General features: G+C 52.2%; 7 protein-coding genes, 1 long non-coding RNA gene and 1 other non-coding gene across 29 annotated transcripts; 4 read left to right on the top strand and 5 right to left on the bottom strand.

Annotated features, from left to right (window-relative positions):
• The first annotated feature begins 5,871 nt into the window (after positions 1–5,871).
• On the top strand, positions 5,872–14,198 carry TBX1 (T-box transcription factor 1). Its single transcript, XM_086682251.1, has 8 exons — positions 5,872–6,489; positions 7,772–8,141; positions 10,131–10,232; positions 11,084–11,255; positions 11,831–11,986; positions 12,603–12,670; positions 12,755–12,855; positions 13,227–14,198. The coding sequence occupies exons 1-8, from the start codon at positions 6,306–6,308 to the stop codon at positions 13,712–13,714; spliced, it is 1,641 nt and encodes a 546-aa protein (XP_086538377.1). The 5' UTR covers positions 5,872–6,305; the 3' UTR covers positions 13,715–14,198.
• A 9,742-nt stretch (positions 14,199–23,940) lies between these two features.
• On the bottom strand, positions 23,941–94,021 carry GNB1L (G protein subunit beta 1 like). 5 transcript variants are annotated; one of them, XR_015242402.1, is made up of 9 exons: positions 91,085–91,211; positions 66,009–66,154; positions 65,388–65,513; positions 59,685–59,847; positions 55,466–55,564; positions 50,155–50,370; positions 32,893–33,635; positions 32,555–32,666; positions 23,941–31,561 (listed from the first exon to the last, which is right to left on the bottom strand). XR_015242402.1 is itself a non-coding variant. In XM_086682249.1 (9 exons), the coding sequence occupies exons 4-9, from the start codon at positions 66,131–66,133 to the stop codon at positions 33,318–33,320; spliced, it is 1,047 nt and encodes a 348-aa protein (XP_086538375.1). In that variant the 5' UTR covers positions 66,134–66,154; positions 79,845–79,864; positions 93,651–93,747; positions 94,009–94,021; the 3' UTR covers positions 32,836–33,317. The 5 variants fall into 5 exon arrangements, 3 of the variants coding, with proteins under 3 accessions (XP_086538375.1, XP_086538376.1, XP_025789257.2); XM_086682249.1 differs by lacking the exons at positions 23,941–31,561; positions 32,555–32,666; positions 91,085–91,211 and adding exons at positions 79,845–79,864; positions 93,651–93,747; positions 94,009–94,021 and having other exon boundaries at positions 32,836–33,635; XR_015242401.1 differs by lacking the exon at positions 32,555–32,666.
• TRNAK-UUU (transfer RNA lysine (anticodon UUU)) lies at positions 78,341–78,413 on the top strand. The gene has a single exon. It is a non-coding gene; the product is annotated as a tRNA-Lys (tRNA).
• RTL10 (retrotransposon Gag like 10) lies at positions 89,201–91,304 on the bottom strand. Its single transcript, XM_025933545.2, is given in 4 exon segments — positions 89,201–90,359; positions 90,361–90,397; positions 90,400–90,841; positions 90,843–91,304. Coding segments are annotated over 4 exon segments (1,200 nt in total). The 3' UTR covers positions 89,201–90,100.
• Positions 94,022–115,596: 21,575 nt separating the features above from the next.
• Positions 115,597–167,196, bottom strand: TXNRD2 (thioredoxin reductase 2). Of its 5 annotated transcripts, none has more exons than XM_086682246.1 (19): positions 167,066–167,162; positions 164,901–165,108; positions 162,931–162,999; positions 155,485–155,541; positions 154,995–155,139; positions 154,307–154,381; positions 152,390–152,468; positions 151,764–151,826; positions 147,381–147,451; positions 137,987–138,006; positions 137,105–137,196; positions 134,653–134,827; positions 124,558–124,694; positions 121,280–121,375; positions 120,875–120,967; positions 119,214–119,285; positions 118,939–119,036; positions 116,990–117,198; positions 115,597–115,873 (listed from the first exon to the last, which is right to left on the bottom strand). In XM_086682246.1, the coding sequence occupies exons 2-18, from the start codon at positions 164,905–164,907 to the stop codon at positions 117,069–117,071; spliced, it is 1,479 nt and encodes a 492-aa protein (XP_086538372.1). In that variant the 5' UTR covers positions 164,908–165,108; positions 167,066–167,162; the 3' UTR covers positions 115,597–115,873; positions 116,990–117,068. The 5 variants fall into 5 exon arrangements, with proteins under 5 accessions (XP_086538372.1, XP_086538373.1, XP_086538370.1 ...); XM_086682247.1 differs by having other exon boundaries at positions 162,931–162,996; XM_086682244.1 differs by lacking the exon at positions 164,901–165,108 and having other exon boundaries at positions 162,931–162,996; positions 167,066–167,196.
• On the top strand, positions 167,142–187,704 carry COMT (catechol-O-methyltransferase). Of its 2 annotated transcripts, XM_086682248.1 has the most exons (6): positions 167,142–167,278; positions 181,664–181,943; positions 182,711–182,904; positions 183,263–183,394; positions 183,668–183,792; positions 186,830–187,704. In XM_086682248.1, the coding sequence occupies exons 2-6, from the start codon at positions 181,664–181,666 to the stop codon at positions 186,972–186,974; spliced, it is 876 nt and encodes a 291-aa protein (XP_086538374.1). In that variant the 5' UTR covers positions 167,142–167,278; the 3' UTR covers positions 186,975–187,704. The 2 variants fall into 2 exon arrangements, with proteins under 2 accessions (XP_086538374.1, XP_025788951.1); XM_025933166.2 differs by lacking the exon at positions 183,668–183,792.
• On the bottom strand, positions 168,199–175,896 carry LOC147575439 (uncharacterized). Its single transcript, XR_015242400.1, has 3 exons — positions 175,493–175,896; positions 170,793–170,895; positions 168,199–168,836 (listed from the first exon to the last, which is right to left on the bottom strand). It is a non-coding gene; the product is annotated as an uncharacterized LOC147575439 (long non-coding RNA).
• Positions 187,705–188,501: 797 nt separating the features above from the next.
• On the bottom strand, positions 188,502–238,563 carry ARVCF (ARVCF delta catenin family member). Of its 7 annotated transcripts, XM_086682235.1 has the most exons (20): positions 238,324–238,562; positions 232,821–232,874; positions 210,008–210,235; positions 200,687–200,845; positions 199,985–200,508; positions 198,453–198,952; positions 197,604–197,787; positions 196,654–196,771; positions 196,050–196,221; positions 195,325–195,342; positions 194,215–194,286; positions 192,713–192,840; positions 192,244–192,394; positions 191,746–191,944; positions 191,546–191,657; positions 191,337–191,427; positions 190,968–191,021; positions 190,483–190,568; positions 189,766–189,882; positions 188,502–189,314 (listed from the first exon to the last, which is right to left on the bottom strand). In XM_086682235.1, exons 3-19 carry the CDS (start codon positions 210,215–210,217, stop codon positions 189,778–189,780), a joined length of 2,883 nt encoding a protein of 960 aa, XP_086538361.1. In that variant the 5' UTR covers positions 210,218–210,235; positions 232,821–232,874; positions 238,324–238,562; the 3' UTR covers positions 188,502–189,314; positions 189,766–189,777. The 7 variants fall into 7 exon arrangements, with proteins under 7 accessions (XP_086538361.1, XP_086538363.1, XP_086538362.1 ...); XM_086682237.1 differs by lacking the exon at positions 189,766–189,882; XM_086682236.1 differs by lacking the exon at positions 195,325–195,342.
• A 4,447-nt stretch (positions 238,564–243,010) lies between these two features.
• TANGO2 (transport and golgi organization 2 homolog) lies at positions 243,011–279,361 on the top strand. 6 transcript variants are annotated; one of them, XM_086682233.1, is made up of 10 exons: positions 243,011–243,055; positions 255,125–255,221; positions 263,737–263,825; positions 267,607–267,726; positions 268,269–268,383; positions 271,895–271,965; positions 274,663–274,704; positions 275,047–275,200; positions 276,668–276,772; positions 278,321–279,361. In XM_086682233.1, the coding sequence occupies exons 2-10, from the start codon at positions 255,166–255,168 to the stop codon at positions 278,439–278,441; spliced, it is 873 nt and encodes a 290-aa protein (XP_086538359.1). In that variant the 5' UTR covers positions 243,011–243,055; positions 255,125–255,165; the 3' UTR covers positions 278,442–279,361. The 6 variants fall into 6 exon arrangements, with proteins under 6 accessions (XP_086538359.1, XP_086538357.1, XP_086538356.1 ...); XM_086682231.1 differs by lacking the exon at positions 243,011–243,055 and adding an exon at positions 243,100–243,394; XM_086682230.1 differs by lacking the exon at positions 243,011–243,055 and having other exon boundaries at positions 276,672–276,772.
• The last annotated feature ends 2,668 nt before the right edge of the window (positions 279,362–282,029 follow it).

Here is a 282,029-nt window from a genome sequence, read left to right as displayed (position 1 = left end):
ATGCATGTGTGGGCTCACATCGTGTGTAAGCAGTATGTGTGTGTGTGCGCCCATGCTCATAGGTGTGTTTGTTTGTGTCCAGTGTATGCACATGTACACGTAGGTCCATGCTTGTGTGTGTAATGTGCGTGTGTGTACATCTGTGGGTGTGTTCACATATGTGTGTGGTGTGTGCATACATGTACCTTCATGCTCACAAGTGTGTGTGTGTGTGTGTGTGTGTGTGTGTGTGTGCATGTGTGGTGGAGTCAATGCCATGTGAGTACATGACATGGGGATGCTGGTACCCCACCTGGGTCCCCTGCTGGCCAGAGGAACCTGAGGAGCTGTCCATCTTCTGGCCACTCTCCTTCAGCCAATACACCCCAGGAGCCTTTAGGGCCTGTCCTTTTCCCTGGATAGTGTAGGTCCTCCTGCCCTGGCCAAAGAGGGCAAGGAAGGGGTGCTGGTGGGGCTGGTTTTCTCAGTCCTGTCAGTCTAAATCTAGATCACCTGTGTTTCCGAGTTCTACCTCTGCCTGACAGCACCTGGGGTGGAGGGGCTAGTGTGACCAGTAGATGGACAGAGAGATGGACAGCCAGCTCCCCATGTGGCTGGGTCCTCCCACCAAGTGGGCAGCTAAATCAACAGGCCCAGAAATCGGAGAGGGGCCTAGGGTCCGGCTCTGCATCTGTCTGTTTGTTTGTTTGTTCTGGAGTTGTGGGAACTTCCAGTCTGCAGGAGGCCCTGGTGCCCGGTGGGGGGCAGGGGGTGCTGTCACCCAGGCCTAGCTGACAGCCCCATCCGGCCTGGCTATCCCTCTCACCAGGTCCCCACTCGTTCCCTCCTGGAAGACAGCACCCACAGTGAGGGGGTGAAGCTACGCCCTGGGCAGATGGAGGCTGCAACCCAGCTGTGCACGGCCGTACAGGCCCTGGCCCACCCCCTCCCAGCTCTGAGGTGCCTGGTGTCACAGGGGTGTGTATCTCTCTGTCCTGCCTTTTCTTCCACTGCTGCTATCCCCTCTGGTATCTACCCATTAAGTCTCAGTTGCCCTATTTGCTCATCCTGCAGTCCCCAGTCCCCAGGGTCCAGGCACCAGCACTCCAGAGATGGAGCAAGCTCTCCTCTGGGACCATGAGGCAGGTGGTACTGGGGCCCAAACTGAGTCCTAGGGGATGTCACAGGAGGTGTGAGAGGGCCAGCCTCTACCCTGGCCATGCCTCACCTCACCCCCCAGCCCATGTCCTCTCTAAGCCACCAGAACGCACACACCAGGCTGTTTCTAACTCCTGGACCTTTGCCAAGAACTCCATCGGATCTGCCTGGCCAGGCTCTCTTGGGCATCTCCTCCGAGCCCTTAGTCCCCCTCATGTGAACCCCACGGTGAGCCTGGGGCCCATAGGCAGGACTTCTGCCTGCTGCCTGCCACACCCAACAGAACTCAGGGCTGGGCACAGACACACATCCCCACCCACCAGAGGTTAGGGCAAGAGCCCAGCACCAAGGAGGAAGCCTAGTGATGGGCTCGTGGAAACTTCTGCTTCTGGTGGAGGAGCATGAGGAAGGAAGGGCCAGGGAGCAGTTAGAGGCCAATGGAGCCACTGCTCTTCTGGGTACATTGAGTCCTCAAGCTGGAGAGAGGGACTTGCCTCCTCCAACTTTGTGGGATGGTGTCACAGGAGACCAGCTGTGTGCACTGCAGGGCCAGGGCAGGAAACTCCTCTTGCCCCTGTTCTGGCCCCAGCCCGAGGCCACACCATAAGCCCCTGAAGACCACTCCCCAGTCCCAGCTCACCACCTGGAGGGTCTGTAAACCCAAGGTATGTGGTCAGATGGTGCTCAGGCAAGCAGTGCCCCACGTGGGGTGCCTGCTGATTGTGAAAACTGGCTTTGATACAGACCCTGGGGTGGACTGAGCCTGATCCTCCACTGCAGGAAGCTGGAGGTTCTTCTCCCTGTTCCGTGGCTGGGCAACAGGGTAAGGAAGCCACTGCACAGCCACTCTGCCGACAACGTGAGCATGGCAGTGCCACCCATCAGCCTCCAGAGCTTGGGGTCCCTGCTCATCCACGCCGGTGCCTCCCTGAAATCCACTGTTTGCAGCATCGGGAGCAAAGCACCTTCACTGGATGGAGGAATGATGGGGCGCCCCCGAGGGGCCAAGGTTCTTCTCGTGAGGCTCCTGTGGTGGGCTGGAGCGAGACGTGGGGACAGAGCTGGAAAAGGAGGACAGAGCCGCCCAGCGTGCTGCCTCTCTCCCGGCTCCAGCGAAGGTTGCTTCCCTCCCGCCCCTGCTGCCGCCCGGTGGAGACGGCTCCGGAGGCTGAAGGCTCGTCCTGGGGTGGAGCTGCTGACTGTGGCAGAAAGGCCAGGTGCAGGGTGCTCCTGATGCAGGACTTTTCTTTGAGAGTCTGAGGCCAAGTCTAAGCAAAGGATCGCTCGAGGTAGTTCCCGCCTGATCAATTCTGAAACGAATTAATGGGATCAAGTAAAGCTGGGCTGTTCTCAGTCTGAGCCCTGGGAGGCACAGCCTGGTTCTGCCCGGATCCAAACTCCAGTTCCTGGAGGAGGGTGTCTCCAGTGCGCCATGCACTCGTGTCCTGTGGGCACCTGCACGGATCCATCAGTGTGTGCATTTGCCCCAGATGGCGGGAGACCGCGCTGGGGGAGGCGGTGGTGTGCCCCTTGTCTTTGGGAGCACTGGAGTGCAAGGATCTATGCGCTTTGCCTCTGCCAGAGATGCACAAGGGTGCACAGGTCCTTCCAGGGTTGTGAGTGGAGTTCTGAGTGAATTATGAGCAGCGGTAGCATGGTCGCAGTGCTATAGATGTGCCTTTACAATGGACAGACGATGAGAAGTGGGGTCCTGCCAAAAGAGGGTGAGGGTGCCTGTGGTGACAGCTCCCCGCGGGGAGCCACATGCACTCCCGGGAGGAGCCAGGAAGGCAGCCGGCTAGACAATACTCTCCAGGGGCCACCTCCAGCACACTGGGGAGAAAACCTCCAAAACAGGACTTGCTTCAGGCAAAACTCCAAAGATGCTGGGTGGGGAGGGGGGTGGTAGCTGAGCATCCTAGGGTAGTGCTGGGGGGCACAGCCAAGCACCCATGTGGGACCCCATGTCTGGCCCAGGGGGAAGCAAAGTCTACAGCTGTGCTGGTGCGGAGGGGTGCCTCGGTCTTGCCCTCCTCCAGCCCATCCAACATCCTGCCTTCCGCTGGACTTCAGGTGTCCACCCCATACCCAACTGCAGCCTGTCAACACCCAGCCTCGGCTATAGGGCCTGTCAGATGGTCTCATAGTCACCCTGACTTCGCAGCCAGCCACAAAATGCAGCCCTTGTCTTCTCTGTGTCCCAGGCAGAGGGGGCAGCCTGAGGCCTGAGAAGGCGGACCCGGGCGGCTCTCGACCCCAGCCGTTCTGCCCTCCTGGCCGGCCAGGACTCCTACCTCGCGGTAATGGAGGCGCGGCCGGCAGGGGGAGCGAGGCGGAAGGGAGCCGCGGCCGGGCCAGGTGAGGGAGGAAGGCTTCCCGCGGGCGGCGGCGCGGCGTGCGCGATGGGCTGTGCGGGACGCCGGCCGGCGGGCGGGCGCGCTCCCTCCGGGCTGCGGGCGAGTCCGGGGCTGGGGCGACGGCGGCGGCCAGGGCGAAGGCGCGGGCGGGTTGCGGGGCGGCGGAGTGAAGAGCGAGAGGGCGGTGCGGTGCCCCAGGAAGAACGGAGGGAGGTTCCGAGAAGCGCAGCCCGGGTGGGCGGTGGACGCAGAGACTCTGCCCTGGGTTGGAGGCTCCGGCGGCCTCGCGCTTCGAGCGCTTCGGGCCCCTTCAGTCGAGGGCTCCAGGAGGGCCCTGGCGTTGAACAGCGGGGTCCCCGGCTCTGCAGTTTCTCGGGTGAGTATCGCCAACGGGTGGAGAGGGGTCGACCCCGCGAAGACAGAGCAGGCCTAAGTGAGGCTCCCTCACCTCTTCCCAGAGCCCTTTTCCCCAACCAGGGTTTGCCCACCCCACAGTCCCCAACTCTGGCACTTTTGCCCACCCAGCCAGACCCAGCAGCTCTCAGTTCCAGCAGGAAGGGGTTAATAAGGGGCTGGGAGGATCAGGCACTGGCAGACACCGGAGGGCCAAGGGCCTCGGGACAGTGCCCGGGAGGCCCATCCAGGAAGCCCCAGATTTTTTCGCTTTCACTTCTCCCTTCTTAATATTGGTGTCACCCTCGGACTCCACATCTGGCTGCTGCCCTCAGGTGTGTGCCCAGATATGCGCGGAAGCCTCCCCAGGTGCACAGGACACAACCACCGGCATCACCACATGCTGGGGCAGCATGCATCCCAGATAGTGCACAACAGCAGGCAGGAACCCCACCCAGACTCCCCACATGGGCCCCACATGCAGCCTGTAGGGCCCAGGGCCTCTCTGGATGCCGACTGCCAGCATGAGGTACCCCTGGTGACACTGTCCTGCATGCCTTTCTGGGTATGGACTGCCAGCAGTGGGCACGCCTCCTGCAACACTGCCATGACCAGCCCTTACCAATGTCCCTTCCTAGCTGGGCTCTCCTATCAGAAGCAGCTTCTCCTGGGGTCCTGGAGGCAGGGGGCTGCCCTGCTCAGGGGAGAGGGAGAGGGACCTTAAACCCAGCTGGTTCCACCTTTCACTCCTCCCTGGAACCTGCCCCTGGGTCCCACAGGTTGGTGTCACTGTCAGAGCCCCAAACAGCTGGTCATGCAGGGCTGAGGGCATGCTCTGGCAATAACTTCCCTTTCTCTCCACACTCCACAACTACAGCCTCAGCTGGAGGCGCAAGTAGGGGGGCTCACTGTACATGAAATCACACATACCACCCCCCCAGTCATATACCCGCATGCTCACCTGCTGCACACACTGCCTCCCAATCTTTCCTGGACCTCAGGCCCAGGAGCCAGTCCCTTCCTACTGGAGCTTACTCCCGGTCCTCAGTTCCTGAGCCTTCCCCACTTTCCAGACAGCACCCTCTCCGGCCTGGGGTCTGAGTCCCTGGGATTATAAAAACCCTGGGAGAGGCTGCCTGCCTCCTACCCTTATCCCAGGCAAGCGCAGGCGAAGGCCCACAACATGGTTGCAGGCGGAGAAGCCTTGGAAACAGAGGCCCTGAGAGCCAGAGCCTCGGCAAAGGGCCAGAGAGGCTCCTGGGAAGCTGGGAGATATGATGCTCTGCTAGGAAGACCCTGGGCAGAAAAGGCATGGATGCCCTGAACTGGTCAGAGAAGACCTCAGTGGCAGTAGGTGGGGGAGGTACAAACCAAGTTAGGCCTTAGTGTCCCGGATCCCTGAGCCTAGAGACCTTGAGGCCTCAGGGTGGGTCTTGCCTCACTCTGCTCGGCCTGGATGGGCACGAAGGCAGGAGGGCCTAACCAGGTGGGCAGGCTGAATGCAGGGTGGGTGGCAGGGGCAGCATACAATACGACCCGGCGGCCTGAACTCCTCCGACGTGTCCTCGGCTCCCTGGGCCAGTCCAGGCCCCGCCCCCGGCCCTCCCTACGCCCGGTCGGTGCGCGGGGAGGTCGGAGGAGCGGGCACTGCCCACCCTCCGGATGTATAAGCGTCCTGGCCAGAGGCGGGCGGTGCGCGCGGGTGCGCGTGACGCTCGGGCTCCCGGGCTGCGCGGCCTGGGCGGCGTGCCTCTGCTTGGGGTCCCCAGGCACGACAGTGAGCCGACTGAAGGGGGTTGGGGGGCATTTGCTGGGCTGGGTCCTGTTCCGCCGCGCGGAGGAACAGACGACGCCACAGCTCTGGTGTTGTCCGCCTGTGGCCAGTGCCGGAACCCGAACTGCCCTCTCCTCACCCAGGTGCAGGGGCAGCCAGGGAGGAGGAGGCGGGAGGGGCCGAGGGCAGGGGCAAGGCCAAGCCAGGCGGCCCCACGGTGATCCATCGGTGCCTCACAGACACAGGTTGAGGCTGGGCGCTCCCGGCGTAGCTGCCTCCGTTCAGGGGCTGTAGAAGCCGATGGTGGCTTCAGTGGCTTCGCTGAACAGAGGGAACCTCCGCCTCGGTGGGAACAGCGGGATGTTCGAAGGGCGCTGGTCACAGAGGTCCTTGGGAGCAGAGGCCAGGGGCAGGGAGCTTGAAAAGCAGAAGGGCCCCACACTCCCAGGGCGCTCCACCCATCTGGGCCCCTCCGCTGCCACCGGCCCGGAGTGGGGGGCCGTGACGCCATAATCCCTTGGGCCCAGGGCTGGAGGCTGAGTGGCACCGCAGGCCCCCGCCCCCGGGTCCCGTGGGCTGGGCCGGCCTCGGTGCGGCTGGGTGCACGCAGTCGGAGGCGGCGCCGGCCAGGCCGCCGGGCGCCTATGGACGCGCGGAGCCCGCTGTCTCCCCGGGCCAGCGCGTTCAGCATCGCCTCTCTGGTTGCAGCAGAGGCCGTAGAGCGCACAGCTCGCCTGGGTCCCCGGTTCTCCGACCAGGCGAAGCTTCGCCGGCTGCTGGGATCCCCCGCCGGGATGCACTTCAGCACGGTCACCAGGGATATGGAAGGTGAGCTTCCCCGCTGTGTCTGCCGGCAAGACCCCCTGCCACAGCTGCTGTGGGGCCCTAGCAAAGAGTTTTGGCAGGGCCCTGGCACAGAGTGGGTAGAGGGAGCTCTGGCGGGGTGGGCTCCAGGCTTCCAGTGACTCTGGAGCAGAGAGGAAGGGCAGGCATCCTGCCCAAAGCCTGTGCACCTCCAGCCTGGGAACCCGGCTGCAGAGACCCACAAGGAGCTAGACACGGGCCCAGAACAGGACTAGTGGAAGCCAGGAAGGACAGGAGAGAGAAGGACCAGAGAAAGGGGGCAAAGGTGGCCGCAAGCTGGGAGAGGTGGGAGGGAAGTTGGCAGGAGAGGAGAGTGCCATGGAGTCTGGGAACCCAGGAAAACGAGAGACAGAAAGTGGTGAGGGCAGCCGGGAGGAAAAGAAATTGAGAAGAGAGAAAACACAAAAACCCGAAAGGAAGGTAGGAAAAGTGAGAAAGATGAAAAAGAAATAAAGAGACCGAGAACGAAAAAGAATAAAGTAAAGGGAAATTTAAGACGAAAAATAAAGGCATCAAAAAAGGGAAAAGCTATAGAAAACCTCCAGTTTTTATTTTGTTTTAAAAAAAGAGGAAAAAACCCTGAATAACAGGAAAAGACCTAGAAAAAGAAGAGGCAAAGGCAGACTGGGAAGAAAAACGAAGTGATGAAAAATGAAGTGGAAAGAAAGGAGAGGGACAAAACTGGAAAAAGAAAGGCAGAAAATAACCCAGAAATAAAGAGAAACGAAAGAGATAGTGGAAGAAGGAAAGAGGATTAGGAGGGAAAATTTCAAGGAGGAAGACAAAGGTAAAGAAATAACAAATTGGAAAAGGAGCCTGGAGAGAGAAAGGAGAAATGCAACGCGGGAGGGCGGCAGAGCGAGGGGCGGCGGGCGGCCCGGCGCTCTAGGGAGCCGGTCCGGGCGGTCGGGGGGCCCGGGCCGAGCGAGCCGCGGCGGGCGGGCTGGGGGCCGGGGAGGGGGGAAGGAGCGGGGGAGGGGCGAGGGACGGGGGAGGGGAGGGAGGCCATTGTCTCGGCGCTTGAGGGGGGGGGCGCGGGGCGGGGCGGGGCGGGGCGCCTCCTCGGGGCCGGCCCGCGGTGTAAGGCGGCGCGGCCCGGGGCGCAGCGCAGCGCCCGCCACTCGGCCCGGGGCGCGGGGCAGCGCTCACCTCGGCGGCGGGGGCGGCGGCGGCGGCCCGCGGGTCATGATCTCCGCCGTGTCCAGCCCGTGGCTCACGCAGCTCTCGCACTTCTGCGACGTTGCAGCCTTCACGGCCAGCAGCCTGAGCAGCCTGGGGGCCGCGGGGGGCTTCCCGGGCGCCGCGTCGCCGGGCGCCGACCCGTACGGCCCACGCGAGCCCCCGCCGCCGCCGCGCTACGACCCTTGCGCCGCCGCCGCCGCCCCCGGCGCCCCGGGCCCGCCGCCGCACGCCTACCCGTTCGCGCCGGCCGCCGGGGCCGCCACCAGCGCCGCCGCCGAGCCCGAGGGCCCCGGGGCCAGCTGCGCGGCCGCCGCCAAGGCGCCGGTGAAGAAGAACGCGAAGGTGGCCAGCGTGAGCGTGCAGCTGGAGATGAAGGCGCTGTGGGACGAGTTCAATCAGCTGGGCACCGAGATGATCGTCACCAAGGCCGGCAGGTCAGGGTGCCCCCCTCCCTGCCCGCGACCCTCCCCACGTGGCGCGGGTCTCGGGCAGCGCGTCTCGGTCCGATCCACACGAGTGGAGTCGAGAAGCGGGGTGGGGGCGCGGCCCCGCCACCTGCGGGCCCCTCTAGGCGCGAGCCGGCTCTTCGCTCTCTGCGGTCCCGGCTCCGGCGACAGCCGCCTGGCGCGCCGAGCGGGGCCGGAGGGGACGGCGCGGGCAGCCTTGGAAGGCTGGTGGAGAGAAGCCCGGCGGACCGGCTTGCCCCTTCCGCAGCCCCAAGGCACCCGCGGCCGGAAGCCTGGGCCGGCTCGGAACGCACGGGGCTAGGGGTTAGGCAGCCACCCCTGAGCGGCCTTGCCAGCCAGCTCCCAGTGGATCCCACCTCAAAGGAAATTCACGTCTTTAGTTACCCAGTTCACTCTATACGGGTTAGGTAAAGAGGGGTAGCTAGACAATTGTCTGGAAATTTTTTGGAGAATGTTAAGACCCTTAAAAACAGTTGCTCTCTTCCGTGAAGGTTGCTACCCAGTTTTCTCCGGCCTAAATTTCGGGTGATTGTGGGGCCTGGCGTTGCTGCTGGGGCTGCTGCCTTCCAATTGGCCTGTATTTGTTTTAAGGGCCCAGAGAGAAGGGGAACAAGTTTTGCGATGCAACCGATTTGACCAGCAGACAAAAGAGGGTGCCGGGCTGTGTCTAATGTACACACGGAGACACCAGCTCTGCGTCCACACAGCCAAGGGGAACTCAAGGCCTGTTTGCAGAGCCTTCTCGCGGTTTCTGTTTCCCTGCCGCGGCTATCCTCCCTGGGGATCCTGGGGCCTGTGCTCAGCTTCAGCTCTGTAGGTCTTCTCCAGGCTCTCCTTACTGTCCCCTGAGGACGGTGCCCCAGCCTCTGGCCCAGTCCAGTGCAGCAAGGGTGTTGGCAGTGGCCAGGCTTCAGCCCAGAAGCCAGCATTCTGCAGCACCCACCAGCCTGCAAAAGTAGGGGTGGCAGGTCTGACCAGGAGGGCTGGCTCCATGGCATCTGTGTTTTGCCGACTGCCTGCAGGGAGTTGCCTATGAGGCAAAGCCGTAGGAAGGGCAGGTGGGAGCCAAGCCTCATGCTGTCCTCCGGGGCCCCAGTGGTTGGCAATGCTGTGCTCTCAGGACAGGGCCGGCCCAGGCTGGCGGCCCATCCAGGAGCTGCAGAATGTCCTTTTAAGAGCCTGGATGGGTCATAGAGTCGGAGTCTGGGGGAGGGGAGAGTTAGGGGACATGAGAGCATAAGCCAAGTTCTCCCAGAGTAGCTGCATCCCGTCCGGGGTGTAACAGTGGTGGTGGTGGGGGGGGGGACTTGTATCCCTGAGGAAGATGGGGGGACTCCAGCAATGGGCTGGAGACAGAGCCTAAAAATTGGGTCTGTGGGCTCTGAGGCCTCAGCCTCACTGGAAGGATTGGGGAGCAGCCCCATAGACCCAGCCGAAAGGGCAACTGGGACTCTTGGGAACCACATAAGAGTGCCCCGGTTTCATTTTGTTCGAGCCGGGAGTTTACATCGGTTGCTTAGATGGAGCTGGGGGAAGCTCTGTGGAGGGCTGAGAATGTCTGGAACCGCATCTTGGGAGTCTTACTGATCTGGTGCTGCTGGCTGAGGCTAGCTTTGGACTGGACAGCCAAGAATTAGCAAATGCTAGGCTGGTTCTACGCAGGCAAATGTGGCAGACGCCGTAGACCAATGTTGGGGGGTGGAGGCTTAGCTGTAGTGTTTAGTGAGCCATTTTGGGGTTTTGAAAAAGGGAGCAGGGGGCTACTCTGCCCTTCCACTTGCCCTTGGCTGGGCAGGGGCCTAGTTGGGTTAGAGTAGCTGACTGAGAGGAGAGGAGTTGGAGGGGCCAGGCCGATGAATGCAGCCGCCGGCAGGAAGCCGCCTGTCCTGGGTTGGTCAAGGTGGGGCAGCCCTGCCCTCCCCCACCTGAGGTGACTGGAGGCCTCGCTGCCCCCAGGCGCATGTTCCCCACATTTCAAGTGAAGCTCTTCGGCATGGACCCCATGGCCGACTACATGCTCCTCATGGACTTCGTTCCAGTGGACGACAAGCGCTACCGGTGAGCGCCCAGCAGGATCAGGGAGGGTGCCCTGGGAAGTGGCTGGTCCCTGCTTGGTGATGCCTCGGAGGGCGGCCCACAAGGACATTAGTGCCCGGGAGTCCCAGGCACCTGCGCCGCCAGCCCCACTGTCCCCCATGACCTGCTCCCTCCCCAACCCGGTCAGACCCCAGACCCACACACCCCACCCCCAGCAGTACTCCCCTCAGGAGTCACACAGGCTGGGCCCCTCCACCAGCTCTAGGCCCGAGACAGCTCCCACGCCCCTGGGCCAGATTGCCTGAGGCAGGCAGGCCCCTTGCACACAGCCCCTGCCTTTTCTTCATGTCTCCTTCTCCCACGAGGTGAGCGTGGGCACCTTGTCCCCTTCCCCCATCCCCCGGGAACGCTGGGCCCCGGAGCCGAGCAGGAAAGGTGGGGTGGCCGGGAGAGATTATGCTGGGCGGGCCTCAGCTGCCCGGACAATTAACAGCAATTAATAAAGAGAGCGTGGTCCGCCCTGCGCCTGAGGCTGCCGGCGCAGCCAAATCCGGGCTCCCGCCGCGCAGGCGACACCGGAGGCGGCGGTGGGGAGGCCCGGAGCAGGCAGACCCGCGTGCAGCGAATTGTGGCGCCCGGAGCCCAGCCTCCTCCCTTGGTGCCCGGCTTCCTGCTGTCTTGTGTATTGGGACTGGGGGGGAGTTTTGTTTTCTTCACAATTCCCCTTGGAAAAGCTCCCGGTCTGTGTGGTAGCCGAAGGCTTGAGTTCACCGATGATAGGAAAACTCATGAGAGGCACTTTGGGGGTTCACTGGGCAAGGCCCTCTCTGTTCACCCTACGTGGCATGACCCCTGTTCTGGTGTTGCCCCAGGTATGCCTTCCACAGCTCCTCCTGGCTAGTAGCCGGGAAAGCAGACCCTGCCACACCAGGCCGTGTACACTACCACCCTGACTCGCCTGCCAAGGGTGCACAGTGGATGAAGCAAATTGTGTCCTTCGACAAGCTCAAGCTGACCAACAACCTGCTGGACGACAACGGCCATGTGAGCAATCCTCCCACCTCCCCAGGCTACCCTGGGCAGGCCCTCTGGAGTCCCTGTTGACCAGAGCCAGAGGCCGAGCTTGGGCTGTGAATGAGGGCCAGGCTGAGGAGAGGGGGCCCCTCCAGTCAGGGGCTCAGGGCCTGGTGGCTCTCAGGCCTGGGAGAGGCTGTCACCTTGTTTCCCTTGCTCTATTCCTGATCTTTTGCTGGAGTCTTTTTTTTTTTTTTAACTGGAAAGGATGGTGTGTGGGGGTAGCCGCAGGAGGCTTTGTAGGATCCAGGCGGCTGATGCCGCTTTCCTGCTGGGCTGAGCTCTGGCCTGCAGCCGCCTACCACTGCCTGCTGTAGGCCTGAAGTAGTTCTGAAGGACCTATGGGAAGAGAATCCAAACTCTGATCTTTTGCCATTTGGGGTATCTTTCCTGGTGGTCCCCAGTTGACTGCAGTCTCCACTTGAGCCCCATGGCTGAACCTCATTTCAGGAATTAAGGGTTTCGTCCAAGTTCTCTGGGAAATTCACTGCTTATCTGGACCTTCTCCCATTTCCTAGTTCCAAACTTGCCACCTTGTCTTCCAGATTATTCTCAACTCCATGCACAGATACCAGCCCCGCTTCCATGTTGTCTATGTGGACCCACGCAAAGATAGTGAGAAATATGCTGAGGAGAACTTTAAGACCTTTGTGTTTGAGGAGACTCGCTTCACTGCGGTCACTGCTTACCAGAACCATCGGGTGAGACCCTGGGGGTGCAAATTCAATACTTCTGGGTTGCAATTTGCAATTGCTGCCTGAGGGAAAGAGGTTTGGACCCAAAGACTGCGGGTCCTGGTGGAACACAGCGGCCGATGGAGTCCCACCCTCAAAGGCCTCAAGCAGCCTCCTCCCCTCTGCTGCAGGCCAGCCCAGACTCCTATCAGGTTGACCTTTCCAGCGGCAACTGTCAGTGCGGCCTGAAAGTTTGTTTTCCAAACCATTCCGGAAACTCCCCATCAGGGGCCTGATCCACGGTTTACCCAAATTCCTAGGGCATCCCCTCCCACCCCCCACTGCAGGGTGGGCGGTGGAGGTGACTACATTCCCATCCCAAGCAGGGGCCCTGGGTCTCCATCCCAATCACTTGGGGCCGCAAAGGGGATCCTTAGGGAGAAAGGAAGCTCCCCCTTTGGCAGCAGAAAGGCACAACTCTCAGCAAGGGAGAGTAAATGTGGGAGGGTTATTGTCCCGGAAGAGTAAAAGGGCTCTTATTGGGGGAGCCCCTTCTAACATTAGGCTACCCTGGTGCTCCAGGCCCCAGCGCAGGGGCTCCGGCCACTTGCTCAATGCCCACTCCCCAACCCCCCCTCCTCAGATCACGCAGCTCAAGATAGCCAGCAACCCTTTCGCCAAAGGCTTTCGAGACTGCGACCCGGAGGACTGGTGAGTGTCCTGTAGAAGTGATGGCTACAGTTCAGGAGACTGGCGGGGTGCCCCCCTGACCCGCTGCCCTTCTCCCTCCCGCAGGCCCCGAAACCACCGGCCCGGCGCGCTGCCGCTTATGAGCGCCTTCGCTCGCTCGCGGAACCCGGTGGCCTCCCCCACACAGCCCAACGGGTCAGAGAAAGGTAGGGCCCGGGTCGTGGAATTGGGGCCGCGGCCCTGCGCGCGCTCCGCCCCGGGCAGGCGGCCGAGGCTGGCCTCGCCTGCGCCCCAGGGGCGCTCGCGGCCTTCGCGCCGGTTGCACAACGGCGGTGGCGGCGGGCAAGCGCGCACTCGCCCGCCCGGCCCGACGGCTGCGCCCCGCCCGCCCCGCCTGCCGCCCGCGGAGGGGCGCGGGCCCCTGGGGAGGCCCCGGGTCTCCGGCAGGTTCGGCGAGAAGGGGCCGGGAGGGTCCGAGCGCGGGCTTGTGCCCCCTTCCCGCCAGGACCGTTGGAGCGCTCGCGGGTCCCCTCTGCCGTCCCGACCCGCCGCGCTTACCCCTCGGCCCTCCCCGCAGAGGCGGCCGAGGCTCGGCGAGAATTCGAGCGCGACGCGGGTGGACCGGCCGTGCTAGGGGACCCGGCGCACCCGCCTCAGCTGCTGGCACGGGTGCTGAGCCCAGCGCTGCCCGGGGCCGGTGGCGCTGGCGGTCTCGTCCCGCTGCCCGGTGCACCCGGAGGCCGGCCCAGCCCTCCGCACCCGGAGCTGCGCCTGGAAGCGCCAGGCGCGTCGGAGCCGCTGCACCACCACCCGTATAAGTACCCGGCCGCCGCCTACGACCATTACCTCGGGCCCAAGAGCCGGCCGGCGCCCTACCCGCTGCCGGGCCTGCGCGGCCACGGCTACCACCCGCACACGCACGCGCACCCGCACCACCACCACCCCGCCGTGAGCCCAGCCGCCGCCGCTGCCGCCGCCGCCGCCGCCGCTGCCGCCGCCGCTGCCAACATGTACTCGTCGGCCGGGGCCGCGCCGCCCGGCTCCTACGACTACTGCCCCAGATAATGCGGGCGCCCGCTGGCCGCTCCCCGCCCGGGGTCCCCGCACAGCCCTGAGGGCCGTCGGGGTTCCCGTCCACCCAGCCCCAAGGGCCTTCCAAGAACACGTTCCCCCAAGCCCCGGGGGCCAGTGCGGGTCTCCCCTTCCCCAGCCTCGAAGCCATCGGGGTCCTCCACCTTCCAGCCCTGACAGCTGTCGAAGTATATGGTTCCCCAGTCCCGGGAGCCACCGCGGGTCCCTCCCCAGCCCCGAGGGCCACGGGGTCCGCGCCCGCCAGTGCCAAAGCGCCCGGTCAGCGGCGGAAGGAAGTGATATTTATTGTTCTCCGCGAGACCGTGTCGCCCCCCCCTCCCCGGCCCGGCCGGCAGTTGCAGTGTAGACGATCCGAGAGCCCGTCTGCAGGCGGTGTAGATACGTGTAGATATTTGTAGATACTGTAGATACCGCGCCGGCGCCGACTTGATAAAGGTTTCGCCTCTTTTGGAAGCTGCCTGCGTGTCCATTTATTTGCGTCCAGTTAGATCGCACGGGGATGTCGGGGGGAGCGAGTCCGGTCGATACAGGGACTTCGGGGTCTCCCCAGCTGCAGTCCCCACGGGCCGATGCTCCAGGCCCCACAGCTCCAGTCCCCACAGTCCCCACTGTGTCCCTACAGTGCCCTGCGAGCGCTTTCTCCCGGCTGGTTTCCAGAGCCTCTTCTCGGCCACGCCCCTCTCCGTCCTCTCCCCGCCCCCTCTGCTGTGGCCCCAACCGGGTTCGCTCCCAGGGTCTCCTCCCGGCTCTGCCAGCCAGTTCCCCGCCCCCACTGCCACCTCGCAGCTTCATCCCACCCGCCCCCAGGCTGAAAGTACCGGGGCTCCGCCCCAGTCCCAGGTGTACATAGGGTCTTTTTACTTAACTCTGGCATGCAGTCGTCGCTGCTCTAGGATTTAGGCAGGCACTCCTCGCCTGTTTTCAGGACCAATGCCTGTACTGGGTGCTTTTCCACGGAAGCTGGAAATAACCATCACGACAGGACACTGCCAGTTGGGGGCTGGGAAGGGGAGAAGCTCTGACTCTGATAGCAGAAAGACAAAAACAGGCAGTTCTGCTGTTCTAGCATTTCCCCTGGCTGGACCTAGCCCAGGCCTGCGTTTTCCCCTGTTTATTGACTTTGTTCCCTGTGAATGTCCCCACGGAGTGACCTGGACAGGGGGTACAATGACAGTGGTCATGAGTCATCTTGAAACCTGTCTGTGAAGCATTTTCCCCAGGCCAGGTGGTGACGGACCTCTCCCCATTAACTCAACACCAGGGATGGGGCCAGAGGAACCCTTTGATCCCTCCCTTCCTGAGTCCAGGCAGGAAAAGCTGACAACCGGTCAACGTCAAGGCTGCTAACTTGGACACATGATGGACGGGAAATGCAAGTGGCTGAGGTTCTATCCCCCTTCTGTGTCAGTCTCAGTATGTTTGTGGCAATTGCTGCAACCTGGTGCCACCTCTCCCCAGCACAGCCAGGCATTTCCCAGTGTCCGTCCTAGACTGGATGGTTTCTTCCAGGATGTGTTCACCCATCTGATGATATGAAGTGACTGAAGTCTTAGCAATTGGACGGTAGAAAGTGTTTCCATGAGGCAGGTCTACAAAGGGTAACCAAGGCTGCTGAGGAATGAGCTCTGGAGCCAGGGTCCCCCAAAGCTTCAAAGGTCATCTAGTGCCAGGGTGTGAAGACGCAGCATATGATTGAATGGGCTCTGTGGATGCAGCTTCAGGGACTCCTAAGGGCAGCTCTGGACACCCATCCCTGATGGACGCCCTGCTGTCACCTGCTGCAGACCTCCCTCTGGGTGAGCCGCATACACCACTGGGCTCCCCACTCATGCAGCCTGTTTCATGTTAGTGCCACAAATGTGCCCTGCATCCCTTCTTGTCCTGGGAGGCCTGCAGGAGTGATGGGCTATGCCCGGCAGAGCTGGTCTCTCTGCACACTTTCAAACACTCAGGCCATGGTGAGGGGCAGGGGGTGAGAACCACAGTTGGAGAGATCTCCACTTTGGTTTCATTTAAAGCTAAAATGAGAAGAAGCTTCCCTCTGAACCAATGATGGTGCGGCCTGCAGATGAGAGGTTGAAGCTGAGCATATGGGCCTCTGGTGCAGCCGGCCAGCCTCCTGCATGTGGACCCCCTCCCATGATCATCACCTACTCAAGACGGAAAGCTGCACTGCTGTCCGACACGGTGGCTGCTAGCCATAGTGGGCCACTTACATGTTAATGAACAAAAATAGAATAAGATTAAACATTTGGTTCCTCACTGGCTGCATTCTGAGTGCTGGACAGCACATGTGCTGCAGGTCAGCTCGCTGGATGCTGCAGATGAGGGCTGCCCTGCGCTGGGGAATAGCCCCCCACAGGCAAGGTTTTCTGCCCTCTGCCCCCATAGATGAGTTTGCCTGCCTTAAGAACTTCTCATAAGTGGGATCATGCAGCGGGGCGCCGGGTGCTCCCTGGTGTGGCAGGGCTGGCCCACACTGCTGCCCACCTGTCAGTTCTTACTGCTCACCAGTGTCCAGTCTCCTGTGAAGGGCACTCGGTTGTTTTAGGATGATGGGTGCTGTGATGTCCAGCACTGCGCGGGGGTTGGGGGGGGGAGGGCTGTTCCTCCAGGCGGTCCTACAGTGTGTAGGTCCTGTACAGTGTGTACAGGCGGTTCTACATGCAACACTTCAGTAGATGGCCGTCACCCATCTTCCATCCTGGGGAGAGGGCGAGGGAAGGGTGGCTCGGGTCACCCAGCTTCTGCTGGGGGCTGTGCATTTCAGAGCCCCTCTTGGTCACTCATTCCTGGAACAAGTGCCTGGTGAGCACTGCCAATGTTGTCACCTCTGACTGCCGTGTGGGGCTGACACTCCCATGGGCAGCTACCCCAGACAGTCCCTGACTTCCCTGTGAAGCTACTGTCCTGGCAGCTTCTGTGTCCCTCGCTTTGGGTTCCTCTGTGAGCACACCTGGCCTGCCCCTTCCATGAGCTGCTGTGCTGCACTGTGTGGGTCTCGGGTCCCATCTGATCTGCTTCCTCATGGGCTCGTGCCTCAGTGTCTTCCTCTAGGTTCACCAATTGGCCCAGAGGTTCCGTTCTGCTCCCTTCACTTGTCTCCAGGTGTCCAGCTGCCAACTCGGGATGAGAAGAACTTGGATTAGAAGGGACCTCAGAAATCTGGTCCAGGGACCCCAGACTCCTCAACCCTCAAAAAACAATGGATGTGCAATGGATGAAACAGGTGAACTCTTGACTAAGTAGAGGAGGGGTGGGGCCTGTCCACTGCCTTCTGCACTCCTTTGGGTCCCACATAAGGGGTCTAGGGGACCCAAAGACCCTGGGGTGTGGTGGGATGACACCCCCAGCAGCCCAGCTCACTGTTTTTAGAGGAGAAAGACGAGGGGCGCTGGGTGGCTCAGTTGGTTGGACGTCCGACTCTTGATTTCAGCTCAGGTCATGGTCTGCATTGGGCTCTGCTCTGAATGTAGAGCCTGCTTGGGATTCTCTCTCTCTGTCTCTCTGTCTCTCTCTTTCCCCCTCCCTCTGCCCTTCTTTTCCCTGCTTCTCTCTCTCTCTGCCTATAATAAATAGATTAAAATAAAATAAAATAAAATAAAATAAAATAAAAAATAGAGGAGGAAGACCAGACCAGAGCCATAGGTAGGACCTGCTTTCCTCCAGCGCTGGAGCCTCTGTCTTTGACATAAACCTTCCAGATTCCTAGGAAGGCTGGAAATGTGTGTGGGATACCCCAATACAAACGACTAGCATTTTTACAGGACTTACCAAGTGTCAGGCACCCTGGCAAGCCCTGTGGTTGCCACCTCCTCACAAGCACTCTAACAACCCCACAGCCCATGGGGTCTTATCCACAGGCTCATGGCTGGTGCAGGGATGTTCTGGAATGGGACCCTCCCCCAGTACTACCACTAAGTAAAGCTGGCCAACATCACATGCCTTTATGGGGACAAAAAGAAAGTGCCCAAACAAGCGTGTCGGGTGAGTCATAGGGCACAGGCAGATGTGGACACAGGTCTCTGATGACAAATAACCTGAAGGGGCTGGTTACACAGGGAAGCATTTGGGGTGCGGGGGCAGAACACTGAGGTTGTGGCATGGATGAGGGGAGTGTGTTCGGCGGCACCTCAAGCCTGGAGTTGCAGAGGCAGAGGAAGCCTGGTTGTGGGGCTTCAGCCACCCCTTCCCTCTGGCTGGGGGACGTCCGAAGAGTGTGTGGGACCTGTGTGGTGACAGTTGGGTGAATGTGAGGCACTGATCTCCAGGTGTGCTGCAGATCAAAGCGCCTAAGCACTAGAGAATTCCACGGGGCCACAGCTGCCAGGGGCAGCGCCGGCAGAGCCAGGGGAGCCATGTGCAGGCAGACAGAGGGAGGGCAGGGGCCCAAGGAGCTTCTTCCTGGGCCAAAGGAATGATTCCAGTGGCCCAACCTGGAGCTGGGTGTAAGGGAGAGCACACCTCCCAGGTTCTGCAGCCTCTGTGCCTCAGTTTCCCCTTACTGCTGGGGTGCTGACCCTTGCCCTGTGGGAGTGGTATGAATGGTGGAGGTCCATGTGAGCAGTGGGGACCATCCTCTCCTCCTCCGTGTGGGTTCCAGTGAGGTTGTGCAGTTTCACAGGTGCCGGGGGGCAGGACCGGGCATCTATTTGGGCACATCTGATGCCTCTGCACAAACCCGATTCCCATATGCCTCCCTATCAACCTCCCTCACCCCCAAGGCCACCTCTGTATTGACATGGGCACAGCCGGGGAGCAGGCCAGGGGACATGGCCCCACAGCCTGGTGGTGGCACCCGGCCCTGGGAGCGGAGGATGGGACTGTTTCCTGGTCTACCCCACACATTTTCTGTATTGAAAAAAACACACAAATCTTGCCTTTGATTCAATTCCCTTCCCTGCTTGTCGTACTACTTCAAACCAGATGGGTTCACAAGATGAACCTTTGGAGTCTCGGCGCCGCTGTTTAACTGCTGCCAGGTCTGTGTGTGGGGAAGAGCAGAACCAAAGGTATTTTATGAAAAGCAGCCCACATGGGGGAGAAGCTTAGGTTTTAATAGCAGTAATTAAGTTATCTTCTTAATTATAAAGAGGAATGGCATTGCTGACATCCTTTATCTATCAGCTTTCAATTGCATAAAGTAAGTACTTAATCCTCCGCTTCCAGTGGCTGCCACCCGTGTCTTCCCCCTCCGCTCACAGAGAAGGCCGGCCCAGCTCTTGCTGCAGAGACCTGTGCTGGGGACACGTGAGGGTCTAGGCCCACCACTCTTGCTCACACCGCCAAGGAGAAGGCCTTCCGATCACACCGTGACCGCCTTAGACTGAAACACGTCCTGACTTCAGAGATGCTGAAGTTTTCAGTCTAAGGGGGTCACAGTCTGATCAGAAGAACTTCTGGTGGGCCTTACAGTTGCTGGGGGCCTGGACTTGAGGGACATTCTTTCAGCCACATACTTGTGACTTTCGGGGCCAGGGCCTGGAGCAGCTCTGGGTACTGCATCTCAGGTCACTGGGAAGACAGCAAAGCCCCACCCTGGGAGACTGGGCTCCTGGGGCTCCAGTCTCCGAGCCCTTCCCACAGTGGCCCTGGCCTTCCAGGATGGATGCCCCCGCGCCCACCCCTGCACACACCTGTCTTCTTAACTTCCTCCTCACTCCATCTGTGTCCCCATCTCTGAACCTACCTTTCATCTCAGAACATGTTTTCTAGATTCTTCCACAGGATGGCTTCTTTTGTGACCTCATCACACAGTGAAGGTGGTAATGGCAGCCAGGGCTGATGGAGGCCAAGTTAAGGAAGAGGCCATAGCTCGTGGGCTCCCCACGGCTGTTTGGCTGCATGTGGCTGCAGCTTGGATCTTTTCCTGTCGGGCAGTACATGCGCTGGAGGACGCGGTAGGCTCTTCACTGCAGGGCTGCCCTCTCCGAGTCCTCCCTCATGGTAAGGTAGGTTTGAGTCACTGGCTGGGACACAGGCCCTTCCCTGTGTCTGCTAAGGCTGCCCGGCCTGGCCGGCTCCTGCATGGTCTGCAGGTGGGGCTCAGAGCTGCAGAACGGCTGGCTGCAGTGTGTCCTCTGCCATTCATCTACAAAGGGCACTAGTAGGTCAGCTCTTCCAACGTGGCAGTGGGGACCAGGAGCGCGTGTGTGTGGTGACAGGCAGCAACAAAATAAGGAAGCGGCAACTTCCATGCAAAGAATCCATCTTTTGATAACGGTAAGTAAAGTCTTAAAAGGACTGAGAAAAACAAGCAGTTTAATTAAGATGCCGCTGGCCAGCTTGGCCCTTCTCCTGGAAGAAACTACAGGGCACAGAACTGCAGAGACCAGGAGCTGTCAGGCTATACACCTGGCCCGAGGGCATCTTGGCTAAGGTGGGGAGTGGGCTGCAGGGAGCTGCCAGCTGCCAGCTGATCGCGGAGGTGGACACTCATATACACACATTCCCCACACACCTGTCACCCAGCAGCCTGGCTCTGTGAGGGAGCACGCACTCTGGGCTTTTGAGGCAAAGTCACCATCCCCACAGGCGGAGCTGAAGAGAGGCCACTGGACCCCAAGCGTGCCTGCTGTCATCTCCACTGAGAAGGACTGGGCAGCTCTGCTGGGCAGCGAGGGGCAGTGGGCCTCATTTTCCCCAGCGCCCCAGGGAGGCTTCTATAGCGGGCCCTTGTAGTCCTTGGTGTTTTTCGTCATGTCTCACCCTCTCGGCACCGATGATCAAGCCCTCCTCCCCTTTGGGTGGACAGCCAGGAGGGTCCGTTAGAGGCAGGGCCCAAGGCAACAGTCAGCAGGCACCCTCTTCTGGAGACCCGGACTCCCAGAAGCTATTGCAGGACTGTCCCCAGCGCCGCAGCTGCCGCTGGCCTCTTCACTTGGCACTGTCATTTCCCTGCCACTTACCAGTCCTGCTCCTTGAACAGGTGAGCTGCTGGCGGGAGAGGACTCCACCAGGAAGAGGACTGGTTTCAGTCCTGTGTGGACCAGGACACACGAGGGGGCTGAGGTGCCTGCTGTGTGCTGATGAGGCCCTTTGGCTCCTCAAAGACTGCCCCCTGCTCCCCCACCCCCCACCCCCCTGCACACTGCCACTGGGTTTCCCTCCAGTTTCCAGCTACTTCCCATGCAGGTGTCTCATCCCAGTGAGATTTAAGTTTCCGGAAGACAGAGATCCTATTACACATACACCTGGGAAATAATTTATGATGAATTAAAAATTTGGATTAAACCACAGAGAGAGACCACTTTGTGCTCATAAGGACACACACACACACACACACACACACACACGGAGAGAGAAAATAACAAGGGTTGGTAAAGATGTGGAGAAATTGGAACCCTTGTGTACTGCTGGTGGGAATGTAAAATGCTGCAGCCTCTGGAGAAAACAGGATGGAGATCCCTCAAAAAGTTAAACTGAGAACTACCATAGGACCTGGCATTCCCACTCTGGGTCTGTGTCCCAAAGAAGTGAAGCAGGGGCTTACGCAGGTACTTGTACACCCATGTCCACAGCAGAATCAGTCACAGTTGCCAAGAGGTGGAAGCAAACATAGTGTCATCAACTAATCAATGGATAAACGATGGACTGATAAATGGATAAACATGTGGGATGGCCATACAGTGGGACATTATTGGGTCATAAAAAGGAAGGAAATAGTGACCTGTACTACAAAGTGAATGAACCTTGAGGACATTATGCTCAGTGAAATAAACCAGACACAAAAGGACAAATACTGTATGAACCCACATAAATGAGGTCCCTGAATCAGATCTATGGAAACAGAAAGTATTGGTGTGTGTGTGTGGGGGGGGTGGTGCAAGGGGCTGGGGGAGGAGAGAATGAGGAGTTGGTGTCTGATGGGGAGAGAGCTGCAGTTTGGGCAGATAACAAACTTCTGGAGGTGGATGGTGGGGTGGCTGCACAACATGAATATACTTAATGCCACTGAACTGTACACATGAAATGGTTAAAATGGCATATTTATATTTAAAAAAAATTTGTTTTTACTGTTTATTTTTGAGAGACAGAGAGAAAGAGTATGAGAAGAGGAGGGGCAGAGAGAGGGAGACACAGGATCTGAAGCAGGCTCCAGGCTCCGAGCTGTCAGTACAGAGCCCCACGAGGGGCTTGAACCCATGAACCATGAGATCATGACCTGAGCTGAAGTCGGACACTTAACCGACAGGTGTCCCAAATTTATATTTTTTAATGTATATTTATATGTGTTTAACAATTAAAGAAACCCTGGATTATCCATAATCTACAAAAGCCACTCTGTTTACCTTGGATTGACCAAGTCCTAACCTGTCTCTAATGTGGAAATTTCATCCTGCAGGGGCATTCGGCAATGTCTGGAGACACTTTTGATGGCCATACTGGGTGGGTGGATGCCAGGCATGCTGTTCAGCACCCTGTGGTGCACAGGAAGGCCCCAACACAGAATGATTGGGCCCAGATGTCACAGAGTCTGGAACAGCTAACAGCCACAGCCCCAAGTAGTTTGAGCCCCACATCCTGCCTGGCAATTAGCTGGACAGCAGTCAGACGAGTGAGCACCCCTCCTACTGGGAGCCACTCTCTTGGTGCTACCTCCCCAGGCCGAGTCCACCCCAGGCTCTCTCCATAAGCCTTACTGGTGCCCAGGGACCCAGACTCACCTATGAGGCAGGCAGTTCATCTCCCAACCTGAGCGGTGGGTCCTGCACCCTGGGGGAGCTGGTGACAGCCCCGGGTGTGGGGTTGACAGCCCCGGGAGATGCCTCTCCCAAGTGCCTGTGCCCTGGCCAGTCCAGCTATCTCTTGTGTCTCTCTCACAGGGACATTGTCTCATTTTGTTTGTGGGGGTCCATAGCTTCAGTTAGGGACCCCAAGTCTTCAGGAGGGTGGGCAAGGCCATTTAGCTCTGGGAGAGCCCAGCACCACCAGCCCTCTCTCTTTCAGGGGAGGCAACAGTGTGGTATGAGGTGGGGAGTGGAGTCACATGTTCACACTTCCACATGTTAAAGTGGGTGCCACACAGCATATGTTGAGATGCAGTTTCTGCTCTAAGAGCTCCCATGTTCCCACGGGGAGGGACAGATGGAGGCCACCATGCTGGCCAGGTCCTCTGGGGGGGATGGGGGTGGCCAGTCGACTCTATGGGGCAGGGCTGAGGGGCTCAGGACAGGCTCCACAAAGACAGACCACCTCAGGGGTAAGTCCAGTCGCCTGCCGTGCTCAGGAGCCCGGTCCCCCAGGCGTGAGGGTCACTCTGGGAGAAAGGAACCGTTTCTTGGGAACAGCCATTAGACCCCAAACACAGAATTGCGGGTGACCAGAAGGGAGGCACCACACTGTAGGATTCCATCTATACTCATTCTGAAAGAGGCTAGGCTACAGGGTGAGAGAGCAGACCCATGGGTGCCAGGGCTGTGGTGGGGGCCAGCAAAGGGGCAGGAGGGTATTACTGAGGCGGGGAGGGAGTGGCACTTGTGTTACAGTTCAACACAACCATCTTCAACAGAGAGTGAATGTTACTGAATGTAAGTTCTCCTCTGACATGAGAACCTGCTGTCCCTTCCTTGCCCCTTTCTTCCGTTTTGAGCCCATTCTGGGGTTTGTTCTTTCCCCTCTCACCCCCTCTCCACTCTCCTCCCTCTTTCCCCCTATAACTGAGCTGAGCAGTGTGTGGGGAATGGCTGTAGGATTTGTTCTTCCTGATTAGCAAATCTCATCTCGTTCTTTTACTTCTCCAATGAGGGAAGGGGGACGTTGAGTTCGCGTGTTATGGGTAGGAAATGCGTGTGCTGCTGTGGGCTTCGTCCCCATGGCTGTGGACTTGGGCAGAATCCCAAGAATCCCCCCACCCGTCTGCACATCAGATACCCGATGTCTGTCTCGTCTACAAGGAGAAGGTCATGTGTTTCATGCAGAACTTTGTCCACTCCCATCTGATGGGATCAGGAGATTAGGAGGTCACTCCTAAGTTCTACATGAGCAGCTGCAAACTCCAGGTGTCCAGAGCTCACCTCAGATCCCGGGAGCCCTGGCTCCAAGAGGTGCCAAGGGCCTGCTTCGACACTACAGGCCCAGTGGCCACCAGCAAGGTCTCAGTTTAACGTTGAAGCCGGGTGCTGGCTCCTGGGGTTTGCTGTGTTTCCTTCATCGTGGCCTTTGTTTGAGATTTCCAAAATAGAAAAAAATATCAATGGTTTGATAAATTCTCAAGATTTATAAACTGTATGTTGTATAATAAAGAATTCTCACTATAGTACACCCTAACTTGGGTGATATATTAAAACATGTCAGGTATACAGATATAACAGAATAAAATTTCCCCGACATTTATACATTGGTTGCAAATGCATCAAAAACACTTGTAAATATTTAACAAAAGTGACAAGCCTAACATATAGATCTGAAAATGTCTTAACATCTTACAAAAGATACACACACCATAAGAGATTCACAAAAGCTTGTGCTAAAAGCACTGAACTATGTTTAGTTTCTCTTTGGATTGTTTCTTATTCTTCCTTAGGTGTGTTCTCAGCAAACCCAGGGCTCAGACTACCCACTGGGTCAGCGGGCTGTTTGGCTCCAGGCTGGGCGCCACAGGAAGGCCCAGTGCTGTCACTGAGTGAGTCTGGCCTACCCTGTAACAAAACTTCTCCACAGGTTGAGGAACTCTTAATGACAGCCCCGCCCTTCATATTTATTTTCAGCTTCTGACGCTTAGCTTCTCTCCCTGAGATGAAGGATTCTTTGGTTTCATGTGGACGGGAGGTCCAGATCTGCTGTCCATTTATTTGGAGATCTAGCCTGGTGTTTTGGGATGGGTAACCTTCTTCATGAGCAGTTCATCACACCCTGCAGGGTGGAGGGAGGGGTGCTCCCTATGCATGGCTCGGTGCTCCCACCTGGTGATGGTAGGGGGCCCAGGTCCTGTCCTGGGCTCCTTCCCCCTAGTCCTCGGGTCTCAGTTGTCTGTGCTCACTCTTTCTTGCTACCCAAAGAGAAACAAGGACAAGCCTCATTTTGTAAAGGATGAAGACATTTTGGCTTTCTTCCCTCATGAGGTGGGGTCTTGTGTCCCTTTTTGGATACCAGGGCTGGGCAAAGAAGGCTCCTTGCTGGTCTGCTGGATAAGCTCTTGGAGGCCCCATGTAAGAAGCCTGGCTCCCCTGAGACTGCCAGGCTGAGAGGCCATGCAGAAGCGTTCACATCGACAGTGTCCTCTGTGCCCAGTCCTCTCTGGTCTCTACTGCCCTGCTGAGCCCTTCCCAAATTCCTGGCCCCTGGATTCCATGAGTACAGATGACTGCTGGACACTGCTGAGTTTGGGCTGGTTTATTAATGGCACATCTTTTTTTTTTTTTTAATGTTTATTTATTTTTGAGAGAGGGTGCACACGCACAAGTTGGGGAGGGGCAGAGACAGAGGGAGACACAGAATCCGAAGCAGGCTCCAGGCCCTGCGCTGTTAGCACATAGCCCGATGGGGCTCAAACCCACGAACTGTGAGATAATGACCCGAGCCAAAGTTGGACAGTCAACTGACTGAGTCACCCAGGCGCCCCTTAACATTCCACATCTTAAAAAAACAATAAAAATATAACATTTTGTCTCAGTCCGTTCAGGCTGCTATGGCTTATAAACAACAGAAATTCATTTCTCACAGTTCTGGAGGCCAGAAGTCCACAATCAAGGCAGATCCAGTGTGTGGCGAGAGACCACTTCCTGTGTCCTTGAGTGGCAGAAGAGCAGAGGGAGCTCTCTGGGCACTAATCCCATTCACAAAGGCTCCACCTGTGACCTAAGCACCTCCTGCTGCCATCACCTGGAGGGTTGGTTTCAGCCTAGGAACTTGGAGGGGGACACAGACATTCAGACCATAGCAGTGATCAGACACACTTGGCCTACTTAACTGTTACAATATTCTTCTGGTCTACTTCACGTTAACTTTTCTTGTTTTCGTGTCAGTGAGAATTCTTGGCCTATCACAATCTCACCAGTTTGAACAGATGACTGTTGACTATCTGCTTGATGCCTGATGCATCCCAGACCTGTGTGGGAGCCCCCCTTGGCCTCTCGTGCTGCTCTTGGCACCTCTGACCACATCCGGGCCTTGTGGCCGTAGCAGGATTCCCCACGTCTGCCCTGTGCCACAGAAGCAGCTATTCTTTAAAGAATGTTTGGGGGCCAGCAAACATGAATACTTTTGGCTTTGTGGGTCCAAGGTCCCAGACGCTGTTGCCCAAGGGTGTCTGTCAATGACACACAAGGTGTACTTTCCTGACCCTGCTCCAAGATCCGAGAGCTCGTCGGGTGTCAGGTGTGCACATGGAATGGCTCTAGGCACTCCCCCCTTGGCAGGGATATTTCATTTAAAACATTTCATTTAAAGGCCATGAGCACCTGTTTCAGTTTAGCACACAATATAGGTACACCCTACTTCCTATGGTTTGTGGCTCTGTCTCCCACTCAGATGTTTTCCTGCATGGATTTCCTCAGCGCGGTTTCGGAACTTCCTTTGTGGAACTGACAATCCTATACATGGTGGGCATGTTTCCGGGTGGGCTGGGTGTATGTCTGCCCCACTCAATAGCAGCCTCCTGGCTCCTGGGATCTTGTTCAGCTCTGTCCAGCCCAGGTGCTTCCTTCCTGCCTGGCTCCTAAGGGAGGTGCCAGACAAGCTGGTGAGCTTGGCCTCGGGAAGCTGAGTCTAGGCAGGGTGCGTGTGAAACCGGGGGGCAGTGATGCTGTAGGAGAGGGGAGTGGGCTGGACATGGGGCGGCTGCGCCGCTGGAGCTGTGGGGCATGGTGGGGAGCAGCGGTTCGCCTGCGCTGGAGCACAGGTGCACGGCACACTCAGCTTTAAGGTGTTCGTCTGTGCCAGCTCGTCTTTGACACCAGGCTTTCCCATGAAGTTATAGCTAGTTGAGTATCAAGCGTTTCTAAAGAACCCCCTGAAGGAATGTTTTTTCCTTTGTGCAAATAGTCCTTTTGTGCAGAGGGTGTTCTGTGGCTTCTTGGCACAGACACAGGTGGGTAACACCTGATTGAACATCAGTCACTCGGGAGTGTAAAGACACGCACTGCACGTCAGCACAAAGCCAGACTGCTGAGCGAGTGCAGCGAGGTCTCCCTGGACACTGCGCCACAGCAAGCCCTTCCTCGGGTAATCCTGTGTGTGTGTGCCTTGTCCAGCTCTCTGGGGCTCACCGCCCCCCACCAGACGTGGAGGCTGGTATGCGTACTTCAAAAGCACATGGCTGTTCGACCTTACCCCATCTATGAAACTCAGGGAGCGCAGGAAAAGATGATGAATTCTCAACGACTGACCGTGGTCCTTGCCAGGTCTGCCGTTAGCTTCCTGCTTGTCCGAGAGGGACCTGGCCTGTGGTGGATGCTGGGTAAGCGCTGCCCACCTGCTGGGTGGGAATGGCTGTGAACCCCTCTTACAGGGTTACCAGAGGTCTGGAGGGGGATCTGCAGAAGGTTCCTGAGGCAGGTTCAGATGCACATACTGGGCCACCCACTTGCCCGAGCTGGCTGGCCAGAATGGCACAGCTGCTTTGCCTTTCAGGGCAGGTGGCCTTGAGGTGGGACCTGCTGCAGTCCCAGCCTTCCAGAGGCGCCCTCTGCCCTGGAGGTGGTGGCAAGGGGATGCTTGGACTCCCCAAAAGAACATTCAGATCACACCCTGGGCCCATGAAAGTCACAGCACAGAATACCCCAAGGCCATGCCTGCTGGCCGTGAAGGAGCCTCAGGCCTTGGGCATCAGGCATCTAGCACAAACTTGTGGATTCTGCTAATAACCAGGAGGGCTGGAAGAGGACCCGGTCCCACTGATACCTAACTACAGTCTGTGAGGTTCCCACCAGAGGCCCCGGCTATCCTGTGCCCACACTCCTGACCCATGGAAGCTGTGCCAAGGACAGGACAACAGAACACACTAAGCAGAGGGGTGCCTGGTTAAGCGTCCGACTCTTGGTTTTGGCTCAGGTCATGATCTCACGGTTTCATGAGCTCGAGCCCCGCGCTGGGCTCTGTGCGGATAGTGCTGCAGAGCCTGCTTGGGATTTTCTCTCTCTCCCTCTCTCCCACTTGCGCCGTCTCTGTCTCTCTCAAAATAAATAAATAAAACTTAAAAAAAAAAAAAAAAAAAAAAGGACACACTGACCAGAGCTGCACACAAGAAACGTCTATAGCTTCTCCCAAATGAGTTTTCTCCGATTGTGTGCAGCTTCTCCACTAAGAGAGTATTAATGAAGACTTCTTTGAGACACTAGTGAGCCCCTCTCAGTGGCTGGGTTGGGCTGGAAAAGGTCTTCCTGAGGGTGAGGGTGACTGAGGACACATGATGAGTGATGCTTGTCTAGTGACATTCCCTTGGGGAACCACAGGTCTCTGTCTGGCTGCATTTCCTGTCCCCTGGGCACCCGCGCCATGGCCTTCCTCATCTTTCTGGATGATAACATCGATGTCGGTGATGAAGAAGCACCAGTTGGGCCACTGTGGACTGTGCTAAATCAAAGTGACCTCTGAATGAAACAGTGCTTAAGTGGAAGTCCTGAAAAATGTTGCTCGGCTAGGAAAGGCACTTTGGAAATGGGGAGAAAATCACAGGGATGATTTCGAAGAGCCACCCAGATGCCACAGACAGACGTGGCTGGGTGTGCGGAGATGCTGGTGGGCTGGGAAGGGTCTTGATGAAAGCAACTTACATGAAGGAACACAGGCATGGCCTGGCCCCCAAGGTACCATGTGGACACGCAGACATGGCCTGTCAGCATTTAAATGTGGTTGCTACTGGCCTGCAGGCAGGTGACCGGAAGGGAGTAGGGCTTCCCACATGGCCTGAGGTGAAGGCCAGGAGGCCCAGCCCAAGCCCTGCTCTCATTCTTTTGTCTGTTTAATAGGTTGAGGAACACCATTGGTAACTGGACTTCCAAGGACAGGTTTTATTGGCCAACACGAGGCATGTGGAAACATCTTTAAGGAAAAGCAGGCCTTTTGTACTGTGGTAAAATGGAAAGTGGAGAAAACTCTGTCACAGGGTGTGAGAGACCTCCTATGGGCCTCTGCCCGAGGCCATGCCCAGATCAGTTTTGAGGTGTCACCCCAGGGTGCCTCATGCAGACATCCTGCACAGCCTGAGGGAGATCTGGGGATGGGCTGGACCTTGGCAGACTGTAGTTTCCACCCAAGCCCAGTTCCTCAGGGTCCATCCAGGCTCCTCTTCATGGCTGGCAAGACTGCACGTAGTGATGCACCACAGTTTGCTTCTCTGTCCCTTCATCTGTCAATACATTTGGGGTCTTTCTAGTTTGGGGCTGTTATGAATAAAGCTGCTATGATCATCCATGCAAAGGAAAAGAAGCCACTCCCAGAACATTAAGGTCCCTAAGTTAACAGCAAAGGGACTGGCCATGAGAATGCACACACCCTTCTGGTAAAGCACAACCGTGGATCTACACAGAGGCTCCTCCTCATCGAGCACCTGCCTGTCATTGCGGGAGAGCTGCAGGGACGCCGCTGTGCCCACTCTGCAGCCCACCCTGGGATGGTCAGGGAGATCAGCTTAAGTGCTTCCAGCAAGGGGGCCGCACAGCTGTTGGAAGACAGCAGTGCTCCTGCACACCTGGGTCCCGTGGCGCAGCCAGCCACCGACACCAAGTCAGGTCTGAGGAGGGACATGACAAGGACTATCTGGGACTTTGCAAACATGAAGCATCTTCTCCAGGCTGGGCGTCAGAGTGGGGCCCCTGTTTTTGATGATGCTGCGGGGAGTCTGAGACTGGTCAGGTCTGTGGTGATTTGCTAACGTCCTCAGATCCTGTTGTACAAAACCTCGGGCCCCATGGTGGGCCGAGAGGAGAGCCACGCTGGTTCAGACACCAGCGTTTCTAATACAGTTGGTGCCACTGTGGTTCCAGGTGGCTCAGCTGAATGGACAAAAGTCCTGGCCACCAGTCTTTCCCTATAACATCCATAAAGCCTGGCTGGCCTCAGAACATGCTTGCCTATCCACAAGACCCCATGAGACACACAGGGCCTGCAGGGCTGTCACAGCCCAATTTGGCCCCCATAAGTAGAGATTTGGCCACAAGACGTCCCCGGACACTGCTCACCAGCATGTGACCCCAGTGGGACAGCCCAGAGCCCAGTGCACGGTCAGTTGCCTGTGATCCTCTATGTACCTCTGCTGGTGCCTTTAACAGGAAGGTGAGGGCCAGGTATGGACGCCGGGTCTGCGTCTGCCAACACCTCCTCTCTACCATCTCCAGGGGCAAGACACAGGCAGTCAACACACACAGCACACCTCAGACATTCTGGAAGTATCTCTGGCTTTAATAAACCTCATGCTGACTTGCACTACCCTGTCCCTTTGTCTGGAACACACACCTCCATGGCTGTTTTTGTAAATATGGTGATTCTGCCAAGAGACAGAGTCCCCAAGATTCCTGATGAGCTGATGACACAGGCATATACAAGGGGCGGGGACACCATTTCCTTGGCCATTGGGTTCACAGCCTCTTGAGGTTGTACCAGCTCCAGGCCTGATGCCTCAGGGCCAGAGCTGAGGCAGGGTGGACAGCACCCCCACACAGGCTTCCCAGCCATGGCAGTGGTTTCTGGCAGGGCTGCCTGAAGGGCATGCAGGGTAACTGAAGGGGCTCGCCTCTCTCTTCCCCTGCTGTACAGGCATGCCCCTCCCTCCCGGCAACTGCCTGCAGCGCAGCCCATTCCCAAAAGTGCTGGTGAGGGTGGGATGTTGACACCACTCTGTGCGTTCACAGCTTTGCTTTAGCAAGGAGGCTAGGTGCGTTCCGAGACTTATCCAACAATCCTTTGCTGTTTAGCATCAGCCTGTGGCTGCCTGGCCGTGGGCAGGATTAGCAAAGGTTCATTTTTCAGAATGACCACCCACAACCCAGTGTCCCACTGCCTGTGGTCATGTCACCAGATGGGTGCCTCTTGCAGAGAGAAAGAGAAGGGAGGTGAGCAGCAGCACTGAGCAGCCCACGGCTGCTGTTCTAGAACGTCCTTGGTATGTGGGAGTCATGGCAGGGCTGTGGCTCAGCCAACCTCCATGGTCTCTGACCTGACAGCCTCCCTGTGAGGAGCACCCCGAATGTGGCTCACTCGGCAGTTCCCCTCATGTCTGGTGAGGTTCAAGTGCCTGCAGCCTAAACAGAGCCTCTCCTTCGGACATTCATGATGTGGAAATCCCTCTAGATGGGTCCCCCAACATCTGGTAGCCTGGCCACAGGACACTCTGGGGCCAGCGTGGTCCCTCCCAAAGGTGCCGGAGGACACTCTCCACCACCTCTGTCCAACAGGGCCCATGTGGGTAAGCCAGTCCCCAGGCAGGGCTGTCAGTGAGCTCCAACAGTGTGCCGTCCCCTCGGGAGTAGCCATAGGTCACTGGGGAGGCTGGGCAGAAGATCCGAAGTATACGTGGTTAGCAGTGCAGTGCGATCTTTTCTCACAAGGCCTGGGTCTGTGATGGAGGGGCTGTGCCTCTGTTTTGGTGGCCTGGGTCAGACATCTGTCTGCTAGATCCAGAACGCTTCCGCTCAAGCAGACCAAGCCAGATTTGAGTAGGCTTCCCATCAGCTCCACTTCCAGGGCCCCAAGGCCACCAGCTCACACCTGCACCTCTGTGAGTCTGGCTGCTGGTGGCTGCAGTGGTCCCGCTGCCCACCACACAACCACACCTACCATGTCTTGGGTCATGAAGCGCCACCACTAGGCCTTGCCACTCTGAGATCCACGGACTCCACTGCATTTAGAGATCCTTGCTCTGTGGCAGTGGCTCCAACTGACCTGCAGAGAAGAGAGACCACAGAGCTCTTCAAGGACGCTGGGCTCCCCTTGTGGATGTATTCCTCCAAGACATGGGGAAAGGCACATGCTGCAGCCCCTCTTGTGGAAGGTGAGCAGGTCTCAGTGGTAAGTGCCCTAGAGCACCCCAATCCCCCTGAGCCCTCAGGTCATTCCCTCTGCAGTACACGGAGGTTGTTCTGGCATTTCAACTGCACTTAGCAAACCTGCCTTGTGGTCCATGTTTCAACCAAGCAACCAAACCCTGGGGTCCTTTCTAACTCCTCAGGCTGCAGTGAGTCCAGACCCTCTGTTAGTGGCCCTGTTCAATGGGTTTGGCCTCATGCGTCTCATATTCCTGCCACCTGGATCCCACACGTGTTCTCCAGATTTCTGTCTGCATGAGGGTCTTCTGGAGCACTGCCACTTCATCACGGGCCACACTTTGTACCTCACCCTTTGGGGCCTCCTGGGGCCTGAGTTTAGTTATAAGGCAAGCTGTGAGGTGGGGGAGCTGGTCCTGAGTATCCCACATGGACCCTGACCCAGGGGAAGCCCTTCCAGGTCTTTTAGGTAAAGAAGGACTGACCTCTTCAGGCAGGGACCAAAGGGGGCTTTTCTGGCAAAACAGCCAGTGCAACAAAGGGGTTTGAGGCCCCCAGCTTTCCTACCTGCCCACAACCTCCATCCCAATTTCCAGGGCCAACTTCCTTCCCAATCAATAGCCCAGCTTTGACGGCTGGGCCCAGCCATGCATGGAAGGAGACTGGGTGCACTGCCTACTTTGGTTGCTAATTCCCAGTTGCCCTGAGTGCACGGCACTGGCTGGGACTGTGTCATTGATGGCTGTGTCAGCCATACTTAATTCTGCTATGCTTTTCACCCTGAAGCTGCCCTTGCCATCCTTGGTCTTCCCCTCTTTGGGGTGGCACATCCTCCCATGGGTCCTGCGTTTGGCCTGGCCCTGAACCATGAGCTCTCTCTGCCTAGAGTTACCTTTGCCATCAGCCGTGGCCACCCTGCTTCTGCCGTGTTCTCTTGAAGGGTCCGGTCACTTCTTTCTACTGGTTCTGGCTTCAGCCCTGTGCATCAGAAGCTCCTGGCCATCCTTGGGTATAAGGAGCCACATGGAGTCAGCAGGACCTGGGGACCACATTCGGTACCCCCCATTGGACAGGGGTCAACTGTCCTGCCCATTGGAAAGTCTGAGGATGGCTCTCAGAGCTAACTCTAAGGGGGAAGCAGGGTGTCACCTTGGAGAATTTGTACTTTGAACCTGCAGGTTTGCAACTGGAAGTTTATTATAAAATAGTATCCCCAGGTTGGCCTCTCACCTGGACCACAGATGCCCAGGTGTCTGGCCCAGTTACTCTTTGTAAACTGCAGTCACTGTCAGACAGAGGCTGTATTTCACAAAAGGAAACATAAGCTGGGGCATCTGGGTGGCTCAGTTGGTTGAGTGTCTGACTTAGGCTCAAGTTATGATCTCACGGTTCGTGGGTTCAAGCCCTGTGTCGGGTTCTGTGCTGGCAGCTCAGAGCCTGGAGCCTGCTTCGGATTCTGTGTCTTCCTCTCTCTCTCTCTCTCTCTCTCTCTCAAAAATAAAGACATTTAAAAAAATTAAAAAAAAAAAAAAGGAAACCCAAGCCTTGTGAAGAAAATGAGGACTCCAAGGACTGGACACCTCTCGTAACTGGAGGAAGATAACTGTGACTGGTTGTCCTCAAGGGTCCTGATGCACGGTTACTACATGCCTGGGTCAGGCCAAGGCATGGGCTCCCACCTCCGTGTCCTCCACATGTCCTGACAAGGGAGTGGATGAGTCACTGCTAATCGGGTAAAGTGACCAGATGCTGATGCGCTGATCCCCGGACCCTGCAGCAAGCAAGCCATTGGCAGCGAAGGCCACACAGTGGACAGTAGCACTGTGGAAGGACAGTACAGCCAGTGGCTTCATTGTCCGCCAGTGAAACACACGGACACGATGGTCCCAGCCTGCAGTGGCCAGGATCTTGTGGTCTGGCCGGATCTTGACATCAGCAATCCCGGGATTGGTGAGTTCATGAGTTTTGCATACCTACAAGATCAAGAGCAGCAGAGAGAACCATGAAGTGGCTTTAGACTTGTCACAGGGGCTCCCACCTGTGGACATCCCCGGTCTGGCAGCTGGAACAGGGAGGGAAATGCAGGCTGCCAAGATGATTGCATGTTCCTATAAACTTACCCCCTACCTCCCAGGAGCTAGGCACAGACCTCCTGAGGGGAGCAGCCTGACCACTGCCCTTGGCTGAACCCTTGGGTTATGAGAGGAGAATTCAGCCCCTTCCCTCAGAGAGCCCTTGAGGCCCCACAGAGCTACTCTGCTTCCCTTTCTATCAGGCCCTCAGGAAAGACCTCAGTGGGCTGGGTCCTGGAGTCCTTCATCACAGAAATACACTGCACTCTCATGAAATGCAAGAGGCATTTCCTGCTTGATAGAAGAATAAAGTCTGCATTTCTCCCTTCTAGGGAAACCTCACACCGACCCCAAAGCAAGAGGAGTACAAGAAACAAACTCCATCTTCAGCAAGAGGGGTTGAAGAGCCACCAAGAAGGGGAGCCAGTGGGTGCAGGTAGGAGTGGGGGACAACAGGAAGGTGCAGGTCACAGGAGCACCTGCAGAGCCTGCCACACTGGCCATGGCTGAAACCTTAGTCCCTAGCCTGGTTCTGAGAAGGGGGCAGGCAAAACAAAACAAGGAGCTGCACAGACGCATTCTATCTGTGTTGAGCCATTGGAAGCCAACCGCTCTCTGGGGGCTGAGCACTCCCACAGTCAGTGCTGTGTGATGACCCCTCCTCGACACGTGCCTCCTGCAACAGGTAGGGATCCAGAGCTGCCTTTGTGGTCACAGGACCACTTGTGGTTATACAGCACTATCTCGTGCATGGCAAGGCAATCTGGCATCTCTGTCCCCACACACTAAATGACAAAGGCACTCTGCCATCATTGTGACAATGCACAATGGCCACTTTCTTCTACTGATCCCATGATTGGTCTAGCCCTGTGCACCACAAGCTTTTGCTGCCCTGAAGTTTGCCGTCTCACCAGCACACCCTTTTCTCCTAATTCACTTCTTAATGGGGCCATAGCAGTCTTGGTTAAGAATTCCTCATCTCTGCAAAGATAAAACTAGGGAAAAGGAGGAAAGAAACATTTAAAAACAAATGGTAGGGGCACTTGGGTGGCTCAGTAGGTTGAGTGTCCAACTCTTGGTTTCAGCTCAGGTCATGATCTCACAGTTTGTGAGTTCCAGCCCTGTGTTGGGCTCTGTGCTGACAGCATGGAGCCTGCTTGGGATTCTGTCTCTCTCTCTCTCTCTGCCCCTCCCTACTTGCTCTCTATCTCTCAAAATACATACATACATACATACATACATACATACATACATACATACAAATGGTAATATTCCTTGGAAGCAAACAAATATTGCCACCAAGCATTTTTGCCATAATTTAACAAAACAAAACGTGATGAAGCAATCACCTCTATAAAAGAAGAACCCAAAGTAGCAAACACAGAGGGAGGAAAGCTGAACTGACAGAGCACAGGAAAGAAGTAGAAGAAAGAACTCAAAGAAATGAAGGGGAATGGGAACAGCAGAAGGAGACTGGAACTAGATAGGAAGAGCAGGAAAGATACAAAGTGAGCAAAATGAAAGAGAAACAAAGAGTTACAACAGACTGGAGAGAAAACAGCAGATGTAGAAGACAGGTGGAGGTGCTCTAACACTCAATGATTTAGAAAATCAATTCTAATTTCTAGAAATTGAGTCTTACAATCCAAATCCAAAGACAGGCTTCAGGATGGTCAATGTTAAGATATGCCTTAGGAAAATCACCAGACTGAGGGGGGAAAAATAAAAGCCCTTTGGTGGTCAGGCAAAAAGATCAAGTTGACTGTGAGGTAAGGTTTAGGCTGTCCTCAGAATGTTCCATGGACACATCTGTGGCAAAAGACAGAGAAGGCTGTGAGGGCAGGCACGGTCCAAGAATTTTATATCTAGCCAAACTGCTGTTCAAGTATAAAAACAATAGACAAGCATTTTTGAACATGTAAGGACTCAAAGAATATGTTCCCATAAGCTCTTCTTGAAGGACTGGAAGATTAACTCTAGTCTCATAAGAGATAACCAGAGAACTTTAACAGATGATCTGGCAGAGAGTAGGGAATCTACTTACCAGTGGGATTAGGTCTAAAACAATATGTGGATTATGGCTATAGAACTGGTTATGCAACTAACCGAAATATGGGAGGATACTGAGAGAGATGGAATTTTTGTTAAATTCATTGATTTGTTCATCTTTTGTCATTTGGGGCCTAAGATAAAATAGTCAACCTCATACTTGACAGATTATCTGACAACCCACTGTAAGTAATGACAAAAACAACATTACTTCCTTCCCCACCCTTGACACTAGGTGCCATGATTTCCTAGAACTTGCCCTTGTATTTCTCCATACAAATATACTCAACAGATTTATAACTGGATTACAAAGTTAAATCCAAATCTGTGCTATGTGTAAGAGAGACACCAAAAGAATGACTGGCAAAGATATACCAGGAGAGTGCACACAAGAGAAACAGGGGTACAGTGTCAGTAATAGGAAAGGTTGAATTCAGAGCCAAAAGCATGAAGACAGACTATATACCATACTTATCAATGATAAAGGGTACAATTCACAATGAAGAGCTATGACTATCTCTTTAAGAGATAAATAGGCATATCATTTATGAAGCAAGAACAACAGGAATGTGGCTTTGATGGAGTAATAACTGGTACCAGACCAGTCCTCATGCTATAAACAACTATCAAACTGGACAAAATATACCAAGCAACTGTGTCTAGGCAGTGGACAATAGGTGGGGAAGGGCAGCTGATGAGGTGGGCCTCTCAAAAACCCTAGCAGCAATCTGCCCAGGGAAATGTCCCAGCCATGAAATCTAGGTGGTGCACCTCTGTGCACATGAAGCTGAGGGGGCAGAGATCACAGAGTGGGGCAGCTAGAGCAGCTAAATCTGTGGGGTGAGCCAGCAGCATGGAGGGAACTGGGGGAGGGACGGAAGGCCATGTCTGGTTTCCCTATCCATCCTTGTGTGGAAGGCTGGGCTGTGCAAGCTCAGGACAGCACACGAGGTTTACCAGACAGTGGCTGCAGCAGGGTTAAATAGAATAGTTATAAGAGATTCAACAGTGATCTCCAGTGCATCCAGCCACAGCAAACACTGCCTGACATCCCAAGACCAACTGAGATGACACAATGGTCTTACTTCAGGAATGAGGAACATACCTTTGGGTAAGGCCTACCCTGGACCTACTGTAACAATGCTAGAGACAGAGCTCTACATGGTCTGAAGGGGAGGCAGAGTTTGGAAGGTGAGTTCCACCACTTCGGAGGAGCCTGGGAAGGACCTTGGGCTTTCCACATATCTGCCCTGACAGAGCATAATGCCAAACCTACATAAGTTCAAGGTCAACAGCCAGTAACTGAATTGCCTGCAATAACAAAAGTAAACACTCTTCAGCGCAAAAGACTAGACTATATTACAATGTCTACCATGCAAACAAAAAATTATTAGACATGCGAAGAAGCAGGAATATATGACTCATGGTCAACTGGAAAAAAAACACTAAATAGAAACTGACCCAGAATGACACAGATATTAGACATATCAAAGACTTTAAAGCAGCTGTTTAAATGTTTTTTAAAAAATGAAAGAAAATGCATTCAAATAATTACTAAAAATAATTGTCTTGATGAATGAATAGACAGGAATTATTAGCAGAAAATGGGAGATTATATGGGGTGCCTGGGTGGCTCAGTAGGTTGAGCGTCTGACTCTTGATTTCAACCCAGGTCATGGTCCCAGGGTCGTGGATCGAGCTGTGTATCAGCTCCACACTGAATGTGGCGTGCTTAAGATCCTTTCTCTCTCTCTCTCCCTCTCTCTCTCCCCTCTCCTCTGCTTACACTCTCTCTCTCAAAGAAAGAAAGAAAGAAAGAGAGAGAGAGAGAGAAAGGAAATGCAGATTATAAAAAAGAACCAACCCAGAACAACCAACAATATTTTAAAGGAGACGAACAAAGTTGGAGACTTAACGTTACCTGACTTCAGGACTTACTCTAAAGCTACAGTAGTCAGGATAGTGTGGTTATTGATGAAAGAGACAGATTAAGGGAACAGAACAGAGAGTCCAGAAATAGACCCACATAGAGTCAACTTGTCTTTGACAAAGGAGCAAAGGAAACATAATGAAGGAAAAGACAGTCTTTTTAACAAGCAGTGCTGGAACAACTGGACATCCATGTACAAAAATATGAATATAGACGAACACCTTACATCCCTAATTCACAAAAAATAACTTAAAATGGATCACAGCTCTGAATATGAAACACAAGACTATAAACATCCTAAAAGATAACAGGAGAAAAACCTAGATGATCTTGGGTTTGGCAATGACATTTTAGATGCAACACCAAAGGTACGATCCATGAAAGAAAGAATTGAGAAGCTGAGCTTCACTAAAATTAAAATGTTCCTGCTCTGTGAAAGACAATGGCAAGAGAATGAAAAGACAAACCACAGAATGGGAGAAGATATTTGCAAAAGATGTATCTGATAAAGGACTGTTATCTAAAATATACGACGAACTCTTAAGACTCAACACTAAGAAAACAAACAACCTGATTAAAAAATGGGCCAAACACCTTAACAGACACTTCACCAAAGAAGACATACACATGGCAAATAAGCATAAGAAAAGTGCTTCTGTCATACATTCTCAGGGAAATGCAAATCAGAACAACGACTAGGTTAACATTGTATGTCAATTATACTTCAATAATAAAAATTAAAAAAACCAACATCAGTGAGATACCCACTACACATTTGTTAGAATGGCCAAAATCCAGAACACTGACAACACCAAATGCTGACAAGGATGTGGAGCAACAGGAACTCTTATCCACTGCTGGTGGGAATGCAAAACTCTACAGCCACTTTGGAAGACAGCTTGGTGGTATCTTACAAAACTAAACACAATCTTGCCACATGATCTAGAAATTGGACACTTTGGTATTTACCCAAAGAAGCTGAAAATTTATATCCATACAGAAAACTGCACATGAGTGTTTATAGCAGCTTTATTCATAATTGTTAAAACTGGGAAGCAACCAACATGTCCTTTAATAGGTGAATAGATAAATAAATGGTGGTGCCCCCAGACAATGGAATACTATTCAGTGCTAAGAAGAAATGAGTGGGGTACCTGGGTGGCTCAGTCAGTTAAGTGTCTGACTTCAGCTCAGGTCATGATCTTGCAGTTCATGAGTTTGAGCCCCGTGTTGGGCTCTGTGCTAACAGCTCAGGACCTGGAGCCTGCTTCAGATTCTGTGTCTCCCTCCCTCTCTCTCTCTTTCTCTCTGCCCCTCCCCCACTCATTCTCTGTCTCTCAAAGAAAAAAAAAAACAACATTAAAAAGAAATGAGCTATTGGGGCGCCTGGGTGGCTCAGTCGGTTAAGTGTCTGACTTCGGCTCAGATCATGATCTCACAGTCTCTAGGTTCGAGCCCCACGTTGGGCTCTGTGCTGACAGCTCAGAGCCTGGAGCCTACCTCAGATTCTGCGTCTCCCTCTCTCTGTCCTCCCTGGCTCACACTCTGTCTCTCTCTCTCTCAAAAATAAACATTAAAAAATATGAGCTATCAAACCATAAAAAGAATCTTAAATGTGTATTACTCAGTGAAATAAGCCAATCTGACCCCGCCATGATGTTCTGGAAAAGACAAAACCAAAGAGACAATAAAAAAATCAGTAGTTGTCAGGGGTTAGTGAGGGAGGAAGAATGAACGGGCAGAGCACAGAGATTTTCAGGGCAGTGAAAATACTGTGTGTGATACTATAATGGTGGACACATGTCATTATACACTCATCCAAACCCACAGAATGCACACCACCAAGAGTGAACTTATGTGAACTATGGACTCTGGGTGATAACATGTCAATGTGGGTCCACCAGTTATTTACTTTTTTTAATCTTTAAAAAAAAATTTTTTTTTTACCATTTATCTATTTCTGAGAGCGAAAGAGAGAGAGAGCGCACGCAAGCAGGAGAGGGGCAGAGAGAGAGGGAGACAAAGAATTTGAAGCAGGCTCCAGGCTCTAAGCTTGTCAGCACAGAGTCCGATGTGGGGCTTGAACCCATGAACCGTGAGATCATGACATGAGCCAAAGTCGGATGCTCAACCAACTGAGCCACCCAGGCACCCCTCATGTGGGTCCACCCGTTATAATAGCTCTCCTGCTCTGGTGGGCTGTGGATAACAGGGGAGAGGCTATACATATGTGGAGGGGACAAGGGGCATGTGGGATATGTCTATACCTTCCTCTCAATTTTGCTGTGAACCTAAAACTGTTCTAAAAAAAAGCCTTTTGTTGGGGCACCTGGGTGGCTCAGTAGGTTGAGCGACTATCTTTGGCTCAGGTCATGATCTCAGTTTGTGAGTTCAAGCTCCGTGTTGGGCTCTGTGCTGACAGCTCAGAGCCTGGAGCCTGCTTCTGATTCTGTGTCTCCCTCTCATTCTGCCCCTTCCCCACTCATGCTCTGTCTCTCTCTCAGAAATAAATAAACATTAAAAAAAATTTTTTTAAAGCCTTTTGTTAAAAAAATAGGGGCGCCTGGGTGGCGCAGTCGGTTAAGCGTCCGACTTCAGCCAGGTCACGATCTCGCGGTCCGTGAGTTCGAGCCCCGCGTCGGGCTCTGGGCTGATGGCTCGGAGCCTGGGGCCTGTTTCCGATTCTGTGTCTCCCTCTCTCTCTGCCCCTCCCCCGTTCATGCTCTGTCTCTCTCTGTCCCAAAAATAAATAAACGTTGAAAAAAAAAAAATTTAAAAAAAAAAAAAAATAAAGAAGAACTATAATAGAAAATGTAGAACTGAGAATCTCAATCGTTGAAATGTAAAATTTGTAGAATAGGTTTAACAGCAGACTGCAAATCATTAAAAATTAGTCAGTAAAGCAGAGGACAAATCAATCAACATTATTCAACTCGAAGAGAGAAGAGTGAATGAAGAAAACTCAACAGAGCTTCAGGAGCCTATGGGGTGATATCCAACTGTCCAACTGTCGAACTTATGAAAGCCCCTACATGGTCAAACTCTGAAAACTACAGATGAAAAAAATCTTGAAAGCCGCCGTGGAGTGAGACACATGGTGCATCTGGGAATAATGATAAGATATGAATTCTCATCAGAAACTATGAACACCAGATGACAACAGAACACCTTCTTAAAATTAATAAATTAAATTAAATTTTATTTTTTAAGTGGACTTCACACCCAGCATGGAGCCCAGCACGGGGCTTAAACTCATGGTCCTGAGATCAACACCTGAGCTGAGATCAAGAGCTGGATTCTTAACTGACTGAGCCACCCAAGTGTCCCAGTACAACAGCTTTAAAGTGCAAGAAGAAAAACAAAAGCATCATCCCTAGGTCCTATAGGCAGAATTCTTTTTATTTTATTTACTTACTTACTTATTTATTTTAGTTAATTTATTTATTTTTAACGTTTATTTACTTTTGAAAGTGAGACAGAGCGTAAGCAGGGGAAGACCAGAGAAAGAGGGAGACACAGAATCTGAAGCAGGCTCTAGGCTCTGAGCTGTCAGCACAGAGCCCGATGTGGGGCTTAAACTCACGGAACCGTGATATCATGACCTGAGCCGAAGTCGGACGCTTAACCGACTGAGCCACCCAGGCGCCCCCAGAATTCTTTTTTAAAAAAGAGGGTGAAATAGACATTATATGTATTATATACTACATACTCTTACAATAAAGTAAGCTAGAGAAGAGAAAATATTAATAAAATCACAAGGAAAAGAAAACACATTTATAGAACTACACTGTATTTATTAAAAAATCTGCATATAAATGGACCTGCACAGTTAAAACCTCTTGTTCAAGGGTCAACTGTACTATGCTTTTTTTTTTAAGTTTATTTATTTTGAGAGAGAGAGAGAGAGTGCGACTGGGGGAGGAACAAAGAGACACAGAGAGAGAGACAGACAGACAGACAGACAGACAGAATCCCAAGCAGGCTCCACACAGTCAGTGCAGACCCAGATGCAGGGCTCAAACTCATGAACCGTGAGATCACGACCTGAGCCGAAATCAAGTCAGACGCTTAACCAACTGAGCCACTAGGGTGCCCCTATACTATTTTTATTTCCTCTAAGTTCTAATAAATAAAAACTGATGATTTAGCACAAAACCAATAACACTGTAAAGTGGAGTTTAGACGGTGTATAGAAGTAAAATGTATAACAGCGGCAGGAGGAAGGGTGGGAAGGTGGGAACTGGTATCCCAGCACGGGGTTCTGACGCACAGAGGGGGAGTGTGGCAACATTAAGCAAGGTTGGGAATGTCAATGATGCATACTATGGGCCTGCAAGGGCCTCAGAAGAAAATGGCAAAAGCTATAGCAAAGAAACCAAGAGAGAAAATGAAATGGAAAACTGAAATATGAATACTTGATTAACACACAAGAAGGCAGGAAAGGGGTAAAAGAGGGTCCAAACAGAAGTGACGAGTGGAAAACAAGTATCAAGACGGCAGCCTTAATGCTGGACACATCAATAATTATATTAAGTGCAAACAGACTAAGTGCTCCAATTAGAAGGCAGAGATTGTCAGAAAGGATTAAAAAGCAAGACTAAGAAAGATGCTTTTTAAATATAAAGAGATGGACATTGGTTGAAAATAAGGGAGATGTGGGAAATGTGCCTTGAAAAGAGGAAACAGGAGAAAATTAATGCCACTTTATTAGCATCAGACCAAGCCGACCTCAAGACACCTGAAACTAATGTAACATTCATTGTGTGTCAACTATGCTTCAATTAAACAACTACAAAAAAAGACGTGACAAGAGCTACAGAAGGATATTTCATGATGACCAATCAGCAGGATGTGGGAACCATCGTAAATGCGTGTAAGGACAGCGCTTCAAAATTCATGAAGTAAAACAGACAGAACGAAACAGAGAAATAGGCACATTCACAGCCACACTCAATGATTCAAAGACCTTGCTCAGTAACTAGCAGAAAACCGGACAAAAAGATCAGTAGGGATATGGAAGACTTAAATGCTACCAACTACCTTGACCGAGGTCACACTGACGGAACACCACCCACCAACTGCAGAACACACGCGTTCACCAAGATGTAGCATGTGCTGGGCCAAACACAAGCCTCAATAAATATCGAAATGTTGACATCATGCAAGTTCCTTCACTGACAGCAGAATTAAGCTAGATTAAAGATATCTACAAAATCAACAAATATTGGCAAATTAAATAATTTACTTCTAAGGAACAACTGGATCAAAGAAGAAATCACAAGAGAAAACAGAAAGTATTTTGAACTGAATAGGGGCACCTGGGTGGCTCAGTCAGTTGAGTGTCTGACTCTTGATTTCGCCTCAGGTCATGATCTTGAAATCTGTGGGTTAGAGCTGCATGTTGGACTCCATGCTGACAGCGCAGAGCCTGCTTAGGTTTCTCTCACCCCTTCTGTTTCTCCCCAACTTGCGCATGCGCTCTCTCTCCCTCTCAAAATAAATAAATGAACCAAAAAAAAAAAAAAAAGAAAAGAAAAGGAAAGAAAGAAAGAATTTTGAACTGCATAAAAATGAAGATACAGAAATCAAAATTTGTGGGACAAGACCCACAAAGGCTGGTGAGCTGGCTGGGAGCTGGCTTCCCCACAACCCAGTGAAGGGCCAGTACAAACCCACAGAAGCTCCTAGAACTGTGGGCACCATCAGTGTGCAGATTCACACACTCAGAAGCTCCCAGTAAATGTTCCCTAACAGGTGGCTGTATCAGCTTCTGGAAGAAGTGCCTGAGGAGTGAGACTGCCTGGACAACATTTATGGTTATGAAACAGCAGCGATGAAATGCATTCCATGTGCAAAACCAGCTCTGTGAGAGAGATACCTACATCTGAAGAAAAGTTGAAGGCAAAAGATTAAAAAAAAAAAAAAAATCTACAGGGGCACCTGGGTGGCTCAGTTAGTGGAACATCCAACTTTGGCTCAGGCCATGATCCCACAGTGTGTGAGTTCAAGCCCTGCATTGGGCTCTCTGCTCTCAGTGCAGAGCCTACTTCAGATCCTCTGTCCCCGTCTCTCTCTGCCCATCCCCCGCTCACACACGCTCTCTTTCAAAAATAATTGCTTAAAAAATAATTTAAAAAATTTTAAAAGCTATAAAAAGAAGTAGTAAAGTCAGAAGAAATCTGGTATGAACCATATTAATAGTTGGCAAAATAGGCTTTTAGGCAAAAATCCTTTTCAGAGATAATGAGGTCACTAAAGTATAAAGCTTCATTTCCCTAGGAAGATGACCACTCTAAATCTGTATGTTCCTAAGCCAGCTTCAAAATGCAGAAGCAAAAATGTCTAGGATGCAGGAAAAATTACGGAGATGTGCCTCAGGATGAGGGTCTCCCTGCCGCTTCCAGAGGCGCCCAGTCCCGGGTGCCAGGACTGCCTCAGTGTGTGCAGGTACAGCTGCGCGTCTAGCAACGAGAGGCACTTCCTTCTCACATGTGGAATACTTATGTCAACTGGACCGGCCTCCACATTTCAAAGAGCTGATATCATTCAGACCTTATTCTCTGAACACACAGCATTAAGTTAGGAATTGAAAAATAAAAAAATAACTAGGGGGAAATATCAAACATTTGGAAACATAAATCTGATCAGCTCAGCAGGCAGAGAACAAATAAATATCGGGTCCACCCAAAAGTGAGCACTGATGAAGATGGTGACATCTCCCAACATGGGACACAGCTAGAGGGTCACAGACAGACTTCAGCTGCTGTGGGGAATGGATGGCAGAGAATGAGTGGGCTCCATACCCAGTTCAAGTCAGAGAAACAGACCAAGCTCAGAGAACACCGGATGAAAAAAGGGAAAGATCAGAGCAGAAATGAAACAGAAAAAGACTTATAAAGATCAACAAAGAGGAGTGCCTGGAAGGCTCAGTCGGTTAACCATCCGACTTCAGCTCAGGTCATGATCTCATGGTTGTTGAGTTTGAGCCCCGCATCGGGCTCTCTGCAGTCAGCACAGAGCCTGAAGCCTGTTTCAGATTCTGTGTCTCCCTCTCTCTCTGCCCCTCCCCTGCTCATGCTCTGCCTCTCTCAAAAATAAACACTTAAAAAAATTAAAAAGAATTAAAAGGAAAACAAGTAAAGATCAACAAAGATAAGATTGATAAAGGATAAAAATGGAACCGTTTTGTAAATATAGCAGAAGTCTAAACAATCGTTACAAATAAAAAAGGCAGTATGAAAATACCTTGGAGGTTTTTATGCTCATAGACAAATTAGTTCAAGAAGAAAATCAAGCCTTCCTTGCAAAGAAAATGCCTGCCCCAGTGGGACAGGCCAAGAGTGACCCATGGCCACTCACAAAACTGACCTCCTGCCAACTTATCCAGAGATCAGGAGAGGAGGGGACGCCTGGCTCCAGACTCTAGGGCTCCTGATACCCCGACACCATAAGCAGAGTGGGGTAATAAGAGAGGGGGTGAAACTTAGTCTACTGAGAGACAGACGGATGGTCCTGAACAACTCCGGCCCAGCACCACAGTGCGGAAATGGTCATGCTATGTAGTGGGTTATTTTAGCACTATATAGTTGTTTTAATATTATAAAAACCAAAAACATGCAATATATTAAATTAACTGACTTGAGAAGAAAAGCCTTGAGTCTGACAGCTCAACATCCATTCACAATCCAGATTCTTTCCCCGCTAGGAGTAGAATGGGGATCTGATGTGACGGGAACCTGCTAAAATCCCACAGCACATGGGGTGTGCCATCCAACCCATGGCATGGCCAGGATCCTTGCCGCAGTCCCAGCCTCTACTTGGGATGTCCTGGGTTCCTAGCCAGTGCCATCAGCACATGGGCAGCTCTGCAGTGACCTGTCCAGGGACCTCCATGCCCACCCCGCATCTCCTGGTCAAGGGCCCCCTCCTGCTCTTCCAGGGCTCTGTCCAGTGCCTGGTTCTACAGTTCACGGACCACAATTGCCAAGCCTGGCCTGCACTGGAGGACTGTGGGAGCCGAAGCCTCTGTGCAGGTGTGAGAAGGCAAATGCTATGTGTGCCCGCATGTGAGGGTGTGCATCTGCCTGAACCTCTCTCCATTCTCACGGACCAGACAGGGTGGCTGGGAATGAGGACTGATGACCATCACTGTCCCTCATACTTTGCTCTTCTGTGGACTTTGCCTTAAGCCAGTGGTTAGCCAGGGGATTCCTGGGCTCAGAGCCATGGACTCCCTGGAACCCACCTGGGGCCCTGCTTCCAGATTTCCTCCTTCATAGTCCATCTTCATGTGAATTTGTTAACAGGGGGAGTATTTCACAGAGAGATAAGGGATGCTTTCAAGTTTGCTCTCTGCTGATGAACACCGAGAGTCCAGAACAAATGGAAGAGGAATGTGAGTTTCCAGAGAGGCTCCTGAACTGGGGTTCTTACACATTGGAAGCTGGGTGCAGGGCAGAGAACACCTTCCATGCCAGTGTCGCCACCTAGAAGGGGCTAAGACACCCAGTGCTGCCCACGGGGGCAGGAGTGACTCTGGCCCTGAGGCAGAAGCACAAGGCAGGCTCCCCTGGCAGGAATGAAGAGAAGCAACTGCAAAAGCTTTGATGGGGACCTAAACCAAATGAGGCCAGTCCCTGTCCCAGGCTTGTATTCCAGAGGAGGAGGAGGAAGAGGAGGAGGGCGGCCCAACAGGGACTGTTTGTGGTGATGGTGGCCAGAGCTTTGTTGGTTCTGCTATGTTCCTGAGATGCATATGGTGGGTTGGGTTGTGTCCACAATTTTCTTGGTCTCGGGGCCCTCCAGTCTCCTTCCTACCTGTCCCACATGACCTGCTATTGATACTTTTGAGGAGAAGAAGGTCAGGGAGAAAGAGGGCAATGGCCACACAGCAGGACGGGAGGATGCCTGGCCAACCAGCTGCCGGTGCAATGCGGGGAAAGTGTGGTTGGTCTGATTCCTGGCCCAGGCTGCCTGGGGTTGGTGGGGGGGGGGGGGGTGCTTAATATTACTTAAAGGCCTAAAAATACTGCTGGCTGTAAATCAGTCCCTGCTTCAAGGCCATGGGCCCTGCCCAAGTGTGGGAGGAAGGAGCAGGTCTGCACACCACCTGTGTCTGACGACAGCCAAGGCCCAATCCCCTGGAGGCTGGAGGGAAAGCCACCTCTGGAAGGCAGGCGAGTGGCCCAGTGTCACCACGTGCTCCTGAGGCCATAGTGTCTGGATGAGAGTGGCTGAAGGCCCTTGGTCACTGCTGTGGCCCCTGGCCGCACCCATCCTGGATGAGGACCCTTTGGGAAGGATCCGTGGCCACTAGTGGCTCTCATAGCACATGACCTCAGGTGCCAGGAATGTGCACGCAGCAAAGCCGCCATCTGGTTCCCATTACCCACGCTCTGCTGCGGGAAACCTCATCTGCGTCTTTGCTCCCAGCGCCCGCCCGGAGAGATTGATTTGGGCTCATTAGAGAGTCCAACAGCAGGCTGTGAGGTGAGGCACATCTGTGCCCACGTGGCTCAAGGACTAGGGCGGGCGGCCACATCGCAGGGCCAGCACGGTGTGCCGAGGGCCCTGGGGCGAGGATGCCTGTGGATGCCCATGGGTGCTGGCCCCTGATACTTCTTCCTCAGAGGCCTGTGCGTCACAACCTGAAAATTTCCAGGGCCTCTGGGGCCAACTCTGAAACTGATGTGCAGTTGTTTCTGGGTGAGGCAGCCGTTTTTAGTGACTGTGCTCAGCAGGAGAAGCACTGTCCTCCTCCTTTGATGTGTACTACTGAGTGAGCCCCCCTAGCCTGGCGTAACACCATCATGTAACCACCACGTCCATTCCACAATGCATGGCTCCCCTTCTGCTTTAACTTTCAAATTCATTAATAATCCCCTGTGCTTCAACTTTTCAATTCATCAGTATAATAAAAGTTCATCTCTGGACTGGAACATGCACCATAAATTTAAGTCTTAAGTTCCAGCAGCTGTTTCCCGAAAAAGCCAGCAGAAACCAGGCAGATCTGGGCCAGGTCAGCAGAAGGGGACCCTTCCAGAGGTCCAGGGGCTTGGGGCGGGGTTCTCAGGGAAGCCACTTGAGTCTTCAGCTCTTTGCAAGGTCAAGGCTCATGAAGTTCAAGCCACAACAGGATGGAGCACTGGACCCCACAGTGGGAAGGTGGGGGCACTGCCTGGTCCCCACCAGGCTCGAGAGGCAGAGAGAAGGGTATGAGGGAGAACTCCACTGCCCACCTGGCTGGGCTTGACACCCAGCAAGGTGACCTCCACTGCTGAGGACATGAAGACCCAGCACCAGAGTGGCTCTGCCCCATTCTTAAAGATGACAGCCGGGGTGCCTGAGTGTCTCAGTCGGTTAACTAACTCTGGATTTTGGCTCAGGTGGTAATCTCACGGTTCATGAATTTGAGCCCTGAGTTGGACTCTGTGTTGACAGTGTGGAGCCTACTTGGGATTCTCTCTCTCTCTCTCTCTCTCTCTCTCTCTCTCTGCCCTCCGTGCACTCACACGCTCCTCTCGCTCTCAAACTTTAAAAAAAAAAAAGATGACAGTCATCATGAAGCCATCATGAAGACATTCATTCCCATCCCCACCCAAGTCCACAATTTCAATGCCTTGGGACCCTCCTACCAGGATGGAGGCATGAGAAACTTGGTCCTTGACAGCCAGCTCGGGCCCCATTTGGAGGCTTGTCTAACCCTGCTTCCTGCAGGGCCTCCATGGACTCTCTGAGACAACATAAGGACAGAGGACAGATGGGTAGCTGGCTTTACAACAAGTCAGCCATGTGCTGACACAAGCCGGTGTGCTGACACAAGCCGGTCTGCTGGAGAGGAGTAATGCCAAGGAAGCATGAATGTGTGCCCTGTCCCCAAATGTGACATGTGACCCCCCCCCCCTTTCCCCTCTCTCTGGGCTCTGGCTGGCTGTTCCCCATCCTCGGGTCCCTGCTCAGGTCCCACCTGGAGAGATACCAGGACAGCATGTACAGATTCCAGCCCTGCTGCTCCTAGCTCTGATTTTCACCTCTGTTCTCTGATGGGACCACTCTTTTTAGGATGCCAGTTCCAACTCCAGCTTGGACATGAAAGGCCCCTCCCAGGTCCCACTCTGCTTGACTTCAGTGTTCCATCCTCGGGTCTCTCTATTATGGAGAATGGCCATTACCATTCTCTCTAGCACCCTCTCACCTCACTCGTTCTCAGTTTCCCTTTCCCTCAGGACTTCTCACCCACCATGTGAAACCCCTGCCCCTGCTGTCCTCACTCTGTCCTGCCTTTGGGATGATCTGATGGCCATGTCCCACCCCTGGGTTGCACCCAGGACCCATGATACCTGCTAGGCACTGCAGTGTTGTGCCCTGATTTTCCTCAGGGGCCCACCCCTCTGCCCCAACTCATGTGCCTCAGGGGCTCGTTGGCCACTGCCCAGGGCCTCTTCCTCTGGCTGTGGGGGCCTGGGCTGGGCAAGTGTGAGGTGAGGCAGGCTTGCCAGGCTGTGGACAAGGCTCTCCCATCTGGAGAGGGGCCTTAAGGAATGCCTTCATCCTCGGCCTCCTGTCTCCACCAAGCTACTGCAGAAGAGGGCAAACATGATCTCTAGTACTCTAGTGATAGCACCCAGGTGAGGCCAGGAGCCAAGCCTGCTGCTGCTTCTGCTGGCAGTCTCCCTGAGCGCCACACATCTCCCATGCAGGGCTCTGTTCCCCCACCAGACCTGGGTTTACGTCACTGCCCTTCCATGCAGCTTCCACTCGCAGCCCCCCGGGACCTGCCCTAGTGTGAGGCTTCCCGCCCGCCCTCCCCCGCATTCTACCCCCCAGGTTCCAAACAGGGCTGAGCGTGCAGGCTGGGCCACCACATGCTGAGCACCAGCCACAGGCCCAGACCTGGTCTCCCGGTGCTCCACGAGTCATGTGGGAAGGGAAAGTCCAGTGAGACATTATGGGAAGGTTTTCAGCACCGCCCCGCTCCGCCTTGAGGCCTCACACCCCTTCCTGGCTGTGGCCTCTGGCCGTGAGGAATGGCTTCCCTGGGGTTGGCTTACAGACTGCCCCGGGGGCGTGACTCCGTGGATTTCTCCACACTGGGTCGGTTTTTGTTGATTAATCAGTTCCTTACTGACCGAATTCCTCTGAGTTTTTGCAAATGGGCTTGCCTACTCCTGGACTCTACATGCCTTTTCTCTAGATGGACAAGACGTGACTGCTGTTAACCCAAGGTCTGAGAGAAACCCAAACCATGTGAACGGTTCACAAACGCCCACGCCCCCTTCTTCCTGCGCCGGCCCCGCGGACAGGCTGGCCTGCACCCCGCCTCGCAGTGATTAATTAGCCAGGGATCTGCAACAACTCCTCTTCATGCCTAAATATTGTTTCAGCCTATCAGACTGTTAGTGCAAAGCAGGATAAATGACACTTCGGGTCTGGCGCACTGACCTGCAGGGCCTGCTGCTCATCCAGGCTCCAGACAGCCAGCGCCTTCTCCGCAGAGCCCGAGACGCCCCTGGCCTTTTGGGAGTCAAAGTCAAAGCCCATGACGGGCTCTGTGTGGCAGGCGACACGGCTGCACACCTTCCGCTCAGAGACGTCCCACAGTGCCACTGATCCGTCCTCATAGCCGGCCAGGAGGAGTGGGCGGGGACTGGACTCGGCCTGCGGGGACAGCACAGCAGTCAGCTCCCAAAAGGTCCTGGTATGTTTTGGGGGAGAAGGGGCTCCAGAGATGGGTGAGCTCCCCCACTGGGCCTTGGGGGTGGCCCAGCCGGGGAGCTGTTTCCTGTGTTCCCCACACCGGCAGTAACAGTTCGGAGGTTCTGCATGCCACCCTGATGGCCGGCACCATCGGCACAAAGCTGGCACGGGCCGGTGCTGGGGCACCCCGAGGACTCACCCTGGGGGAGGGGGGGGGGACAGAGCCTGGGATAGCCCAGCACGGCCCCCGCCTCACACTGCCATGCTACTGCTCGCCAGCCCGGGTGCTGCCGCTTCTTCGTGTCTCCTTTCTGCAGGCTGAGACTTGTGGCCACCCCTTCGTGAGGCGGTCACCTGTCTAGAACTGCCAGCCAAAGGAAATCGTGAGCTCCATCTCAATGAAAAATGAACTTTCTGTGCTTTGTCAACGTCGCCGTGGAAGCCCCCCACCCCCCAGGCCTGGTGAGTCGCCAGGGCGCTGACTGGTGTGAGCCGAGCTCTGCCGGCCGGCCCTGAGCTATTGTGATGAATGAGGACGCAGGTCAGAGGGCTCCGCACCCTGGGCAGACGCCTCGTTTATCTAGCCTCGGCAACAACTCCAGGGGAGCACCGTGGGACTCCATGTCACCCCAGCACTGAAAGCGGCAGTCCCATGCTTGGTGCCCAGTCTCCAGCACAGGCGCCCAGGTTGCTCCTGGGACAAAGCACACGCCAGCCGATGCCTTTTGCTCTTCACTCATCTCTGCATTTCCTGCTAAGCTGCCTGGGGTTGGTGTCACTCCAAGTGTCAGAAATAACTGAGCACATCCCCTCCCCAGTGAATTTTCCAAGGGCCAGGAGCTCAACTGAGCCTTAGGGAACTGACTAGGCTTGGCCCACAGCCCCTGGATGGTCAGTGGTGAGGATGGGGCCTTAGGGGCTGGTCAGAGAGAGGCTGCCTCCTGCATCACCTGCAACCTCCAGGATGGTCTACTGCAGGTCTCAAGGCTGGTGGTGAGCAGAGTGCCTGGGCCTCACTGGTCATGGGCCGACAAGGCCATGGAGGCCCTCCTTGTCCACCTGCTGGAGCTCCTTGTTACTGAGCTGCACGGGTGCTTCTATCTGCCCAGAGGGGCTCTGGGCCTGGATGCTGTACACACCACACAGAGTGCCTCTCCACATTTAGAAGTGCTCAGAAAGGACAGGCTTGTGCAGCTGAGTAAGGTAACTGGGGTTAGCCAGAAGGCACGAGGACTTGTGTCTAACGAGTGGATACTACAACCTCAACACACGGAAACAAGGCTTTCTCCGTGTATCAGAAGGGGAAACTGAGGCTTCAGGGTGTGCTGTATGTCACTGGGGCCCTGGTTAGTGATGGGAGCCAGGGGGAGTCTGACACAGCCACTAAGACTTGCACACAGCACAGTGAATCCTCCCAGGCCGGAGCTAGTCTGGAGGACACCTCCTACATTTCCTCGGAAATGGCTTATACATTTTTTCTGATGATAATACATGTTCATACAAACAAAAACAGAAAGGCTTCCTAGTTTCACTTAGCCTGGGGCAGCCTGTGCTCCTCCCTGGGGCCTCTCGCATGGTGACTGCCTCCTGGCAGGCCCGACTGGGCAAGCAGTCAGGATATGGGCCCTGTGACCATGAACCCTGTGTGTGCACAGCATCTGGTGATGCCTGCCATGCAGGGGCCAAGGCTGGGAGCAGCTAAGCGTGGTCACTGGTTCCGTCTAACCTCCCATGCAAAGCCATGACAGTGTTGGTGTACTTTCCCTGTAGTTTTAAAATGGAGAAAAGCTCCATTTTGTTATCTTTCAAGTCAACTGACTGGAACTTATTTGTGAGGTATAAAATTGTTTACACCACTTTTCTCCAAGGATGGACAGACTACTTTAAGAAGCGGTCAGGCCCTCTGCTCTGGCATCCCCCTTTCAGGTAGCTGTACCTCCCCAGGCAGGGCCTCCCCTCATGAGCAGCCATATATATCTGGACTCAAGGAAGGGTGACAGCCAGGTGAGAACAGCCCAATGCTCTGCATGCCAACCAGGAACTCATGCCAACCTCCTAGACCAGATCTGCTGGACCCCACCCCACAGGCCAGGTCTGAGGAACTTACCTGGGGCCCACTTGGGTTTGTTCCCCTCAGGGCAGTGATCTGTCTTGTTGCCTGCTTTCCATCCACCCTGCTTCAGCCCAGTCTGCTCCTCCCCCAGGGATCTGCCACCCTCTGATCCCCTGGGTACATTCTTCCCTCATCTGGGGCTCCTCCCAGTGCCAACACATTGGCTTTGGTCTGTCTCTGTAGCTCAAGTCCACATGATGCCTGTGGTTTCTGGGTTCTGAGCATCCCAGCTAGTTCAGGGGCAGCATGCTACTCACCCACCTATCAAGGTACCACAGGGGGTCCAGATCAGAAGCCTGACTGACCTGCAGCGACTCACCTTGTTGTTGCCAAGGGTGACCAAATGCTGAGCTCCAGCCCTGATGGCTGCCGCCCCCCACCTGTGCTGCAGGGCCCCTGTGGCCCCCAGGGACAGACACCACAGGCAGGACAGTGGTCTCATGTCCTCCGGCCTTTGGTGACAGGTTGCTCTCCACAGGACGAGGACCTGAAGTTTCTAAAAGGACTTGCTTTGTGTCCTGTCCTATCCTGTGCTGACTGGGTGGGACTCCAGTGGGCTGGGCAGGCCATGCCTACAGTACCTCCTGGGACCAGTCCTGTGGGAAGCTCCCAGTTCACTGGAGGGATCCCTAGGCCCAGGGGTCGGGAGCCTCTTAGAGCTACTGTGATGGATATTCCTGATCTTTTGTGTGATGATCATCCTAACAATGCAAGTCAACAGCTTTTTTTTTTTTTTTTAATTTTTTTTTTCAACGTTTTTATTTATTTTTGGGACAGAGAGAGACAGAGCATGAACGGGGGAGGGGCAGAGAGAGAGGGAGACACAGAATCGGAAACAGGCTCCAGGCTCTGAGCCATCAGCCCAGAGCCCGACGCGGGGCTCGAACTCACGGACCGCGAGATCGTGACCTGGCTGAAGTCGGACGCTTAACCGACTGCGCCACCCAGGCGCCCCGCAAGTCAACAGCTTTAAAAAGCAAAACAAGGGGCGCCTGGGTGGCGCAGTCGGTTAAGCGTCCGACTTCAGCCAGGTCACGATCTCGCGGTCCGTGAGTTCGAGCCCCGCGTCGGGCTCTGGGCTGATGGCTCAGAGCCTGGAGCCTGTTTCCGATTCTGTGTCTCCCTCTCTCTCTGCCCCTCCCCCGTTCATGCTCTGTCTCTCTCTGTCCCAAAAATAAATAAAAACGTTGAAAAAAAAATAAAATAAAATAAAAAGCAAAACAAGAATACATCTGAATGTTTCAGTGAAAAATACGTCAGGCCATTCTGCCACACTCAGATTAATAAATTACAACCTGGGCCTTCAGGTTTGGAGAGGGGAAAAAAAAAAAGGACCTTTCAAATTAGTGTTGACTTTTTTTTTTTTTTTTAAAAACAGAATGCCCTGCGTTGGATCTGTATCAACTAACAAAAACTCGATTTGTCCTTCTGTCAACTATATTAATTACCTTAACAAGTTTGTACATCCCATTTCTACACATTTTTCTGCTGGAATTTTTACATGATTACACAATGGCAGTGCTTCCAGGGCGCGGAATATGAGCGGATGCAGCCGGGATGTCCTCCCTAGGACCTGTGAGCACCACACCAGGGCCCAAGGCGTCACGGCCTCGGGGTGTTCCCCGCCATATACCAGCTGGTGCCAGGAGCTCTGTCATTCAGGCAGGCCTCTTGGAGCCCCCACAAACTCAGCTCCCCGTGGGCTTCTTTCTGAGAGATAGAGCAGCAGCAGGACACCACAGGATCAGCTTGTCAGAGATTTCCAACTGGAAACATTCCAACTGGAATGTTCTCAGATAAGAAATTGCAAGGGGAAACCAATGGCAAGAAAGAGCAGGTCCCTGGAGGGTCAAAAAGCTTGAGGCAGGGTCTCTGGGGTGCCTGGCCCCCTGGGTCCTGTTGGTCCCACAGACACCTCCAAACTGCCCAACCCCATCTTATGAAAAGTTCAAATGAGCAGTGAGGCACGAGGCAGGAAATCACCTCCTCCTGATCTCAGGCAGGCTCAGGGTGGCTTCTCAGAAGGTGCTGCTGAACTGAACAGAGCTGGGAAAGTGCCTATAAACTGCACTCCCAGGCAAGCACTGGTCAATGACCTATTCACCACGGTTTCTACCATGGCCAAGATACTGCCTGGGTTCTTTCCAAGTGAGCACACCAGACCATTTGCTTTGCTGCCCCAAACACTAGCAGCCATGAGGAGCAGAAACACACACTTTGAGCCACTACTGACCCCTGTGGGGGAGAGGAGGCTGTGCCTTGAGAAGAAATGAGGCCTCTGGTAGAGGTAAGTGGGTGGCCCCAGGAGGAATCCTCCCAGGCCTCAGGCTTGGAGCTCAAGCCAAAACCAGCACTCAGGCTTTCGACCCACTCCCCGGCCCCAGGCTTCGGCTGCCAGCCCCAGGAGATGCCTCCGGACTCTCTCTAATCAGAATAGTCAAGAAACAAGGAAATGGCTTAGACAATCAGAAACGCCAAGTGTGGCTGCAGGCAAAGACAACGTGTTAAGCCCACTCTTGCCTCTATGAGGCAAAGAAGTAACACAAAGTAATCCCAAGCAGAGCAGGGGCCAGGCAGGCTTGCAGGGTTAGCCAGCACTTCCCTCCTAACCCCGTGCACAGTTGCAGGGCTGCGGACTGGTGTGCAGAGAGGAGCGGAGCTTAGCTGACCCAGCTGTCCCTCCTCACCGCATGGGCAGGGGGGCACCCTGTGGAGGACAGCACAAGCTAGGCCTGTCCTGGGCAGTTTGCACGAGTAGCAGCAGCGGCAGGAGGACAACAGGAGCTGGCTGGGATACCGAGGCTGCGGAAGGCAGTGTGTACATGTATTCCCAGGGGGCTAATTGTCCTTTGGTTTGACGATAAACCAAATCCTGAATGGGGCATGATTCACGGCCCGGAAGGCGTGGCTGGCAGGGCGTGGTTGGCGTGCGCTGGGCCTTACCTGCCACAGCTCCAGGCACATGGGCATGCCCGGCTTGGCATCTGCCTCCGGCTTCAGGGTGCACACTGACGTCTTGGATGGCATCTCCAGAATCTGAACCTGACAGTAAGAAAACAAGTTGATTTGGGCCGGCGCCAAGTCGAGCCTGTGCTATACAAACAAGAGACTTTTAAGGTGATTAGCCAAGGCTGCTGCGAGTTTCTGTCTGCTCCCCGTAGGAACCTGGGAGCCGAGCCTCCTAATTAGGCCGCACAGGCTCGTGGGCTTGGGCACTGCCGGGTGTTGCAAAACTCACGCGTCATTCCTGAGTGACCGGCATGTCCCTCTAACCAGCATCACCACCTGGCAGCCGCCTCCGGCCTCTCCCGATTTTACCTTTTCACTGAGTGGGAGGCTTGCTCGGCACTGACTCAGTTTACCCATTCGCCTGATCTCTGCTTCCTTCTCTTTCCTGGTGTGGGTTTTCATGTGAACAACTCTGAACCATCACAGGAGCATCAAACGGTTTACAGAAGTTCCCTGTGTAGGGAACATGTGGAGACCACCAGTAAGCCTAGGAAATGAACATGGTGTGCACCAGTGGGAACTCTATTTGGAGCCTGGCCGTTCCCAGCACCCCTCACCTCTATACTGGGCATCACAGTGGTGTTTTGTGTCACCAGGCCCTCCTGCGCCTGGGCTGGAAGGTGTGCCTTTTTGGTCCACATAGCCAGGTCATACTCAGGCCCTGGCTCACCATTGACCTGACATGGGCCAGACTCTGCCCCACACCATCTGGAGGGGACAGCTGCAGCCACAAGGAGCAGGTTTGGGTGCTAGAGTACCACAGACCAGAATTGGGTCCCCAGCCATCTGCATCCCTAGTGTCTCACCTCCCTCATCCACCACACAGGGACAATGACGCCCCCTCCTGTGGTGCTTGGAAGTGGAGGCGATTCTGTGCAACGTAGGTCCACCACTCCATGGTGGGGAGGCTCCACTGTACAGATAATGTCACGACAACGTGCAGTCATCACGGAGTCACACATAATCCCTTGTCAACAAGAGGATATCCTCCGGTTTGCAGATGAAGAATCTGAGGTGCAGAGGGGTTAGGGGCGTTGAAAGGACAGGTGGCCTGCTCTCTGATGCCTAGTGAACTGGAGGTGTGTGGGTCTGGGCTGGGCTGCTTCACTAAGCCACAAGGGAGAATGAGCCCAGGGTCTGGGATTAAGTCACGAGTATGAATTCCAGATCTGCTACATGCATGCTGGGTCCATGCAAGGGGACACCGCAGGCAGTGGTACCAGAAAGCCAGTGTACAGCCTGGTCCTCTCAGCTGCAGGCCCATGTGGGGGCGCCACCCCCACAGGCTGAGGCTATGGGTACCTTTTGGGCAGGGCTCTCGCCAGAGGCCCACACTGTATCCTAACATACAGGTTCCCCCACCCTCTGCAGGATCAGTGTTGCGCCTGCAGGATCGGTGTCCATGCCAGCCACTGTAGCCCTCACTGCCCACAAAAGAGACACAAAAGACTCTAAGTGATGTGAGAGGTTATTACTGTCGTGAAATAAGAGGATGCTAGAAGGAGACCCCTGGAACAGCAAAGATGCTCAAGGAGAAGCTCTAGCAAAATGGAAACAAATACAAGAAAGAAGTTGCACGGGGTGCCTGGGTGGCTCAGCCAGTTAAATGTCCAACTCTGGATTTCAGCTCAGGGCATGATCTCACAGTTTGTAGGTTCAAGCTCTGTGTTAGGCTCTGCACGGACAGTTTCAGGGCCTGCTTGGGATTCTCTCTCTCCCCGTCTCCGTCTGCACCTCCCCAGCTCTCTCTCTCTCTCTCTCTCTCTCAAAATAAATGGAGGAAGCAGAAGTCACCGGACGCACAGCCTGCACAGGCCTGCACTCTGGATGGCCTGGCATAAGAGCCCACAGGTACAGTGAGGGATGGCCTATCCCAATTTGTGGGCCCAGGAAGACTCCTCTGGTGGCAGAGTGGAGGGGCATGAAGATAAGGGGATCAGGTAGTGGTGAGTCACCCAGCAAGCCTGCTCTAAGAGGAAAGGGAGAAAACCAGGATAGCCCTGAAGCCTGAGCTAGGTGCTGTGGAAGGAAGTGTGAGTGGCAGAACCCACAGCCACATCCCGGGTGCAGGGGAGCAAGGAGCCCAGGACCTGAGGACCAGGGCAGGCCCAGGGGCCTCCGTGATTCTGAAGTGGAGCTCTGGGCTCTGGCAAAAGCCTGGATGCCTGTGCCCAGAGCCTCCTACAGACACCAGTGTGCTTTCCATCTGGCACTCAACTGCAACTTTTATTTCCAGAAGGTAAAATGTTTGGTTTGGGCAAGTGTGGCCACCCAGACGGCCAAGCGGGGTGGGAGCATGTCCTCCCCAGGCATTGTCTGGGCATAGGCCAATGATGCTTTTCCAGACAGATTCAGTCCAGGCAGATTCCACGTGGGAACATGGAAAACAACCATTTTCCCAGAATATACGAGGTCCCCAAACTGGCTGTTCCTGAAAAACATAGATGCCTCCTGCACTGACAAATGGAGAACCAGCAAGTCAGTTAAAAACAGCATCAAGCTGGGGCGCCTGGGTGGCTCAGTCGGTTGAGCGTCCGACTTCGGCTCAGGTCATGATCTCACGGTCCGTGAGTTCAAGCCCCGCATCAGGATCTGTGCTGACAGCTCAGAGCCTGGAGCCTGCTTCAGATTCTGTGTCTCCCGCTCTCTGCCCCTCCCCCGCTCATGCTGTGTCTCTCTGTCAAAAATAAATAAAACTTAAAAACAAAAACAAAAACAGCATCAAGCAGGAGATGCGGGGTCTCGGGGGCCAGGCCCGGGAGAGGGACAAGCAGCCAGGAAGACTTGGGGTGGCTGAGAAGTGGAGGACAGCCTAGGGCACCCCCCACCTGAGCAGGAAGGGCTGGTTCAGCCCGGGCTGGGTTCTGAAGTGCGCAGCACATGAGCAAGGCTTGGCGCTGCCTGGCCCCGGCTGTCCGGGAGGAAGCACAGCCCTCTCTTTTCACATTAATAAAACTTTTAACAGGTTTTTGGCAAATTGGCAAGAAAAGTGTATGTAGCTCCTAATTGGTGATTTAAACGCAATCATGAACAAATAAATGCCTGTTCCTATCTCATTATTTATGAACTGAATCTGCTTTAAGACAAACGAGTCTTCTTGGGTGGGGGCCAAACCTCACTGTGTGCACGCGGCCTCGGGTCCCTGCGCAGCGCTGCCTGCTGCGCTGCCTCTTGGGGCCAGCAGGGGACAAGGAGCCAGGAGGCTCCCTCCCCTTGTACGTGTGCACACCCCAGCCCTCCCTGCCCATACCCAGAGCCTCTGACCCCCTACACTCGGCCCGGCCCTTGAGCAGCCATGCCCCGACACTCACCAGGCCTGTCTGGTTGCTGCTTCTGGGTTTTTTTCTTCAATTTCCTTTTAGCTCCCCAAAAGCTGGCACCTCCACCCATACCCACATCTTCCACCTTACCCTCCCACCCTTGCGTCCCACCATCTGTTCCCATGTCCTGGGCATTGCTTCCCATGGTGGGCTCTGCCTCTTCTGCCTCTGGGGGTGTGGACATGCTGTCTAGCCTGCCCAGCTCCCTGTCACCAACTACTGCTAGCTGTTCTGGCCGGAGCCCCATATGATGGTGACTTCCGAGGCTCCATCACGCCCACCTGAAGCCCCATTCCCTGAGTTCCTCTGCTCACCTGTGCCCCCTATACTGAACTTACTGCCCTGGTACCAGTCTTTGCCCCCAGCATCCCACATCTGACTGAGGTCTCTCATGCCAGGACCCAGTTCAACTCCCCAGAAGGCCTCCCTCCCCTGCTGCCCTGGTTCCGACGCCCAGACTTCCATAAGGCCTCAGTTTCTCTCCCACCACCTCCTGCTAGCCTGCCTGGGACATCCCCCCATGTGTGTCTCCTCCTAAGTCCTCTGAGGACCTGTCTGAGCAGTCTCTCCCCTGACATTCGCCCATCCCGTGCCATATGGTACTGGGTGCTGGGGCCTCCCTTCCTGACTCTCACCACTGGACACCTCACAGGAGGCCAGGTCAAGGCCCCTGGAGCTGTGATCCAGCAGACAGACCTAGACCCACCACTCTGTGGGGTTCTGTGGTGGGCACAGGGTTCCTGTAACAGGTGCTTAGGATGAGCATATGTGTTTAGGGAAACCAAGTGCCAGCAGCTTGTGGAGCCAGGGGCACCACATGGGCTGGTGCTCACCTCGTCACTGCCTCTCCCCGGCATGGCCAGCATCCAGTGCCTCTGACCCCTGGCCAGGACGGTGCTCCTGCAGAAGCCCATGCTCTCCAGGCACACGGAGTCCATGACAGCGTTTCTGCCCTCCGCCAGGTCCCATAGGCACAGCTTCAGGTCCCGGCCCTGACTGCCAGACCAAGAGGAGACAGAACGTGAGCCTCCCAGGTGAGCAGACTGGGTGTCCCACCTGGACGAGCATGCCAGGGCCAGCCTGACGCCGAAGGCAGGCAGGGGACACTTTCCAGAGAGGGACCTAGAAGGCCTCAATTATCTGGCTGGGTAACTGCAGCCAAGGAAGGGCTTTGCATCCAAGATGCCTGATGCCTCACACATTCATGGGTCGTCCCAGGGGTGCACTATGAACCCAGGCCCAGGGAACCTCATGGCCCCTGCCCCAAGCCCAGCCTCCCGGGCCCTTTCTGCCACTCCCTATGCTGCCAAAGCATGAGTTCACTCTCTTCCTTCTGTTTGTGAATGAACTTTGACAACCCAGCAATCCCACCCTCACGAATTCTCCCAAGTGAATTTAAAACCTATATTCACATAAAAGCCCATACACAAATGTTTACAGAAGCTCTGTTCATAACTGCCCGAGCCAAACCAGAAACAACCCTTCAACAGGAGACTGAGAAACCAGTGACGCATCCACACCACAGAATTCCACTCAGCAACAGACAGGGACAAACTGGGGCGCATGCAACCACCTGTAGGAACATCTGCTAAGTGAGGGGAGCCAGAGCTTAAAGGCCACCTTCTGTACGATTCCCCTGGTGGGGCGTTCTCTGTGTGTGTGGCGGGGGGGAGCATGATGGCATGTGGAGGACTAGGGGTACCACCTATAGGGGGTGTACAGAGGCCCTGCAGCGTGCTGACCGCCCTGTGTGGCCCTGGGGTGGCCCTACGTGATTGTGGGCATCGTCAAGCCCACAGGACGAGTCCACAAAGAGCAGACTTCGGTATGTACACATTTAGAAAACAGCCAGGGTGTCAGGGTCCCAAGACAAACTGCAGACTATGACAAATGTATGACACAATGTGACCAAGGGGAAGGGCACCCAGGAGCCGACCTGTGGGATGTTGGAGAAGCGTGTCGACTCGATACTGAAAAGTTAAAGGAAAAACACCTTTACAAAGACACAGGACTCTAGTTGTCAGTCTGTATCCTAACCCTCAAACGGCTCAGCCTTGGCACACAGCAGGGCTGCCCACCTGTCCTTGAGGCCTTCACAGCCACTGGTGGGTGACTCCCAAGCCCACCACCTTCTACAATTACAAGGTGCTATCCCACAGGAAGAACGGACTTTCGCCTCCCCATTGTTCTGGACTTACACATTCCTGTGTTACCCAGTGGGTTGTCATCTACACTTCTCACTATTTATTTTTGTGCTAAACCATCCCAGATCAGCCAATGGGACCCCCTTCAAGCTGGCTCAGAGTCCTTCTGACACGTGTCCATCAGCAAGATATTCCAGACCTAGTATCATTTCTCCAAGGGACCCTTGTTCCTTTCAGTGCAGAGAGATATTTGCAAACCAAGATCTGGATGCTGGTGTTGTTCACTGTTGTGAGGTGCTGCCGCCACCAGGCCCTCTCAGCAGACAGAGCCAGGAAATACACACACACACAGCTCACTCACACACGCAAACACCTCCCTGCACACAAAGACTCACACAGGCGAACATATTTCACACACGTACCTCACACATGCAAATACCTCATATACACACTCACACATGCAAAATACCTCATACACACACTCACACATGTGAAATACCTCATACACACACTCACACACGCAAACATACCTCACATACACACAGACTCACACACGCAAACATACCTCACACACACTCACACATGCAAACATATCTCACACAGACTCATACATACAAACATACCTCACACACACATACACAGATTCACACATGCAAACATACCACACACATGCAAATACCTCACGTGCACACACACACACACACAAACATACCTCACACACACAGACTCACATATGCAAACATACCACATACACACACACACGCAAACATACCTCACACACACACACACCTCACACACACTCAGACTCACACAGACTCACACACGCAAACATACCTCACACACACACGCAAACATACCTCACACACACACTCACACACACAAACATACCTCACACCCACCCACAGACTCACACACAAATGTACCACACACACAGACTCGCACACGCAAACATACCTCACAGACACACACACATACACACACACACAAACATACCACGCACACAGTCACACATGCAAGCATACCACACACACACATGCAAACATACCACACATACAGACTCACACATACAAACATACCTCACACACACAAACACACACACTCACACATGCAAACATACACACACAAGAATTTCTGTGTCTATCTTTGTGTATATATTTTCAAAATGCCACAAGTTCATGCTGATGCCCTGAAGCTTCTTCCTCCCCACCTCCTCCTTCTCAGGTTTGTGACTTCCTTCTCTGACCCATGAAAAATCTGCCTCCCATTTTTCCTCAAGATATTTACTGCCACGCTCCCCCAACAAGCTTGCTTGCATGATGCAGCCAGTCTCCCAACCTCCCCAGCCACTCTGAGACCTCGCCCCCATCACCCTGGTTCTCTGGCCACTGGGCATGCCACTCCAACATCCCTGCCTGGAAGCCACTCCCCACTACCTACTTCCTCAACTGCCCACGTCACTGAACTTGGAGGGGAAACAAGGGCAAGGAGGACAAGACCACCGGGTATCCAAATGGAAACAAAGAGTGCTCATCCATACCGACAGGCAATTCCAAATGACGTGTGGGCAAAAAGAAACAAGAGTGAAGCTCCAGCCATAAGGGAAAGATGGCAGATTTGATTCCATTTCAATGGCTAACTTCTGCTCATTAAAGACACCAGTAAGTGAGTGCAAACTGTAAGCCACCATGTGGAGAAGTAACTGGTGATATAAAAATATCAACCATATCCAGAATATAAAAAGAACTCTCAGTAAGAAAAAGGTAGTCAATCCAATAAAGAAATGCGCATTTAAGGAAGACTTTGTCCCAGTGGCTAACGAAGCAGAAGAGGGCTGGCTCATTAAGTGGTCAGGAAAATGCAAATGAGGCCACACCAGAAGCTCCCAGGCCCCAGGGGGCAGTGGAAGGCTGGGATCACCTACTGCACTGGGGACAGCCTGCCACCTTCTGAGCAGCCCAACATGTGCACACCCTGTGGCCCGGACGGCCCGCCTCTGGGTATAGGGTCCCACCTGCAGACACGGCACACCTGGCACCAGGAGACCCAGATGGGACTCTTTCTTTTTAAGATTTTTTTTCTTCTCTTTTCTTTTTTTTTTTAAGTAGGCTCCATGCCCAGCATGGAGCCCAATGAGGGGCTTGTGCTCACACAACCCTGAGATCAAGACCTAAGCTGAGATCAAGAGTTGGACGCTTAACTGCCACCCAGGTACCCCAGATAGGAGCCTTCCTAAGTGTCATTCTCAGCCCCAAGTGGACAACCGAGATCTCTACTGACAGTAGAATGGTAAACAATCCACATCCAGTGGAATACCACACAGGAAAAAACCCACACAATGCACTGTGTAGCATGATGGTGGATCTCACAACGTAAAGCTGAATAGAAGAAGTCATATACAGAGGAAGCTGTTCTGTATGGCTCCATTTTTTTAAGTAGAGAAAAAATTAGACATGACGACTCTATGCATTTTGGAAATGCACATTCAGATGATACAGTGAGAATAAGGTGCAAGGGGCTGCCTCCCGAGGCCAGGAGAGGGGCAGACATCATGCCCGGCAGTGTTGTGTTTCCTGACTGGAGTGGTTACCCAGGTGTCCACTCTGTAATAACACAACGGTCTGTAAACATGTTATATGCACTTTTCTCTAAGTATGCACAATTCGCAATGAGAAAGGGAGGAAACAAATCCACCCAGGTGGCTGTCACTGGCACAGGTGTGCTCTCAGGCACGCAGGCGGCAACTAACTCTCAGCCTGGCTCCCAGCTTTCTGTCTTCTGGCCTCCCCTTGACATGAAAGTGTACCTTCCTTTCTCAAGGGCCACTTTAGAGAGACTTGGCTCCAAACACAGCTGGGTGCACGGCCTCTAGTGCAACGTAAATGCACCTGGGCATTCCAAGTACCTGCACAGTCTGTGCTGTGGACCTCCTGACCCACGGGCCCCCTGCCCAGAGCAGGACCACCGCCGTGCCATCCAGGTTGGAAGGGGAGGTACCATCAACATTTATTCCCCACACAGCATCAGGCCAGCTCAGGGAGCAGAACTCAGGGCCAGGAGTTCCCTGAGAACAGCCCAAGGTATCTGGGCCCTGGAGGAGCAGGAGACCCCAAAGGGTCTAAGGCCTCAGCTGAAAACTCAAGAGGAACGTTTATAAATAGGAACTTCCAGTGCAAGTGGGGTATTTGGACGCAACATCTATTCTGAGGATCAGGGAAAGACCACAACTGTATGGAGGGCCTTCCCTACCAACTGGAGATAGGGGCCAGCTTGGCCAGGGAGGGGGCAAGGTGCCGCAACGGCCCTGCAAGCACATACATCCGGGGCCACTGCCCTTCCAGATACCTCCAGTCTGTCAGGCACCTGCAAGCCACCTTCAGGGTGGTGGGAACGGCATGTCTGGCACAAAAGTGCTTTGAAGATGGGTGGGGGCCTGACAGGCCTCCTCCTCTGGGGACTGGGAACCATGGTACCCAGATGTCTGGGCTCCAAATCTAGAGAAGGAACACAGACCTGCCCTGGAGGGCATTCAGGAAAGTTTCACTTAAACTTGATAGACATAAACTCATTCTCTTACCCACCTGCCCCTTCCTGCTGCCTCTTGGCCCACCTCTCACCTGGAGTCCCCAAGCTGGTACCTCCACAAAGCTGTGGTGGCAGTGCCAGAACACAGCCCCTCTGGGCTCTGCTGCCCGGCCTCCATCCCTCACAGCCCCCATGACACGCACAGGCTGGGCCTGCAGTGGCTTTGGCACACGCAGTTTCTTCTACCAGGAGTGCCAGACCCCACCTCGCTCTCGCCATCCCATCTCACCCTGCACTGGTCAGCCCAAATGCCATGGACCTGGGTGCCTGTGTGGCACTGTCAGTGCCCCTAGGGGTGGCCACACTCAGGGTTTGGAGCACAGCCCCAGTCAGTGGGTAGGCATTAGGTTTAGGCTTTGCACCACCCTGGTGACCAGTCCTAGCCACCTCGTGGGAGGGTGGCCACCCATCAAAGCAGCCGCTGTGACACCAGAGCCCTGGGGAAGGAAAGCTGAGGCTCCTCTAAGGAGATGCCTTGGGCTCAGCCATTGAGCCCCCAGCTCTTGCCCCTGGAGAGGCCTGCTCAGGCCAGGGAGGTGTGGGGCTGTAGACAGAGCTGCTTTCTGTGTTCATCATCTCAGTGGGCACCTGCCTGGATAGCGCAGTGGTCACAGATGCTGCAGTGATGGGCACCCAGCCCACCTACAGTCTCAGGGCAGACCAAGGGCAGAGGTCACACTGCTCCGCACTGGGAGGGGCTGCCTGGCAGCTGGGGGAAACCCCAAGAGCCTCCACTGGCAAGCTCTTGGCCCCTGGTGAAAGCCACAGCTTAACTCCTTTGGGACTGCACTCACCGCCACCAAGACCCACCTGAGGAGCTGGTGCCCTTGGGGTAATGAATGCAGCCAGGTTACACACTGGCCCCGATGGCCGTCCAGGGTAGCAACCGCCCTCCGTGTCTGCAGGCTCCAGATGTGCACCAGCCCACTCAGGGATCTGTTCTGACAAGCGCAAGCACAGACTCAGGAAGAGGCGTCAGTGGAGGACATTCCCAGCATGCTCTGTAGGGCTGGCCTGGAAACCACCCAGCTGGTGGACCAGACGTTCCGTTGTTGGGTTTTCGTTTAGGTGATGGCTGTACATGTGAACTAAGGGTAAAAGTGGCACAGTGCTCCTTTTCCAAGGATGGTGGGCAGAGAGTCCCTCAGGCAGAGTCTACTTCTCTGGAGAGGAATGGGGGAGAGCTCCATCGACACTGTAAACTGGATGGTGTCTATAACAGAGAGGGCATGTTCCTACCTCCTCCGAGGGGGGCGGGCCCAAGGGACAGCTTGTCGAGTAGGCTCTGAAAGGGCAGTCTGCCCGAGTGATGGGCAGCCTGAGCCCTTCCCTAGGACCCCCAACTGAGCGCCGGGCTCGTTGCTAGCCCACCACCTTCTGAATTCACCCTGGGCTAACCCCTGGGGTTAGGTTGGGACCGCAGCTACTCACCCTGAGAGGAGGAGCGGCTGCCCCTGCCCTTCGGCTCCTCCGAAGAAATGCAGCGCATGTACTGCCGACTGGGTACCTCGGAGGACAAACCGCGGGTCTGGCGGTGGGAGCGGCGAGGCTGCCATACTGGGAGGAGGTGCAGTTACCTGGGGACCAAGGGAGGGTGTAAGTGACACACCTGTCATCCTTCAGGAAGGTAGTCAGTAGGAGCCCCCCTGGATGCTGCCCACCCCCTTCAGCCTGTCTTCCATCCTGCCTATTGGCCTCTACACTCAAATGGCATCACCGTGGCCCCAACCTATACTGTCTCTGGGTGGGCACCATGGCACCCACACCCTTCTGAGGCCACTCTTACCCTCAGTGTCCTGCGTAGAGCCAGCCACTGGCCTCCAGGCCTCCCTGTCCACCCACCGGCTGTAACCTCTGGCTCCCTGGACCCCACTGGCTGCAGCAGCACTGCTCTAGCCAGGGAAGACTCCTCCTCACTTGGGCTCTCCACACACCCAGTCTCATCTCTGGACCTAGCTGAATCCTGCAAATTCAGTCTCCCTCCTCCCTCACGAGGCCCATCTCCTCTCCTCCCTGCAACGGGGCAAAGACATGCTGGGACATGCTGCCCACCTAGGCCCCGCAGCAAGCTTGTGAGAACAGGGGCCACGCTGGTCTGCTCCCCCCAGACCACAGGCCTGGCCAAGCACATAGCAGCTGCTCAGCAAGTGTATACTGAAGGGATGAACCAATGGACAGACAAGAGGTGTGTGGGGTCCCTGGGCAAGCAGGACCCAAAGATGGAGAGGGCCCTCTCCCTCACGTGTGCTAAAATACACCACCTGCTGGGTCCTGAAGGCCTGCACAACCACCCTTCGAGAAGGCAGCACCCCATTTACTGTTGGTGAAACTAGGGCAGAGACTGATCTGGTGAGCTGCCCCAGGCCACTCAGACCCAGGCCTGAAGTGGCATGCTGCCACAAAGGGGCAGAGTGGTTTGGGCACTGGTGTGTGGGCAAGGGGCAAGAGACTGAGTCACCTTGCCACTCCCCTGGAGGACTGATATCACAGATGAGTGACCCTTCCTCAAATCACTGGTCCTATGTTTAAAGCCTGCTGGGGCCCACCCACCTGAAAGAAGAAGCCTCCCTGTGTCCCCGCCTGAGCCTACCCCAGTGATGGTACAGGGGTGGTTGCTGGACCAGAAGTGACCTGCCCCAATGACCAAGGGGCAGGTCCCAGGCCAGGCTGAAGGTTGAAAGGGAAAGGCCAGGAGCAGACTGCTGGGGAACTGTAGTAACTTCATCAGGAGGGCCTCTCCTGCTGGGCTCTGAGACACTTCCCAACCTGCCTATCAGGGAGGAGGCCACCCGACCACTGCAGCAGCCACAGTCACAGCCACAGCCACAGCCACCAGAGGAATTGGGGCAGGGAAAAGGACAAGAGCAGAGAAGACAGCATTCCTCCAGGAGGGGGCTCTGGCCTATGCCAGAGGTTAGAGAGGGTTCTAGGCCAAGGACGGAGGAGGCCCATGCAGGAGAGGGCTGCAGGCTGAGGACAGGCAAATGCTCAGGGGCAGAGGCAAGAGAGGCATGGGTTTCTCCAGCAGATCAGTCCAGGCACTGCTTCATCCACACCCTTAACAGCGAAGCCCTGTGTACCTCCCCTCCTTGAAACCATCCCAGACCCTTTCGTTCTCTCTCTCCCATCAGAATAGAGCTAGGAGTAGCTTGATTAAGCAAAAGGTTCAAAACACCTAAGAAATGCCACCGTCAAGGCAGCTGGGGACTTGCATACCAGGGGGCTCCAAGTCACCAAGGCAGCACAAGGCGGTCAGTGACCCGAGCCTCTGGAGACCACAGGAACCTGGGAAACACTGCACAGACCCAGCAGGAGGCCATTGCCAGCACCAGGCTGGCTGAGGCCTGGCCCATGTGAGGGCTGGAAGTAGGGCTGGGGGCTGAGATCCTAATGACCCAGAGCAGAGACTACAGGGCCAGGGCCAAGAAGGGGCAGAAGCTTACCCTTAATGGTGAGAGACCCCAGGAAGCCACTCTACAGCTCCATCCTGCCTTCATCGAGGGGTTTCAAAGAGAAGGAAGGGGTCCCTCGGAATGTGCCTTACAAATAGCCAAATCCTTGTTTGTTTGTTTGTTTGTTTGTTTGTTTGTTTGTTTCTTTCTTTCTTTCTTTCTTTCTTTCTTTCTTTCTTTCTTTTTTAGGGTTTTCACTCTAAAAGCCCCTCTCACCTTTGGCTGAAAACCAAATGACTCTTCTCAAACATAAGGACAGCCTCCTGTGGGCAGAAGAACCTGACCCCACACTGCTCCACAACCCATGGCCCCTGCTCTGCTGTGGGACAGGTAAGCTGCCTGGAGATGCTTCTGGGCTGGGGCTAAAACCCTGCTAGGCTACCCTCAAGCAGGTGGGCTTGGGACAAGTTCCGAGGAGCAGCTATTGGATCCTCAGAAGCTACTGACTGTCTGTGCTATGCCTGCTCTGCAAGAATAGCTGATCAGCTCCAGGATCTCAGATTTGGAAAAACCCAAGAATGGAGAACCCCGCTAATGCACATCAACCCACCAGAAAAGCCCTGGTCCCTAGGGGCTAGGGAGTGGGGAGCATTCCACCCCACAGTCCAGGCCTTGGAGTCCTACAGGCCACTTCTGTGCAGGTTCCCACGGTACAGTCCCGACTTGCACACACACCATGTTCAAGCGCGTGCTTGCGTACATGCACAGGAGGCACACACATTCACATCCACTCACATATACATACACACGCATGCACATGCATGCACATACTCACACACACATTCATAGCACGGGGGCCTTGGGCAGTGCCAGCCGAAGCCCAGCCCACACTTGCCACCTGCCTGCGGCCTGATGGGAGTTTCCAGAGCCTCACCAGCACAAGGCTCAGTCTGAGGTGATGAAATCAAGTTCTCCTCTATTGTTTCCCCAGAACTGCAGGGAACAAACCCGTCACGTTGTTACAACAACCAAAATGTTCAGGCCAAAATGATGCATCGGCAATTAAGGGCTCCATCATTTCAAGCAATTAAAATAAATGCTTTATTTGAAAACTAATTAATTCTAGCTACATATTTTTCCCATGACAATATCCTATGATTACTTGATTTATGACATCTAATTATTCTTTATTAATCTAATTGAGAATAATCGCGTTATCCTATCTTCCCTGGCACCGGGCCGCCCAGAGCGGAGGCCACAGCCCCTTGTGCAACACCAGTGCGTGATACCAGCCGCCCGCCGCTGCTTCGTTTCCCTGTTCTGTCACTTGTCTTTTCCTCCCAGAGGGCAAAGGAACATGAAACTTAATCCACTGAGCACAACTTCGGATTCTGCCTGCTCCTCGAGATGTCAAAGAGAGACACATTCTTTTCAAAATTAAAAAGAAAGACAATCTGACACAATTTGCGCAACTCTGACAGCCTTTCCAACTGATGTTATGAACCCCCCACTCTCCCACCCCACTGAAAGCCCCTCAGGCCCTTGGCCCATGGATGGAGGATGACAGCGCCCCCCTACATCCCATCTTAGAAGCAGCAGTCTGGCAGGGCTTACATAGGGTCATCCACACAGAGAGGGGCCCCAGACCCTCCCTCCTGGTGTGGACAGCAGCAGGGGCAGGGGCGGGAGCCGGGTCCCATGTGGAAAGGCATCAGGGCTACATTTGGAACTTACCGTCCCACAAAGCCATGTGTACCTTGGGCAGGTGCAGCAGCCACAGGGACCCAAGGACGCCCCTCCTGGGGGGGTGTGCGCAGGAGAACACACACAACCTACCAGTGACTGGCAAACACAGAAGAGGCAGGGCCAGGGGAGAAGCTGGTACCCAAAGACCACGGGTCCCTACCTCTGTGTGCCCCACAGCCTAACCTGCAAACAGGTCCCACTCAGTCACAGAATCCTTTCCTTTTACTGCCCCAGAGCCACTGGTCCCAGAAGAAGCTTGGAATCAAAAACAGCATGAAGTGAGCCCAAGCAGGGGAGCCACCACCCAGACATAGATACCCATGCACTGCTCTTGCCTGTCCCCGCCAACCGGGTCCTGCCTGCTTGGGAGTATAAGGACAGGCTACACAGGATGTTGGGAGTGCCTCAAAGAGGACCCCAAGTCCTCCCACACGTGTGCCTAGAACAGCTCCAGCAGCCCCAAGAGGCACTAAGAATTCCATAACCAGCACAGACTAGGGAAGCACTACTACCTGGCAGGATAGATGCCCACAAAACAACTAAAAATGCTAATAAAATAAAAAACCAAAATCTTCAGTACATCACTAAGCTGGTAAAAACAAACAACAACAACAACAGAAAAAGTTTAGAACCTTCACAGGCCCAACACTTCAGTGGAATTAAACCTAGTGAGGTCTGCGGAGCCCCCAGTTGGTGCCTGCCCTGAGGGCATTTGCTACATTAGTGACCCAGAATTCTGGTTCTCAAGCAAGGCCTCTGAATCGATGAAGGACAATGCTAGGGCTCTCCCAAAGTGGGCAATCTCATAGGAGTATCTCCATAAAGATGAGACCCCCACAAGGCTAAATTCTCAGTGTTAGACTGAACCAGAAGTAAACCTACAACCAGAGTTGCCAGAATAATGCCAGCTCCCAGGGTTTAGTCCTAATTTACACCACCTTGGGAGGTCCTCAAAACTTCAGTCTGTAAATGTCTCTCAGAAGGAGCCTACCTTCAACACCAGCCTGAATGAATTCATAGATAAAGCCCTATGAAATGCAAGTAATCAGGGGCGCCTGGGTGGCGCAGTCGGTTAAGCGTCCGACTTCAGCCAGGTCACGATCTCGCGGTCCGTGAGTTCGAGCCCCGCGTCAGGCTCTGGGCTGATGGCTCAGAGCCTGGAGCCTGTTTCCGATTCTGTGTCTCCCTCTCTCTCTGCCCCTCCCCCGTTCATGCTCTGTCTCTCTCTGTCCCAAAAATAAATAAACGTTGAAAAAAAAAATTAAAAAAAAAAAAAAAAGAAATGCAAGTAATCAAAACTCATAGAAACAAAAAAGGAAAAATTGCACCATGAGTGAGAGCCATGAGAAACAACAAGAGGCAGAACTAGACCTCTAGTGCACAAAGCATTCAGGCATATAAAACAGGGATATTTAATGCTCTTAAAGAAATAAAAAGAGGGAGCTAAAACTCCAAGTTGAGAGCATAAAATCACCACTCATATTTGAAAAAAGATCCAGGCAGGTGAAAGGTTGTTGGGAAACAGGAGATCTACATTGTGCCAAGGTATTACACTACAGATTATTTACTGATCACAGAAGGAGAATGTTCCTTAACAATGGAGACATCTGGCTGTCACCACCTTCACCATGAGATCGAAGCTGGCACCGCCAATTGTAAACAAACCAGCATCACTTATCTCCTGAGGTGATGCCAGAAGACACGGCACCATCCCTGTACATCTGTGCCAACAACCTGCAGAAAACAATCAGATACATCTAGATTATGGGATACTGGGCAAGATAACTAGCTCAGACTTATCATAAAGGTCAAGATCAAGAGAAAAAACAAGAGCAAAAAGCAGGGTGAGTGTTCTAAATTGAGAGACTAGAGGCATCGTGACCAAATCTAACAGGTGAACCTTGATTAGACTCTAGATCAAAAAAGGTGGGGGCTATCAAGGACATTTTGGTGACAAATGGGAAAATGCGAATATGGACTACAGATAATATGGAATTATTGTTAATTTTCTTGGGCAGCAGGACAGTGGCATTTTATGGAGAAGAATGTCCTTATTCTCAGGCAACAGTGTTGCAAGGGTGAAACATCATGATGTCTGCACATTGTTTTCAAATGTGGCAACATGTTAACAAGTGGTGAACACAAGTGAAGAGTATGCAAGTATTTACTCTGCTACACTTGCAGCTCTTCTGTAGGTTTACAATTATAAAAGCACTCTAGATGAGGGGAAGGAAGATAAATCTGCCCTGGACTCATAACCAGAATAAGGAACACATAGATCAAGAAGAAAGCAAACAGCAAAAAGGAAAATAAGCGAAAGAATTTGAATAGATACTTCATAAGAAACATAAATGGCTAATAAACATATGAAAGAGATGTTTAACCTAATCTTGGAAATGCTTGTCAAAACCAGTGTGATAGAATTACACTCCTAGCAGATTAGCAAAAAATTAAACAATCTGTCAAATGTTGACTACAATGTGGGACAACTAGAAACCTTTACCACGCTACCGGCAGCATAAATTGAAAGAATCACTTTGGAAAACAATCTGGGATTAGTTTGCACACGTTATGATGCAACAGTCCCCTTTCTTAGATAAACACACTAAAGAAATTCTCACATGTGTACAAGGAGAGATTTGTAGAAGAATGTTCATAGCAATATTATGCATGCTAATAAAAACTAGAAACAACTCAAATGGCCCTCAACTGCAGAACAGGATAGAATTGATATATTCATACAATAGACTATTCCATAAAATTGAAACTGTATAAACTCCAGTCTCACATGGATGAAACTCAAAATCCTAATTCTCATCAAGAGACATTAAGGGTGTAAAAAATGAGGCTATAGACAGGGAGAAAATATTCATGACACATATATCTGATGAAAAACCATACTCAGATTATAAAGTTAATAAGCAAAAGTTAAAGTGATTCTAAAAGGCTAAAATTAGAGATGGACAAAGGTATTTCAGGCAAAAGAAACTAAAAAAAGCAGGAGTTGAAATACAGATGTCAACAAAGTTGAATTTTAGCTGAAAAGCATTAGAATTGACAAACCCAGATACTTTCCAATACTGAAAGCTGCAATTCACAATGAATATATGATAGCTGTGAGTATCTATGCGCTAAACAACAGAAACACTACCTTTATAAAACAGAAACTATAGGAAATGTAAAGAGTCACAGAAAAAACTCATCAATAATTGGAAAACATGATATACTACTACTCTCAGTACAAGTCATTATCAAGTGGATGATACTAAGTAAGGAGATAGAAGACTCCATGAGGTAAATATTATGGATCCATATGGAACTTTACACTCTGCTAACAGAGACTACATCTTCTTCTTAAGTGCACATGAACATGTGTAAAAATTGTATATTGGGTCACAAAGAAAATACCAGTAATTTCCATTAAAAAGAAATATTATAAACATATACTATAACCACAGCACAAACTAGAAATTAACAAAATAAAAACTAAAGTGTCCTCCCAACTAAAAATTTAAAACCATTTATTAAACGTGGGGCGCCTGGGTGGCTCAGTCGGTTGAGCATCTGACTTTGGCTCAGGTCATGATCTCGCAGTTCGTGAGTTCGAGCCTCGTGTCGGGCTCTGTGCTGACAGCTCAGAGCCTGGAGCCTGCTTCTGATTCTGTGTCCCCCTCTCTCTCCACCCCTCCCCTGCTTGTGCTCTGTCTCTCTCTGTCTTTCAAAAATGAATAAACAAAATTTTTTTTAAACATTTATTAAACAATAGATTTTAGGTAAAAGGGGAAGTACTTAATCCACAAATTTTAAAAATGACAATGAAAAACACTGTAAACCAGAATTCGTGAGATATATTTAAAGCTTTGACCAGAGGGAGAGACCAGTATAACTTAGGAATATCATGCAAAAATAGTAAAATATTAGCAAACAAAATATAACATCAAATTAAAGAAATAATACATGATGACCAAGTGGAATTTATTCTTGAAATGCAAGGTTAGCTCAATTAGAAAATCCATTCATGTCATACAACATATTAATAAATCAGTGAGAAAAATCATATAATTATCTCCATAGATGCGAAAAAAAAGCCTTTGACAGTATTCAATACCCATTTTTAAAAATTTTTTTTTAACATTTATTTTTATTTTTGAGACAGAGAGAGACAGAGCATGAACAGGGGAGGGTCAGAGAGAGGGAGACACAGAATCTGAAACAGGCTCCAGGCTCTGAGCTGTCAGCACAGAGCCCGACATGGGGCTCGAACTCACGGACCACGAGATCATGACCTGAGCCGAAGTCGGCCGCCCAACCAACTGAGCCACCCAGGCACCCCTCAATACCCATTTTTTACTAAAACACCTAACCAAATAGAAACTGACTAAAAATGACTAAAATACACACACACACACACACACACACACACACACAAAATCCCCTCCTTAGTTCTACAGACATTACTTTATGAAGGAATACTGGAGGTATTTCCTCTAAGATCAGAATACCCAACATCTATACTACTATTCAACACTGCATTGGAGGTTTAAACCAATGCAATTAAATAAGAAAAATCAATTAAAGGCATATGACTTAGAAAAGAAAACATTAAATTATTTTCTAGATAACATGATGATATACATGAGAACCTCAGATAATCAAACATAAAATAGAGTCAAACATTAAAAAAGAAAAACTTTAGTATGGTAGCAGGAAAAAAACTCACAAAGAGAACTCAATAGCTTCCTTATGCCCAAACAGTAACCTGTTAAAGAAAAGTCCATTCATAATACCAACTTAGAAGATAAAATACCTAATAAACTTAAAATTTTTTCCATGTCAAAAGAGATAAAATTCTAATATTTCTAAAATATACAGAAATCTTTGGGGCACCTGAGGGCTCAGTTGGGTAAGTGTCAAACTCTTGATTTCAGCTCAGGTGATGATTTCAAGGTCATGAGATCAAGCGAGTCGGGCTCCATGCTAGGTGTAGAGCCTGCTTCAGATTCTCTCTCCCTATGACCCTCCCTTGCTCTCTCAAAAAATAAAATAAGATAAAATACATAGAAATCTTCAAAATTAAGTAAAGTCCAAAGACCAAATAGGCAAAAGACATGAATTCACATACACAAGAAATGAAAATGGCCCTTAAACATATAAAAAGATGCTTAACATCACTCATGCAGAAATGTAAATTGAAACTACTTTGACAGATTCTGGCCAGGATGCATAAGCTCACTATAGCCTTTCTCTCTCTGGCTGACCGCAACTATAAAAACTCCAGACAGGGGCGCCTGGGTGGCGCAGTCGGTTAAGCGTCCGACTTCAGCCAGGTCACGATCTCGCGGTCCGGGAGTTCGAGCCCCGCGTCGGGCTCTGGGCTGATGGCTCGGAGCCTGGAGCCTGTTTCCGATTCTGTGTCTCCCTCTCTCTCTGCCCCTCCCCCGTTCATGCTCTGTCTCTCTCTGTCCCAAAAATAAATAAAAAACGTTGAAAAAAAAAATTTTAAAAACTCCAGACAAAATATGAGGAGCAATTACCTAAAAATTTTGAAAAGTGAACAATAGCAGACAGACTTTGGAGGCAAAACTTTGGAGAAGTGACCTGTATGGGGATGAGTTTTCTGTTTTTATTATTATGTCTTGAGGCACTGCCTTGAGGATAGGCCCAGCTTGCATAGCTGCCATGCAGCAGTGGCTAAAACTTAGACTAACAACTTTACAAAGAGTTTAAAGAATGTGAGAGGAAATCCCTGATGGTTTGTTTTCTCTCTCAGCACTGCCCCAAGAATGGGCCCCAGACATAGAACTGTGTGGGAGAAATGACTCTGAGAGAAACTTCTGTCTTTTTGGCCAGAGAGAGAATCCTGCAGGATGGAGTGTGAGTGGGGGGCAGGGGAGGGAGGGAGGGAGAATTGCAGAGAGGAAAGAGCTAAAGAAAAAGGTCTCTCAATTCTGTGAATGAACCCACAAAAGTCCCAGGCTCACTGCTGAGATTCATAAGCCTGGGACAGACCCAAAGGAACATCTCAAAAGGTTTGAAAATTGAAAAGAGATTAAAACCATAGCCCACAAAGGGCAAGACAGAATTGTGTGGCAATTCTAACTGGATTGACTGCCTGCTAATATAAAACTCAACATTCTCCAGAGGGCCCAAACTAATACTCAACCAGGACATGTCTAGGATACAATACAAAATTATTCAACATACCAGGAACTAGGAAATGAGACCAGTTCTCATGGGAAGAGACAACTTATAGATGCCTACCTTGAGACGATTCAGATGTTGGGAGTATCATTAAGGATTCTAAAGCAACATTTAGGATTATGCTCCATACAGCAAAGGTAAACACACTTGAAATGAACAGAAGTAAAGTTCTCAACAGAGAAATAGAATTTTTTTAGGGCCAATTTTTTTAGGGCACCTGGGTGGCTCAGTCAGTTAAGCGTCCAGCTCTTGATTTCAGCTCAGGTCATGATCTCACGGTGTGTGGGACTGATCCCTGTGCTGGGCTCCACACTGACAGAGCAGAGCCTGCTTGGGATTCTCTCTCTCCTCTCTCTCTGCCCCTCCCCTGGCTTGCATGCACGCTCTCTCCCTCTCTTAAATTAATAAATAAACATTTTTAAAAAGGTAGTTTTTTTTTAAAGGAAATGTCAAAACCAAATAATACAATAATCTGAAACAAAAAAATTCAATATGGAATGGGAGATGACAAAGGAAAGAGCCAATGAACATGAAGATTGATTAATAGAAATTATCCAATAAGAAGACAGAAAAGAAAACGATTGAAATAAACGATTAGAGCCTCAGTGACTTGTGAAATAACTGTAAAAGGTCTGACATTTGTGTCACTGAAGTCTGAGAAGAAGAGAAAGAAATGGAGCAGGAAAATTACTTGAATAAATCACTGCCTGAAATTTTACAAATTTGAGAAAAGACAAAAATTTATAGATCTAAGGACTCAATGAACCATAAGCAGGATAAAAACTACATTCAAACACATCATAATTAAACTGTTGAAAATAATAAAGAAAAATAACTCAACATTGATGACACATACATAGGGAAATAATAATCTGAATTAGTGTGGATTTCTCATCAGTAACCACAGAAGCCAGGAGAAGGTGGGGTGTCTTTAAAGTATTAAAAGGAAAAAAAAATCCTCTATATCCAGTAAATTCTCTTTTGGGAATGAAGGCAAAAATATTCTCAGATGAAGGAAAACAAAGAGAATTTCTCACCAGCAGATATAGCCTAAAAGAAATACTAAATGAGGTTCTACAGCTCAAAAATAATGAGAACCAGAAAGAAATATGGGCCTTCAAGAAGGCAGAGGAAGACAAACAGTAAATATCTGGGTAAATATAAAAGCAAAATTTCACCCCTTAAGTGAACATGTATATTACTAAAATAACACTGTCTGGTGGGGTTTTCAGTATGACAGCTATCACATGAAGGCAGGAGAGTAAGAGGACCTATATGATTGTAAGGCTTTGATATTTTACTTGAAATGAAAAAAAAAATTAACTCTAAGAAGACTGTGAAAGGTTGAGAATGTACGCTGCAATCTCCAGGGCAACCATTAAAAACATAGTATATAATACAAAGAGATACAGCCAAAAGCCAATAGAAAAATTTAAACAAGAGTATTTGAAAATATTTAAATAATTCATAAGGAAACAGGAAACAGGGAGAGGGGAACCAAAAAACTAGAGGAAAAAGAGAAAATAACAAAACGGTAGACCAAAATAGAATCATATCAATGATTATAATAAATATAAATGCTCTCAACGTGTTAATTATAAGATCCAACAATGATAAGCTATTTAAAAAAAGATCCAACTATAAGTTATCTGGCAGAAACCCACCTTAAATATAAAAACACAGATTAAAAGTAAAAAGATGAAAGAGAATTACTATATGTACAATAAGAGAAAGTTGGTTGGAGAAAATATATTAATATCGTGGAAAGTAGACCTCAGAGAAAGGAATATTATCAGGGATAAGGATACATAAAAATAAAAGGTATCAATTCATCAAGAAGATATTAAGAGTGTTAAATATGTACTCAGTTAATGACAGAATTTCAAAATGCATGAAGGAAAAACTAATGCAACTGAAAGCAGAAATAAACAAATATGTAATTATAGCTGGAGACTTAAACACGTCCTTAGTAATTAGCTGAATAAGTGGCCAAAAAGTCATACAGAACCCTGACTAATAAATACTATCTACCTACGTGACCTAGTTGACATTAAGAGAACACTCTAACAGAAAAACACATTCTTCACAAATGCACATGCAATATTCATCAAGATAGACCATATCCCAGATCATAAAACAAAACCTTAAAAAATGAAGAAGAAACAAAAGCATACAATAATATTCTCTAACGTTATGGAATTAAGCTGGAAATCAATAGTGGAAAGGTAAATGGAAAATCTCCACATATTTGGAAAATGAATAATACACTTTTAAATAACCGATTGGTCCAAGAAGTAGTCAAGAGAAATTAGAAAGTATTTTACATGCAATAAAAATGAAAACCAAAATAATCAAAATTTGTAGGATGCAGCTAAAGTGAGGCATGGAGGAAAATTTATAGCATTAAATGTCTACATATGGGGTGCCTGGCTGGCTCAGTTGGTAGAGCATGAGACTTTTGACCTCAGGGTCATGAGTTCAAGCCCCATGCTGGGTGTAGAGATCACTTTATAAAAACGCCCACATTAGAAAGAAAGAAAGGTCTCAAATCAATGACCCAGTGTGCACCTTAAGAAACTAGAGAAAGAGGCTCAAAATAAGCCCCAAAGCAAACCAAAGGAAGAAAATAATAAGGATAGAGCAGAAACGAATACAACAGAGAATAGTAAAGCAACAGAGAAAAATCAACAAAATCAGAGATTGGCTCTTTATTTTATTTATTTAATTTTATTTTAGAGAGACAGAGAGAGCACATGAGTGGGGGAGAGGGGCTCATTCCCTCTGGAGAGAGAGAGAATCTTAAGTAGGCTCCAATGCTCAGTACGAAGTCCAACTCAGGGCTCAATTCCACAACCCTGGGATCATGACTTGAGCTGAAATCAAGGGTCAGATGCTCAACCGACTGAGCCACCCAGGTGCCCTGAGATTGGTTCTTTAAAAAAGATTCATAAAATTGATAAATCTCTATCTAGACTGACAACCACAAAAAAGGGGGAAAGAAACAAACTATCCTCATGAAAGAAGGATTATCACTCGAGACACCGACACACCACCAACATTAAAAGGGCAGTAAGGAAATGCTATTAACAACTCAATGCACAAAAACTCAACAACTTAGATGAAATGGAACTTAGGGCCACAAACTACTAAAATGGCTACAATAAAGAAGAAAATCTGACAAAAACAAGTGCTGACAGGAACGTGGAATAGAATTCTCATACATTGTTTGTAAGGATGTAAAGTGGTACCAGCATTCTGGAAAACAGTTAGGTAGTTTCTTACAAAATAAAATATACGTGTATCATATTCCTGGCAATCCTACCCCTAGGTGTTTACAGAAATGAAAACTTATGTGCAAAGAAAAGCCTGCACATGAATGTTTATAGCAGCTCTGTTCATACTGCCCCAGAGGTCCAACCATGGGTGAACAAAATACTCTTGAGCAATAATAAGGAACAAACTATCGAAAAACACAACTAAACAGATGGCTCTCCAGAGAATTATGGTGAGTGAAAGGTTACATATGGCATGAGCCTAGTTATATGGCATTCCAGAAAAGGCCCAACAAGGTAGAGAGCACAGATGGGCAGTGGCTAGGGGCCAGGGGTGGGGAGACAGGCTGACTACCGAGGGGGAGCAGGAGGAAAGTTCTGAGGTAATGGATCAGTTTCCATGTCAGGATTGTGGACATGCTGGTGTGCGCAGGTGTTACGACTCACTGTAAGCACATTTCATAATAATGATCATATTAATAACAGATGCTTAGGAGTTCAATCTGATATAATAAAAGGACTGAAGAAATAGACAAACAGGAGAGAGCAGACAAATCTTGCATGCAGGAAAATTCCAAATAATTTGTATGGATATTCCGCCCTCAAGGATGTGGAACAGAATTCCCACCCCTGACGCAGGGGCTGCGCATACTGACTGCCTTCCTAAGAGGACAGTCTGCAAAGGGAGAGAAAAGAATAACTTTAACAGAAAGGAAACCTGACAACCACTACCTCGGCCAGGTGACCAAGGTCAACATCAACAGTGATGTCATTTTGACAACATGTACCATTAATATGTGATGAGACGGCACTTTACCTTTGAGGTCTGGCTCCCAGAAACCCACAGCCCGTCTAACTGTGAGAAAAACACATGACATATCCTAGCTGAGGAACACTCTACAAAAGACCCAACTGGTACCCCACAAAATTGTCAAGGCAATAATAAAAATAAGGAAAGTCTAAGAAACTGTCACAGGCCAGAGGAGACTAAGGACACATGACAACTAAATGTAATGTACTGTCCTGGATAGGATCCTGGGACAGAAACAGGACATTAGGTAAAAACTCAAAATATCTGAATAAATTGGGACTTAAGTCCATAATGATGTAGCAATATTGGGTCATTACTGTGACAAATGTACCATGCTAATAATGTAAGATGTTAATAAGACGAGAACAGGGCTCAAGCATGCACTAGGTCACTGCTCTTGGCCATTTTCTGGAACATTATTTTTTTTTAATATAATATATTTGACAATATTGTGCTGTTTTTTCTTGAGCTACAATTGATTTGATTTACCACTAACATGCTATGAAAACCATTTCCTGCTTAGACTTTTCTGGCTTATAGCCAATTTCTATCTAATTCTACTCAGGTGACTCTAAACAGATTTAATGCCAATTTTTAAGTGTTAATCCCATTTAAAATAATACGCCATCTTATTATGGTGCCCTAATAGATTTAAATTCATTTAGTGTCCCTAATATAAGGTAGGCAGTATTCAGTTAAGGAAATTAGCCGATGACTGTTACCATCAGCAGCAGCAGCAGCACCATAGTTACTTCTAGAAGCAGAGTAGCATGCCAGGGAAAGAAAGCAGCTCTCCACCAGGCTGACCAACTCATTCTCTCTTTGAAGTACACAGCCATCCTAGTGGGAAGCTTCTGAATTGGCTGGTCCTTCAGGCTGCAGGAACAGAGACCCACTCACTTTATACTTCCCAGGCTACACCTGGAACCAGAAAGATGCTCTCTGGACAGGCCCATCCTGAGTGCTGCCTTGTCACCCTCCCACCTTCCTGATCAGGACAGACTATAGCAAGAATCCCAGAACTGGCCCCTCGAAGCCACATCACAGACACAGTGACCTGAGCGGTCTAGGCCAGGTCACTGGGAAACTTCCCAGGGCTGCTGCTTCATACCAGGGAAGTGGGGTTCTGACCACTGCCATCCACAGTCTTTGAAATGCAGGGAGTCCCAGAGGAGTCAGCAGGTCCACATAAGGGCATCAGAAGCCAGCCTACAACTTAGGATAACCCCTTTGCAAGTGCTCACCCTATTGCTGAGTCTCCTGGGGGTCAATATCTCTCCACGGCGTTGGCTCACCACTCAAGCCAGGGGTGGGGGCAGCCCACTGAATGATGCCCAGGCCCCAGAGGGGTGATCCTGCCATAAAGAAGGCCAAGGGCACAGTCCCTTCCAGAGAGCCCAGACCTGCCCATGTCAGCTTTAGGAAAGCATGTCCAGAGGAGACAAGGGAAGGAGCAATTCTGCTGGGATAGTAAGCTCTCTATCCCATTACATACAGCTCATGGCCACAAAGAACTGGACACACTCCCTGGGCCAAAGAAAGCATGCTGCACCTCCCTGCTTGGGCCCCATGGGCTGCCAGGCACAGGCCCAGCCTAGAAGGGACCTGAGTGGGTTGGGCCAGCCCTGGCACCAACCCAGCCTGTGCCCACAGCAACCCTCCCCGGCCCCGAGCCAGGGAAGCAGGTTTGCTGGGGTAACTCAAACTTCACAAAGAAACCATTTCTGGAATGGGGCTCCGTTTGGCTATTCGGAGTCAAAGGCGCACTTCATAGCTTCTTTCCAAACCCTATGCATTGTCAGGGCCCTTTCCCCTTTGAAGCCTCGGTGAGTGATTGAAGCGTCTACTTTCTGAGGGGCAGATAGCACCGGGCTGGTAATCTGACTCTAAGCCTGGGGATAAAGGTAGTTTGTTTCCTCTCAGCCCGTCTGTCAACACCTCCTCAGTAATTAGCCCTAATTATTACCAAGGGCCAGCCTCCCATTCGGTTATTAAATCAGAAATAGTATCGTGGCCGGGCATCTGTCAACGCCCGACTGGCGACCTTGGATTCATTGAATCCTCTGTCAGTATCCGTGGCTTCAAAGATGCAGATCCTGGGGAGGGGTTCCGGGGACACAGTGCGGCCAGCCCTGCCTGGGAGGGAGGGTTGAGGGGAGGGAGGACACAGCCACGAATAGCCCTGGCCTCGGAGTCCAGGGGGAGGTGGGAGCCAGGCACCATCCCTGCACCCTCCTTCTCCCTGGGCAGCAAGTGCACACCGCAAACATGGCCATCTCCACCTCCCCAGGCGACTGAGGGAACACTGTGTGTATGGTGTGGGGGTAGAGGGGTGTAAGACATGCCCTCCAGCAGCCCTTCCCCTAGGGGACCAAAAGCCAGTCCCAGGCCTGCTTGCCTCTGGCATAGCATCTCCCAGGAGCAGCAGGTGGTGGTGGCCTGAGGCCCGGCAGGGTCCTGTGCTGGCTTTTTTCTTGAATGCACAGGTAAAACAGCCAAGCCCTGGGGCCAGGAACCCCCTCTGAGCTTCAAGTACAGCCAGGACATCTCCCCATGGACCAGAAAGTCCACAAACAAGATCTGGGGGACAGCTGTAGAAACAGGCTTCTGTGGTAGAGTCAAGGGTGCTGCACTCCTGAAGGCCTGGGGAGATACACTGACAGCCACCTCCATCCTTTGCCTGAAGCTTCCCGTTCTGTCCAAAAGCAGCAAGTCACTTGCTCCATAACTGGAAACCTTCTGCTCCCACAGAGCTCAGGCATTCCTGGCTCCTCGGAGGGGGAAGATTTACCCCCTCAGGCAAGAGTGTGCCAGGTCCCATGGGAGCTCCTTGTCTGCAGTCAACCACAGCAGTGTCCCACACTGTGTCTGGACATTCACCACTCCCCTCCCCCCAGGTCCGCAAGCACCCCTTCTGGAAGGGCCCCACCGTGTTTGGAGGGGAAGGCAACAGAAGCCAAGTTACAGCCACATCCCGTGGGACCTGGCTCCTCTGCTGGGGTCAAGGCCCACGTGGTATGATGGGTGACCAGGTAGAGGTGAGCATGACCCTCCCACCAGCGTGCGTGTTCTCCCCTGCCACAGCACAGCCAAGTCCCTGCTGGGTGCTCTGCCAGTGCTCCCACACTGGCAGGGCCAGGCTGGGCTGGCTGGGGCAGCAGGAGTGAGCTTTATGGACAAAGGCACAGTGATATCTGACAGACTAGCAGCTGCAGCATATGAGGTGTGAACGACCAGTGTGCCCCAAGGCCAGCAGAGGCTTCCTGAGGCCGGGCCACTGAGGCCAGCAGTTGCACACTTCTCCTTGGGACCGAGAGACAGGCCAATCTTGCTGGACCGAAAGGAAACGCCAGGGAGGGTGGCTGCGGGGCTGCAGGGCAGGCAGGCTGGGCAGGCAAGGCCGCTCCATAAACAGGCACCTCAAGCTGCAGCTGAGGATGCCTGTCACCCCCAGGAGCAAGTCCAGGGAGCTTGGCAAGATAGCAGGAAGGAAGTCCTACTCGGAAGCATTTTCAGCCAGCCTGCCCCCATGAACTTACAGGCAGGGGTGGGAACTCAGCCAACAAAAGGCCAGCAGCATTTTTGTCCGTGGTGAACACACGGAAAAGCTTGTTGTTTTACAGGAAGTGTGACCATTCCCATGCACCAGTGCCAGCCTCTGGGGCCCACTTCCACCAAGAGATCTGGTCCGCAACAGCAAGCTGCCCAGGGCTGACAACAGCACCCAGACAATGCTCATCCTTAGGCATGGAATGGGGGCCAACCCCCATGGGCTTATGCCCAGGCAGCTCCTCTGAACCTGATTCCACTTGAAGAGGGGGTCCCTAAACACAATGGTGGTAATGCATTTTCTGACAGGGATCCATGTGTTTGCTCCTATGACAGAGGCTACCTCAGGCAGGGGGGTCCCCCCCCCCCACAACTCACAGATGTGCAAATAACATGCCTACAGATGCACCGCATGCTCAGAATGGGCTGTAGGGTTCTGTGCACATACACGTGTCTACGTGCACACATTCACAGGGAAGGGAAGGACAGGGAAGGACCGGGGACAGTGAATGCAGTCCTGAGGGGCCTGCTGCCTCTAAGCTCATGTGAGGCAGAAATTCTCTCCATTACACAGGTGGCAAAATGAGACTTGCCAAAGTTCAGCATCTCGTGCGGGCCAGAGGGGGATGGGATGCAGGACACAATGACAGGGACCAGGAGGCCACAGTGGGCATTGTGAAGTGGACACCTAGAGCAGGGTGGAAGCACAGAGGCAGAGCTGTACTGGCCCTGGGCTACCCTCCTGGCCACCACTATGCATGGCTCCCATTTGCACTCTGATTTTCAGGGGAGGAACATAGGGTCTTGGTGGTGGAAAGGCTGCCATCTCCCAGGGGACAGCACCCTGGATTGGATACCTGGCCAACTCCATGCTTCCTGGCTTCCCCTACCCTGTAGGCCCTCACAGGCTGCCCACCTCCCTACTCGTGGCCTTCAGAAAACCTTGGCTATGGTGCAAAAGTGTCAAGGTGAACAACACTGTGCACTCAGGACTTCATGGGGCTTGAGATGTGGCACTCCCAGTGGCCAGGAGGCATCCCTGCGCTGACTACACAGCACCTGCACTTCGCCACCTGTGTGGCAGAGTGTGGGCTCACTGTCAGCCCAGGCCCCCTGTTGTTCAGGCACATAGAGGGAGTGCAGCCCAGGATACTCCTCTCCACTGTCTGGTGGCCCCACCTGGCAAGTGGATGAGCACCCATCACACACAGGCCCCAACCCTGGCTGTGCACCCGAGGCCAGGAGAGAAGGAATGGGCTGCCAAGGGCACCCTGCAGGCCAGGGGCTCTTCCCAGGCTGTCAACACCCTTGTAACAGAGATCATGTCACCCATCTACAAATGAGGAAAGCACAGCCCAAAGAGAAAGTGAGCTCAAGACTCCCGCCGTCCAGGACAGCATGCTTAGCCAGGCAGTCCACCAACATGACGCCCCCGGCTTAAGAAATGACCACTGCTGGAGCCAAGCAAGGAACACACCACCTCTGTGTTTACGATAATATGTGTTTTTAAAATTAGACAAGGGGCGCCTGGGTGGCGTAGTCGGTTAAGCGTCCGACTTCAGCCAGGTCACGATCTCGCGGTCCGTGAGTTCGAGCCCCGCGTCAGGCTCTGGGCTGATGGCTCGGAGCCTGGAGCCTGTTTCCGATTCTGTGTCTCCCTCTCTCTCTGCCCCTCCCCCATTCATGCTCTGTCTCTCTCTGTCCCAAAAATAAATAAAAAATGTTGAAAAAAAAAATTAAAATTAGACAAGACAATTTAAAGAACAGGGTGGGGAGGTAGTGGGAATGTTTCTCTACCAAATAATGAAGACTCACTATAAAACTAGATAATTGGTGGGGGACAGACTGGACCAGAGAGCCAGGTATGTATGAGAAAGATGGCACCTTGGACACATTGGGCCAGCACGGCATCCTGAACCTGATGCTGGCAGGTCTGTGCCCCGTGGGAAAAGGTAAGATGGGATCCTCTACTGGTTAGGGCAGAATAGGTCACACTGTGGAAAACACAAGCCCCCAAACTCAGAAGCTCCACACATCAGATTACATGTCCAGCACAGGTGGGCGGAGGAGCCCTGCTCATCACTGGCCATCTGATGGCCACAGCAGAGCCACGCCATTAGTTATAAGCTAACTCAAGAGTCGATGTAAAAGGTAAAACATTAAAACTGGGAAGTATAGGGTAATGTCTGTACCTTCAGGTACACAAAGATTTCTGAAAGAAGAAGAAAAAGTTCCCAGACGTTATTGGGCATATCCTGCTGCCATGGCCTGGAGGGGCTCTGCACCTCAGCACTCAGCGATGCTCAAAGGGTGCTCACCACAACACTGTCTGCAATAGCAAAAATGAAAAACAAGAAATCCATCTTGGCCATTATTATGGGCAAATAGTGCTTCCCCCTCCCCCCACCCCCAAATTCACACTGAAGTTCTGACCACCACTACCTCAGAGGGTGACTCTATTAGGAGACAGGGTCTTCAAAGACGTAATTAAGGTTAAATGAGGTCATATGGGTGGCCTCTAATCCCATATGACTAGTGTCCTTATAAGATGGAGTTAGAGCACAGACGGACAACCATTTGAGGACACAGGGATAAGATGGCCATCATAAGTCAAGGGGACAGACCTCAGGAGAAACAACTCTGCCAACACCTTGATCTTGGGCTTCCAGCCTCCAGAACCGTGAGGAATACATTCTGTAGTTTAAGCCATGCAGCCTTAGTAAACAGGCATCTTCCCGTGGGTATTGACAAAGGCTGGCCCTACTTCGGTGATGGCTGCACCACTGAGCGTCCTGTTCATCTTCTCCATGCTGACGGCCCCACCTCACGGGGGGATTAGCTGCTTATCCCTTGAACTTAGGTGTGGTTTGGCAGCTTCCTTTGGGCATGGGAATGGAAAAGGAGGGACAAGTATCACTTGTGGTTCGCTGTGGTCTTTCCCTTGCCTTCGTGGTTTTGGAAAAATGGGTCCAGTGAGCTCCTGTCAACATGGTTCCTTTGTAACAGGCAGAGGGCACCCCAGCTGATCTGTGACAGGTAAGTGGTGAGATGTGGGAGGTTTTTACTGCAGCACAATCTGGCCCATCCTGATTGTTATGACAGGACAACAGCTCTATTTACGTTGTTCCTCACTATAGGACCATGGGGCTGTTTGCAGTTCTGCTGTTAATGCAGTGACTGCCCACTAGGCAGTCAACAGGGCTCAGACCACTGCGTGGGTTTTATCTCAATCCTCCCACTACCCTATGAGGTCAGGTGACAGCAAGGACCATGAGTTTGCAAGTGGAGCTCAAGTCCATGCTCTGAAGCCCTACACCAAGGAATACACAACAGCCATCTGCGTGTAGGCAAGTGATCAGGGTCTGCACACTTAGAAATGTTATGTGGGTGAATTGTAGTATTGTAGTATTTGATATTCTCACCAACAAGAAAAAGCCTATTTCTCCATGTCCTCCACAATTCTGGATATCTAGAACTTTTTTAAAGTCCTGGATCACAGGCAGAAAAAAAAAAATCACCATACTTCCCTGTAGTACTTTTATGATTTTTCAAATACTGAAATCTTTAGTCCATCTGGAGTAGAGCCTGGCAGAGTGAGGTGGGTATCCAGTTTTACCATTTTCCAGATGGCTAACCAGTTGTTCCAACTCCTTTTAGTGAATAATCCATTTCAGCCCCATTAATTTGAAACAATACCTTTAAGCATGAACTAAATTCCTGCATTTATTTGGCTTTATTTCAAAGTTCTCTATTCTTCTCTGTTCGTCCATCCACACCAAATTTCAAGTAACTTCACTGCTGCAGCTTTATAAAAAGTTCTGTATCTCATAGGACCTTATCCTTAATACTTCTGGTGTTAAAGTTTTCCTTGGAGACATGTATGTTAAAAACCCTTCCACAGAGCTCACAAATATCCTATCTTTAGGAAATAAAATCTCCAGGTATTTCCAAGGCAAGTAAAGGACAGACCTGATGATCTGGTAGGTAGACCCAAGCACATCAGCTGGACCCTGAACATATCCAGCAAACACTTTCAGACTGTCCTGCACCCAGGAGCACCTTCCTCCATCTCCCATGTGAGAGCCAGGAGTGGCGAATGGCCCAAGGATCCTCCTCTCATCATGCATGGCAGGGCCTTCTCCTTCTCCCCGCTCAGAATGGGAAAGGAGCTAGGTCACTGCATATGGCCAAAGACGGCACAGCATTGGCTGGCAGTGAAACTATCACTTTGCAATACCATATGCACTGCCTATCTACAAGGCCAGGCCAGAGCCCTCCCACCCTCTCCTGATCCCACCCTCACGTGGCCATTGCCATTGAGACCCTGACCTCCTTTCTTTTCCTTTGTGGCAAGGGCTCAATCACAACAGGAGACATTTTCCAAATTAAAACATAGGTCACCTAGGCTCTCCACACATCCTCTTGGGCCTGCGTTAGGAGAGGTGGCCCTCAGGAGAGGTATGCCAGACTATAAACCAAGCTTGCAGAAGCTGTCTGGGGCCCAAGGGAGAAAAGGTCCACAGGGCCAGAGGGGCCAAAGGAAAATGGCAATCTTGAGCTGACGGGATTCATTTCAGGTCCACTAAATGTAGATGAGAAAGGTGGCCTGCGCAGATGCCAGCAATAGTGCGGGCGTCAACTAAGTGACTCGGCCATCATCCCAGAGAGCAACTCCAGGTTCTACTGTCAGAGGTATCTTACCAGCTCAAACAATATCGCCAACAATATCAGACCCATTGGCAGGCCAGGGAGTGGGAAGCAGTCTGACCTGGGTCTACAAAAGGAGGGTCCAGACATGAGCAATAGTAGAGGGGCAGCAGTGTATCTGGGGCTGGGCTACAATGTGCAGGGATTTCCCACACTTGATCAGAACCAGGCTGCACAGTCATTTCTTCTGTGGGCTTGCTTGTTTGCTTTTCAGGTTGTATCAGCTTCCCACCTATTTCTAAGATTTTCAACTGTTTTATTTACAAGCCAACTGTGCCTTAAAATAGCTCACGCTTAAAACCATGTGAACCCAGAGCCTTTTAAAGTGATAATTACTAAATAATCCCAATGGTGTCTATTTTACTTAAAAATTTTTACCAGATGTTTGCTTACTACTGTTTTTTCTCTAAAATAGTTTTAGTAGCAGTTCATGCTTCCACTTTATTTGTTCTTCCTACTTTCCTGGAAAAGTGTTGTTTCCAGCTGTAAAACTAAAGGGGCTTGACACTCTTGCCTAACTGTTCATCAGAGTAGGTGCACTGTACCCATCCTGTGTTAAACTTGGCTTGAGGGAGCTTCTGAGCTCAGTTCTCATTATTAGAAAACCCATCCTGTGCAGAACGGATCTTTCTTCATTCCAATCCTCTGGCCCCTTGGCCTCACAGCTCTGGTCTGCTTCCTGCTCCTTCACTCCAGCTCTAGGAAGTCAGTTTTCAAGGCCACATTCCACCTGCCAAGACTCCCATTCCCACCTATTCAGCCCAACTCCTTCCTTCAACCAGATCCTTTGATTTTCAAAGCCCCACCCACCAGAAACCTGCAACACTGAACCTAGAGTGCTCATGGCTAGGGCCTAGCCTGTTCTCAACAGAACAGACAACAGTGCTTCTGCCAACAAAATAAGGGCTCTGCTCATCAGCTACCACCACACCACAGGATCAGCCATGGATTTAACATGTTTAATGAGCACCAGTTGTGTACCAGGGACACAAAGCTGATTAGGATGGAGCTCCTGCCCTAGAGGCTCACAATCTACCCAAAGATACAAGTCATTTATAGTGTTATGGTTTAAGTGTTGAGTCAGCAATGCCCAACAGTGGGCAGGGAGGCAGGGAATGCTGAATAGCAGAAAGTGGGAAGGCAACAATGGGCAAAGGCACTGAGACACAGAAATTCATACCAACTTCTGAAAACACCAGGTGTTAACTACAATGTTAATATACAGAAGGGGGAAATGCTTGGAACTTAGTTAAGACTGGCAAGGAGGCTTGTATCCCATCTCCCTAGCTGTCCCAGGCTGCTGGTATACCCATAGGGAAGCATCTTTCTCTGCCATCCCACTAGTACTAAATGATCAAAGTGGCCACTTCCTCCATGCAGCCTTCCTTAAATTCTAGCCCAGAGGACAAAGGTCACAGAGAGCCAAGATGGGGAAGGGGGCCTAAGTACAGATACCATCCAGGGACAGATCTAAACAGGGCTGGCATGGCAGACCCAGTCCAGTCTAGCCAACACTGAATGAGGGATCTGGGGAGGGGGTGGTTATGAAGACATACAGATATCTGAATGGGGACTGCTGTATGGAACTCTGTCCAACTAATGGCAATGCAGCTGGCAATGCACAGGGAGGCAGCCTCTGGGTGACTGGAGAAGTCAGAGAATGAGGAGCACATGGTAGAGCCCAATATTCTGCTATAAGAGGAGGTGGGATGGTGAGGACAAGGGGGCTGTCTGTGTTCAGACAGGGCAGAGCCCAAACAGGTGCACCTCCAATAAAGCAATAAAACAAGTGGCCCAGCAATAAAGCAAGTGGATAAGGCAATACCTGGCACACTATGGCTACAGTCATCTGGCAATGCCACTCTGTCCTGCTGGGGCACTGTGGGGCTTTTCAGCTATGCAGGCCACTTCATCACAAGGGGCACTACTGAATCTGCCTGGACTGTGTTCAGAATCCAGGGCTGTGGGGTAGGGAGCAAGAGAAACTGCTAGCTCTCTTGGGGTCTCTGGGGTGTCTGCAACCTGCTGAGGGGTACTTAAGGATGCCTTCTGGTCTCCCTCTGTCTTAGAAACTTCCTCCTTTGTCTTCTGGGTTTCTGGACCCTGGCGGAACTGGATCTGGTTTCTGGGTAGGCGGGTTACAGATCCTGAAAGTGCAGGGACAGGTGTGGGGACCGCCTACCCTGGCTGGGATGAGGCTGGCCTCACAGGACCAGCATCAGCCCTGCATGCGGAACTAGACAAGGTGAGGGACTCCACAGACCCAAGGCTGCTCTCCTTGGCCAGCTGCTACTCAGGGAGACCATTTCTGGATGTAGAGTTGGAAGTATAAACAGCAAAGGTGGCCACAGCAACTGGGACAGCACCCACGTTGAATGCCAGGACCTCCGAATACCTAGCTAAGTACTGCCTCACCACAGGCAGCTGCGGGGCCACTGGTGACTGACTTAAGGCAGGGGCCAGGGGGCAAGGCGCTGCAGCATGGTACTCAGCAAAACTGTTCAGGTCTTGAATGACATCCTCGAAATCCTGGCAGAAGAGCTCATAATCGTCAGGAAGGGGCAGGTCCCCGACGAGGTAGGGGGGGTGCTCATGCCCGGGCTTGGCCGGTCGGGTGCCCAAGGATCTCACAGACGTGACTGAGGTTGTCCTGACAGTTCTCAAAGCAAAACGACATGTAATCACCCAACTGAGCCCAAAATCGGTCCACAAGCCATGGGGAGTCATCAAAGGTGCCTGGGTCCAAGCTTGGCACCTAGTAGAAGTCCACGCTGAGGGGCCATGGGCTGGGCATGCACAGAGCCAGGGGTCCCCTTTCTGTGAGCTTACCACCAGGAGCACTGCTGGCTGTGCTCTTCTGCTCCATGGTCGTATGCACGCATACGGGGTCCCCACAGCAGGGCCGCTCAATCCAGGGATCCACTAGGGGGGCATATGTGACCCCATGAGAGACCTGGTCCATCTGCTGCCAAGGGTGTGTGTTGGCAAAACTGGCTGCTGCTGGGATGGGATTGCAAGGGCCGTGCCGATGGCGCCAGCAACAGGGCATGCTGGGAGCAGAGGGGAGCTGCCACACCAACTAGAAGAGGAAGGGGGAAGAAAGGAAGAGATGGTGCAGTGGGGAGGGTGGGCAGGACACAGCAGGACAGAGATGGGCTGAAGAGGTGTCTGGCAAACCCAGATGTTCCAGGCAAGTGCTGAGGGTCAGAGGAGCTGACAGCTGTGGCCTCAGGAGAGCTGAGAAGAGCTGATGGGACAGTCAGATGCAGGCCACCATCCAAGGCAATCCTGTCCAAAAACAAGGTGGGGAAGAGCGGGAACTAGGCCCAACCATCTCCACCGTGCAGCAAAAGGAGGCAATACGCAGGCAAACCCCAGGTACCCCACTAGGAGCCCAAGAGGCAGGCCTGAGAGGCCTGAGAAGGTGGGCAAATGCCACCTGTGATGTTTCATGGGCAAGGTGTGATGGCAGATGCTATCAGTCCCAGGAGAAGGAAAAGGGGCCAGATCAGAAGCCCCTGGGCTTCCTTGGACAGCCTGGCTGGCTGTCAGGGATTTTCAGAAGAACAACAAAAGCAACCTTTAACTGAGTGCTCTATCTATGGCAAACACTGACCCCTTGATGAGGCTGATACTCTTATCATACCAGAGGCAAAGTGGTGAGTGAAGTCACTTGTCTGCAGCCACACACCAATCAGTAAGTGACCGAGGCAGGTGAACCTGGCTCTAAAGACCATATGATTAACCACCACACATCACCATGCTGGTTATGAACTACGTTTCAATCCACTGAGAAGGAGCCCCCAGTCACCCCAAACACTGTGAGCGTTAAGTAAGCAGACCAGGTCACAAGATTCTTTTACATCAAAGCACTAAGAGCTTGGAAGGGGCTACCTGCATGCCAGACAGAAGCCTGGGGTCCCACTATTCTCTGGTGCCCACCAGCCTCTCTACCCATGCTTTCCAGACTTACCTCACCACTCAGAGTCCAGTGTGCTGACAACACCACCCTCATCCTAAACACCACCTCCCTGTCCTCATCCTTGTCAACAGCACAGGATCCAATCCCTCAAGTTTAATCTCACTCGCTGTGTCTTCTTTCACCACCTCAAAGTCACTCCAGTAAAGGGCCTGGAGGGCAGTGGTCATCAACCCTGAGCAGTCCAAAGAGCCCTGAAGTGGGAAAGGAGGCTGCAACCATCACCAAGTACAGTTCCCTTCCAATGCCAGGAGCCCTCTCTCAGGGCTCTCCCACTGCCTAACCTGACAGTGGCCACTTCCCAAGTATCTCTGCAAAGGGAGGTCCACTCACAGCTGCCACAGAACACACTCTGCAACCCCTCCACACATATCCCAATGTTCCATCTGCTCACATCCAGGGGCACCACGGTCTGGACACACCTTTGTGCACAGTTGCCTATGTGTTTATCTACCCCTGCCCCCATCAGAGTGAGTTCCTCCAGGGAGACACAGCTCTGCTGATCTTTCTGCTGAGCACCTCCCAGGGTGGCCTGCAGCATCTGAAGCTGCTAGGGCCACCAGCACCTACTTCTGCCACCTAAGCATTCAGGAACCTCTCAGGTATGGCCCCCACTCTGGGGGATGATTCTTCCACCTGAAAGCCTTCCCATCCTAACAGAGAAAAACAATATAACAGAGCCTGCCAGCAGCAGTGGCTCAAGTGGCAGCACACAAATGCAATCCACTCGGGACTCCAGTCCAGTTCCTCATCAAGCTCTGAAAACCAATGGCGATGAACGCCAGTGACCACGAACCACACTCCAAGCTCCTGCCACCAATCTAAGGTTAAGTGCCAGGCTGCGCACAAAAACCACATCCCATGCCCAATACACAGTGCACTACCCAAGTCTCTGCCCTGGCTTCCTCCCAGTCCCAAACTCCCACCCCCGGTCAGAACCCTAGCTGTCCCCTGCCTGCTCATCAGCATGCCTGTGTACCCCTGTAGCATCAGGGTGAAGGCTCCCCTGCGCCAACCAGCCAGCCCTGCTTGGCCGTGAACCTTCTTAAGCTTGGGTCTCTTAACACTTTTGAGAACCTTAGCCCTCCCACAGCTATTAGTTTGTTGACCCCTCTTCCTTCTCTCCCCACCCTAACACTGAGGAATTTGGGCCCTTCTGGACTGCACAGCGCTTTACTCAAGGAACAGGTACCGGGACGCACACGCATTTGCCTCTGCAAAGCCAAAAGCCAGCACCTACAATGCTGGAGCGTTCTCAGCTCCTAGGAGACCAGGGACCCCGGGGGTAGAACAACTTGCCCAAAGCTTCGCAGCAAGTGGAGGGCAGACCACTGCACCACCCCCTTCTTAAACGCCATGCAGGAAACCGCGGGGATATGAGCTCACAAGTCCCACTGCAAAAAGAAGCCGACCAACCTGAGGCTCCACGAGGCGTCTGCGAAGAGGGTCCACGGATCTGCGACCGGAGACTACGGACCCGTCTCCCTCCCAGGGCGAGACTCCCAAGTGCCACCTAGAAAGCGCAGAACAAGATCGGCCGCCGTGAGGTGAGAAAGGGCGCGGGGGACACCTTCGAACACAGCTGGAACCACCAGAAAATGACTCCAGGCTCTCCCCCGCCCACGGCGCGGACCGAGAAACTGAGGCCCGCCTTTCCGAAGGGCAACAGGGACCCAGTCCGAGGGCTCCGAGCGCCTCTCCGCTGACAGGAAGTTGGGAAGGACGGAGGGGCGGGGCCCCTGCCGGGCACTCGGGTTCCCGCCGCCCCACTGACCCTCCGTCCAAAGTCTGCGACACCCGCTCCAGCAGGGGCTAAATTCCTAGCCTAACCACTTCGCGCAGCCACGCCCCCAGCGTGCGCGTGGCCGCCCCATACGTCCCCGCGCCGATACCCGGCGCGTCCCACACTAGTCTCCCTGTAGGGCTGCGCCTGCGCTGTGAGCCTTGAGGCCCACAGCTGCGCAGGCGCTCTCAGGCCCTGCCAGCGCGGCAGTGAGGCGCGGGGGGTGATGGGAGCGCGCTCAGCCCCGCGACGCCGCGCCAAGTGCTTGGAGCAGTCCAGGCTGCGCGGGCAGGCGTGGGGTGGCCAGGGCCGGCGGTGTTCAGCGGGCCCGCGCGAAACGCACTGGGGCTGAGGAATGGATAGCAGGAGGGAGGGACGGGGCACCCAACTGGCTCTCCCAGGGATGTTGGAGCCGTTGCCACTGCCCTCAAATCAGCTGGGCCCTGGGGCGCTACCGAACGTCTGGAGGGTTGCTGGGAACAGAGCCCACCAGGGAGGGTTTGGCCATAGAGGGCCTTCGGCGCTTTGGTGGAAAGTGTCTCTCACCACCCAGCGCCCCATGCTTGAAAGTGGGGCCTGGTTCTGCCTACGTTCTGTGCGGGAGCCAGAGGGCAAGGCTGGGCTGGCCGTGAGGACGCCCCACCTGGGTGCCTAGAGGCTGGTAAACCGGGGCCTGTAGGTTTTCTAGGGGGTGTGTTTGTGCTGCCCTACCCGGGTGGAGGCTAGACTGAGAGGACAGTGAGGGCAGGCTGCCAAGGCCAAGTTTGCTCCCCAGGAGTGACATGCTCATTCAGCACCCAGAGACTTTGGGAAAGTGAGCAGAGCATGAGGTTGGGTGCTCCTCATGTGCACCATCCCACGCTTCCTCTTCCAGTGCTTACGGTGCCTAGACAAGAGGTGGGAGAGGGTATCTGCCCCTCGGATACCTAATGCCCTGTGAGCCAAGGACCTGGATGCAGGCCAGGAGTTATTGGAGCCATCAGCAGCCGAATCCCCTGGAAAGAGATGTTTCTCAAGGCGAACACATGCCTAAGAGACCAGCTCCCTTTCTGCCCTGGTCTAGTGACTCCTTTCATGAAACTATCTCTGAAATGTTATCTGCATTTACACCCAAACTCACTCTCTTTGATCTTTGAAACGCGAATCAAAGATCACATTGTACCTTTACTTGGGTCTGTGGGGCTTCCAGCCACCTCGGCCAAAAATAATAAAAGTGGCACCCAGCCAGGAAACGCCTCCTTGAAGTGTGAATGAAACTTGTATTTTTCGGTTGTATCTTTCCTAATTGACCTGATAATTTAAACTTCCTGCCTCAAAGGAGAGGGGGAGTTCCTGACAATTTGGCTTACCTCAGGCACTAGGCAGCTAAGGCCAACTCCAGGCTGGTCAGCAGAGAGCAGGCAGTATGCTCGTGTCAAAAACTAATCCAACTGGGCCAGGCCATCAGAAACCACTTTTTTTTGGTTCCAATTGCTTTTTTTTTATTCAGGCCATGTTCTATGTATATATTTTTAAAATTGTAATAAAATATACATGTCATAAAATTTACCCTTTTAAAACCATTTCTAGATGTACAATTTGGTGGCATTAAGTATATTTACGCTGTGTGCAACCTTCACCACCACCCATCTCCAGAACTTTTGCATCACCCCAAACAGAAACTGTACCCATTAAACACTAGCTCCCCACCACTACCCCTGCCCCAGCCTCTGGTAACCTCTATTCCACTTTGTCTATGTTAATTTGCTTATTCTAGGTACCTCATAAGTGGAACCATACATTATCATTTCATTTAGAATGTTTAAGACATTCATGTCGTAGCACCTGTCAGAATTTTTGTTCCTTTTTAAGGCTCAGTAATATTCAATAATATGTACACATAACATTTTGTTTATCCATTCAACTGTTGATGGCCACTTGGGTTGCTTCAGCCTTTCGGCTTTTGTGACTAATACTGCTATTAACATGGGTGTACAAGTATCTATTAGAGTCCTGCTTTCAGTTCTTTAGCTATATATCTAGGAGTGGAATGGCTGAATCATGGTAATCCTATGTTTAACTTTTTTAAGAAACTGCCAAACTTTTCCAGAGCATCTGCATTATCTTATGTTCCTACCAGCAATGCACAAGTTTTCCAATTTTTCCACATCCTCACAAACACTTATTCTTTTCTGGGTTTGTTTGTTTGTTGTTGTTCAAAAATAGCCATCCTAATGGGTATGAAGTGGTATCACATGGTTTTAATTTTAGTGACTAGTGACTCCCAGCATCTTTTCATTTGGTTATTGACCATTTGTAGCTCTTCTTAGGATAAATGTCTGTTCAAGTCCTTTGCCTGTTGGGTTTTTTGTTTTGTTGTTGTTGAGTTGTAGGTGTTCTTTACATATTTTATATATTAATCCCTTATAAGATATATGATTTGTGAATATTTCTCCCATTCTGTGGTTTATCTTTTCACTCTCTTGGTTTCCTTTGAGACACAAAATTTTTAAATTTTGATAAAGTCAAATTACCCATTTTTTTCTCTTTTTCTTTTGGTGTCATATATAAATCATTGCCAAATACAATGTTGTGGAAATTTCTGCCTGTTTTTTCCTAAGAGTTTCATAGTTTTATCCCTTATGCTTACATCTTTGATCCATTTGAGTTATTTTATATATAAATTGATATAAGATAAAAGTCCATCTTCTTCTGTTTGCATGTGCATATCCAGTTTTCCCAGTACCATTTGTTGAAAAGACTGTCCTTTTCCCATTGAATAGTCTTGTAACTCTTGTCAAAAATCAACTGATAACATAAGCAATAGTTTATTTCTGGGATCTCTATTTTATTCCATTGATGTCTATGTTTGTCTTTATGTCAGTCTTAAAAAAATTTTTTTTTAGGAGCGCCTAGGTGCCTCAGTCAGTTAAGCGCCAGACTTTGGCTCAGGACATGATCTTGCGGTTCGTGGGTTCCAGCCCCACGTTGGGCTGAGCCGGGAGCCTGCTTCAGATTCTGTCTCTCAAAAATAAACAAATGTTAAAATTTTTTAAAAAATATTTATTTATTTTTGAGAGAGAGAGACAGAGCACGAGCAGGGGAGGGGCAGAGAGAGAGACACACACAGAAACTGAAGCAGGCTCCAGGCTCTGCACTGTCAGCACAGAACCTTGATGCGGGGCTCCAACTCACAGATTGCAAGATCATGACCTGAGCCAAAGTCGGACGCTTAACCGACTGAGCCACCCAGGTGCCCCAAAATGGAATTGAGGGACACCTGGATCAGTCAGTTAAGTGTCCAACTCTTTTTTTTTTAATTTTTTAATGCTTATTTATTTTTGAGAGAGAGAGAGAGAACGGGAGAGGGGCAGAGAGAGACAGAAACACAGATTCTGAATCAGACTCCAGGCTCTGAGCTGTCAGCACAAAGCCCAAGGTGGGGCTTGAACTCACGAACCTTAAGATCATGACCTGAGCCAAAGTCCAAAGCCCAAACAACTGAGCCACCCAGGCGCCCCTCTTTATGTCAGTCTTGACTACTGTAGCTTCATGACAAGTTTTTAAATCAGGAAGTGTGAATCCTCCAATTTCATTCTTTTTTTCCCAACATTATTTTGGTTATTGGGGATCTTGAGATTCCAAAAATTTGTATTTTGAGGATCAGTTTTTCTATTTCTAGAAAAAAAGACACTTGAGATTTTGATAGAGATTGCATTTAGTCTCTATATCACTTTGTATACTATAGATATTTCAGTAATATTAAATCTTCCAGTCTGTAAGTATGGGATGTCTTTCCACTTATTTAGGTCTTCTATAATGTCTTCCAGTGATGTTTTGTAGGTTTTAGTGTGCAAGTCCTTTGCTTCTTTGGTTAAATTTATTCTCTTATATTTTATTCTGCTTGATGTTACTGTAAGTAGGATTGTTTTCTTAATTTCCTCTTCAGATTGTTTGTGGTCAGTGTATAGAGATACAGCCTTTTTGTGTATTGATTTTGTATCCTGCAACTTTGAGAGTGCATTTATTAAGTCTAGCAGTGTTTTTGTGGAATCTTTAGAGTTTTCTAAATAGAAGATCATATCATCTGTGAACAGAAATAATTTCAATTCTTCCTTTACAATTTGAATTCCTTTATTTCTCTTTCCTGCCTTATTGCTCTGGTTAGGACTTCTAGCACTAAGTTGAATACAAGTGGCAAGAACAGGCATCCTTGCCTTGTTCCTGATCTTAGAGGAAAAGCTTTCTGTTTTGACCATTGAGTGTGATGTTGGCTGTGGGTTTTTTGCATATGGCTTTATCATGTTGAGGAAGTGTCCTTCTATTCCTAGTTTTATTGAATGTTATATCATGGAAAAGTATTGAGTTTTGTCAAATGCTTGTCCTATATCAATTGAGATGACCATGTTTCTTTCTTTCTTTCTATTGATACAATATACTACATTGATCTTGAAAAAATATATATATATACACGTATATTAATGACTTTAACTTCTCTGTGGGCTGGGTTCTTAACAGGACCAATTGCTGCCTTTTCACCCACACAATGAGGCGAGCTAACTTTGCTGAACCCACCAAGTGGGCAACATGTGAACTCAAGGTTTCATTGGATGATGAGGCAGGAGTCAGTCCATTTCACAGATGGGGAAGCTAGGCTTCATGAAGGCCAAGACTTACTTGAGGGATGGTACACTTGAGAGTCCCTATCCAACTAGCAGCCCCTCTTTGGAAATGCACCCTCTTGTGTTGGGTGCTGGATGTGAATGTTTGAATTAGGAAGCCCCAAAGCAGTGGTCAGGCAAGGGGCATTGGAACAAGGACTTTGGCTGTAAAGTGTTGAGGGTTGATGTTGGCACTGTATCCCCAGACCAGGAAGGCAACAAGGAAGCAGGGACCAGCTACCTGAGAAAGGTGATGCCAGCTGCCTGAGGACTGTCAGCCTCTGAAGCCTATCTGTGCTCCTGGCACCTGGACCTTCATCAGGGGCCTTTACCTAGAGCCTGCTGATAGATGTGTGAGCCCAGAAACAGGAATGCCAGTGTCTCTCTATTCAGCCATCACCTTTCTCATTTCATTCTACCAACATTTTCCCTAAAAATATAGAGCTGAATCCTTTGGTGCCTTCTCAAAGGTCCCACTTTCCAGAGAAGGCTCTCTTTCCTGTCCTGTTGGTAGGGCTGTGCCCTAAGTGATTAGCACAGATGCCTCAGAGACCCTTCCAACTTAGCCAGGCAGCTGGGCACCTGAGCCTGGTGCCCCTGGGGTTCCTTGTGCTTCATTGTTATGGACTGAATATTTGTGTCCTCCTAAGATTCACATGTTGAAATCCTAACCCCCAATGTGATGGTATTAGGAGATGTGGCTTTTGGAGCCCCCATGAATGAGATTAATGCCCTTATAAAAGAGGCCCTACACAGCTCCCTCACTCCTTCTGCCATTTGAGGGTCCAGGGAGAAGTCAGCTGTCTATAAACAAGAAAGTGGGTCCTCACCAGACATCAAATCTGCTAGTGCTTTGATCTTGGATTTCCCATCCAGAACTGTGAGAAATTAATTTCTGTGGTTTATAAACCACCCAGTCTATGGTATTCTCTTAGAGCAGCCTGAACTAAAACAAGCTTTGGGAACCCATTGTTGTCTTTGTCAATTTCTTTTTTTTTTTTCTTTAAAGTTTATTTATTCGAGAGAGAGAGAGACAGCATGAGTGGGAGAGGGGCTGAGAGAGAGAGGTAGAGAGAGAGAATCCCAAGCAAGCTCCACACTGTCAGGGCAGAACCTGACAGGGGGCCCAAATCCGAAACCATGAGATCATGACCTGAGCTGAAACAAACAGTTGAATGCTTAACCAAGTAAGCCACCCAGGTGCCCCTATCCATTTCTTTACATTCCCTCTCCTCTCTCTCTCTCTCTCTCTCTCTCTCTCTCTCTTTCTCTCTCTCCCTCCCTCCCTCTGTCTCTTTTTAATGTTTATTTATTTTTGACAGGGGAAGGAGGGGTGCAGAGAGAGAGGGAGACAGAAGCAGGCACTGCACTATCAATGCAAAGTCTGGTGTGGGGTTAGAAATCAAGAACTGTGAGATCACGACCTGAGCTGAAGTCAGATGTTCAACCAACTGAGCTACCCAGGTGCCCCTCTTTCTCTTTCTTTTTAAATTGAGGTAAGATTTACTTCAATAAAATATACAGATTTGAAAAGCACAGTCACACAAATTTTGCACAGTAAGCTACCACCACACACAATTAAGCTATAGAACATTCTGTTACCCAGAAAGTGCTTCCATTCCTCATAGACATTGTTCTGACTTCTACTGCTTAGCTTTATTTTGCCTGTTCTGGAAGGTTTTTTTGGTTGTTGTTTTGTTTGTTTGTTTGTTTGTTTGTTTTTTAAGTAGGTTTCATGCCCAGAGTGGAGCCCAACATGGGCCTCAAACTCATGACCCTAGGATCAAGACCTGAGTTGAGATCAAAAGTTTAATGCTTAAATGAGCCACCCAGGCACCCTCCCCCCCCATTCTGGAACTTCTTACACATGGAATCCTATAGCATGGACTCTGTGTCTGACCTAGTATTTGTAAGATTCATCTATGTTATGGTTGCATGTGTCTCACATTTTTTTATTGCTGTATGGCATGCTATTGCAGGACTATGCAATTTGTTCAGTCATTCTCATGTTAATGGACATTCACATGGTTTTTAGTTTGGAGCTATCATGAATGAAGCATGAGCATTCTTGAATAAGTTCTTTTTGTGGACATAGGGTTTCATTTCATTTGGGGGCAATATCTAGGAGTGGACTTTATAAGAAGCTGTCAAAAGTTTTCCAAAGTATCTGAAACATTTTTAAAATTTTTTTTAAGTGTTTATTTATTTTTGAGAGAGAGAGAGAGAGCAAGTGTGAGTTGCGGAGGGGCAGAGAGAGGGAGACAGAGAATCCGAAACAGGTTCCACGCTGCTCATGAGGCTCAAACTCATGAACCGTGAAATCACGTCCTGAGCCAAAGTTGGACACTCAACTGACTGAGTCACCCAGGCGCCCCCCACCCCCGACAAATATCTGGAACTTTTCACTTCCTCTAGCAATGCGTGACAATTTCAATTGCTCCACATCCTCATCAACATGTGGTATTGTCAGTCTTTTTAATTGTAATCATTCGGGCAGGAATGGAGTGGTATTTCATTGTGGTTTTGATTTCTCTGATAACTAATGATGTCCATGCTTTTATGTGGTTGCTTGTCATCTTCTATTAATTTATAAGAGTTTTTCATGCATTCTGAATTTAAAAATGTTTGTCAGATATGTGTATTATATATATGTTTTCTCAGTCTGTCACTTGCCTATTCATTTTCTTAAAGGTATCCTTTGAAAAGCAGAAATTTCCCATCTTGGCAGCTAGTGCTTTTTGTACCCTAAAAACTTAGCTACCCTAACATCATGAAGTTTCTTCCTATGTGTACTTCTGGAAGTTCTATTCTTTTAGCTTTTACATGTGAATCTGTGGGTATTTTGAATCAATTTTTGTGTATGATGTGAGTTACAAGTTGAAATTCATTTTTATCCATATGGGCATTCCATTTTCTAGCACCATTTGTTAAACAAAACAAAACAAAACAAAACTATCCTCTTCCCAACTACATTACCTTGGCACTTTTCCAAATACTACATTTGTGTGGTTCTACTTCTGGACCCTCTACTCTGTTCTGCTGATCTTTGTCCTTAGGCAAGAAAGACACTCTCTTACTTATTGTATTAGCTTTAGAGTAAGACTTGAAATCAGATAGTTAAGTCCTCCAATTATTTGTTCCCTTTGCAAAACTATTTTAACTATTGTAGTCCTTTTAAGACTTCCATGCAAGTTTTAGAATCAACTTGTCAATTTCTGTGAAAAATCAGCTTCTCAATTTCTAATGAGATTTTTTATTAGGATTGTGTTGAATCTGTAAGTAAATTTGGAGATAGGGAACTTCTTAACGATATGAAGTTTCCAATTCACGAACAGATTATATCTCTTTGCTTGTTTACGTCTTCATTAATTTCTTTCAGGAATTGTTACAGTTTTCAGTGCACAGTTTTGCATGTATTTTGTTAAATTTATCCCTAAGCATTTTATGGCTTTTCATGCTATTGTAAATAGTACTTTAACATTTTTTCAATGTCTAGTTTTTCTTTGCTAGTATGCAAAAAACTGAAATTGACATGTTATCTTGAGCTCTTGCTAAATTCACTTATTAGTTCTAGTAGTTTTATAATTTCCTTAGGATTTTCTACGTATGTGACCCTGTCATCTACAAATAAAAACAATTGTGCTTCTTTTTTATGTATATGACACTTGCATATTTACATCTATATATAATGTGTATATGCACACACACATATATGTACATATACCTCTCTGATTTTTTTTCTTTGTTGCAGTGGCCAGGACTTTCAGTAAAAAAGTCCAGTAAAAGTGGTAGGAGTAGGCCTCCTTAACCTATTCTTAATCTTAGAAGGTAAATGTTTGGTCTGGTGTCAGCTGCAGCTGTTTTTCATAGATGCCTTTTTATCAGGTTGAGGGTGTTTCCTTTCAGTCCTAATTTTCAGAGTTTTGTTTTCTCATAAACAAGTGTTGAATTTAGTAAAATGCTTTTACTCCATCTGTTGCTATGATCACAGTATTTTTCTTTTTTTTTCTGTTAATGGATAAATTACATTGATGGTGTGTCGAATGCAAAACCACTTTGCATTCCTAGGATAGATCTCACTTGGCAATAACGAATTCTTTGTATGTATTGCTGGGTTCAGCTTGCTCATATTTTGTTGAGGACCTTTGCATCTAAGTTCTTGAAGGATACTGATTTGTAATTTCCTTTTCTTAGAATGTCTTTGTCAGGTTTTGATATCAGGGTAACACTGGCCTCATAAAATGATGGGAAGTGTTTCTTCCTCCTCTATTTGCTGAAATAATTGGTGTGATGTTGGCATTATTATTATCTTCCTTAAATGTTTGACAAAATTCATCAGTGAAACTCTCTGGGCCTGGAGTTTTCTGTATGGAATAGTTTGTAATGAAGAATTTAATTCTTTTAATAGATGTGGAGCTTTTAATATTTTATACTTCTTCCTGTGTAAGTTAAGGAATCTGTCCATTTTTAAATTGCCCAATTTAGCAAATTAAATTTGTTCATAATATTGCCTTATTTTTAATGCCTATAGACTCTGTAACAATGCTTACTCTCATCCCTGGTATTGGTATTTTTTTTTCAAATAATCAACATTTTATTTTATTGATTATCATTTGTTTTCTATGTTGATTTTCACTTTTATATTTATTATTTCCATCCTCTTTCCTGTGATCTGAATTTGCTCTTCTGCTGCTACTGCTTTCTTTAGGAGGTTGCATGAGTCAGGGATCATGAACTCAAGTATTTTTTTATTTTTTATTTAAAAAAATTTTTTTAATGTTTTTATTTATTTTTGAAGGAGAGAGAGACAGAGCATGAGCAGGGAAGGAGCAGAGAGAGAGGGAGACACAGAATTTGAAGCAGGCTCCAGGCTCTAAGCTGTCAGCCCAGAGCCTGATGCAGGGCTCAAACTCACGAACTGTGAGATCATGACCTGAGCCAAAGTCGGATGCTCAACCAACTGAGCCACCCAGGCACCCCTCAAGTATTTTTTTAAACACAAGTAGTTTTCTTTTTTACACAAGTATTTTTTCTTTTTAACACAAATTCTAAAGCTATACATTTGCCTCTAATGACTTCATTAGCTGCATCCCAGAAACAACGTGTTATGTTTTTTTTTTTTTAACGTTTATTTTTGAGACAGAGAGAGACGAGCATGAACGGGGGAGGGTCAGAGACAGGGAGACACGGAATCTGAAACAGGCTCCAGGCTCTGAGCTGTCAGCACAGAGCCCGACGCGGGGCTTGAACTCACTAACTGTGAGATCATAACCTGAGCCGAAGTCAGCCGCTTAACCAACTGAGCCACCCAGGCACCCCAATGTGTTATGTTTTTATCATTAGTTCAAAATATTTTCCAATTTCTCTTGTGAGTTCTTTGGTCCTCAGATTACTTAAAGTATGTTGTTTAATTTCTAAATATTTGAGGGATTTTCAAGATATCTTTTTGTGATTTTTTAAATGTGGTTTTGTCTCAGTGTGTGGTCTACTTGGTGAAAATTCCATGTTTGCTTGCAAAGAATGTGAAGAATAAAACAAATGTGAAGACTGATGGTGGGAATCTGGTACAATCACTTCAGAAAAACTCTTTAGCATTCTTATAATGTTTTTATTGTTGCTGTTGTTGTTTGAGAGAATGGGAGAAAGAGACAGAGAGAGAGTGAAGGGGAGAGAGGCAGAGGGAGAGAGAGAATTTTAAGCAGGCTCATGCTCAGCATGGAGCCCTATGCAGGGCTTGACCCCACGACCCTGGGATCATGACCTGAGCCAAAATCAAGAGTCAGACACTCAAATGACTGAGCCACCCAGGCGCCCCAGCATTCTTATAATATTAAACATATACCTACCATATGACCTAGCCATTTCACTCCTAAATTCATATCCAAGAGATATGAAAACATATATCCACACAAAAAGCTGTCCATTAACATTCATTGCAGCTTCACTAATAACAGCCAAAAATGACCCAAATGTCCACCAATAGGTAAATGGATGAACAAAATGTGGTACATCTATACTACAGAACACAGTCTCCAAGAAAAAAGGAACCAGCTGCTGATACACAACTGAGTGAGAGAAATCAGAGCAGAGGAATATATACTGTATGAATCTATTAATAGAAAATGCAAACTAACCAATAGTGACAGAAAGCTGATCGGTGGTGGCCTGGAGCAGGAAGTAGAGGGACAGAAAAGGTGGAAAGGGGCATAAAGAAATATTTTGTGAGGAGTGGAAGTCTCTATATCTTCATTGTTGGGGTGGCTTCCTGAGTATATACATCTGACAAAACATATGAAATTGTACCCTTTAAATGGGTGCAATTTATTATATTTAAATTATATATTTAAAATGTTATTAAAAATTTTAATAAAGCTACCCATTAGAGTATAGGAGCCAATAAAGTGTCTTTCTCTTTAAAAAAAGACTGTCTATTCCATAGTTCTTTAGCATGTGTTCTATAAATGTCAAGTAGTTTTAAGTGGTTGATAATGTTGTTCAACTCTTCTGAAATATTTCTAGTTGTGGTGTCAATTGCTGAGAAACAGATGTTAAAATCTCTAATTATGATTATGGATTTGTCCATTTCTCATTTTAATTTTGAATTCTGTTATACATATTTATGCATACATATGCATACAGGTTGCATAGGTTGCATACATATTTATGATTGTTATGCTTTGCTGATGAATTGAGTCTTTTATTATTATGAATAACCACATCTGTCTTTGGTGAAATTCCTTCTCTTGCAGTCTATCTTGTTTGATATTAATATTGCCACATCAGCTTTCTAATGCTTGACTTTTGGATTGTGTATCTCTTTTCCATCTGTTTATTCTCAGCCTGGATGTTTCTTTCTACATACAGATATCTCTTGTAGAAAACATAAAGGTAGATTTTGTTTTTTAATATCAAGTATGGTAATCCTTGCCTTTTACTTGGAGAGTTAATCCCTCCATTTATATAATTATTGATATTAATTAGGTTTGGTGAGTTTTAGGCCTACCATTTTCCTATTTGTTCTCTATTTGTCCCATCTCTTCTTTCTTTCCTTCTTTTTTTTTCTGTTCTTCATTTTCTGTCTCCTTTTTAGTTTATTAAGTTTTTCTTAGTATTTCATTTTAACTACTCTATTGGATTTTTATTTTTATTTTTGAGAGAGAGAGAGAGAGAGCACTTGTTCCTGTGTGCACGAATAGGGGAGGGGCAGAGGAGGAGGGAGAAATTGAATCTTAAGCAGGCTCCACACTCAGCATGGAACCCGATGCAGGGGCTCTGTTTCACAAACCATGATATCATGACCTGAGCCAAAATCAAGAGTTGGACACCTAACAGACTGAGCCACCCAGGCACCCTTATTGGATTTTTAGTTGTACTTCTTTGTATTGTATTTCCTGGTTGCTCTAGGAGTTTACAATATGCATCTTTAATTTACTGTAGTCTACTTAGAGTTAATATTGTACCACTTCACATTAAGTATAAGAAATTGCAACTGTATAAGTCCAATTGCAACCATCTTTTTGCTGTTATCATGTTTTTCATTCATATAAACCCAATTGCACATTGTTACAATCCTTGTTTTAAGTAATCAGTGTCTTTTAAAGAAAATAAGAAAAGGAAAAAAATAGCATTTTAGATTTACCTACATATTCACCATATCCGGTACTCTTTTTTGCTTTCTGTCATTATAAGCTTCCATCTGGTGTAATTTCCCTTCATCCTGAAGAACTTCCTGTTGCATTTGTTGCAGTGTGAGTCAGCTGAGGAATTATTTCAGCTGTCATTTAAATGTCTTCATTTCTCCCTCATTTTTGAATATTTTTACTGCACATAGATTTTCTGGGTTGGCTTTTTTTTTTTTTCTGCACATAAATTTTGTTCCATTGCTTCTGATCTACATTTTTTTTCTGACATAAAGTCAGATGTGTGATGTGTCCTTATCCCTCTGGCTTCTTTCAAGATTTTCTCTTTATCTTTGATTTTCTTTTTTTTTTTTTTTTTTTTTTAATTTTTTTTTCAACGTTTATTTATTTTTGGGACAGAGAGAGACAGAGCATGAACGGGGGAGGGGCAGAGAGAGAGGGAGACACAGAATCGGAAACAGGCTCCAGGCTCTGAGCCATCAGCCCAGAGCCTGACGCGGGGCTTGAACTCACGGACTGCGAGATCGTGACCTGGTTGAAGTCGGACGCTTAACCGACTGCGCCACCCAGGCGCCCCTCTTTATCTTTGATTTTCAAGAGTTTGACCATGATGTGCCTTGGTGTGTTTTCTTCATGTTTATACTGCTTGAGATTTGCTGAGATTGTTGCATCTGTAAGTTGATCCAAAATTCATTACATTTTACATTATTGCTTCTTCAGATTTTTTTCTGCCCCATTCTCTCTCTTTTCTCCTTCTAAGCCACCATTATATTAGACTTTCTAATATGGTCTCTCTGGTCCATATTATTTCTGTTGTCACTCTCTATTCTTTTGATCAGAGAATTCTTTCTCTGTCTTCAAGCTCATTGACCCTTTCTTCTGTCATCTCCAATCTGTTCTTAAGGTCAGTTAAAGTCCATCCAGTTGCATTTCATTTGTTGTACTTTTCAGCTCTAGTGTTTCCATTTGGTTCTCTTTACCAAGAGATCTCTGCTTAGATCCCCTGTATTCATTCATTGTGACCACTTTTTCCTTTGAGTATTTAAACATATTTACAATAACTGTTTTACGTTTTAATTCAACATCTGAATCATCTTGGGGCTGTTTTCAATTGATTGCTTTTTTTCTTGGCTGGGAATCACATTTTCATGTTTCTTGCCCATCTAGTAATTTTTTATTGCATTCTGGACATTACAAATGGCAGTTGGTAGGGGCTTTGGATTGTTTTCTTCTGAAGCATATTGACATTGTTTTTGTTCCATTTTGAACTTTTGAAAGCTTAGTTTTATATTTGTTGGGATAGATCTGTTGCACTTCTGCCCTTAGTCCTAATTTCACAAACCCTTTCATCCTGGAACATAATTTTTTTCTCCTAAGGCATGGACTTCCTGAGGTTTCTATGGAGAGCCTGTGGTGTTTGCACAGTCTCCGTAGCTTGGCAGATCTTGAGATCCACACACTCTCTCCTTTGTGGTAGGCAATAGCTGAAATCTATGCTCAGCTGTTATCTTTCTACTGGACCCCTTGAGTCTCATTCATACATATGCAGTCCAGGACTCAACCGAGGATTTGAGGGGAGTTTATATGCACACTTTTTATGGATTTTCTTCCTCATTTCGAGATTCTCTGGCTGATCCAAACTCTGTTCTCTGGAACATCAAGCCAATAGGGTTATGTCTTTCTGCTCATATTTCAGTCACTGATGCTATGCCCCGGAGAAGGCCCTCAAGGGAAAAGCAGTATAAATCTGGACCTCACCCAGTGCATTTCTCTCCTTTCAAAGGTTGGATTCCCTCTAGTTTCTGCCACTTTTATTTATTTGTTGCTTAGTGCCTTCAGATAGTTATCTTTTCTATTTTGTCTAGAGTTGATCATTATTAACTATAGCAAGTAAGCCCTATATAAATTTACCAGTCACTACTCAGGCCAGCCCCTCCTTACATTTATATTATAGGCACCAATCCTACTGTGCCTGCTTTTGTGGGCACATGGTGCCTGATGAAATGCTTGGAGAAAATCTGGTGTTCTGTTTATCTCTTGCAGCCCTGGAATGTCAGAACCAGGAGGAGGTAAGCTGAAGTAAGTTGGGTCAGGTTCTAAGCCATAACCTCTTTCCCATGGATGCATAGTGTGTGTGAAGCACATGTCCTCAGATCTTACAGAGCAGGGCATTGTGGAAAATTTTGGTATTGAAAATATAACATAAATATTTCATGCTAATGTTCATTTGACAGCTGTGCTCTGAGCACCTATTATGTGCAAGGCTTTGTGCTAGGAACAAAGATGTGAATAAGGGAGGCTTCTTAGGGGTGAGAGAGAAACAGCATTTCATGGGAGCCCTAAGCAGGCCCCTTGCCAGGTGTTAGGGAAGCCTTTCTGCACTGAATCTTAACTAAGGAGGGGAAATTAGCCATGACAGAGGGTGGTGGCCCGGTTTGGGGCTGGGGGAACAGCATGGGCAAAGGCTTAAGGGCCAGATGTGTGTTGTGGGAGAGGGTACAAGGCAGGAGTAAGATGAGCCACCCAACTCATTGAGTGCCTCCACTGCCGCCATTTGTACTTAGTAGCAGCCCCCCCGAGGGTGGGATGGGGGTCCGGGCTTGTTTGAGCTGGTGAAGGCAGGACTCACTCACACTGTGCCAGGGCCTCCTAGTAAGCCTCCCTCCTTGATGTGCCTGGGCATCAGGGAGCTGACAGGTAAGCATCTTTTGAGGGAAATAAGGTGCTGGATGGGACCCTGACTTCCAAAGAACAGGCCGACATGAACAACACACTCCATTTATACACCATCTCCCCTGCCAAAGACTTTGAAAATCAAATACTCCCCAAGCTATGGAAACCCAACCACTGGCTGATTGTTAAGACTTTATTATTATAATCACCCAGCCCAATTCCAGCCACCAAGGGCAGAACAATGAGCCATTGAAGCCGCACGGAGGTCTTGCCTTCTATCCACTCTCTCCCACGGCAGGGACTGGGCGCTGAGGCCTCCATGAGGAGGATGGCAGCATGCCTGTGTCCTGGCTGCACCATTGCACCCCATGGGGACTTCTGGGGGGTCTAGGCATCGGTCTCACTCATCAAGTGGGAGGCCCCAAGAAAACACATCTGGACGTTACTTTGATCTCCTCACATTCTGTCCCATATCTTGACCCTGGTAGCTTAGGAGCTAATTACATCTGCTTTGGGAAATTTATGGGTATGAAAATTCCTCAAAGATGCTAAAGACCACGAGGCACCATTAGCTGTTCTCACCACACGTGGCCTGCATGCCTCACTAATAAAATTATAAAAAGGGAGACTATGGGGTGCCCTCTGCTGGGGTGCTCACACCCATGTGCCTCGTGTCCAGTGCCTGAGAGCCCTGGCTGGGTAAGTGGCCAGTGGTAAAGGCAGGGAGCTGGACCCACTTGGCTCTTGACACCCAGCTGCTGTGTAACAAGGTCACACTGTCTCTTGTTTATGGTCCCACTTTCTTCCCAAGCATTTGGTGTTATTTGATCATGAGTTATAAGCCAGATATCCTGATTTTATTAGGAAAAAAAAAAGCCCTTAATTTTGTGGAACTGCAAGGCCGGATCACTGTCCTGTGAAACTCTAGAGGCCAGAACCTCAGCAGTCTTGAGCTGGGCCTGCCTTGCCAGTCTTTTCTGCTGTCGCTGCTGGCTTTGCATTTCCTGCCTGGGAAGAGGCCAGAGCAGGACCAGCCAGGCAGCAGAGGGCTTGGCTGTTTCCTGAGCTCCCCTGAGTTTATCAGAGTTCGATTTTTACCCTTGAGTGCCCAGCTCTCTGCACTGTCCCAGAAGGTCAGCCCCAAACACGGTAGGCACATGGGAGGGGGTCCTCGTGCTGCCCATTCAGATGGCGCTGGGATGGCTGCTGGGACCCTGGCTTGGATTTCGGGATTAGGGAAACCCAAGCACCGTAAACCACGTTGGGGCTGGGATTAGACGGGCTCAGCTCTAAGATGCTTTGCTGGGCCCCATGGGCTGACGCAACGGCCTCTTCACTGCCCTTGAAGGCACAGGTGCTTGGCCGGGAACCAGGCCATGCAGGGCTCCCAGAGCCCTCGGGTGGAGGGACCAGTAACCTGAGAGCTTAGCAGTGGCTGGGCTGCGCAGCAAGGGCTGGTGGATGGGGGAGGAGTGGGCACAGGCAAGAAAGGGTGGCAAGTCCGACCTGCTCAGAGGGATTCTGCGGGGAAGTGCAAGAAGCAGCATCTGTAAAATGGTCCCCAAGTCCTGTGTCCTCCCTCCTAGGGCTGTCCCAGAGATCCAGAGTATCAACTGGAGCAAGTATGGCCCCCTGGTGGACCCTGGCTACTTGGCAGTGGGTGGCACATCTATTGTCACTCTTGCTCCCTGAACATCAGTCATGTTGCTAGCCTAAGGTGGGTGCTGTCTGTGGCCCTTGGGAGCCCAGGGAGTCTGCTGCATGTCCTTGGCCTTTGGCGAACTTTCGCCATCATGGTGGGATCTGGAAACAGGAAGTAGTGACACCAGTCACAGCTGCTGGGCGGGGAGGCTGGCCCTTCAGCCTAAGGTGAGGCCCAAGGAGTGCTGGGTGTGGGTCCTCCAGCAGAGAGGGGTGGGGGGGGGGGGGGAGCACGGGCACCAGCCCCTCCACACTCACAGGTGTGACCTGGCCTGTATGCGTGAACTGCTGTCTCTTTCAGTTCTCTCAATTATCTATCTTGACAGTTCTTGCCTGTTGAAGAATCTTAAGAGACTAGCCTCGTTATCTCCAAGGCCTGTGGCTGGGTCTTCCCCAAAGTTACCTGTGCAGCTCCCTCCTTCACCAGCCTGTTTGAGAGGCACCCAGCAGCTTGCCCACCCCATCAGCCTGCCCAGTCGGAGCTGGGATGCCTAGCCTGGGCCGTGGGCAGCACAGAGCCCAGGTGTCTGCATAACTTTGGGGGAAGCACCCCACCCCCACACCTGTGAAAAAGCCCGGTAGAGAAGCCGCTCACATGGAGCGTCAAGCACGTCCCTCAGCTTGGGTGTGCAGAGGGGCCTGGGGTGGGCAGAGCCTGTGTCCCATTCCTCCGCCCCTCCCTGACCCAGGAGGGCAGCATCCAAGGCGTGTCTGTTTATTTATTGATACCCCTGCCTGGTACAGGATGACCTAAGGCAGTTCCTAGGAACATTCGGCATCCAGCAAGAAAGCCCAGGTCTAAGATGGTGGCAGAGGAAGAAACAAGGGTGGGGCATAAAGTGCTGCCCCCATGAGGCCTGTCGTCTGACTCTGAGCTTCCTCTACAAGGCAGCTGCTTGGCACTAGCATCAAGGGAAACCTGATGAGGATGGGGAGGAGGAAGGCCAAGGGAGGGAAGATGGGGGAAGGAGAGGAGGGGAAGGAGAAGGGGGAGATAGAAGCAGACCTCCAGCCCAAAGACTGTAGGGGCCACTTTCTCAGCCCAGAGTGCTTGTGACCCCACCAAGAGGGCTTGGGGCTGTGGCAGATCCTGGAACAGCAGCAGGAGCAACCTCTGGTGGCTCCCTACACTGGGTGGCCTGTCAGCTGAGGGTCAAGGCCATGGGTGGGCAGGCAGTGGGGTCCCTCGTGGCATAAGGCTAAAGGCTGGCAAGGCTCAGTCCTGCAGGTGGCTCCAGGGGAGAGACACCTGGTCTTGCGTTGGGATGACTACACCCCTTGCCCTGTCCCTGATTCTGGCCTCTGTGCCAGTACGGCTTGGCCTGAGGTGAGGGAAAAGCCACTGACCCCACGTAAGGCTGGAGTCCACAGCCTGTGAGTTTGGGGCCAGGAGTGAGCATCTTCCTCTGAGGCTGGGGGGCCGCTCCCTAAGAGCCAGGCCCAGCTTAGGCCCCAGAGGTTGCCACGTATGCAAGCATCCTCACCATGTGGATCAAGAATTGCTTCACACAGAGAACACCCTACTGCTGCTTGCTCACCTGGGGTCGGGGGTGGGGGTGGGGGTGGGGAGGGGTTGGCTCCCGACCTGTCTCTGGCAGTGACTAGCCCACTGCATCTCCTGTGTACGCCCTGACCAGGACCCAAGGGTGAGCCAAGTGGGAACAGTGGGCACTGACAAGGAAGAAGGTAGGTGGATGGAAAGGGGCACTCAGGGGGCCCAGGGTGGAGAGGGGTGGGGGTGGTGGTTCCCAAAGGGACACAGAGATGAGTGGGAAAAGTCTGGGGCCTGGGATGCTTGGCTGCATCTGAGTGGGCCAGCTTGGGCAGATAGAAATGGCCCCTAGCAGCCCGGCCCCCACCCTGGCCTGGACCCCGATTATTAGTCCAGCATAGAGGAACCTCTTGTAATGTACTTATAAGAACTAGATGCCTACATGGGTGCTTCCCGTGAGTGATATGAGTGTGGGGCAATGAGCCCCCTGACCAGAATGGGCCAGGCACCCTGAATAGGGTCTGGAGGGCTCAATGACATGGCCTGGTGGCCCAAGTCTCTGGAGATGACACAGCTTGTGATGAGCATACTGGCCCTTGACTTGGGCATCCTTTTTTGCAGGGTTCTGGACTGCCTGCTCAGCGGCAGGTCCTCACAGCTCAGTATGAGCCAGGGGCGAGGGTCTCAGTCCTGCCCCCAGGGCCTGCTTCAGGCTGGGGAGTGGGCCAGGGCCCAGAGCACTGGTCACACCTTTGAGCTGCTGCCTGAGCCAAGTGAGGGACCCCAGGGACCTCAGGGGCAAGCCTGAACCCGAGGCCACTGGCACAGACACTGAGCTGCAGGTGCCAGCCGACGCCAAGCTGTTTCTCATGGGGCAACTCCACCAGTGAGGGCCCCTGGCCCCTGGTCACTTCCTCAGCCAGGCCTCCCCAGTCATGTGAAAACATGGCTGAGGCATGTGTAGGGACAGCATCTCCCACTAGCTACCCAGCAAGGCAGGGAGTCCCAGCAGGGCTGTGGAATATTGGGGGTCATCACCAACTGTGGAGGGTTTAGAGGGCCTGCAGGCTGAGCATCTGGGCTACCTTCTGTGGGCTGATGCCCACTCCATCAGCTCCAGATATCCGCCTCAGACCCAGCCTGCCCCTCCCTTGCTGAGTCCTTTAGGTCCTTGATAATAACTTGTCATCCCTTCTCTGTGTACCCACCTTCCTGGGGCCCTCAGGACCATTGTGGACAGTACCTCATGGGGCTAGGGGAAGGAGGGGGGTAGTAGGTGACCAGAGGGTGACCTGCCCCCCTTCACGGCAGAGGGTGAGGCAGGGAAGGTATAGCTTGGCCTCTGAGCAACAGCGATCCCCCCCCACCCCACCACCACAACCCCTACATCATTGTGAAATCTGGAGCCATAGACAGAAGTGTGCAGGACAGCACCGGGGATAATTACAGGTTACACCAAACAATCTGAGAAATTAAAATTATATTTTCATTGCACCATAAAAACATGCAAAGATGGAGGGAAGGCAGCCCTGGAGCCAAGTGGATAGCACCTGGCCAGTGCTGCTCTGGCTCCTTGGGAGGAGGGGAGCAGGGCACGGCTGGGCCCAGGGAGGGGGCCTTGGGTTACACAGTGAGTCTGGAGCCAGGTGGTCCCTGGGACACGCAGAACAGAAACCACTGTGGCCCAACACATCTGTCCTGCTCCCCATGCTCTTGCTCAGACTTGAGACCCAAGTATGTGACCTGCCTGAGTGCTGGGCAGGGGACCTTGAGCTGTCATCCCTAGGGCCCACCAGGGCAGTAGGAGCATGTGGGACATTCAGGGTGCTGAACCCCACGGCCAGGCAGGCATATACTGAAGCAGCATATGGCCCGGAAGGTGGCCCAGGTGATGGCAGTTGTCAGGGCTGGGCCTTTTGTGGCAGACTTTTGCATGGAATGCCCATTGGCTTTGTGAATTGGGCCAGGCCTTTGCCCACAGTTTGCCAGGAAGGTGTGAGTCCCCATACAGGGGGAGCCAGTGGGCCTGAGGCCTCCTGGACAGGGGCTGTGGAGCCTCAAGGCCACATAGGACGCACCCCTCAAGAGGTGTCCTGAGTCCCCGCATGACTAGACAATGAGGCTGGCAGGGCGCAGCACCGCAGATGCTTCTTTCCTTCCTAGAGGAAGACACAAGCTGGGTGAACTGGCCGGACACAGTGTGGAGACAGTGGCTGTTACAGACACAGCAAGTGTGCTGGAGCAAGGTCTGTTCTAGGGCAAAGGGTGCCTGGAGAAAACCGCTGGTGGTGGGGGACTGTGAGGTCAAGGACACGGGGCTGGCGCTCTGGCTGACTGGTGGCATGAGCAGGGAGGTGGAAAGTCCTCGCCCCAGAGACTGCCTGGTGTGTGCTGATGGCTCCCACACAGGCTACATCATTTCTACCATCATGAAAAACAACGAAGCCACTTCAAGTTCCTTGTTTGCCCCATGGCAGGGGCCCAGCCCTACTCCAAGGGGGCCCTCCTGACACCCCCAGCAGCTCAGCTACGTTAGCTGACCTCCCTCTGCAGACTTCACCCTTTGCCTCCAAGGCAGGGGAACGCCTCACCCCCAGTGCACATGGGAGCTTTCCCTGCACCTTCCAAGGCAGGGGCGCGCCGCCAACCGTGCGTTAAATGGGACACGGCTGATCTCTTGCCGCACTTGTCAAGAGTGCGCTGGCCCAGCCCTGCACTCGGCATCTTAATTGGGCGTCTGAGAGCTCCTGCACACGCTTCACACCAAGCAGGCGAGTGTCTGAGGCTCCCGTAGGCCCATTAGGTGCAAAGACATTCCTTTGTTCGCTGACAAGCAGGGTCCCATCCAGGGCTCCCGGGCGGGTAGACTAAGTGATGTTTTCTTAAGGAAGACACAAGATTAACCACCGCTAAAGCCCCAGCACAATGCAGGGCCCTGCCCGTCACTGTCAGCACTGTCTCTCTGCAGTGACTGACAGGTGCGGCCGGGTGCCGAAGGGCGCTCCCTAGACCCATCAAGCCTCAATGTGCAGGATTAGCCTGAGCACAGCAGACAAGCTGGCTGGGAGGGCCACAATGGAAACGTAATGAGATGCCTGACGTTCAGGGGACAGAAAGCCTCCAACACCCCTGCCAACTCCTGTCACTGGGCCACACCACTGGCAGGTTGCTCTGGAACAAAGCCAGTGGCTTCCCACCCCTCAAGGGCCTGCCTTGCTGTGAGATGCACAGAGACCCAGCAGAGGGCCCTGGGAGGGACAGCCAAGCTCCCTGTGCCTGGGAGAAAGGGTCAGGGTCTTCTGAGGCGTGGCTGTGGGGTTCGGGGTGGGGGGGTATGGGGTGTACGTGTGACAGGCTGGGCAGCCAGGCCCCACCCCCACCTGGGTCATCCTGGGGGAGGGGTGCATCAGGGACAGCACAGGTGGAGCATATGTCAGGGAAACACCCTCTTTATTTACATTCCAGAGACACCAGGGGGGCTCGGACATGGACAGCCCACAGGGTGGGTTTCTGTGCACATCATCATCTTCTGGCATCAGGGGCCTGGCGGGGCTGGCCCAGGCAGGAGGGTGTGTGAGGTCAGGGGCTGACAACCCTTGGAGCCATCCCTGCAGGGCACACAGGGGGTCGGTCCAGACGCCACCCACGCTGACTACCTCAGGGGCTCTCCAGGCAGAGGTGAGGCTTGCCCAGGCTCGGCCTTCTACGTCCTGCAAGAATGGGGGGTCAGCAAGGGGTAGTCAGGCCATCCCTGCATTTGTCTGGCCACGTCTCCAGTGCCCATACACAGGGACCCTCTGGGGACAGAGGAGAAACAGGCCCCAGGGAGAACCCCTACCCCCACACCCCCCTCCCCGGATTGATGCGTCACAGGGACACCGTACTGTCAAAAAATATTTTGAAACGATAAAAATTTATGGCAGGCTCTTAACATAACAGCTCTGTTAGGTGTGATATTCTGGTAGGCGTTTCCTCAGGATACCCTTTGTTTCTATCAAGGGCAGCCCTGGCTGGGGGGCTGTGGGCCTGCGCCCGAATCCATGGGACCCTCAGCTGCCACTCAGCCCTTGGGCCTGCCTGAGGGCATCTTGTGGAGTGTTCCCCATTCAGTCTATAGTCTGCATCAGCTCTCAGGAGCTGAACCCCAGGAGGGGCTGACAGCCACAGCAGACACCCCAGGCCAGGCCGTGGAAGCTTCGAGGATGCTCTCACATCGACAGCTGAATAGGCGCTGACCACATGCAACCTTTTAGCAGGGGTCAGGGAGGGTCTCACTAATTTCTTCCTCCTCAGAAGAGGGCTGGGATGAACATACCCCGAGGCTTCCGGCTGCCACCTTCCCAGCCTGACTTTGAAAAGCCCTAACAGAACCAGATGTGCGGTGACTGCCGTGCTCAAGGCAGCATCTCCACCTTCTGGGCAACAGGGAAACAAGCCGGCACTGCTCTGCGCCGAGCAAAGCTGGAGGGAGGCACGTTCTTCCTGCCCGGCAGCCCACTGAGCTCAGCCGGGGATGCTTTCCACACCCAATGCCCCTCCTGTGGTGTGAGCCCAGCCTCAAGACATTTCCTGCATCTGGGGAGCAGTGGCAGCCAGGCCAGTGTCCGGGGGTGCCCTGTGGAGGGTGAGGCCCTCAAATGGCCTCCTTCCCAGCCCTGTTTCTTCAGCCACTGTGGCCTGGGCACAGGGCTCACATGTCTGAAGCGGCACGGCGGGCATAGCCTCCCATGTACCCGGAGAGAACAGTTTGGCACCCTACCCCCGCCCCCCCCCCCCGCCCCACTACTGTTCCATCCTTAAACACAGAGCCTACCTGAGCTACATACCTGGATCTGAGCCTCAAAAGAGCCTGGTTGTGGGGGCGGCAGGCACGCCGTGTGCCCTTGGCCTGGCAGGGATGGCTGCCTACCCTCAGCAGCCTGTCACAGTAGGGTCCAGGCCCGAGCGCTTGGAGATGCGCAGCTTGGCTACCTCCTCAGCGCAGGTGGGGTGGATGCCCACCGTCCGCATCACCTGCTCGTAGGAGGCCCCGCACCTGCACACAGGGGGACGGAGGGACTCAGGCGATGAGTCAGCACAAGGAGGCATGTCCACAGCATCCCGTCCCTCTGAAGATGTCACCCAGGGGAGGGCCTCAGAAGTCACAGTCTCCTCCCTGCTCCCCAGTCCTGGCCCCCACCCTGTCTTCCCCAGCCAGTGGCCAGGAACGGCTGCCAACACCCATGTGTCTCCCAGCAAATGCCAAGCGGCTCCACGTCAGGCCCACCTCCTACCTCCCCCCTCCCTCCCTCACTCCATCCTGGCCTCCTGCTGCTCCCAGCCCACCGGGCACAATCCCAGCTTGGCCCATGGCTCCAGCCGGTTCTTCTGTGGGCCTGCTCCCTCTCCCTGCCAAGGTGAGGCTTGACCTGCCTGCTCCGGCGAGCCTGAGCCCACTTACTACTGTAGCCTGCACCGGCCCAGCCCCCTGCCCGTTCCTGCTCACCTTGCTCTTCTGGTCAGCACTCTTCTCACACACATGCCCCCCTGCACCCTCAGCAGCGACCACCCCCCAGGCACAGCGACCACCTCCTCGGAGGCACAGGAAGTGTGGACTCCCCACAGGGCGCTTCCACTCTCCACAGACAAGGCTGAGACAAACAACCCTCTTCTGTCTCTGCACGTGTTAGAATATCTGACATGAACAAGTGTGTGCATTTCAAATGTGGACCGAAGGCTCCCAGTGGGAATGTCCAGTTCACACCCTCCTCTTGATGGTGTCTGAACATGAACACTCCACCAATTTGCTCAAACCTTCAGCATCTCCACTTGCAGATGCTAGAAAACAATCACCACTGGACTGGACGGTGTCAAACCTTCACTGGCCAAAATGGTTTCTTGGTATTTTAATTATATTAAAAATTCCAAATGAGACACAGCAACTTTCTACTTTTTCTACTAATTTCCTTTTCCTGTGACTTGCCCATTCATGTTCTTGATCTTCCTATTGGCTCTGTCCTATAATTATTATTGTTACCAGGTGCCTGGCCCACCCAGTGGCTTCAATACTCCCAGGGCATCTGTACTAAACCCTCACAGCCCCATCAGCATTCCTGAGTATGGGCCCTGCCGCTCTAGCTCCTGCCCTTTCCTACTTCTACTTCCTACCTGCCCCCCCACCTCAAGCTCCAAGGCTGGGTCCTGGCCACAGCCACAAGCCCCAAGCACATATGGGGCTCCAGGTGGCCCAGGAAGCCCTTCCCGGTTTCCTCACTGCCGCTTCACCTTTCTACCCTCCTGCCTCTGACAGCCCCACACCCCACTGCCCCAGACAACTCACCTCCACCCACAGACTCCATCAGCAAAGGCTCCAGGCAAGCCTGGGGACCTGGGACCCTACAAAGCACAGCTTGTGTCCAAGGCCCAGCTCTGGAAAACACATGCTGGCCCTGGGGCAGCTCTCGTCAACCTCGCTCATTACCGACTGGGTGCTTTGCCATGTGAAGAAGGGCCCCAACCCTGCTCATTCTGAGTAGAAAAGACCCAAACTGTGACCAACCCCCAACCACCACCCTGGGTGATCAGGGACATGGGCCTCTCCCTTTGCTCCCCAGGTGGCCCGGCTGCCTCTCATGTAACACGACGTGCCACATCTGAGGAGACGCTCTGCTGAAAACACGTACAATGCTACATAAAAGCAACACCAACATGGCAGACTCCCAACTGCAGAGCCACCAACATTCGGAGGGACACCAGTCTGGGCATTGCACAACGGCTGACATTTCTCTAGACTTACTTGATCCCCAGAGCAAATCCTTGAGTGACTTCACCTGCATTGGGGCCGAGGAAGTGCAGGCCCAGCACCAGCTGTGGGGGCTTCCGCAGGCACACCATCTGAAAGCCACACTGTCAACTGCCAGCCCGGCTGGAGACAGGACCCCGGGGCTGCACGCACGGCCCTGCCTTGGGGGCACGGGTGGTTGCATGGAGCTTCTCCACCCATGGGTGCCAGCTCTTTCCCTGCCTCTCACCTCCTGGCATGCCCCAGTCCAGGCCCATGAGGACACTTACCTTTATGTAACACTGGGATGCATCCCGTTCTGCCACTGTGAACTCCAGTGGTTTATAATATGCATGATAAACCTAAGTGACAAGATAACGATTCCTGGAGTCAGTAGCCTCATAGGCATTTTACAGGTCCAGTGAACTGTGTGGACGTGGTGGGAACCCAGAACTGCCCACTTGGCCTGCAGGTTGTGGTCTGGGGCAAGGACATGGCTCAGCTGGCCATGGATAGCACCCCTCTCTCTCTCTCCCACACAAAGGTAGACTGTGGCTGGAGCCACACTGTCTGCAGGACAGACCCTCTTCAATCCAGGCCCAAGACCCCTACCGATCACAGTAGCAAAGTGGGCACCAGACTGGCTAAGTGCAGTCCACTGTGACAAGTCACAGTCCGAGGCTCAACATAGGACACGGTGCCCCCAGGAGTACACACCAGGTGGATGTTGCAGAGTGGACGGGGTGACTGCGGACATTGGAAGGGGATGTCCAGCCCACCCAGTGGCTCTCTGGCCTCCTGAGGGCACTCTGGTGCTTGCTGGGCCCTCACTTGAGCAAAGAGGGGGAGGCAGATGTAGGGAGGCCCCCGGGCCACACTGGAGCTGTCGGACAAAGGCTTTCAGCACCCGAGAAGGGTTCGACAGCGTGTTCGGGGCTGCGGCCGAGTAAAAAATGAGCGGGGCGCTCACATGTGCTGCACAGCCATTATTAATTAATGGAACTTCAGAGAATATTGTTCTAACTAAGACAGAATTGAAAAGAAAACAAACAAAGGGTATTTGGCCATTCAACATTGTGAAACATAAAACAACATTATAGAATGCCATGAACATATGTCCCCATGTACTTGTGATGAATCAAACAAAAATAGCAAATACAGTGCTGGGGGGAAGGCCGGCCTGTCAGGCATGGCCCGTTGATGGAGGGGACCGGGGCGCTGGGGCAAGGGGCAGGCCCTGGAACCCAGTGACTCATTCCCGAAGGACACCAGGCCCACAGTGGTGGCCACACGGGGTCTGGTTTCTCCTGGTCCGTCTGCAAGCTGCTGCAGTAGCAAGATGAAGCCACACGGAAGGCTCTCAGCATGCACAGCCTGGCAGGTTTCAAAGGCTCCTGCATCCTGCTGAGCCACCTGGGGCACCTCCTGGGGCCACCCCAGGCCACAGCAGGCCAGCTGAACAGATTCCAGAAGCAGCCTTCCTCTAGGGTGAGTACCTAAGTCTGGGCTATTGGGGGCCTGTGAGCGCTGGACGAATCTCAGATAAGGAACCGAGGCAGGGGTGGCAGGAAGGTGGAGGTACCCGAGGGCAGGGCCAGGTGGGGCAGGGTGGAGGTGGAGAGCAGCAGCTGGAGGGCAGGAAAAGGTCAGAGGGTAAGAGAAGCCTTTCCAGGTGGAGGGAGACACATGCCCCTGTGAGGGGGACCACAACCCAAACGTGCCTTCGTTTCTGGGGCTGTCCTCCAGCAATCCGCCCTACATATCCCTTCATACCATATCTCAGCCATCACTCGGGGCCCCCCTGCCCTACACTGCCAAACTTCAGGCCCTGGAAAGCAGGGAGGCCAATGTTGCTGGCTCACCAGGCCTCTGTCGGGGAGAGGCCGTCATGAGGGCATGAGCGCCACACAGGCATGATGTCCTGGCCCCCCTCTATCCTCGGGGACCTTACCTCCACATGCTCTTCTCCATGGCGAGCCATGGCCTCCTCCTCTGACAGCCCCACGCAGCCATACTCCAGCGGGGTGAAGACTGTGGTGGGCACCTGGAAAGCAGGTCTTAAGTGACCTATACCCTTGGGGACCCAAAACTGAAGATGCCTGCCACGGGACACAAGAACAGCAAGTGCAGGCTAGGTCCTCAGATGTGCTGGCTGGCGGCTCATAAGAAGGCGGGTGGACACCCTCATTTGTTCCTGGGCCACACCTTCAGAGCTAAAGCTCACATGCGTGCACACGTGGAGGCACATGTGCATGCACTCCCACAGATGTACGTGCACACACACCCCATGCCCCCGGAAAGAACTGCGGCCGTCTCCAGGCTGGACTTAGCATGCTAAAGGGCGGTGGGTACTCACGTTGCTGTAATCCATCACATCTAAGGACTGACCGTACAGGCGCCGGGCCAAGAGTTTTCCTGCCATTATAGCCGTGGGTGTCAGCTCGGGCCGCCCCTGATGTAAGGAGGGAGCCTGGGGTCACTTTGGCATGTCTGAGGGAGTCTGTGCAGTACCCTCACCACCACCCATGCCTTCCTAGAGAAGCTTGCCCCTTTCAGAAACCTCCAAAGGCCTCTGGGCCCCAGGGCTCCTGGGGGTTGGCTTGTTCTCTGGCTTGCTTCCCTCTGTTCTGCTCTAAGAATACACCTGTAGTTATGACCCCCTTCCCTGGAAAAGCAGGTAAGCTGCCCATGCACCCAGCTGTGCTGCCCACACTCGTGCACAGCTTCTCTCCAAACTCCTTCTTCATGTTGGTGGCCTTGGAGAGCTGCCCTCATGACAAAGCTCAAAGGAGATCCCGCTACTGTTCAACCATTCACGTTAACTGAGATTCAGGCTAAAATGGGCCCTGGAAGCATTTCGTGTGCTCCTGACAAGCAGCTTGGCTTGCATGTCACAGTCCATTACAGATCCCAAGTCAGAATGCCGTGCTGCTGGAGGCCCCTCCGTCCCAGGGTGTGTCCTGCCTGGGGAGCAGGAGGTGGCACAGCCCCCAATGTTCCTGCACGCGTCAGCCTGGGACCGGCTGCCAATCACCTCTGTAGCAGCAGGAAATGCAGATGTTGTTTGACATTCCAGAAATGAATAGAGATCCACAGAGATAAACTTGTGAAAGCAGCCCGTGCATTCCACCGGGCCTGACTAACTGCGGAAACGTCCATGCGCACAGCACACAATATCGCACTAGACAATGGCCGCCCCACCCGCCTGTTGGACTCTTCCCCGCTGGATGCCAGACCACTGGGGTGTTAACTCTTTTGACTGCCCAGAATGACCTTTCCAACTGAGTAGATTTAATATTTCAGTAGATACTGCCTTTGTGTGCACTATGTATTTCTGGCAACACAATCTGAAATACTATGGTTTCTGCTATGTCGGCATGAGCCCTGTTGCACATGGATCTCACTCGGCTCCTGGGTGCACAGAAAGCACGGTCTAATACACAAGGCACTCTCCCAGGACCATGAGTGCTATCTTAGGGTGCAGCACACAAGATGAACACAGAAGGTGCCACCAGAGAATGCCATGTCCCAACCACCAGAGATCACACGAGCAACAACGCTGCCCAGTCATGTGGGCATGTGAAGCCACTCACTTCCGTCCACCCCAGCAGCCTGACTAGATGGTCAGAGATGACCTGGTTGTGAGGAGTGGCTGCAGCTCTTGACCGCATGCTCCAGCAAGCTGTACCCAGGGTCCCACCTCCATCTGGTAGTCTGCTCCCCACGAACCATTTCATGAGTCTGGGTTCACAGGCAGCTTCAAGTGGCAGCCTCTTGGCTCACAAGTCAGCACTGGCCACAGCTAGTGGATGACCCTTCTGGTACCATGGGAACGCCAGGGGCCAAGTTGTCTTAGAAGGAGGGGTCTATATGGGGTCAGGTGTCTTCATGAAAGACTATGTCAGATGGGTAGGCTGGTCCTTCAGGAACAAAGGGAAGGCCCAGCCTTGCATGGCCTCCCGCCCTGGTCTCTGTGCCAAGCTCTCCAGAAGACCTGCCCATTGTGAGTTATGGAAGAGGCTGAAGTTGGGATGGTCCTGCAGCACTGGGGATAGCTGCCACCTATACCCCCTCAACTCTGGGATGTTCCACCCAGGGGCCCACTTGTAGATACTGGTTTCCCCATCCCCAAGCATTTCCCAAAGTGGGTTCTGGGGTATGCATGAGCAGGGTGGTGCCTACACTCTCGGATGGGCACAAGCGTCCTCACTGAGCTCCCCTGGGTCCTCTAGCTGGCTCTGTTCCTCCCTCAGGTGTCCCTGGACTGCTGCACTAAGCATCTTCTGACATCTACCTGAAATGGTTCACTTATTTACTTGTCATCTATGACCCCAACCAGAATGTCACTTCTATGAGGGCTAGGACTTTTGTCTGTTCTTGCAGTGGCCACAGAACTCAGTAAAGTGGCTGTGCCAGAACACATCATGATGGGTTAATAGCATCCCCCACATGCGTGTCTGCCTGGAACCTCAGAATGGGACCTTGTTTGGAAATGAGGCTCTTTGCAAATATAAGTTAAGAATTGAGATCATTTAGGATTGGTCACTTAGGGTGGACCCAAAATCAATGAGAGGGTCCTAAGAAGAAAGAAATGACACACACACACACACACACACACACACACACACACACACACACACCCCACACACACACACACCACATACCACACACACACACACACACACGAAGATGGGCAGAAGGAGAACAGAGTGCTGTAGCTCCAAGTTGGGACTTCCCAGGGCCATCAGAAGATGGAAGGGATGAGGACTCGTCTTCCCCTACAGGCTTTGGGGAGAGCAGAGCCCTGCCCATACCTTGATTGCAGACTTTTGGCCTCCAGAATGTGAGAGAATACATTTTTGTTGATCTAAGCCACCCAGTTTGTGGTGATTTGTAATGGCAGCCACAGGAAACTAACACGTCAATGGTGTTGGCAGGTCTGGCTGCCAAGAGGTCTGCTGGTGTCTGGGGTCCTGGAGCATCTAACTCTCAGGCTTGGCCAGGGCCCCGCCTGAGCCACCTTCCTTAGAACATGCTGCACATATGCAGGACAGGTCGACTACTCCTGAGGCTTTGGGAACATGGGGATCCCACAACAGACCAGCCACAGGCCATGAAGAAGGGAGGGGCGCTGACAAGATGTCTCCCAGGCTAGGGGTGGGGCTTCCACCAGAGACTCACAAGGGGAGCAGCAGGCAGGCGGTGAGCTGGGGCTGCGTCCATGTGCCCTGCCCCCATCTGACAGCCCAACTGGGGAGGGTACTGACCCACCCACAGTTCAGAGGGCAAACTGAGGTGAGGAGGTCAAGCCTGGTACTGTGGGGCCAGGACAGCCCCAAGGCTCTGTATTACCAGTCCATCTTTAGGGAAGTTGAGGCCCTGTGTGTGAACAGATGCCCCTCCCTCAGAGGTTCACAACAGGAATCTGCTTTCAGTTTTGAAAGCTTTCCTATCCTCTCTCCACAGAAAGGAGGAGCATTCAAGCAAGCAGAGGCTGATGCCCAATCCTTCCCAGAACTTGAGTCTAATGGCACCTGGGGTTTGGTCCAGAGCTTCTGGGAGCCTCATAGCCCCTGAGGCCCAGTGGGGTGGGGGCATGGGGTGGTGAGGCCAGGTGGCAGGTGCAGGCTGTACCTCTGCTACGTCTCCGATGGCATAAATGTGGGGGACAGAGGTGGCTTCCTGAGCATCAACCAGAATCTTCTGACTGTTGGGGTTGGTGTTTATTCCAGCATTCTCCAAATTCAGACTTCTGGTTTCTGGAATTCGACCTGAAGGAAATAAAGAGCAAGGCTGAGAGACTTTCAGCAGTTCTGACTGAGACTCCTTGGTTTATTCAGAATACTTCTCAGAATGCCCATTTGGAATCGGTAAAACATGAAGCACAATAGTGTCGAGGGGCTCCTGGCCTCTGTGAGCCTCACACGCACACACACACACACACACACACACACACACACGCACATACACAGTGCACATATGCACATACCTCACCTTTATTTGCACAAAGAAGCAACGAGAAGATGAAGAAGGACTAGAAGAAACAGAAAGGAAGGAAACAGGGTAGAGAAAGCAGAGATGGAGACAAGACTTCTCTGAATATAGCCTGTGATACAATTTTGGTTTTTTAATCATATACACAGTTTATATATTCAAACAACAAAAAATAAAAAATGGAAGAAAAGTCCCTGTAACTTGTAAACAACTTGAAACCAATGGGCCTAATTGGATAGGCAGTTGATAACCAAGCATATACAAAGATAATTTGCTCAAGAGACTATGGCAACACATATTTCCACTGTATGTCCTAAGAGGATTATATTCTAACAATAAATAAACCTGGAAACAGATCTGATGTGCCATTCAAAGTGGTTAAAACCCCATAATGTCAAATTTAAATGTGGAATTTACTCATTCCATTTTCTTTTTTTAAATACCAAGTTCCTATGGCTCTGACCACAGAAAAAGTCTAGAAGCAGCGACAACCCAAGAATGATGCATGCCCCAGCCCTGTACGGTGATCTCAACCCTTCCCTACTGCAGAGGCCAAGCTCCAGGGAGGTAGCCTACTTCAGGCCTGGACACCTTATAGCATGGCACAGTATGAACAAAGGTCACTCTAGCCATGGTTGCAGAGACAACATGACAGGGCCACGCAGCCTCTGAAGGCATTGTGCCCTGAGGGGAAGACATGGAATATACACAACCCAGGTCTCTCCCAGAAGCCATGGCTCCTGTCATATGCGTGCATTTTCCAGTGAGGCTGAGGTGCACATGTGTCTCAGTCTTTGTGGAGCGTGTCTGTGGGCCCCAAGTGAGCTGAAAGCCTCCTGTGTCCCCATATGGCCCTTCCTGGGGTAGGGCACCCTCCCTTCCACTCTCTGTGACCCCAGGGTTCCCCACCCTCCCGCAGGGTGCTCTTCCCACAAGTTCATACTAGGGACAGGATGGTGCTTTGTGGTGGATTTATGCTTTTCCATCCTGCCACCAGACTGTGTTTGCATGAATAGGCTATGGCCTCCTGTCCCCAGAGTCTGGCAGCAGGATGTCCCCCAGAGCAGGCGGCGAGAATGCACAAACTTATGTTCTGCTCAGGGTCTCGGGGCAGGTCCCACCAACCCCCTCTGGCAGCCAGCACAGGTGCTGAGTGAGTGGGGCTAGAGGCCAGGCCTTGGATGCTACAAGCCTCAGCTCCTCTTCTCATGTGCCTGTGATGACTGCCCAGCGTACATCCCCAGCTTTGAGACCTCTAGAGCTGAGCACGGAGATGGGCAGCAAGGCGGGGCCCAAACCACACATCATCCCTGTCCTCAAGTGCAGTCATTTTGGCTAATCCTAACGAGCAAGTCTTGGGTGCAAAGGCCAGTGGGGCAGGGGATGGCGGCACAGCAGCCTCCCTGCCAGCCTTCATATGCTTACAGCCCTGGGCCTTGTCACAGCCAAGCTGCCAGCAGAGCCCCCTTTCTCCCCTAACTCAGACAAGGTGGCCTTGCTAAGCCAGGAGGTAGCAAATGCAGCTCTTCCCGCCAGGCTCTAGGAGGACAGCGGCGGCCCCCTGGAGCTCCCTGAGGCTCAGCGTGTCTCCCGAAGGCAATGATAAACAGTTTCAGAGGTACAATTCCCACCGCTTGTGGTGGCTCAGACACACGAGAGGTCGGGTAGTGGGTGGTGCCAATCTGAACATCTGGAAGACCAAGTTCTGTGAAAGGGAAACCTTAAGTCTCCAGCTGCTCTCCCAGAGTGGGAAGTCAAAACACACAAACTCAACTAAGCCATGCTTCTCAAGTTCATGGGGAGCCGGCTCCAGCTTCTTCATTCTGCTTGGCCACAGGAATCAGGTGCTAGGCGGGCTGACACCCATTACCCAGCATACCAGACACAGGCGACGTGACGCAAGGCCCTAGAGGTCCCTGATGGCATCCATACTGGCACTAGTCATGTGAATGGAGACCGGTGAGCAGGTAGAGTGCAACATGCCATGCTGGCCAGTGTCCTGTCCTGCATAAGGCAGCATGGGGGCCCAGGCCTGACTCCCGAGTAGGGGATCCAGCTGGCATCTGGGAGCTCTTGTGCATCTAGGACTGGAATGTGCTGTGCCTCAGTGAGGAAGGAGTTGGGCCCAGTGGGGAGGCCTGGTGGGGGTCTGCTGGATGGGCTGAGGGGCTCTGCAGGTAGGGGACTCATAGCTCAGCTCTCAGGCTCCTCCCCAGACCTTCAGTTGTGGGGAACAGGGCATACAGCAGCTCACCAGGCCCATGACCTCTAGGTGATGGCTCCAGGCTGAGGCTGGAGCATGTGAGGGCAAAGCTGGCTGCCTGCAGACCACCCTGCTCTAAGGCTAGCCATGCTGCACTCCTGCCTGGCCGGTCATGGGAGGTCAGGAATGTTTCCTCCTGTGCCCTATGGTAACCATGGTAACCACACACCTCCCAGATGCCAGCCTAATCACATCCAAGATCTCAAGAATATAAAGATAAATTTAAAAGGAGTAACAAGAGTGGAGTAGACAGAAGGAATATGCCCAACTTGTGGGAGGCACTCCACTGATGCTTCTGGGAATGAACAGTGAAGGAAGAGAGTGGTTGCACCAAACAGAAATGGCCCTAAAAGGGCAGCCGTTGGCACATTGGGTTTTGGAAGCTGTGCTGACTGGGCCTGTGTGGGGTGAGACCTGGGGTTGGCAGGGGGCCCAGCTCCACCCAGGCACCCCATTCTGTGGGCCATGCCCCTGAGCTATGTGGTAGGCCCTGTCAGCCTCATGGGGCCACAGCCAGGACGTGGGCCTCACTGAGCAAACAATGTGGACAAGGGTCATGGAGGAGGGAGGGACATCCCACATGACCCTCTGAAGTTCTGTTCCCTTGTGCTCAGAACCATCATGTCTCCCCAAAGGGGGTAGGGGCCCAGTCAGATGGTGTGCGGACCCCACATAGCTCAGGCCTGGATCCCTCAAGGAAGTCAGAGGTGCTGGGGTAGGGACCCAGTGGCCAGCCATGCAAGCAGGGCAGCACTGGCCCCATGGACAATGCCCAGTCAAGGTCAGACTTAAATGACCAGAAGCCAGACTCAGGCATCATGCAAAGTCTCCTCCCTGACCATTTCCCTCTTATGCAAAAATAAAGGTAGCACTCCTCAGGCGATCTGGGGAGAGAAGGGAGCCCCCACGGCATCCCCCCATCTGTATCACCCTGTGTGTCATGCATGGTGCTTTCCCCCCCGCCCCCAGGAGGCCATGCGTTCTATGACCAATGGGATCCCTTGCTCCCTGGGGCCTCAGCTCTTTGGCACCTGGCTCGGGTTTGCCGAGCACTGCTGAGTGGCTCCCCTGGATTGACTCCCACATCTCTGCTCCCTGGACACTACTGGGATGGAGACGGCGGTCTGTCCAAACGTTGGTTTAGTTCCTTGGGACAGGTCCTTAGAGGAAGGCTGACCAGCCAGGTGGGGCCTCCTCGGAGCAGGGCAGGGAGCTGTGCCTGGACAGATGGCTCCTTCTTGGGCTTGCTCCTTCACTCCCACTGCTGTTTTAACTTTCGCTTCTTTGATTACCAGTACATTTACCAGTAAAGTTAAGTACTTTTGGCCACGTATTTACTAGCTGTATTTCCTTTTGTGAACTGCCAGTTCCTTGCCTTTTTTCCATTCATTTATGCATATCTCCATAACTTCATTGCCTTGTAAGTAAGAGCTTCTCATGTGATACACGAATGCCACTGCATCATATTTACCACAATCAGGGCATTAAGATTCCAGATGCAAACATGGTCTCATTTCCTCCTCAGAGGCAATGTGCGAATAAATATGTGGATGGGCCCTTGAAGCTGCCTCCTTCACCAGGCCCAGCTTTGCCCACTGGCCTGAGTCCCTCTAGGGTACCACGTGAGCCCTGGTGTCACCAAGGTAAGATAGTGCCTCCCTCCCTGTGCCCAGCATCCAGGGCACCCCAGGGTGCTGAAGTGGTGGAAGAAGCTGCATTCAGCCTGAGAGCTCTCAGTGCAGCTGGACCAGGCCAGCCCTCCCCTCATTGCACTGGAGTCCCACCAGCTGCTGCTGCTGGCCCGGGGGAGGCAGCTAGGCCATGATGCTCACCCAGCCAGCTGGAGAAGGCCAGAGAAGGCTGAAGGTCGAAAACCCCCCAGACGGCGCCTGTTGGTCATTACTACCTGCTCAGCTGGGCACAGGGATGCAGACAACCGGACACATGCGGTTTCATGCGTGTCTTTCACCCCGTTATGGGAAAACGGGCATTCCCTCCAATTTCACGCCTGCCTGGAGCACACGTTCCGACGAGTGAAGGGCAATCCGTGTAATGAGGTAAGATTTAAGTGGCAGCAGGAGTATGACAGCGCGAATGAGGGGCTCTGATCAGACAGGCGCAGCCAGCGTGTAAAGGAAGCAGCCTGAAGCTCAGTGCCAAGAGGATGGGGGACCAGCGGCTTCACACGGGCTCATGGAGAACCAACCCTCCTGGGGGGCACATACGTGGCCCCCACAGCCAGCCACCCCCATGGGCTGGGCCTGCGCAGCACCCTGGACCAGACACAGAATGCGGAACTCACACCTTTGGCACCTCTAGTCAGATCCCTTGAAACCTACCTTTTAAAAATTTATTATGTCTCTTGTCATCTTTGAGATTTTAGGGAAAAGGATAATGATGGCAAAGAGCTCCTTTTATTTTCTGGAATAGCCCTTTTTACATGAGCCCCAGAACCCTAGCCACAACCTAAAGCACCCCAAGGGCAGGGCAGAGCATCGATCCTGCTGGTCTGGGGCCCAGGCAGGGCTCAATGTTTGCTGAATGAAATTAGTGAGCCTTTGTACGACCTGAGGACCTTATCATGACTTGAGGCTAGTGGCTCACTATGACCACTGAGCACCTGCCACTCCCCCCTGGCCATCCTGATGACACCTGTCACCAACCCCCCTACATGTGGGTTTTTCCTTTTCAAGCTTGCATGCAGCACTGACAGCATATAACATAAGCTCACATGGGCCCCTAAACCAGTCAGCCCTAGAACTTGGTGGAGCGTCCAGCTCAGGTTCAGCTGCAGCCTGGTCCACTGGAACCCCCAGGAAGGAACATGTTCCCTGGCAGGTGGTAACTATTGCTGTAACAATTACAAATGTCAATATAACCTTCCTGCTGGTTGTTCCCAGTAGCACTTAGATTTAGATAGTGCACGTTAATGCATATAAACGATGTTCACTTATGTTTAGAAACATTTTCACCAGGGCTTTCTTTTCTTTTTTCTTTTTTTAAAGAAATTGGTTTCCACCAAGTTCTAACCATAAATATTGATTTGACTTGGTAAAAAGACTCTGCTGGATGACCATGAGCATGAAGGTAGGCCAGCCTGGGTCTGATGGCTGTGGAAGTTGGGGTGACCCTGGACGCACGGAGGAGCCAGCTCACAAGCCTGGCATAGCTCTTGGCCCCTGGCTGTGCAGGGCATCCCACACAGAGGGCAGGGGGACAGTCTGTGAGCCAGAGCGGAGATAAATGACAGTCACTGACCATATGGTGCACTGTCTGGGGCCACATGGTGTGGTGGGGAAGCCTGTGGCCTCAGGCCCAGGAAGAGCTCCATGACTGTCTTCTCCTCCAAGAAAACAAACCACATACACAAGCAGATTGGGTTCTCTCTTCATGTTGCTAATTAAACTTGACGTTTACACTAAAATAAAAAGGTGTTAGAGTATCAGAGGCTCACAAGCAGAGCAATGCTTCCCTTAAGGCCTTGAGAGCAGAGAAGGGTGGGCTCATCACAGGTAGTTAGGCCCATCACAGACAGGCCACTACGGAGTACCCACTGGGAAGAACATGGCCACATGCAGTTTCCTACAGCCACAGCAGGATGCAGGTCACCCCCAAAGAACAGGCCTGCTGGCCTTGGATTGGGCTTCTCTCAACAAGGTTGCACCTGTGTTCAGCCTGCCAGCCCCTCTCCAACATCCAAGTGCCAGCCATGGAGAGCCTGGGCCCCACTCACAGCTTTCAGGAGGCACTGGGGCCTGGACTGTCCCATCCATCTTGCTGGACTCAGAGCACTCCCACCCATGAATTCCTAGAGTCTGCGGGAGAGGGGCGGGGGCGCTTGCTTCTGTTTTGCCTCCAGCTCCCAGTGCTGCCCCTCAGCCCTAAGGGGTGGGGGTGGGGGTGGGGTGGATAGCCCAGAGGACTTGAATGGGGCATATCTGTGGCACGAGAGAGCCATCGGCTGAGGTTGAACATGACTAACTAAGCAAATGACCTCATGTAAACCAGAGCAAGCAGTTCCCAGGGTAGAGAGGGGAGCCCCAGGCTGCAGCCCCTCCTGGGCAAATGCATTCCACTCCCTGGACACTACAGGCCCCCAGTGTTGTCTCCACGGACGCCACCACCTCCCTGGCCGTGGTCTATGTGCACATTCTGTTCAGGTGGACTGTACATGAAGTGGGGTCCTCAGTATGGTGGTTGGATTAGAAGTGGGAAAGCCAGGCCCGCAGTGCCTGCTGGCTCCCTTTATGCCATTTTAGAGGCTCAGAAGTCATCCTTAGGCTTTACACACAGGTGGACGACACCAGCTCTCCTGCTAAGACAAAGTCCGAAGAAGAAGAAATGACTGATTCCTAACAGATCAACTGGGCTCCTGAGGCAGGGCCAGGACAGCCCTTCCTGGCACTCCGGACAGTGGGAACACCAGCTGTCTGGGCTTTCTGATCACGCGCAGGACTCCTGTCGTTCAGGAAAGGATGCGCCAGAGTCTCTACCTTTCCCTCAAGGGAAGGATAGAAAGCCTTCTGAGATGCTGAGGGGTACGCAACAGCTTTAACTGCTGGTTCTCCTAAGCTTCACTTCAGAGGCCCTCTGCCCATCCTCTGAAGCAAAGTCTAAGCTAAGCTAAGGATGAGCTCCAGCTCAGAGGTGTTTACACACCCAGGTGTCCACTCAGATGCCCTGTCCTGCTCCTGCTCCCCCAGACAGCTGAGGATTCAGGCCACAACTGGTTAACTGCACAGGGTGAATTCGAGCCCGCGGCGCAACGCAGGCTGACTGTCTTCACTCAGCACCGTAATCGGCACATCTGCAGACAGGAAATCCTCCTTGCTGCGAGTTCCCAGTCTATTATCTGAGACACCTGGTGTGGGTGGGTGATTCAGAGACAAACAATGAGCTGGCCCCCTGCACAGCAATTAACTGCTTTAACTGCTAATGTATTTAATCCACCACGTGGAGATCAAGGCTGGGCCGAGGAAGAGGCTTGGAGTCCTCTTTGGCTTGTAGACTGCAGGGCCCACTTCTCCATCCCTATGGATGCTGTCCTCACCGGCTGTGACCAAGGCACCAGGCACAAGGGCAGCTCAACGCAACGGAAGCTCGTCCCAGCCCTCAGTGTGTCCACAGGGCACGAGGGGCATCCTTCTCTCCTGCTTTTACCCAGCTTGTGTGCACACAGCGCTCGCTGCTGAGGCAGAACTATGGTCCAGGAGCCATTTGTGGTACCAGCCCTTCAGCCCCCAGGGTGTTTTATTTTAACGTCCTGGATTGGATCATCTTTTATTGTAAGCAGAAATAATGCTTGGATAAAGGCTTATGGGGTAAACCAGCAGAAAACATTCCCAGTTGTTAAACTGGGAAGTGGCTCCTGATTGTTTACAAAACCTGGCCTGGGAGCGAGCAGCAAAGTCAGCACATGCCCGTACAGCCCCAGAAGGCGTGCCAGAAACCGCCGCCACCACAGCGCCGCTTTTGGAAGCAAGGTCAAAGGCCAAGGACTGTGAAAAGCTTTCACCCCCAGCATCAATCACGTTGGGCAGACTGTCTGGGGGATGCTCTTTTTGAAAACACAAAAAATAAAATGGACTCCTGGCGGCGGAGAGTAGGTTTGCGTGCCAGGGGCCCTGCTTGTTGCCCACCAGGGACCCTCCAAGCTTGGAGGAACTTGCAGCCTTCTGAGGGCATGGCCCCTTGCCCTCTGAGCTGCTGCCGTCAGTGTGGGCTTTGCTGATGGCATATGGGCACAGGCCTTTGCCTCTGTCCAAAGGTGAGAGAAGGGACATATTTTGGGGGGGGGGGGGAGGCCCAAAGCATTATCAGGGGAAAAACTTGCCACCTCACCTTTTAGAATGGAGTTTAAGATAAATGTCAATTTAGGGGCGCCTGGCTGGCTCAGTTGGTTAAGCGCCCAACTCTTGGTATCTGCTCAGGTCATGATCTCACAGTTCTAGGAGATTGAGCCCTGCGTCAGGCTCCATGCTGACAGCACAAAGCCTGCATGGGATTCTCTTTCTCTCTCTCTCAAACTAAGTAAATAAACTTAAAAAAAAGATAAATATCAATTTACACTTCTGGATCTGAATAGTTATATAACCTTTCACGGTGTTCAACAAAATAAACCTAAGTGGGTTTTACTTAGTAAAAGTAAATTTAGTTTTATGATTTGAACAAGAATATTTCCTGTGGCCATTTGCTAAATTTTGGACAAGAGGCACTAAATTTACTACAAGGCATTTTCTTGCTCCTTAAATCTGCTCGTGTTGACCACACACAAGCGAAGGGTTCTGACTCCTCCAGAGTTTATCTTATTGTCTGATTCCAAGTGTTCTGAGAACTCAGAAAACCAGAGAGGCTTCTCAGATGTACATCGCTGTGTGGTGCAGCCCTGTTCCTCCCAGCGGCTCACTGCAGGGGATGTGGGAACCAGGCCGACCATGTCTTGACAAACTCTGATGGGACAGCCCCTCGGAGTCCTCAGCAAACATTCGATTAACTGACATGGAAGCAGACGATGAGACAGATAGCTACTCAGGTTCTGAGCTCATAGCAGAGGGAGAGCTGACCAGGCCCAGTGCAGAGAGACCCTGAGAACTAAAGACCTCAAGAAAGGAAGACCTCAATTGTTTTTTTCACATGCAAGTTGACAGAAGGCTTAGGAAAACGAGATTCCAACCCTAGAAGACAGGTATCAGGTGGGCACGATGTCCAAGCAGGTGTACTGCACCCAGTGCCACACGCCCTCACTAACGAGAACCTGTCAGCCCTCAGCGACCACAGCCCACTCACAGCACCACTGTGCCCCAGTCACAAGCAGGCTCATGGTGGGCACAATGGCTGAGCTCTCTGTTCTTCCTGCCTGGCTCCCGGCCAGGGTGCCTGTCCTCAAAGTGCACGTCCCTCCCTCAGACTAGCCCAGGCCCAGGCCCTGGGCCCGTATCAACCCCGCTGCATCCCCACTTTCCATCCTGCCCCTCAGGGGTGGCTTTGGGATGCAGGAGGATTCAGCCTGGGAAGGAGTATGTCTGGCCATGTCACCAATGGTCTAATTTTGCCCAGCCATGCTTGCTCAGCCTTTACCCCCACCAAAAGCTGGACCCATGCCTCTCAGAGAATAGGAGAATGAGAATATAACCACTTGTGGGTGAGGTGGCAGCCAGCCCATGCAAGGCGGAGAAAGGCCCAAGGCCTCTGCCCTATCACTGATGCCATCTTTGGAAATCTGCAAAGTATGACATCCACAAAGACCAGTAAGACCCCTACTCCTGAGGAGCTCAAAGCAACCCACAGGGAGGTAATGCAAGCAATCCCACGGGCTATTATCATGGCCCAAGAGGTGGGCTGCAATGACTGGCCCACCTGAGAGCCAGCAGAACGAGGAGAGCCCTGGAGGCAGCAGGAAGGGGAGGTGGCGCTGCTGGTCTCCATGTACGGCTCACTTCTGTATGTGCACATGTGGCTCAGTGCACCCTTACCTATGGCCCACAGGACAGTGCTGAAGGTGCCCATGTTCTCCTTGCCAGAGGTGAGGTCCTCCCAGGTGACCTGGAGCTGGCCGTCTGGAAGTTTCTGCACTCTTGATGGGGTACAGTGCTTCAGGAACCTGGTGCCTTGAGAGGCCATGTACGCTGTGACCAAGGAAGACATTTGCTGCAAAGCACAAGAAAACATGCTGTGAGGACCAGGTAGCAGTGAGAATGTCCACTACTGAGGACTGTAGGAAGAAAGGACTTGGTCTCCTGCCTGCTTGAAAAGGCCCTAGAAGAGCCCAATAAAGGTTCCTCCAAAGGAGAAGGTGCAGTGCCCCTCCTCACACAGAGGAACTGAGGAACTGAGGGCTGAGCCGGGAGCGCATCTGATGCTCCCTGGTTCCAAATCCAAGGGCCTGAGGCCCTTTGGTTAGGATGCACTTGACCTTTAGACTCCTTTCTAGATGCTAAGTCTTTACTAAAAACAATGACAGAGAAGCACCCCCTTCTCCTGGGGGCTCTGGCCTGCCTAAGCCAGATCGCACTTGGCTCTAGACTCGCCACCCCTCTGCCCCTGCCAAATGCTGTCACCTCCTCTACCATTGGGGGAACTGGGACACTAGGTGGGCACCTCTACTCCCCACTAAGAGGTACAAGGTAGCAGGTATGGTGGGGCCATGGGGCTGGCTGGGGTGTCTGCAGAGAGGGCTCCCTCCTCCCAGCCCAGAAGGCTCTGCACCGACTGGCTGCAGATGGGGGCCTGGTTCCTGGTGCCACTGTGGGGGCTTGTGCAGGCCAGAGCTCCAGTCAGACACAGCTTTTTCTTTTAGGAAAAATAAAAGCCACTGTTTAAATCCTCTGGTGTCTGTTCATTTAGAGACACACACGATGAAGAGGCCTGCCTGTTCAGGATTGTCACACCAGTCACAAGGAGTATAGGCTGTTGATCCCTCTGGATGCCTGACAAGCCTGAAGTCTCTGTCACAGTCTGAGGGAGAACTACTGAGTCAAATCGAGCCACATGGCAAGACCACTGGCCCTAGGCCTGCTACCAGGCCTTCACATCCTTCTCTGAGGCAGAGCAGGGCCTGGGTCACCTGGCCTCACCACTGTGTCCCAGGGCATCCCTTCTCATCATTCTCCAGCTTCTGCCCAGGCTCAGTGCTAAGGCCAGTCCTTTGAGTGGTCCTCATCCCTACATGCCCCTTGTCCGCATCTGCATCCTGCAGTGCGGCCTCCTGTGGCTCCTGTTTGCTGCCCGGCACACTCTACCCATAGCCCAAGACACAGAGACCTTCCCTGGATGCTGCAGCCCTGTTGCAGGTGCTTAGTGCAGAGGCACTGAGTGAAGTAAAATAGAGTGGCTGGCACAGGACAGAGGGACAGGTCTCTGTGTCTGCTGGGGGGGGGGGGTGGGGCTGGAAACTGGACACGGCAGGCTCACTGCTTCCCTCTGTGAGAACTCGCCAGCCCCGAGAGCCCAGAGTGCAGATGGACGGGGGTCTGTCTTCTTCTCAGGGACATGGGGGAAGGACATATGACATCTTGGCAGTGACAGCCCCAGACCTGGGTTTTAATGGATGACTTTCCCTTGAAGAGTTTTTAGTTAAACACACACACACACACCAAACCATGTGCTTCTAACACGGATGCATCTGTAGTCAGTGCTGGTATCTGCGTCTCGCCATTAGCAAGGGTGTCTATGCCCCAGATCTGGATCAGGACAACCTGCACTCTTTAGACCCCGCAGGGTGGCCCTCTGAGCTCCTGCCTGGCAGCTCAGGAGTGGCCGACTGACAGGAAGACTGCGTGCGGTGTTGGCCCTGCACAGTGGACAGGACATCAAACTGGTAGGCCCTGAAAGACTGTGTGGATGCTCCAAGTGCTCGGGGTGGACCACTGGCCAGGAAAACCACCAAACGCTCATCCTGATTCATGAGTTACATTTTTTTAGTCTATGGTGGGTGACTGGGAATGCTGCCAGGGGCTTTCATCTCCTGAGGTGATCACCCAGGACCTCACCAGTCTAGCAACTGCTTCCCCACATAGTATTGACCCTGGGGAGGCAGCACCGCATTTAGACACCAGAAGGGCTCGGCAAGGGAGACAGAGGACAGTGCTTCAGCCAACACTCGCCTCTCATTAATGGAGAGATGGGAAGGGGTGACTCAACCTCGCAGTCTGTGAGGCTGGCCCGGGGTGCCCTTAGGTCCAGTGGGAGGCTGCAACATGTTCCATGTGCCTGTTCCATGTGCCTGTTCCATGTTCCTTTCCACACTTGGGTGGGTGTTTTATATTTCAGGGACAATCTCCTTATTCAACTCAAGGGCCAGTTTCTAAAGACTGAGACCTCATTCCCAGCCCATACCTGCACATGTCTGGGCTGGGGCAGCTGGCCGAGGATATGCAGTCCCCTGGGGAGAGCACAAGGTGGGAGTGGGGGCACACAGAGCCATACCTGGTCAAAGCCCCGGAGGGGGATGCTTCTCATCATGACAGTGGTGTCCAGTCCGAGCCCAGTGAGGAAGCCAGCACACTCTAGGGCCACATCTGCCAGAGGCTGAGGAATGCTAATGGATCATGACATCAGGAGCCAAGTGGAGAGACCCCAGTGCCATGGCCAGCCACCCACTCCCCCACCAATCCCCAGTCAGCCTGAAGGAGCCACAAAGACCCCCTCCCATAACCCCATCCCACAAATGCACACCCAAGGTGAGGTGGGGCCTCTGGAGGTGCAGTGACAGCACTGTGGGCACCCTCCAGCACCCAGTGCCCTGGCAGCTTCTGCCTCCATGGGGCATTTGTGCAGGCTCCCTGGAGTTTAATCTCAGCCTTTAGGGACAGGCTCCCCCTCCAAGGGGTCTGAGTAGTGACAGCAAGGAAGAGTTTCCTACATGAAAGACACGAAACAGCCGCTTTCGACCCGTATTCCCAGCTAGCAGCCCCAGCTTTCATCTTCCATCAGATAGCCCCTCTCCTGACCTCAGATCCTCCCATGGCTCCTCTCTTGACCCTCTCTGGTTTTACTGCTCCCTCTGAAGGAACAGGCCTGGCTGGGGCTTCTCTCAAGGGAGCACCACCTGCCTCACGGCTGTGTCCAGCTGCCCCGACTGGCTCAGCCGTCTCAGTGTGTGGCTCAGGAAATGTCTCCAGGAAGCCCTAGCCTCAAAGGTCAGGCTCAAATTGTCCCCTGAGTACAGGTCATCTGCCCTGAGTGGCCCTATAAGAGCCGGGATCCAGGCGGCAGAGTGTAGGCTTTGGCGTAAGGGAGAGCAGTGCGGGAGGGGCCGTAGGGAGTGTGAGCATGGCCGGTTGTCAGCTGCACACCAGCAAAGGATACAGCTGGCTCCGACCACCAACCTGTTAGAGGAACGGACACACAGAGAAAGAATGGTGAGTCCCGCACATGGCCCACCATGACACATGAGCAGCTGTCTGAGTGGGGCGCCCGCAGTGGGGATGGGGCCCTCAGCTTTCGTGCAAGGGGCCTGGTCAGCTGATGTGTCACTGCTGATGAGTCAGCTGAAGCTAACTGTTCAAACAGGTTGTCCCAAGGTACAAAACCCACTTCCCAGAGGCTCCGACTGTGAAATAAAGGACAAACACTCTGTCACTAAATCGGGAAATTGCCTGGTGGTGAAGGATGTGAGTGGTCAGTGACAAAACAGCACATCCTGTGCAAGGTCCTGGGAGTGGGATCAACACAGAGTCTGTGGACATGGTAAGAAAAATCTCATTAGAAGTGGAATGGTTTTCCTTCTGTCCTAATGTAAATTCTGCCATGGGGTCCCTCTGGACCTCCTGTGGCCAGGATGGAAATGGAGATGCTTTGCAGGACAGGGAGGACACCAGACAGTGGGGAAGCTTCTGGGAAAGCATCAGTTATAGTCAGAACATTCTTGGACCATGGAAGGCCAGGCTGGAAAGGTCCACACATGCCTGCCCAGTGCCACCACACACAGGCCAGGGCCAGCTCCCCTGAGCAAGGATGAGGGCACCTGAAGGCAGAGGGGGACACAGGGACTGAGCAGAGTCATTTAAAATATTTGCCCTAATAGGAGCATCTAGGTGGCTTAGTTGGTTGAATATCTGATACTTGATTTTGGCTCAGGTCATGATCATGCAGTTTCACGGTTTCGAGCCCCATGTTGGGCTCTGCACTGATGTTGCAGAGCCTGCTTGGGATTTTCTCTCTCTTCCCCACCCCCCCCCCCCACCCTGGCTCCCAGCTCACACTCTCTCAGTCTCTCTCTCATAATAAGCTTAAAAAAATTATTAAAAAATAAAATAAAATATTTGCCCTAGTAGAATAAATCCTCTCCTGTTATTCAGCTCCACTCTGCATGCATGAACACACATGCACACAAGCACACATCCACACATGTGCACAGAACCTAACACAGAATGAATATTCCCAGCCCGGGTGGTAACATGTGGGTGGGCTTGTCAGATCACCCCTTCAGCCTTTGAACAAGAGGAGGTGATGTAAGGATGGATAAGCCCAATGTCAGCGCTAATCCCAGCAAGTACTAATGATATAATTCCATTTCAAAAAGCAGCGTATCCCATGGAATATTGCTGAAGGTGCCCTGCGGGGAACAATCGGCACACGGCTTCCTCTCAGGAGCTGGGGATAGAACTGTGCTGGATTCATATTTGAAGTGAGTGAACAGAGCTCCGTATGTGAAAAAGTTGAGAGGGACATGGCCCCGCGGCTGGCCAGAAGCACGGAGATGCATTCAGAGCCCCATCCGAGCCTGCCAATGTTTAAGAAATAGACATGTTGGAGTACACGTGTGTCCACGCGTGTACATAGCCACGTATATGTGTAATACGTATGTCTCTGTATAGGTACATTTTCTTTTTTTTTTTTTTCAACGTTTATTTATTTTTGGGACAGAGAGAGACAGAGCATGAACAGGGGAGGGGCAGAGAGAGAGAGGGAGACACACAATCGGAAACAGGCTCCAGGCTCTGAGCCATCAGCCCAGAGCCCGACGCGGGGCTCGAACTCACGGACTGCGAGATCGTGACCTGGCTGAAGTCGGACGCTTAACCGACTGCGCCACCCAGGCGCCCCATATTTTCAAAATTATATAACCTAACTTCTTTTGTGCTCGATATATGCAGTGAAAGGTATAAGCCTTTCTTTAAGATAGGAAATTACAAGTTACTTAAAATACAAGCAGAATTTAACTGCTTTGAACATCCTGCCTTAAATGCAAGAATGAAGTTGGGTAAAAGCATCAATGCCAAACATGCAGTGCCCTTTGCTCCCTGCTTCTGGTGGTGGCGATGGCGCAGGCCAACCGCCTCCCAGCCAGGCAGGCCATGCAGGCACTAGGGGAGGCCCTCCATTGGACAGCGGGGCTGTCCCTGCCTGTCTTGGAGCCTTCTTGCCTCTGTAAAGTGGACCCTCCAGCGGGAGACAGCTGGCTGCCAGGTGCAGCGTACAGGACAAACCCAGGCCCTCTTATCACATTGCCAAGGACACGGCAGTGTAGTCTCCTGATTCTGGCAAAAAACTGTTTTGTTTCTGCAGCCTCCGGGTAACTCCCCAACCTCCTGCACTATATGGATGGGGAGCTGGATGGGGAGGTAGGGTGGGCGGTCATGTAGGTGCTGAGCAGCCAGCTCTTCCCATGGAGCCACCTCAATGCTCTGGGTCTCCTACTCCCACCTCAAAGTCACGGTGCCCACCCCTCAGGCCACCAGCTTTGAATTGCCGATGAAGGACACATCTGGAAGACAGCAGGCACCAGCTCAGCCATTCCTAAGTGGGTGTCCTTAACTGCATGTGTATAGTTGAAATCTCATAAACAAGCAAGCATCCTGCTCTCTTGAAGGTAATTTTGGGTCTCTTCTTGTCTTTGTGAGTATTGGTTTTCACTCCATCCCTGTGCCCAATTTATCAAATAATCATTATTCTTTGCAGAAAGCAGGATCCAAGAACTCTCTTCAAATGAGCTAAAGTAGGAAAATGCCAGAGCAAAAACAGACAGACACCGGAGCCTCCAGACCACGCGGGGTGGGGGGGCTGCCAGAAGACAGGGGCACTGTTTTGTTTTTATTGGTAGCTTTGAAACCGCAGACAAGTTCCACTGGCTGCTAAGGGACTCTTGGCCAGGAAGGGGGCCTGGGAACCATGAGGTCGGCTGCCAAGGCACGATGACCACTGCTGGCCCTGGCCAGCCACAGGAGGACAGGGGTGCTGCCAGGAGAAGTCAGGACCAGCTTGTTGGATCTGGGGGAAGGGCCCGAGTGAGCCTCTGAGGCCTGGAAACACTCACCTTGTCACTACAGTAAGAGACCCAGACACAAGGGTATCAGTCCACATGGGAAATCACTACCCTGCATCCTGGGAGCCCCTGATTCAATTTTACGTGTGTTCTGGGCAGCTCTGCTCTCTGTGCCCTTCGGTGTGCAAACATTTCATGTGAAGGTATAACTACTGTGGGATTAGCCTAATCACAGGGCAGGCTTTCTTGTTCAAAATCTGAATGGGGGAGGAAGCAGAAACAAAAGCCTTAATTCAGACCCATGAAGCCCCAGCTTAAAGAGCCCTCCACCTGCCTCTCGAGTTTGAAGGCCCCTGATCCGCTCCCCAAAGGGAACACCCACACAAAGTGAGGCCCTCACGGCAGGCACCTGGCTCCTTGGCGGCCCCACCAGTGCAGGAAATGCCAAACGAGCTGTGAGCTCAGGTGCCCCGGGGAGGCAGCAAGGAGGGTGGGGGGCCCCAAGGCCCCCTCCCCAGTGGGGGCTGGCTCCGGGCTTGCCTGGGATCTGCCAGACCCATCCCACCCCTCAGGGCCTGACACTGGGCCCCCCTCCGCCTAGCCAGAGCCTCTGTGTTCTGGCCTCATAACAGATGCCACCTGGAGGAGTTGTCTTCCTCAGCCCCTAAGCCCGGCATGTCTTAGACATGCCAGGGAGATGGTCAGTGGGGCTTTACAGGCTGGTAGCCAAGTGTCAGGCAGAGAGCTGGTCCCCCTTTTGCTGGACACAAGGCTGTCACACCAAATGAACGTGGAGATTAAGCAGGAAATGAGAAAATTCACAGGAGTGAGTTTTCCTAACCAAATGGCTGTGGTTCTTCACAAGATAAATTTTATATTCTTCCCTTTTGCGCTTAGGGAGAGAGAAAAATGATCACAAAACCTAGTCAGATTCCAGACTTAAAATAAGGGTCACACACACACACACAAAAAACCTCTTAGGACCAACTCTGACAAGCAGTGTTAAATCAGCTTGAGTTACAAAAACACTCTGCCTCACAGAGCAGTAGGGTCCGAGGACAGAGAGGGCCAGGCTGTGCAGCTGTGGGAGAGCGGACAGTCCTGGGCTGGCGAGTGGGAACAGCCAGGTCCAGGCTGTGACCTGGAAATAGCAACTCAGTTGTGTGTCAGGCCAACGTGGGAGAAGAGCCGCCCCTAGGTGACTCCAGTCTCATTCAAGTCCTCTTATGTCAGAGAAAGGTGACAGTACTTAAGTCACCCCAAAGCTCCCACCTATGCACAGAGCTGGCCTTGCAGACATGGCGTGAACCCCAGGTGTGAGTGCTGACCAGCTGGGCCAGGGAGCCAAGGGGGTCTGGAGCAGAGTGACCTCAATTCCTCACCTTTAGGCTGCCTGAATAGTCACAGCGTGCACAGGACCTGAGGATCCTGGCCCGGGCAGACTGGGCAGCTGGGCCCAAGTCCCAGCCAGGATGCCTGGGTCCAGAAGGCCTGAAAGAGGAGGTGACCCTCCAGGTGAGTGAACCAAGGTCACCCGGCTGTGTGATCAAAGGCGGAGCCAAGCTGCCTGGGTGCACAAGGATCCAGATACCCCAGTGCCTGCCTCCTTGAAAGCATTGTGGTGAGTCGGCCTCCCTTTCTCCTTTCCACCCTCCCTCCACCTGCCAGAGGGTTGCTGGGCTGGACAGCTGGGGCAGGGAGAGTTGCATGCCATCTCCAAGCTTCCCCATGCAGGGCAGCGCACACCCTGCACCCCCATTTCCTCCACTGGTGGTGGATGGTTTCTTGAAGTGGCCATCATCCCCCTGAGCATTCCTTCCGAAGGGGCTCCTGCTACCTGCCTAGGGGACCCTGTTGTTCTCCCAGAATCCTCCTCACTTCCTGCTCCTCCTCAACCTGCCCTGGATTTACCCAGAAAAATGAAGAAACAAGAACAACGGAAAAGCTAAACAAGCCAGACACAAAGCTGGCATTTGGGTAGCCTAGGCTGAGTGGATGCCTCAGGTGGGGGTGTGGTTCTGAGGATCTGGGCAGCCGGGCTGCATCTCCCCCCTGGCCTCACAGGGTCCTGCTCATGGACTTGGGAGCTCACACTGCATATGTTAGAGTTTTCTACACATGATCTGTTACCTCTGGGGTAATCCAGCTGTGTAGTGAAGGGTGTTTAATTCTTTCCACCAACTGGGCTTGGGCTTCATCATCCCCTCTCTACCATCTATCCAGCCTTAGGTTCCCCAGACCTGGATTCGAGCAAAGGAGGATAGAGGCACTCCTCAAATGTCTGTGAGCCTACAACACCTCTATGGCCACTGGGGTTCATGCCTTGAGGGGGCAAAGACGTGGAGCAACCATAGGACACAGGCCTCACGAAGGGCTACTTGCCACTGTGCCCCACTCCGATACATCCTGAAAGGTCTCAGATGCTGCCTGTGCCCCGTCATGGGGAGGAACGAAGGGAAGAAGGCCCTGTGCATGCTGTAGAACCCATAAGGGACGTGGGGCCGGACGTGCCCACCCAGAGGCCGGTGGAGATGGCACCCGCTGCAGGCAGAGCCCAGGCTCTCTGGGCACCCTCCACCACCGGCTGGGCCTCCCGATGGGACCAAGCAGAAATGCCCGGCCCGGCTGTGGGAGGCACTACAGGGCCGGGGGGCAGCCCTCAGGTCCATATTAATTTCAGCTCCATTTTAAAAGCAAGTTAAAATAAACACAGGGAATATTTATAAGGCAAATAAATCTGGCAGAAACAGCCCCTCCAAGTGTGAGCAGAGGCCTCCCCCTCAGCCCCAGCCCAAGCTGATAAAATACAGAAATGCTACTGTAGACCCTCCGGGCTTATTTTGACTGCAGCAGAGGAATGTAGCATGTAAACACTGACTCCCATATCACACTGTTACAACTTGCATTAACAGCACCGGACAAAAGCCGCATTTTCACAGAAGCATCGTACAGGGATATATCTCCAGCTTAATTTTTAAAAAAAACCATTTCCTCACATAAATCATGCTCAGAACGAAACGGGTGACTGATACATTGCAAACACTTTTTTCTTAAACAATAACATACCTAGATTCCTTCTAAACGAAAGAGCTTTTTTAAAAAAAAAAAAAAAATCTTCTAAATGTTTTTTTTCTGAAGAAAATAAACACAGCACTTTCTTTCCTGACCAAAATATCTGGGGTGGTGTCTTCCCAGCGGAGCAGGCCACTGCCCCGGCACTCGGTCACAGAGGAGGGGCCCACAGCTTGGGCCACCAGGCTGAGCACCGGCGGCACCCACCATGCCTGCGCCTCCTGCCCTCCCCAGCCCTGAGTGATGGCCTAGGACAGCCTCTCCACACACCCAGCCTCCATGACCAGTGGCTAGGGAGAGAATCACTAGAAACCGACCCCTTCCTGGGCACTGAAGATACCACTTTTAAAACGTAATGGGAAAAGAGCAAACAAAAGAAAACAACAGAATATGCAGGAACTAATTTGACAAAAGACTGGGATTCAGAAAATGCTGGCCTTTGGTCATGGCCCGAGACAACTGAAGCGCATGGCAGCCTCAGACAGGACACAAGTTCCGTGCAGGGAGCTGGCCTCCCAGGCACTTGCACATTCAAGGCTGAACCACGGGTCCAGCGGACCACTGTGGAGAGGCTGGCAAACCAGGTCTACATTCCACCCAGAGGAATCAACGCGAAAGAAAACTAAGAAGATCTGAAGCCAACGCCAGGCACTTGCGCCAGTGATACAGGAAAGTGGGAGCCAGGAGCCAGAGCAGGACCGGGATTCCACTCGGGGATGGAGCTTTCAGCCCGGCTCAAGGGTGAGTGGTCAGCGACACGGGAACCCTAGAAGCCTGTTCTCTACCACTCCACACCACACACCACTCCATTCCACTCCACATACCATACCACCCACATCTCTCCACTCCATTCCACTCCACACCACACCCCTCTACACCTCACACCAGTCCCCTCCACGTACCATTCCACACGCCTCCACTCCACACCACACAACCACTCCATACCATTCCACCTACCACACCACACCATATCCCTCCACTCCATTCCACACCACACCGCTCCACGCCACACACCATTTAAGACCACACCCCTCCACTCCACACCCCTCCACACCACACCCTCTACTCCACACCATACCATTCCACACCACACTCCTCCACTCCACTCCACACCACACCACACCATACCATATCACAGATGAACTGCAAATACCTCAAGGTCGCAAAGGAAAATCTGACCTGTGGAAGGCCTAAAGGAAAATACAGGGGCTCTTTTTCAAAAACAGTCTTGGGGGTGGAGCAGGCCTTCCTGAACATGCAATAAATCTAAAAGCCATTAAGTGTAAAAAGAGATCTAAGGTACGTAAAAAAAAAAAAAAAAAAAAAAAAAGTTAAAAAAAAACCATTTGTACATCACACAAGTTAAGCGACATGACAAGCTGAGAAAATCTGCAGTATAAACGACATGGGATCACAGCCTTAATACGCAAACCAGCTGGAAGATAAGAAACAGATAAGAAAAAAGGAAAACCGGATAGAAAGTGGGCCAAGGACCAAGCTGACAACACACACACACACACACACACACACACACACACACACACACACTCTTTCTCTCTCTCTCTCTCACACACACACACACACACACACGCACACTCTCTCTCTCACACACATTCACAGACACACTCAGTTTTTTTAAATTTTTTTAAAATGTTTATTTTTGAGAGAGACAGAGACAGAATGCGAGTGGGTAAGGGGCAGAGAGAGAGGGAGACACAGAATCCGAAGCAGGCTCCAGGCTCCCAGCTGTAGCACAGGGCCCAACGCGGGGCTCGAACTCACGAGCTATGACATCATGACCTGAGCCAAAGTTGGACACTCAACCAACTGAGCCACCCAGGCGCCCCAACACACTCAGTTTTAAATGGCTAATAAATATGTGAAATGATGACTAATAATAGCAAATCCAAATAAAATCAGGCCATGTTTAACCAACTGGCTGATGATAAAAGAAAAGATAACTCAGAAATTTCGGCATAGAGGAAAAAAATGATCAATGTGACAACATGAAAACTACAAACTTCTGTATGAAAAAATACCCCCAAGTAGAAAGACAAACCACAGCTGGGGGAACTGGTAGAAGGTGATGGACAGAGGGATGCAAACCTGCATGAGCTTGACCACAGTCACTGGGAGGGACCACACAGGCCTTGGGCACAAACAAGTGGTGCTCACCCCAAAGGAGCAGGGGGAGAGGTTCCCTTCTGTTTTACAGCTCATGAAAAAGCTGAAGTCCCAGGCAGGGTGAAGGGGGACAGCAGGCAGAAGCGCACCTGTAACCTGGTGAAGCCCACCAGGAGGGAGGGCCTGCTAGCAGCATGGGTGAAGGTGTGAAGGGCACCTACCCCTGCACCTGGGTTCTCTACCTGTAGGAAACACCCCTGACAGGTGTATGTAACATGCAAGAAGCATTATGACAGTAATAAGATGCACGTCAAAGGTTTTCACTGCAGCATTTCATGATGATGACAAAAAGAGACTAGGGAGATGTTCATGAGTCATGAAAAGATAAACTACATCACATCCATTCAAGGGAATCAAGCCCCGGCTGCGAACAGAGATGCCTCATGAAGAGTGAAACAGTAACAAGCAGAGCACACCCGTGCCTACACACATATACTTGCACACACACACCCATTTACCCTCGCACTTTTCCTCGCTTTTCCACCCCATATGTATGTATGTATGTATATTCTCAAAACCAAGTCCCAAGGCCACCGAGCGCCTGCTGACGACCAAGCCTCTGCTGCCCTCTGGTGGCCTTTCCAGTCCCTGCAAGCATGAAGTCCCCCACCCCCACCCCCCCAACTACTACCCCCAACGCTGCTCACAAGAGTTGTCTGGACCTGAAACGCCCCCCTAACAGCCTGCTCTGTGGGTACAGGAAGTGCATTTAGTGCATTATCACCTGCTCAGGAAGTGTAAAACCACTCACACACTTCAAGTCTTATTTCCACAACCGAGCTATGGTTTCTGAGAACTTTGGAGCCTTTGCTGGATTTCAGGGAAGCCCAAGGTGTAAACCAGAGGAAAGGGGATGTTTAATCAAGGCCCAAGGAGAGGTCAATGGCTTTCCCTAATGACCTGGCCTTACCTTCTCCTCCTTGAATATCCTTCCTCTGTGATGTCCTTAACGGGACCCACTGATACCCTGGGGCTCCAAGAACCCTATTTGAAAACCGCTGCCCTAGACAGTTGGCTGATGCATTTTGTAATACTTGTGTCATCACTTCTAAGACAGTCACAGGATGCAGTATGTCAACAGCCCCACCAAGGGGCACAAGAACCATGTTCCCTTTCCTTCTTTCCAGTAGATAAGAAAGAATGCACTAGAGAGACAGGACTAACATATGGTTCTAAATGGCCCTGATGTTTGCAACTGTGAACAAGAGGATTTCCACTAAGGCCCATGCCAGGTCTTACGTTTTTCCAGGGGACTCCTTCAGCCAGAAGATGTCATCACTTGTAATTCCATATTCCAAGGCGCCTTCGATCTACCCAGAAAAAAAAGGATCAGTGTGAGAAGAGCATCACCTAGCCTGTTCCTAGAGACTTCCCCCAAAGAGGACGACCATTTTGTAGACGCAACTCAACCAGAACCACCCCGGCTCACACATGGGTGCACTTCCTTGCTCCACAGACTTTTATTCAGGTTTAGCCTCTAGGGACAGGTGACCAGGCTATATCTGACTCAGTGTGCCATCCACTACTGGGCAAAGCACCCCAGCACACCTTGGCTGTATGAGGTGGCTGGGGAGCTGGGGTATGGCTCTCCCTGCTCTCCAGGGCCTTCCCCTTGATCCAGACCCGGGCCGAGAGGAGGGCAGGTGAGGAGCAGAGTGAGTCAGGGCATGAAGGGACAGGCTGGCTCCAAAAGCACAAGGCTGAAGGCTGGATGCTATTGGGCACTCTTGAGGGAGCCTGGGAATTGTACAGACTCTCCTGAATCCCAGAGGAGCCCAAGAGGGACTGCCAAGCAGACTGGGGAGACACAAGGACCAGCGTCCTCTCAGCAGCCCATGAGAGTAAGAAGAGTAAGATGTGCTGGTGGAGAGGAAGCAGACTGCAAACAGTTTATGATTCCAATTGGCAATAAAAATAAAGTCAGGAATTTCTCGGGGTTGTGCAAAGAAAACTGAAAGGTCTGGAAATCAAAGGGCCTAAAACATAAGCAAGTCTTGGCAGGCACCCAGGGAGGGTGTGGTGGAGGTGGGTGATGGGAGGGTGGAGTGGCCACTGAGCTGACTCCCCCTGCACCGGACAGCTCCTGCTCTATCCTCCTCTGAGCGAATGGAGACATGGTGGCTGCCCAGCTGAGGTCCAGCATGGTGGGCCCAGGCCTGTTGCCTCTGCAGGGCACCCTGGCACATATGCAGGTTTGCCTGAGACGACTGCCCAGCTCCTGGGAGCTGACTGTGGCCTTCAGGGGCTTTAAGCAGAACCAATGTGGGCTTGGCTGATGGGTGTGGGGGTCACTAAGGGTCACCCACCTTTCCCGTCTGTTGTAGCTACCTTGTACAATAGCACCCTGCCACCCTACAGAGCCACATAATCTGCCCGAGGGCCACCTCTGTGCACAAGCCACCTGTCCCCTCTGGAGGCTGCTCTTGAGGGCCTGACAGCTGGAAGGGAGGCATGGTAGCCTCTGAGGACTGGAGGTGTACATTTCCCTCTGTGCCCCCTCTGTTCCCCATTTCCAGAGAAAGCATAGAACTAAAAGTAGAGGCTTAGGATTTAAGCATCTGAGGAGAAACAGAACCACTCCCTTGTTCCTCCTCCATCTGTGCTCTGTCCTAACTAGGAGGCAGATGCAGCCTCCATGCCCGGGAAATCCACTGGCCTCATTAACTTCACCACAGCCCATGTGGAGGCTCAGGGCTTGTGCCACCTGGTTCCCAGGTTCCCCTGTGAGACCCATGTGGTTGTGACCTCAGCCAAACCGCTTCCTGCTTCCCATCCCCCTCTCCACTAGCTCCACCTTCCTTGTGGGGGTGAGGGCAGAGAAGCACCCTCAAGTAAGACGGGGCCAGGAGGGGATGCTGGCAAAAAATGGTGGACTGAGGACCTCCCAAAGTTCACCCCTCCATAAAAACAGCCAGAACTTGGGGCGCCTGGGTGGCTCAGTCGGTTAAGCGGCCGACTTCGGCTCAGGTCATGATCTCACGGTCCGTGAGTTTGAGCCCCGCGTCGGGCTCTGTGCGGGCTCTGTGCTGACAGCTCAGAGCCTCGAGCCTGTTTCGGATTCTGTGTCTCCCTCCCTCTGACCCTCCCCCGCTCATGCTCTGTCTCTCTCTGTCTCAAAAATAAACGTTAAAAAAAAAAATTAAAAAAAAAAACAACCAGAACTAAAAAAAAATAAATTAATTAAAAAAAAAAGAGTAAAATTCAACTTTTTGAGAACCATTGAAATTAACCAAAGGCTTGTGGCAACATAGGGCACTTTAAAAAAAAAATTTTTTTTTAACATTTATTTATTTCGAGACAATGCGAGAGACGGAGTGCAAGCAGCAGAGGGGCAGACAGAGGGAGACACAGAATCCGAAGCAGGCTCCAGGCTCTGAGCTATCAGCCCAGAGCCCAATGCGGGGCTCGAACTCACGAACCGTGAGATCATGACCTGATCTGAAGTCGGACGCTTAACCGACTGACCCACTCAGGCGCCCCAACACAGGGAACATTTCAGTCAAGAAAAATGGCTGAGACTTGGTAAGAACAGTGAGTTTGGTGGAGTTTTAACTGACGCTAGCCCCATCTCTCAGCTCAGCAGCAACCTTGAGAAATGAAGAGTGACTTTAAAAACGTACTGGAGAGCAGAACAGAGCCAGAGGCCTTCCAAAGCTCCTTCCCAGAGTCATTGTTGGACCTGGCTGGGGCTTCCCCAGAAGACCCCACTCAAGAGGCTTATCTTCCACCTCTCTTGACCTTGCCCAGGGTCAAAAGCTCTCTCTGAGGAGGATCTTCCCAGTGATGTAATGTCACAGCTGCCTGAGGTGATGGATAACAGCTGAAGCAAACAACATACTACCCAAAAGTTTAAAAGGAAAAGCCAAGGAATGAGACGTCCATTAGAGCTTTGAAAAGGTCCCACGTATTCCTGGGGACCTAGAAGGCCAGGTGTAGGCACTGGGCTGTGCACACACCAGGGAAAGGCCTGAGACAGCCTGAACTCTCACCTCTGGCTGGCCTTGAGGCCCAGCACAAGTAGGTAGTGAGGGCTAAGGCAGAGTTTCTGGTACCTGGCTAAATGTCAAAAGCGTGCCCCCAAATGCCTACAAACCCCTCAGCAAAGACTGTGTGTTTTCTCCAGGTGTTTAAGGAAACCTCTGTCTAGTTACTAGCTGACCACTAAGCTAACTGAGCAGAGACGTTAGTGGCCTCCCATGACAAAGAATATAGATTTTACAAAATCAGTTCAGAAAACCACCTGACAAACAATAGCAATAAACAAAATCCTACAGTGGAGAGAGATTCTGACTTCCAGAGTTAACACGTTATTTTATTTGAAATATTCATTTTTCAATAAAAAAATTACAAAATGTGAAGAAACAAGAAAGTATAGTATGACCTTTACATGTTATTGGTGGGGGAATGTAAAATGGTGTAGCTGCTTTGGAAAACAGTCTGGTGGTTCCTCAAAAAGTAAAAACTGACCATCGACTCCATTCCTAGGTATATAGCCAAGAGAAGTGAAAACTTAAGTCCACAGAAAAACTTGTACATAAATGTTCACAGCAGCATTATTCACAACAACTCAAAGTGGAAACAATTCAGATGTCCATCAGTGGACAAGTGGATAAACAAAATATGTCTACCCACACAATGGATCATTACTCAGGCATAAAGAGAAATGAAGTTTTAACACATGCTACAATGTGGAATCTTGGAAACATTCTGCTGAGTGCAGGAAGCAGGTCACAAAGGCCACATGTCTGATTCCATTTATGTGAAATGTCCAGAGTGGGCAAATCCATAGGGACAGAAAGCAGACTAGTGGTTGCCAGGGGTTGGGGAGGCAGGGAATGGGCAGTGACTGCTAATGGTACAAGGTTTCATTTTGGGGGTGAAAATGTTCTGGAATTAGGTAGTGGAGACTGACGGCTGCACAACTGTGAATATACTAAAACTCCCTGAATCGTACCCTTTAAAAGGGTGCATTTTATGGTGTATAAATTTTATGTCAATTAAAAGCAAGATTTGGGGTAGGGGAAGGAAGAAAAGGCTAAAGTCCTGGATGTTCCAACATTTTGAGGCTGAAGAGAAAAGGAAGAATCAGCAAAGCAAGATAAAGAAGACCAGGTGCGGTGGTGTCTCAGAGCCACCAGAAGAGTGAAGTGACAGTTGTTCTTAGGATTCAGCAGTACTGGGTCCCTGCTGACCTGCTTCTGTAGAATGGACATGAGAAAGAATTAGAAACAGGGATGCCTGGGTGGCTTAGTCGGTTCAGTTGATTAAGCGTCTGACTCTTGGTTTCAGCTCAGGTCATGATCTCGCAGTTCACGGGTTCAAGCCCTCCATCAGGCTCTGCAATGGCAGCACGGAGGCTGCTTGGGATTCTCTCTCCCTCTCTCTCTCTGCCTCTCCTCTGCTCACGTGTGTGCACACCCTCTCTCCCTCTCAAAACAAATAAACTTTAAAACTGAAAAAAAAAAAAAAAGAAAGAAAGAAAAAGTGACCACAGTGAATATAGAAAAACTAATTTCTTTAAGAAAAGAAAGAATGGGGATGCTGCTGGTGTGGGAAGCATGAGCTGAGAGACCATGAACGTGCCCAGGGTGGCAGGGAAGGCTGTGTGCTGGGGACACTCACGTGGGTGGGGTACCTTGGCCGCCCTCCAGTAGCAATGACAATATGCTCCGCGGAAAGCAAAGTCTGAGAAGAAATCAAGGAAGTTGTGGTCACACAGATGTACTGCGGCACACAGATGCAGAGGGCTCGACTGCCCACAGGTACCCCTGGCAGAGACCCACACTTTCTAATTACAGTTGCTGCCCTGCAGTGTGGACCCTCCAGCCAGGAGCTCAGAGGTCCCTTGGAGCTGGGAGCCTGTCAAGGGTACTCAAGCCAGGAGGGGGTGCAACAGAAGAGGGCAGGGAGACATTGTAACTCCAAACACCACCACCCCCCCCGCGCCCAGTTTACAGAGCACCCTGCAGGTGTCTCGTCTCCTCCAATCCCCACAAAATTCTGCAAGGCTGTGACCACCCACCCTATCGCCCAGCACAGCAGGCAGCCTAGCACAACATGCATCTCAGTGGTCTGTTTCATTGTTTATGGAGAGTGACAACCAGCCTCAGAGAGATCTGCTGTCAATTCCAGCAGCACTTATTACTGCGAACATCACTGGGGTTGAATGAAGCTGGAGTCAGCACCCCAGGTCTTTGGAAGGGTCAGGACTGCCTGAGAGGAGCCACTCAGGAGAGCTGGGCACTCACCTCTTTCCCACCTTTAGTGACACCGCAAATCGTGTGCTCATTGACAAAGCTGGCCTTGATGTTAAAGTACTTGACTTTTCTGCAAAATAAAAATAAGATTGTCAAATATTTCCTCTGTAAATTAAGTGTCACTTATGGGATTAAACAGGGAGCAGATGGGTAAAAGCCTAGCTCGGACCCACAGCCCCCTGCCCACAGCTCAGGTGGGGCAGACAGCACTGGGAAGCATGAAGGGGGAGAAGGGTAGCTGTCATCTCCCCAAGGGTCCCCTGGACCATAGATCCCTGGAACTGCTGGACAGAAGCCAGCATAGTTCTGAGAGCCCAAGTACAGCCCTGGTGTGTGTGATGACAGAAGTGGCTGAGCCTCCCTAGGGTCCATCCTTGTCACCTGGGCACTTTCCGGCAGGGAACAGAGGCCCCCATGTGCACCCAGTTATCCCCGCCATCCAAATGACCAACCTCCTGCTGACAAGGAAGGGTGCCCACTAGGAAGACATTACTCTTACACTCTTACATCCCTCTAGGGGATAGTGAGGCTGGAAAACAAGTCTGATGAGGACATAAGGGTGGTCAGGTGCATGGTGTGTAGAAATGATCCACATCTTCTAATAATGAAGGCCACCCTGTAGTGGTGGGTTCTTGGCACATTTGGGAAGGCTTTATCACCTCCTGGACTTTATGTCCTCCCCACAATCAAGCCCCATGCCTCCATATGCTGCCTGAGCTGTAGGAAGCAAGTCCTCACTCACCCCCACAGCTCAGCAATAGCCATAGGATACAGACAGAAGTTCTGCACCGGCTTCCATCTGTGGGCACCTCTAGAGCTGCCCTGGGGTCAGGCCTGTTTGGCACTTGCCTGGTTGCTGCCCAGGGCCAGCAGGATGGATGGCAGAGCCCTATGCTTCCAGCAAACCGCACTGGGGGATACTGAGCCCCACACAGAGGAAAAACAACAGGATACAGCTCAGCTCCCTGGTGGGGGGGATCACTAGGGACGACCAGGATGGGCAGGTGGGCCAGCTTCTCCAGCTCAGGTGTCCTGGGTTTCATGGGTGCAAAATAGCTGCCTACTGTACAGGCCCAGGAAGACTTCTTGGAGCCAAGCAAATAGAGCTCAGATGAGAGCCACCAGACCTCTGAGGGAACACTCTCCCCTCCATGACCTGCATGGGCACAGGGAAGAGCTACAGGGCCAGGAGCAAAGCCTAGCCAGAGTCAAGTGCAGTTTGGGGCACCTCTCCGTCTGGTAGTGGCTCCTCAGGGAGGATCCTTTGGTGGAAGAAATCTCGGCATCTTGGTTGGGGGACCCCAAAGGGCTGACGGGACTTTGTCCCAGGCTAGAATGATCATGTTGGACATATGCTTCAGCACACAACAGCAGGTGCCTTCATGTATGCCTAGAGAGCCAGGAGGTGGGTGGTAAGGTGTGGGGTTCAGGGTGTGGGAGCCTTGGAGATGAGAGGTGAGTTGTGGACTTCACAGCGTGGGGCCTGGGCAACATGGGGCTCATGGGGCTCCTTCCACATAACAGTGGTCCACCCTGACAGGAGAAAGGTCACCTGCCTCGAGGAAGGTGCTGGCGTCTGGGATGGCCCTCTCTATGCTCCCACACTCTGGCCATTGTTCTCCCTAGCCCCAGCTCCGAGCATGCCTCCTCCTTGGTGCAGCCCTGGGCTCCAGCTATCCTGCCAACATGCCCCCCACTCCCTGCTACTCCAGGTTCTGCAGGTGCCAGCTTGCAGGGTGGCCTTCTGCTCACAGGGCACTCACCCCATCTGCTTCTCGTGTGTGCACCCCCACCCCTTGGGCAGGGACTTCTAGTCTTATCACTGCTGAGCCTTTGAGGAGTTAAGTGCTTGACAAGGTATGAAATGACCCAGAGAGGGCCCGGGAGGGCCTGAGGAGGCCTCAGTACCTATCCTGAAGCTGGACCCGGTGACCCCAGTTCAGGGATTTCACATAATTCTGAACAGCTTCTGCCATTTTCCTCCTGTTAACACACAACAAGAGATGTTAAAAACCACAACAGAAGCAATAACTATAGAGTCCCACAACAGACGATCAGATGCAAATAGTGGGTTAGCAGAAATACTAAGAAACAAAGTGATTCTAAAGGTGGGAAATGTGACATCTATCCCCACGGCCACTGTCTCTGTCCTGGGTTTGGGGCTGTGGGACTTTGGACTCAGGGAAAACAGGGGCTTTGGGGCACAGCCACCAGGACACAGCAGTGGCCCTGAGTCTAGGTCATCTGAGAACCACAGAGGGGCCTATGTGCAGCTCAGAGCAGACCAGGTGCCACCTGTGGAACCTGAATCAGTTTCTCACCCTGCACCAGTGGTCTTTGGGGCCAGATCAACCTTTGTGAGGGTGTCCGGTGCACCATAGGGCCTTTAGCAGCACCCCATAGGTGCAGCAGCCCCCCCCCACCAGTGGTGATAACCAAAAATGTCTCTAGACTCTGCCAAATGTCAAGGGGTGGGGCACAGAGCTGTTCCCAGTGAGGGCCCCTCTCTGATAGCATGCTTCCGTGAGGGTTAATGGAGCAGTCAACCTCCCCCATGAGCAGCGGACAAGCACTGGGAGTGGGCAGGGCTCCTCACCAGTCATGCAGGACCGGCTGGGCCACATCCCAGCCGTAGTGGGGAGCGTCGCGGATCATACCCCCCAGCAGCGCTGCCTGGTGTATCAGCTTCTTGGGGATGCAGCCAACGTTCACACACGTGCCGCCTAGGCCCCACCTAGTGCCTGGCATGTTGGGAAGAGCATGTTTAGATTTGTATTCAGGGGACTAGAAGTCTCTCCTGTTCTACAGTTGTGTAGGATTCCTTGAAGTCATTGTTTGCAACTCAGACACGCTCCAGGTGAACACTGCCCTGTGAATTTACTCTCTATGATTATAGTCAGATTCATTTTTAAATAAGAACGAGGAACTTTACATTAATGGTGACTTACTGGAGAAACAGGACCTGTGCCAGAGATGCCAACTAGCAGTGGGTGACTGGCTCTAGGCTCAGCCACCCTCCGTGCATGAACCAGGCACCCTTCCTCCCTCTTCCCCAGGACACACGGCTCCCATCCAGGGCTACCTACCTCGGGGGGAAGGCTCCACATAGTCTACCACGGCCACCTTCATTCCCAGCTGAGCGGCTGGAAAGACAAAAAGAGAGAGCAGATGGGCAGCTGCTTCGGGCTGGGGCTGGGGACCCTAGGGGCCCATGACCACCAGAAAACGGCAGGGAAAGACCAGGACCAGCAACTTCCCACCAGCTCCACACCCAGATCTCCCCACCTGTCAGCTGCCACACAGCTGTGCTGCCCATAAATGGGAACCCTTGGGCCTCTTCTTGACTGTAGCCTTCACACCACCCACCCTAGTGCCAGGACCCAGTGGGATGCCCACCCTTCCTCATATGCCCACCACAGCCCTCCCTTGTCTTCTGCCGCACCTGGCTCCAGGCCCAGACATTCAGCATGAGCCTGGTGCCCACCCAGAGCATACTTACATGCATCACAGGAGTATCCACCTCCTGGGAGAGGCCCCAGACTCGGAGCTTCCCCTGGCTCTCTCCCCAGACCTACCCAGGAGACTCATTCATCTCCTCTCTTCTCCACTGGACACCATGGGAGGCTTCTACCCAAGGTCTACCCTTGTGGCTATTTGCTACCTCATTCTCAGGGTGAGAAAATGGAAGGTCAAATGGCAGGTCCGGGATCAGCCAGGCCCCAAAGTGGGAGGGAGACCTGGGCTCCAACTGCACCTCCTGTCTGGAGTCTCCTGGCTTTCCCCACTGGCTGTGAGCAGATTCCTCCCAGGGCCACCAATCCTAGGTTCTGACCCTGTTACCAATTAGCCAGGGATAATTGAAGGGCTTCCCCTTGGCTTACTTGGGGAATTGCATCGCCAGCCTGGGCACTGGACTTGACTGAGGGCATGCCCGACTTAAACATCGTGACTCATGAGTGTTTCACATACTACAGAATGTACTCAATTCATGGCTATCAACCAAGATCAGAACAAAGTTTTAGAAGCCTTCATGTAAAAACCCATTTTGCTCAACTGATCAGTGATGCGATCGCAGTGCTTGTTTTAAAAACAAGGGGGACTCTTTGCCTGCTTCAGATTCTGTGTCTCCCTCTCTCTCTGCCCCTTCCCTTCTTGTGCTCTGTTTCTCTCTCAAAAATAACTAAACATTAAAAAAAAAAATTAAAAACAAGGGGGACTCTTCAAACATGCCTACGTCTGTCTCCCCCATCTGACACAATGGAGCAACAAGGACCGGATGTACCCTCCCATCCAAGACAACCAAAACTCCAGACGGAATACATAAAATAAGGGTTTCAAGAAACCAAACATTACTCTTCCAAGAAGAGTGATTCTTGGAAGATAGGAAACAAACGAGGTGAGCCTCACAGTTGGAGAGTCTTCAGGATGCAGCACAGGCAGAGCCCACCAGATTCAATGGCTGAGGAGAGAGGCTGGGAGCCTGGGGAGACTGAGGCAGCCAGAGCTTCTGGGACAGAGAACCAGAGAGGAGAGAGCTGCACAGAACCCCAGACATCTGATCAGTGCATGTGTGTGAGGAATTTACCTGAGGCCAGGAAAGAATCATCCAGAAAGACCAGAGGAGACAGTGATCATGCAGGGCTGGGAATACTGCCTGTTCCCAGAAGGTAAACTGGACAAAACAAATGATTCCTGGGGAGCTGTGAAAGTATTAAGGTCAGATCCCAGTCACTGGGAATGATTGGGCACAGCTCTGGACCTGCCTAATAAATTAAAAAAATTTTTTTTTTTAATTTTTTAAAATGTTTTATTTATTTGAGAGAGAGAGACTGAATGGGGGAAGGGCAGACAGAGAGGGAGACACAGAATCCAAAGCAGGCTCCAGGCTCTGAGCTGTCAGCACAGAGCCCGACACGGGGCTCAAACTCACAGACCGTGAGATCATGACCTGAGCCTAAGTCAGAAGCTTAACCGACTGAGCCACCTAAAATTTTTTTAATGTTTATTTATTTATTTTTGAGAGAGAGAAAAAGAGCACAAGCAGGGGAAGGGTCAGAGAGAGAGGGAGACACAGAATCCAAAGCAGGCTCCAGGCTCAGCACTGTCAGCTCAGAGCCCGATGCGAGTCTTGAACTCACAAACTGCAAGATCATGACCTGAGCTGAAGTCGGACACTTAACTGACTGAGCCACCCAGGTGTTCCTCGCCTAATAAATCTTAAGTGGAAGATGCAAAGGAATCAAACTCCAGAACATGCTCAAAACTGTATCTAGGAAGCTAAAAATATCTAGAAGCCAGCAAGGGAAATTCAATAGAAAACCATCAGGCATGCAAAGGAGCAGGAAAATACAAGCCGTAAGAGAGAAAAGATCAGTTAATGGAAACCAACCAAAAACTGACACAGTTGTCAGAATTAGAAAAAAACTAAAATGAGTATTGTATATTGTAACTGTATCCTCCGTGCTCAAAAAGTTAAGAAGCAACACGGAAGATATACAAAAGGACCCCGGTCGGATTTATAGAGATGAAGATTACAATAAAAGAGATAAAAAACATATTGGGTGGGATTAATGGTAGATTAGACTTTGCAGACTCTTTTATTAGTGAACTTGGAAACACAGGAATAGAAACTCTCCAAAGTGAAGAGAGCACCCAGGAGCTGAGGGGCAACTTTGAACAGCCTAATATATTGTGTGATTAAAGTCTCCCATAGTGAAGGAGAGGAGGAAGAACAGGAAAATTACCTGGAGAAATAATGATCGAAAATTCTCCCAACTTGATGAGAATTATAAATCCATGGTCCCAAGAAGCTAAGTGAAGTCTAGCAGAAAAATAATTGAGAACTACACCAGGGCACACCCTCATTAAATTGCTCAAAACCAATGAAAAGAGAAAATCCTGAAAACCACCAGAGGAAAAAAGACACACAATGAAAGAACACAGAGATAAAGAGGCAGCAGATGACATCAGAAACAATACAAGTGAGGGCTGCTGGGTGGCTCAGTTGGTTGTGTCCCACTCTTGATTTGGCTCAGGTCATGATCCCAGGGTCATGGGATTGAGCACTGTGTCAGGCTGAGCATGGGGCCTGTTTGGGTTTGTGTTCTCTCTCTCTCTCTCTCTCTCTCTCTCTAATAACAAACAAAAAGAAATAATGCAAGTGAGAAGCCAGAAGGACAATGTCTCTAAAGTACTAAAAGAAAAAACAAACAAAAACTCTATCTTCCTTGAATTCTCCACCCAGAGAAAATATCTTTAAAAACTAAAGGCAAGATAAAGATGTCTTCAGACATACAAAAGCTTGAAGAATTAATTACTCTTAGAGCCACATCACAAGAAATGTTCACTGACATCCTTAGGGTAGAAGCAAAATGATGGCAGATGGAAACTCGGATCTGTACAAAGGAAAGCGTACACCAGAAATGGTGACTACACGGGCAGATGTGTAAGATTTTTTCCTCATTAGTTTAATCTTTTTTGAAGGTAATGGTTTAAACAAAAAAATAGCAATGTGTTATGGGGCTTATAACATGTAAAAGTAAAACATATGACCACATAGGATAAAGGCTCGGAAGGGAGTAAGGGAAGCATGTTACCATACTAAGGTTTTCGTACTACATGTGAAGTGGGACAATATCACTTGCAGGCAGACTGTGACAAGTTCAAGGTGTCTACTGCAAACCCCAAAGCAGCTACCTCGCACCCTATGTATACATGAACTCAAAATGGACCAAAGGCCTAAGTGTCAGAGCTGAAAATGTACAAGTCTTAGAGGAAAACACAGGCATACACCTTTGTGAGCTTGGGTAAGACCACTGTTTCTCAAATACCCAAAGCATAGCAACAAAATAAATAAGAAATAAACCGGACTTGCATCAAAATTAAAAATGTGCTGCAAGAAAGTGAAAAGATAATCCATGGAATGGAAAAAAGTATTGGCAAATCATATACCTGATAAGGGTCTAGTAACCAGAATATATTTATGTATGAATATGTAACATAGGAGGCACCTGGGTGGCTCAGTAGGTTCAGCATCTGACTTTGGCTCAGGTCATAATCTCACAGTTCATGGATTCAAGCCCCACGTCAGGCTCTGTGCTGACAACTCAGACCCCAGAGCCTGCTACGGATTCTGTGCCTCCCTCTCTCTCTGCTCCTCCCCTGCTCATACTCTGTCTCTCAAAAATAAATAATAAACATTAAAAAAATTGTTTTAAGAATAAAATCTTTAAAAAAAAAGTGGGCAAAACTTGTGAATAGACATTTACTCATAGATATGCAAATAGACAATAAACACATGAAAAGATGATCCATGTCATTAATCGTTAGGAAAACACAGACGAACCACAAGGAGGTACCATTTGAGCACCTACTTAGGAGACTATAATAAAAAAGATAACACATGCTAGAGAGGATGTGGAGAAATCTGAACCTTCCTGCATCACTGGTGGGAATATAAAATGATACAGCCACTTTGGAAAATAGTCTGGCATTTCCTCAAAAGGTCAAACCACACAACTCCGCAATTCTACTCCTAGGTATCTACCCAAGAGACAGGAAAACAGATCCACACAAAAATATGCACACAAATGTTCCCAGTACCATCATTCACAAAAGCCAAAAAAGTAGAAACAACCCAAATGTCCAGCAATGGACAAGTGGATAATAAAATGTGATCTGTCCATGCAGTGGAATGGTATTTAGCCACTGAAAGGAATACGGCATTAGCATATGCTGTGTGGTGGATGAGTGCTGAAAACATTATGGTAAGTGGAAGATACAAAGACAAAAGACCACATATTTATATGAAATATCCAGAATAGGCAAATACACACAAATAGAAGGTGGATTAGTGGTTGTCTGGGGCTGAGGACTGGCTGCTAATGGATACAGAATAATTTTGGAGGGTGGTGAAAATTTCTATGATTGATATAGTGATAGTTGTAAAACTCTGTGAATATACTAAAAATTACTGAATTGTGCATTTTTGTGTTTTTTAAGTAGGCTTCCCACCCAACACAGAGTCCAAAGCAGGGCTTAAACTCATGACCCTGAGATCAAGGCCTGAGCCGAGATCAAGAGTCAGATGTTTAACTGACTGAGCCACCAAGGCGCCCCTGAATTATGCAATTTAAATGAATGAATAGTATGGTATATGACTTAATCTCAAAAAGCTGTTAGAAAACATATGAAACACTTCATGATAAATCTGATGAACGATGTGGAGACCTGTGCATTGAAGACTATGAAAGACTATGGCAATAAATGAAAAAATACCTAAAGAAGAGATATACTACATGACCTACCTGTTCTACTTTTAGGCATTTATCTCAGAGAATTGAAAACATGCATCCACACCAAAACACAAACCCAAATGTTCACAGCAGCACCATTCACAATAGCCCCAAACTGCAAATACCCCAAATGTCCACCTATAGGTGACTGGCCCAACATCATGTGGTGCATGCAAACAACAGAATACTAATCAGTAATAAAAAGGAATGAACTCTAGATGCACACAGCATCACAGATCAATCTCAAAATAATTATGCTATGTGAAAAAAAGCCAGAGAAGTAAGAATACATGCTGCATGATCTCATCTTGCATAACAAGATTTTAGAAAATGCAAACTAATCTGTAGTGAGAGAAAGCAGATCATTGGCTGTCTGGGGATGCAGCAGAGAGGGAGCAGCAGGAAGGGGTTCCCAAGGTTTGAGGAAACTTTGGGGTTTGTTATGAGCTGAGTCACGTCCCGTCAAAATTCATGTTGGAGCCCAAACCTCCAGAACCTTGGCATGTGACCTTATTTGAAGACAAGGTCTTTATAGAGGTTAGAATTGAGACCATAGGGTGGGCCCTACCTACTCCAATCTGACTGGTGTCCATATAAAAAGATGAGATTAGGACATAGACACACGGAGGAAAGGCCATGTGAGGACACAGAGAAATGACAGCCATCTATAAGCCAAGGACAGAGGACTCAGAAGAAACAACCCTGCTGGCACCTTCATCTCAGACTTCCAGGCTCCAGTGAGGAAATACATTTCTGCTGCTTAAGCCATGCAGCCTGTGGTTCTTTGTGACGGCAACCCCGGCAAGCTAATGCGGGGGGGACGGACATGTTCACTAGCTTGACTGCGGTACTTGGCTTCACAGGTGTGTACGTATGTCAAAGCATATCAAGTTGTCCACTGTAAATATGTACGGTTTAAGTCAATTATATTTCAGTAAAGCTATAGAAAAGCACACAGGGAGAGATGTCACTGTTGAGAAAGGCAAAGACAGACCTGGGAAGTGTTGTGGGTTAACAGAGATGTGCCTCTACAGATAAGACACTAGAGTGGACACGACATCCAGGGCTTTCTTCTGCTATAAGACACACCACTGGGACAACTGTCTGTATGCTCTGTTTCTTGGGGTGGCTCTGTGGTTCAATGGGATGAGGATCTCGTGTCCCTCTGTGGGCCCCCAAATCAGCTGGGAGACTTCCAAGGTTCCTGCCCTCCACTGCAGGCCAGCACCCTCCTCTGCCCCTCAGAGCAAGAGCAGTGGACAGCAAATTTCCTTTATGCCAACTGTGATTCTAAAACCCAGGATCTGATATCAGAGAGCTGTAATTAAATGGTCAGGGTGGCTGCTCAACTCTTCATGTTTTGGGCACCATTTCTCTCTTGTCTTCCCCTCTCCCTCATCCACATCTGCCTCACCTGCCTCCTTATCATTTAGACAGACAAGCAGACTGCCAGGCACTCCTAAAGCAGAGAGCAGAGCCCCCAGTGAAATGGTGGCCATCTGTTCCGCATCCAGATTAGTGGTAAACTGCAACACGAGGTCTCTGGATGCCTCTGGGTCCAGCCCTTTCACTCAACACATCTTTACTGAGCACCCCGGGGTGCCCAGACCCATCTGGTTAGACACGGACAGCAGAACAAACCATGATCTCTGTGGGACAGTGCCAGGGCTAAGAACGAGGACAGTGGAGCCGGGAGCAGGGACCAGATGTGTGTGGAAGGGGGTAATTCTACCCTTGGCAGCAAAGACTGAAGGAAGATGAGTGAGCCCCACAGCTAACCAGGCTGGTGAAGACCAGGCCAGACCAGGCCAGGCAGACAGCCAGGGTGAGGCGCAAGGCCAGAAAGACCTTCGGGAAGCAGTGAGGCAGCCAGGGGCTGTAGCAGAAGAGTGAGCAAGGGTGTGGGTGGTGGGAGACATGTCAGATGGGTGGGGACAGCTCCCATGAGGCCTTGGGCTGCAGCCCAAGAGGGCAGGCTCAGACCTGGGTGTCATCCTGGCTGCTGGGAGTTGCACAGACAACTCGGGAGCGGCAGGGAGCAGGGAGGCTCTTGGGGTGACCCTGCAGGATGTAGGACCCCAGAGACCAGCAGGCCAGCTACAGAGATAATGCATTCTGTGCATGGCCACTCAGGGTGCATCTCCACCTAGCTACGAGAACAATGCAGCCCTCTCCAGGCGTCCCTGAAAGCTTGGAGCCCCCGCCACGCTGGCAGGATACAGGGAACTGGACACATACCTTCCTTGGCACAAGCCAAGCCGCCAGATCCCCCGCCAATCACCAGGAGATTGTAGTCCTGCCTCCCTGCTGGAGAAAGGAGAGGTGAGAAGAAGGGTCAGGACAAGTCTGGGATATGGATCCCATAAGATACCATGTGATTTCCAAAGGGCAAACAGCTCTGCCCAGTTAAATGTGGTATGAGATCTGTTTTATAGGATTGGAGCCCCCATCCTGTGATGGTCTGGGGTGATGATGCATCACACATCGAGGCAGAAGGCAACGATGGTATCCATCATCAGCACAAATCCTGAAACCAAGCAATGCCAGGTGAGGTTGGTGAAAGGTGTGTAATTGCCTTTGCAACAACAATCAGGTCAAGAAGAAGTTGCTCTGAACTTCACGCTCCAGAACTGCTCTGCTCTGCTTCAGAACTGCTCTGAACTTACACGTCACCCAACGTTCTAAGCCAGACACGGGATTAAAACACTCTTCTTGGGGGGCACCTGGGTGGCTCAGTCAGTTGAGCGTCCAACTTCAGCTTAGGTCATGATCTTGTGGTTTGTGAGTTCAAGCCCCACGTTGGGATCTGTGTTGTCAGCTTGTCAGCACAGAGCCCACTTTGGATCCTCTGTCTGCCTCTCTCTCTGCCCCTCCCCTGCTCACACTCTCTCAAAAATAAAAATTACCCCAAAAATTACAAAAACGAAAAACAAGAACACTTTTCTTGAGTGTGTCTTTCGGCTGTAACAGTCACCTTTTGTTCTGAGTGAGGAAAAATATAAAAAGCAATCCCTGCATCGGGCAGCACACCCTGGCCTCTCAAAGTGCCTAGTGCACTGTGGGCCTTGGGGGAGAAGTGACTCTAAAATGCCTTTTGGGCTTACCATGGCGTCACCTTGGAGGCAACACACAGCCCACTCCCACGCCCGGCACAGAGGGCCGCTCACATCTTTCCTGCCCTGCGGAAGACATTATCTGTCCCTCTTATGCAAACTGCTGGCATGGAAAGCAAGCAAGGGACAGTCAGAAGGGGGGGTCGTGGTGAGCAAAGGAGTGAGTCGGGGGTAGGTGAGAGTAGGTGTGTCCTTAGGTGTGGCCGGCTGGTCAAAGCTCTGACACAGGGCCCAAGATGGAAAGGCCCGGCACCAGGCACTGGCCTACTCCCTATAGAGAAAGGAAGAAATAACAGAAAATTATTAGTATGTTGAAAGGCAGAGGAGGTCAGACTGCTTTCAGAATGTCTAGAGCTGGCCACTGCTCCTGGGTGAAGCACAGGATCCTGTGATCAAATAAGGGTCTGCCACCCAAGGCCAGCGCAGCTGGTCACACTGGAGCCTGAGAAGTGAAAACACTGCACCTGCCTTTGTGGCCACCTTGACCTTTCTGGTGGGCAAGGCCGTAGAGAATACTCCTGAGGACCGCATCCCTCAGGGACCCTGGCTTTGTAGATGTCCCACAGACAGGGGTCTAGAACCTATGCTTTGCAAGGACACAGGAGCTCAGTTGAGCCTAGAGGAGGCCCTGGCTTGCAGCTGGTGAAGTTAGGGGAGTCACCACCAGGAGCTTGTGTCCAGGTGCTTGGATGGTGCCCTGCTACCAGACTGTCCTGTGGAGACGCTCCATTGCACCCACCCCAAAGCCAGGCCCACCCCGGGTTCTGTCCAGCAGGTGGCATTTGAGGGCACCTGTAATGTGTGAGAGGCGCACATGGGATCGAAGGGAGCCACAACTTGGTTCAAACAGCCAGTCCACAGTGAACCTAACTCCAAATTCAACTCAAGGGCTCTAAAGAGGCCTAAACTTTGTCAGTTATTCTGGTGGCTTTGATATGAGCCCAAAGAGCTGAGGACAGACTGCTGGCTGGAGACAAGCTACTGCTGGGCTGCGATGAGCACACGCCTGCTGGGCAGGGCAGCGTCTCTCCAGCTGCCCCGTGGTGAACAGGGGGAGGGGAAACACTAAGATTTTGCCCAGGAGAACACCCCTACCTTCCATTGCAGGTGCTGGTGCTGGTCCTTCCTGCTGACAGAACAGGTCCCTGCAAGCTCCTGGTGTCCCCAGCCCCACACTGTGTCCCCTTTGCCTGCTATCAGGCAGAGGGCAGGGCAACCAACTGGCTGTGTAGATTGCGGGCTTATCCTTGGTTTGCTCTCCCTGCCTGCTGTGCACACCCAGGAGCCTCTCAGTCTGATAAACCTGTGAAAGAGGTCAGCAGTGGAACTTTCTGTAAGTGTAGGAAATCTTCCTTTAAACATGTAGGAGGGTTGGGATACCCTGCCAGGGGGAAGGACCCTCAAGGGCCTGTAGGGCGGATGAGGTGGGTACTGCTCTGCGGGGGTTACCTGGAACACACCTGTGCACTCTGGTGCCCTGGACAGTCTCATAGCCTTCCTTTCCCCACTGCACATTCAGGGCTCAGCCCCAGAAAGGTCTGTCTCCAATTTGTTCTGAGTCCATTGTCCTTTAATTTTCTGCTCCCCCTCTGAACCAGAGGCCTGGCCCCCAGCAAGTTTGACAAGGCTGAATGAATGGTGCACTGCTCTGGGAGGGCAAGCAGAGGCTTTCCTGTGTGTCCACAGGCACACTGACCACTTCAGGGGACCACCTTGGGAGTCCCTTTGTGACTATTCCCTGCATCGTGCATCCTTCCTGGTAACAGGTGTTAGGGGACAGGTGACAGCAGTGTCATTCTGGTTCCTGTTCAGGGGTGGCATGGGCCACCCCCAAGCCTGGGATGGGGCAGGTGCCTTCCTGCTCTCAGACAGAAAGCTGCAGTTGAGATGGAGGAGGAGGCTCAAAATTAGCTCTGGGCATCCTTGTTGGGGGTTGGCACTGTGCCCAGGTCCTGTCAGCTCCTCATCACTGCAGCTAAGCTCTAGCTTTGGGGCTTCCTTCCCCTTGCTGCCCAAGGGTCATGGAGGCAGAATCTTTTGTGTTGCCCAGGTAGAAACAAAAAACTCCACTCCAAGGCCACTCCATTCTGCCCTAAGGCCAAGGTTACAGTGGCCAGAAGGGCCCTGGGCTCGTGGCAGCAGCTGCAGCAGCTCCTATTTATGCATCTTTTACTCTCACCAAGTGGGGTGAGGGCCCCACTGCACAGCTGCGTTTAATCCTCATGAACATCCCACCTTACTCATGCAGCAAGGAGTCTTTCAAAGATGGGGTATCCTGGCCAAAGTCCCAGGGGTCAGCAAAGCCACTCTAAGAGCAACTCCATCTCCCCACCTCCCAGGCCTCTGCAGGGCCACTTGATCCCCTAGGCTCCCTAAGGCCACACAACTTTGCCCATCTACACATGCTGTCAGCTTCATTCCACTGCTGGCAAGCACCCTGCTGCTCTTCCTCCCACAGCCACCACCTCTGAAGGAGGCCTCATCCCTTCCTTTCACAGGCCCCTCAATGCTGGTTCCCCATGGGGAGTCATCCAGGGACAAGGTCTAGGAGTCGGTCACTGTGCAGGCATGTGGTGGGGAGATGTCACCACATGTGGGACTGGCCATGCCACCATGGCAGATGTGGTGGCACTGTGGCCTGCTCTGGGGACCCTGACCTGCAGGCTGGGTGCCAACCCTCCTGTAAGCCCCAGCACACAGCCCCTACTCTGGAGCCTGGGGCCATCCCTTATGCCTGGTGTACGGTTAATAACCTGGTTTGGTTAATGATCCTTGGGGGCTCCAGGAGGACTGGCCAGGGATTGTCTCCTCCCCAGGGCACCTGCACAGCACTGTAAGCAGTGAGCCCATCAGTTTGGAAGTCTCCCGTCAATGATTCTAAGCAGTGCAAATACTAAGCACCTGCTGTGTGTGGCCACTAGGGACTCAGGGAGGAGGTGGCCAAGTCTGACTAATGGGGTGTGCAGGTGATGGCGCCTGGTAACCTCAGGAGGTGAGTCACAACCACCATAATCACCAGGACTATATACTTGGCTGGGGGTGGGGCTGCAAGCACAGATCATTTCACCCAGCAGAACCTCCAGCGGCGTCCCGCAGCTGTTTCCCCATCTGGAAGGGGGATCGGAGAGCCTGGAAGCCTGCAGACTCCTGTCCCAGCCCAGAATGCTGCCCGCGGGGACACCCCCACGTGGGCAAACCCTGGAGGACGCCCCCCCTCCTGGACGACCCCCGCCCGGCGCAGAGAGCCCGCCCCGCCCTACCTGCGGCTCCCAGTGCCGAGCCCCGCACCCCGCCCGCCGTGGCCTGTGTACGCCACCGGAAGCGCCCGCCGGGTCCCCGCAGCGCAGCCGCCATCGCCATCACCGCCATAGCCACGCGGGGCCTCTCGGGCGCCCGGGGCTGTCCGCGGCGCTGCCTGCGCCGGCCCGGGGCGGGTCCGCCTGGCCAAGGACGCCGCCGCCGCCGAAGGCGAAGTGAGTGAGCTGGCGGACCGCGGGGATCCGGCCTTGGGTGGGGTTCTACCGACCCGGGACAGATCTGACATGGGGTGGGTGGGGTCTCCGGACCTATGGTGGATCTGATCTGGGGTGGGGAGGGGGGCTCTTCTTCGACCTGGGGCGGACCTCATCTGCGGTGGGGGGGGGTCTCCGGACCTGGGGTGCATCTGATCTGGGGTCTGTTCTGGGGTGAGGACCTCCGGATGCGGGGTGGGAAATTAGGATGCCTATGAGAAAGGATCCGACCTTGGGTGGGAATCTCTGGACGGAAGGGACTGTGATACCAGACTGGGTTGAGGGAGTAGCAGATCTGTGTTGGAACGGGAAGATCCGACTTGGGGCTAGGGTTCTAGACAAGGATAGGGGATCCGGCCTTCTATAGGGGATCTAGACCTCAAGACGGGGCTATCTCCCGGGGGGAGTGCTTTGACTTGATGGGCTTGCAGAGGTCACACTTGATCTTTGAGCTGGGATCAGACGCTTGGGAGTGGGAGAATTGTGGGTGTCAAGGCCTGGAGGAGCTCAGTGACCAGTTTCCCCCTGGAGGCCTGATGGGCTGACCCCTGGGGTACCTCCAGGCTTTTCCTTTCAGGGAAATGGCTGCCATGAGGGAAAGGAAATGACTGGAGCCCAACACTCCAGCAAGGGCTAGGTGAGGGTGGTGTGGCCCCATCCCCATGTGAGAATGTTGAGAAAGAGGAAGTCACTCCAGAATGGAACTGTTATACCAGCCTTTCAGTTTTTAAAGTCAGGGACTTTTCTTGACCAATTGCCTGGGACTGAGCTTCCCTGACTGCCTACTGCCTGCTGCCTCCCAACTCCCAGAGGTGCTCTGAGGAGCAGTGTTGGGCCTAGTGGGAAGAGAAGTGCCATAGACGAACACAGCTGGTCACTAGTTACAGCAGTAAGGACAGATTTTATTCAGTAACTACCCACAGTAGGGGAAAGAGCTGAGCTCCATTCAGATTTGTTCAGAGGCACTGGGCCTTTCAAAGGAAGAGTGAATGAGTGGGGGAGGGGGATGGCAGGAGTGAGTCAGGGAAGTGAGAAGTTACGAAAAGTGGGAAGAGGAAGCTGGTCTGTGTAACACCCATTTGGATGTGCTAAGTCATGCTTATGAAAGCTCCCACAGCGACTTGGAGATGGAGCCCTATCCTCAGGTGTTTGCTGGAACAGTCACTTCTTTGGGAAGCCTGGAGTTTTCTCTGGCATGCACCTTAAGGGGGCTAAGGTCATGCTAAGGATGCAACTTTGAGCTGTTAGATGCTATTTAGTGTTTGTTCAAGTCTTTATAGGCCAAGGTTGAGGCCTAGTTGAGAAGAAGGCTCAGAGGAGCCTGGATAGAGTTTGGTCAAGGAAAGAGTCTTTGGCAGGTCTCTCCCTCTTGTTAAAGGAAAGAAGAGATGTTCTTTCTGCTGAATAATATAAGCCCATTTCCATTTGATCACCTTTTGTTGAACCATCTGTTGGAACTTGCTAGTAGAGGGTACTTGCTGGATGGTGCCAGTGATCAGGCATTTAATGAGGGGCATTTCTATGGGAACAGAAAGAAAAGCAAAGATTAAGGGTTGGAACTGACCGTAAACCTGATTTTTGAGTCCCACAGATGGCCAGTTGGGAAGAGTTTAGACATTGACCCCTAACATCTCTAGGTTGTGGAGTGAGGACCATTGTGGAAATCCGGTGGATTTCCCAGTTTGCAGTTTTGAGTGTTTATGGTCATATAGTATAGACATCAGTGTCACAGTCAAGATTATTTCTCCAAGCAGAGCATGGAAGATGTGGGAATTCCCATGGACTTCTGAGTGGCCCATGCAGCTGCAGCTCCAGGAATGAAGGTGCACACACATGATTTGTTGTGTGATGAGCTCTTTGAGAGTTCTATCAAATTGTCTTCATGCTTCAGCATGCGGGACTCTTTCAGATCCTGGAGGAAAAAGGGCAGCAACAGGACAACTGGAGTCCCAGGAAGGGTCTGGGCAGTCAGGTTTTAGTTCTCAGTGATGCCAAGTCAGGAGGGAAGGGAGAAAAATTGGAAACATCAATTTGGAGAATTGTAGTGAGATGCTGAAGGAATCTAGAAGAGCTGAGGGTTGGGTAAGGGCTGACAAAATATGTAAGATGGAAGAATGCAGTCCAGTTCATAGGTAGTATAGTAAAACCTCAAACACAATAAACAGGATTAGAATCTGATAACCCACAAGTCTGTATTATTCTTTTCCATTGAGATATAACATTTCCCTCTGCAGCCACTTCCCTTTTTGATCAAAGATAATCACACAAAGATTATTTTTGTTTACAAAATCATTCTGGTCTTGTTAAATTTGGCCTGATTATTTACATAAGTGCAGCAAAAATGGCAATTGACCACATAGGCCTTGTTAAGTTTGCTTTGTGGAACTTTTTATGGGGAATCTCAGATTGGCATTTTAAAAGCCTTTCAAGGCTAGGAAGCCAAAACAAGAACTCACTATCAGTTCACCTGTAGATTTGGGTGAGTTCCTCTCTACTCAAGGTCCCCCAAATACCTTAGGGTTCCTGGGTCTGCCAGGAAGGGATGTTCCTTACTCACCTTGGGAGTAAGGCTAGGATCTTCTGTAAGCCAAGTACAAGCCTGGTTTTTTCAAGAGGGCTTTGTAAGCACTGCCTCCTTGTAAAATCAATTGTAGTTCTCAAAACTGTCTGGTCATGTCTGATTCCATGCGTCATTTTCAAATATGACATTCCTTGGTTATATAATCAGCCTTTTCAAGTTATGTCCTATCACAAAGAGGACAGGTTCTTACTGAATCTATGCAAATAACTATATTGCCATGAAAATAAGAATACTTAATAATAGTTCCCAATTTTTGGAGAAACGGAGAAAAAGATAAATGCTTTGGTTTTGTTTACAAAACTATTAACTTGCTGGAGTGTTACGACTCACGGGTAGCTTAAGAGAAAAAAGAAGGGGCGCCTGGGTGTTTCAGGCAACTGCCTGAATGTAGAGTGTATGACTCTTGATTTCAGCTCAGGTCATGATCTCACGGTTCGTGAGTTTCAGCCCTGTGTTGGGCTATGTGCAGACTGTGCGGAGCCTACTTAGGATTCTGTCCCTCTCTCTCCCTCTTTCAACCCCTCCCCTGCTTGCTCATGCACACGCACCCATGCACTCAATCTCTCTCTCTCTCTCTCTCTCTCTCTCTCTCTCTCTCTCTCTCAGAATAAATACACTTAAAAAAAAAGTGGGTTTTTTTTGAACCCGGAAAATAGAATACTAAAGAGCCAAGAATATTCCAGACTAAAATCATACAAAATTATAATCATCCTTTATCAGTTTATTCTGTTCCATGTAGTTAATTCTTGTCCTGCTTGATCTTGGTTAGTTTCATGAGCCCATCAGTTTCTCCACTAGAGCTCTGGAAAGCCTTACTCAGTCCCATAACATTTCAGAGTTACTGAAGCAAGGCCATCAGAAGTCTGTACCCCAGGTACCTGTCATATTCCTTACCATGGATCTTGGAGACAGTCCCTTCCGGTTGAAGACAAACCACTCTGGCCTGTAGCTGATCGCAAATGCTTTTGCAGAAGCAGCAGAGCAAAACAAAAACTATCTGTGGGTGACAAAGACTTAAATGGCCAGGGGTTAAAGATTTGATGAGAATCCCTTGTAAAAACACCACCACTGGGGCATCTGGGTGGCTCAGTCAGTTGAGCTTCCAACTCTTGATTTCTGCTCAGACTATTATCCCAGGGCTTGAGCCTTGGGACTCTTTCTCTCTCCTTCCCACTGCTCCTCTCCCCTGCTCACGTGCCCACCCTCTAAAAAAATTTTTTAAAAAAAATTTTTTTTTAAGTTTATTTTTGAGAGACAGAGCATGAGCGGGGGAGGGGCAGAGAGAGAGGGAGACACAGAATCTGAAGCAGGCTCTAGGCTCTGTCTGAGCTGTCAGCACAGAACCTGATGTGGGGCTTGAACTCAAACTATGAGATCATGACCTGAGCTGAAGTCAGATGCTTAACCAACTGAGCCACCCAGGTACCCCTCTCTAAAAAAAATTTTTTAAATAAATAAATAAATAAATAAATAAATAAATAAATAAATAAATAAAATAAGTAAAAAACACAACTGATAATAAAACTTGGTCATTTCTATAACATCCATACCATATTAACTGGAATTATGACTGATAATATCATACCAGGACATTTCCTGGTCTCTGAGGGTGCTGGCAAATTTATAGGAACTTTATATGATTTCTGACATCCTTATATTAATAACATCTATTCATAAAAACATCATTTTTGGAAGGTTGAGCCACATGTTTTATCTGACAGTGCCTTTCAGGAAATCCAACAAGTCAATTAAAATTAATTAGTTTGGGGCGCCTGGGTGGCTCAGTCAGTTAAGCGTCTGACTTCCACTCAGGTCACCATCTCGCAGTCCATGAGTTCGAGCCCCACGTCGGGCTCTGGGCTGATGGCTCAGAGCCTGGAGCCTGCTTCTGATTCCGTGTCTCCCTCTCTCTCTGCCCCTCCCCCGTTCATGCTCTGTCTCTCTCTGTCTCAAAAATAAATAAATGTTAAAAAAAATTGTTTTTAAAATTAATTAGTTTAACATGTCTTTTTTACAAGGTGAAAGAACAGATCCTTTGAGATCTTCCAGAGACCCTCTAGGAAATCCCAAAGCGAGCTTGAAATCAAGAAGATCCCTTAGAATTTGATTTGGGGAAAGTAGAGTTGTCAAAAATGTGAAAAGGTTTGCATGCTTGACTAAATAGGATCCCAGGTCACTATGAAACAATATTTGGTTATTTACTTAACCAAAGTGTCAATAAAAGAATCGAAAAGTAAATATTGGAGATAACATGATTGTAAAAACAAAAACAAAACCAAAACAAAACTTGGCTCTTTGGATAGTGAGAAGACCAGGTTCTCTTAAGTAATCAAGAACATGGTAATAACACAAAACACAGGAAATTATTTTGATAAGATAGAGGATCTTTATTTCCTCAAAAGGTAAAGATTGGTAAAGATTACTCAAAGGGTAAAGAAAAGCCTTTTACAATTTCTCATTAAAAGCAGACCAGTGATTCAAGAAGTTTTGTTGCTTTAGCAGAAAGAAAACCAAACTCTAGTTTTGCATGAGGATGTTATTGATAGTAAAGCTCATTTCAAAAACTATATATGAATCCATTTAATCTTAGCCAGCTTGGATCTCATAACATAAAATTCTTTTTACCACAAATTTTATACAACTTTCTATATCCATTCAGGTTTTTGTCCTATACTTTCCCCTTTTGAAAATGTAACTCCAGGACAAAATCACTATCCTTTCCTTAACAAAAACAAATTATACATTCTTTGCATACTTTTCATGTGAAACACATCCTATTTTTCTCACATTCTTTGTTTACAAAGTTGTTTCCCTTCACTCTTATTGTTTCTAGTAGTTGTTTTATTTTCATATGATTATAATTTTTAGCCATTTGCAACATTAATTTTATAGATAAAGCAAGGAAGTAGATAATTGTGAATTGTCAGCCATACACTGGTATTCTGTAACAGATTAACAAATTTTATGAATATGCCATTTTGTAATCTGTAGAGGTATATACTCTGAATAGTACAAATTTTTTTAACGTGGCAAGAAGAACATACTTATTAACAGACCCAAATATCATTAGCCTTCTGTACCATATAAAAACAAGAAGTCAAGAGTATAAAACTTAAACTATAATTAGTAATGAATGTTCCAGCACTTTATCTTATGTAAAAATTATTTAGGGGCACCTGGGTGGCGCAGTCGGTTAAGCGTCCGACTTCAGCCAGGTCACGATCTCGCGGTCTGTGAGTTCGAGCCCCGCGTCAAGCTCTGGGCTGATGGCTCGGAGCCTGGAGCCTGTTTCCGATTCTGTGTCTCCCTCTCTCTCTGCCCCTCCCCCGTTCATGCTCTGTCTCTGTCTGTCCCAAAAATAAATAAAAATGTTGAAAAAAAAAAATTAAAAAAAAAAAAAAAATTATTTAGATAGTCAAAGAATATGTATTATGTAACCTAACTTGGCAAAACTCTAAGGCTACAAATTACCAGAAAGATTTTGGAGACAGTTTTTAGGCAGATATATGTGTGTGTATGTATATATATTTTTTAGCAATATATATATATATTTTTTTAAAGTAACGTCTTAGCCATGTGTGTACATATATATATATGTGTGTGTGCATATATATATATATATATATATATAACTTTAGCCATATGTTGTATATATGTATGTACATATATATATATATATATATATATATTTATTTATTTATTTATTTTTTTTTTAAGCAATCTCTGTCCCCAGCATGGGGCTTGAACTCATGACTCCAAGATCAAGAGTCACATGCTCTACCAAATGAGTCAGCCAGGTGCTCCTAGGCAGATATATTATAAAGCACAATAATTGTTAAAATAAAGTTTGTCAGAATAGGGACTTAGTTTGATGAAAATCAGATTTATCATTTGTACAATCCTAAACCTTGAGTAGATAAAATATTAGCTTATTTGACTAGGAAACCAAGTGGAGTAAAAATGTATGTTTGTGAGACACCTGACTGGATCAGTTGGTGACTCTTGATCTCGGTGTTGGGGGTTTGAGCCCCATGCTGCATATAGAGATTACTTAAAAATAAAATCTTAAAAAAAATATATGTTTGCATTCCATTTGATATTGATAACACTAAAGATACACCTGTTTCATTAAATCAACAATATTAAGCCAGTCTTCTGTCATAGATTACTCAAATTATGTTAACCTGAGAAACAGTTGAGTTGGTTCTTATATTTCTGAGAGTTTTGGGGAAGATTTAGTTTATGTAAGTACTTATTTTTCTCTAAGCCAATTAGGATAGAACTACTTTAAGGGATTTTATAAATTAATTTGGTAATATCACCTGGAGGTAGAGAAATACCATACATACATACACACATGTATGGACGTACATACATACTTACATACATAAACATACAGATGCAAATAGAGATCTCATGGTTTTCATTTAAAACTTTTAGCCATGCATCAGACATAAATACAATTATACCAAACTCACTAGTTTATGTAAGAGTTGGACCTTATGTTTCTGGCAGATAGAACAGGTTAGTTACCTGTTCAATAGGAAGGCTAAAGCTTTTCACTAGTGTTCACGGAGGAGGCCTTTAAGATCTTTTTGCCCTGATATATAATCTTATGGAGGCCAAGTTTGTTTCCAGTTTGCTTTTTTTTTTTCAACCCCAGTGAGTTACTTTGTTACTCAGCAAGCCCTGTGAGTTACTCAGTGAGTTACTCAGCAAGCCCTGAGTCCTTTGAGAGCCCCCAGTGGGGCAGGGGGTCTACATGCCAGTGACTATGGGAGCTGAGGGGCTGGAGGGAAGGGGAAGGTATGGCAGGGTGGACTGGGAGGAGGAGGGAGGGGCTTGCAGGGGTCATATCAGAGGATGTAATGTTGCTGGAGGGGGAGCAAAGGTGGTAAGCTAGGAAGGAGGAGAAGAGTGGATGGAAGGGAGAGGTCTCAGAGGAGCCACTAGGGGAGATCAGCAGTTTCCCACGGAAGCCATTGAAGTTCCAAATTATCCTTAGTAAAGTCATGCCAACAGGAAAGGAAGCAGACAGAATTAGCACCATGGTGGCATATTGTCAGCAGGGGTGCAAGAAGGGGGTTTCAGGGGGCACCTGGGTGGCTCAGTCAGTTAAGCATCCCGACTCTTGATTTCGGCTCAGGTCATAATCTCATGGTTTGCCCCACATCGGGCTCTGCGCTGTCAGCAGAGCCTGCTTGGGATTCTCTCCTCCTCTCTGCCCCTCCCTCTGCTCACGTGCGTGCTGTCTCTCTCAAAATAAATAAATAAACGTTAAAAAAAAAAAAGAAGAAGAAGGGGGTTTCAATCTACTGAGAAGCTCCTATAGGAGGAGCAGGATCAACCAGAGAGACAAAAAGGCCTCCCCAGAAGCCAGGAAGGACTTCCAGCCCAGGAGCTACCTTCTGGAAAGTCCTCCCACCCACCCTCCAGAGTATATTCAGAATCATAGAATCAAAACCTGTCCTCACTGCTGTAATGGACATTTGTTGGGAGCACTGGATCAGGAGTCCGAATCGCTACCAGACTAGTGAGCAGTGAGCAGCAGACCAGAGATGGGACAAAGGTCCCTGTGGGTGCTGCCATCCAACCTTTGAAGAGTGAAATGGGGAGTCCGTGTTCAGCTTGTACCCAGGGGCAGGGCTGAAACCACACAGTTGCTGGGGCTTGCTGATAGTGCCCATGAGCTGCCAGAACTTCCCCAGTTCCCAGGCAAAACGGGATCTTGGGCTCTGTCCTGTAGGGCTGGCCTTGCCGCAAGTGGCCAAGTATGGCTTGGCCATAAGGAAGGTTGGGGGGTGGGTGTTATTTTTGACATCTGGGGAAAGAGGTCTAAGAGAGGGACGCTGCATATACACTGTAGGCCCGTTGGAAGGAAGTACACAGGGCAAGTGGACTCTACTGTGATAGGAAGACCCCTTCCCCTGCCTCCAAGGACCCCGAGTGTACAGGCAGGCGTCCCTCCCTGGTGTCTATGCAGCTCCCCACCCGCTACACTCGCCCCCCCCCCCCCAGGGGCAGACAGCTGGAGGGTGGAGACAGACTCCTGAGTGCCTGGGTGCCCCAGGGAGATGAGTGCAACAGTTGTTTTTCTGGATCTTGCTTCCTTACTGGGGAATGGCACGTCCCTATTCCTTTTTTGGAACAGGGAGGGCCACAAACAGGGTTGCCGGTTTTGTCTTCCACTGTTTTCTTTGGACTGTAGTAAAACATACAGAAGTCAAAATTTGCCATTTTAACCTTTTCAATGCTACAGTTACACAATTCAGCGGTATTAACTACATTCATCTTGTGTACCCATCGTCACCATTTCCAGAACTTTTTCATCCCCCCCAAACACAAACCCTTTACTCATTCAACAGTTCCCCCTCCCCCACCCCAGCCCCCAGCAGCTTCTATTCTACTTTCTGTCTCTATAGATTTGCCTTTTCTACTTATTTCATGAAGTGGAATCACACAGTGTCTATCCTTTTCTGTCTTTTTTTTTTTTTTTTTTTTTACATAGCATGATGTCTTCCGAGGTTCATCCATCCATGTAGCAGCATGAATAATTGTCTCATTCATTTTAATGACCAAGTACTAGTCCATTGTACGGACACACCACATTTTGTTTATCCATTTGTCTGTTGATAGATGGGCTGTTTTGAATAATGCCTCTATGAATATTGGTATGCAAATATCGGTTCAAGTCCCTGCTTTCGGTTCTTTTGCGTATGTACCCAGGAGTTGAATAGGTGGTCATATGGTAATTCTATATTTAACTTTTTGAGGAACCACCAAACTGTTTTCCACAGCAGCTGCACCATTTTACATTGCTGTCAGCAGTGCACAAGTGTTCCAGTTTTCCCACATCCTCACCGTTTGTTATTTTACACACACACACACACACACACACACACACACACACACATCTTTAAAAAAATTTTTTTTAACATTCATTTATTTTTGAGAGACAGAGTGAGACAGAGCATGAGTGGGGAAGAGGCAGAGAGAGGGGGTACACGGTATCCAAAGCTGGCCCCAGGCTCTGTGCTGACAGCTCAGAGGGCTCAAACTCAGACTGTGAGATCATGACCTGAGCCGAAGTCAGATGCTTAACCGACTGAGCCACCCAGGCGCCCCCATATGTATATATTTTTAGAGGGAGAGTGAGAGAGCACATGCAAGTGGGAGAGGAGCAGGGGGAGGGAGAGAGAGAATCCCAAGCAGACTCCACACTCAGCGCAGAGCCTGACACAGGGCTCAATCCCAGGACCATGAGATCATGACCTGAGCTGAAATCAAGAGTCAGACGCTTAACTGACTGAACCACCGAGGTGCTCCTGTTATTTTCCGTTAAAAAAAAAAAGAAGAAGTTTGTTTTTTTTTTTAAATAGCTCTCCTGGGGTGCCAGATTGGCACAGTCGGTTAAGTGTCTGACTCTTGATCGCAGCTCAGATCATGATCTCACAGTTCATGAGTTCAAGCCTTGTTTCGGGCTCAGCGCTGATGGCACAGAGCCTACTTGAGATGCTGTCTCTCCTCTCTGCCCCTCTCCCGCTTGTGTGTGCACATTCTGTCTCTTTCCCCAAGTAAATAAATAAACTTAAAAAAAAAAAAAGATAAAAAACAATAGAAAAGAAAATAGCCATCCCAGTGGGTAGTATGAAGTAGTATCTCATGTGGTTTCGATTTGCATTGCCATGAATAATGATGTTGGGTATCTTTCCATATGCTTACTGGTCATTTGTGGATCTTTGGAGAAATGTCTATTCAAGACCTTTGTCCATTTTCTAATTGGGTTCTTTGTCTTTTTGTTGTTGCATTGTAGGAATTCATGATTTGCAAATATTTCCTCCCATTCTATGGGTTGTCCTTTGGTTCTCTTGATAGTGTCCTTTGATGCTTTTAATTTTAATGAAATTCAATTTTTTTTTCTTTTGTTACCTGTGTTTTTGAAGCCATATCTAAGAATCCATTGCCAAATCCATGGTCATGAAGATTTACTCCTATATTTTCTTGTAAGACTTTTATAGTTTTAGCTTTGAAAGTCAAGTCTTTGATTGATTTTCAGTTAATTTTTGTATGTGGTGTGTGGTAAGAGTCCAACTTCATTCTTTTGTAGGGGAATTTATTTGTCCCAGAACCATTTGTTAGAAAGACTGTTCTTTCCCATTGAGTGATCCTGGCACTCTTGTTACCAAATCATTTGATCATGGCACCTGAGTGGCTCAATCAGTTATGCTTCCAACTCTTGATTTCAGCTAAGGTCATGATCTTTCAGTTGTGAGATTGATCCCTTCATCGGCCTCTGTGCTAGGCCTGAAGCCTGCTTAAGATTCTCTCTCCCTCCCCCTCTGCCCCTCCCCAACTCATGCTCTTGCTCTCTCTTACAAAGGAAAGGAATGGAAAAGAAAGGGAAGGGAAGGGAAGAAGGAAATAATTTGATTATAGATATGGGTGTCTGTTTCTGGCCTCAGTTCTGTTCTGTCAGTCTGTATGTTTATCTTGTGCTAGTACCACACTGTCTTAATTACTGTAGCTCTGTAATAAGTTTGAAATTAGGAAGTATGAGTCCTCCAACTTTATTCTTTCTCACAATTGTTTTGGCTATTCAGATTCCAAATGATCTTTCGAATGGATTTTTCTATTCTTGCGAAAAATGCCATTGGAATTTTGATAGGAATTGCATTGTATCTGTAGATGACTTTGGGTGGTATTGACATCTAAACAATACCAAATCTTGCAGTCCATGAACATGGGATGTATTTTTGTTATGTCTTCATTTCTTTCATGCCCTCATGATACTAAATGTATCATCTATGGAGGCCTTATAAAGCTTCTTCAGTGAAACACTGAAGCCCATGAGCAGCTTTTCTTTGCCCACCACTGCCCTGAGGTCAACAGCCATGAGAGATAGGAATCCCAGGATCCTGCATTAAAGTTTTGCCTCCAGCCCTCAATGTAGTCAAGAAGGCATGTATGAAACTGTGCTCAGTGAGCCACTTCAAAACTTACTTTATGGCCTGTTTGAACATACATAAAACAGAGAAGATCTGAGCATGCCATTTGGCTTCCATACCCTGGCCTTTTGGCCAGGGTTGAGTTTCCTTTATCCTCCTGATGATCCCTCCTCCCCTTGTGGTGGTTTAAAGTCCCATCATTGTGCTTTCTGTTTGCATGTCTGTTAGGTAACCAGGACTCAAGGTCAAAGCCGAGCCTCCCTTCAGGTGCGGCCCCTCCCTGTGCCCTCCTATCGGCCCTGAGGAACACAGTGCTGTGCAAAGTTATGAACAGACAGACCTAGAGATTAGAGACTTAAAAGCCAAATTTTTAACAGAATTCAAGTATTATGGAGATTGAAATTTATAGTTTATGACTCCAGGGTCCAGCAAGTAATTGATTATTTAAGTGGAATATTACTTCTTATTTTTGATATATATTTCCAACCTTTATTGGATATTTTTTTAAATACAGAGAATAAAACAACATGACACATTATATCATCACCCAAACACTACTATGAGTATTAATAGGAATGCTAACAAACACAGATGTGTGGTTAGGAAATCCTAAGCAGTGGAAAGTTCTGGCTCCTTCAGGCTGCATGGGCCTCCCCTCATCGGTCCCTGTCATCTGTCCCCTAGAAAAGAGAAACTCTGCCCTTATCCACTGTACCCACCCCCCACCCCGTGTCCCCTCATCTGCCTCCTGGGTTATGGTGCATGCTGCCCTGCGGGAGCCCTTTCCCAGGGTGGCCCCTGGAGCTATGGCAGACAGAATACCCGATTCACACTTTCTGGCATGGTGGGACCCAGGGCACACCGCAGGCAGGGGCACCCCACTGTGGTGCCAAGGCTTGCCATACCTGCTCTGGACTTTGGGCCTTCTGGTGTAATCTGTGTATTTGCCCTCTTGGCCCCTTTTTCTCTTTGGATCATCTTTTTCTTATTGATTTGTATGTGTTCTTTGTAACTCACTCTTGGTCTTCTATGTCGTTTCCAAATTTATAGTTATTTTCCTGGGGAAATATGGCTTAAGCAAAGTGGTTCATTCATTTCTCCTGCTTTTCATAAGGGACAGATGCACATCCTGTCATAACTTGCAGGGCAGTGCTGATGAGGACCAGGGAGACTCTCCCTGGTGTCCCTGGCCGGGTGACACTGCAGGGGACCTCTCACTACCTCTTTGGGGCCTTTTGCTCTCAGAGGATGGAAAAGTGAAGTGCTGCCCTGGTGGGCAGGGCTGGCCTTTGGGAAGGGGCCCAGATATCTGGACCCTGGTCATTTTTAGGCTACAGTTTCTGTTGGTGTTTATCTAAAGGCAAACGAATTCTGCACAAATGTTATCTGTCTTGCTGCTGAGCTCAGAGAAGGAGCACACAGACCCCCTCAATCGGCATGGAGGGCAGGAGCCGGCTATGAGAGTGGCTCTGAAGGTCAGCGTAGCACTGGGAGCAGAAGAGCAAGTGTGGGCCAAGGAACACGGGGCCACTGCATGTGCATACTCCAACCTGTTGCCAATACATCCACTCTGCCTTGTGTAAATAGGCCACATGGCCAATACCACCGGCATCTGGGTGTCTACACTCACCTGGGGCAGAGTCTCAGCTTCCTGTTCATCCTCTGCCCTGTTCTCCAAGCCACCACTGTCTCCTCATGGTCCAAGGTGTGGGGGTTCGGAGCCCTCAGTGGTCCTCAAAGTGCTCTTCCCACTGAGGCCCTCAGTCTGCCTGCTCTCCCTGATGTGCCTTTCCAAATGGGAGCTTCTGGGAGTGCAGAGTCCTGTATGGTGGTGGCTGTGGTTCAGCAAGCCTTTCCTGTGAATAATCTGTGGCAACCATGGGCCCCAACAGAGGCTTCCGTGTTCCTCTTTATTTTGTCCTTAACCATTTTATAAGGGGTCTGGCCTGAAATCTCAGCATCTACCCTGAATATCTTGAACTCTGCTCTGTGCTAATGAGGAACCCAGGGCTGAGTGGCTCAGCCTTGTCTGTGTCTCCAGGGCCCCACCTGACTGGGTCCCGAGCTACCTGCCTAAAGGGTGGCTTGCCAGGGGAGGTTGTGCCACACTTGTCGTTAGTTGTCTGATAGAGCTGGCATGTTTCGCTTACCTATGGTATAGGCGGCAGGACTGGCCTTCATTCTGGGACAGACACATGACATGTGGCCATCCCTGAGGGGAGTGGTGAGTGAGTCTATGCCCTGAGTGCCTGGCCTGGGGACCGCCTGTGTTCTTACCTGAGAACTCACTTAAAGGGCCACACAAACCTCCTGAACTGTTCCTGGTGTGAGCACCCAAGGGAACTGCACACAGGACAGAGCCTCCCCTGGGCCCACCTCTGTCAGAGCAGCAGCTGACCCAGGCTGTCTGGGAAAGCACCCAGGGAGGAGAGCTGTGATCAGCAGGTCCCCAGGCAGGATGGCCAGACATACCTACTCTGTGCACCTGATGGCACAGCCCTGGGGGCAGGAAGCTGTTTGGGGGCAGAAAGGTCTGCATTCCCCTGATGTTGAGATGAGCCAGGCAACTGGGACTCATAGCTAGCTTCTTGAACCCTGGGCCCCCATCAGCATTGGCAGCACCGCCAAACTGAGGAGAGTGTGAGGAAGCCAGGAGGGGCAGGTCTGCAGTTAACGCCAGGGTGGTTTGAGCTCCAGAGCTGGCTGCAGGGCTTCCAGGCTAGCCACAAGGCACTGAAGCCCGCTGCCTCCCGCCTGGCTCTCTGCCCTGCCCCTTCTCCCCCCTCTTTCTCACTCCACCCTATCCCTACCCCTTCTCAGATGCTGGAGGCCCCACCCCTGCTGTTGGCAGCCTTCTCATTGGGCCTGGTGCTGCTGGTGCTGCTGCTGTGCCACTCCTACTCGGGCTTTCTCCTTATCTGCTGGAATGAGTTCGTCCTGCAGCCCCTCTACAACCTGTTCATGGGCGACACCAAGGAGCAGCGCATCCTGCGTCATGTGCTGCAGCATGCGGTGGCCGGGGACCCACAAAGTGTGCTGGAGGCCATCGATACCTACTGTTTACAGAAGGAGTGGGCTATGAATGTGGGTGACAAGAAAGGTAGGCAAGCCCAGCCTGCAGGTAGCAGGCCTGGGAATGGAGATCCCCGATGGAGGAGCGCAGCCTGTAAAGGAGAGGCCTGTTATCACCCTGTTTCTGGATGCTGGGGTAGGGGCTTGTCTGGAGCCTGGAGGCTGGAGCTGATCACCCACCTTCCTTGGCCAGGGGCAGAGGCTGTGCAGAGACCCCAACACCCACATCCCTGTCCTCGTGGGGAAGGAGGGACGTTTGATAAACTGCCTGGGACCCTTCCTTGCCCCATACCTACTCACCTACGAGTTGGTGGTAGGCCTGACACTGGCATGCCGTCTGATGGAGCTGGGTGAAGGTGCAAGGCAGGCAGTGGGTTCCTGGCTGTCCCTGCTGGTCATGAGGGTGTACAGAGCTCCTTGGACTCTGCCCAGCGCAGGCACCAGGGCCGCCTCCTGACCTTTGGACTCCAGCCTGGGGCACAGGCATGTGCTGTGCTGCACTCCTGGGAGTTGGGCCCTCACGGGCAGGGTGGGGTGAGGGCTCCTACAGAGGGCAGCTCTCGTTTAGGACGAGTTGGGGTCAGCCAAGAATCATCTGAAAGAGAGGGACCAGAGTGTGCTGAGACCCAGAGGCCTGAGGGACCCTGGGAGTTTGGAGAGTGTGTTTAGTGGGACAAGGGGAACAGGGGAGGCAGGCATCTGTAGGGACTGATGCTCAGTTTGGAATGAGCAGGTCCAAGACCAGGAGTGGGTCACTTCCCTCTGCCTGTGCTCACCCTCTCATCTGCCCCGCAGGCCAGATCTTGGATGCAGTGGTACGGGAGCAGCGCCCATCGGTGCTGCTAGAGCTGGGGGCCTACTGCGGCTACTCAGCCGTGCGCATGGCCCGCCTGCTGGAGCCCGGGGCCCGACTGCTCACCATTGAGCTCAACCCTGACTACGCCGCCATCACCCAGCAGATGCTGGACTTTGCAGGCCTGCAGGACAGGGTGTGTTGCTGCCCCAGAGTGATAAATGTGGACACTGAGACACCAGGGGTCAGGTGCAAGGGGGGAGGGGAAGGGTTTGGGTCGCCCCAATGCAGTTCAAGGCCACATTTATCCTGTTGTGCCTGGCCTCATGGCACCTCCTAGGCCAGGCTTCACGGAACCCCCAGCAGCTCTGTGAGGGAGGTCTTGCCAGCCCACTCCACAGAGCAGGAAACTCCCAGGCTGTCCTTGGAGGGAGGGGGGTAGAGTGGAGACTTATCTTCCCAGAACCCCAGAGAAGACTGGTAAGGACACTTGAGTGTCCAGGAAGGGTAGCCAGTCCCATTTGGGTGTGGACACCAACAAAGTGCCGTTCCAGGTAACCGTTGTGGCCGGGCCATCCCAGGACATCATCCCCCAGCTGAAGAAGAAATACGATGTGGACATGCTAGACATGGTCTTCCTTGACCACTGGAAGGACCGGTACCTGCCAGACACTCTTCTCCTGGAGGTGAGCTCTGCACCCACCTGGTCCACATGGGCCTCAGTGTTGGTGGCTGGTGCAGGGGCCGCCCCAGGTGGCCCTGGTGGCACAGGTGATTTGGGCAGGCCCACCTGAGGTCACGGAGCATGGAGGGCCAGAGGAAGCCCCAGGGGTGGTGTGGAGATGGGAGGAAGGTGGTTCTGGGCAAAAAGCCTCGGCTAGGCCCGCTAGGTAGCCTGCGCAGGGGTGGCAGGGAGGGGCGAACACTAACAGGGCATCTCCTGACCATTTTCCCCAAAGGCTCCTTATTGTGCATCCCCCTGCACCCCTATCTCACCATCCTCATACCCCATCCCATACCAGCCCTTAACGCTGCTGCTTGGCCAGCCCCAAAGTGGTGACCAGGGAGGCTTCCTCATCCCCAGGTAGGACCCTGGATGGGCTATTAATGAGCTGACCCACGAAGCTTAATATTGATGACCGCTACCTTGTCTGTCCCAACTGGGCAGTCAAGATCACACTTAGTGGCTACTTGGCCCTCCACTGAGAACTGGGGAGGTTTTGCCCCACCACGGCCTCCCCACCTGGAGGCCAGCATGGAAGGGTCCCATGTTGTCTGTGTCATGCTAACCCATCTCAGCTCGCACAGGGGCTGGTCACTCGGCCCAGGGAAGAGAGGCCATGAGCATGGTATGCATGGCCATTGGAGCCACGGCTGAAGGCTGGGCAGGACCTTGCACACAGTGAGTGGTTCTGGAGCAGGCATGGAGGGCCAGGTGCCTGGACGCAGCAGGAAGGAACCAGCCCTGGCCTGGGGTCTATGAGGGCACAGGATGTTCTGGGAATGTGGGCCAGAGCCATGTGTGGAGGGACTTGAATGCCACACAGAGTGGGGACATGAGGGGCTTTAAGCAGGTGAGAACAAGGTTAGATCTATCCTCAGGAAAGATCCCTGTTGGGGATAGTGGGGAGAGATGGCTATAGAGAGGGTGATGCAGAGACCTGGAAACCTCAGGGAAGGGCTGAGAGTGGGGAGGGGATCCATGGCCTAGAAGTTGGACCAGTCACCTGCATTGGCTGAGATAGGTGGTCAGTGGAGGGATGTCAAGAAGACCCAAGGCCCAGGAACCAGGCAGCTGTGCTCCCCACACCCAGCACAGCTGCCTGGTGGAGGCCCAGCTCCAGGCCAGGGGCGTGAACCTGGAAATCTGGTCTGGAGGGCAGAGGCCAGGCAGCCAACCCAGCTGGGCCTGCACAGGGATTGGGGAAGGGATTTCAGCAGCTTTGGTGTATGTGATAATTACAAGGGCCTGCATTTATAGAAAAGTAGCAAATATTGCCATTTAGAAACTAGGAAACTAATAGTTTTCTCAGTGCTGCTTGTTCAAAGCTGGTAATTATCTCAAAAGAAAAGAAGTCATGAATTGGGAATGAATACTTTTTTAAACACACATTCCGAAGCCCTGCAGCTGGGCTCTGCGGGCCCTTGGTTTATGCTGGGTCAGCCTGGGGCTGCTGGCTGCTCTGAGGAGGCCCCACTGCCATGTCACACGGGCTCTCCACAGGGCAGCTTGAGTGTCCTCACAACATGGTGGCTGGCTTTCCCCACAGCCAGGAATGGGTGACAGAGACGGAAGGAACAATAAGGGAGCCATCGTGCCTTGTATAACCGTCTCTGAAGGCATACACTGCCACTTCTGCCTCCTTCTCTTTGTTACAAGACAGTCACTAAGCCTGGCACACACCCAGTGGAAAAGGAACCACAGAGTTTAAAAGCACCTCAAGTACAGGCTACCTGGTCCTCTGAGGGCTGTTTCCTCCCAGCAGGGGTTAGCACAACAGGTTTGCTCAGACGGGGTGGGCTTCTCCAGGGGGTCTGTGTCCTCCATCAGGAGGCGTGATGTGTGGTGAAAGGTGGGGTAATTGCTGCCATTCTCTCCCTTCTGACCAGTTTCTTCAAGGATGGGTAGGCCCCAGCACCCTCCAAACACATCCAAAGCTTCTTCCTTTCATTCCTTCTTTCATGGTCAGCTCGGTTTTTAGTGTCTGATGACTTGTCCCAGCTGGGGCCAGCAGTGCCTACTGAAGTCAGCTCCCGAGCAGCTCGACCCCACATATGAGGCTCAGAGCCCTACTCCTGGCTCACCTTGTCCATTTCCCGCCGGAGACCTCAGCTCCCCTTCTAGGGCCTGGGCCGGGGTGCCTTCTCCCGGATAGCTGTTTTAGGTTTTTCTGCCCAGGATTGCTAGGGAGTTTTCTTTTTAGAAGAGAAAACGCTCCATGCCTCACAGTGGTACTTTCTGTTTAAATTCTGGCTCATGGATTGTCCCTAGCCTCACTGACCTCACAGCTGTGTTTTCCACTCTGGCCAGAGGACCCTTGGCTTCCCCCACAGCCCACAGGCTGAAAGTGACTGTGGTCACCACCAGAACTGAGACCCTTGTAAGACTCTGTCCTAGGGCACATCCCTGGAGGTGTACAGAGTTAAATCCCCATGTTTTTAAATCACTTAGAGATGCCCATTGTGTGTGGTCCTGCTAGCAATTTGAGACACTACTGGGGTCACTTTGATTTTGCTTCTGATGTTTGGCATTGCTTTTTTTTTTTTTTTTTTAATTTTATGATCGTGTGAAAAAGAAGCTCCATGCTTCCAAAGTTAAATCTAGGACAAGGCAACTGGTGTGACTCATTGCCCTGGTCTGACCCTCTTCCACAGGCAACCATTTCCTCTCAAAGTTTTTTCTATTGTTTCCTATATTCTAGGCAGCCCCACCCCCAGCTCACCATCCTGGCTGGGTCCAGCTGCTGCTTCTTCCTTCTGTAGAGCCCAGGCCCAGGCATTGGTAGAGATAGGGTGTTCAAATGCCAGAGTTTGGGGATGTCCAGGGCAAACCCCCAAGAGGCAGGCTTCTTGGTGGGGATGTCTGCCCTGCCTCCACCCCCATCCCTCCAGGGTCACCCTCGTCAGGCATTAGGACCTCCAGTGACAGTTCACAGCAGCCCGTGCACTGGGCACCAGGCATCTCACCTGGAAGAACCATGTGTTCCTGGCACTGGGTGACTGAGGGCCCCACTAGCCTTGAATCAGTCCTGTGGCCTGAATCCTGGCTCCACTGCCTCCTCCATTTACTCATCCAGCTAGCATTATTAGCCACTGTGCATGCCCCATGTTGTTTTAGGGGCTGGGGATGCAGGACCTAACAAAGAGCAAAAGATTCGCCCTCACAGAGCCACATTCTGGAGGCAGGATTTGTGCTCAGCACAGCCCTTTCTTGGAGTGGCTGCTGCCAGGGAGGAGATGGAAGGCAGTGGGGAGACCCTCATGCCAGGAGCTGACTCCAGGCCAGACAGAGGCCAGTGTGTGGAGCCTCCACCTGGCCAAGAGCACCTAACCTCCCCATTTGTGGTTGGTTTGATGGGCACCTGTCACCCTCACCCCTTCCCACCATCTGTCCCCTGCAGGAGTGTGGCCTGCTACGGAAGGGGACAGTGTTGCTGGCTGACAACGTCATCTGCCCAGGAACACCAGAATTCCTGGCATATGTGCGCAACAGCAGCCGCTTTGAGTGCACACACTTCACCTCGTACCTGGAGTACTCGACAGTAGTGGATGGCCTCGAGAAGGCTGTCTACATGGGCCTGGATGGCCCAGCACAGCCTTGACCACCCACCCTGCTCCAGGCTCCCTTGCCAAGCCTGGTTATGAAAAGCACAACAGATGCACTCCCGCCAACCCTGCTTTTGCAGTTCTGGGGTCTGTCCTCAATGTAGCACACTTGAGGCTTGTGAGGCCAAAGCCTGCCTACACTGGACCCTCTGCACGGCGACTCTGGGCTGTCACCACTGGTCCACCCTAAGTGCAGCCAGCTTACCATGCAAAATCACTGCAATACATCTGGAAAGTACGTTTGTAAATACCAATCAGGACAGGTGGTGCCTGTGATGGTGTCACTCACTCCCACCAGCATTTTCGATCAATTAGGTTTCTTACATCGACAGGTCCTCAGGCACTGACATATTCAGCAGACATTGGAAGGGGGGGGGGGGGGAAGTTGGGAACATTTGGAAACTGTTGGGCTGTGCACTCAGTCTGTCCTTCAGGTTTGCCATCACCAGGTGGCAGCAATGCCTCAGTGATGGCACTGTGCCCAACAACTCCTATCCACTTGTGATTCCTGCATTCTTTCACCTTCTTGTAAAGAATGAAACACAACTTTACTAACATCAGCTCAGTGTTAATAATCCTATATGTCAGTATCACATTTAAAAGATGCTAAAAGAGAAATTAAAAATCTAAATATTTAAATAAAAGAGATCAACTTAGTGCTTCTTTTTAACTGCTGCCCTGCTCCTTCTTTCCTGTGGTGCCATCAACTCTGGCACCACACCCAGTGTTCCCCTTCACTAGATGCTAATGCTGGCCTGGGGGCTCATGTGGCCAGGCTGAGGGTACCTGTTGCATCCCCATGGGAATGTCCGTAGGCTGAGGTGAGCCCCCATCTGGAGACTGTCCCGGGAAACTGGAATAGGGCACTTGGTCAGCCTGTGTGTCCATTTCTGACCAAGCAGATACTAGGGAAAGGTAGACATGGGGCCCCACCACAGTGCAGGGTGTAGTCTCTGGCACCTGGCCCCTTGGGGTCCCTGGGTGGCAGTGAGTAGAAGCAACTTGCCCAGTCCTTCCTGGCCTTGTTTATGGAAGAGTGGGCTCAGACCAACTCTGGCATTTATAGATTGCCCAGCTAGCAAGTAATGAAGTAGAATTAGTTTGCATCTCTCTAAATCCACAGCTGCCTAAACCAACCCTGGCCCTCTGGCTCCCTCAGAGGCTCCTTAGGGATTCCCCTACCCACCCACCCCCCCACCCCCCCACCCCCCAACCCCATCCTGGCTGAGCCCGCCTGCATGTAGACGAACCTCTGGCCAGGACACCACCCTGGGACCCAGGTCCCAGTTAACCACCCAGGAGCAAGCCCTCTCCTCTGAGCGTGTAGAAAGGGGATCACAGGAGCCTGGGAGTTCATGTGTGGAAACACTCCTGGGGCCTAGGAGCTGAGCCCCCTATGGACACCACCTCTACCCATTTCCCACCTGACAATCAGGGAGGAGCAAAAGATGTGAGCCATAGAAGATAGAAAGTTCCTTTGTTGCTTTTTTTAATTTTTAAATTTTCTTACAAAAATTTAGGTGTTTACCAATACAGTCTTATTTTGGTTTTGTTTTTAATGCTTTTTGTCAGTGTTCTTCTGTTTTTAAGTCACAAACAGCAGGCACTAGGCAGCAGTCCCCCGCTGCTGCCGAAGGTCAGTCCCAGAGGTGTGACTCAGGGCTCCGGCAGACAGGATTGGCAGCCATGGCCTGGGCCAGAGTCGCTCAGAGAAGGCTCCTGCCACACTGGGCTCCATGTATCCGAGGGCAGGGTGGGGGCAAGCACAGCCTGACACCCACCTCACTGCCTCCAGAGCCTCTCTGCACGGCCAGCCCCTGCCCATGTTCTGTCTGCCATGCAGGGTGAGACTCAGAGCCCAGTGGATCCCCTCCATCTTCCAGAGTTAAACTCCTTCCCTGAGCCCCCCTCCCTGCTAGACTCCTCTGGGGCCTTGCACATACAAGAGCACACTCTTTTACATCACCAGCCCCAAAACAAAGCCCAGTGCCTTGTCCTGCCACCTCCCTGGGCCCCACCCTGGCAGCTCCACTGGCCTTCTCTCTCTCACTCACACACAGCACCATGTCAGTAAACAGCTAACTCAGCCTAAGGAGTTAGGAGGTGGGGCAGGAAGGGAGGTGTGTCCAGAATGTCCGGCCCTGGCTCCCAGGCGAGAGGCGCTGCCAACCCCTGGCGCCAGGGGGCTCCAAGCTCCACAGCAGGGTCTGTGAGGGCCGGCCCTGGAGTTCCCTTCTTCCCAAGATCAGATCCCTAAGAACAAATGGCTGGGCCCGAGCCCTAAGGAGGGAGAGGGGGAAGGTTGAGCAGGGTGGCCTGGTGGCTAGGTGGACCCCTCCACAGGCTATGCCAATGAAAATGTGGATAAAGGCGGCTGCTATGAGTGGTGCAGGCTGACCCCAAGAGTCTGGGCATCAGGGCCAATCTGACTTGCTGGTCCGGGGGGGGCACTGTGCTTACGGCATTTAAATGTGGGGGAACCATCCCTGCTCTCTGGCCTTATCTCCTCTGGGTCCTTGATGACCTGGGCTGGGACTGAAGACCCAGGGAAGCATGTCCCTCTCCGACCTCAGCCTGTCCATAAAATGGGCATTTAAGCCTGATGAGTTTGAAGTCAGGGTCCCACCAGGGAGCACGAAGGGAAAGAACATGCAGCCAGCAGAGATTAACAAGAAGCCCCTGCCCAGAGGACGGGAAACAGTTGAATGAAAAACCAGACGAGAGAACGTACCAGGCATGCAAGCTAGACCCAGGAGTCAACGGGCTGAGGCTTAGCGTCCCCCACGGCGTCCACCAGCCTGACCGCAGGCCTGCTGGGCCCAGGCGGAGCCTTCCTGCCGGGGTCGGGCTGCAGCGGACGGGCAGTGGGCAGGAGGGCGTTAGAGGCAGAATACAGCATGTTAGTCAGTGCTGACAGGTTGGGGCTGGGCCACTCAGCGGGTAAGGCCAGAGACAGGGTGCACAGGAAGGGGAAGCTGAGCTAGTGTGGCTCACATAGATGCGGAGTGACACGTGGATACACACAGGCCTGTGCCCAAAGCCAGGGGACTGTCACAGAGTGGACTGGGAGGTGTTGTCATGGAGACAGGACCATGGTGGGCCCTCACCCACTGCCCACTCACACACACAGGCAGAGAAAGATGAAGAAGACACACTTGCTCAGACTCCCCTGGCTCTGTGCATTGTTCTGGGCAGCGTCCCTGTCCCGTGCCCCCTCTCTCCCAGTGCATGTGAGCTTCAAGTCACCTGTACCCATAGACTGACTCTGCTGGTAATGTTCCTGAGGCGGGAGGGCCGGTCCTCAGGCTTGATCTCCCAGCCCAACTGCCTTTCAGATGAGCTCCACCCCAGGCTGACTGGGCAGCCTAAACTCAGCACCTCGCCGGCGCCCCTCTCAGGCAAGCCCTAGCTATGCCACATCTCTAGGCACCTGCCCACAGCCACTTACTTTCAACGGTTCCTTCTCAGAGGCCTCCCCCGCAGGGTCACTGCCTCGAGCCCTCCGCTCCCTCCGGTCCACAGTAGAGTATCCATCTTGGGGTGGGGACATGAGGGGAACTCTGAGGGGCAGGCACCACAGGAGCAGATCTCCCTCTCAGCCCAGATGCAGGGGGGCCCACCTACCCTGCCCCAGCACTGTGTGGGAGGACTAGGTCAGGTCTTCTCACGACCCCTCCCATGATGGCGGCTCTGAACACACCAGCCCCCACCCAGTCCCCTGCAGCTGGCAGGCCAGACCCCAGCTAGGCACTGACCCCTCCCTGGCTGTCCACCCCCCTCACCAGCACCGCTAAACCAGATCTCTTCCAACCAGCACCTCCTTGGAAGACCTCTCCAGCACCAAACACACAAGACAAAACCACCCGGCCCATCTCAGCACCTCTCCCCTCCTCCTCCCCAGAAAACAAGACGCCCTGCATTATCTGCACTCACCTGGGCCAAGTGCCTCCATGGGGATCACATCCCGGCTGCCCGGTTTCTCACCATCTGCAAGGCATAAGCCAGGTGGCTGGGGATACAGTGCAGTGGGGATACCAGAACACAGACCCCCAGCACAGCTGGCCTCAGGGACTCTTCATCACTAACTTCTTTGCACCATTCTGCCAGGCCTCTGTCATTGACAGCACCACCCCGGCTTAACATCAATGTGGACACCATGGGTGTAGAGGTGGTAGGAGGCTGCAAGCCAGGAAAGCTCCCTCCACACCTAGCCCTCACCTGCCTTGTCATTATCAGTGCCCCTGGGTAGAGGAGCATCTCATACCTTAGGGATAGGTTTCCATGCCCCCACTCGGTACTCACCAAGGCTCCTGTCCACCAGTGGCAGCGTGCTGTCGTCAAAGCCTCCAGGACTTGGTGCTCCTTTGGGTCCCTTGGCAGTAGCAGTGGCTGACTGTGTATGAGAAGAGGTACACAAAACAGACAGGATAGGGTGCAGGGTTAGGGGCACTCCTGTGGGGGACCTGGCCTGGAGAAGTGAAAGAGGGAAAGAAAGGCCAGGCAGGCCGCACCTGGAAGCGCGCCTTGGTCCAGCCATCTTTCTGTAGGGCACCACGCAGTTCCTTGTAGCTCCATACAGTCTGTAGCACGTGGGATGCGGCCTTCGCCTCACGTACTGATTGGCTGCAGCCAGGTCCAGGGCGGGGTCAGCAACCGGCCACGCCCCCCTCCCACTGGGACCCCACCCTCCCCAGGCCAGGCCCTCAACCACCTGGTAGCGCCAAGTGCCACCAGCGCTGGAATGCCTCGGGCCTGTAGTAGTGAGCGTGCGTTGTCCAGGCTGTCGGACACGATCTCGTGGATGGTGTTGAGCACAGCCACCACCGTGTCCTCCTCCAGGCGGGCACCAGGTCGCGCCGGAGCCTGTGCATTGCGCACGTTCCGCACCAGCTCCGCCATGGCATAGCTCCCTGAAGGACAGGGGCAAGTGTTAGGACACGCCTCTGCTCACCCCAGCGGGAAGGAAGGGGATTCAGACGGGGCCTCCACCAGGAGAGCCCCAGGAAGCTGCAACGTCACCTGCCGTGTACAGGGGATAGGCTCTGAGACCATTCAGGAAGACATGAGCTCCAGTGGCTGGGACAGAATGACAGGGGCAGGGCCAGGCCCTTGACCTCCCCACCCTGCCGGTCCCTCTGCCCCTGCCCGTGGGACCCCAGAGCAGACCACCGGGCTCTGTATCCCGGCTCAGCCCCACCAGTGTTCTCACCAATGAGGTCCTTGTTGCGCCGGTCCAGCGAGAGGTTGCGCAGGGCAATGGCAACAGCGCGCACCACCTTGTCAGTCTCGGACTGCAGCAGCTCCACGAGCACCGGAAGCCCACGCTCCTTGCGCACCGTGGCGCGGATGTACGTGGCCCACTGTGGCAGTGGAGCAGGTAGGGTGCTCAGCACACTCAGGCATGCCTACATGCCCGGGCACTCTCCCAACTGAACCCTGGCTGTTCCCTCTGGCTGGACCCTCCTCCCTGGCATGACAAAGTCCTACCCAAGCAACTCAATTCTACCTCCAGCTTGCATCCTTTGTGCCCCAAACCGCCCGGAACCTTGAACCTCCTGGACCTCGGGGAGACATGGTGTCCCCTACTCTCCCTCCCAACCTGGACAAAGTCAGAGGCAGGCACCAACAGGATACCTAAGATTTTCTCTGTCCCCTCCCTACCAGGCTTGGCCTCTCACCATCCAGTTGCCAGCGCTGAGGTTCTGCAGGGCGCCAGCGGCAGCCTCCAGGGTGTTAAAGTTCCGGCTCTCCGTGAGGAGGGAGAGGTAGAGACGTACCACCTCGGGCTGATACAGCAGCTCAAAGCCTGGGCACAGAGCACCCACCACCCACAGTCACCCACACCTGCCCCCATTATCCCCTCTCCTCCCAGGGTGAAAGTCAGCTGGGGCCAGGGATGGGTGTGGTGCAGTGAGGGAAAATTTAACACCAATGCATTCACTCTTTATGGGCCACCCAAGGGAGAAGGCATTCCCATTTCATGGAAGAACAGAAGCTCAGTGAGACGCAGTGGGTCTAAGTGAGGTCACTGTTCCTTTGCCCCTGGTGCAAAAGAAATGGTACTAGACCTGCCTGGCAGCCAGAGCATCCAGGAGGTCAGGGGTAGGGAGGGAGGTGGCAGCCAGGGTGGCTCCCCTAGCAACAGGACTCAAACTCCCTAATAACAGAGCCAGCCCTCCCATGTAGATAGGCTGTACAACTAAGAGGAGGAGCCCTAGCAACAAGACCCACCCTCCCTAGCAACAGGGCCCTGTTCCCTCCTATGTAACTAAAGCTCTGTCCAGTGGCCATCCCTAGCAACAGGGCCTGCCTTCTCTGTCTACAACCTGCTCAACCACTCCAGGCTGCAGCAGAGTTGCCCCAAGGCACTCAGAGAGGAGGGCCTGAGCAGCCTTTCAGCTGGCCTGTACCCAAACATTACTCCCTCTCCCGGGTCCTCCCATCTGACATTTCATCACCCCCTCCACATTCCTCATGCCTCCTTGGTCCCTCTACTCCAGCCTCCCTGGGATTCCTGTTCCCCAAATGCTCCAAGAACGTCCCCCATGCAACGTGTTACCCCTCAGGGTGTTTGCAGGAGCTGGTCCCACTGCCTGTGATGCTTTCCCCTAGACCTCCCATGGCCGGGGTCTTTCACCCTGCTTGGGGGTGTCTGGGCTTGCAGGGTGGGCTGTGGCTTGGGACTCACTAGGGCAGATCTCTCTTACTCAGGCTGGATTCCCAGTGCCAGCACACAGGGCTCCAGACAGAGGATAAGAAAGACAAACTGCTCTGCCCCCTGTGTGATCAGCCTCTGTACTAGATATGACTATACACCCCAACTCCCAAACCACCCTGAGTGAATGTGAGCTCCTCAGCTGATACTGGAAGGTCCTGCCCACCTGGTCTCTGCCCTTCACCTAAGGCCTCACTCTAGCCCCTCTAGTCTTTCACATGCTGTGTGACCTTGCAATCGCCTGGCCTCTCTATGCCTGTTCCCCCCACTGCCTGAAGTGACCCACGGAACTGCCCTGATTCTGAACCCTTAGCAGGTGCCCAGGGACTGGATGGTCCTCTGGGGAACCTCATACCTGTGGTCCTATTTTCCATCAGATCCCCAAGGCCCTTCAAGCCTGTTTAGTAGCACAAAGCTTCACTACCTGGATAGGCCTGTGCCTGAACTCTGCCTCTACCCACTCACCTTTGGCAGCCTCAGTTCGCTTGGGTAGGTCTAGCGTGTCAAAGTTCCGGTCCATCTCACCATCCTTCTTCCCTGGAACAGAGTAGGGGGAGGTGAAGCAGACTCTGCAGAGAATGGGTGTGCATCAGGAGGGCTGGACACAGCACTTTCCTTCCTGAAGCAAACCCAAGAGCACCCCCAAGAGGCCTTGGCAATGGAATACTATTCTGTGTTTAGGTAGGCAGGGAGGGCCGGAGAAGGGCAGTGGTGGCAGTGGGGACTGTGGATGTCCCAGCCTTGCCCCCAGAAGCCAGAACTCATCTCCTTCAGATGCTGGGAGCAGCACTGCAGACCACCCAAAGGCCTTGCAGCTGCCAGGAGCTAGAAGCCCAGGCTGGGTGGCAGGTAGGTACAAAGCTGAGGATTGGCAAGGACAGGATGTGCCTGGTTGAACAGTAAAGCAAAGCTGGGGCCAAGAGTCCCAGCCACAAGGAAATGCCCACCCGGGGGCAGAACCTGGTCCCAGGCTCTGCTGGCTAAGAGAGACCTTGGCCCACAGGCTGAGCCCCTACAGCAGCCCCACCTAACACTTATCAGCCTCAGCCTGCACACCTCCATGAATGAGCTCACTATCTCCCACTCACCCTCATCTCAGATGAGGGAGCTGCTTCTTCTCTGAAAAGCAGCAGAACAGAGTTCAGATGATCTGGGATCCCAGCCTCATGGGGCCTCTCTGTCATCCCTCTAAGCCATATATTGCCTCATTCCCAGGGACAGACTTTGTTCACTGTTACCCCTGGGGACAAATATACCCAGGCCCTGCCCCCTCTTTGGCTCTTCCTGCTCCAGCTCCAGCTCCAGCCCTGCAGGCATAGCTGAGTCTGAAGTTATAGAGGAACAGCCTGTTGGCCTCCCAAAAAGTCCAGGGCTAACATTCCTGCCATTGTCATGCCTACACAGTTGTCATAGAAATGGCTGCTTGGAGAAGGGACTGGGGATGGGGCAGGGCCCTGAGACTGGACTGCCCTGCAGTTGTCATGGAGATAACTACCTAAACAATAGGGCAGGGAGCACCTCCCTGGTGCCCACTGCACCCACCAGGCCTGGACAGCAGGACAAACAGGGACTCACCTTGATGGAACCACTCCTCTGGGCAGCCGGAGGAAGCACAGGAGAGAGGAGACGAACCTGAGTGGGCAGCAACCCCCCCACACCCTCCCAGGAGGCCTCAACTTCCCACTGAATACCCTGGATTGAGTAGATGGGTCATGGAATCCTACCGCAATTACTTTGGAGGGCTGAGTGCCAGCAAATGGGATAAGAAAGGGGAGGCCTGGAATCAGAACAGGTCCACATGATGGGGAGGAGTGGGTGAAGGCAGTGTACAGATGTCACCTGGCAGGTGCCAGGGAATGCAGATCCTGGAACCTGTACCTAGCAAATGCTGGTCAGGATGGTGTGAAGGCAGGGTGGGGTGCTGCCCTCAGGGCATCTCAGGGTCTTCAGGTGCTCTGTGAATGCCAGGAGGCAGCATCGTCTTTGGTACTTCCCAAACATGAACCCATAGAACCCTTCTCAGAGCTGAGGGACCGAGTCTAGGCAGCAGCAGGGACACCACACAGGTTCACTCCTGTCCTCCCCTGGGGGACCCACAGTGCAGATGAGGGAACGCCGGCCTGTCAGCTGGATGACCCAGGGGGCTGGGCCCAGCCTCCGAGGTTCCCGGCTTCCCCACCTGCCCATCAGGAGCTGACCAGGTGGTCTCTGGCTTCCGTGCCTGCCATGGGTATGGAAGAACTTTCAGCCTGGGGTTGCATGGGGAGTCCTAGAATGGTACCCCAGTCCCTCCCACACACCTTTGGCCTTCTTGCCACCGAAACAGCCAGCGTCATCCCGCTTCCGGCGCTGGGAGCCTGCAGTACCGCCTGGGGGCCCAGGCTCAGCCTCCTGGTACCTGTCGGCCCCAGGCACCTCCTTGTGCACATGGTAGGACAGGTTCCGCATGATACACACACAGTTCTCCACCGACTGTGGGGAGAGGAGAGTTGATGGAGCAGGGCCAGGTGGGCACGGAGACTGCTAACCTTCCTGGCGAAGACTGGCCACAGCCAGTGTGCACAGAAGGAACCAGGGATGCAAAGATGGGAAGGCCTAAGCTAGGGGGCCCATGTGGGTAAGAACTCCCAGAGAAGGGCTGAGGAAGAAAAAAGGTGGAAAACACACTGTGTATAGGACCTCATCCAGGGCTTCGGGAATGTCCACTTCAGTGTGGCCACTATGAGATGGTCCATGCCCAGGGCGCTGCCCCAGACCGGTATGCCTACTCCCCCTGTACTGCCCAGATAGTTTAGGGCCCCCTGGGTCCGGTTCCTGCTCCATCTCCCAGAACCCTTTGTAGGAAGCTATGAGACTGCCCCTGCCCGGGACCTGCTAGAGCTCTCCCTGCCAGGCTCCACCCACCTTGTTGTCCGTGTCCTTCCTGCCCACAGCTGACTGCAAGGCGTGCAGCAGGGCGTCTACCAGCCCTTCACATTCCCGGAGGCGGCGCCGGGCCTCTGCACCATCCGAACTCACGTTCCTGGGTGGCCAAGAGCAAGCCCTGTGACCCCTGGCTCCCATGGCAAATTCCCAGCCCTCACCTGGCTTTGGGGTCTTGTCTTCATCTGTAAAACAGGCTCTGACACCACCCTGTTGGGGCTACTGACAGTGCCCTGACCACTGAGACCCCAGGAAGGAGCCCCAGCCTGGCATCTGTATGGCGCAGAGGGCCTTCTCTGATGACCGGCTGAATTGGAAATGGGCAGAAGTGGCTCCAGAGGTGTGAGTCCATTTGCAGGCAATTATGGGCTTTCCCTACCCCAGGGGCAGTTCTGGGCTCCACCTTACCCTGAGGTGAGGACCCCATAGGGCCACGGGGGTACATCCTGATGAACAGGCAAGACAGTGGGGAGCCAGCGCTGCCTGTGGGGACTCCACAGGGAATCCCAGGGTGGGAGGGTGAGGGCAGAGGTTGCAAGGAGGTAGAATGAGGCCTCTGAGGCCACCTGAAGATGAGGGTCCTGGCTCCCCCTACCCTGGCTGTCACGGTGATAGGAGAGTATATCAAAACTGAGCAGGGCTGGGGCCATGGGGTACTACATGACAGCGTAGCAGACCTTATCCAGAGGCTGCCCTTAGGGATGAGTACAGCCTCATCAGGCCCCATTCTCAGGACTCAGGCAGGAACTGTGGTATGGCTGTGAAGCTCCTAAGACTTGGGTGGCTAGTTCTCTTCCACACTTTATAGGACATGAGAACGTGGCTATTCCCAGTTTTGCATGTAGGCTCTGGTGCCTGGCTCCCACCTCCTTGACCGGGAATAGCCCTGGGTAACCTCATAGGGAATGCCTAAGTCCAGCCCCCACCCACACCTCAAGCAGCCTGATGTGTTCTTGAAGACTGTTGTCCACTCGGCATCCCTTGGCTTGGAATCCTCGTTGGGCTCACGTTCCCAGCCCGAGTGGGGCACAATGACCTCATGGGTTAGTGTCTGCAGGCCGTGATCAATGATGACCATCTTCAGGGGCTCATAGGATGACAGGTTCCAGAGTGTACCTGCAGGATGCCATCAAGCAGCCAGTGCTGACCACACAGGCAGTGACCTCCCTACCTCCCCATGTGACCTTGCTCAGGACCTGCCCCATCCTTTGTCAGCCCTACATCAGACTAGAAGATAGGAAGTGACAAAAGCCATGAGGAGTGTTGGGTGCCTACCCTGGCCCAGGCAAGATGTGCACAGGCACTCAATAATAGCTACTGGCTGGGAGGAAGCACCAGAGGGGCTGGGACACAGAGGAAGGGCTGGCAAGGAGCCTGTGGCTAGACACACAGGTACTTTCTCTTCCTCCATCCCTTCTCAACCTCATGGGTGGATGGGACTACTGCTCCATTGGCTCTACCCAAAGTGGTCATGTGACCCTATCTGGCCAATTGGGTCCCATGAGGCACAATCACTCACCACTGCCCCACTGGAGGGTGGGACCAAGACGCTGGACCTGGAGAGTATAGGGACATGGGGGCAAGTGGAGAGGGGTCCTGCCTGAGGGGCAGCAAAGTCCAGAGATAGAGACACTGGGGACCACTCGGTCTGAGCCTGATGCCTACCTCCCAGCAGCTGGGACTCCTGACTAAATGGGTAGTATGGGGGGGGGGTGTCTTTTTCTGGCCAAGCCTCGCTCTCCTCCTCCCTGAGGGATGTGGGGAAGCCAGGTACCACTCACCTGTGACGAGCTCTCGAACCTCATTGTCCCGGGCAGCCCGCAGTAGGCGCACCAGGGCAGGCACACCGCCACAGTCGCGGATGGCAGCCTTGTTGTCTGTATCTCGGCCATAGGAAAGGTTTCGCAGTGCCCCACAGGCCCGCCGCCGCACCTCTGCCCTTGGGTGGTCCAGCAGAGCGACGAGCAGAGGCAGGCCCCGCAGCTGCCGCACACGTCGCTTGATGCCCTCGTTCTCAAAGCACAGGTGTTGCAGATAGGCAGCCGCGTTGGCTTTCACGGGATCCACGGGGTGCCGCAGCATGGCCAGTACCTCTGGCAGCTCAGGGTCCCGCCAACGTGGCTCCTTACGGGCGCTGTCCACTGAGGGCGACCGCCGTACCACCCGGTCCAGGCTACCCAGGCTGCCCCGTTCTGGCTGGGCCAGGGGTGCTGTCGCAGCTGGAAACGGGGGCCGCTCCTCCATCAGCTCACCGCCATCATCTGCCACATCCTCATAGGCCCTGTGCAGGCAGGCAGGGCACATGAACATCTCAGCACTGTCACAAGATGCCTGCTCCAGAGTGGCATCACTATACTTTCTCCAGGGGACCATGAAACCTTTAAGGGCAGGGATAGGCCAATAACCTCGGTATTTGACCCCAAGCACCGAGTGGGTGCTCAGAGTCATGACCTAGGCCAGCAAGAATGGACTCCCAGACAATGATGGAGCCAAACACCAGCCAATGGTTACCAAGGCTTGCATCAGGGAGCTCACTCACTCTCATCACCATGCAGTGTTCCCCAATTCTGAGCTAAATGCGTTTCTATGAAACATCTGTGTCCATGACTGGGAGTCCTGCCTTTCCATGAGGCCTATCTCTGCGATGCAGGATCTGCCAGGATCTGCAGGTAGGAGGTGACCCTCCCCTGCACACAGCCATCCTGGTGGGACTCTATGAGGGGCATTCAGGCCACCAGTCCCCCAGAGCATAAGATGTCTCTGTGGGTTGTCATCATCAAACCCACTTCCTAGGGCAGAGATTAAGGCTAGGAGGGGTCAGGTGTCTTGTCTGCGGTCACACAGCACAATCCATGTGAAGGCTGTGATCACGTTCCCACTCTACAGATAGAGGAACTGAGGGCAGAGATGACAGAACCAGAGCCTGTGCTGGGAAGAGCTGGGTGGCTTAGGTTCTGGCTGCTTTTGTAGGGGAAACTGAGGCCCAGGGAAAGGCTGGAGCCTCAAACTCAAGAGAAATGTGCTAAGCCTCTTGTGCTCATGTCTTCATGGTTATCTGACTAGAACAGGGCTAGCAGGCACTGGGCACTGTCACTAACCTCCCTAATGTCCTAGACCCACAGGGAGGGTACCAACTGCAACTACACCATCCCAGAGGCTGCCCTATTGCTGTCTTTGAAAAGAGCTCAGTCCAATTCAAACTAACATGTGTAACTTAGCCCTGGCAGCTACACTTCCTGTGGAGGATTCTCTGGTGGGGGAGTGGAAGGCAGACTTCCTGGAGGCAGTCAGTGGCCGGACACAGGGTGCTCACCTGGTGCGAAAGCCACGCCCACACTCAGGCCTCCTCCTAGTGGCAGTGCCATAGTCAGGCTCCAGCTCCGGGCCACCCTCGTCATCGGCAGCCAGGCTGCGTGTGTCATCCTCCAAACCATATGGTTCCGCCTGAAAGCGCTCGGGCTGGGAGCGGCCGGCTGGCGGCACAGGCTCAGGGCCTGCAGGGAAGGCCTCACGTCGGCCAGGCAGTGTGAAGCAACCATCCACAGGGCCTGGGCCAAGGGGGCCACGTGGGGGCCGCACACCCAGCCCACGAGATAGACTGCCGTAGCTGGGGACATCACGGGGCTCAGTGCCGTCGGTAAAGCTGCCCCCACTGCTGAGGTAGGCACGGGAAAGCGTGGCTGCTGGGCCACCCCCACGTAGCAGGAAGTGCCGGTCCAGGGGGCCATCTGCGAAGGGGCCTAGTGGGGGGCCGCCGTCCAGCAGGGGGAGGCCATCTGGGCCTACAGGCACTTGGCGCACTGTTCTCGTGGTCACCGTCTTGACCGTCTTGGTGACCTGGTGGGTAAGTGGGTGGCCAATGGGCTGGGCAGCCTGAGAGGCCTGGACACTGCCCCAGCAGGGCCAGGGTGGCCTAGATCTTCCACCTGAGCAATAGGTGGCCCCTGGGAGGCCACTCTATAAACGGAACTATGGCTACACAGCCTACTTGCCCATTGCCTGGGCCCCGCCATACCTTGGTCTCAGTGCGCCGGGTAGTACCATCTTCTGATGTGACAATGGACACGTGAGAAGTAGGTGTACCAGGGTCCTCCTCTACCGTCACAGTCTCCTCCAGCACCTCGGGCGCCTCTGGCATTGTGGCCAGCGAGGCTTGGCTGCCCGGGCTCTGTTCCTGGGCAAGACGGGGGCTGTCAGTGTGAGGAGCCACAGTTCACCCGGCCCTGGAGTGCAGATGCTTGTACTGGCCTAGATGCCAGGAGTGCCTTCATCCTACCCCTGGAACCCATGGACCCCAAGGCCTGTCTCAGAAACAGCTAGTGAAGACAGCAGCTCCAGTCTTGTCTCTGAACACCATGGGTGCCCTGGGGGCTGACCTTCCCCAATGCTGGGGCCTCCTTGGGCTGAGTTGGCAGATGAAGCCCCTGACCCCAGTAGTGCAGTCTTGGGCAGCCCTGTCTGAGCTGCAAGGTTCCTGGCTGCTACAGGTTCCTGGTGGGGCAAGGAAGTTGGTGGGATCTGCACGTTGCTCTCCTGACATGGCTCACTAGTCCTGGCTGGGCCCTCCCAGTATCCTGGGCCTCCTCCCTGACCCACCCCAGAAGCCTCCAGTGCAGAGGCCTTGGGATAGCAGTTTCAGCACTGCTCACTGACTCCTCGTGGCCACGCCCAGGCTCCCACTGTTCCCAAGGCCAGCTAGACGCCCTCGCAGGACAGAAATACCCAGTTCCCAGAATGCCCAAAATACCCTTGCTCCTTCCGGCCTGGACACTCGTTGGGTGTTGAGTGGGCACAGCCTGGCCCTACCTCATTTGGCCCAATGGTTGGTGCCCCCCCTCGAAATGCTGAGTGTTCTATCAGAGCCCAGAGATGGTGAATTCAGGCCGGGTGTACCTAGTTGGTCCCTGACAGGAATCCTGGTCCCCTCCCCACATACCTCTCCCCAAGTCTCTCCAACCTCAGTCACCCACCTCATTCTCAACCTGCAGCCCCCCCTTGCCTTCCTCTCTGCAGGGGCTGACCATGGTAGAATTACAGACAAGATGGCTCTGGACAAGGCCCTCTTAAGGCCCATATGCCTATGGCCCGACTTGCCAGTGGAGAAACTGAGGCTCAAGGAGGACAGGCCAGTCCATAGCAGAGCTGAGCAGACTCCTGCTGTGCTGATTGGCAAAGGGGACTGAGAGCCAAAGTCTATCTACCCCTGGGCCTCTGACTACATGGGTCCTCCACACCATGCCAATGTCCTAGGATAGCATCTGGCCAGGATGGGTAGGGGCTGAAACCCAAGCTGCAGTGGGCAGGCAAGTGGGGGCACATTCCTGGGCAGCCAGGGCCAGGTCAGCAGGAGGACAGGACCTGTTCTGTGGCTCAGATACTGTGCCTTGAAGGATCAGTCCCCCGTCTGGGCCCCAGGCCTCTGAGGCCTACACAGAAATGGAGCTGAGGCCCAGGGAAGGCCATACTCATATCTGCCTGCCACCAGACCCCTACTCTGTTCCTGGCCCTGGGCCTGAGCAGTGTGTAAGGCTAAGTGTCCACAGCTGCCCTAGGGTCTGCCTCCCTAGGTCCTCAGGGTGTGAAGTCTCCTCAGGTTAGTGTCCTGACCTGAAAAAAAATGCTTAACTGAACATAGTTGTTGAGGTTCTGGGCCCCTGAAAACTCTTCAGGGGTCCAGAGAGATGCCTGGACCATGTCAGAACAGGTGTATCCCCTGGGTTCTGGTGACACAGGAAGGAAGAAATCACAGAATGCAGCCTCTTCTCCCAGAAGCAGGACCTCGGACAACAATATGTGATTTTATAAAAAGGAAAACTGAGGCCTGACAGAAGGGAGAGGATTGACCAGGACTTCACAAACCTGGGGAATTTCAGGTATCCACAGAAAAGGCAAACTTTGCAAGGCCTTTTAGCTACACCTCACCCCTTGTGGGCCACAGCCTTGGTTGCCACTCAGTGTTGCAGGTGGAATGACCGTTGGGGACCCGGCCAGGAAGGAGGAACATGTTCCCTGGGAAAGAGAATAAACTGAGACCCTAAATAGGGACATGCTGGTGAGCTGCCAGGCAAGGTGGCCTGGCCTCTTCTCTGAGGGCATTGGGAGATAGTTCTGGAGCAGATTCAGGGACAGCCTGTCACTGCTGAGGCCTCGGCTACCCCACCTGTATTTGGCAACTATGGGAGCAAATGTGTGGCAGGCACTGAGCTCTCTCTGCCAGGCTCTGGGAGCCAGGCGTGGAGGGGTCTAGGACCACACGTTGGTGGCTGCAAGTGAAGGGGAGGGGTTCAGAGCAAGACTGACAGGAGGGGACCAGAGCACTGTCAGGAGGGCATGGGCCTGAGTAGACTTGCATACATTTGCATAATTAACACTCTCAGAGAAGAGCCTCCTACTCCCTGGTTAGGGGGTGAGTGTGAGGAGGGAGGAGGAGGAGTAAGCAAACCTCAGACCTCAATGCTACTCTGAGGCTCAGTTTATTCTCACTCTAGTCTATGGTGAGGGTCTGACACAGTGCAGTGGGGGGACAAAGGGATGCAGGTCTAGGAGAGCCAAGTTCACCCCCCCACCCCCCACCAATGAGGCCTGGCAACCCTGCAGCATCGCCTACTAATACCCAACCCAGGCAGCCCGGTAGTGGGATCCTGAGGCCCCAAGAGCCCCACTGGCAAATGACCTCAGGGAGCTAAAAATGGGTGATGACTTCACCCAGACGGGCGGGCAGGCAGGAGCGTGAGTCAGCCTGTGATCACAGGAAGGCCTGGCCCCCGTTACACACTCCTGGGCACACATGCAGATAAGGACCTAGATACACATGCATGTACCTGGTTCCTCCAACAGGGACGTATGCACATATACATACGTATGTATGAGCACCCAGCCCAGTGCACAGACCCAAGCACATCAACCCTAACAGCCCCCAGTGCACAGTGCCCACTGCCTCCGGAGGGACTTGCACATATGAACACATCCCATCACCTCCTACCTCCTATCTCTGTGTTCAACTCCCTAGACATCCACTCAACCACTCACTATGGGAGTTTCAGAGCTGGCAGCAGAGTGGGGAACCAAAAGCCTACAGTAGGGAAAGGCCCAAGGTCAACCTGATGCTCAGGCCTCTATAACGTCTTTGGGGTAGTGACATGGGATGGACTGATGACCAGCACACAGTTAGCACTCAATAGAGGCAGTTGCCCAGGGTGAATGCATCCCCTCAACTGGCTTCAAGACGCTGGTGTAGGGCTGCAGGTCCACCTACAGCATACCCCAGGGACCCCTGGCCCTGCACCTGAGGTTCCCCCCTGCACCCCAGACACGGGCACCAGCCTGGACACACCACCCTTAGTCCTTCTCCATATCCCAAATCTTGCCAAATCCTGTCGACTGTCTCTTGTCACCTTTCCCCAGCCCTAACTTCATTCTTGCCCCTCTTCCTGGGACCACTGACCTGCCTCCCATTACCTACCTCCAGGGCCCAAACTATCCCCTGACACTCCCATCCATGGTCTACCTCGTCCATGGCCCACAGGTCTGGCCCAGAGTGGGGCTCCTGTCCAGACCTGGGGTTTCCCATGGGCTCCCTTGAACTTGTGGGAGGGGCGTGGCCCAAGACTCCAAGCCCAGAGCCACAGTGGCCAGTACTCAGAAAGGTAAACCCACAACTAGTCACCACTGCTCTCGAGAGGGTCCCCAGAGGCATGGAGCTGGGCATAGCAAGAGGGCCCTAGGCTCTGTCACACACCTGGAGCTCAGCTTCCTCATCTGGAAGTGGGAAGTACCCAGGGTATCAAGGCCATGGGACAAGGGGGATAGTGCCAGTCCCACCTTTGTGGCCTGATCTAAGGAATGTGGGGGGTAGGAAACAATGTGGGACAATGTGTAGAGGGGCAGCCACCTGGGCAAAAGCCCACAACAACCTCTGAGGTACATGTGGGAATGGCAGAGAGAAGGAACAGGGATACAAGCCAAGTTATAATGGTGGAGTCTGAACTGGGGTCGCAGAGGCTCACCAACTGCACTTGATAGATGAGAACTCATGGTATGTATCATGAAAAACAAACCTCAGGGCAGGTGCCCCACCCTGTCCATGGTTTCACCTGCACACAGGGAATGCGTTAAGGTGGGATGCCATACCTGGTTCCCACAATCCCCAGTCCTGGCTCACAGAGGGCGCAAGACAGCTGGTACTGAATAAATGAATGAATGAATGAATGAACGAGTAGGAAGAGTAAAAGAATGAAAGTGTCCCCCTGCCCCCTCCACCCCCAGCACAGTCATCACGGATAGAGTCCAAGACAATCCAGGCTGGGTCTCTCACCAGAGAGTGAGCCCTTGGCTACCACAGATGTCCTCTCTTGATGCCCACAGCCTCTGCCCAGCCCTGGCAGGTGGGGAGCTCACACCTCCACAGCAGCAGTCCACCTGCCAGGGCTTGCAGTCTACACTGAGTGGCCAAGAGGCCAGGGGGCAGTTGGTGCCCAGCAGACACCACTGGTTGCAGCGTTGCAGGGGATAGCAGGGCTGGCTTCACCCATCGCAGTTTCTCCAAGCCCAGCCCACATCCAACAGCTACACAATGGCCCCAACTCCCCCCAGCTGACCCCTACATCTCTGGGACAGTCACTGGCCAGACCCTAGGGGCCATACCAGAGATGCACAGCAAGCAGAAACCCAGCTGCCAAAGGTAGGCAGGAGTGATCTACCCCCTAATCACAAAGGGCCTGGGGCAGTTGCTCCTCCAGTCAGCCTGTTACCCTGCCTGTTACTGGACCACAAACCCTCTGAGTACAAGGTGCGGGTAGCCCACACGCCTCCTTCCAGCTCCATCCCAGTACTGGGAGGCTGACTGACCGGGTTTCCCTCAGAGACCCCCTCCCGCCTCCGCACGTGGGCAGGGCCCTCCTCCACTCCTCCCCTCACGTGCGCTGCCGAGGCAGACAGGGCTTCCATTAAAGCTCCGGAAGCTCCTTCTCAGGTCCCCAGAGTCAGAGCCCGCGCTGGGAGTGTGAAGGGGAGGGGAGGCCCACCAAGCTCCCCAGGGAGCAGGAGGCCTAGCCCGGCTGCTCTCTCTTGACTCGGCATCCCTCCTGCACGGAGCGGCTGCTCAGGAAGTCTCTCACCCACCACCCAAGACCTAGGCACCTGTCCTGGGCGCTGCCTTACACGGTGCACCCACCCCGATCCCTGCCTTCTTCTTGGCGCGGAGTCGCACCGCCTGGGGTCCTTGCACCCGATCCCCAGAGACCTCGTGGCCCCACCCCGCGCCTTGCACACACGCGCGCGCACACACACACACACACACACCCACCCACCCACCCCCCACCCCCGGGCATCGCGCTCACTCCACCGCCCCTCCCGCCCCGGGCCGAACGGCGGCGCCGGTCCGAGGCACAGACAATAGCCGCCTTCGGCCGACAGCTCCACGGAACAAAAGCAGGTCCTCCCGGGAAGGCCGGCGCCCCGCCCTCCGCCGCCGGGCCCCAGGGATGGTGCCCCCAAGCCTGGGACCGAGTTCCCTCCAACCTGTCTGAGTTCGGCCGGCATCGGGCCGGGCTCGGCGGGGGGGTGGGGGGCTCGGGTCGTTAAGGGCGGCGGCGGCGGCGGCGGCGACGGCAGCGGCGGCGGCAGCTGAACCGGGATCGGCTCCGGCGCCTCGGCCGCTCGGGCTCGGGCTCGGCGGACTCGCTCCCCGCGGGGGCGGATCTGGCGGCGGTCACGGCTAGCAGCCAATGGAGCGGGGCCGCGCCCAGGCGGGGCGGGGCGGGGCGGGGGTCGGTGGGGCGGGGCGAGGTCCCGCCCCCTACCCCCGCAGAGCGCGGCTCTGCAGCCAGGGCAGGGCCAGGGTTGCCCCTAACTCTGCGGCAGCGCGTCTGGGCTCCTCGTTCTTCTCCTCCCTACCGTTGGGGTGACATTTTCCCGCCGAGTGACTTTGGCCAAGTCCTGCTTCCCAGGACTCATTTTGCCTCCAGTATAAGAGTTCACGGGCCCCTCCCCGTGTAGAATTGGGGAAACAATTCTGGCAGAGCAGGGGCCAATGCAGCCATCCTCAATAGTACAAGCTGCTCTAACTTCGATTAGTTGCCCCCTGCTGTGAAATGAGGGCTGATCAGACAGTTGTTACAACGATGTCAGCACCAAAAGGCCTCTCGGGACTTCCAGATCTGGTCCAGGCCCTTGCCCAAAACCCCATGACGGACCCCCACAGAGCTCAGTTGGGGCCTGCCAAATGGACCTGCACTGATCCACTTGTCTTGGGTTCTCCCCATCAAGATACAGAGGCCCCCCACTCTCTGATAGGTGTCAGAGCAGATCAAATGGGGGTGGGGAGGTGCTCAATTGTTAGGTGACCCTGGGTGAAAGCTCTTGAGGCCAAACTAGCTTCAGACACCCTCTCTTCCATGCCTTTGATCCACTGGGAAGTGGTGGGTGGGGAGTGGTATCAGAGGGTCTGGTTTAATCAGAGCTTCTCCAAACCAGGGTGCACTCCAGCCTAGCGTGAAGGTACAGCCACACCCTGGGGAGTCTGGGTGTCCTGGATGGAAACACAGACACAGAAGGCTGGTTTGGGCTGGGGCTCTCCTGGGTCATACCCTACAAAGGCAAGCCAATGACTCTTATATCATGAATAAGGGCACTAGGCTCTGAGATGAATAACAGCAAGGGCAAGCCCAAGGAGGTCCATGGGTCTGGCAAGAGAGAAGGGCAGGGCCTGGGCTTCCTGCCCCCTCCCGCTTCTCCCTAGACCCCACTCAGAAAACCCAGCCAGTCCCCCAGGGGCCACTCTTCTTCCTGGACATGTCATGTACATAGGCCATGCAGCCAGCATACTCAAGCACTCTGGGTATCCACTGCATGTGGATCTGAGCCTCAGTTTTCCCACCTGCACAGGGATGAGTTGCCCTGACCACTGGCCCCTGTATCCTCCATCCATGGCAACCTCACATGGAGCCACCTGGGATAGGAGCAGCAGCAGGAGGAACTGGACCACTCCCCTGAGGAACTTACATTTGAGCTGCTTCGGCCTTCTCCCAAATTTCACCAGCTGCTAGTGCCCCAGCCACATACCTACCTTGGCCTAACCCAGGGCTGGCAAGGTTACTAAAGGTGTTCTCCCATGAGGAGAGGCCAGTAAGGGCTGGTGAGGGCTGGTGAGGGCCAGCCCTGCTCCAGCCAGCTGTTTGGTGGGGTGGAGCTCTTCCTGCTGGAGGATTAAGGGCAGGTGGCCATGACAGTGGCACAATCTGGGGAGCATGGCAGTAGCCCTTAGCCTCTCAACCCCTGAGCCCCAGCTACCTGTCCTGCCACTGGCCCTGAGCTTCACAGATTCCAGCTTTGACCCTGAAGACCAGCTCCAGGAAGCCCTGGGCTCAGCAGGTAGGTCACTGGGCATCTCTTGCTGAGACAAATCTGGGAAGCAGTTTTGGCATCAAGGCTGCCAGGCCTAGCCAGCGGATATGGCCCCACCTCCCCCAATGTCCCCATCAGCCCTGCCAGTCCAGCCACAGCCCTGGGAACACATGCTCTCTCCGATCTCACCCTGAGAAAACCATCTCCTCCCAAGAGACAGAAAACCAAAGGCTGGCTGGGAGGGCAGTGGGTGGGGAGGGGTTGGGAGGGGTGGTGGCCTGAGGTCTTTAGTTCACAGCCCCAAGGAAGCCAGGGCAGCTCCAGGCTATGGGAACATCTTTCTTGGGGGCATCAACCCTCTGGGCTGGAGGCTAAAGACCTTTCCGGCCTAGGAGGACTAGATAGAGAGCCTGGCGCCTGAAGGATGGCCTCAAGGTCACTGACTGCCACTGTCCCCATGTGCCCCAGCTGGGCTGCTCTGCTCCCCAACCACATCTGGGGGTACAGGCCTCACCCTTTGGAGTGCCTGAGATCCAGGGGGTGGAAGGGGTGGCTCTTGCACCTAGCCCCATCCTGCCTCAGGCCTGGCTTCCTATGGACTGGCTCTGTGGCCCACCTCAGCACCAGGGGCTTGGAAAGACAGCTCCCCAATGGTGGGGGCTGCTGGTGGGTCTGGGCCCTCTGGAGACATGTCTGACTGTATGCCACGCTGAGCTGTGTATGTGGATTGCCCACAGACAAATGAGAACATCAAGGCTCTTGGGGTTAAGGTCACTCGCCAGGTCCCCCAACCTGACATAGGCTGTTGCTTCTGAGCCCTCCATGCCCTAGCTAGGCAAAGCTAGCCCAAATGGGTCAGTCTCAATCGAGACCAATACCTTGCTCCCTTTCTGTCCAGCCACAGAGGTCCAGGCTGCCCCAAGCTGCCAGCAGCCTATCTGGTTCCCTGGAGCTGGGGCCCAGTGACCAGAGCATGTACTGGGGGACACACTGTGAGGAGGTGTGGCTGCCAGCTTTTGGAAGGCAATGGTGCTATGCCTGCTCATGGAAGTGAGCCAGGGAAACTGAGAACACTACTGGCAGGATCCTCTAGGGTCATTCTGAGAAACCCTGAAGACTCAGTAGGCCATGACACCCCAGGCCTCTGGGACAGGTAATGAGAAGGGGCAACAGTGGAAGTCCTGTAGGGTGGACTCCTACCCAGGGAGCCACCAGGGACAGACAGCTCTGCCCTGCCTATCACCTGCTTTGTGCCTCAGTCAATAATATGAACTGAAAAGTAACAATACGAATTGAAAAATCACACCAAACTCCAGGTATCCCACATTTTCTCATTCTGCCCCTACCACTCCATAAGCCGGTGCTCTTCCTGCCCCATCTGCAGATCAGGCACTGGGATACAGTGGTGGAAGGAGGAGTCCTGGCCATCTGACTCCTGACTTTAAAGTTCTCAGGGCCTGGCCTCAGAGCAGACAAGGCTCCATGCATCTTGGGGCTGAGTTGGGGCCTGAGCCCAGTCTAAGGGCAATGGCTGGTGGGGAAATTGAGCATTCTAGGTCACCCTCTGAGCTGCAGTCAGAGCCTGGGGCCTTGCTCGAGCCTTACCCTAGGGCTGACTCACTGATGCATGTGACGAAGGAGAATACCATGGCAAGGAGACTCCAGGACTGGCAAAACCCTCAGGGTCACCAGGGTGACCACTGAGCTGCTCAGAACAGACCTTGCCCAGCTGCCTGGGCTCTGAGGACTCACTTGAGTGGAGGGTGCCATTCTGAGGATTGGGCTGTGTCCTGCCCATTCATCACTTGGTGTCCTACACACCCAAGTGAGACTTCCGGCCCCCCTTGGGGTCCCATTTTCCTCCCCTCCTCGGAAGTCCCAGGAAGTCTTGCAATAAATCATTCAGTTCAATGCTGGCTTGTGGTCCACCAAGGCCCCTTGATTGTTTCCCAACTTGGCCATTTTCACCCTTCCTGACTCACTGGGGTGTTACCTGCAGGACCAGCTGTTGCCAAGCCATCGGCAGGGGCTGCCCACTGCCCACACCACCACTGCCCACACCAGGCTGCTGGGCGCGCTCCAGCTGCAAGGCAACATGGCGCCTCTCCTGCTCCAGAGCTCGCGTCAGTCTCTCAAAGCGGGCCTCCTGCTCCTTCACTGAGGCCAGGATGCTGGCAGCTGAGTGCACGTTGCAGTCCTCCATGACCAGGATGCCGGCAGGCTGCAGGCAAAGCAGAGCATGGTCAAGGTGGGGCTGGGGTGGAGGCCTAGAGAGGCCATCATAGGCCCCCTGCCCACTGCACACATAGATCATAGGACTCACTCCCAGACCAGAGCATCCAGCTCTCCAGAGAGAAGCTGCATTGATTAAATTCTAAATTAAAAGCCGTTAATCCGAGATGGCCAGAAGCAGCAGGCTCCCTCCCTGCAGAGTGTAGGGCTTTCAGCTGGGAGCCCCTGCTTCCTGCCAGGTTCAGCAGAACCTGAGGTTCTGGGTATCCCAGAGTCCTCTGGGAAGGGAAGGGTAGGAAGAGCTGGTGTGACAACCTCTCAGACTTCCCAGGCCCTCTGCTGTCCATAGCACATGCCAGTTCATCCCAACCTCATGGGGCTAGCACAGACCCACCTCACTGAGGCAGATGCTCTGTGGCCCAAAGAAATTGGGAAACCCATCCACAGCCACACAGCTGGTGTGGCAGAGCTGCTGTACCAGCGGGCAGGGAGACAGAAGCCATTCCATGGCCTCCTGGTGGGTCAGATACTGAGGCAGGTGAGGAGATGACACTGGTCTACAGACCAGCAGTCGGGCCTCCACTCACAGCCACACTGGCTGGGAACGAGAGTGGCATTTACCCACATGGCAGAGTAAAATTCAAGTTTAGCCTGGTTGAGATTCTGCACCCAGAAGTGGCCCATGTGTCTCATGCCTGATCTGGAGGGAGGTTGAGGGCAGGGTCCCAGGCATCTGAGGCCCAGTCTGTGGGGAAGGTCAGGCCTGCCTGGGGCCCTGCCCACTGCTGTTCCTGAGGGCCCCAGGATGGTGGGTGGGGGTGGCAGGGACTTGGCAGCTGCAACAACAAGCCAGCACTTTCCTCGCTGCTTGCTCCCTGGCTGCCCAGCATATTTGTTTTTCATGAACAAAAAGAAGCAGGGGAAGCATGTGGAGCACAGACCCAGGGGCATGGCAACAGGCAGGGTGCAGGCCATGCAGCCATACCACTAGGCACTGTGGTGCAGTACCCAGTCCTGCTCGGGGTCTCCTCCTGGCCCGGCCCACCCCAACCAGTTGAAGCTGACTCTGCCAGCCCCTGTGCCCCTGCACAACATAGGGCCTGAGCTTAGAGACATGGCACAGTGGGTAGCACCCCTGGAGGGCCAGCTCTGCTGCTCACCGGCCCAGGTGGAGTCAGCTTTAAGAACAGAATCCTAGAAAGGAGGGGGGTCAGTGCTGGGCCTGATCACTGGTACCAGCTGAGCGAGGGACAGGGTTGGGGGGCACGGGTGTACCTCGAGGTGAAAAGACACCATAGAGCCCAACCCACTGTGAAGCTGGGGAAACCAAGGCCCATTGAAGGCAAGAGATCAACATAGGTCCCAGAAGCTGAGCTTCATTTCTCCAACACCTGTCACGCAAATAAAACCATCAGTGTGACCTAGCAGAGGGGCAGTGAAATCAGCATGGCCAGCTAGAAGAGGCAGTAGCTGGCAAGGGGGCAGGGGAGGAGCCTGGGGGGATGAGGGGAGTGAGTTATAGACTGGGTCCTCTGGCCAAGAGGGAATGGAGGACAAACAGCATGGTATGTCCATGGCTGTGGGCACACAGCCTTCTGTGCACATCCACTGCTGCCTAGGCACGGGTCCCAGACACACACGGCCCCATGCAGTGTCACGTAGGCACTAGGACTTGTGCATGGATAGACTGAACCTGGTAGCCCCAGGTGGGCATGGGTGGGGTCGTCCTCCCTGGAGGGCAGCACAAGGTGGGACAGGAGGTGGAGCCAGGTCACTCAAGCCCTTGGTTGCAGCATGGGTCTCAAGGCTCTGGGAGGTGATGATCAGGAAATCTATGGGCTTCATATCTAGGAGGTGACTTCCCTTCCTCCTTATGCCAAGACATGGGTTCCTGACTGACCTCAGGCTCCCCTTTCCTGCTCCCAGCAGGACCAGGCTAGGGCTACAGACCCTGGGGATAGCAGCTGAGGGGGCAACACTGGCCTCCAGCTTTCCTGCCCCGGCCCTCCAGCATATCCCAACTCTGAGGTCCAAGGAGTCTCTGCAAGGGGGATCTACTTACTTTGACTGCCCCCACCCACCCAGCTAGGACCCAGAAATCTAAGACTATGGTGAGAAGGTGGCCAAACCCACACTGACCTTTCCATTGCCCAGTTCTCTCAGCTGGAGCTAAATGACTGTGTGCCTCCCAGGAGACACCCCGAAATGCCAGCCAGCTTGGAGGAAGAGTGCCCTGCAGCCGTCCACAAAGAGCAGAGCCCCTGCTCTGGGGCCCATGCCCTCCACCCCAGCCCGAGGGTGTACCCCTCTGTCTGCCTGTGGGCAGGGATGCTGGGCATGGAGTCCCCTCCTCACCTGCCTTAAGTGTAGCCCTGGGGTATCCGAGAGGCATGGTGCTGGCGGGGGACATCCAGGAAGCAGGGAAGACCTAAGCCTACTTTTGTGACATGGTGGCCTTCCTGGGTCTGAGGTGCATGGCCTGTGCATAGGAGCACGTGTAGGTACAGGTGAGCCAGGCCAGCATCCCAGAGAGCAGCTTTTCGGATGGTAACTCAAATGCTATTTTTATATTAAAACAATAAATATGTGATGACATGGAAGCAAATTGTACATGAATTTTTAAGATCGACCATGAGACTGGGGCACCTGGGTGGCTCAGTCAGTTAAGCATCTGACTCTTGATCTTGGCTCAGGTCATGATCTCATGGTTTCATGAGTTTGAGTCCTACATCAGCTTTGTGCTGACAGCATGGAGCCTGCCTAGGATTCTCTCTCCTCTCTCTCTGCCCCTCCCCCACTCATGCTGTGCCCCCTGCCAAAATAAATAAATGTTAAGAAATTAAAAAAAAATCAACTATGAGATTTTTAAATATACTTTTTAGTTTATATACTTACATTTTGAGAGACAGAGAGAGGGAGAGCGCGAGCAAGCAAGTGAGCACAGGGGGAGAGGCAGAGAGAGAGAATCCCAATCAGGCTCTGCACTGGCAGTGCAGAGCCAGACACGGGGCTCAAATCCATGAACTATGAGATCATAACCTGAGCTGACACCAAGTCTGACACTAAACTTACTGAGCCACCCAGGCGCCCCAATGGACCATGAGACTTTAAAGACATTTTCCCCAGAGGGGTGTCGGGGCAGGGCCCAATCCTGGGGAGGGGTGGGCACCAGACTGGGAGGGCCTAGGGCAGGCAGGGAAGCACCACACTTGTGGGGTCTCAGCTTACCCTTGCTCTCCTCTCTGGCCAGTGTCATCACAGCTTCTATTCACCTGGCAAGGGTCCCACACTGTCCATTAGGTCAACCCCTCACAATCCCCACCCAGACCCCCACCGCTGGTTTGGCAGTCCTTGGTGGAGGCTGCTTCTCGGTATGCCCAACCACCTGTGGAGTTGACTTAGCAAGAAGACAGGAATGAGCATGCAGTGCAGAGCCAACCTCACCTGTCCCGGGCAGGAGTGAAGGTGGTGAACCTGGGGAAAGCCTGCCCTCACCTGGACACTCCAGGAGTGACCACAGGTGGGTGGACTGCTGAGTGGATAGAGGGACGGAAGGACAGGAGGCTGGACAGAAGGAGAAATGCATGAATGAGTGAACAAATGTGTGGATAGGAGGGTGAGTGGGTGGTTGTGTAAGAGGATGGCAGTGGATGGAGAGGGCTGGTTGTGTGAAAGGATGGCACTGGATGGAAAGATGGCTGGACAGTCAGATAGGCAGGTGAATGGGTACAAGGTCATCGGGGGGTTGATAGTCAGATGGGTGGATGAATGGGTACAAGGGGTGGGTGGGTAGAGTCAGATGGGTGGATGAATGGGTAGGCAGGTGGGTAAGAACAAGGCTCTGAAACACTACTGGGTAGAGGGAGCCTGGACCCTGAACACTCTGGGACACGACTGTGGCTAGCACTTGCTCCATCAGGAAAGCAAAGGCACGATTAGAGGAACTACGGGGAGATGCTGATCATTCCCCGGAAACCTAAACCCACATTTGATGTCTTCCTGCTGACCCAGACATTCCTCCTCATAAGGAGTCCAGCCAAACCCTGCTCCAGAAAATCAAATTATGGGGCCTGAGTCCAATCTGGGTTGAGGAATTAGAGGAATTTCCTAAGGGTCAGGACGCAGGGGGAGGCAGGCAGGAGGCCTGGGCGCCAGTCCCGACCCCTTGCCGGCCATCTGTCGGCACACTGCCAGCTGTCCCCCAAGAGGGGAGAGAGGGGACTGGCCACTGGTTGAACCTCATTCTGCCCCACTTGCCCCCCCTCCCAGATAGGGAGGAAATGGTGCAAGCAGAAGCAGAATCCAGGCCTGGTAGTGTCAAAGCCCCTTTGCCTGGGAGGGCATCATTTCCCCTACCCTCAACACTGCCAGCATGGAGACTTGCTCCCAACACTGCTGGCCAGGCCTCATGGGGAGCCCATTTTTACCCTGTCACCCCTACTGTGGTCAGATGGTACCCACAGCTGCGGGGATAGCTTCTGGCCAGCACACAAGGATGGGCACTGAGCCAAGGCTGGAGCCTGGGCCGTGGGATTCACACAGGGCGGAGTCCATGTCTGCCTGTCCCACCCAGGACTACAGTGTTGCTCCCAAGTCAGTGTAGGGCCTGGGCTGTCTGGGCAGGAGGAGGGTATTCTTAACCTCAAAGCAGTGGAAGAAATTGCCAAGGAAAGACAAACCAGCTTGACTTTGTGAAAACGAACCATTACTGTACATCCCCCCTTCCCCCCAAAAAAGGGCCACGTATTGTGGTTATGGTTTTTTGGTTTTGGTTTTTAAAGTTGACACCATTTACAGTAACATATGCAGTGAGCATTTCAGACAAAAGATAACTTGCTTCTAGACCTTGACTTCATCACAGTGGAAGCTGGTGAGGGGCACGTGGGGACATGTCACACTAGCCCCTCTATCTCTGTGCATTTACAACCTTCCATAACAGAAAGTGGGAGAAAAAATATAAAGACAACCAAAAGACAATCAACACCTTAGGATTAGGTCTTTGTAACATCCAGCAGTAAAGTGACACCCTTCATCTATAAGGTACTCTTGCAAGTCAATAAGGAAAAACCAAAACCTCAACTCCAAGTGAGTAAAGGCTATAAACAAGGGATGTGGCCAGAGATATAAGATGCAGAGCAATGAACGTGGACACCATCAAGCGTGCACACACCCTGAGAAAAGACTGGAAGGAAAGGCCTTTCAGGTCGCTGGGGTACTCTGGGCGGCAAAGTTCTGTACCCACCAGTGTTGCCAGTGCTCTGTGAGGACCCGAGTTACTGCTATAGTTGAAGGTAAGGAAGAGACGGAAAAGCAGCCACCTGCCCTAGCAGGCCAGCAAGTGAACAAGGAAGCCTGGGAATTCAGCTCCCCAGGGGCCTGAGCAGTACCCCTTGCAGACCAAGGGAAGCAGAGGGATTTTCAGGGAGCTGATAGAGCCATAATTGGATTTAGCCTGGAAATTAGATTTCCCCAGCAGAGGAGGTACCCCTGTTGCAAGTGACCAGATGCCATGGTGGGGGTGAGGGTTGGAGAGATGGCCCCTTAGTGACCTCCTGCCCCCAGGCTATCCACACAGGCACCCAGCAGCACCCATCTGATGATCATATGGAGGACAACTCACATGTGCAGGGAGAACAGTCTGGGGAGGGAGGGCTCTTCCCCTGTGCCAATGGGGCACCCTAGGCCAAGTGCAGGCCAGGTCCAAGGCAGCACTGCTTAGCTCCAGGACAAGGGGGATGCTGAGCAGGTAGTCAAAAGGACAAGGGGGCTGTGGCAGTACATGATGCAGGAGGCTCAGGGACACATCAGGCAGGGATACCTGTAAGGGCCCAGAGAGCTTGAAGTCTGGGAGCTGAGAGCCTGGGACTAGGAGTGACTGGGTGACTGTGGGCTGGACATGGCAGAGGCAGGCCTCACCTGGATGCTAGTGCAGGGAGAGGCAGGTGAGTATCCCAGCTGCTTTTCCTCGGTGGGAGGCCTGAGCACAAGGGGCCACCATGAGAGGCACCTAAAGGGGTGGCCTGAGATTCCCACTGGGGCAGGTCTCAGATACTTGCTCCATGTGCCAGCTATGACACACCCCAAGTCTCCTTGGTTCCCTGGGAAGTGCCTGTCAGAACTCATGGAATGGAGATGGATAGCTCTCCCCCAGGCCCCAGGCTGGCATTCAGGGAAGTCCCCTTGCTGTCCCTCCTGTACCTGACCCAGATTCCAGCTGCAGCCATAGCCCAAGGGTGATGCCCTGCAGGTTCCAAGTGTGGGTATGGGCAGCAAGGATCCACCTCCTCTGGGGTCTCTGTTACAGCCAGTCCAGGAGCACCCCAAGGGCCCAAGTCCCCAGGGCTGGGGAGCCATGGGGCTCTAAATGGAGAGGGTGGGGACTGGCAGTCCCACTGCCCTCTCTGCTTGCACCAGTAGCCACCCACTCCACCTTGGTCATGAATGGGGAGACTGGGCGGTGGGCAATGGAATGGTCAAGCGCCAGGGTATCCTACTGTGTGGAAGCTGGCTAGTTGGCTGCTTCCAACACCAATGCCACCAAGGGAACTTGAGTGGCTCCCCCATCTCTTCCAGCAGAGACTCATACTCACACCCTCCCCAACACACACTCTATCTCAAGGACAGCAGAGCAGCATGCTGGGGCAGTGATGAGGGTTCAGGCTCAGAGTGCCACCCTACCACACTCTGGGGTGTGCAAAAGACCAAGGCATTCCTGAGGAGGGGGCTGAGGCTCACGGCTAGGCTGGGACCAAATGCAGACAGATCCGATTGGCACCAGAGCCTGGGAGCCCAGTCCCTACTGAGGGGCCAAGGGGCCCATGAAATATCCTGATAGCCCCACTGAGGTATAGCTGGGCAGCTGTCCAGCCAGGTCAAGGGCCACAGTGAGGCAGATACAGCAGTCACCCACACTGGCTACCAGCCTGTGTATACCAGGAACGCCCTTCCCCGCCCCCCCACAAGATGGTGGACCCCCTTCTTCCTGGCCCCCTCTATCACCATGGCAACACCCAGGCTTCTCTGTGAGGGACAGAGCCTCTTTGTGGTGGCACAAAGCCCCTTTGAGGGGCAGTGGAGGTGCAGCCTCCAGGAGCCTGTGGCCAATAAGCCTTTGGGGGGGGGTGTGGTGAGGCAGGGCCCCTCAGCCCAGCTATCCCCCTCTTGCGTTGCAGAGCCAAGGAAGCTAGTATGGGAGAGCCTGGTGATTAGCAGCTGGAATGAAACCCCCTGCCGCAGTGCCACCTGCCCCAGCTGCCCACAGAAGGGTTCTTGGGATAAGCCTCACAGCTCTCTGCTAGAGTCTGGGGGATTTTCCATGTCTTCCTCATCATTTTGACAAGGAACACGTTCTGCCTAGATAAGTGGCTATGGGGAAACTCCTGCCTGATGGGAAACCAGGCTCAAGACCCAATGGGGACTGGGCACGGGAAGTGCTTGGTGGGCAGACAAGTCAGATGACAGCAAGTCTGGAAGCAAGTCTGCTGAGGGGGCTGCGCATGGCATCCCAGCTCATGGTCCCTCGCTTCTCTCACCTGGCTTCCCCTCCTATAGGGGGTGCCTATCTTTGCCTGCTGGCCCGGGGAGAATGCAACTGGCCCAGTTCTGTGGCCTAGCGCAGGCCTGCTGCAGAAACAACCTCAGGACAGACTTGTGTAAGAGGGAAACTGGCTATAACATAGTTTGCTCTAGGGTAGGGGAAATGAGGCCCTGAGGGCAATGTGGGCCTGGTGACAGGGACCCAGCACAGAGCACTCCTGCCCACACTCCAGTGAGGAGGCTGCCTTGTCAGGGCCCCATCCCACAGAGAGGGAGGTTCACCCTACCGGGCTCCCAGCAGTGGAACCCCTCCCCACCCCAGCCTGTAGGTCCTTGCCACCCTGACGGCTGCTGACCAGGCACTTGGCAGTGCCCCTGCATGCTGGGCACCCTGCCCGGCAGCCCTCCCCAAGCAACCTCAATCTGACCCACTGCAGCTTTGCTAACTAAGCCACTGGGGTGGGGGATCATGGCCCTGGGGCAGCAGCTGGGGGTAGAGCTGGCCCCAGGAGAGATCAATCCCTTTGTGGGCAGCTCTACGCGGGTCCCAGAGAGGCTGCCAAGGGACCAACCCTGACATGGCAGTGTCCACTGAGTCAATAAGCACCCCCTCCACCCCCACCTCTCCCTCCCTGTCTGGTTTCCCCGTCACATTCCTGCTAGCTGCTTGCGGGCACCAATGTGCCTGCATTGGACAATCATTAGCAATAGCAGGTCAGTTTTCTCCACAGCCCTGGGAGGGATGGGGGTGGTGGGGCCTATAGAGAGGGGGGCTCCCAATAAAGCCCAGCCCAGGTTCTCACTATCCTTGCTGCTGGGGCCTGGGCTTAGCAGGATCCTCCTCAGCCTCCTAAAGGAGGTTCCAGGGGAAGAGTGAGATGTGTGCAAAAGTTGGTCCCTCATTTATTCCCTCTTAGGAACACTGGAGACCCTAGCAGGGAGACTCTGCCGGGCCTTTCCAGTACAGTGCCTGGGACAGGACCAACAAACACCAAGGTGGCAGGAAGACCCTCCAGGAAGACCCGAGAGGATGGCTTCAGCCATGGCCACCTGGTTCTAGATGGTTCAGAGGTGAGTGTGGGTGAAAGAGTAGAGCACGCCCTGCAGAGGGAGGTTCCAGGCCCTTCCAGCCTTGCTCCTGGCCCCACAGCATCAGAGGGCCAAGTCCCATCTAGTCTGTTTCTGCCCAGGGTCAACAAGCATGTGACCATGGCCAGCTCAGGCCTCTCCTGGGGCTCCCAGGAACATCCCTTCCCTCCCAGAAACATAGCTGGCTACCAGCCTTGCTGCTCCTAACCCCCTCTCCAGGCTGGGAGCCAGCTCAGCTGCTCCTGAAGCTAGGGAGTGCCCATGGCAACAGGTCCAGACACCACCAACCTCCAGCCAGCAGCAAACTCCCGCCTTTTATATGCAAATGACCCAGTGGGAAAGGGCAGGGGGCTCCACTCCACCAGCCCCAGCACAGACTTCAGGCCCTGCACGTCCTCTCTGGCTCCCCTACCCACCCACACATACCAAGAGAGCCTGCTAGGGGCTGGACTTGTCTGTGTGTCCTACCCCTGCCCAAAGGAGGTGGGAACACTGCAGAAGGCAGCTTACAGTTTGGGGGCCTCCTAAAACTCACCTGCAGGCACATGTGAGCAGCCACCCACAGAAGCATGAACACACCCCCCCCCCCCACCAAGGATGCACGATACACCCACAGGCACATTTACACCCACCTATGCTGTGTGGTGGCTGCTGAGCTCACTCTAGCTGCTCTGTGGGGCCTCACCTGCCCCACTGGAAAATGGGTGGTGGGTAGCCTGAAAGTCCTGACAGGTCCTAACAGGGGGAGGGGAAAGTAGGACTAGCACTCCTTAGCCATTGTGGCTCATGCTAAGGGTCAGCATCCTACACAGACCCCGTTACTGTCCGGAACACCTGCAAGGCTGCTGCCCCCCATTCAGACCTCTGAAGCCAGGCCTGTCTGTGGCACCACAATCTGCAAATGGCCCCAGTCTCTGGTCCACACCGACATCTCTCTGTAGCAGGTGAGGGTGGCCGGGCCACAGACCCTGGACAGAAGCACCCAGTCAGCACAGAACTGCCTACAGCACACCAGCACCCTGGGGCAAATCCTACTGCCTTTGAAGGACCTGAGAAGAGTTGCTTTTCACTAAATTACATTTAGCATATTTATTAGCACAAGTATTAGGGAATAGCTGATACACGTCCTCAAAAGGTCAAAGAGAGTGTTGAACTGATGAATTGGGAACACACCATAATGAAAAGGAGCAATGTGAAATGATGACCCAATGGAGATTTTAAACAAACAACAGCAGACAGGACACGGCAGCAAATCCGCAGAGTGAGGTAGCAGAAAGCATACTCGGGGCAGTCCTTTTAAAGCAGCAGAAAATGACAAAAAGTTGATGAAAGAGGGAAGACAGGAGATGTAGAAAATAGATCCCAGGGCTAAACTTCCACAGAACAGGAATTCCCTGAGGCAGGAAGAGTGGATCGGCACCCCACAACATTGCCAGAAGCGGGGCTTTCTGTCCAGAAAACAAGCTAAGAAAAGTGTGGATATGCCTATTTCTGGCATTTTACAATTCACTCTTGGTAGGCTGATGTTTCCCCCAATCTCCTAAACGTTTGATATCGGCTCTGCAGTATGGGAAGGACGCCCACCCTGCCTGATCTGCTGGCTCTGCAAACGTTCCCAGTAGCCAGCACTGAAGTCTGGGTTCACATTCTCCACCAGGCTGTCCACATCCTGGCAGGGCTGGACATCATCCATCCCCAGATGTCAGCTGCACATCGTCTTGCCCACTCACCATCTCTTGTGTTGCAGACACTTTTACAACCAGGAATAGCTGACAGCTTTGTTAAACAAGATGCCTGGCCTCCTTAAATCAAGATCTTTAAAAAAGTTAACCTAGCTCTGAAATTCCTTAAGGAAACTTCATAGTGAAATTCCTGGATTTTCAGAGTCATGATTTGCCATTCACATGATCCATCTTTCCCTGGGAGGGAACAAACATGGCTCACTGGGAGCTCACCAGATTGCCCAGAGAAGTCCAGGCTATTTCAATTGGGGGGTCACCCTACCATAGGCAGAAGCTCCAGGCAACATCCCTTGGGGTACAAGGGCTGCTGAGAGGTTGAACTGTATTTTCCAGCAATGCCCTGATATGCCATGTGCCTTAAGATGACTAGCTGTTCCTAGCAGTCCTTTGTTAGCTGCCTGTGGGGAGTATTTTTACTGTCTCAGGATATCTGTGCATCTGTGGACTGATGAGTATAAGAGATTAGGTATTAAAAAAAAAAGAGAGAGGGGCGCCTGGGTGGCGCAGTCGGTTAAGCGTCCGACTTCAGCCAGGTCACGATCTCGCGGTCCGTGAGTTCGAGCCCCGCGTCGGGCTCTGGGCTGATGGCTCAGAGCCTGGAGCCTGTTTCCGATTCTGTGTCTCCCTCTCTCTCTGCCCCTCCCCCGTTCATGCTCTGTCTCTCTCTGTCCCAAAAATAAATAAAAACGTTGAAAAAAAAATTAAAAAAAAAAAAGTTTAAAAAAAAAAAAAAGAGAGAGAGAGACAGAGAGACACTAGATATGAATCCATGAAACACAAAGTTCAGCCAAGCCAAACAACAACAACAACAACAACAAAAACCCAAACGATACACACAGATGCCTGTACACACACAAACATGAAAGTTAAGTATACGACGGATGTGTTCATTAACTAGAAGGTAGGAACGTTTTCACAATATATTTGTATATCCAATCCTTACAATGTACATTTCAAACAGCTTACAAGTTTATCAATTACACTCAGTGAAACTGAAAAAAAATGAAGTAAAACAAAGGAACATTTTAGCTATTTTAATTTTACAAATTCAGTTGCTTAAAAATAAACTTGAGGGGTGCCTGGGTGGCTCGGCTGGTTAAGCATCTGACTTCGGCTCAGGTCATGATCTCATGGTTCATGAGTTCGAGCCCCGCATCAGGCTCCGTGCTCACAGCTCAGAGCCTGGAGCCTGCTTTGGATTCAGTGTCTCCCTCTCTCTCTGCCCCTCCCCTGCTTGCTCTCTCTCTCTCAAAAATAAATAAACATTAAAAAATTTTTTTTTTTTTTTTAAATTTTTTTTTTCAACGTTTATTTATTTTTTGGGACAGAGAGAGACAGAGCATGAATGGGGGAGGGGCAGAGAGAGAGGGAGACACAGAATCAGAAACAGGGTCCAGGCTCTGAGCCATCAGCCCAGAGCCTGACGCGGGGCTCGAACTCCCGGACCGCGAGATCGTGACCTGGCTGAAGTCGGACGCTTAACCGACTGCGCCACCCAGGCGCCCCAAAAATTTTTTTAATAAAAATTTAAAAAAGTAAACTTGAAAAATGTAAAAAAAAATTCCCAACAACACCCATCTCTTGTGTTCCATATGCCTTTTCTTTTATATTTTAAAATAAAAAAGATTATAACAGAGTACTATGAACAATTGCACACCAACAAATTGTATAACCTAAATGAACAAATTCCTATAAACACACAATCTACCAAAACTGACCCATGAAGAAACAAAACCTGAGCAGACCTGTAACTAGCAGGGAGACTGAATCAGTATTCAAAATCCTCTCAAAAAAGAAAGGCCCAGGACCAGATGGCTTCACTGGTGAATTCTACCAAATATTCAAAGAGGAGTTAACATTAATATTCAAACTGTCCCCCAAAATTGACAAGAAATGAGCAGTTACTAACCCATTCTACAAGGCTGGAATTATTACCCTGATACCAAGCCATAAAAGAAAATTATAGACCGGGGCACCTGGGTCGCTTAGTCGGTTGAGCATCCAACTTTGGCTCAGGTCATGATCTCACAGTTCATGAGTTCGAGCCCTGCATCAGGCTCACTGCTGTCAGCAGAGAGCCTGCTGTGGATCTTCTGCCCCCCTTTCTCTCTGCCCCTCCCCCCCCAAAATACACATTAAAAAAATTATGGACCAATATCCCTTATGAATATTGACGCAAAAATCTTCAACAAAACACCAACATACTGAATTCAGCAGTATATATATTTTTAAATGTTTATTTATATATTTTTGAAAGAGAGATAGAGAGGGCAAGCACGTGTGCACGCACACACTGGGGAGAGGCAGAGAGAAAGGTAGAGAAAGAATCCCAAACAAAATCTGTGCTGTCAGCACAGAGTCCAACATGGGACTCAAACTCATGAACCATGACATTATGACCTGAGACGAAATCAAGAGTCAGATGCTTAACTGACTTAATTGCCCGGGCACCCCATGAATTCAGAAGTATATTAGGATTATACATCATGACCAAGTAGGATTTATTCCTAAATGCAAGGATGGCTTACCATATGAAAATCAATCAACATAATACCCTGTATATTAACAAAATAATGGGGGAAAATGGTCATTTCATTGGGGAATAAAAGACAAAATTCAACACTCTTTTATGATATAAACACAAAACAAACTTGGAATAGAAAGAAACTACCTTCATATGATAAAGGCCATACATAAAATGTTACATCATACTACGTATGCTACACATCATACTGTCACCACAGCTTACATCATACTCAATAATGAAAGACTTAAAGCTTTTCTCTTAACATCAAGAAGGCAGGGATGCTGCTTTTGTCATTTCTGTCCAAGTCTTCTATTAAATATCTTGGATCAAGAACTACCCTACGACCCAGCAATTGCACTACTAGGTATTTATCCAAGGGATACAGGTATGCTGTTTTGAAGGGGCACATGCACTCCAATGTTTATAGCAGCACTATCACAATAGCCAAAGTATGAAAAGAGCCCTAATGTCCACTGATGGATGAATGGATAAAGAAGATGTGGTGTGTGTATATATATATATCCGGATATATATATATATATATATCCATATATATATATCCATATATATATGGATATATATATATATATCCATATATATATATCCATATATATATATATATATATACATATATGGATATATATATATATATATACACACACAATGGAGTATTACTCGGCAATCAAAACAAATGAAATCTTGCCATTCGCAACTACGTGGATGGAACTAGAGGGTATTATGCTAAGCGAAATTAGTCAGAGAAAGACACATATCATATGACTTCACTCATAAGAGGGCTTTAAGATACAAAACAGATGAACTTAAGGGAAGAGAAGCAAAAATAATATAAAAACAGGGAGGGGGACAAAAACATAAGAGACTCTTAAATATGGAGAACAAATAGAGGGTTACTGGAGGGGTTGTGGGAGGGGGGATGGGCTAAATGGATAAGGGGCATTAAGGAATCTACTCCTGAAATCATTGTTGCACTATATGCTAACTAACTTTTTTAATTTAAAAAATGAATTAAATTTTAAAAAAAGAGGACAAAAATCTTAGATCAGTAGGCAGGAAAAAGAAATAAAAGGTATCCAAATTGGAAAGGAAGAAGTGAAATAATCTGTTTATAGACAACATCATTCATGTAGAAAATCCTCAAGATTATACACACACATACACACACACACACACTCAGAACTGATAAACAAGTTCAGTGAAGTTATAGGGTACAAAATAAAAAAACAGAAATCACTAACAATGAGCAATTTAAAAAGGAAATTCAGAAAATGATTTTAGTTACAATAACATCAAGAAGAACAAACTACATAGGGATAAACTTAACAAAGGTTGAAGAAGGACTTGTACACTGCAAAGTATATAACCTTCCTGAAAGAAATTAAAGATGACATACATAAATGGAAAGATATCTCATGCTTCTGCAATGGATGACTTGGTATTGTTAAGATGTCAATATCACCCAAAGTAATCTACAGATTTAATTCTGTCCCTATCAAAATCCCAATGGCATTTTTTACAGAAATAGAAAACTCCATCCTAGAAGCCATATGGAATCTCAAAGGGCCATGAACAGCCAAAATAGTCATAAAAAAGAACAAAGTTGGAGGTCTCACACTTTCTGATTTCAAAATTTATTACAAAGCTATAGTAACCGAACTGTGTGGTTATAGCATGAAGGCAGACAAAGACCAGTGGAATAGAAAAGAAATAAATCCTCACATATATATGGTCAACTGATTTTTACAAGGATGCAGGAAGGAACTGTCTTTTCAATGAATGGTGCTGAGAAAACTGGATATCCACATGGAAAAGAATGAAGTTGAACCCTTATCTTACAACATATGCAAAAATTAACTCAAAATGCATCAAAGATCTAAACGTAAGACCTAAAACTATAAAACTCTTAGAAGAAAACACAGGGGAAAAGATTTGTGATGTTGGATTTGGCAATGATTTCTTGGATATGACATCAAAAGCATAGGCAACAAAAGTAAAAATAGATAAATCGAACTATATCAAAATTTAAAACTTCTGTTCAACTGACACAATCAACAGAGTAAAAAAGCAATATAGAGAATGGGAGATTTTCAAATCATGTATCTGATAAGGGATTAATATCCAAAATACATAAATAACTCCTACAACTCAACAACAAATAACCCAATTTTAAAAATGGGCAAAGGATGTGAACAAACATTTCTCCAAAGAAAAATATATAAATGGCGAAGAAGTATATGAAAAGATGCCCAATCTTACTAATGTTAGAGAAATGCAAATCAAAAGCACAGTGAAATGTCACCTTACACTCATTAGATGGCTACTCTCAAAAACACAAAATAACAAGTTTTGGTAAGGATGTGGAGAAATTGGAGCTCTTGCACAGTTAGTGGGATGTAAAATGGCGTAGCCACTATGAAAATCAATACAGTGGTTCCTCAAAAACTTAAAAATAGAATTACTGTACGATCAACCAATTCCACTTCTGGTTATATATCCAAAAGAACTGAAAGCATGGTCTTGAAGACATATTATACACCCATGTTCACAACAGCATTATTCATAAGAGCCGAAAGGTGAAGCAACTCAAGTGCCTACCAATAGATGAATAGAAAAACAAAATGTGACACAGACTAATGGATCATGGACCATTATTATCAATGGAATGTTATTCCACCTTTAAAAGAAAGGAAATTTTGACACATGCTACAACATGATAAATCTTGAGAACATCATACTAAGTGAAATAATCCACTCATAAAAAGACAAATACTGTATTATTCCACTTTTAGGAGGCATCTAAAGTAGTCAAATTTATAGAAAGACAAAGTGGAATGGTGGTTCCAGGGACAAGGGGGAGGAGGTAATGGGTCCACCAATGTTCATTAATGGAAACAGAGTGTGAATTTTGCAAGATAAAAAAGTTCTGGAGATTGGTTGCACAACAATGTGAATATACCTACTGATACTGAACAATACATCTAAGAATAGTTACAATGGTCAATTTTGTGTGTATTTTATCAAATAAACATTTAAAAAGAGCCATCTTGTGTAATAACTTAGAATATGCAAAACATTCTTTTAAATAAATAGATAAAAGATAAAAATTCAAGCATACATAGAGTTGACTATTTAGAAACAATGAAAAACTTATTCAGACATTATACATAAAAATGTATGGATTATAGAATGATGGTGGTCAGGGGTTGAGGGGTAGAGGAAATGGGGAAATGCAGGTCAAAGGTTATACACTTTCAGTTATAAGATGAGTAAGTTCCAGGGATCTAATGTACAGCATGGTGACTATAGTTAACAACACTGTATCGTATACTTAGTTAGAAGTTGCTATGAGAGAAGTCATTGGTTAATGCTCTCACCATAACAACAAAACAATGGTAATTATATGGGATGAAGGATGTGTCAACTAACTTGATTATGTTTACCACAAAATGTTTACCATTTTGCAATACACATGTGTACCAAATCATCACACTGTATGCCTTAAATTACACAATATTATATTCCAATTATATCTTGACAAAGCTGGGAAAAAAATAGCCAAAGCTATACTCAGAGGTAAATTCATAGTTTTAAATACTTTCATTAGAATACAATAAAGAATGACTATGAATACGAGTACACCACAGCATAATGAAGAAACACTAAAACATCCTTTGCAGCAAGTTTCCTAAGTTTTCTCTCTGCCTATTTCTAAAGCTCCCCCAGGTATAATACCCAGACAATTTCTAACAGAGAGAATCAACAACATAACTGATTCCAAAATAAAGAATGCTCAAATGTGGTTTAAAAAAAAAAAAAAAAAAGAATGAAGGGGCACCTGGGTGGCTCAGTTGGTTAAACATCTGACTCTTGATTTCAGCTTAGGTCATGATCTCACAGTCATAGGATCTAGCCCAGCATAGGGCTCTGTGCTGGGTGTGGAGTCTACTTAAGATTCTCTCTCTCCCTCTGCCCCTGTCCCCCACTTGCTCTCTCTTTCTCTCTCTCAAATAAAAAGTTGAAAAAATTTTTTAAAAATTTAAAAAGAAGGAATATGAATAAAGTCCTCAAACCAAGATTCCCATTGAAAAGACCAATGCAACTCTGACCACCTTTTACATGCCAGAAACAGAAATTTCTAATGTATAGAGTTCAGAGAGAACAGGACCTAAAGAAGATACAGAAAATTAACCTGTAAGCCTAGGATCACACTGTAAAGTTCTGTCACCAGCTCTTAGGCCCCTGCACACACAAAGCAGACACAATAAATCTAAACCTTCCCCTGCTGCCACAAATGGTACCAAAGGTGAGGGGGTGGGCAGTGGGGACACAGACCACCTTGGCCTCTGCTGGATTACAGGCCAGAGCGGAGTGGCAGCCACCATGGCACCTGGCAAGCAGCAGGTTTCTGTTGCAAGAAGGAAGCAAGGATGAGCGGCTGGAAAACAGTATCCACACCAACAGAGTACTGTGGCTCCCGTGCAGGGGCTGTACTGAGGAATCACAGCATGTGCTCTATGCTGAGGCCAATTTTTGCAAGAAACTGGAGAAACGTCAGGAGAAGGACTGCCTCAGGCCCCTGAAGGCTCAAGAGAATGCTGCCTTGCTGAGGGCATCTCTACATCTAGAATGATGCAGAGAGTGAGTCTACATAGACCCTCACTCAGGCAGACCCTGCTGAGTCTGGAGGTGGGTGTGGCAAGAAGCAGGGCTGCTGCTGTCACAGGGACCAGGTATGGCTTTTATCCTGAAGGCAACAGGGGGATCTCATGTGAGGGAGAAACCAGACAAATATTTGCTGAAGGAGTCAATAAGAAAACCAGGCCCAGCTCAAAAGCTTTCCCTGCCTCCCAACCAGCTTCAAGGAAGGGATAGCTGACACTCCTTCACTCTCACCCAGCCCCCTCCTCCCACCCAAGGCAGCTGTTCTCAGACCAGGGGTCTTGTCTGAGGTTCACTCGTCCTGCTCATCGGCTGTGGGGGTTCTCTAAGCAAGCAGAACAGGACAGCTGGAGTCATGGAAGGGGGACAGAGTTACCAGGAGCAAGGGGGACGTGCCTGCCTGCGTGCTAGGCCCAGGCTTCCCACAGGGCACGAGGCTTCTGCCTGTTACAGATGGCCGCCTTCCCTGCACCATGCCCCTGGGGAATCGCCCACCCCCACCCCTGGCAACACTACACCTCTGGATGTATTGGCCCCATAAAGACAAGAGCCTGCAAGCAGAAAGGCTTAATTAAAAATTAACCGATGCCCTTGCTTCAAAGGTTTGGCAAATAAATGTCTGGAATTATTTCTTCAAATACAAATACTGAGATAGTCTCATTATAACCAATAGCTCCCTACAGATAGGCAAATGCCAGAGAACTGTCACCAAGAAGACTGGAAAGGGGAGGATGCGCTTGCCTGGAGCAGGCCTGGGAGCAAAGCCCAGCTCTGCTTGCTGAGCCTCAGTTTCCCCATCATAATCCCCCACCCCCTTGCTGGGAGGCCTAAAAGAGAAGATGGTTTTGGTCCCACACAAGTCCCTGCCTCAGTTGTGGTCCTAGCCATGGCCTGCCCACCCTGGGACTCTGGACAGATCACCTGCCACCCTGGGTGACAATGAGCCTGACACTAACCCTGGACAGATGGCAGGTGAGGCTGATAGTCTGTGCCCATTGAGGGGGCAGGGAGCAAAATGGGGAACTTTGGTGCCATAGTCATTTGGCTTCTGTGGTTCAGTCTTGTGGCCTCTCCCAGCCCTTCAGGCACACCCAAGGGAGCCTGGGCCAGCAGGATCCAGGAGGCACTTCCCTTGGCCTTGATCTTGGGCCTGGGGTGTGGGAGGTGAAGAAAGATGCTGTTTTGTGAAGGGTGGGCCTTGCTGGGGCTGAGACCCCTTTATCTACACCATCCCAGACTCCTCAGTGGCCCAGGCCTCACTTTCCCCATCTATATACTTGGTGCCCCCCACCCCTAGGCACTGTGGCTCAGATCCCATGGGCAGCAATGGCCCATGGGGGTGCCAGCATCTCCCTCCAGGGCAGAAAGTGAAGGCCCTGGGAGCATGGGATGGCAGCATCTCTGCAGCCTCATTATCTTGCAAAATGCAGAGAGCAGCAAGTACATTCAGACGAATGAATGGCCTAATTAGGATTTCACAGAGAGTGAAAATATTTTGAAAAGAGAAAGTTTAACTAAAGGCATATTCAAAATACCAAACTCATCAACTGCTAACATCAACCTGGCAAGATGTGCCATGGGGGTGGGGTACTTCTATCTCCCCACCTGATAGTGGGCAGTCTTCCTATGAGTGAGATAAGCTGGGGGTTGGGGGGCTGGGTAAATGCAGGGCCAGGGTAAATGCTACTGTGGGCTTGCAGAGACTGGCCAGGAGAGCCAGCACAGCACCATCTTGCCTGGTGGCCTGGGCGATGTAGGCCTCAGTAGGTTGGCCCTGCCGCACTGACCATACCATCAGCCGTGAATCACCCTGTACGAGGGATGGCACAGCCAGAAGCTGGCGCAGCGCTCATGCCATAACTGCAGCAGACCACCAGCTGTGCCAAGTTCTTCACAAGGCCAATAGGGTGAGCAGAGCCAGGGTATGAAACCAAGTCCCACCACATAGAATGTTCTTCCTTCTGCCCTGCCTGAGAAGAATGGGTTGTTGGAGTGGGAAGGGGCTTGAGGCTCCCCTGGGGATTTGCCCACCTGGATATGACCCATGAGTCTAATCACAAAGGCCCTCAGATGCCTGGCTGAGAGTCACAAAGGAGAGACAGCAGCCGGTCTGCACCAGGCTCTCCAGCCACACCAACAAGGGCCCAGCAAAGGCTCTACGAGGGCGGGAACCTCTTCTCAGTAAACAAGAGTGCTCAGAGGAGGGACAGGCTCTCTTGCAAAGGCTCCGAGCCATGGGGAGACCAGCGTAGGACATGCCACAGATACACACAGGGAGGGCCGACTGTCTCCAAAGAGTGCCAGGCTAAGGTGACTCCCACAGAAGTCACAGGGAGAGGGACCTGACAGAGTGGTTCCAACACACACATGTAGGGTAAACGTGCAGAATAACCATGACTTTTGAGGACAAAAGACTGATTGAGGGGAAGCTCTGGCCTGATCTTAATCTTTAACTAGGCAGTGGGTGTCGGCTAAGGGCTGGGAGCTTACCACAGACACCGTAAACCTGAACACATTACACGATGCTTCCAATTTCCAGTGACAGAAAATGTTAGCCAAGAAATGGTTCAGATACAAGTGAAAAACAAAGTTAAATCCTCACCTTCTGTTTCTATCAAAATAAATTCTAGATGACTGAAATCTTGAGTGTAAAATGTTAAACTACCTCAGGGTAAGATAAGGGTGTATTTACCTCATTAGGTGCTCAGGAAGGACAATGGGATAACTGAAAAGGGAAAACATTCAATGGATTTCACCACAAAATATGAAAGATCTCTGAAGATGAAAAACTGTCCTAAACAAAAATTGAAAGATGGAGAAAGAATGTGCAGTAGGTCAACAGATGAGGGATGAATTCATACTTTAATAATAAAGACTCCTATCAATGGCTGAGATACACATCAAAACGCCAAAAAACCCCAGCATGGGGCAGGTGGTAACAGGAGCATAGCCATGCTCAGCACAGCTGCGTGGAGGCCAATGACAAGGCCACTGAGGGGCAAGGCCAGGCTGGGGGTGGTTTCCCAGAGGTGGTATTGGTGCTGGCATGGCTGCAATGGAGGGCACCCATGTACCCCAGGTATCAGCATCACTCCCTTACCGCCTTCTGGCTCCCCCTTCTCGGGGAGCCCTGCTACTCTCTTCACTACCTGGCAATTCTACAGGTGGTCACTTTCTCTGTAGCTGCCTCCTCAGCCAGGCTGGGGGCTTCCCAGGGGCATGTCTGTGCCTGATGTGGTCACAAAACCCAGTGTCTGATATAGAGCTCAGCACAGGGGTGCTGAATGGCTGAAGGCGAGTATGGGAGATACATGGGTGCTTGCCACCGATTGCTGTCTCAATTTAGTCCCAAGGCCTCCCCATCCCTATCTCCCTTTTGATGTGGGCAGGGATGCACCCCAGGGCCTACAGAACAGGGAGCCCCTAGCCAGGGCCCAGGTTCTGCTTCCCAGTTTGTGAAACGGCTTCAGCCCAGAGCAGAGATGGCACTAACGCCACTACTATCCCTCCAGTGCCCATGGCAGACATGACTAATCAATTACTATGGCAGACAAGAATAATCAATCACCACATTCAAGAAGAGCAGGACAGAAACAAAAGAGAGGAAAAGGCAGAGAGAAGCACAGAGAAGACAAGAGAAAAACTGGGAGAAGACCAGGAGGAGGTGGCAGGGATACACAGGGACAGAAAACAAGCAAGCAGTGCTAGGAAAGCGGGCAAAAGCAGCAGGCAGGATAAGGGAGACCCTGTGACCAGAGCTATCATTTGGTGTTTGGCTGGTCTGCAGACCTGAGGCCTGGTGGCCTACCAGGAGTTAAGGGGGGCAGGGGCCAGCCCCCTGCCCACCTTGCCCCTAGAAACCATGTCACTCATGCCACAAAGCAATGCCAGGTTCTGAGCCCAGGATGCAGCCTGGGCCTCTTCATCCCAATCCAGAGGTCCCCATGTGGCCCAACAGCCCACGACTGAGATGCCTGGCCTGACCTTGATCTGCCCAGGTGGTACACCACCAAATGGCAGCTTCCCACACCCACGGTCATGTGGAACAAGGAAGAAGGAGCCAGGCCTTGTCCCTCCCTGTTCTATAGCCCTTGGCATAGAACACTGAGGTGTCTAGAGGCCTGGGGTCTCCCAAGTTTGTCGCCTCTGCCTTCTCCCCACCACTTGAGTATGTCACTGGCTGGGCCAGGCCGTCCCCGCTGGATACACAGTACCACTGAGAATTCACAGGACTGGGTTGACCAAGCCTCCCATGGAGACATCACTCAGTGGGGCAGGAGCAGATGCCCAGGCTGGGGACTGGGCACCCATACTGGTGGAACAAGAGTGACCAGAGGCATTTTTATGAGGCATCTCTGTAAATACAGCCACCACAGCAAACCCTGAAAGATCAGGGTTCGAACAGGACATACCTTCCCACCATTCAGAAGGACCTGGGGGACACAAGGACCACACAGCCTCCCAACTCTGCCATACTTCCCAAGCACCATACCCTAGTCTTGCTGGAGGAGTGACTACCAGATGAACCCACAAACACAGATAACATCCAAGGACACGGGCCAGCACATGACGGCCTGTCCCCAGCTGGTAGCTCTAGTCTCCCCTGGGCAGCAGGGACCACCTGAGCTAAGAGCCAAGCCTGTTGGGCTATGCCGATACCAGACATGGCTATAGCAGGCATCCAAGTCAAGGTAAGTGAGGATCAGATCCAGCCAATGTCCTGGTTGGTCCACCCCACTGCAGGCTCACCCCTCAAGCCAAATATCAACCTGGTGGCTGCTGACCACACTCAGGCCATCCATGAGTCCAAGCACTGAGAGGCCCCCATGCCCACCCCTGTCTAGCGTTGGGGCTGTGCCCACCCAAGTGAGGCTGACCAGAAGAATACACCACCCTGGGTCATAGTCCATCCCTCAGTCAACCACACCTGCCAGGCCCACTAGGACACTCTGCTGTCCTATGCAAAGAGGGGGATGTCCCCAGGCCAAGCCTTGGTTGCTTACCTATCTGGAGGGGAGATTAGCATGTCCCAACATCCATCCTGATGTCTCCAGATCCTGCAGGAAAACCAGAGGATACCTTGTGAAGCCAACCTGTTGGGCTAAGTCCCTTCTAGATGAAGCCAGACCCCTGGTGGGGGCACTGTCATCCCTGACCCCGAGGTCATCCTGTGGCGCTCCTGATGTGTACCCACATGTTCATGCACATTCTCTTATCCCCACTCACCTGGACTACCGCTACCACAGTCCCTTGTAAATATTTCTAATGCTGTTGACTAGCTCCTTCAACACTGATTGTTCAGCTCTAGAATGATAATACGTCTTCCCCATTCCAGAAAGCTGGGTGTGTCTTGTTGTGATAAACAGCACAGCAAGGAGAACTTCTGCACCAGGATCTCACTGGCCCTACCGAGTCGAACCCAACACCCGCCTAGTCCTGCTCTCCCCACCTGGACCCCACTCCTGCCCTGTGTAGCAGGCCACCTGCCTCTCCTGATGCTCCTTGGGGCCAGCCCAGAACTCATGTCCCTGTGAGAAAGGCAGCCTAACTTCAAGATCCCAGGACCCAGGGGCCAGAGCTATAGCTAAGAGTACCTCATATGCAAGAGCTGTAGCCCCGTGGGCTTCCTGTCTCAGCCCATGACTCAGGAGACACATTCCCTGTCATTTTATCTAGGCCTGGGAACGATGCCAGAGAGTGTGTTATAAAAATGAAAAAACAGGGTGGAGGGGCACCTGGCTGGCTCAGTTGGTAGAGCGTGCAACTCTGAATCTTGGGGTTGCTAAGTTTGAGCCCTAAGCTGATTGTAGGGTTTTAAAACAAAACCCAAATCTTTAAAACAAAAACCAAAAACCAAAACCAGGGTGGCACAGAGAGGAGCGGAGGTCTGAGAAAGTCATCCCTGGGGGGTCAGGGGTGATAGAAGCTCTCTCCCCTGGGCTCTACAGTGTTTTCCAGATTGTTCCGAGCCTCTAATTTCCTCTTGTGGACATGGGCTATTTGGGGGCCCTGCGAGTGGGTGTCCCTGCCTCACAGTAGCCCCTTCATCATGAGGAGGGGTTCTGAGTCACAGTGGGATCAATGGAGGAACAGGATGCATCGGTTCAGAGGCAGGAAAGAACGGTGGCCTGAGCCAGGGAGCCAGGCATGTTTGCACGTACGCCTGTATCTGTGCACACTCACTCTTGTATGTGCCTGGAAGGGCAATCTGGGAGGGAGCCTGCCCCCCTGCTGCATCCGCCCTGCCTGCAGCAGAGGAGCTACTGTTCCTACCCTGAGGTCCGAGGCTCAGGGAGCAGCTTTGCTTGGAGCGTGACATTTCTGGGACACTTCTGCTTTTGGTTTAAATGTTTATATAGGTTTTGTCCCACAGAGCACCACATGCCTTCCTTAGTCCTGATAACTGCCGACCTGGCCTCTTGTTCAGTGCTGGCCTTGTGCAAAGCTTCACGAGGTGCTGCCAAGTGCCTCATCTTACTCTTGCCAAGTGCCCTGGATTGGCCCAACACCCCATTTTACAGATGGGGAAACTCGGTCCAGGATTTGAACTCAGGTCTTCCTACTCCCTGCACCCCCACATCAGCTGGGGATATTTGGCTACAAGAAGAACATGTTCCCTCCCGTGGAGCTCTGGCCAGGCTCAGAGCTCCATAAATACAGAGGAGAGCCAGTATTAGACACCAGTGGGGGGTAGGGGAGGGCATTTGCAGGGCTGCTGTTGGGGGGAGGGCACTAAAGGTTTCCTGCAGGAGGGTAGGGGGAATGGGAGGGCCTGGAGAATGTAGAGTGGTGGCAGCTTTGGAAGGCCCCAGGTCCCTGGGGTGCCCCTGTCACAGGACACTACATAGGTGGGGGCAGGGCAGAGCCCTGAGGGAGTGGACATACGTGACATACGAAAATAGAATCAGTGATGGGATTTGTGATGAGAGCGCAGGGGGTACCTGTCTTGAGAATCCTTTCTTAGAGCCCTCTCAGGGCTGACTTGCAGGCTTTGGGGTCACTCATCTGGCCAAGGACACCTGAACAAGGGAGCCTGGGGGCTGAGGGGGCCACCAAACCTGCCCCTTATCGGGCTCCATCCTCAAATGGGGAGGGCCCTGAGAAATGGAGCAGTTCCATCTGCCTATAGTAACCTGGGCCTCCTTTTGCCACGGGCCTCCTCACACTGGGTGCCCCAGAAATCTGTCCAGTCTGCCCCCAGTCTTGGGAAGGTCTGCTGCATCTCAGGTGGGGGCAAGAGCCCAGGACACAAGGGGCTGCCAAGCAGCCAGTCCTGCAAAGCCATGGACTTGTCGTGTGTCCGTAGCATGAGGCAGCTCCATGAGCACAAATGGAATCCAGAGGAGAGACAGGGCCCAGGCTGGGTGGGTGGGGCAGGCAACTCAGGGCTGTGGCAGGTGCTGAGCAACCCGCGTGGGGGGTCAGGCAGGTCTGCCTAGGAACCTGCTCTGCACTCAAGCCTCATGCCCTCCTCCACCATGAGAAATCCCAATGTGCTCTTCCAGGCCCCTGGCCACTTTGGATACAATGTGAAAAGGCACCCACTTCTGTTGCACCTTCTTTCACAAATGAACAGAAGAAGTGCAGCCTCATCCTGACTGGCTGGCTCAGAATCCTCACCTGGGTGGTGGCAGGGTCAGCTAAGGAGGCCCTTGGGGCACAGGCCTGAAGAAGGCCTCACTCAGGGCCTTTCGTTGTCCTTGCCCAAGCCCCATTCAGTCCCTGCATCTCCTCTTGCCTGCACCAAAGGTGATGAGGGGCTCTGGTGGTTACTGAGGGGCCTCGCCCCAGGGATCCTTGCTCCTCTCCAGCTTGTACCCTGGACAGGCAGACTGGAGAAAGCAGAGCTCTGGCCCTACCAGGTGCCTCAGGGAGGGGTCCCAGCACAGAGGGGGGCTGGGTGGAGCCAGTCTTGCCTGCCATGGTGGTCCCTGGTGCCCTCTGGTGGCCGTATTCAGCTAGTTGTGGCTTTGCTAGAGGCTGTTGGCTCTTCAGGATCCACTGAAGCAGTGGGAAGGGCCTGTGCCTGACACACAGTAGGGGAAAGGAGGAGGGAAAGATGTGGATGAATGAAATGGGTGTCCATCAGCTCAGGGCCTGACCTGTGAAATAAGCTGAGATGTGCAGCTGTCCCAGTCAGGAAAGCCCAATATGGGATCCCTGACCCCATGTTCCCTCTGTTTATTCCCTGATTCTGGGTCTTCTGCTGAGCAGCCCAAAACAGCATCATGGTCTTGATGGAGGCTGATGTCAATAAAACAGATGCCTTCCCCTGACTTGAGCCGCCACTGAGAAGTTCCCAGAACCCCTTTTGGCCCCCCTGGCAGTCCTCAGGGCTTGCCTCCAGGACAAGCTTGACCCCCACTCCCTCCCACTGCTGAGGCTAGGCCAGGTCACAGGGCAGATGCTAGGGGCTGGCTAGAGCTCTAGCATGCCTAGTGTCCTTGCTTCCCAGCTGTGTGTAACTCTTGGCTCCTCTGGAAGGTGCAGGATCCTACTGCTCATGCCCCTCAGGCCTGGCCCCTGGGGAGAATAGAGTGCAGTATATCTACCTTGAATCCTTATGCAGCATAAATAGGGATGGAAGTACAGTCCTGCCTTTACATAGCCTCAGAGATGCAGAGACCCCTGGAACTGGGAAGAGACCTGAGGGGCCACCTCTGGAGGGGGTGCCATGCAACCCCAATATGGCATGGTGGGGGGCTAACTTAGCAGGACTGAGGACTGGCCCAGTTTATCTGGGAGGGTCTTGGTCAGCAAGTATTTGCGTCTGTAGAAAAGACTATAAAGAAGATCAGGGCAGGGCTGGCTTGGCTGTGACCTTCCTAGGCCAGCACCAGACACCTGAGCATAGTGAGTGCTCTGTGCCCAACCCCGTGCTGGGTGCTAATGGACCATAGACTTGAGGGAGCAGGGGACAGACATGGCACTGTGGGTGGGACAGGGCAAGGCTGGGGGAAAGCATGCATTCTTTTTTTTTTTTAACATTTATTCATTATTGGGAGACAGAGAGAGACAGAGCACGGGCATGGGAGGGGCAGAGAGAGGGGGAGACACAGAATCTGAAGCATGCTCCAGGCTCTGAGCTGTCAGCAGAGAGCCCCACGCGGGGCTCGAACCCATGAGCAATGAGACCATGACCTGAGCCAAAGTCTGACGCCTAGCTGACTGAGCCACCCAGGTGCCCCAGAAAACATGCATTCTTGATTCACAGCCCCACTTGCTATGGCAAGACTCAAGGACTGGATCACCTGCTCAGGAACTACTTGCCATGGGCCCAGTATACTGCCTAGAGGCTCTGACTGTCTCCTGTGTCCAGAACTGTCCCAAGTCCAGAGATACAGTAAGCACAGGACAGGCAGGACTTGCTCTGGACCAGCAGACCTCTGGTGGTGGCCCACATCTCTAGTGGTCGGGGCAGAGGGAGGGGATGGAGGCTGTCAGTCTACCTTTGCTGCATGTCTTCATGGGAGGAGATTGCCCTCTAAGCCTTAGTTAGTTGCCCAAGCCCCTGGGCTTATAAATCCTGACTTGGTGTGTGCCCTGCACAGTGATGCAGGTGACAACAGGAAGGGGTGTGAGAGGCGGGTGATCACCTGAGGTTACGTGAAGAGCCTAGCCCAAAGGATGAAACCCTGTTGGGGTGATACTTTTCCATGTATCTAAACATGATTGGGTCTAAAGGGAAAACAAAGTCCCTGAGCAATGTTTTCAGTGATAACGCTACGCATAGGTTAGAAACGGTGACACGTTGTAAGTACACAACGTTTAATTAAAGATTAAAATGGTAAGGCTCGGGATATCAGGCTGCCTTCCCTGGGGGAACACCTCGGCAAACCTAGGCTGAGTACCACCCCAAGTGGGGAGGACGCACCTCTGCCACGGGCCCGGTATCCCACAGAGGGGGCTCAGGGGTGTCAGGAACGGGGGATCCCCGGTCGGGGCGGCCCCCGTTCAGGGCACCAGGCAGGAACCCCGGGTGGCATCCCCTCCCTCGTCCTCTAGGCGGCGGGAGCACCAGGAGCGGGGACATCCCCTTGGCCCCGCCGTGCCCTCGCGCGTTCCGGTGGCGCGCCGCCCCGGGAAAGTTCCTCCGGCCCCGCCGTCTCTCTGACCGCTGGAAAGTTTCCGTGGCTACGGGACCCCAGCCGCAAGGCACCCGGCGTCGCGCAGGGCAGTAAAGGCTGCGGGTTCCGGCCGAGTCTCCACGGGGACGCGCGGTGCGGGATGCCCTGGCCCAGTCGGCAGGGCCCCGAGACCGCGCACAAAGGGACCCGCCCCCGTAGTTCAGGGTCTCGCGCACCGCAGCGCCGGCAAGGTGCAGGTGGGGCGGGGCCCGGCTTCTACCCCGGCAGCTACACCCGGCCAGACGTCGATTCCCGGTTCAGGACCCCATCTCGACCCAGCCCCTGCTAGACCGTAGTTGCGAACCCGTCCCGGACCTCTGGCCTCGTCCCAATCCGGGCCCCGACCTCCGGACCCCCCCCCCCCCCGGCCCGAGCCTACCTGGAGCGCGGCGTGGGAGGCCCCGCAGCGTGGCCCCCGCCCCCAGACGGGCGTCCCCAGGTCTCTCGGCGCACGGGGCGCGGCGTCCCCAGGGCGAGGCGCGGTTAGCAGTCCGCGGGGGCTCAACTTGGACAGGTGCAGGGGCGGACCCCTCCTGGGCCCAGCGAGCAGCCCCAGGGCCAGCCCTTCCCACCCCTCGCGCGGCCCGTGCGCAAAGAGGGTCTGGCCAGCGACGCGACCCTCCGCCCCGCCCCCTCCGAACGCGAATTTTCCGATTGGTCGGGAGACCCAGCGCGGCCCGGCAACTGGCGTCAATTGGACGGGCGCTGGGAGACGCCGGCTTGCCATTGGGCTCCCGGGATGTCCGTCCCGGCCACGACCGGCCCCTCCGTGGAGGGGCCGAGGCCCGGGCACCTGCCGGGACCGCTGCGGCGGCCGCCGGATCCTCGGGGCCGCCCAGTCTCGGCCGCCTTCCAGAATGTCCCCGTGCCGTCCGCCCCGAGCGGGGATTGGCAGACCCCGTGCTCCTTTCTCGGTTTCCAGTCTCGCCGGAACCGTCCCTAGTTCGCTAGGGTCCTTTCTCCGGCCCCTGCTGTTCGCCGGGAGCAGCGCGCCGCGCCCTCCTCTCAATATCTGATGGTATTCTTTACGCAAGCCGCGCGCGAGAGTTCCACTGACTTCCCATTTTACAGATGGGAAATTGAAGCTCAGAAAGGTTCTCACTTGCTTTAGGTCACCTGGCTCAAATCTAGTCCGTCACACTCTAGGGCCTATGGGTTCTCAGAGCAGAGATACGGGTCTGAACTTGGCTCAGCGAGGCAGGATGGAAGCCGTGTTTCTGAGGCAGAAAGGGCCTTTCGGTGAACCAGAGGTTTTCCTCCACCAGGTCTGAATCTACGGACACTTTGACTCAGCCCACCCTGCAGGACTGCCACAGGAGTGCCCTCCCTAACCTCCTCCATCAATCACAGCTCAGGGCCTGGGGGTGGGGCGGAGTTATACCCCCCCCCCCCCCCCCCCACACACACACAAACACTTCCTGGTGTCCCATTTTCTCCACCCTACTTGGGGTCTTGGAGGAACACTGTGGGGTACAGCCACCTGAGTAGAGTTTAGCACAAGGTGCCTTTTTTTCTGCCAGATAGAGAGCAGCCACCTGTTCCCTGCAGTGACACGAGGCACACATATAACAACAAATGGGACCATAATCCTTGGCCAGCTCCTCTTAACTTTATGGTGTGAGGAGGAACCAATGGGGTTGCTGCCCATTGGGATTATTTCAGGGAGTTCATGATATGATGGCCCCTTGGCCAGTGACTCTGGTGCATGCTTAGTTCTAAGCCTTTCCAGCCCTGGTCACACCTGGAAATCACCAGATTTTCAGCCCACCATATTCCCCACGTCCACCCAGGGAAGTGGACACCCAGGGAGTCACAGGCCCATGACAGTGCTAATGGGGAGACCAGACATGTATGTCTTATCCACCCACATCAGGAAGCCAGAGTGTTCACCCAATAGTTGCTTGATCAGAAGAAAGGAAGTGAAGTGATGTAGGGCCAGAACTCACCACTGGTACCAACATTGGGTCCCTCCTGTGGTACCTGGCACACACCCTGGCACACAGTAAATCCACCCTAACAGCCTTTTAGAGCCCGGCAGCCACAACCAATCAATTAAAGTTGACGCTTGAGGTGAGAGACATTTGACACTCTAGCATACTGATGTTACTTGTGGCTCTGAGCAGGTAGAATGAAGTGTCCTTCTCTGGAACACAGGGGGCCCTAAGAGCAAGGTAGCTCTTATCTTATGAGCTGCACCACTGATGACATTCTGACCCAGCTGCTTTGTGGGCTTGGGGGTTCTCTTCCTTCCATTAGGAGTGGATTTCATTAGTCCAGCTGTCCTACAAATCTCCCCAGGGGCATTGGACCCTGGTCCTCCTGGAGCTCTATTCTCATAGTGAGCTTGTAGTCCAGCACCATCCCTTTCCCACACACTTGCTGATGGTGGCAGGAGGGGCTGGACAGGCCTTTGAGAGAGCAAAGAGGAGAATTGTGCTCCAAAACTGGCCTAAGTGAGGACTGCCTCCCTGCCTCCCACTCCAGGCAGGATTCTGTACCCCAAGCTGGATTACCAGCCATATACAGGGGAGCAGAGTAGACAGTGTCAGTGCCAAGAGGACTCAAGGCTACTCTCTGGCAGTGGGCCCACCATGACCCAGGCTGCAAGTAGGGGTCAGTAACAGTCCAAAAGCAGGATAGATAGCCCCAAGTGCTTGACCACTGCCACAGGGACCAGTAACCCAGTCTCCTCCCTCTCTCCCAACCCCTCCACACAGCTGGTGGGCATCTGCTTAGAGACATCCCTGGGACATGTGAGGAAAGCTATAGAGGGAAAAGGTTTCAGCTGGAGGTCAGGAAGAACTTCTCAACAGTGACAAATGTTCAGAGACTGAAAGGGTGACCAAACAAGGCAGTGAGCTCCCCATCTAAGGATGTGTGTCACCTGAGGTGGGGTGGCAGTGAACTCTTTCCAGTCCTGAGACCCCAGGGTTCAGCTTCCAACCCCAACCCATCTTATCTGGTCTTATCTGCTCCCTGGCACCAAATGTTGTCCAGACTGGAGTCAGTGGTGACAAAGAATATCACAGTGCCTGCCATAGCTCCATCTAGATGGGGAAAGTGTAGCTGGAGGTGGGGCTGGCCCAGAGCCATATGCTTCTGTGGCAGACCAGGATTTGAACCTCTGTACAACCCATGCATGACCACATCCCCTTTTTCTGGCAATGGGAAGGCACCATTCTGTGTCCCACTCCTCTGAGGTATGTGGTCCAGTGTTTAGGAAAGACCGGTCTGCAGCTGCTGCCCTGTCTCCCCGGGCATGGTCACACGTGCCTAAGCCCCAAGTCTTGCTTGTCTAACACTACCATCTCTTGGGTGGGCTGCGAGGTCTGGCTGCCTTGAGGGAAATCACTGGCACCAGCCCAGAAGGATTCTCCTGCTGGATGGTGGGAAGGAGGACCATGCATCACGCTGGGTTTGCTGCCTGCTGGCCATGAGTCTTTGGACGTCTGGAGTCCTCAGTAAAGGGCTGTAAAGGGCTTCTGTTGGGTTCCAGGAGGAACACAGAAAAGATGGCCAGAGAGTTGGGCTGGAATGGGCCTTTCGGTGTGTCAGACAGGTTTGGGTTCAATTCTTGCTTTTGCTGATCACCAGCCAGGCCCTTTCCTTCTCTAAACCCCAGTTTTCCACAGGGCATCAGTGCTCTGAGTCAGGATCAGTACAGTAGGTCTTCACACAGGACTGGGAAGCTAATCCAGCCAATGACACTTGCCATCTTTTTCTTTTTCTTTTCTTTTTTTTTTTTTTTTTTTTTTTTTACCTTAAGTGAGGTAACTGCACCGATCTTCAGTGTTTGCATCTGTAAAAAAGGGGAATGACAGCTGTGGATTGAGACCCTGGTGTAGCACATTGTTATTATCCTTTTTTAAAAAAAAGATTTTACTTTGTTTATTGTTTTAAAGTTTGCTTATTTTGAGAGAAACAGAGACAGCACGAGTGGGGCAGGGGCAGAGAGAGAGTGAGAATCCCAAGCAGGCTCAGCCCTGTCAGTGCAGAGCCCTAGGCTGAGCTCGAACTCATGAAACTGTGAGGTCATGACCTGAGCCGAAATCAAGAGTCTGACGCTCAACTGACTGAGCCACCCAGGTGCCCAAAAGATTTTATTTAGTAATCTCTACACCCATCATGGGGCTCAAAGGTACAATCCCGAGGTCAAGTGTTGCATTCTCCACTGACTGAGCCAGCCAGGTGTCCATTATTATCCTTAATGTAACTGTCATCCTTGTCATAGTTTGCTGAGCGCCCACTTTGGAGTAGGCCCTGGTCCCTGGGCCTCTCACTCTCCACTCCCCCCGCCCCGCACTCAGGCTCCAGACACAGCCCAGAGGTCAAAGAAGGCAGAGAGTCCAGTGAATGCCTCTGTCCTGTTGGGAGGGCCCCCAGTCAGTGCCCCTTCCCACCTCTTGCTCACTTGCTCACCCATTACAGCTCAGGGTGGGCCAACTCTTCATCCTGGGGCCTGGACCTGTAGATCGGCCTCCGGGTGGGCTCAGAGACCACAGTGGCTGGGTGGGTCTGGAGAGCCTGGTCCAGGGTTTGTCCTGAGTGTGGAAGGGATTGCAGTAGGGAGGGAGGCCAAAGGCCAGAGTGGCAGAGGCTGGACAAAACTGAGGGCCATAAAGAAAAGGGAGGGGTGGCCAGGTCCAGAGCCACGAACCCGCCTGAGGGGTGGGTCCGGAAGTGGGCATCCTCCTATAGCTTCCAGCGAAGGCCGCCAGGTAGGTAGGTGACCTACGGCCCCTGGAGCTCAGGCCGCGTCCCTAATGGGCCCCCGAAGGCATGCTCTCGGGCCGCTGCAAGTGGTGCGACCTCCTGAGGGCGTCCTCCAAGCTGGGGCGCCCGGAAGGCTGGGAAAGCCGCGGAGGCCCCGAGGCCACCACACGCCCACGCAGCCCGGAGGCTTGGCGCAGACCTGGGGGCGGGACGCCGGGAGGGCTGCAGACCCCGAACGACAGCGCGCGCAGCCAACGGTGGTCCGGGTCGCGGTATGTCGCCCCGCCCCTAACGGTGCAGCCCAATGGCGGGCGCTCAGAGGGCGGGGGGGCGGGGCCTGGGCAGCAGCGGCGGCGGCGCGCGGGCGCGGCACCCGGAAGTCTGTGGCGGCGGAGGCGGTGAGTGCGTGGCTGGCGGCCCGGGCCTGCGGACTCCGCTCCCTGCAGGGCCGGCCCGGGATCGGGGGCGCGGGGCTCCGGGGGCGCCGGTAGGGAGGAGAGGGGCGGGGCCTCACCTCCCCGCCCTGCCTGTTTCCCCTTCCCGAGGCGTGGAATGGAAATCCAACGCCGGGTCCTGAGAGACTAAACCGAGCCGGAGGAAGCGCCCCATGTGTTACTGGAAGGCGTTTCTAGTGATCCCCGCCAGAATGGGAAGCCGGGTCCACTGGCAAGGCAGGGCCGGTCTCGCTGCAGGGAAGCAGAGACTGGCTGGGCTGGGAGCTGCGTGGTCGCTGCAGGGTGGGTGGGCTACGCCCTCAGACAGCTCTGAAGCCCTGAGTCACGGTGCCACCTCCATGTGGCCTGCTGCGGGGCAGCCAGGTGACAGCTGATGTATGTCTGAGTAGGCAGCAAGTGCTGGGTCATCCCTGCGCTTGGACACGCCTTTTCTGGGGTGGAGGAGTTGGTCAGACCATCTCCCAGGGCTTCGGGGGTGGGGGCTGGGCAGGGCTGCACCCAGGGCAGGGGCTAGCCCTGGTGCTGGGCTTTCAGACGCCCTTCCCTGACTGCAGCGTGTCAGGTGCTTCATGGCCTACCCCTGGGCCACAGCTTTAGACAGAGTCTTCTGCCCTTGGACCAATCCCTGAGCCTCAGCCCTTTTCCTCCAGCAGGGATATCACATGCTGGGCTCAGGCCTGGCCTGGCGTCCTGCTCCTGACCTGCTGACTGCTGTTTTGCTGCTGCTGTTTTGCTGCTGCTGTTTAGGCTCAGAGCTTTCTTCCGTGAGGCAGATGTGATGTGATGACAGCTATAAGGGGTGCCTACAGCTGGTAGCACTTTGGAATGCTTTCTCAAACTTGCTTGTTAATCCTCTGGGCAACTTTTTTGGGCAAATCTTCATTGATTGGATGTTGTCCACAGCGAAGAAAACTCAGGCTGAGGGGCAGATGGTGTTTCCAAGGTCACGCAGAGCCAGAGCCAGGTTCCAGTGCCTCTGTTCCACCTGGGCCACTGTCTCAGGATCCTGCTTGCTTTGGGTGACCTGTCTGGTGGCCTGGAGGCAGGAGGACACAGTAGAGCCTCTGTCCCCTCCTCTCCAGGATCATAGTGCTCCTGTGTGGTGGGTGGGCTACCCTGGTGCCCCCGCCCCCCTTATCTGGCCTTTGATCATTAGCCCCATTCCTGTGGCTTCATGATACTGGCGTGTCCACAGACTGCAGGCCACTCTGACTGGGTTGCTGCCACTGCCTGCTTGGATATGTGGTGACAACAGCCTTCCCTGAATGAAGGAAACTGGCCATCAGCTCTGCCCTGGCTGCCCAGTCCCTGAGCTGTTGTTACTGCTCTATGCTTCTTTTGTGACCTCATTTTGTGGGCTTTTAGTTATGTTTCACTGTGGATGTAATTGTGCAATGTCTTGGGGTCTCGTTCTTGTGTCTGGCTTCTGCACCAGAGGGCGAGCTCTCTGAAGGCATCCTTGGTGCCTGCGCATGGAGGCTATTTCTCAGCCTGCTAATTCTGAGGATTTCTGTGGAGAAGTGAGGGGCCTCCAGAGTATGTCTGGAGTTAAATGGCCTATGGCAGAGAGGCTGGAAGGGCTTTTAGAAGTGGTGCCACATTTGTCATTGACACACCAGATGTGTGAGAACTGAGTCCATCCTTTGGTGACATGTCTGTTCGTGAGGGCAGCACCATGGAATCTGTTGGTCCAGACCATGGGGGTTGGGTGATGGGTTCCATGAAAACAAGGTTGCCTCAGGACACTGAGCTGCCTTTCCAGGTTATCAGTGCAGCCTTTTTTTTTTTTTTTTTTTTTTTTTTAATCTCTCTCAACTTTTCTTTTTTAGATTTGCAAAAATGATGTATATACACTTAAAAGTAAAAAGAGCCGTCCACCATCTCTTGGTGGCTACTGACACTCAGGGTACATGTGTGAAAGATTTCAGGACCACACTAATTTTAAGTGCTTGCTTTCACCCTCTTTTGATCTTTTGAGGGGTTAGTGGGAATACTCCTTTGTCCTTTATTAAGCATGGGGGCAGTGGGGCCACTGTGAGGCTGGGCTGGCCCCTGGCTTGTGGGGAAGCCAGGATGGGTTAAGGTACAGGGGCTGTCTTGTGTCCAGGGCTTTCTGTAATATTCATTGTTCCCCTCATGTGTGTCACTCCTTTGAAATGCAGGGACAGTGACACTTGGTGTGGGGTTGAATTAGTGCTCCCTAAGCATCGTGGAGATCTTAGGAGAGAGTATCCCTGTGGAAAATTTGTCACGGTGAAATGCCACTCAACCAGAACGACAAAGCATAGATTGTAGAGTCTCAGTTGCTGAGCTGGGCTGGCGTGCTGGTGGCGGGGGGGGGGGGGGGGGGGGGGGGGGGGTGGCATGTTGCAGTGGGCCGCTGCTCAGAATATTTACAGACGTCAGGGCTTTCTCAGCCAAGGCCCCCAGAACAGCAACACTGTGTTCCCATGTGTGTTTACCTCCTCTGCTGGCAGCTGCTGGGAAGACATTACGCATCATGCGAAAAGAGCAGTGGATGCTTTCCAGCTCTGGCCCTGGGGGCTGCCACAGTGATAGCCTGGGCCGCATGGGGCGAGGATGAGGTGTCTGGCTCCTCAGCCCTGCCATGTGAAGCCAGAGGGCCCCTGTCCTCTGCATGCTCTAAAGAAAAACAGTCAGGCTGTCTAGCCTTAAAAATTATCCCAAAACGTGTAAAGTGCTTGGCAGAGTGAAATGGGGCTGCAGATTCTTGGGTCCAGGTAACCTCTGTGCAAAGCCTTAACGTATGCAGCCAGCCTGGTAGGAGATTGATGTGACGTGAATCGGAAGCCTCAGTTTTCTGAGTGTCTAGGCCCCCTCGGCTCTGTTGAGGCCAGAATACCTTCCCATTCATTCATGTGCATTCCTGTCATCCTTTGCTGCATTCTGGCCTAGCATGTCGTCCAGAGGCCTGTTGGCTTTTTTTTTTTTTTTTTTTTAACATTTGTTTATTTTTGAGACAGAGAGAGACAGAGCATGAACGGGGGAGGGTCAGAGAGAGAGGGAGACACAGAATCCGAAACAGGCTCCAGGCTCCGAGCTGTCAGCACAGAGCCCGACGCGGGGCTCGAACTCACGGACCGCGAGATCATGACCTGAGCCGAAGTCGGCTGCCTAACCGACTGAGCCACCCAGGCGCCCCCCTGTTGGCCTTTTTAATTGACAAAGGAAAGTGATCCCACGGAGGGCTTAGGCTCCCCTCCTCTGGCACCCCGGTTGTCAGGTGTGGCTTTGCTTTCTGCTCAGGTGGGTTGTGTGTCATGCGGAACTCACAGCAGCTCAGCTGCAATGGGTCCTGCTTTGAAGGGTTTGAGCCAGGGCCAGGTCCACTCTTGCCCAGTCTCTCATAAACAAACAGCCTCTTCTTCAGCCTTTCCGGAATTCCTCCCCACGCCAGCCTGCCTGTAAGAGTGCATATGCTTTAAATGAGCACCTCCATGGGTTGTACAGTGGGCCCAGCCATACCATTAGCATCCATGTCAAGAAGCTATGCCAGTACCCCAATGTCCCCTGTGTCCCCTCTTGTCCCCCAGACCAGGTGGCCCTGTCCTGACTTCTGTCCTAATGGATGAGTCTTATTTCTGGTTTCTGTACAAGTGCTGAGCAGTGTGCTGTCTGCCATGGGGCTCGCTTGTGTCACTTCCTGGACACTGGCACACGCACAGTGCCAGGTGTGGTGAGCAGGGGTGGGGCATGGCCCAGCACAATTTGTTAGAGTTTTAGAAAATTCAGTGACTAGCCAAGAGGGAGACTTGTCCTCCAGACAGATACCAGAGCATGTGCCAAAGCTGAGAGGCCTCATGAATGACAGGGCCCTGCAGAGACCTGGGACTGGGTGTCTGGGTATGGCTGAGGTAGGAAGCCCAGCATGGACCGGATGGACGCCCAGTAGCTGGGAGGCAAGGGGGTCCATACCGCACAGCACCCACCAGAGCAGACCACAGGCTGACCTGAGAACTAAGCCAAAATACAACCACACAAGGAAGCCCAGGGAAACGGGCTCTAACTTGGGGACAGGGAGGGTTGCTGCTCTGTAGTAGGAGTGGGAAAACTTGTGGTAAAGTAACACACTGTTTCCGATAGGCAGTGCCACAGGCAAGGCTATGAGGCAGGGCAGTATGGGGAGAAAATATTTGCAGCTCCTGGAGTAGACAGGTTGTGAGCCTGCCCACACCACGTGTACCTCACTACAGATTGCGCAATAAAAGCCCAGGATCCTGTACCCAAATTGGTGATTTGTGGACAAAGGCGTGCAGGTGGCTGTAAGATGCACAACCCCTGGGATTTGCAGGGAAACCATGGTGAGGGTGTTTCCTGCCACCCTGAGGAGGGCTGCCATGGCAGGTTGTGGTGCTGGTCAGGACACTCCCCTTGCACAGCAGATGGTACCTGTGCCGGATATTTGGAGGGAGTTGGGCTCACCTAAGAGCATCATCCTCTCACTGGCCATTCTGCCTCCTGGGTCTCTGTACCCTCTTCAACCCATTTGCAGAGCATGTGCACACGGCTCCCCTGTGGCATTCTGCAGGGGGTAGAAACTTGATGGGACCGAAACACCGGGCAGAGCCAAGAGGTAGAGTGAAGGCACATGTCCCCTGGGAAAGCTGTGCAGCAGCTAGCAGGCTGGGGGTTATTGCCCCTCGGTGAGGACAGGTCTGCACGGCCAGTCAGCAGGAAGACAGGACGTCAGGGTAACCCCACAATGCACACCCATACTTTGCTGAGAAAGATCTGGAAGCATATAGCTGACCAGATATGGGGCTCTTGTAGAATGTGTATGCTTGGAAACTTTCCAGATGAGAGTGTGCTCCTGGGTAACCTGGCTGTGGGAACCACAATCATAGACTCCGCTGGTCCATGGGAGCTGCTGGTTGTGGCTGCAGGGGTCATGGAGCCTTGGGCTGGGGATGGATGAGAGGGCAGCAGATGTAGGAGGACAGGTGGGACAGGAGGAAGGGAAGGGAGCAAGCCTTGGTGCAAACGCTGGAGGAGAGGATGCTGGTCGGTGTGGGGTGAGTGGCTGGCACAGTCAGTGTGTGATGCCCATTAGCCCCCAGGCAGTGTGGGACTGGCGGCTGTGTGGCATCAGGAATACATAAGAGGGAGATGGGCGACCCAGCAGTACTGAGGTCTGTCCCATCCCCGTGCCAGGTCCTTCCCCGTCTGGGCTGGCAGTGACAGTGAGGTCCTATCAATGTGGCCCTAGGCCCCTCTTGCCTACTCTCCCAGTGAGCCTCCATGAGGTTGCTGACCTGCCCTCCCTGGCCAGGGAAATAGATCTTCACCATTGGTCAGTCCAGGTGCCAGACCTTGTCCCCACATAGCCCTCACCTGAGCCATTGCAGCCGTCACTACATCTCTTGGCATGTGGCCCTGGCCCATCTTTGGCCAGGCTATCTGCCTGCCTGCTTGAGTTGTTTTCTTGTCATGCTCTTGTTAGATGCCACGTGGAGTGAGGTTTGGGGCTTGACTCAACTGAGGAGCCTGGTTCTTCTGAAAGAGGGAGTTTACCTGGCTGAACTTGGCCATTAGGATAGTGCTGTTGGTTTCCCTGGGAGGCAGGGGAGGAAGAAAGAGGCCTCAGCTGGAGAAGGCAGGTTTCAGAGGCAGCAGGTGAGCAGGCAGAATGGAGCATGCAGAGAACTCTCGAAAGCCTTATCAGCAGATGGGCTGGGAGTGCCTGGAAAGCTTCCGTGCTTTGCAGCCAGCACCGTGTGCTAAGAATAACTGGTGCCGAACTCATGACCCATTCTTCCGGTTTTGCAGAATTCTCAAGTGGTTAGGGCAGAGGAAAGCAGGAGTTATGACCTGGGAAGACTTCCTCTAGGTTTTTCAGAGAGAAAGGGGAAGCCCTTGGCTTTGGTTTGAAGTAAACTTGCTTTTGCCTCATACCTCGTAGGTCCTTCAGGCTGGGGCTCAGGTGTGCTGAGGGGCTCCAGGGGTGTGCAGAGAGCGCAGGCCTGTGCTGCACAGGTGCTTACCTTGGATCCGCCCAGGCTCCCAGTGGAAGACGGGGCAGAGGTGCATCCGCAGGCTGTCACCCCAGGGGACATGGTGCTTCCTTCCACAGGGCTGTTTCTAGGCAGGCCAAGGACACAGCAGGAGGCCGAGGCTGAATGGGTAGGTGTGAGGCGGGCGGTGGGTGTGCTGCTCTCAGTACAGCCTCATGCGCCTGCTTGGCCTGAGTCACAGTCCCTGGGCTGGGGGCCTTTGTCGGATGGCATTAGAGAACGTACTTCCAGAGCTGCAGCCTTTCTGTTTGCTGCAGGACTTTATGCTGAGCCCTATTTAATGCCAGAAAAGTCCTGGGTAGTTTTGTACAACAGAGTTGTCTTAGCCATGCTCACAGATTTTTATGTGAAATCTTGGTTATGACAAAGATTGCCTGGTTGCTGTGTGCAGTGAGGAGAGTCTGTGTGAGCTGTGGAATGTGGCGTCGCTAGGAACCCGTGGTGAGGATGCTCCAGAGGCATGGAGCTTGAGCACTGACTGCTGATGCCACCTCCTCGCCAGTGGGGCCCAGCCCCGTGGTTTTCTTTACAGAACAGTCCAGGCCATAGTAAGTGTCTCTTCCAGTGCACACAATTAGCATGAAATGATTTGTTCCCACCCCCGCCAGCCACTGTGCCATGCAGGTATCTTGGACACTTGTCAGGACAGTTGGCCACCTGACAAGCTTCACTCTCTAGCCCCATTGCTCATGTGGCTTCCCCTGCACGGCCTGGGCCACTGTCTGGGATCTTCCATCCCTGTGGGCAGCTCTGAGGCCCGGCTGTACCCTTGAGTGAGACAGCAGCCCCAGTGGGACCGTGTGTGGACATGGTGACTTTTTTTGTCACCGATCACTAGCTTTCCCAGGGGCTTCTCAGGCCCTGGGGTGGGTCGACCACTGGGAGAATGGTGAGGCCACCAGGGCCACTGCAGTGGGCATGCCGGTTTCTGAACATTTCTGTGATGTGGCTGGGTGGAGGGGGTTGTGGATGTGCCAGGGCAGTGGGGATGTGCAGTGCTGGAGGTGTCTGGCCTTCTGGGGGCCTTCCTGGGAACATGTGCAGGGTCAGGAGGCCCACTTGATTCCAGCACCCCACATGTGCCTTCTCCTTCCCTCTGAGTACAGCATCAGATGGCTACCCCAAGGTTGCCAAGGCACATGGGCAAGGCTCCTAATCGGATCCCCCCAGCACCTTCCTGCCTGTCTCTTCCTCCAGCTGTGGGCTGGCCCTGGCTCTCTGGGGTGAGCCTTGGCTTATGGGCTTCCATGGGCATCCAGATACTCCATGAAGTCTTGGGCTTGCATGCCTCATAGAGGTGGGGACCAGTGGGGTGAGGATGTCATTGAGCCCAGGCATGCTTCTGCCCAGGACACCACCCTCCCTTACACATTTTACCAGCTCTGGTGTCCTTTGAGGGTAAGCTCCCCAAAACAAGCAGAGAAACCACCTAGCATGGATGAGCCCCAGCCCCACCTGGCATGGTGGGGTCTATTGAAGCCCTTCCCCCTCCCTTTCCCACGGTGCCAGCCTCAGAACTGTGGGAAGTGGAGAGCAGTGTTTTCTTAGTGTCCCAAGCTGCCAGGCAGGCATACAGCAACGGGGGCAGGATACTGTTTGCCACTGTTGGCGGTTCCAGCCTCCCACCTATCCTGTGTTCAGCCCGTGGTGGCTGTCTCCAGAGCTTGCTCTGGGAGCCCGGAAAGTCAGCCCTGAAGGTGGCCCAACAAACAGAGTGTCAGGTAGCATTTCATCAGGGCCTGGGTGGGGGCGTGCTGGGAAAAGGGCCTTGCACCCATGGGACCTGCCCAGGTGAAGGAGGGTGCTGGCATGGTGGGAAGTGAAGCCGCGAAGGGGTGGGGCCGGTGGGCAGCGGGCCTGGCTTGAGTGGGGGGTGAGGGATTGGAGAGAAAGGCAGTTCCTGATGGTCCCCTCCCCAGGGGCTGGCTTTCCTCTGGTCCTTCCCTCCCAATGACCACGTCTTCATCGAGGCCGCAGCCCTGGGCTTTGTGCCCACAACTCTGGCGCCAGGCTGCCTGGAGACTCATCAGTGGCCTTTCCTCCAACCTCAGAGTCCTCCCCACTACCGCTGTCTGGAGGGCTGGTCTGCCACCCACACAGGCTGGCTAGGATGGTGAGGTCCTACAGCCAAGTTGGAGGGCTCTGCTTCTGGCTTGTGAGGTTCAGTAGCCAGAGCTGCTCCCGGCCAATGGCCTTGCTCAGTAACTGGGCACACAGCCCAGAGAGGTGCACAGCAGGCCAAGGCCAACATGATGACCTCTTCTGACAACCCAGAGCTGCATGTCCCTGGTGGGGCAGCATGTCCCTGGGGGAGCAGCCCTCAGAACAGCCCTCTGTCTTGGGGCTTCGGGTAGGTGGGATTTCAGAAGTGATGGGCTGGCAGGGTTTCCCCCACTGACCATGGTTGGTCTGGTTGCCATAGACAGTGCCAGTTGGCCTCCTTACCAGGAGAATTCTCATTTGTGGGAGAGACCAGCTCCTTGGGGGTGAGAAGGCCTACGTCTTCGGTGCTGGGCTATAGCCATGTGGCAGGTGGGACACTTAGGGCCCCAGGAGGTGCCACATGCTTCCTACCTCCCTGTACTGCGTTCTGGACAAGTTGGTCTGTCTCATTAGCTGTGTCTAATCTGCTAATTTAGAACCCACCGCTGAGGTGTTGTGTTTTTTTTTTTAAGTTTATTTATTTTGAGAGAGAGAGAGAGAGAGAGAGACAGAGAGCGCACAGGGGAGGGACAGAAAGAGGGAGAGAGAGAATCCCAAGCAGGCTCTGCGCTGTCAGCACAGAGCCCGATGAGGGGCTTAAACTCACAAATGGTGAGATCATGCCCTGAGCCAAAGTCAAGAGTTAGGCACTTAACCGACTGAGCCACCCGGGTGCCCCCATTGCTGAGTTTTAATTCATGGTTACTATAGCTTCTGATTCTCAAAGTCCTCTCCAGTGCTTTGTGAACCTCCTGATTTACTCTGTCTCATGTACTTTTGCTGCAAATATTCTCAAGCTTTTTCTGCAGTCAGAGCATGGTTGGTTTACTAGACATGTGGGGATCACTTTCTGCTGGCTCTTACTTATGGTGCTTTGTTTCATTATGTGGTTCTTTCTGACTGTCCTTCTCTTTGTCCTTGAAATGATTTGTGAGCCTTCTTGGAGGTCTAGCGTGAAGATGAGAACTTTGGCTTGCCAGGTGCCTGAGGGCACTTACCCATGCAGGAGCCACTCAAACTAAGTCTTGGCATGAGGATCCCTGGACCCCCAGTGCGGACTGGCTGTGCTCATGTGGCTTCTCAGGGATTCTCTCCACTTCTGTGTGCTGTCCCTGTGGCCCCTTGGGGTGGCGGTGGATATAGTCCATCCTTACCCTAGGAGCATTGCCTTTCAGGGGCCCAGCTTCACCCTGACGGGGTGGAGGGGGGGGGTGGGTTTCCTACTTCATTACCATCTTGGGGCAGCCCTGGGCCTTGTCTTTGGTCTCACTTAGCTCCGTGGTCACCAGAGTCTGGTTTGCCCAGATGGACCAGTGCCTCAGGACAGGAATCATAGCCAGGGTACTCTGCTTTCTTTCCTCTCTGGGTCTTCATGTTCTCTGAGATATTGCCTAAATCCTGCATGACTTTGTTAGTTCTTGGCTGCTTTTAAGATTTTTGCATATTGTTTTAAGCATTTTGAGTTGTTTTTGCTACAAGGGTCAGTCCCAACAGCCTGCCCACCAGTATTATATCAGGTGACCCTAGGATGATGGCCCTAGTGGGCACTACCAGGGCACCCAGGGGTGGGAACCCAGACTGCTCCTGTCAACTCGGGGCCCTCTTCCACATCAGGCACTGCCTTTGGCTCTGTCCTGTGGGGGCCAGTGGCCAGCAGCCCATCTCACATAGCTGTTCATCTCCCAGCATCCTGCACTTCTGCAGTGGCACTGGTCACCATGGTGACGTCTCACCTGCACAGCCAAGGGCTTTGCTGAAGATAGGGATTGTTCCCCTGAGGCATCACCAATGTTCGTACCTTTGGGGACAGGGAGGAACTTGGGGCTGAGTTGTGGGGGTCCCTCGAGGGCCTGTGGGAGCCAGTGGTGGCTAGCAGAGTGGATCCTTTCTCCCTGACTCCCTCCCCTCACTTCCCATCCCTGCCAGACCAGTAAGCAGAAATGAATGGAGAGGTAGGGACATGGTGTCATCCACACGAAGACCTACAGGTGGCTCTGAGCTGTGGTTGTGTCCATAGTGCCAGCCTCAGGCTTTGGCCCCTCCTTGGCTGTTCTGTGTTCTGTCACCAGCTCCCTTGCCACCTGTCCACCCACCCTCCCACTCTTGGGTGCTGCCACAGCTTCGATGGCAGGATTGGTGTGGTGGGAACTTCCTTCTGTGAGTCCTGAAACAGAAAATGTTTTACTTCACAGACCCAAGAACTGGGAGCAATTGCATGGGCATCAGAGAGGGGCTCTAAGCTCTCTTCAGTTCCTACCCACCCCCACGGCTGGGGTAGGCTTCTCTTGGAACTGTTGTGTATGGATGGAAGGGACCCTAGCTTGGGGCAGTGAGCTGGAGCCATCCTTGGCCTACTCCTGCTGCTCCCACGCCTGGGGGGCGGACTGTGCCTGTGTCCCTCACAGCAGGCTGGTCCCCTCCCCTGTGTGGCTGCTCCAAGGCTTGGGGGCAGAGGGGCAGGAGAGGCAGAGTGTTCATGGTTTGTGTTGAAACCTGGAGCGAGGATGGGCAGTGTCTGGGCATCTCATTCCACCTTCTCTATGAGCTGGGGACCAACTCATAGACCTTCTTTACAGGTGTGATCCCTCTCCCACCCAGGGCAGAGCCCAGACCTTGCTCTAGTAGGCACTGTGTGCTTAATACTCTTGGGGGACAGGCTACTGCACAGACCCTCCCCAATCCTAGGGCACCCGAGGCTAACGTGCTTGGAGCTCAGTTGCCTCCTCTAGACACACACATGCATACAGTCACACACACACATGCAGACGTGCAGAAGCACACATACACAGACATGCCCTTATACTTACACTTGTGCACAGACCTTCAGGCCTCACATACATGCACGTACTTGCCCGTGAGGTTCTTTTGGGGCATCTTTTTGGTCAGGGCATCTATGCAGCCTCTTTGCTATCCATTTCATGGCTGTAGGAGCTGGCTCTGCCCTGGAGTGGTGTCCTGGCTCATGCACGCATACAGGACTAGAGACCCTCAAAGTCGCCTCATCCCAGGTTCAGTGGCCTCAGGATCTCATCTCTGTTCTCAACTTCGTTTGGGAAAAGACCTGCTGGTGCTAGAGGTCCCCAGGCACAGGGCCTGTGTGTGCAAAGGTATGCACTGAGTCCCCACTCCCCAGCACCTGGATGCATGTCCATATCACCAGCACATGTGCTTTGCCTCTTGTCTGCACCTGCTTACATGGGGTGTGCAGGGTCCTCTGGGTCCTCTGGGGCCCCTGGCTCTGTATGTGCTGTCATGAGGGCATGTGCTGAGGGCCTGCTGTGGTCACTGCTGCAGAGCATCCCCAGGCCGGTTAGATATGATACAGCCCTGCCTTGAGGGGCTGGGGGGCTGGAATTGGTGCCATTTCCAGGGGCTAGGATGGATCAATCTGGGTGGTGGGCATGGAGCAAACCACAAAGCCACTCAGGTGTGGTGTGGGAGGGTACCCACCTGCTGCCCCCGTCTCCCCACCCCCCACACACATGGTTCTTGTTCTTGCTGCCATGGCCACTCTCCTGTGGTGTGTCAAGGGCCAGTGAGCATTGTAGGCATCAGGGGACAGTCTGGCCTGTGCTGATATGTGTGAACATTTAAGGAGATGGTTATGTAGTGCTGGTGAGTGTCACAGTGTCTGGCACGTGGTTCTGCCATGTCGGTGAGGGTCAGGGATATCACAGAGGTGGTTCTGTTCTGGGCCAGGGAGCATTGCAGATTCGGGAGGGGGCAGTGTTCTGTTGTCTCCATTTACTCAATGCATTTTTTTTTCCTTTTTTCACAGACTGTGTGGCCCCGTGTGAACAAAGCTGCTCTCAGGGACCCATGTGCATCATCTTCTTTAAGTTTGATCCTCGCCCTGTTTCCAAAAATGCTTACAGGTAACCCCCTTGCTCTGTGTCTGCTGTCCTCTGTTTGGCATAGTGCCTGGGTAGGGACTGGCTCTACAGCCTGGGCCTGTCCTGTCCAACAGTGGTCACTCAGTGTGGGGCACAGCAGAGAATACCCCTTGCTGGTAGGAGCTCTGAACTGACGTGCAGAGGTGCTGAGACTTTGCTAACAGTCACTGTGCAGGTAGGACAGAGGAGCAATGGGGGCCAGGTGGGAGTGCAGTTCTGTGGTCTCTGTAGGGGCACCAGGGGCAACAGAGCTGGCAAGATGACGACTAAGAGCCCAGTTTGGACTGGCTGGTCTGTGTTGCCAGTGGGAAGTGTGGGTGCTGGTGCTAACACGTAGGGTCTGTCAGTCCTGAGCTGGGGAATGAGGATGGGGGGCGGGGAAAGCTGGGGGACCAGCAGAGGAGGTGGGGAACTGAGGCCAGAGAGGGGCGAGATGTGATCCAGTTCTCCCTGCTCCTCCCCATGACCCTGGGCTCTGGATGGTGCCTCTCCATCTCCCAGGTCACCCCAGTGGGAATCCATCCAAGTTTATCCAGGCTGAGGCTGAGAGGTAGCCTACAGCCAAAAGTGACATTCAAAACTGATCACTAGTACAATTGCCTGGGAAGTGTTCATTGTTTTAAAATCTGTACCAGGAATTATTTGAACGATTTTGACTAACTTCTCAGATTTGAGTCACCATGCAGAATTACACAGACACCATGCTGCCTAACTGTGCTGAATGAAACTCATTCCAGGCCAGGGGCTGGGGAATGAAGAGTGTCCAGTGTTTCCTTCATGCAGAGGAGTGGACAGAGGGGCCAGGCCAGAGTCCTGGAGCTGACCCTGATTAGCCCCCAGCAGCATGAGCTGTATGAGTCAGGATGCAGTGGGTGGGATCCAGGTGCAGTGATTTAAGCAGGGAAGTGTAACAGACAGAATTATTAACTGTAACAGGATTGGAATACCCTGGGCAGAGCCCTGTCCTCGTCCCCAGGCTGAGATTCAGACCTTGCTGGGGGCACAGCCATGGCACACTAGATAACAAAGTAATCTCTGGGGTGCCACGGGCAGCAGAACTTGCTAGGAGTCTGCCCTCTAGGGTGCTGGCAACTGTTGCAAGAGGATGCTGGGGGAAGGCGCTGGCCACTGGGTGCATGCGGGAAGCCACAAGTGTATCCGGACTGATCTTAGGGAAGCCACACATGTTGCGGGAATGTCCCGAGGAAGCACATTGCATCCAGGAAAAGAAACCTCTCCACCTGCGGTGTCTCTCCAGTGCCCTCTACTGATAAAACCTAATATGATACTAGCCACAAAGTTCAGCTCCTTTATCATGAGGAGAAAATGAAGGGCAAATTTGGGTCTGAGACATAATAAATGGATAACTGACACAATCTACCCCCTTGCTACTGAGGTTTCATGTGTGCCCTTCTATGCTCACATGAACTCTTACACACTGATAAAATGACTCTCCTTCCACCTGACAAATGCAGAATTTCTCACACATTTTGATAGCAGTCTGACAGTTACTGAGTCTGTTGCTGGCTATATCATTACTTCTAGATTTAGGGGCAGCCTCACTAGATATGCTGTTTCCAAAGGTTACCTCCAATCTCCTGCAAGTGTGGGAGGAGGAAGGAGGTCTCTTGCTTTTGCTCAGGACCTGTGCATCACTGCTAAGACCTCTCCTCATAGTGATTCATGGGTTGTGATTCAAGATGGCCTCAGTGTTTCTTTCCAGTGTATTTCAAAGCTCTAAGCCAAAAACTATATATGCCACCTCTGGTGACTGACCAAATACACTTGGTGTTTTCCCTGTTGCGGGAGGGCAATAGGGGCTTCTGGTGGCTGGTCCTGTTCTTGCTGTGGGGCTGTCTGGCCCATGAGAATGGGTGGGCTGCAGGCCCTTGGTATCTGCGCTTCTGTACGTTTGTGATGTGAGAAAAGGACGGGAGGAGCAAGGAGGAGGCTGCCTCGGGAGGTACACTGCAGCAGGGCCAGGGAAGAGACACCTGGTGAGCCAAGCCTAGGCTCATCAGAGATTACAGAGGGGCTCCCGGTGCCTGCAGTGAAATGGGGAGCAGGCCAGGCTCTGGGGCCATCAGCGTGGTGGGGAGATCCTGGCTATGCAGTGCTGCCAGGAGCCATCTGGGCCAGCAGGGCCTGCCCCATTGCCCCTTACTTGGGCTCCCTCCTGCTTTAGCCATCCCTGTCCTGGCCTGGGATGCACCAGCCTCTGCCTGCCGCCTTAACATCCGCTGCTGTGTCTTCATCTTACACCCATCTACTAACTGGCAGAAATGGCAGTGTGTGCTGTTCTAACCATTTACAAGTGTCCAGCACAGTGGCATTAAACACATTGACATTATTGTGCAAGCATCCCCACCGTCCATCTCCAGAACTCTTCATTGTCCCCAGATGAAACTCTGTCTCCACTGAACACTAACTTTCCATTGTTCCCACCAGCTCCTAACAACCACAGTTCTAATTTCTGTCTCTATGACCTGGACTATTCTGGGGACCTCGTTAGTGGAATCATAATATTTTTTTGTGACTGGCTTGTTTGACGTGGCATAGTGTCCTCAAGGTCCATCCCTGGTGTAGTATTGTCAGAATCTCCTTCCTTCTTACGGGTGAGTAACAGCCCATTGTATGCATGGACTGTATTTTTATCCATTCATCCGTTGATGGACACTTGGACTATTTTCACTTCTTGGCTGTAATGCTGCCGTGAAGATGAGCATTCAAGTGTCTGTTCGAGTCCTGCTTTCCATTTTTTTTGTGTATGTACCCAGAAGCAGAATTGCTGGATCATATGGCAAGTCTGTATTTGACTTTCTGAAGAACTGCCAAATTGATTACCTCAAGTATCTTTGATGGCCATGCAATAGGCTTCCCAAGCCATGTCAGCCCGTGTCCTGTTTGGTGGCAGAGTTATGTCTTCACAGTGTGTCATCATTGAGTGCTGTCCAGACCAAGTCCTTTTGCGCCAAGCCAGACAAGCCAGGTGCTAGTGCCACCATCCGCTTGGACTCTACTGCCCATAAAGCTGGTACACAGGGCTGGGACCCATTGAAGACCCTGTGCTCCATGTGCTCTCTTGGGCACCCTCAATGTCATCACGTGTTCAGTAGCCTCTTGACCCTCAGTGTAATGGGAAGTACCTGTTTTTATTTGTGGGTTAAGCTCATCCCTGAAGTCAGTGTTGCTCCAAGGTCAGATGATTGTAGAGGGGACTTTTTTTTTAAAATATTTATTTATTTATTTATTTTGAGAGAAAGTGTGCATGAGGGGGGAGAGAGAAGCAGGATCCGTGCTGTCAGTGCAGAGCCCAGCATGGGGCTCGATCTTATGAACTGGGAGATCATTACCTGAGCTGAAATCAGATGTTCAACTGACTGAGCCACTCAGGTGCCCCAAAGGGGACTTTCATAGCTGGAATGGTGGCCATCATTGCCATATAAAGTTGACCTTTAAACAACATGGATTTGAACTGTGTAGGTCTACTTACATGCAGATTTTTTAAAGTACAATACTGTAAATGTATTTTCTGTTCCTTATAATTATTTTTAAGATTCTTAATTGAAAAAAATTTTTTTAATGTTTATTTATTTTTGAGAGAGACAGAGCATGAGTGGGGGAGGAGCAGAGAGAGAGAGGGAGACACAGAATCCGAAACAGGCTCCAGGCTCTGAGCTGTCAGCACAGAGCCTGACGCGGAGCTTGAACTCACAAACTGTGAGATCATGACCTGAGCCAAAGTCCGATACTTAACCTACTGAGCCACCCAGGTGCCCTTAAGATTTTAATTTTTTTTTTTTTACAGTAATCTCTACACCCAATGTGGGACTCGAACTTATTACCCCTAGATCAAGAGTCGTGTGCTCCTTTATTTTAGGTAGCTTACTTTATACTAAGAATATGGTATGTAATACACATAGCATATAAAATATGTGTGAATCAACTGTTTACGTAATTGGTGAGGTTTGTGGTGAACAGTAGGCCAGTAGTAGTCAAGTTTTGGTGGAGTCGAAAGTTATATGTGGATTTTTGACTGTGCAGGGAGGGAAGTTGATGCCTCTAACCCCTGTGTTCAGCGGTCAACTGCATATATAAATATTAACTTAAACGTTTCCTCTCTGCCCTACAGGAAAGACTGAAACATCCTCACTTTTGATGCTGTGGGCAGTGTCATCCATGGCTCTGCCGTTGCCAGATGCTGATCTCATGGGAATGTGTTTTCTGGCTTCCCAGAAGTCAGTCTCTGGAAGACGAGCCTGTCCCTGTCATGCCCTCCTAGGACTGACCCAGTGATGTTGCCACTTTGCTGGCCTGTTGTGAAAGATGTGGCTCCTGAAGCATCTCTTCTTCTCTTGGGCCTCATTCAAGCACCATATCCTGTTTTCCCACAAGAGAAAGTGTGGCCCATTGCACAGCATGTATCTTGTGATCTGTCTGCCCAGATGTAGCAGTTATAGTCTGTTGCTGAGTGGCTCTCAGGGGGCCCGGGAAGGGAGGGGGGAGCCAGCGCAGCACGTGCTCAGGGAGTGAATGTGAGCATGGCACCTTCTGCAGAACATCTCCAGGCCTGATACTGGGCTGGGCCCTGGTGTCATGGATCCCATGGTCTACACCTCCCATCTGCCATGTCACTGCATCTCGCTGTTGGGGATGCCCATCCCTCCAGAGGTGGCAGCCGTCCCCATGTCAATTTCCACTGGTCCCTCCCCTCCAGGCACTTCCCTGGCATGACCCTCCAAGAGCCCTTGGGCCTTCCTGTCTGTCTTCTTGGTGCTGAGCTGGCCCTGGAAAGGTGGGCTCCTTGAGTGTCACTCTCTCCTGGGGTCACCCCTGGCATGGTGCATCATGACCCCTGCCCAGGGGTGTGATTCCCCTGGGTGGTCCCAGCCTCTGCCTTCCATGCCTGTTGTTACCTGCCACTTAGAACCTCCATTTTTTGGTGACAGTTACCCAGTGTGAGGATTGTCTGAGTGTCTGTTGGTTCTGCTTGTTTTTAATTTTAGTACCAATATCTGCAGCACTCCAGCAGGGAGCATAACAGATAAGAAATTATGTTAGCAGCCTATAAGATGCTGACTTAGAAGTTTTGTGTGGGCTGCAGCCTTGCCCCAGGGTCCCAAGTGACCTTACTCCATAGAGGCAGCTGTATTCCCATGGGATTCCAGTTATTTCCCTGATTGTAAAGGGGTATGTCCTCTTTCAAAAAAAAGTCATACCCTACAAGCTATACAAAGTAAAATGGGAGCTCCCATAACCCTTGTGGCAGGCTGATGGCCACCAAGATTTCTGCCCCTGCATACATACCTGTGTCATCTGTTCCCGTAGTTGTGTGTGGGACCATGGGGGTAAATGTGAAGGGATTTGGCCAATGTAATACAAGTCCCTAATCAGTTGACTTGGAGTTCATCAAACGAGAGCGATCCTGGATGGGTCTGACCCAGTCAGGAGAGCCCCCAAGTGGGACCAGGCCCCTCCTGAAGAGGTTAGCTGCCATGCTTGGTGGGGCCCATGGCTGGGAACCGGGGGTGGCCTCCAGGAGTTGAGTGTGACCCCAGCCAAGGATGGGAATTCTCCAGTAACCTCAGGAACGTAAGGAGGATGCCAAGCCTCAGTGAGACCCTGCCAGTTGGCACCTCGAGTGCCACTTCAGGGGGCCCTGAGCAGAGTACCCAGCACAGCCTGGCCTGCACTCCTGACTGCAGACTAAGATAAGAAGTAGGTGTTGCTCTAAGCCGCAATGTTTGGCAATTTGTTAGGCCACATAGAAAACCAGTACACTCCTGATCAGGTAACACCGTCCTGGCTATCACCTAACCACCATCTTTATCAAAATGTTTGTTTAGACTCCAGAGCTAATTCCCTTTATTGGCTCCAGACTGTAGGGGCTGCTGGGTGAGCTGTCACATCCTTCTGGGGGCTTCCATGTCACTGCTGGTGACATCACTAGGCCATGGGCCCATGCAACTGCTACCTGACACTAAACTGTCCCCAAATGGTGCACAGACTCACCCCCCGCCACCAGATGGTGCATAGGCCCACCCCAGATGGTATACTGACTCAGCTTCTAGAGGTGCACAACTCATCCCCCAGATGGTACACACCCCTCCCCCAGATGGTGCACTGACTCACCCCCCAGATGGTGTGTAGACTCTACCATCCCAGATGGTGCACAGACACCCCCCCTTCAAGATGGTGAGCCGACTCCATCATCCCAGATGGTGCACACTAACCCCAGATGATACACAGACTCATCCCCCCAGATGGTGTGTAGACTCACTCCCCCAGATAGTACGCAGACTTACCCCCTCAGGTGGGACACAGACCCACCTCTCAGATGGGGCACAGACCCACACCCAGGTGATGCACAGACATCCTCAGTAGCAGGGTGAGGAGTGCCCATTGGTGATGAATAATTAGCAGTTTCAGTTATTAGAACAAAACAAAGCCATGGGTGACTTGCTGTCCTCAGAGCCCCTGACTGTGGTTGGCCTGTGCCCTGCCCCTGGGTGCTATGGCACAGATAGACTTTTATTGGTATTGAAGTACCCAGAAGTGGTGAGTGAGGGAATACTTTCTCTTACTTGGAGCCTTGATGTGGGTACTCATCACACCCACATGTTTCCGAATTAGGTATTTAATGAAATCCCCAGCAAACCACTAGAAATTCAGCTAAATAGCGACTCTTGCAACAAAAATAACCTAGCAGTTAATATTTCTAGTTAATAACAAATGCATGTCACTGCTCCATGTTTAAAAATAGGAATTGAGAATCATAGGACAGAAGGTTCTGCTCAGTCAGCTTTTTTTTTTTTTTTTTTTCCCCTCAATTTTTCCTTTTCTGGAGACTTACGTAAGAATCAGAACCAGAAGCCAACATCACCAGTCTTAATTCAGGTTCTGCCTTCCTGGCCTCCCAGCCTCCTGGCCTCTGCAGCCCCCTCTCCCCACAGGTATCGGGATGAGTGAGCAGAGGAGGGGTGCTGGGTGTCTGAAGGAGAACACTGTTTCCTGACCACATGAAACAACCTCCACCCACAGGGGTTGGTGGGATGCCCGGCCCACAGAAGCAACCTGTGGGAGCAGTGCCAGCCAGGTCGGATCTGAAATTCAGTCCCAGAAGAAAGGGACAGAGTAGATGTGGCAGGAGGCAGGGGTCTGGGCCCAGCTGGCTTCTCCCTAAGGCTGACTGCCTCAGCCGGGGGCTGGGGTCTGGCATGTGGAGCTACAGAAGATTGTTCTATGGGTGGCTGGGGTTCGTATCAGGGACAGTGACCTCCCCCCCCGCAGGGGCCTATCCCTGAGACCTGGACCACTGTGTTGGGATAGAGAGCTATCGCAGGCCAGACAGGTGTCTTTAAGGTGGTGAGACTCCCAGGGCAGACCCAGAGGGTTTGATGGCCATCCATAGTCCTTGGCCATGTTGGTGCTTGTGGAGGTGCAGAGTTGGGTGCTCACCCTCTGTGCACAGGATGAAGGCACATCTGTGGTCCTGGGCTGTGGTGCCAGTGCCAGTTTCACTTTCAGTTTTATGAAGTTCTTTGTTAACTCACATTTCACCACAAGCAAATGTTCATAAAAATCTAAGATTAAAATCAAAAATTATTTTTGGAAACTTTTTAGGATCTGACCACATATTAACCCCAGCATGGCCACAGGCTGCCAAGCCATAGCTCCTGGCTCCACGTCCTCTGTGCACCTGCCCATGGTGTTCAGGACCCTTTGGCAGTCACTTCCTAGACCCAGAGGTCTCATGGATGTAGCAGGGGTGGACCCCTTCCATTCAGTCACTGTCTGTGGCCTTATTATATTTAAAATGGCAAAGCCGATTAGAAACTTTGTTTTCTCACCTTGAAACTAGAACTCTTTTGAAAACACGGACATCTTTTCTACTTGCCCACAAAATACTTGTTTGATTCATAATGCAAAAATCTAGAGAAACGCAGAAATCCTTACGTTATGCGCTTCCTTTCCCCAAACACCCCAGAACACAGGACAGCAGCTTCCAGAGTTCCTGCACTTGGCTGCCGGCTACACGCTTCCCCAGGGCCCTTCTGAGAGGCATGCTTACACTTCCAGGAAGTTCACGGGCTCACTGGGGGTGGCCTCAGGGGAAGGAACACATGGACAGAGGGGGAGTACCTCTGCCACCTGAGCACCTGGGACATGCTTGGTGCCAGCTGCTCAGAGCCCTCCCCCGCGCAGGCCCTGATCTTGTGGCCCTTTTTGGGTGGGTAGGAATATGCAGGGTGGGATGGGATACGTACCTTCACCCAGCATCTGCTTGTTTCTTTGGCAGGGCCCTGGGGCACAGTCTTGGCCAGAGGCTCCCTAGGAAACAGCCCTGTCTGGTGCCGTCACCTCTGCCTCCTGAGGGTTCCTGTCCTCGCTGGGACTTGCCTATGTTGCTACTGAGGCGAATTCTTTGTTAACAGGAGAAATAAAACATGGCTTTTCTGTTTTCCCCTGAGACCCTTAGTCATCCTTTCTCTTTCAGGCTCATCCTGGCAGCCAACAGGGATGAATTTTACCACAGACCATCCAAGTTAGCAGACTTCTGGGGGAACAACAATGAGGTCCTCAGTGGTGAGTTTTTCCTCTCAGGGGGATGGCCATAACATGGCAGAAAGTAGGCGCCCCCAAGTGGTTTTATCTGTTCCTGGTGCTGCTTCTGAGTATAAATGTGGAATGAGTAAGTGGACACTCATGGGGCAAGCTCCCAGTTTGGGGTCTGAGGCCAGCATTGGGGCAAGCAGCCCCAGAACTGTTTACCCAGCACTGTCCACATGGTTTCATGTGTTGTGGATTCCCACAAAAGTAGCTGGAAGGATCAGTTGGTTTTATTTGGATTCATCTTTTCACTGTGGGCATATGGTTGGGTTTGTATGAAATGCAGGTTCACTCGATCACTCTATGAAGCATCATAGTTGTGTGTGTGTGCTTGTATGACTGAGCTTATGCCTGCATGTTTTTGTTTTTTGTTTTTTGGTTTTTGTTTTTTAAATTTTTTAATGTTTTTTCATTTTTGAGAGAGAAAGAGTGTGTGTGTGCAAGTGGGATAGGGGCAGAGATTGAGGGAGACACAGAATTTGAAGCAGGCTCCAGGCTCCGAGCTGTCAGCACCGAGCCTGATATGAGGCTCAAACTCACAAACCACGAGATCATGACCTGAGCCGAGGTAGGACGCTTAACTGACTGAGCCACCCAGGTGCCCCACACCTGCACTCATTTCTGTTTACACACCAGCACCCCTTGCTCCAGAACTGGCCTGAATTTGGGGAGTAGAGGCTTGGTTGGGGCATATTCAGATGGGAACTGCCTGAGGAGTTGTCATGGAGGTAACTGTCATGTCTCCTGCCAGTCCAGGTGGCAGCCTCCCTGAGCCCCTTAGAGAGAGTGCAGTTCCTGCCCATGGGGCGGGCAGGGGTCTACTTAGAAAGATGTGGACAGGTGTTGGCCAGGCCAGGGGTCCATCTGTCTGTGAGCCAGGCATCAGGGAAGCACAAGAGAGCCTGGCAGAGCTGACAGGGATGCTCAGGTGCCCAGTGGGCTGAGTGGGTGGCCTCAGAGGCCTGGGGAAGCTGTGTGTGCCCTGCTTTGCCTGCGGTAGCTAAAAGCTCGACTGGGAGCACTTGGGTTGGCTCATTTGGTTAAGCATCCTACTCTTTGGTTCAGGTCATGATCTCACGGTTCATGAATTTGAGCCCTACAATGGGCTCATGGCTGACAACCCAAAGCCTGCTTGGGATTCTCTGTCTCTTTCTCTCTCTCAAAATAAGTAAATAAACATTTAAAAAAAAAAAACACACAACTTGAAAAGTTTTAAAAACCTTAAAAAATTTTTTAAAAGCTTGACTGTGGAACTTCCATGGAAGGCCTCCTGTGTAGACTGGTCAGGTGGTTGTGTGAGGAAAACCCTGCCCAGGCTGGATTGTCCTGGTGCCATGTGGGAGGACAGGAGTGGGGAGACTAAGGCAGGGCAGTGTTGTGGACAGGAAGTCTGGCAGGTGGTGGGGAAAGTTGTTGTGAGTCTGTGAAGGAGGCTCCACTCACTGAGTGCAAGAGGGAGAAGAGGCTGGGGTTCTGGACTGTGTCTTGGCCTCATCAGAAGCTGCACAGGAGACATGTGAACTGAGGGGTGGGCTGGGACTGGCAAGGAGACCCTTGTATGTAAGCTCTAGGCACCGCAGGACAGTAATCTGGGTGAAGGGGGTGGCTTGTGTGTGGGGTCCTCAGCTGGGCCAACCACGGCTCTCCCAGAAGTGAAGGGGCAGGCCTGAGGGGCTATGTGATGAGGTTCTGAGGGGAACCTGCGGGCCTGGCCAGTACCATGCTGGCCATTCCTGGGCTAGGATGGAATGGGAGGGGGTCATGGGGATAGGGCAGGCTGTGCATGTCGCTGTTGCAGGGCATGATTGGGAGGCTGTAGTGGGGCGGGGGGGGGGGGTGTGAGGGGGACAAGGCCCTGATGGCACTTTTTTTTAATGCTTATTTATTTATCTTGAGAGAGAGAAAGAGCACGTGCACGTGCGTATGGAAGGGGCAGAGAGAAAGGGAGAAAGAGAGTCCCAACCAGGCTCCAGGCTCAACATGGAACCCAACACGGGGCTGTATCTCACTACCCTGAGATCATGACCTGATCCGAAATCGAGATTCAGACGCTTAACCAACTGAGCCACTCAGGTGCCCCATCTTACATTTTTGTACATGGTGTGAGGTAGGGTTTGAGGTTCCTATCTCCTACTACATCTCCCCAGTTCTTCTAGTCTTATTTACTGAATAGATATTCTTTCACCTGTTGCATTCCTAGGGCAACTTGGTTGAACACATGTGTGTGGGTCTATTCTAGACTCTCTTATGTCCCATTGATCTGTTCCTCTGTCTTGATGCTGATGCCACACTGTCTTGATTACTGCAGCTTTTTAAGCAAGTTTTGAAATTAGGCAGGATTAAGTCCTCCGGCTTTGTTCTATCTCAGAACTTCTTTATCCATCCTGACTTCTTTGTGTATGCACATAAATTTTAGAGTCAGTGTAGTAATTTCTATAAAACAGAAAGCTTGCTGGAATTTGAATTTCAGTTTTGTTGACTCTTTTAGTCATTTGGAGAGAACTGTCATCTTACCAATATTGAGTCTTTGGTTGAAGAACAGGACATATTTTTCTCTCTTAATTAGAGCTGCTTGACTTCTCTCAGCGCTGCTCTGTGGTTTTTAGTCTTTAGGTGTTACACATTTTTCTTTAAATGTTTTCCTACTTTTTGGTTTGGTTTGGTTTAGTGCTATTGTAAATGGTATTAAATTTTCATTTTCTGATTTTGCTACTGTTTACTTACTAGTTCTCGTAGATTTTTAAAAATTAATTTATTATTATTTTTTTGTAATCTCTACACCCAAAGTAGAGCTTGAATTCAGGACCCTGAGATGAAGAGTCATAAGCTCTTCCAACTGAGCCAGCCAGGCGCCCCCTAGATATATCTATATCTATATCTATATCTATATCTATATCTATATCTATATCTATATCTATATCTATATTATATCTATATTATATCTATATCTATATCTATATCTATCTCTATATCATGTATATCTGTACATCTATATCTATATCTATCTATGTAAATATAAATATAAATTGTTTTTTGGTTGAGGGGGTAGATTCCTTTTGGATTTTGTTCATATGTTATCCTGCTGTCTATAAACAGACAGTTTTACTTCTTCCTTTCTGATCTTTATATTTCTTATTTCTTTTATTGTTATAACTTATTATTATAAAAATGACATTTTAATGACTTAGTTGCTTTTACCCCAATCTTCAACTAAAATGATCCTCTAGTCTAGTAAGATGCTTTCCTGTGGCTTTAAGGGCCTCACTGACCCTGTGGCGAGGCCCCTTGGAGTACTAACCATGGCCTGGGCCTATGGGGTGGGGATGAAGCTCACAGGTGGGCCTGGATATACCCCGGACTCCTAGTGAAGTACCCACCCTAAGGGCCTGTGTGTCCTACTGGGAGAGGACAGCCAGTGGCCCTGCACCTGATCCAGGGTGTGGGATTGGGGCATGGTGCTGTTTCTAGGACAGAGCTGGCACCGTGCTCCCAGCCCAATGCTGGTCCAGGCACCAGCATGCATTCTGCATGTGCCAGGTTTTACTGCAAGCTTTCAGGGACTCCTGTGGGCATCAGATGTCATCCTAGGGGGCAGGGTCTCTCTCATGTGCCCTGTGGGCTTTGGGGCTGTCTTGCAATGAGGAGTTCAAGCCCCTGTCCCATAGCTAGGACTGCTGGACTGATTATGTGTCTCCCTAGGACATAAGGACAGGGCCGTGGTAAGTGCTACTGGTGGTGACACCGTCATCTGTCACAGGACTTGACATGGAGGAAGGCAAGGAAGGAGGCACGTGGCTGGGCATTAGCACACGGGGGAAGCTGGCCGCGCTCACCAACTACCTGCAACCACGGCAGGACCGGGATGCCCGGGGCCGAGGTACCATGGGGCAGTGGTGGAGCGGGCAGGGCAGGGGGTGGGCTTTCCTTGGGCACATGTAGACGCCAGGAGGTAGAAGAAGGGGAAGAGGGGTGTTTCTGGTCCTAAGGCCCACTGGCTGCCATTACTGTGGGAACCACCTGCTGCCCGGCCCATGCAGCACCCACCTGCACAGATAGGGTTTGCCCCTCTCAGGGAACACTCTCCACACTTGTGCCCCAACCAAAGTGTCACTTCTGACTGTCGTCATTGTTCCCCACCTGTCAAATGTTTGCAGAGCAATACCCCCTTGGAAGACACACATTGTTCCCACGGAAGATTTTTTTCCCTCATGCTGTACTTCGTTAGGGGGTATAATTGAAGAAAAAAAAATTAAAACCCAACAAAAACAGAGTTCTTGATGCAGACCTCCTTAGCTGCTAGGTCAACGAGATATGGCTGGCATGGTGGTGTTTAGCTCGTACCAGCCCCATGTCAGTCTCCCCATGAAGAGGGACTCAGCCCTGCTGCCTTGGCCACGTGTGTCTGTCCCCTACCCACAGGTGAACTTGTGACCCACTTTCTGACTACAGACATGGACAGCTTGTCCTACTTGAAGAAGGTCTCTGCGGAGGGCCACCTGTACAACGGCTTTAACCTCATAGCAGCTGACCTGAGGTGGGTCTGCTGGGAAGGGGATGGCAACCCACTGGGTGCTGCCACAGAGCTGGGTCATGGGCTTGACAGGAAGTGGGGTTCCCACCCTGCCACTAAGCTTGGGGTACTGTGGTGGCCTCCCCAGGGACATTGCTCCTGTTGGACATGGTGAGGGTCCCGAGGACCAACCGACTATCATGGGGACTCAACGAACAGAGCTCGGGCTTTCTGTGGTGCCGTGAGGGCCACCAGCTCCTGCACGACAGCTGTAGCATGACTCCAGTGGGCATCTCCAGGCATGAGGTCTCCCCATGTCTGTGGCGAAGGAGTCCCCTGTTTTGGCGCTGCTCCTCACATGCCCTGCTCTCTGGTGGCAGAAGCGTCCCAGGCTAGAGAAGGAAGGTCCAAGCACCGCTGACTGGTGTGGACCCCGGCAGCACGGTGTGGTCGGGTGCTGCTGAGCGCTGGAGCCTCACGGCGGCTTCTCCAGGGAGGCGTGTCTGAGCCTGCAGCACAGCTCATTTCAGGTTCTGCAAGGCACTCAATGGATAGCTCCCTCGGCCTGTCTGGAGTTGTCAAGGGGCAACAAAGCTGTCCCAGCTGCCCACGGGCCCTGTCACCAGAGGACATGGACACTCGCCTGTACAGGCGTTTGGGGCAAGTCTTTCCCTACTTGGAGTCAGACAAGTAGGCAAGGAGCAGAGGCAGGTGGAAGGGTCCCCAAGGAAGCACGAGCCTGGAGCCTCAGGGGTGCCTGTGCTGGCTGAGAGTTAGGAGTCTGGCTGCTGGAACCCAGCAGAAGGCCTGGGCCATGTGGGGAAGTGGCATTTGGGGATGTTGCCAGGTCCACGTGAGGCACACAGAGGTGCAGCAACCAGCAGTTACCTGTGTAGCTGTTTGGGGGATGTGCTGAGCCCTTCATGTGCAACACTTGGCACGTCCTCACAGCCACCACCCTGTGTACACCTGATATGGCTGAGCTCCGACAGGCAGCTGACATGGCTAAGACCCCTGCTGGAGTGACGTAGGGCTGGGGTCTTGTGGTGCTTCTCTGGGCACCTGGCTGGGAGGTCCAGGTGCCTCTGGAGACAGTAGTCACATCCCATCAGGTGGGCACCAGGTTGGGAAGAAGCACTGCACGCACGGCCGTGGTGCCACTGGACACCAGCTGGTAGCATCTGTGTTTCTGAGCTGCCAGTGGCTGCAGCCTGGCTTCTCAGAGTGTGTTTATCTCTGTGACTCCCATGCCTGGACCCTGGCCACAACCCTGTATTAGCTCAGACACCAGCTACCCTGCTCTGGACCTCCACAGGGCTGCCTGTAGCCCAGGGCCTATTGGTCAGCAGCATTTGCTGAGTGTCAGTTGAGAAGTGGGCACTGCCTGTGGTCCACTTCCCACTGTGGACACTGAGCTCTGTGGTGAAGTAATTGTTGGTGTTTGGTACAGGTTAGCAGGAGTCATGCGGGACCCATGTCCCTGGCGGGGGGATCCCAGAGCCCATGCCCAGGGCTGGCGGTCAGATGGCGGGCAGAAGCGGGGGGATGGCTGGGGTTGCATGTTAGGTGCCAGTCTCCCGCCTGGCCCTGTCTACAAGCGTGCAGACAAATGTGCAGACAGAAGAGTAGACGCTATTGACAGTCTTGGTGTATAAGGCAGATCACGTCAAGGTGGGGGAGTGGTAATGTCACAGCCACGAAGGATGGCCAATGTGGAGAGGCCCTGGCTGGGTGTTCCCACCTCTGATGCCCCAGGGCCCACGTGCATTTCTCTGAGTAGGCCTCGCAGAGCTGCTGGAGGATTCAGGCATTTGTGGGAACAGCCCGACAAGGTGGGTAGGGTGTCCTGTGCTCCCTTCCACAGGACTTGTACTTCAGAGATGTGGCCCAGGAACTTGTAGGCGTTCTGTGTATTTTGCCCTTCGGTGAAGTGGGCATCCATCTCTCACATTCTCCCTCCCTGCTGCCCTCTCCTTGTGTGCCCCTGCTGCCAATGCCCCAGAGGTCAGTGGAGGTCATCAGTTTCCATCAGGGTAGGTGGTCAGTGCCCCATGGTTTGCCAATGACCAGATGCCTGTCCTGAGCCTGTTTCCTTCTACAAGGAGCCCTAGGCCCACTGTGCCTTAATTGTCCACTGCATGTGGACACACACCTGCCGCGTGGATAGTCGCATTGATGTAGAGGCTGAAGTGTCCATGGGAGGAGGTGGGTGCTGGCACGGACACTTGTTCCCTTGCCCTCCATGCTCCCCCTGTACAGGGACCACTTTTCCTATCTGTCGTTCTGTGTACATCTGATCCAGGCTGGGAGACCAGTAGCCCAGCAGGACTTGGTGCTCAGCAGCCATGTCAAGTGGCTGGGTGATGAGGGCCCTGTGCTCTGAGTGGATGCATGCATGGGCAGGTGGCTCCTATAGGTAGGACTTGGGCCCATCAGTGCCTGAACAGCTCTCCTGGCTCCTGGGGCCACAGGGTTGGACCATATCTCCCTAGACACAGCCCTCAAGGACAGGTGGCAGCCAGGGGAACCCAGCGGGTTATTCCCAAGGGTCAGGTGTGCAGGGCAGAGGCCAGAGGGAGTCAGCGGTAACCAAGCAGCCCTGGTGATAGGTGCCGGGAAGAAGTCAGGGCCGAGAAGAAAAGAATCCCATCATCATCATAGCTGGTCCCTAACCAGGCATGGGGAGAGTTGGTGTCCAATCCATGGGTCTTCATGCTTTCTAGGTTTTTGCCTACAAACAAAATTCCTGAAGTCATTAGCCAGATATCTCATAAAATGAGCCAGCGGCTGTGGGGAGGAAAAAGATGATCAGAATGTGAAGCCATGTGGGGCCAGAGTGGGCATTGCCGGTGGAACTCCCCGGCAGCCCCACCTGGTCTTCGCGATTGTTCATCTTGAAGGCTCAGGTCCCATGTGTGGTGGTCTCCGTGCCTCCAGGAGGGCGGCTCACAGGCCAGGAAGAGTCCTTCTCCAGTTTGCAGAGAAGGCAATTCTAAGTCTTAGTAGGAAGATTTGCTATGGTATTTAGTAGGAGTGGGAACATTTTCAGCTCTGAGCACTTTGAACTATTTTTAAATGTACATGCAGTGCATGAAAGTAGGCAAATGTGATCTTTGATGCTTTGTTCTGAAGCCTCTGTTACCCTGGGGCATCCCTCTCTGTCTGGAGGTATCCAGAGATGAGCTGTGTGGGCGGTGACTGGTGTTTATGGGTACAGAGCAGTTATTGACACATGAGCCTGCAAGTACCCATGCCACGGGAGCATTCAATGAGGCAGGAGGGTCTTTTAGATGCTGTCCCTCCCAGGCTGCTCCCAAGCCATTGGTCCCTGCAGTGAGCCGGGAGTCAGGAGCCAGGAGACTCAAAGCGCCTACCTGAGAGGCCCCTGAGAGGCTGGAGCCCTGACTAGCTCCTGCCCTGGCTATGGCGAGCCATTGTCCCTGTGCTGGGAATGGGGCCGTGGGGATTGCCAGGCAGTAAGAGATCAGAACCCCCCATGGCTCCCTTCTGACCCTCTCTCTCCTCCTGTCTACAGCACAGAGAAGGGTGATGTCGTTTGCTACTATGGAAACCGGGGGGAGCCTGAGCCTGTCGTCCTGGCACCAGGTAAGCCTGCTCTGGTGGGTGGTGACAAAGTGGGGGCTGCTTCTATAGGGACACCTGTATACTTTTCAGAGCCTGGGTCCCTGTCACATTTCTCTCCTGGGACTATGCTCTTCTGCTGTTCGTGTATCTTATGGCCCCAGAGTCCACATGTCAGGCTGCCTACAGCCAAGGCCACCTGCCCACAGCTTAAGCCTTCCCTAGCACTGAGCTCTTGACTGCCAGAGAGAATCAAAAACTAAGAGGCAAAAAAGGACACAGGCCCCTCTTACCTTTCTTACACAGGCCCCTCTTACAATTCTATGCATTGGCCCAGAGGCCTTTGTGGAAGCATCTGGAAAGCACCCCTGTGATGCCCTTTCTCAGTTTATCAGTACTTGAGATTCTGTGACTGGAGATGCTTGTTTTCTGCTCAAGAAAGGAAGGATGGGATAGAGGGAGGGAGGGAAATCATTTCAAATACATCATGTTGTTTACTTGAGCTTTAACTTGCCTGATCCGTGTCACTTTTTTTGAATAGCAGCTTTGTTGGGGGGCCTGGGTAGCTCAGTCTATTGGGCATCTGACTTCAGCTCAGGTCATGATCTCATGTTCCATGAGTTCGAGCTCCGCGTCAGGCACTGTGCTGACAGCTCAGAGCCTGGAGCCTGCTTCAGATTCTGTGTCTCCTTCTCTCTCTGCCCCTCCTCCGCTCACACCCTGTTCCCCCACCCTCAAAACATAAATAAACATCAAAAAAAAAATGTAAATAGAAGCTTTGTTGAGATATAATTCATGTATCATACAATTTACTCATTTTAACTGTACCATTCAGTAGGTTTGAGTCTATTCTCAAAGGTGTGCAATTAGCACACCTGCTGTTGAACTGCTATTGAATTCTGTCACATTTTCATCACCCTAAAGGGAAACCCCCATCCCCATTAGCATTTACCCCCCACTCTTCCTACCCCTCAGCCCTAGGGAGACGCAGAATCCAAAGCAGGCTCCAGGCTCTGAGATGTCAGCACAGAGCCCAATGTGGGGCTCGAACTCACTAACTGTGAGATCATGACCTGAGCTGATGTCGGATGCTCAACCGACTGAGCCACCCAGGCACCCCTCTTTCTTTCTTTCTTTTTTTTTTTTTTTTAAGTTTATTTATATTTTGAGAGAGAGAGAGAGACAGAGAATGCCAAGTAGGCTCCACACTGTCAGTGTTGAGCCTCATGTGGTGCCCAGACTCACAGACTACGAGATCATGACCTGGGCCAAAGTTGGGTGTTTAACCGACTAAGTCACCCAGGCATCCCCCACTAAGCTACTTTCTGTCTCTGTAGATCTGCTTGTTCTAGATATTTCATATAAATGCAATCATACAATATGTGGCCTTTTGTGACTGGCTTCTTTCATACCATCATGTTTTCAATGTCCATCCATGTTGTAGCATGAATTAAGGCTTCATTCCTTTTTACAGCTGAATAGTAATTCCGTTGCCCAGATATTCTATATGTTGTTTCTCCATTCATCTGGTTGATGGACACTCAGGTTGCTTTCACCTTTTGGCTGTTGTGGGTAATGCTGCCGTGAACACTTATTACAAGTTTTTGTGGGGACCCGTGTTTTCATCTTTCTTGTTTTTATACCTAGGAATGGAATTTCTGGGTGGTAAGGCCCCTGTGTAGCCTCTTTTGGGAGCTGCCAAAGTGTTTTCCAAAGTAGCTGCACCATTTATGTTCTCCCTAGCAGCATGTGAGTTTCCGATTTTTCCACATCCTCACCAACAGTTGTTATTGTCTTTTTTTTTTTTAATGTTTATTTTTGAGAGAAAGACAGAGCATGAGTGGGGGAGGAACAGAGGGAGAGGGAGACAGAGGATCTGAAGCAGGCTCCATGCTGACAGCAGAGAGCCTGATGTTGGGCTTGAGCTCATGAACTGTGAGATCACTACCTGAGCCAAAGTCAGATGCTCAACTGACTGAGCCACCCAGGTGCCCCGTCTGTGTTTTTGATTATAGCCACCCTAGTGGATATGAAGTATCTTATGGTGGTTTCGATTTGTGTTTCTCTGATGGCAAATGATACTGAGGCTCTTTTCGTGTACTTATAATTCATTTATCTGTCTTCTTTAGTCCTTTGCCCATTTTTTAAAATTGGGTTCTTTGTATTTTTATTATTGAGTTGTTCTTTTTTTTATTTTTGATTTTCTTTGCATTAAAAAAAAAAACTTGTTGCTTTTGATGGATAAAGCACAATGATAACCCAGCCTGGTGGCCCAGCAGAGCCAGGGCTGTCTTCCTTGGAGGTGGCTATGGCCACCTCAGACTTAGTTGAGATCCTCACCTGATCCTCACGGAGCTTGTGGCTCTGTGTCCTCAGTGCATCTTTCAGGGTGCACGACTCCGAGTTCACCTGCCACTGCTGCCTGCGGCTCCAGGGGCCTCTTCACTTCAAGGCCGTGCCTCTCCTTTTTTTGACATGAGAAACCCTTTTCTTTCTTGTCACACATTCTTTTAACCCACTGAGAACTTGTTCGGAGAAAGTAGTGCTGAGACTCTATGGCTCCCCCTTCAGGGTCCTGGCCAGTATAGAGTAGAGGTGGGCCCTGCCCACTCTCACTGAGTGAGGCTCTTGTGATGTTAGCAGGCTCCCTAACCGCTGACATATCCAGCACGTACCCCTCTGGCCTCAGGTTGCTGATTCTCCCACCCTTGACCTTCTCAGGTGGATCCATACCTTGCAGCTTTTTCCAGCTTAGAGATGGCGGTGAGATGGGGAGATGGTTCCTTCTTGAGTATCCCCTTGCCTGTGCCCAGTCGGAATTTAGGTTGTCTATTCCCTGTTATTCTGCCTATCAAGGCCACTTGACACCTGTGCCTCAAGGTCTCCTGTGAATGCCCTGCTGTGTTGAGTTCTCCACTCCTTGCCACACAGACGGGTCAGAAATACACATAGAGAAGGTGCTAGAGTATGGGGTGGCCTGGCCTCAGTACCCCCGGACCATACTCTTGGCCCCTTGCCCAGGGTGGGTAGGTGGGTGGGTGGGAGTTTACCCTGAATTCAGACAGTGAGGTCTCTGCACCGGCTGGAGTGTCCCCCTTTCTGCAGGGACCTATGGACTAAGCAATGCACTGCTGGAGACACCCTGGAGGAAGCTGTGCTTTGGAAAGCAGCTCTTCCTGGAGGCCGTGGAGCGGAGCCAGGAGCTGCCCAAGGATGCCCTCATCGCCCAGCTCCTGCACGTGCTCAACAATGATGAGGCGTGAGTGGGCAGGTCCAGCTGGGGCAATCAGAGCATCCCTCTTCTGCCCTAGCCCTGGACATAGAGTCAGGCAGGCTCTCCTGTCCTGGGAGGCTCATGGAAGGGACTGGGACACGTTCCTCACCCTGGGGTAGCCTGTACGGACACACTGTTCTTTGCTCCTCTCCTACCTGCTCCCCTCCTGGGCCACTGCACTTGGAAGCTCAGTGCTCTCAGAGGCTTGATGCAGGCCTTTGTGGGACAGAGAGTAGCTGGAGGTTCCCCGCGTCCGCACACAGCTACTGGGAGATTGTAGAAAGCTCCCCAGTAGTTCGCAAACCACAGAAACAAGCAGACGACCTAGGAGTATGTCATGAAGTTAACTGTCCTTTCAACATGCTGTCCTATCAGTGCTGTGGCACAGACATGCCTGTCCCAGGAATTGCCTGGGGGAAAGTTGCCCCTGACCTGACTTCCTTCAGGCACTTCAGTGGCCTCTGCACAGGGCACCTGCCCTAGGGACACCACCCTCTGGTGTGTCTTGACCATCAGCTGGGGGTCAGAGGTGCTGGCAAACTACCTTCCTTCCATTCAGTAATGTGGCCCATACTCAGGCCAGGCCACTATCCTGCCCAGATGCCCCGTAGCCCCTCAAAGGAGCCTCCACGGGCTCCCTCCCACTCTTCTCTCCTGGGACCCTCCTGGCCCCTTGCTTACTTTCCCTCTCTTCTCCAAACCACGAACCACGGCTCCTTCTGCTTCAGCACAGCCGCCCCTCAGGAAAGTCCTACTTGGGCTGGCCCAGCATCCTATGCTCAGCTGCAAGTCCACGTGGCCCTTGATCACTGTCTGCCATCCCCTCTGGCCTGAAATGGGGTCCTGGCTGCTGGATTGACAGCTGTGGTCCCAGCACCAGCTTCAGTGGCTGGTAAGCCACAGGGCTTGAATGGGCTCCTGTCACATGGAGGGATGCCCGTGGGGTACCTCTTGGAGTAGGCAGGGAGTGTGTGGGGCCAGTGACTCCCTCAGCCAGGCCCCCACCCCTAGCACCCCAACCACTCAAACCTCACCAAGACAGGAAGGTGAGTTTGCTCCGGGAGATGGCTTCTGTCCTTCCTGTGGGTGGCCCTGTACAGCTCTGACTAGATGGACCCCTGCCATTTGCAGATTCATCAGAGCCTTCCCCAGTGCTCAGCTCACAGGTGCTCATGTCCCTGGGTCCTAGGGAAGGCTCCTGGTGGTTCTGGAAGGGGGACTGGCCCGGCAATCACTATCTGGCAGCCGGGGCTCAATGATGGAGTCCTGAATAAAAAATTGGACTGAGATTTGAGGCCTTCAGCAGGAAAGTGCACAGAACAGCCCTCATGGATTCCCCAACCACTTCGTGAAGCTGGTGGGCTCCTTAGGCACCGCAGGCTTTGAGGACATCAGGAGGGGCTGCAGGTTGGGTGGGTGGAGGCAATGGTGACCTCTCCTCTTTCCTTCCAGGCAGCTGCCAGATCCAGCTATTGAGGACCAGGGCAGGGAGTATGTGCAGCCCTTTCTGAGCAAGTACGCAGCTGTGTGTGTGCGCTGCCCAGGCTATGGCACCAGGTACGAGGGGCTGCTGGGTGTGTTCAGTCCTGTCCCATGAGGAACCCGGCCTTCCCTCAACTCTATGGATCCCAGAGCCTCTGCCCTGTCTAAAAGCAGGTGCTATTTCAGCTTGGGGGGTTGTGGGGCCAGCAGATACCACATTAGTTAATGTTAGCATGAAATGCCTGCTGGCTCCCATGGGTGCTGCAAGAATGGTTCCTGGGCTGTTTCCTGCTCCCTACACAGCCATAGGGGAGCTGGGATGGCTACGGGCACCCTTGGGTTGGCAAATCCCTGTGGGCGCAGAGGTCCCACTGCCTGGCACTTCCCCTCACTCACCCTATGTCCTTGAGCCTGTCACATTCCCTGTGTGACCAGGGCAGGGATTATTAGGTCATCTCAGCCTGGGGACATCACCTAATGGAAGGGCAACTACTAGTCTCAGCTGCAAGGAGAGAATGCCTGGGAGGGAGGAGCTGTTGGCATCAGTGTCTCCTGTGCCAACAAGTTCCTTCCCTGTCTCTCCTTCCTGGGCAGAGGAAGATTGGCTCTGTGTGTGTCAGGGAGGCCCAGTCCACCCATGTGGTTCTGCCCAGGGTAGCCCATATGCTATACTTGGACCTGCCTGGGAAGTACAGAAGAGGATAGGCTTCTGGACCAGCCAGGATGCTCCAGGAGCGCGCACCTGGCCCACCTGGCCTATAGGCCAACTGTAGCCGTGTGCACAGCCACATCAGCCTGGACTTGGCTTACACCAGGCCCCGTGGGTACCAGCCTCCTTCCAGGCTGGAAGCTTGCTGTGACTATGATGGATAGGCCAAGCTCTTGGGGGCCCACAGCCGTAAGGACTCAGGGATGGGGTGCTTGGGTGGTGGCAAGTGCTGAGTGATACCAGGGTGATGTCACATGTACTCTGAGTGCATGGTGATGTTGCAAGTATGCTTGGTGTTCGGGTTCAGGTCAGCCCAAGTCTTCCATCCTCTAGGAAACGACAACTTCAAGCCCTCTAGCTGGGGGATAGGATGGTAGGCAGGGTCAGGGTGGTGTCAATGTCCAGCACTGATGCTGCAGCACCCGAGTGTTATAGACTTGAATGGTGGTCTTTCCATTGGGCAGGCTTTTCCCTTGGCAAGTGGCAGGGCATCAGTTTTTTTCAAGCTTGTCCTCTGTCATAGACTTATTTTCTTATTTTCCTGCTCACGTGTACTCATGTGCATGAGGCAGAGTGCCAGGTCTGCTCCCTGGCTGAGTGTGTGGCTGCTGGGTCCAGCTGCAGCTGGACCAGTCTTCAGCATGTGTGTGCCCATCCTGGGTGTTGGCCTGTGCTCGGCTGCTCAGGGACCTGGTGCCTGCCCTCTGTCAGGGGGAGACAGGTGCTGACTAAGTGAGGTATGGCCTTGGGGAGGGCTGGCAGGAGGAGAGAAGGTGCACTGAGCATTTGGGATGGGTAGTGGGGAAGGAGGACAGGAGAGAGTTCCCGGTGACCGAGGCCTCATTTGGGGCTCTGACAGGCAGGCAGGAGGCTGAGGGCAGAGGGCTAAACGTGGGCCCCTTGCTCTCTTTCAGAACCAACACAGTCATCCTCGTGGACGCGGACGGGCATGTGACCTTCACAGAACGTAGCATGCTGGACAAGGACCCCTCCTGCTGGGAGACCAGCACCCACGAGTTCAAGCTGCAGAGCTAACCCTTCCCCCTGGATGTGGCCACTGGGCTCCAGGAAGGCCCTGCCTCAAGGGCTAGTATGGATAGGAACTATCACATGTACTGCCTGTGACTTGGCCAGCATCCCCCAGGACCAGGGTCCTCTGGTGTTTGTGTGACCTGTCTGTGTTGTCATGTCCAGCTCAGGGTCCACCCTCATGCCAGTGGGAGTGACAGAGTCACATGGCCAGGTCTGAGGGGGGCTCAGGTGTGCTATGCATGTGTGAAGGCACCTGGGCCTACCCCCTGCCCAAACACAGAGGCACATACTCAAGGCACATGTTTCCACGCATACCTGCAGGTGCATGGTCACACACACACACGCACATGCACATATGAGCAACAGAGAGGTACACACACACACTCCCAGGCATACCCACACATGCGTGCCACACAGGCAGAGGTGTGCCTCTCACATCCACATGTGCTTCTGGCTAGTGGGTCTTTGCTTTGACCAAAACAACAGGAGTAGACTGTTGTTTAAGAGTGGCTCCTCTCCTGGGTGTAGTCCACTTCTGGACAACCAGACTTGCTCTTAGAGAGGAGAGGCCCCATTTGGAATGAGAAATGAGAACAACTCCAGAAGAACCTGCTTTCGTAACAGAAGCACCGCCTGGTTGGTTGTCCTTTGTGCTCTGGGGGATCTCCTATGTGCATGGGGTGGTCCTGTGGGGGAGGGGAGCGGTCTTGCATGCACCAGGGGTCCTGTGTATGCTGAAACACCTTGCCAGGCTCTCAGGCACCTACTTGCCTGCCCACTGGGGTCATGGGTCCTGAGCAGGCTCATCTCAGCAATGGGACACAGCCAGCCCTTTCTATTTCCCTTCTCCTTGGGGAGTCGGACTTCATAGGAATCTGTCCTTGAACGTGAGACCTTGATAATAAAACTCTGAGGTGTGGTGAGTCCGTGCATTTCAGATCCTTGTGTGATGGGGGGACAGCTGTGCAGGGGATCAGTGGGGTTGCTCTCCTGGCCTGCAGGAGCTGCCAAGACATTTTCTTCAGAAGGAGCCTCTTCCCACTTTCTTCTTTTGCTCATGGGTTCCTGAGCATCATGATGGAAACCTGAGGGTCCGTTGACCTGTCCATCCATCTGTCCTTGGGCAGAGGCTGGGGTCTGAGAGAGCTTGTGTGTATGGGACACGGTAGGTACCAGATACAGGGCCTCCTGAGCTGGGCTGAGGAACCAGGGACTCATCTGGGTGAAGAGGAACCTCCTGAGAGTATAGTGTGATAAAACCTGCACTTGGGGTGGACTGTGGAGGCCAGGGGATGGTAGGAAGGAGTGGGTTTCAGGGCAAGAGGACAAGTGGAGTGTCTCTTAACCCCAGGATCCTGGTTTTGGACAAGCACTTGGGAATTCTTGTCCCTGGCCCCAGCTGAGCATCAAGGAGTCCCACGTGTGTCCAGTGCTGAGACCCAGGCTTCCATTGCCTTTGCAGCTGACCCCCAACTTGGCCTTTTCAGAGCCAATGAGAGCTTGGGGTAGGGTGTGGACCTGCACTGGGTCCTACTTGCCTCCTCAACCCTTCCCTCTTACCACCTCAAGCACCCCTCAGGGGCCCAATGTCCTCCTTGGCTCATTTTGAACTCAGAGGAAAAGTGTCTGAGCATGGTCAAGTTTGAATGGGATCCCCAGCAGCACCATAGCCCATGCCTGCAGGCCCAGGGGTAAACTGGCCCCAAGTCCCACGTTTGCTGGTTGAGCCGTACTGAGCCAGGCTCCTAGCCTGGGTACTGCTGATGCCCTTTGTCTGCCTCAGTGGGCCATGCCACATCATGGACCAGTGCTCCACACCAGCACTCACCCTGGCCAGGCGTGTCGGCCCTCATGGGGCACCACTGGGCTGGTGCAAAGCCATCTGAAGACTTTCCTAGTTGTTTGCCTGTACCCAAGGACAGGGCCTGCATGGGATACTCCTGCCCTCAGCCTGTCCTGAGCTCCCCAAGGTCCTGAGCCCTCTGAAGATAGGGCAGCCCAAGATGTAGTTCTATCATTATGGGTTGAGTTGTGTGCCCCCTGAAAGATCTGTTGGTGTCCTAGTGCCCGTGCCTCAGAATGTGACCTTTATTAGGGTCTTTACAGAAGTAATCAAGATAAAATGAAGTCATTAGGGTGGGCCCTAATCCATTATGACTGATGTCCGTATCAAAAAGGGAAAATTTGGACACAGGGACAGACATGCATGCAGGCAGAATGGCCTATAAAGACGAGCTATGCTGTGTCATGCTAAGAAACTACCAGAAGCTGAGAGAGACCTGGAACAGATCCTTCCCTGGTGCCTTCCAAGGGAGCGTGGCCCTGCTGACACCTTAATCTCAGACTTCTGGCCTCCAGAACTGTGAGACAATAAATTTCTGTGGTTTAAGCCACTCATTTGTGGTACTTTGTTATGGCACTCTAGCAAACTAATACAATTGTGACCTTCGCTCTACAGATGAGGAAATTGAAGCTTGGGGAGATACCATAATAGTGTGTCAGTCCCCTGGCAGGTGGGAAGGCAGAGTCATGAGGCCAGGAAGGAGCAAGATGAGGACAAGGTACATCCTGGGGTGTCTTCCCTTGGGACATGGCCCTCCCATGTTGGTCTCATCTGCTGCTCTGCACCACCCCCATCACCTCACTTACCTTGCCCTTGCTCCTGCCCCCACCCTTGGCCATGCTTTCTGCACTTGCTGTCCCTTCTGGTTGAAGAACTCTTCTGCCCCTATATCCAAACCACACTCTCCCTCACATCGTGCAACTCTTTGGTAAAGTCTTGGGAGGCATCCCATCTAAAGTTGCAATCTGCCTTGCCTTGGTCCCTGCTCTATTTTCTATAGTGGTTAGCACTATAACATGCTATACATTTTGCTTGATTGTTTCTTGAATGCCTCCCTGTCAGAATGAGAGCTCCAGGAAGGCAAGGCCTTTCCTCTTTTGCCCATCACTGTATCCTCATGCTCAGGCCAAGTAGACATTTGAGCCAAGTATGACATTGCTGGCACTTCCCAAACTGCCATTCATTTAGGCCTTGAAGTGAGACCCTTTTGCAGTTAGAAGGGACCCTAGGAAACTATCCCTTCTAGAAGTGCTTTTGACATGCCACACGGAAGGCTTGGACCTGACCTTGGCATAGCTTAGCTAGTCCTCTCTGCTCATCACCAGATGCATCAGATCCCTGAGTCCCCTGTATGGGTCCTCTTTTCCCAGATGGATGGGGAATTCACTGCCTCTTCAGATGCCCCTTCCTAGATGAGCTGCTTCTGCTCTCTAGCTCTGAACAGCCAGTTGAGGTATGTTGGCATGGAGTCTGAGGTGTGGAGCTGACCAATATGGAAGCCAAATCTGTGAGTAAACAAGACCAGTCCAGGAATGCAGCTTGGCCTTGGGGCTTGTCTTGGCAGGTCTGAGCTGCTGGCCTTCTACCTGCAGAGACACCCTCCCATCCCTCTCCCTCCCCCCCACAACCCCTCCTCTGCCCCCCACCAACACCTGGTTTTTTGGTCTCATCTGCCAGCAGATAGCATCATCTAGGCTCTTTAGGAGATACCTGGCTCATGGGTGAGTTGGGCTCAGGTGGAAACAGGA

The sequence above is a fragment of the Puma concolor genome, chromosome D3 (genome assembly GCF_028749965.1).
Source record: "Puma concolor isolate L17-30 chromosome D3, mPumCon1.1.hap2, whole genome shotgun sequence".
Taxonomy (NCBI): Eukaryota; Metazoa; Chordata; class Mammalia; order Carnivora; family Felidae; genus Puma; species Puma concolor.
This window is presented reverse-complemented; position numbering and strand designations above follow the sequence as displayed.

What these genes read in the sequence shown, in the direction of transcription:
- TBX1 (XM_086682251.1), top strand. Translation starts at nt 6,306, where the DNA reads ATGGACGCGCGGAGCCCGCTGTCTCCCCGGGCCAGCGCGTTCAGCATC. An exon ending in CTGCTTACCAGAACCATCGG is followed by an intron (nt 11,987 to 12,602) that starts GTGAGACCCTGG and finishes CCCCCTCCTCAG; the next exon opens with ATCACGCAGCTCAAGATAGC. An exon ending in GCCCAACGGGTCAGAGAAAG is followed by an intron (nt 12,856 to 13,226) that starts GTAGGGCCCGGG and finishes CCCTCCCCGCAG; the next exon opens with AGGCGGCCGAGGCTCGGCGA.
- GNB1L (XM_086682249.1), bottom strand. Translation starts at nt 66,133, where the DNA reads ATGGCAGCCTCGCCGCTCCCACCGCCAGACCCGCGGTTTGTCCTCCGA. An exon ending in CAGCCGCTCCTCCTCTCAGG is followed by an intron (nt 65,514 to 66,008) that starts GTGAGTAGCTGC and finishes TTGTCAGAACAG; the next exon opens with ATCCCTGAGTGGGCTGGTGC. An exon ending in TGTGCCTGGAGCTGTGGCAG is followed by an intron (nt 50,371 to 55,465) that starts GTAAGGCCCAGC and finishes CTGTCCCCGCAG; the next exon opens with GCCGAGTCCAGTCCCCGCCC.
- TXNRD2 (XM_086682245.1), bottom strand. Translation starts at nt 167,174, where the DNA reads ATGGCGGTGATGGCGATGGCGGCTGCGCTGCGGGGACCCGGCGGGCGC. An exon ending in GTTGGTGGTCGGAGCCAGCT is followed by an intron (nt 137,197 to 137,986) that starts GTATCCTTTGCT and finishes AGCCTCTGGCAG; the next exon opens with ATGTGGCCCTAGAGTGTGCT. An exon ending in ATGGAGAAGAGCATGTGGAG is followed by an intron (nt 119,286 to 120,874) that starts GTAAGGTCCCCG and finishes CTTGTCACTTAG; the next exon opens with GTTTATCATGCATATTATAA.
- COMT (XM_086682248.1), top strand. Translation starts at nt 181,664, where the DNA reads ATGCTGGAGGCCCCACCCCTGCTGTTGGCAGCCTTCTCATTGGGCCTG. An exon ending in GAATGTGGGTGACAAGAAAG is followed by an intron (nt 181,944 to 182,710) that starts GTAGGCAAGCCC and finishes TCTGCCCCGCAG; the next exon opens with GCCAGATCTTGGATGCAGTG. An exon ending in CAGACACTCTTCTCCTGGAG is followed by an intron (nt 183,395 to 183,667) that starts GTGAGCTCTGCA and finishes TTTTCCCCAAAG; the next exon opens with GCTCCTTATTGTGCATCCCC.
- ARVCF (XM_086682235.1), bottom strand. Translation starts at nt 210,217, where the DNA reads ATGGAGGACTGCAACGTGCACTCAGCTGCCAGCATCCTGGCCTCAGTG. An exon ending in CCCGGCGCACTGAGACCAAG is followed by an intron (nt 200,509 to 200,686) that starts GTATGGCGGGGC and finishes CTTACCCACCAG; the next exon opens with GTCACCAAGACGGTCAAGAC. An exon ending in TCAGCGCTGGCAACTGGATG is followed by an intron (nt 192,395 to 192,712) that starts GTGAGAGGCCAA and finishes CCACTGCCACAG; the next exon opens with TGGGCCACGTACATCCGCGC.
- TANGO2 (XM_086682231.1), top strand. Translation starts at nt 243,265, where the DNA reads ATGTGTTACTGGAAGGCGTTTCTAGTGATCCCCGCCAGAATGGGAAGC. An exon ending in CAACAATGAGGTCCTCAGTG is followed by an intron (nt 263,826 to 267,606) that starts GTGAGTTTTTCC and finishes CATCTGTCACAG; the next exon opens with GACTTGACATGGAGGAAGGC. An exon ending in TGCCCAGGCTATGGCACCAG is followed by an intron (nt 276,773 to 278,320) that starts GTACGAGGGGCT and finishes GCTCTCTTTCAG; the next exon opens with AACCAACACAGTCATCCTCG.